General features: G+C 44.9%; 2 protein-coding genes and 1 pseudogene across 9 annotated transcripts in view; 2 read left to right on the plus strand and 1 right to left on the minus strand.

The window, feature by feature from the left end:
- Nucleotides 1–16,185: 16,185 nt before the first annotated feature.
- On the minus strand, nucleotides 16,186–221,773 carry Mapkap1 (MAPK associated protein 1). Of its 7 annotated transcripts, XM_032902682.1 has the most exons (13): nucleotides 221,351–221,773; nucleotides 209,866–210,023; nucleotides 194,829–195,156; nucleotides 192,208–192,297; nucleotides 183,132–183,280; nucleotides 132,616–132,788; nucleotides 116,248–116,424; nucleotides 102,004–102,113; nucleotides 72,833–72,940; nucleotides 55,682–55,822; nucleotides 41,806–41,943; nucleotides 21,020–21,117; nucleotides 17,561–17,686 (listed from the first exon to the last, which is right to left on the minus strand). In XM_032902682.1, the coding sequence occupies exons 3-13, from the start codon at nucleotides 195,085–195,087 to the stop codon at nucleotides 17,561–17,563; spliced, it is 1,569 nt and encodes a 522-aa protein (XP_032758573.1). In that variant the 5' UTR covers nucleotides 195,088–195,156; nucleotides 209,866–210,023; nucleotides 221,351–221,773. The 7 variants fall into 7 exon arrangements, with proteins under 7 accessions (XP_032758574.1, XP_032758579.1, XP_032758577.1 ...); XM_032902683.1 differs by lacking the exon at nucleotides 209,866–210,023 and having other exon boundaries at nucleotides 16,186–17,686; nucleotides 221,351–221,730; XM_032902684.1 differs by lacking the exon at nucleotides 209,866–210,023 and having other exon boundaries at nucleotides 221,648–221,772.
- Nucleotides 190,632–191,197, plus strand: LOC116901116 (annotated as a pseudogene).
- A 32,284-nt stretch (nucleotides 221,774–254,057) lies between the features above and the next one.
- Nucleotides 254,058–288,358, plus strand: part of Pbx3 (PBX homeobox 3) — a 192,788-nt gene continuing 158,487 nt past the window's right edge. For both annotated transcript variants that reach the window (XM_032902689.1, XM_032902690.1), the window contains exons 1-2: nucleotides 254,058–254,314; nucleotides 255,138–255,211. In XM_032902689.1, coding sequence (XP_032758580.1) covers nucleotides 254,115–254,314; nucleotides 255,138–255,211 — 274 coding nt within the window. In that variant the 5' untranslated portion in view covers nucleotides 254,058–254,114. The remainder of the gene's footprint in view (nucleotides 254,315–255,137; nucleotides 255,212–288,358) is intronic.

Genomic DNA, 288,358 nt, shown 5'->3' on the forward strand with positions numbered 1-288,358 from the left:
CCTACGGAATGATTGTTCTGTCAGAAGTGGGGGGAAATGAATGACCCAGGGTGGACATCTGCTGTTGGGGTGCCTGGGCCAGAGAGACTGCGCCTCCCCCCTGCTCCGGGGCCTCCAGTTCCTTGCCTCATCCCAGCCCCTTCATCTGCCTGAGATTTATTCCTGAGCCACGGAGCCTGGAAGTAATTTGCTGACAAAGCTGGGTCCCGGCAGGTGCTTTAATTGGTTCTGTGGGAGCAGATCTGGGAGCTTCTATTTAGAAGGAAATAGAAATTATGGTGGTGCCACCGTCCTTTCTCTCTGGCGGGGACTGCTCAGTGTGTGGGGAGGACTGCACAGCATGGGGGAAGGGTGGAGGCTGTTCCATGTCAATGTGGTGTAGAAACAGGGCCCTTCAGCCGGGCCCAGCCTTGGATTCAGGGTGGGGTTCATAAGCCTGGCAGAGCTTGGCCAGAGTCTCTTGACCCCAGTGAGAGACTTCTTGGAGCAGGAGAACCTTCCTTAAGGATGAGGGTCAGGCCCTGCACCTCTGAGACGCAGATCACACCTGCTGGTCCAGTTCCTGCCACAGTTCCCGATAGTCCTCAGGGTGACGTTCAGGGTGACCTCTTGTGACCACCCCACCATGTTACTTTTGCTCCCCCATTTTCCTGAAGAGTGGTCTTCCCTGGAGGTTTCCTGTGGGTTCCACAGCATGCTAACCGGGCAGGGCCACCCTCATTTAACCTGCTTAGGTCTGTTGGAGTGACACAGCAGGGCCTGGACTTGAACCCTGGCCTGCCTCGTGCTCAAGTCTACACTCTTCACTCTCAAGTTACACATGACACTGGCTGACCTCCCTCTTCTGGTGAGACGTTCCCTCTGGCAAATTCCCAACTTCAAAGCCTACTGCTATCATCTGTCTGCGAATTCCAGAGGATCCTTTCAGTGGCAGTCTCTCCTCTGAGCTCCCCAAAGCCCTGGTTGAACCTAGGTCTTAGCAGCGACCTCTGGGCTTGCCCCTTTCCGTGCCCCTTGCCATATGCAGCACCCCATGAGCTCATCTCCCACGGTGAGGATCTCTTGGGCCTAGACTCTGGAGTGTAGGACACTGCTCTGGGCTTGGAGACTCTAGACCGTGGGATTGTCCCTCATTTCCGGGGTGTGCACTGATGTCATGTCACATGGTCCCCTCAGGGCCCAGTGTGGTCTGGCCTTCAGGTGCTCAGCGTGGGTCATGGCCTTTGAGGACTGTGAGGCCCTGACCCAGCTCAGGTGCTGCTCAAATAAGGGCTCTCCGGTTCTGCCCTCTCATGCCTCCTGACCCAAGAAGAGAGTTCACCCTTGGGCTCCATGTTGCTTCTGGGTGCAGCAGGGGCTAATGGGAGAACACGAAGCCTGGGGCTGGTGTTTCTGGAGCTACAAGGGTGCCTTTTCCTGATATGATTTTTTGGATAGAGGAAGGCAGAACCTGGGTGGTGGCTCATGGAATCCACATGTCAGTCGTTGTATCTGCTGCCCTTACCTGCACCTAGGCCTCCGTTTCCCCAGCAGGGCCTCCCTGTGGTGGAGGGGAAGGCAGCTTGGGCACTCTCCTCTTTGCCCGCAGCTGATTCGAGGGCGGAGGCAGTACCCGGTGGGCTGTCTGCGTTGGCCTTTCCCGAGGTCGTGATCTGAAGGGCATCCCTGGAGAAGGAAGAGACAGACAAACAGCCTTGCGGGGAGTCGTGCAGCTTGGCAGAAAGCTTGCGAGTTAGTCTGGGCCGTAGGTGGCGCCACAGGGCTGCAGTTGTGCCTCCCTCGCGGTTCGGTCCTGGCTGTTCCTCGCCCGCGTGGCTATCCCTATCGTCTGAGTCCGCCAACACCTCGAGTCAGTTTGGGGCACCAGGGTTGCGCCCAGGTCTGCCAGAGTCAGCCACACGCGGGCACTGGACATAGGGGAGAACCCTGGAGCTGCCTCTTTGGTTCCCGCAGCTGCTTCTCCAGGGCCCTGGTGTTAAAGGCGGGCCACACCAGCGCAGGTGCGGTGTGTCGGAGTCAGGGTCCCCACCCGCGTGGTTAGCCCCGGTATCCTGGGTGCATGTGCGCGCCACGCGTGAGCGTGGGTGCAGGGGACGTGCGTGGGACGCAGGGCCACCGCCTCGTGCTTTCTTTGTTCCCGCGCCGAGCTGCAGGCGGTGGCTTCACTGCCTCCCTCTGTGCCCCGCCCTGCCGTCATCTGTAAGGGCTAATAAGGTCTCAGTCCCCGCGAGGAATGTGTCCGTGGGTCCTGCCTCGTTGGCTCACTCCTTTGACCCCTGCAGTACATTGGAGAAGGCCGTGTATCCCTTCCTCAGGACACAGAACCTGCACCAAAGTAGCATTCCAGCCTCCAGGCCTAGGGAGCCCAGACTCTGGGACCAGTGTGTGTGTGTGGGGGCGGTGGGGGGGTGCGGTGGGGGTGGGGTCGAGCTTAGAAGTGACTGTCACAAGCCCAGGAGGGCCTATGAGGTTATCTCAATTCTAAAGTCCACGGACCTCATCTGCTAAGGGGACAAGTGAGAGCCCCCAAGTGGGGACTCACTAGGGAAATTTAGCCAAGCCAGACAGACAGAGGGTGCAGTCCTCAAGTGTCACCCACTTAGATACTGGGGGAAGATGACGAGCAGGCAGGGGCTGGGCTGCAGGAGCTGGAGGCTCCTGATGTCAGGTCCGCAGGCCACCAAAGCCGGAGCCACCGGCAACCATGAGGTGCCTGTCCCCTTCTTCCTTCTGCTCCACCACTCTCCCCACATGTGTTTTCCCAGTTTGCCCACTGTGCCTCTAATCTCTTTCCCTCTTATCCATGTCTAGGCAGCTTTTAAGTCCAGACCCCGTGCTCAGAACCCACCCAGGACTCCAGCTCCTCAGCTGCTTGCCCTACGCTGGTTGAGCAAGGTTATCCCAGGAGCCCTGACCCTACCTGGGGCAGAGTGGGTAGAGACACAGACCTGATTCTGTACCAGGTTTCTTGACTTTTCTTTTTCTTTCTTCAGAAGAGAGTTTCTGCTTCCATTACAGATGGTTGTGAGCCACCATGTGGTTGCTGGGAATTGAACTCAGGACCTCTGGAGGAGCAGTCAGTGCTCTTAACCGCTGAGCTCCAGCCCCAATTTCTTGACTTTCTAGGAGGCCCCTGAACATCACATACTCTGAGTCTCAGGGCAGAGACAATGGGGGCTCCACCCATTGCTGGGTTTAGTACTTAGAAAGGGCCAGACTGTGTGAGCTGACGTTTCAAGGTCCTCCCCATTTTCAGGGCCCATTCGGTCTTTAGATCTGTCTCCAGGAACCCCATCACCACCCCACAGATGGCGCCAAGTCCTGGGAGGACTGGACTCTCTGTGGAGTGGCTGTCATCACAGCCTGGGACTGCTGTATCTGCAACTGGGAATTCTGACCCAGATGGGGGGAAGATGGAGGCCCCAAGGCCCTGACCCAAGGCTCTGAAAGTGCAGTTGTGGGGGGTTGTGGGCATGATTGCAGCTGACCTGGTGACTGCTGTAGGTGACAGTGAAAGAGTAAATCCAAGGGAGGTGAGATCTGGCCTGGGCTGGGAGGGGCAGGACACTGGCAAGGAAGGTGGTCCTTGTAGCCAAGGTCATTCCAACTGGCCTTTGCTGTCCAGAGAGTGGGCCGAATGGGAACTCCCATTTGCTGGGAGCCTGGTCTTGGTCCTGTTGCTGACAGCCCTGAACTGGCCCATTCCTAGGAGGTTTGGGGTCAGGTGGAAGACGACCGTGCAGGCTAGCGCCATTCTCTTTAAAGTCAAGCTTCTTGGAAACAACTCTAGCCACCAGCCTGGCTGGGCCCAAAGCTGGGAGACTTGAGAGGGTTTGAGAGATGGGAGGGGTTGGGGAACCCACGTTTCCCTTCCTTTATTAGTAATCCCCCCCTTTATTGAGCACCCACTGTTTGCACCAGCCCACACTGAGCAGTGCAAACTCTGTTCCCTCTCTTCCTGCAGGGCTTTGTCTGCTAGCCCCGGAACGCTAAGTCTGTATGGATCTTTTATTGTGGCTGCTGTTGTTGTGCATGTATTGTATGTAGGTAGTGTATGTGCACATGTGTGTGCATGTGGAAGTCAGAGGAGGACATCACTGCTCCACTCTACCACTCTTCACTTTACTGAGACGGGGGTCTCTCACTGAACCCTGAGTTAGACCAGCAGTCAGCGATCCCCCGTGATCTTCCTGTCTCTATCCCTCACAGCTCTGAGGTTACACACATATGTGTAACCATGCATATCTCTTCCATGGGTGTGGAGGATTTGAACTCAGGTCTGCTTTATTGCACAGCAAGCGCTCTTACCCACTGAGCCCCCTTGACAACTCCTAAATGTGTGTTATTCGATTTCAAGGACAAGAGCTGGCAGGACTCGGCGTATGTGGAGCGGAGGCCCCACAAACGCGGGGATGTCAGTTCACACTCTCAAGTGGGAGGGTGGGGAAGGAAGGGGAAGGAAGGTTGTGGGGCCGTAGCTCCAAGAGGGGTGAATAGAAGAAAAGGTGGGACCAGCAGGTGCAGCCTTCTAGGGACAAGGGAAAGGAACCCCAGCCCAGGGGACTCTGGGTTTTCCCTAAGTCTGTGGGAGGTGGAAGCCCTATGGCCCTGGAGGTGCAGCCATGTCTGAGCCAGCCCAGGGAGGTAGGCGCTTGATGTCCTGGGAAGGCCAAGGTTCCTGAGAAGCCAGGTGGAGGCCGAGGTTGGGGAGAAGCAGCTATATGCACCGGCAGAGGGGAAACAGAGCATGGAGGTCATTGGTAGGGGTCAAGGCCCAGGACAGCAGTGGTCACCAGGCCTGCGGCTGCATCGGCCTGAGCTCGATCCAGCCTAGGCCTTTACCTCAGTCCAGTGGAAACGCTTTGGCCTGATGCTGGGCTTTCCAGAGGGAATGGATGGTCTCAATGAGGGGAGGTGGCTGATGGGGGTGGGTGTGGGGGGGTAGTTTTCCCGGAATCCTAGATCAAGCCTTAATAATTTGTTTCAGAATTAATGTGCGTTCACGCCATCTTTGCTGTTCCAGCTCATTGAAGATTAAATAAAAATGGGATTCCCCTCCCCCAAATGGAGGGAGAGAGACCAGGTCTAATTTTTCCAGCTGGGCCGGCTGGGAAGTCACCACTCCATGGGGAATAAATCTCTGGGGGAGGGGACACTTGACTCCCTGGCTTTCAATCCAACCGGGCATAGTGGCCCTAGTTTCATATTATCTAGTGATAATCTTTTATTGTATTTGGAGACCTCTCCTGGAAGCTCAGAGTCTTCCCAGGGCCGAGGCTAATGCCTCACTAGGCTCTACGGCAGGGGCATGGCCAGATCCTCAGAAGCAGATTGTAAGTGCCTGGGCACTGGGGAAAGGATCAGCAGTGGCCACCTCTGGCTGCATCAGAGATCCCAGGCCTCTTTGGGGAGGAATAGTGGCTTTTTGCTTCATTCTTGGGACCCAATCCAGGGACGCCGACTGAAGCAATATGTACTCATTCATGTGCGCCTTCAGTTCCGCGTCTATGTATGGATCAACAAGTTATTTTTATGTCTTTTTTGTGCCAGACTCTGAGGGCAAGATGTGACCACGCAGACAGACAGGCAGACAGACAGACAGGCAGACAGACAGGCAGACAGACAGACAGGCAGACAGACAGACAGGCAGACAGACAGACAGACAGGCAGACATAAACAGGCAGACAGACAAGCAGACAGGCAGGCAGGCAGACAGATAGGCAGGCAGACAGACAGACAGACAGGCAGGCAGGCAGACAGACAGACAGGCAGACAGACAGGTAGGCAGATAGGCAGGCAGGCAGACAGACAGATAGGCAGGCAAGCAGACAGACAGACAGAAAGGCAGGCAGGCAGACAGATAGGCAGGCAGGCAGACAGATAGGCAGGCAGGCAGACAGATAGGCAGACAGACAGGCAGACAGACAAGCAGACAGACAGAAAGGCAGACAAACAGACAGGCAGGCTGGCTTCTTGTCAGGGTCACCACCACTTTGTCTTATCATGCCTCAGGATTAGCACGCCCTGATCTTGGACCATCTTCTCCGACATGGTCCCTTTTCGGTGGAGTAGGTATTAATTAATCCAGCATGTTTAGAGGCATTAGAGGCTGACTGAGAGCTTTTCTTTTCTCTTTTTCTTCTTTCTTTTTCTTTTCCAGACAGGGTTTCTCTTTGTGTAGTCCTGGCTGTCCTGGAACTCACTCTGAAGACGAGGCTGGCCTTGAACTCCGAGATCCTCCCTAGTGCTGGGATCAAAGGTGTCACCATTACTGTCTGGCAACTGACAGAGTGCTCTAAGAAGCAGAAATACCCCTTCATGTTCCGACAGCACGTGACTGCAGAAACCTGGGTCCTGAGCTGGGTGCAGGATGTCAGCGAGGGCTCTGGAGTCTCTCCTGTCCCCGTGTGCCCTCATACCACGTGTCAGCTAACCTCATTATGTTTTAATAAGTTGTCCACACACACCTTTGAGCTTATAAACAGATTCATCATCTTTTATAGTCCAACCTAGGCCAGTCAGCTGCCTCTACCTCCGAAAGCCTAGATTATAGGTGTCCCTTGATAAAGCTGGGCTATGTAGTACCGAGTTCTGAACCCAGGGCCAGGAGACACATCCTGATCCCCAGAATCTAATCAGAATCTAGGATCTTGCACATGCTAGACCATGCTAGACCATGTTAGACCATGCTAGACTATGCTAGACCACGGATCCATGTGGATGGAGCTTCTTGGAGTCTTTGGTCAGGAGCAGAGAGTAGCTGGGTCCCAGTATAGCTATTGCTCCGGGTCCAGTGTGGTATGTGACTGATCAGTGTCCGCATTAGGGAACTCAGGTTCTGGTGGGGAAACACAGGGGCAGTCATGCTCAGAGCTCTGCCAGGTTGAAATTGAGTCCTCACAGGCAGTGCTAAGAGGGCGGAAACTTGATCTGTGGTAGTCAGAAGTAAATCAGATTAAATAAAAATGACCCAATGTTGCTGACCTTGGACCTTCACACACACACACACACACACACACACACACAAACACATACAAACACACACAGACACACAGAGACACACACGCACACACACATACACCCCTAGCCCATGACCTAGAAAATGGACAGAGTGCCCAAAATCCTTTTAAAGGACTCAAGAACCTAGTGGTAGAAAGTTCTCCGTAATAACAGGGCAAAGGACCCATGTGGACATTTCTCACAGCAGTGAACTAATGCCCCAACTATTCCCACCAGGGCACACAGCGTCAGCAGGCCTCTGCTCTGGGAATCCCTCCACACCGGCTGCAGATATAGACCTTCACCCCCAGCTCTGAGGCTCCTAGGGTCCCAGTGTGGGTCAGTGGCTTCAGTAGGATCTTTGACACAGGGTCATTCCCAGGCCCGTGGCACCTGGAAGCCACCCTGGGCCTGGTTTGCAGTGTACCAAGCCTCCTGGTCTCTGGGGATCTCTCATCATTTCCTGTCTAGGCCAGAGCACCCTTTCTCAAAGTCTCTGTCTCCCAGGACTCTGTCACTGGGCACTGTCACGGTTTGGCTCTTACTGTAGGTCTCAATCAATGGGATGCTGCTCTGGGTCATTTGGTCAGGGTTGAGGTGGAAACAGCTCTAGTTGTCCCAGGAGGGGCTGAGGGGTTGGGAAGTAGATGACGCATGTGGACCGGTCCCACAGACTGGGCAGGGTTACCATCTCTAATTCTAGCAGCCGCCCTGAACCACATGCAGCTTGGGCACAGGATGGGAGGTAGGGATGTCCGGAGGCCCCCACATCTTGGTTGATTTCTTTTAAGGAATTATTTTTAATTATGTATATGTATACGTGTATGTCTGGTACTTTAATTATGCATCATGTTCACGTGTGGGTATGTGCACATGGGCAAGTGCCCATCGGGACTAGAGGCATCAGATCTCTCAGGCATTTGTGAACTTCTGGGAACTGACTCAGGTCCTATGCAACAGCAAAACCTACTCATGGCCTCTGGCCGTCTCTCCAGCCCCTGCCTCTGGTTACTTACCAGAGCGCATTTTCCTTGCGGTATCTCGCAGGTGAGGAGACTGAGGCCCAGCGTGCTGGGGGGAGGCACTGGGCGGAAAGTTTGGCTCCTGCTGGAGGTACCCACTGTGATTGACAGGCTCATTAGGGGACACAGGCCTAGGCCACTCTCCTTCCACAGCTGTTCCTGAGGAACCCAAATTGGCCCTCTGGACTTCCAGCTGGAACCCTACTGTGTGCCATAACTTCCTTCAAAGGGGATTTAGCAAAACAAAACGTGTAGTCAGATGGATGGGACTAGGAAGCTCAAACATGGAAGGTCCTGGAGAGAGTTCTGGTTCTGTAGCCCAGGCTGGCCTGCGACTTGGGTCCCTGTGCTGTGTGACCAGGCCATACCCGTGCCCTCTGTGCATCTTGGGTAAGCATGCCTGCCCCCTTAGCTTTGTTTCAGGTCTGTAATCGAGTACTCGTGGAGTGGGGGCAGGAGGTGGTGAGTTCGAGGCCTGCTTGGGCTCCGTGATAGTGATCTATGAAGTGACTTGTTCCAGTGTCTCAACAGTGACCACTACATCACAAAACCAAGGCAGACAACAGCAAGGAACAGCAGAAAGAAGGGGTCTGCTCATGTGGGTATCTCATGTCTCAATGGTGCCTCCTCCCCCTGCCCCGAACGCCCCACCTACACCACTACAGAGGACCAAGGACAAGAGCTCGCCCGCCCTGGAGCACATCGGGGTGAGAGCCTAGCCTGCTTTCCAGGCTGAGCTCCTCTCCCCAAACGGTTCCCATCTCCGTTCAAACATATTTATTGGGTTTGATGGCAAACACATTATACTTGTCCCAGGAAGGGCAGTTCCAAAGAGAAAACCTTGAAGTCCAGGAAATAATGACGGGGGAGTTAAATTAAAGTGCATAAAACCCTCCCGAGAGATAACGTCAGGGTGAGTTACAGGCCCGATAAGGGATTGGGGCTTCTCAGGGGGGCTCAGAAAGGTCGCCCAGTAGTACGCAGAGGACCAGGAATCATAAATATGGGGGCGAGATGCCCAGCCGGGGTCGCCGGGGTGAAAATATTGGGGTCATTCCAAAAACAATTATCCTGCTTTACTCTTCAGATCTTGTAAATCTTTTGTCTCTTATAAGACGTTTCTGGAGAAAGACACACTTTGGAAGCTTTAACCGATTTTGTAGCTGCTCTTGGTGGTTGAGCTAAGAGCAAACAAAAAGACAAAGGGGGAGCGTTACCCAGCATCCCCACGGTGCAGGGACAGCTGACAAGCCCCATCTTATTCTTCGGAGATTTGGGGTTTACCTCAGGTTTGGATTACTCCATTCGGAGTCAGGGTTCAACTTGATGATTAATTTTCCTTTTGGGTGTGGTTCTTGCCTCCCAGTTCCAGCCCCCTCTTTGGGGGCTGACACGGTAGCTGAAGGGCAGCCATCTTGGCTCCTCTGGTGGGCCTGACTGACTGTGAAGCCACCCTGACTGATGTTGCTGTCACCCTGGCTGACATGTAGTAAGGTTCCTGTCCCCACAAAGAACCCTTGGAACTAGAGAACGGGTCTAGGCTGTGGTCTGGCTTATTCCCATGGCTTTGGGTCTAGCTTTCCTCTTTTGTCCCTTGTGCTCCAGGTTGGGACAGCAGAAAACCGTAATTGATTTTATAAATACCAACTGGCACTGCTATATGACCACTGTTCTGCAGGCCTAACCACCTCAGGCTCAGCTGTGAGCTTAACTTTTAGGCAACCATTCATTCGGTTTCTCTGTCACCTGTCTTGAAGCACCCGGCTCGATGGCTCATGGCAGGCTCTGGCAGGGGTGGGGGGCAACAGACGCAGTCACATATACCATAGTGTTTGGCAAACCTCTGTAGCTGTAGAGTCTCCCTGAGAGCCTTTAATGTCATGCTATTTATCCTTAAGGCTGTGCTTGTCCCTGAACTCAGGGAGGAGACAGACAGACCAGCCTGTAGGCCATACGAGACTCCCACAGGAAAGCCAGTTTTCCCGAATGGCCGCCCACTTGCATTGCACGGACCTCTTGTGGAAGGCAGACATCTCCCTGTACTCAACCCCAGCCAGGGCTGTAGATGTGGGGTAGCCTGTGCCCTCGGGACTTCCTGTGGGAGGCAGAGCTCCCAGACAGAGCAGTTATGGAGGAGTGAGGTGGGCTTGGGAGTCTGGGAGGCCTCTGCTCTGGTAGCCACGATGTCATTGGTAAAGAAGTGACAGTCACACACCTCAGAGGAACAGTGTGACTGTCCCTTACGCACTAGCTCAGCTGGACTCCTGCAGCACCTGACAGCACATCAGATTCGGTACCCCAGTGCCAGCATCAGCTCCAAGACCTCTCCTGGGGACTTCGGGGGTCACAGTCACCTTGCAGACACTCTGCATGGCTCTGGACAGGTGCTGGGAGGCTGGGTCAGCTCAGACAGGCTGGGTCCACTCTCAGTCCCTATGTACCCTGGGAAGACAGACGGACTCTCCAGCCCCAAGTTCCCCATCGCTATGAAGGGCTAAGGCTGAGGGCTGAGTGTGGTCAGCTGACCAAAGAGGTGGTGGCTCACTCTGCGTCACGCCTAAAAGCCAGAGATGAAAACCTGACCTTAAAGAGCCCAGCTGGACGCTCCTGTGGGCCTGGCAAACGTGACTTCGCAAATTAGATGTGACAGGCCAATGTGTGCCAAGATGGTGGCCAGCTGCTTGGCTGGGAGGGGCGCTGCTCAGAGACCAGGACATGTCCTTTGAGAGCAGGCAGCAAGGCCTGGGCCCCGTGCAGGTGCGCAGGTGGTGCCTGGCTGGCTGGCCTGACCAGGGCTTTAGGACAAACAGATGTCCACCACACACACACACACACACACACACACACACACACACACACACACCCCACACACACACACACACGAGTGCTTGTAGAGACATATATGAACACACGTGTTCATGTAGGGATGCAGACACACATGCACTCATACACACAAACTCCTATCACAGGCACACATAAATACACACACACGCTGATTCAAAGCTCAGGCACACATAAGTTCCTACACAGACGCATGTGGCCCAACCTTCCCTCATGGATACAAGTCAAATGTCTGCACACGCACACAAGCACATGCTTGCCCCTTCTGCCCTCACCCAGGCTGCTGCTGCTGCTAAGATTTTTCTACTTCCCCAGGTTGTCTGACTGAGGTGAGAACCCGGGCAGGTTTCCAAATATCTCTCCCTTGCTGGGAAAACTCCTTCCTCTTCAGATCTTGTCACTGCGTGCGACCTATGTGCCAGCTGCTGGTTTTAGGGTTGAAGCAGTAGAAAAGGAAGCAGTCCTGGCAGGGGGGCCAAGCCACTCCCTGTCCTCCAATGCCCAACTCTTGTCCTAGAAGGGCTGCCATTCACGGTTACACATCCTCACACCAGGGACTGGCTGGGATGAACACGGGACTCATGCTAGCCTGGGAGGGCTCTGGACTGCCTGGAACATTCAGTGGCCTTGTCCCCTGTGGAGGACACCCTGGTCTGGGGGCACAAATGAGGCACAGGCACAGGCAGTGGCACTGAGGGAGACTTATGGCTGAGCCAGAGCCTGGCTGGGGTGACCAATTGGTGTGGCTCTCCCCTCTGTCACTGAGGGTTCCCAGGAAGGGCACAGACCCCCCTTTAGACAGAAGAGAAGCTATCAAGTTTGGGCTAACAGAAGGAACCCCTTTTTGTAGTACCTGAAGGCCTTGGGCTCTGCTCACCAATCTTTGACGTGCGTACCATGTGGCATTGGGGTTGAACCCAGGGCTTCATGCATGGTAGGCAGGGTCAACCCAGTCTCCTATTCAACCTTCCTTGTTTTGGTTGGTGAGAGCTTGAACCAGAGCTTGGCCAGGTGAGCCTTTGTGATAAAGCATTAGTTTATGACTGGCAGCCAAGACTCTGCAGCCTGTCTGGGCACCGCATTCTGACCTCCAGCCCAGGAGAGAGGGCTGATGACTTCTGGCCTGTCCTACACTCCTTAGAGCGGGTTCAGTCAGGGGCCCTGGTATGGTGACCTAGGGCAGGCCCAGCCACAGTTCTCTCCTCAGCAAGGCCCCATACTTGGGTCTTACGAGTCCAGGAGTCAAGAGGCCCACCTCATCTTCTCCTTGCTATGGTTAGGGTCTTTCCTGGAGACTGCTGACCAAAAGTCAGAACTCGTGGGCCAATCACCTCTGGGTCCTGGTTGGCTGACAGTCAAGGTCAGTTAGGCTCTGGAGCTCCTGGAAGTTGGGGAAGTCATAATAAAGACGTTGGCTGGGGCTGGCTGAGGTTCTGCCCTGTAGTGGATCTGGCATGGTTCTTGAGCCTGGCCCGGCTGCTCCTAGCCTGTTCAGATGTTGGAGCTCTCGGGGATCTGACTGGGCACTTAGCAGCTTCCTGTCCTCAGGGGATGTGCCTGCCAGGCCAGTGTCAGGGCTTTCAGAAGGCAGGCTGCAGAGTCCATGGAATATGGACCCGGCTGTGGCTCCTGTGGCCCAAGGTCTCCTCTACTCCTTAAGTAAAAGTGAATGGCACCTTTGCCCTTAACCCTATGCTGTCGTCTCCTGGGCCCAGAACAAGGCAGTGACCCAACTCTAGGCAGCACCCCCAAATGTCTCCTTTCCTTTGTGCTCACCCCCGTGTATGAACCTTGCTTAGGTGAGGTGACAGTCAGGTATGACAAGAGCTTCGTGTAGCAAATGGCACAGCAACTTTGAGACCTGCAGTGTAGCTGCAAAGCCAAGTTGTTGGCCTCCTGTGGGGACCCTCCACTCCCAGGGAAGCTACTAGTCACAGTTGATGTCCCCATGAGGACTGCAGTCTTCCAACTCCTCCCCAGATGCTAGGATCCGGGCAGAAGAATAACACCCCAAAAGAGGTGGTCATGAAGGTTTGTGGTAACCTTGCTTCTAGAACTTTAATTTACAGCTTACTCCAGCTGTTTCCCACCCTCCACCCCAACACACATCAGTTAGGTTCTTAACACAGTCAAGAGCTTGAAGAATGCTAAAAATTTAATGTATGTTAAAAAGGGTATTAAATTCTAAACTAAAATTTGCATGGAAATATGACATTAAAATACTTTTAGCTTTCAGGAAGCTGGGGGCTGTAACACAGACAGATTTTATCTTTTTAAAAAGAATTAACCTCCCAGTATTTCTCCCTGATCCCAGCAGTTAATGTGTGTAGATGCAAGGCCTGCCTGGGGCCGCTCAGCCGATGTAGCAGGAGAGGGGGACGCAGGGCCAGCTGCGGGGTCTCTCGGAGGCCGAGTGCAGACAAGGTCTGCCCTGCACTGAACAGGCCCTGCTGGTGGGGGAGGGGTGGCCAGTGTGTTCTGCATAGCTACCTGTTACCTGCACCCCAGTGCACACGCCAGGCCCGTGCACGTCACTGTGTCCATTTCATAGACAGTGGGACAATGCCACGTTTGTGCAGACAAGGGGGTCAGAGAGGCTGAGTCACGGGTAAGGGCTCAGCACAGCATAGGGAGTTAGATGTTAATTTTCTCTGTGGATTCCTCCGCTGGCTTCCGGGGGGGGGGTGCAGCGGGGCCCCAAGCCTAGCCTTTTCTTTCCCTCCTTAGGCTGAACCCCACTACCACGACAGCCTCTAACAGCCTCCATCCTACAGCGGCTGAGACTGAGGGACGGGCACCCGGATCCCTGGCTGTAGAGGAGCTGCGCCAGGACAGAGGCCATCTCTTGGTAACCTCGAGGAGGCTGGGTGGGGTGCGGAAGAGAGCGCAGCTGGCCTGGCTCCAGGAGAGCAGGCTGGCAGGCAATGTTGGGCGGAAATGACCACTCACGGCCACCGCACCTTGGGGAGGTTACTCATTGGCAGTTAAAAATCTATTGTGACTTGTCAGAAAAATGAATAAATGGGCACATTAACTTCTGATTCCAGACCTCAGCATGTGTTTGTCTAATCAGGAGGTGGGTGAGCCGCAGCCACTGGGATGGGGGGCTTTCCTGCCTGTCACACTGAGAACGCTACTGGCACGGGGAGTCCGTGAGTAACAACACTCCCTTGGCGGGGCTTCAGCTCTCAGAGGAGTTTGGTGGAAAAAGATTCCTCTTTAGCTCTCCCAGCCACCCACTCCCTGCCTGCTGGCTCTCATCAGTGGGTCTTGGTTTGATTTTGCCAACGTGCAGCAAACTGCGGCCTCCTCTCCTCAGTCTAGATAGCAGCCAAGCCTGTGGGTGTTACCATTGGTGATCGTGGAGGGAACCGGCCCACTCTGGGTGGTGCCATTCCTGGGCAGGTGGTCCTGGGTGCTCAAAGAGAGCGGGCTGGGCAAGCCAGTAGGCAGCACGCCTCTGCCCTCTCTGCTTCAGCTCCTGCCTCCAGGTTCCTGCCCCACGTAGCTCACTATGGACTGTGGCCTAGAACTGAACAAACCCATTCCTTTTTTTTTTTTTTTTTTTTTTTTTTTTTTTTTTTTGGAGCTGGGGACCGAACCCAGGGCCTTGCGCTTCCTAGGCAAGCGCTCTACCACTGAGCTAAATCCCCAACCCCAACAAACCCATTTCTTAAGCTGCTTTTGGTCATAGTGTGAGTAGGCCAGGACCCTGAGAGGCTTCCCTTTCCCCATCTGTAACGTGGAGGAGAGCTTGGCCTGGGATGGCCAAGATGTATGAAATAGAAACGTGAGCCTACGGCCTGTGAATTCAGACCGGGGCGGTCATTGGTAGACACCATCAAGGCAGGGCTGACGAGATGGCTCACTGGGTAAGGCATTTTCTGCCAAGCCTAGTGACCTGAGTGACTCACATGTTTGAAGGAGAACAAACTCTAGCAAGTTCTCTGACTTCCACATGTACATGCCTGCCACCCACAGAATGAAATGTGATAAAAATATTCTCAAAAACTTCCAGATGGTTAATGCCCACCCTGTGGCGTGGCTCTTGTGCACGGTATGATTTTGGGGGTACTTGGATGGGTGGTTTGAAAATGTTTTCCCCACGTGTATGGTATGTCTACATGGATGTCTGAGCATCACATGTGTGCCCGATACCCAAAGAGGTCAGAAGAGGGCACGAGATGCCCTGGGACTGAAGTTATAGACAATTGTGAGCTACCATGTGGGTGCTGGGAACCGACCCTTGGGTCCTCTGGAAGAGTGATCAGTGCTCTTAACTATTGAACCATCTCCATCTTCCTTTTTGTTTTGAAACAGGGTTTCGATATGTAGCCTTGGCTGGCCTGGAATTCCCTTTGTAGACCAGGCTAATCTTGAACTCCCCAGGGATCCACCTGCTTCTGCCTCCTGAGTGATAGGATTAAAGGTGTGGCCCCACCAGTCGGGTGACCTGGTGCACTCTTAATAGCAAACATAACAAACTGTCACAAGCACCCTTGAAAGGAACCAGTTTTACCTTCATTTTACAAAAGGGGAAACTGAGGCTCAAGGGAGTCAAGTAATTCACATGATGGCCCAGTAACCAGGAGCAGCAGGGATTGTAGTATGTTTTGGTGCGGGACTAAGTAACTTTATTGGCTTTTACCCCAATGTGCTACAGCCCTGGATCTGAGGAGATGGGGAGTCCCTGAAGGCAGCTAGCAGGGATACGACCAGTGGGACCCCCTACCAGCCTCTGACTTCATAAAGACAAGAAACGAGGACACATCAGCAGAGCATTGCCACATGTTGCTGGCTGACCGTGCCTGAGGGGCTGGGGGCTTCTGGCCCACAGCAGCCAGCAGGTGACAGGTAGTTGGGATGACTAGTTTGACCAACAGGGACACCATGGGGCTTGACAACACTGTAGCCAGAGGTGCTGCAGAGGCTCAGAGAATAGGCTAGACAGTACTGACTTACCCCCGAGAGGGGCTGGATCAAACTTCCTAGGGAAGCTTCTTCAAGGCAAACACAAGCAGGCTGGTTCACAATGGCCTGAGGAGTTAAGGCTGCAGCTCACCTCACCTGGACCGTAACACAGGCAACTCAAACCCCGGAGACCCTAACCAGCTGAGAGCCACATACCACCACGTTTGGAGAGCAGAGCCAAAGAGTCCATTGTCCCTTGAGTAGAGGGAAAACCAGATGTGACTTTTGTACAGTTTAGCATGACCGGACATTATCAACTGCCAGGGTGTCCTCCCCCAGCAGATTCGCTATGGCATCACCTTCTCAAGCACTGTGTGCTCAAGGCTTTAGGAATTCAAAGCAATATACAAAAGAGGGTATTTATGACTTTTATTTTAGTATCTTAATATTGAATATGTGACAAGATTTAATGACCAAATTAGTCATTTACATTTTCAAAGATATCTAAATATAAAATTGCTAAAAATTCAAATACAGAGCAAGCTACAAATAATATTTCTTTTTTGGGGTGTGGGGAGAAGAGTTAGGAGTGGAAGACATTAGAAAAGGGTGCTCCTGTTGGCTGAACAGATCAGAGTGAGAGAAGCATTCATTCAGTTGACCCCTTCGCAAAGAAGCACACTTGACTCTGAGATGCTTGGATACAATGATTTAAAAAATGTCCGAAACACAGGTCGTATAAGATATCGGCTGTGGCCCTGGCCCAAGACAGTATGAAAGGATGCTGCCACAGGCGGGACCATGGTGAGGTCTGCAGAGGCATCTGGTGTAGGCAGAGGCGTGGTGTGGTGTCAAGGTGCTGGGCACCTTGCCTTTTCTGCTCAGGGCTTGCTCTCCTTCCCCGGATTCAGCCTAGCAGCAGCAGTTTCCGGCCCCACAGGAGGCACCGGTAGAAGGATCGGAGAAAGCTTCGTGGCCAGCGAGGCAAGCTGACCATATCATACTTGCTATGAGAAGAGGAGAGAGGACTCCGGCTGGGGACTCAGCACCACCTGGAGACACTGTCACACTCTCCTACCAGCACCTGTCTCTTGGATCACAGGTGCTGACGTGTTGAGAAGGCCTTAGGAGGGGAAAATAACAGCCTTGGACACACGCACGCAGGCACACACCCACGCACGCACCCATGCACGCACTCACGCCCGGCACATGCTAGGTCCTCATTCCTAACTTTAGTAAGATGCTATTCTCAAAGCAAATGCACTCATTTAAACAAATGGCACAGCTAACGCTACTGGCTAAGCCCTAAACACTGCTTGTGAGAGCTCCAACCACAGCTTTTGTCATCTGCCTGTTCAATATGGGAATAGATTCTAAAGAAGATAATACAGTCAATCCTCCGCCCCAAAGAATGGTCCATCATACCAACCATGATAAAGAGTTTATTAAAAGGAAAAAAAGAAATGTACACTTTGTTCTTTGTTTAAGAAATTTGATCAAGTTGCAAGGAGATGTCTGGCATGGCTATCTATGTACACCCTTGGTGGGGCTGCCAGACAGTGAGCACGGCTGAGCAGCTCTCCGCCCTCCAGGAGGGGGCTGGCCCCTGGGCATTGCTACTTAGAACCATGGCCAAGCTTCAGTCCAACGGCACCCCTACCTCTAAACCTTCCCCTCGCGCCCAGCAACCTGTGCCTGCGGGTCTTGGCTCTACAGGATGCCGGAGGACTCTGGTCCACCTGGCCTTGCAGGCAGTCCGGGTTGTGGCACCAGACTGGAGGCCAGTGTCACTGCTGCCCTGATTTCTTCTCCTTCTGGAAGCTGAAGCTCGTCCGCCTGTTCAGTTTTCTTTGTTTTTGAGCAAAATAGTCAGCGCGGGCAGTGCTTGCTCGTGACTCCAGGATGTAGTTAACCTGGAAAGCAAGAGGACACGGCTGTCACTTGGCAGCACCGGCTGTTCCCTCTAGGGCAGAGCATGGGGTGGAAGGGAGCCCAGGTTTGGGCAAGGGATCCTGGGACTAGCTGCTCTGACACTGTCCAGCCTGGCAGGCCAGAAGGCCCTTGTTTCACAACAGACAGGAGGCCCAATGCAGGCTTCTTAGTCACTGAGCAGAGGGGCCATGATCCCTAGGTCTGTGTTCTTTGGTGTGGGCTGCCTCTCAGAGTGCTCCCTGCTCTCAGATTTGTCCAGCCGACTCTAGTCCTGGTTATCACATGACATCCTTGCCTCCACACGTGAAAGAGGAAAACCTGAGAGGCGGCGCTCCCTCTGCCTCCTGACAGCCCACCATGTGACCTCTAGTGTCCACCAGCCAGGACCAGATAAGAAAGGTGAGGCTGAGAGGACTGCAGAGGGCTGAGGTCACTGAGGTCAGGGTGGACTTCAGTTTGTAGTGTGTCTCTTCTCTGGGCCTTCAGACATGGCTCGGAGAAGGCAGTCAGAGGCTCTCCACCAGGGCAGTCGCAGACTGGGGCTCTAACAATGTCCCTCCAAACTTCCAGCAGCGGGAGGTACAGGCAGGCACGAGAGTACAGAAGGCCGGCCTCACCCGGCTGCAGCCTTGCCAAGTTAGCAGCTGAGAGCCATAAATCAGAATGTAGGTTGGCAAGGGTGATCCGGGACAGCATGGACAAGGGGTGGGGATGGCAGGAGGCTACATGCTTGGTAAACACCATCTCTGCTTATACTGTTTGCACTTGCACTCAGCTGACCTGGCTTTTGCGTGCATTTTGGGCACATTCAATTTGACAAAAGCATTTTAGAATGGTCCTTAACAAGCCAACTATCCCCTAAATTTATTATCTTCAGTACTTGGTGATAATCACATAGATAATTTTAATGCAAGATTAATGTAATAATCAAAAGATAAAAACGCCCTTTGGTCTGCCATTAGCTGGTTAATATGCTGTGGCTTAAAACGTGCCCAATTTTATGCACTATAGAGGGTTTTACTTTCGATGCACTTTACAGCTTAAGGCATAAAAATATAGGGAGTTTTCATGGTCAATAAAGCCACCGCCTCCATCACTCCATCACAGAGGAACCCGGCGTGAAGAGCCCAACAGTTCCTCAGAGATTCATCTTGGGGCCAGCGGAAGGAGGGACTGAGAACCGCGTGGCTCCAGCGCATGTGGGAGGTGGGGGCAGCCCTGAGAGCACAGGCCTCCAGGGAGGCTCTGCATCCTTTGAGACCTTGGGCCTCCATCTCCTCACCTCGAAAATGGGGACAAGGATGTCTGTACTCTGTAGGCCAGCTGGGAGGGTCAGATGAAACGTGGGGTGTGAGACGCGCCGGATGAAGCTCTCCTCAGCCCCCACTGAGGGTCCCTTCATCATCCCAAAGAAAGCCTGTCGGTGATGGCTAAGCTGGCACCAGCCTTTGGGACTTAATTTCCCCATTTAATTTTGGTCTAAACTCTCATTTTTACTTGAGTCTAAGATGGTCCTAAAAAGCCTCAATTTAACATTTCTGTTACAGTTTGGAGCCAGGCTGGGGTCTCAGAAGCTGAGCTCTGGCACAAAGCTCACACTGGCCTGGCTGAGGCATGGAGGAAATGTTAGGAAGCTGACGTACAACCTTCTCAAAGAGAAGTGAAATTCAGCCTTTGGTCAGGACCATAAAACCATTAACTGTGAGTCAGGTGGGTCCGGGGACGAAGCCCTCTGAGGTGCGTGCATGATGATGTGAGATTTCTAGACATCCTGAGATGCACACAGACATTTCAGAGGCAGACCTGGGGGCGGGGGTTACAGAAAAGCATGTGCTCTGAGGGAGCATTTGGCCCAGTGATGATTTCTCTGCACTTGATCTTCCTCTCATACGCAAGTCATAAACCTGCGCTTCTGTCATCAATCTGCTGTTGTGAAAATTATTCTGATGTCAAACACAAGATTATAATTTTACTAGAATCCTTCTCACGTCTTGAATATTTTAATGCTGGCTATAAAAATAAGTCCAGGCCCCGATGTGTGTGGGGGACTGGGATATTTTTATTCATGCTGCAAACACCTGGGACAAGCTCCTGAACTGCACTGTGAGGTTCTGCCCATGAAGTCTGGGCTCTCTGGAAATCAGCGGTGCAGAGTGGGCCCTGTCCCCGCCCTGGTCAGTGTAGCCTGTGAACCTCCGAGTCTTCTCATGCCGCTCTGTCTCCTCTTCAGTTGCCCTCCAGGATGACGTCTTGGTGGCCATGTGGTGTCTGACTACAGTGTTCCTATAACCAGGGAGCCCTGGACATTGGCAGTACACATTAGGTTCTGGTTCTGCCAACTTATCAGAGTCACCATTCTGGCTGAGTTCCCCTTCCTCTGGGCATTTTGTTCATGCAAAAACGGGAACTTTCAAGGGTAGCTTAGCTCCTGTCACTACCACGTGACTGCTTCTCCCGGGAGAGAATGACCCAGAGGGGCTGTGTATCTCAACTGGTTTATTTACACCTGAGCAGCAGCTTGCAGACAGGGGCCATGCAGCTACTGTGATCACCACCTTACACATAGGGAACTGAAGCCCAGGTGTACGGTGACTGACTAGTCAGGGTCATCAGCCCAGGCTAGGGGCGTGTCCTCCTTTCTACTCCTTAGCTCGGCCTTGTCTACTTGTTTGACCCTGTAGGATTTGCCTTAGGAGAGGGACATTGGCTTTGAGGAGTCCTGCTCAGGTCGTACCACAGAGACCAATGGTCCGGGTGCACCTGTGTTTCAGAGAAGGGGTCATCTCCAGGCCCTGCTGTAAGCTCCTACATCAATAAGACCTATGAGGTGCCTCCTAGCCTGGAATCGGCCTGTGAATTCACCCAGGGCAATGTCAGCAGCTCCCCCTTTACAAACTCACACAGCATCTCTGGGACTGTCAGCATATCGGTGTAATGTCTATTTCGTTGTCTCCCCTGACAAGGGAGCGCTCTCGAGGGGCGGACTAGCCATTGCTGAGGCAGCTGGAACGCTAACAGCACAGGGAGGTACCTGGTGCACGTGCTGAGCTGTCCCAGGACAGCCCCAGTTGGCACGCTTCAAACAGGTTGGGAAAATCACCTTAAGCAATTCAAAACCATTGTCTCCTCAGCTGGCTCCGGAGCCTCAAGGGACTCCTGACAGTGGTTGGGGAAAATAAATGGTGCATGAAAGAAAAAAGCAGAGAAGAACTAGGCCTGTGGGGGCTGGGAAGCTGCTTTGGCAGAGGCAGGTGTAGCCCTGGCCCGAGACTAGCCCACCCTCCTACTCGTGGGTCAGAGTGCACTTAACTCACCTTGAGCACGATTTCACTGACGGTAGCTGCGTCGGACTCGAAGTAGAGATGCTTATAGTCGTGACTGCTTAGATACGTGAGCTTAAAGACCGCGTGACCTGGAGAGAGGGGAGGGTTCAGGTGAGTCACCATGGAGGGTAGGGTGCCCCAAGTGTCCTCCCTAATCCAGACTTGAGCAAGTCCAGACTTGAGCAAGAGCGCGTGTAGGCTGGACGGCAAAGCTCCCTGCGGTGGCTGGGTTTCTCATCACAGGCTGGGTCTAAGGCAGACAATGAAGGCTCACACGAAGTCCAGGTCCCCTCGGCACCACACTGAGGAGCCTGACTCAGGAGGGCTTGCCTTCCCAGCACTGCTGCCTCTACAGGGTCAGTACCGAAGCACTGGTGTCCTGAGAGCAGAAGGCTGGTTCACCCCAAGTGATTACTCTGTAAGTAAAGTAGCTGCGATTACAATGAAACAAGCAGCAGGACATCGGTGCATGAGCATGGCCTTCCCCTGTTGGCTCCTGCTGGGGTGTGGCCTGCTCTGGTCACTGCCCGGAGGCTTCTCCTAACCGCCATGAAGCAAATGGCTGAAGTGCTGCTCCGCAGACAGTAGCACACCAGCGCCTTGCGATGCCACCAACCTGCATCTAACTCTTTCCCACTCCTTCCTCTCCCTTCAGTTACTGACTCCCTTCAGTACTGGACTTGCTTGGTCCAGCCTCATGCCACCTCAGCCCGGCCTACGGTGCTCTTGTGTGGGTTCCACCAGATTTCTGTGGGCTTTCCTACACCTATCACCATGACCTACATAGGAAAGCTCTCTCAGATGTACTTGTGGTGTGGCCACCTCACCATATGTAGCTGTCAGACCTGCTTGTTTTGCCTGCCTGAAACTATGTCTGTACTTGAGGGCACACACATGCCAGACAGGTCCCTAATTCTAAATAGAGCCAGAGATGTCAGTATGTGTGACATTCACAAGGATAAGCTAAGAGGAGGAGGCTCTTTGGAGTCCCTGGCCTTAGCCCTAGTCTCCCAGTTGATCTACGCATGCCTGGTCTTGGCACCTGAGAGACTCAGGGCCCTCCCACGGTCTTACTTTTCTTCAATTGTCTTGAAGCTGGTTTCCAGTAATGGCCAAAGGTATCCTGAGAACATGGTCCTGTTCCCAGAGACCTGTCTAGACCAGGAGCTCTAGGGACATGATGCCAGAGGCCTGCATCCCGAGCCCCCCAGCCTAAAGGCCCTTCTCTGCCTCATCAGACCACACACACCTATTAGGCCTCCTCTTCCATTGTCCTTTTAATTGAAGCAGTGGCTGGTCACATTATTAATTAATAATGTCACCCACATTACTGTAAGTTCCCCTCCTTCCCGGAGAAATCTTCTGGGGACTTTATTTACAGTAGCTAATTTTTCAGATCTCCCAAAATAAACTGATATATGTTGTACATTTGTGGCCAGAAAAGTTGAGCTGCTGGTATTTCATTCTGGAAACATCATTACAAGATACTAATTGGGACTATAAATCCTATATTAAAAAAATTACTAATAATTTCTAAAAAAAAAAAGCCTCATTTTCAGTCAGTTGACAAATTAAGCTTGATTTAAAATTGTGGCTCTAAAACGTTAGAATTCTTGACTGGAAACTAATCAGTCCATTAATGTATAAATTGCTTGTTTCTGATAGGGAAGTGAATTTTCAATGCTCTCCCTCAATACCAGAGACTTAGTGACATTATCTTGTGGAAGGACAATGCAGAGACATTTGTTGGCCATGCTGTGACCAAGTAGAGCTATCTATGAAGGACACAGGGCTGTGAAGGACAAACAGAGACATGCCCCTAGGAGGCCTTGTGTGGACACCTGGCCATGACACAGACATAATGGCCTAGGGGTAGGAAGGACCAGAAGGTCTTAGGGAGGCCTGCAGACCTGAAGCTTCGGGGTTCACTGACCACTCTGATAAGTGACCTCATGTACCGTCTACACCACCTGCTCCCACCTGTCACTGACAACCCTGAAGATGCTTGAGAAGCTGAGACTTCATGAAGTGTCCTGTAGATTTGGCAGAGTCAAATCTTTGTCCCAGAGAGCCTGGGAGAGAAGCCTTGACACACAAGACTTGTCAACTGTGGCGGGCATAGAGGGGAAGCTTGAGAAAAAGTTGCTGTTAGCCAAATCTCAAAGGCCAGAGGATCAGCGCGACCCCTGCATCCCTACACTGCTTTCTTCTGTGCTTGGAGTGTGTGAGTTCCTTGCCTGTCCTCAGCTCTTGTGTGAGTGAGTGTCCGACTGAGGGAGAGGCAGAAGGGAAGAATGAGGGACTCTCTCCTGGGCCTGACCGTTTGCCACTGGCAGTGAAAGCAGTCGCTCCACTGAGGGACCTCTAGAGATGGCCTTGACCAGAGCCCTGTGTGCCCCTGAGCAATACTGGACTTGAGCTAACCATCCTCAACGGGGCTAAGGCTGATGGACAGGATGGAGGCAGCCATGGACCAGAGCCTGGGGTACAAGCACAGGTCAAGGACTGCAGCCATGTTTTCATTCATGTTGGACTACAGGACCAGGGGATGATTTGCTCCCAAGAGGTTTTGCCTGGATGTCTCTCACTTCAGCCTCTGGGCTTTGCTGGCCTAGATTCTGCCAGAGGACAGGTTGGAGCAGGGTAGGGAAATGAACGAGGATCAAGTGTGATGTGTGTGTCGAAGGTCCTAGCTATGCAGGCATGGAGGTGAGGGGACTTGTCAGGTACGGGAGAGCCCTTTGGGGTAGTTTTATGGAGGACAAAGGATGCTGAGTGAGAAGGGTACACAGTGCCGGCAAACTGGCTGTGGAGGGAGCCACAGAGAACCAAGTCCTGGTGTGCAGACAGGAGGGACTGGCAATGCCTGGAGGTGCCAACCGAGGAGGAACTGGTAGGTCTGAAATGGCAGCAACATACATAGATGAGTTGTACTTGGGGTGCTTTCCTAGGGTCCCCAGAGTCCAAGGGCAAAGAAACCAGTTGACATCATGGTCTGTGAATGTGGCACTGAGCTAAAGAGGGGCAGAAAGAAGGCCATGGTGGGTAGGCCTGGACATGAGTGAACACACAGAATTCACATTTGATAATGCCTGTATATCCTGAGTGTAGCACGTTAACTGACATGAACCTGTCAATAAGACTCCAATGGCTTATGCTACACGGTGAACTTTCAACAGAGGCATCAGAGCCTGAACTGAGAAGTCTGCTTTCCCATCCCTTGTTGCCATAGCACCTCAAGGCTCGACTTGAGCAAGAGACCAAATGGCACCAAATGACAGAGGAAGTCCATGAAGCTTTTGGGTCTTAGGGACCAGGCGGGTGGATAACCCTTTAAACATCCAAAGAAGGGCTGGAGAGATGCTCAGCGGTTAGGAGGGCCTGAGTTCCACATGGCGGCTCACAACCATCTGTAATGGGATCCGATGCCCTCTTCTGCTGTGTCTGAAGACAGCGACAGTGTACTCACACATTAAATAGATAAATATTTTTTAAAAAATCCAAAGAAAACCACCAGTTCTCATAGAAAGGGTAAGCCACAGCTGTACTCTATCTCTGTAAAAATGTCAGCTGAGAAAAAACCCTATTCAATAGAAATCTAGTATTCTGTTAGGTCAAGGCATTATGTTCCGCTTGAGAATTAAGGCAGGACTGAGGCTTAAGCCACTGCAGAAGATAGGTGCCCTAGAGTCAGATGTGGGCTGCAATCCCAGCCCCAGGACGCTGGGAGGCGCTGTCTCCAGCAGCCCAGGCGTCACACGGAGACGGGATTCTAGCTTGTAACACGCACTGGAGAAGGGGCTCAGTGGAGGTGATTCTTACTGCTCCACCGAGTACCTCACTCATGCAGGTATTGTTTTTAGTTGGGCGTCTCCATTCCAACTTGCTTTTCCAGGGCCATAGGAATAAAAGCAGCATAATGGGGTACATGTGGCACCTAGGCATTGGTCACGTGCTCAGGGGAGCCACTGAGATGGTACATCTGCTTCTGAATACTGAAATGAGAATCTGCATATGTAGATGTGTGTCTACATTCACATATTTTTTTTTTTTTTTGGTTCTTTTTTTCGGAGCTGGGGACCGAACCCAGGGCCTTGCGCTTCCTAGGCAAGCGCTCTACCACTGAGCTAAATCCCCAACCCCACATTCACATATTTTTAAAGTGAACCAGAGAAGATGGAATAGAGCCATAAGAGGGCTAATGACAGCCCAAATGTCACAAGTGGAGACATGGGGCTCTTCCGCTGTAATCTATCTGTATTCATTTTCACTAAAACAAAGCCGCCACTGCCTCAGGATGGGACAGCTACTAGACCCTGCTGTGGAAGGTGGGGGGAGAGGAGAGAAGGAGGGAGGGAGGGAGAGAGAAGGAGGAGGAGGGGAGGGAGGGATCGAGAGAGAGAGAGAGAGAGAGAGAGAGAGAGAGAGAGAGAGAGAGAGAGAGAGAGGGAGGAGGGCGAGAATATGAATGTGTCTGCTGACACACCTGTCAGCACCAGCACCAGCGATACCTGGCATGAGCCACAGTCATCGATGCCTAAAATTCCCAGTAGCATGCTTGCCCAGAACACCAAGTGAGCTGAAATCTCTTTCCTTTCCATTACAAGAATTATAAGAACATTAAAATTACTCAAAATTCAGAAGACGAAGGGAAACCCCCACATCTCCCACATAACCCCAGCAACAGTGTGTCGGCGCCCACGGGCTTCCCTAGCTGTCCTCATGTTTTCACACGGTTTACTGAAATTTGAGGAGTTTGTTGTTTTGTTTGACATAAAGTTTCACTGTGCAGCCTGGCTGTCCTGGAACTCACTCTGGCCTTAACTCAGACCCTCCTGCCTCTGCCCCCGAGTGCCAGGATGAAAGGTGCTCTACCAATTTGGCTTTTCTTTAAACTTAACGTTTTCTTTCAGCCCACCTCTGCTGTTCTCTCCTCCATGACCTTTCTCTTGATGGCTGCATGTCATCCCAACCGGTGACAGGAACTGTGCTTCACTCTGTGGCTCTGCTGGCACCTTGGAAACAGCACTTAGGAAGTGGCAGCACCACACAGGAGACTCTCGGACTGTCCCTTTATGGCAGCTGGGGTGAGGCTGTCTGACCCCTCTTGTCCAGAAGGGCATGGAGAGCCTCACTGACTGCTGGTGGGAAATGGACAGCAGCACTTTCTTTTGGTCACAACGCTGCCTCTATTTGTTTTTGAGACAGGGTTTCATGCAGCCTAGGCTAGCCTCAAACTTGCTATGTAGCTGAGGCTAGCCCTGAACTCCTCATCTTCTGGCCTTCATGTACTGAGTGCTGGGCTGCTGGCTCTGCCTTTCTGTAGCTCTGGGAGTTCTCTGGTCTCAGACCGAGCTGCCAGCTGAACACATTACAACTCGGGAGGAAGCAGAGCATAATGACCTCTGCCCTCTGACACAGGCTACACCTCACCTACTTGGCCTCTGCCTGGATCTTGTAAGTGCTCTTACACTTTGATGATGAGGCAGGGCTACCTGGTTTAGCCCATTCTCCAGATAGCAGAGGCTTTCAGGGAGGGTGAGCTGCTGTCTTCACACCAGCTGCACTTCCCTTTCAAGGCAAAAATCTGAGTCTCTGTAGTCCGCCGGACATGTGCGAGAGTCACTTTGGGATGGGAAGAGGGATAGCTATGTACACTGAAAAGCATGAAGTTGTGATATTGGCAGACTGGACTCATGGCTAGTCAGAAACTGCAGGCAGGTCCAGAAACTGATGCCCACTGCCAGTCAACTTGTATTTAAAACTAAATACTAATGTTTCTACTCTCACAGTAAAAAACTGTATACTGGCCATATCTGGAGGTACGGCTTTGATGGTCTTACACTCCAGGTTAGGGTCCAATACAAACAACTCCAGTGGTGCGACCAACACAAATGGATTGGGAGGTGTCTGACCGCATCTGTTAAATCCTTATGTCTAGAGAACCAGTCAGCTCATGATGCAATATTTAACTTGATAAGAAATTATGAACTTAGAAGAAAAGACAAAATAATACACAAACACCCTATCTCTCCTTCAAGTCAAAGTCCCCTAGTACAATGGGAGGTGTTGCTACACCGGTCACTCCTCTTACGCTAGTTCTCACACGTTCAGTCCTCAGTGCTCCCTTCTTCTCTAGGTCCGAGTATTTACCTGTACAACTGTCCTTTTAAAACGCTCTGTAATCCCAGCACCCAGGAGGCCTGTCTGGAGTTTGAGGCCAGTCTGGGCTACAGAGCAAGACCATGTCTCAAATCCACCGGAACAGCAACGGCAGCACCAGGTCTGGATCTGCCACCTCCCTCTTCTTATTAGTGCTCCCTAACGATTCATGTCCTGGCTGCTATCCTTCAACTCCAAAGCATTTTGTTATGCTGGAAGCTAACTGAGAAATTTAAAATAAATTTATTCATTAAAAATATAAGCCCACGGACTGGAGATGGCTCAGCGGTTAAGAGCACTGGCTGCTCTTCCAGAGGTCCTGAGTTCAATTCCCAGCACCCACATGGTGGCTCACACCATCTGTAGTGTGATTCGATGTCCTCCTCTGGTGAGTCAGTGGCACTTACAGACATAAAAACTATTTCATTTTTATTATATTGGGTTACATTAGGCCATGGACATTTGAGTATATAATATGTTGCCCAATGAACCAAGGTCAAGTACCAGGAGGCGCTCTACAGTGTGTCTGACCTATGGTTCAAGCAGCACAGTTCACTGATACTCCTTGTAAAGATTCCCTGATTTTACACCGACAAAGCCCACAGTGTAGCGGCTTTCTTTAAAGCGCAGTTGTAGTATGGAATGTAGGATCTCAGCAGTGAACTTTCTGTACTGTTACATTAAAGTCTACCGGGTGGAGGCCAGACGTGATCTACACCGCCAACCAGCCAGTGCCACACAGTAAGACCCTGTTTCAAACCAGCCAATCAGTGAGTCAACCTAAACAACAACAAAAGCCCTCTTGATTGGTCTTGGACTTTGAATAAATCTTCCTCCTTGTCTTAAAACAAACAAACAAATGCCTAAATGTTACCCACCAGTCTTTAAAGCTGGCACACAATGAAATGGGTTTGCTACGGGATTTTCATATGCATTCCTTTTGCTGACTCTCCCATGCGCCCACTGCCACCTGCTCCTGCTAGTCTCTGCCCCCCATGGCCCTTTTTCTGCCTTCGTGTCATGTGCTCTCATTTCTCCTTACTCCTCCCTTAAGAGCCCATCACTCCTTAAGTCTCACTTTCTAGTTTTATGACCTTCAGCCATGTCTTTGTGTATGCATATGCACAAAGATAAAAATGAGCCCAGATTCTACCTATGGAGAACAAACGGAATGTCTGCTTGAGGATGGCTTATTTGGCTTACTGTAATAATTACCATTTCATCCTCTTTGCTGTAAACGCCACAGTTCCATTCTTTGCAGCTGCACAAACCCCACTGTGTATATTGTACATGTCCTTTATGGGCTCCTGTGCAACAGGCATCCTGGCAGTTGTGCACAGTGCTGTGTAAGCATGGGTGTGCAAGTTCCCCTGGGGTACACTGACAGAGAACTCTCGGGGTGTATGTCCCCCTTGCCTGGTTTGTAGCATCTCATCATTTGAAAAATACTGGTTCACTGCTCTGTGTGAACTCCCAATACTGAAGCATGTTCTTACATAGTATTATGGAAGTCACACTTTAACACCACTGACTGTGTCAGAAAATTCTTGCCGCAATGAGAAGTCAAGTTCTTAGAGATAGTTTTCAAAAGTTAGAATTCTGACCTGAGGCAGTTCCATTACTGGGATGGACCTGACAGCTTCTTTCCACCTGAACTAGCACGTTCACTTACTTGCTTTTAAGAAAATGGCGGCTAAAGGCTCAGGGTTGGAGAATCAGTTTGTTAGTTGTTCCTTTAAGTAAAAATATGTTCCATGAAATAAATGGCTAGTTCAGCTAGCAACTCAAACAGCTGGACATGTGCTTTTCCTTGGTGCAATGGCTGTCTCCAGGGACTTCATGAAATGAACTAAAAATCATGGTTGGGTTGCCTAGAGAGCACAAGGCTCTGTGTTCAATCCCCAGTAACACAAAAAGAAACAACAACAAAACAAGTAATACTTTAGGAGCACTCTGATTCTCCTTGTGTCTACACTCCTCCAATACTCCTTTCTGCTTTAAGCATTAAAATCCCATATTGTGTACTTTTTTCTCCAGTAAGAGGAAACGACCTTAAAAGAAGTGTGTGTGTGTGTGTGTGTGTGTGTGTGTGTGTGTGTGTGTGTGTGTGTGAGAGAGAGAGAGAGAGAGAGAGAGAGAGAGAGAGAGAGAGAGAGAGAGAGAGACTTGATGTAGAGGCAGTGGACACCAGGTATCCTGCTTGTTCACTGTCTTATTCCCTTGAAACAGGGTCTCTCAATGGATCTGGAGCTCAGCTGGCTTGGTGCAGGTGCCAGGCAGTCATCTACTCTAAGCCATAAGCCCTTCGCCTGCCCAGAATGACTACTTTATCATGTTCCTATGTAGAAATGCTGAACAGCATGACTCCCTCAAGACCTCCCAGGGCTCCAAGCTTGCCACAGAACTGTTTAATACTGCTGGGCTTTCACCACTGGGCTTCCTTCCTGCGTTCTTCTACCTGCAGATTTGATTTTACTCTGTGATCAACTCTTGGCAGCTATCCTCCAGTTATTATTTAACTAGTTATTTTCTCCTCTAGGCTAACTCCCTGCATTTAACAAGCTTTAGAGGAAAATCTAGGAACCCAAGCATAGTTGAAATTTGTTAGAAAACAACTCCTGAGAGCAGTGGCTCTCAGCCTCCCCAGTGCTGTGACCCTTTAACACAGTTCCTCATGCTGTGGTGAGCCCAACCATAAAGTTGTCTTTGCTGTCACTTCCTAACTATAATTTTGCTACTCTTATGAGTCATAATGTAAATATTTTTGAAGATAATGGTTTGCCAAAGGGGCTGAGACCCACAGGTTGGGAACCACTGCTCTAGACTGAGTCGAGGTTGGGGCTAGACTTCTGTGGGAAGGGAACAGACGCCTGAGTCCTCAGCTGCCTCAGTAGCACAACACAACCTTTGTTCCTACTTCTGTGCAGTCCCAGGACATCGCTTCCGGAAGGCAGTGTTGCCTGCTAGTTTGTCACCACAGGATGGCACCCAGGGCTCTGTACCGAGTGCAGAGGAGGCACATGGGGACAGAGTGCCTGCCTACAGATGACAGGGTCCCTTTGTCTTCCTACTTTCATCTTTTGAGACAAATAAACTTTTTCCATAAAGAACCAGAGGGCAAATATTTCAGGCTCTGTGGCAAAATTAAAAATATATTATAGATACACCAGAACAAAGAAAAATGTTTCACTTTTTTGATTTTTCCACAAAATTCAATAGTAATAGTGCAGTACATTTGGCCAACTTTTGGGGGGATAGAGCAAGGAAGGATGAAGGTTTTCCCTTTGGGGAGATAATTCACCTAACTACCAGTTAAATTAGTGTTCCCAACAAGAATTCAAACTATCACCCTAAAAGCTGTGTTTATCTCAGGCGGCTGAAGACAGGTGATGGGCTGGGCTCAGCCTGCCCTCCCACTCCCCAGCCCAAGGCCTTGCTCTGTCCCTCCAGTTGGCTCATTCTAGGCAGGTGCAAACATGGGCATCCGCTCGAGGGCTTCCTCCCAGTGGAGAGCTGGATTTTACCTGGAGTTTTCCCTCTACAGCCTTCAGCACTTCTTTGCATTGGTTTGGTGGTGACAAACTTTACTTTCTGACTATCTGTAATGTCTTTATTTTACCCTCAGCTGAGGACCACTTGCGGAGATCCAGACTTTGGGTAGATATTACTTCAGTGTGTTAGGGCTGCCTCGTCACTGTCTTTTGGCTGGTATTGCTTCTGACAGGAAGTCGGCCATCACTGCTATCATGGTTCTGCGATGTGCACAGCTGCTTTCTTGGGGTGCTTTTCAGATTTTTTTTCTCTTTATCACTGGGTCTTAGCAATTTGATTATGATGTGACTTGATGTGGTTTTCTTTATATTTATCCTGCTTAGCCCTTGCCAGGCTTCCACGGTTGGTGTTTTTGATATTCCAAGTCAGAGCCTGAGCAGCTTTCTGTCCCCTGAGACTGCAGCTACAGAGCTACACGAGTATGGTGGAGCTGCTGGCCTCTGCTCTTGGCACTGGTTTCAGTCTGAACCATTTCTATTGCTGTCTTATGGCCCACTCACCGTGGCAGGCGGACCCTGAACTATCCCAATGATGCTCTCTCCTGACCTCATGACTTTATGTAGCCCCTTGCTGTTTATGGGATGGCCTTGTGGCTTCCTTCTAATAACCAGTAATACAGAATACTGTAGAGATGGCACTCTGAGTTAGCTCATAAGAGGTTAGGGCTCCTTGCCTGTGTTCTCTTTGATGCAGCCCACTGTCACCTAGTTAGCTTTTCTATTGTGATGGCCAGGTAACATAGAACTAAAAGCATTTCTGCCAGAGACCATTCAGTAAACTTAAAGCAGATCCTATGACATGTTTCCCTTCCTTCTTTTCCCACCCCTGTTTTGGACAGGATCTTACAAGGTAGGCCAGGGTGGCCTCAAACTTGACCTCTTGAGGGCTGAGATTAATAGGCACTCAACGCCATACTTCCCACATGACTGACACCTTGACTGTAGCTTCAAAGAAGACTGGAACCAGAAGACCTAGCTGAGCTGTGCTGTGCTGTGCTGTGCTGTGCTTCCCACCCACTTAGAAAATAATAAATATAATTGTTGCTTTAAGCCACTGAAGTTTAACTTGTTATATGGTAATAGATAACCTGCACTCTAATAATTTTTTTAAATTCTTTTAAGATTTATTTTATTTATATGAGTACATTTGTAGCTGTTTCCAGACACAGCAGAAGAGGGCATCAGATCCCATTACAGATGGTTGTGAGCCGCCATGTGGTTGCTGGGAACCTTTGGAAGAGCAGTCAGTGCTTTTAACTGCTGAGCCATCTCTGCAGCCCCACCTAATAATTTCTTGTCTTCCTTATTTCTCCCATTAATGAATGCTTTGACTCAACTCCCTCTCAGCTCTGGTATTTCCCTATCTTACATTTCTTCTCCTTTGGGAGTGTAGATTTCTCTTCAAGTTTTTCAATGTATTTTTTTTTAAATATTTACCCTATTCTAAACTGTGGGTGTGTATATCTGTGTCTGGGTATGTGCACATGAGAGGAGGTGTCTGTGGAGGTCAGAGGCATTCTGGAAGGCTATCCACTTGCTGACCTGGCTCTGGCTCCTAGTTGCTGAGTCAGCTCTCCCACCCCTTTGGACATATTTTTAAAGCTGTTTTTCTGCTTCCATGCTTGTCTTCTGAGACAGCATCTTATTATGTAGCCTAGATTGGCCCCAAACTTGTTATCCTCCTGCCTCAGCCTCCTGAGTGATGGGATCCCAGGCCTGCACTATCAAGTCCAACTCTGTGTCTGAGCTTTTAACTGAACTCTGGATACTGTGAATGGAGTCTCACTGTAGGTATCCATGCTTCAGAGATGGCTGACTGAGTTGTATATCAGTTTGGTCCTTTCAAGGATCCTTTCCTAAATTTGCTCTTTTCCTGAGCTGATACTTAAACCCTTGGCCTTGTATGCGATGAGTGTCTTTGTCATCGTTTACTGCTATGAGGAGACACCATGATCAAGGTTACTCTCAGCAAAGAAAACATTTATTTGGAGCTTGTTTACAGTATAGCACAGCAACACACAGTCAAACCTGATGCTGGCGAAGGAGCTGAGAGTTCTAGATCCAGATCCACAGGGCACTGTGCCTGGCTTGGGCTTTTGAAAACTCAAAGCCTGGCCCCAGTGATACACTTCCTCCAACAAGGCCACACCTCCTAATCCTTCTCAAGTAGTGCCACTCTGTGATGACTAAGCATTCAGACATGTGAGCCTATGGGGGCCATTCTTATGCTACCACTGAACTCTTCTCTCAAGCTTTGTTTTTGGCAGAGTAGTCTTTCTAGGGCGAGTAAAGAAGACTATCCCATGTCCTGGCCTCTCCACAGTCATTCCTGAATGTCCTGATGTGCCACTACAGGTACAGGTGACAGCCCTGACAGGGAGAGCGCTTCCCCAAGGGCCCCCTTCCATCCTGCTGCAAGTATTAGGTGCAGCATCCTGCCAGCTCTTACCGTGGTCTCCGCCCACTGGAAGCCTCAGGGCACTAGCACTCACTCCTTCTCTCAGGGGTCAGGAGCCTGTGCTACTGACATAGGACTAATGTCTGAAACAAGACTTTAAACTATCCTGTCCAGTTTTCTAGTCATTTATACTAAAAAAGCTAATTTGCTAGTTCATCCTGAAGACTGCATCTGAGAATCTCAGAGACAATAAAAAGTTTGTTTTTAATGCAAGTATACATACTCATTCCATGTCTATGAAGGACAACTTAAGATCTAAACATCTCATATACATGGTCTTTAGATTTTATGGAATTATGTATTTACAGAATTTAGTATTCTGGAAATACAACTTGGAACCTGGGTCTGATCCATGACTGATGCCTACAATTCTAGTACTCAGAAAGCTGAGGCAGAAAGATTGCCTTGAGTTTAGTGCCAGTCTGAGCTATACAGTGAGTTCTAGGCCAGCCTGGACCCCAGCGCATGGGGCATTCACAAAAGCAGCATATGGGGTCTGGTGGCACATGCCTTTGACCTTGGTACTCTGGAAACAGAGGCAGAGGCAGGCAGATTTTTGAGTTTGAGGCCAGAGCTGGTTGTATGAGGGAGTATGATTTAGATAAATTCCTTGACAGATTGGTGTGTGTGTGTGTGTGTGTGTGTGTGTGTGTGTGTGTGTGTGTGTGTACACACTCGTGTGCCACAAGAGCAGGGAATAAAGACACTGAACTTCCAAGAAGGCTGGCTTCTTCCTCACCCTCCTGACCTGAGATAAAAGCCTGACAGCTTAAAACAAAAGCCTAGTGGGCTTCTCCTGCTCCTCCTGCCATGGGCCTTCTGCTGATGGGACTGGATCAGAACGTTCAAGGCTGGACATGGTCAGGACATGACTGCACAACAGCTGTGGGCCAATCCACCACCCTGTCTTCCTTTACACTGAACAACTCTAAACTAGGGGAGGAGGAGCTCCAAAGGCTCAGAAGAAAACAACCCAGCCCTCACAGAGATGCCCAGCCCCAGCCTCCCAGACTCTTTCTCCCGGCCGTGAGTGTTTCCTCACTCCTAATAAAAGCTTTTTTTATTCGCTGTCTGAAATTTTCTCTGCTGCCACCTGTTGAAGCCACTGGAGAGCTCCCTGCCTTTTAATTCTTCGAAAGGTAGAGAAAACAAGTCTGGTTAAGACTCCTAGACAGTAACAGAGCTTCCCAGAATAGCCAATGTTACACAGTAAGTCCCTGTCTCAAAAGAACCCAAAACAAACACCCCAACCCTCCCAAACAAAAACAGTGAAAAAACTCAACCCAAACAAACAAAAAGATAAAACCACAACAAAACAAAACACAAAAACAAACAAACAAGTCACCCACCTGCCAACCTAAAATAAGTGAAATGCAACGGGGAGCTTGGCAGAAGCTGAGGCTACGAGTCCACCAGCGCCTTTGTTGTCACAGGACAGTCCCTGCCCTGCCACAGCTCACTCCTGTTAATAATCTCCAACAGATGAGTTTAAGGAGAATGGTAATCTAGGAAACGCAGGCAAACTCAAATTTTCCACTCTACCTTGATAACTGATTTGTTATGATGGGCCCATAAAACCCAAGTAACCGTTTAGTGAAAACTGAGACCCGGAAGGTGGCTCTTCCAGCACAGTGAGCCCATTCCTCTAACAAGCACCAGCTAAGGCTGCCGTCACTAACCGGCTAGGCTCTTAGGAAAGAAAGCTCTTGCCTTCCACCTTCCCCTCTCACAGGCCAGGCAGCACAGAGACAAGCACACGCACAAGCACTGGCTTGTGACTATACTGGGGCCAGGAGCTTCTGAGCAACGGAGGTGGGTACCACGCAGAGGGCAGAGGACAAGAAACATCCTGAGAAGCTGAGCTCTTTGCCTGCCAGCCCCCAGGAACTGTTCCAAAATGGGTGTTGGCTGTTTAAACGCTGGCACAGCTTAGGCTGCAGGTCACTACACCGGCTAGAGAGCCTGAGGCCTCTGAGCACACGTGGTCCCATGTCCACAGGTTTCTCCACCTTTGTCCTGAGCCACATTGGTCTCTCCCTTGCACACTCTCCCCTGGTTTGGGAAGGAGATGATAAATCCAAGCGCACTCCGCGGTGCTCCGCAGGCGCTCGCTCGCTCGCTCGCTCGCCTCCTTCACTGAACCTGCACCTCATCAATCACACTATTGTCTGCTTGAAAGGCGAGCCTTGTAAATGTCATATCCACTCAGGCCCAAGGAGAGGTGCATCCAAATGCAGCAAGGAGTTTTAATTGGATAGTGTAATTAAAACTAAAAAACCCCAGCAGACTCCCTTTGACAGGCTAGATGAAGACCCCTTTTAATAGGGCTAGGGAACATATCTGCTAAGAGGAAAGGCATCCCGTCTGATTGTGCTCCAGAGCACTCTTAGGAAAAGGCAATCCAATAACTGGGCATTTAATTCGGGAGAGTCCGTTGTTCTGCCAACAGCCAATACTCACTGTATTTGATCTGGAACTTTGGAAATGAGTCCCCATCAGAGACGAAAAAACCCCACAATACTGCTGGACTCTCTCAGGTGTGAGGCCAGATCTCCGGGATCATCAGAGCCCGAGTGGCTGTGGGCCATCTTGCACAAACCCAGGCGCTCACAGTAAAGCAGCAAGGCCACGAACGTTCCCACCCACCTCACTGGAATTTCCCTTACAGACACACACTCACAGGAGCATCTAAAGAATGACAAATAGCCCAGGCATGTGCTTCTTCCAAAGCTGAACTAGGGTGCCTGATGGGCTGCAGAAGTGTGTTTATGTGTGGTCTCTGCTGGAGCTGCCCTGTCAGCCAGGGAGAAAAGAGGGTGGGTGATCAGTGGGTTTGGTGCCTGGGATGGGGTGTGCCAAGTGACTAGTAAAATAATCTGATCTCGCTGCCACCTTTCCTGGTTGCCTTTACTGGGGAGGGACAGGGGATACCACCCACTCAGACATGCAACTCTACACAAGAGAGTGTGTGGACACATAGGACGGATGCCTCACAGGCAGCCACGTCAGTCCCTGTAAAATGAAATGCCCCTGTTCCAGAGTTTAGAGAGCCCAGTGCAGGGTCTACAGAATGCATCTAAACAAGGGCCTTGGTGGGCACAGAGGCACGGGGGCTCCTTCCAGAGCTTTCTAAAGCGAGACCGTTGCTTTGCTTTATTTACACAGACCTCAAAGTCTGCTGCCTGGGTGCTCAGGTGGATTTTTCTGTTTTGACGATGGTGATGACTTTTCTGCTCATGAAGCCTGCTTGGAGCTCTGTAAACCTTTGAACATTCCTAACACTGGTCCTTCTCTCTGTGTTGATAAACCCATTAAAGGCCTGTAAGTGAACACATATAATCTGTGAAAACTGGATACTGAATAAACCATCAAATACTTTTAGGTTTAAATGAAAACTACATAAAAGCATTTCAGCCATCAATTTGGCTATCACTTCTAGCCAGTATGAATTCTGCTGGAAAAGCTATTTTCGTGCAGATGTGGAATTCAATGGGAAAGACTGACTCGTGTACCAACATCAATCAAAATGTCGGCTTCCCTGGCAGCTCTCAACAGTAAGGCAGGTTCAAAGGTCACAGGATAAAGAAAAAGCCAAGCTCTGGTTCAGCTCTAATATCTCCTTGGTACAAGTCTTGCAGAAGCACCCCTTCTGCATTAGCCTGGCTTTCATTAATCTTCTTGCCACCTTCTTTAACTAGTCATGCAGAACCGTTCGATAGCAAGGCGTATAATGGGGAAGGCCCTGTGCCTATTACCACGTTAACATTCTCTTAAGCCCAGTGCAACAATAGAACGAGAGGCAGAGTAGAGCTGGATGCAGGGTGAGGTTCAGGCAATTCAATCACAGCCTGGCTTACCTATGTACTCTGACCCACAAGACACAGGGGCCTTTGTGTGTAACTGGCTTGGCCATTAAGGCTGCTCAAGATCACAACAAAGCTAATCTTTCCATTTAAGCTAAATCAATGTGGACAAATCATTATTCAGTGGCTTTAATTTAATTAGTAAATTAAATACACTACTTTACAGATCTTGTCAAGTACTTATGAAAAGAAAGATTCATTTAAATGCGAGGTCACCAATAAGCCAGCTAATTTAGCTCCTGCTCGTAAGGAATCTCACTCCACATCCAGAGGTTCTGGTTATGAGAGGCACGGCTGCAGCTAACTCCTAGCCCTAGACAGTTCCTATTTTTGGTCCAAACTGTTTTGAACAAAAAGCAAAGCAAAGCAAAACAAAATAAAACACCTCCCACCAATATAAGCAAAGCAGCAGCAGAATCAGATTTCCTTTAAATTATACTATTGCAAGAAGTGTAATCAGATTACTTTATTCTGCTGCTTCCTAAGGATTGTATATTATCCCTACTTAATTGAGATACAGAGCACTTTTCAGCTATAAAGATGACAGCTACTTTATTAAGGTTTAAATCTGATTTCTTAATGATGGCTGCTTCCTTTAAAGGCCCGGAACCTGTGGAAGCTTCTCTGGATGAGGCCAGACCTGCTGTGATAGGACATCCGCACACAGCCAGAGAGCCTTCCCTGTCACAGGAGGTCCCTGGCTTTGTTCAGCGCTAGCCCTTTTTAAGAGGCTGACCAACCATTTATAGCCTATGTCTAGCCTGGATCTGCTAAGAGACATCAAAATGCACTTAAAAAACCAACCAACCAAACAAAAAAACACGTTTGTTGGAACCCTTCAAAATAGCAAAAGAAACCCTACACAGAGGCAAGCCAGACTGAAGGAACCCTGATTTGAATAGTAAAGGCAGGGCTTTCCTCTCCTAAATTCATTCTTAATTTTTCAGGGCTCGCCCTTTAGATTTTCAGAATTCTTTTAGAGTTTGGATTTATCCATGTAGGTTTTTAAGGCTTATCTATTTAGTCATTAAGTTCCAGGTCCTTAAACACTCACAGGGACAGAGTGATAAATCTCCTCTCTAATACTGGCCTAAGAGGGAGAAGCTGGGTGCAGGAGCACACAGAGCTGTGCTGGGGACCTGGCCATGCTGATTCCACAGTCTGTAATTTCGAGTTTCACCCATGCTAATGCTCAGCCCTTTGCCCAGTCAGCTATTCTTACACTTTCGAATGCAGCATCAATTAAACCTGAGTTATGTTTCCTACGACGACCGAATGAATGGTATGACAGCAGCTTTCTTCATAAACCCTGCAAAATGGCCACATTCAAAGGGTTTACAACATTTCTTTTCTGTTCAAAATCCTGACAAACATGTCTCAGGTAAGAATGCGGGATAGCTTCATCATCTCCCCACACTTAATGCCTTTTGTGAAGCAGGCTGCTTAGTAACACGTCTGTTCCGTTTTCACAACTAAATTATTCCAGTTGGTCACACGTTCCAGTCTGTGGGAAGACACTTGTGTTATGAGAGATAAAAACATGAAAAAGAGAATATATTGCAGAAATCAAAAACCTTATCTACTTCTAGACTCTTTTCCTTTGCCATAATTCATTCAAGAAGCCCTAAGAATAATTTTTGATGTAAACTCAGCTACAAACATACATCACTATGCTGATAAAAATCACAGGCTAAACTTATGAAATATAGTGACTTTCATTTCTTTAGCACTCCTAAAATAACTTTTTTCTAAGGTTCAGCAGACATAAAAGATAAAAAGGGTTACCATTAATCCTTTAGGGAAAAGCAAGAAGGAGAGGAGGAGAGAGAGCAGAGGCCCCATAGATTAACCCCGTGTCGGGGAGGCCTGAGCAGGGGCTTTTGAGATCCAGGCTGAATTAATTTAGTGAAGATACTGGAAATCATAAAACCACACAATGTCAATTTGATTCATTTACTAACATCCCGGTGTAGGCATTTTACAGGAATTACGGGGGACAACTCTTGGTTCCTCAACCCTGGCTCATTCAGTCGACCAACACTCTCTGGAGACAGTGGCAGGGCTGGCTGGGCCACTCAGTTCAGTGGAGGCTCGGAACGGGGGTCGGGAGGACTCTAAGGAGAATGCAGCACACGGCACAGTCCAGAGGTCTATACAAATGTCCGAGGAAATGAACAGAAAGGAGTGCAAAGAAGGAGAGAAGGTGGCAATGTCCGTGAATTAGAGGTAGGGCCAGGCAGAAGCACACAACAGACTTTGTGAGCGCACCTCCTGGGCCAAGGTCTAGATGAGGAACTCTGGCCTGTGAGGCCCGAGTGATCAGTAGTTCTCAATGTCAGCAAAGGCTGTGTGGAGGAGTCAAACTTCATTTTGAAAGCCTATAATTTTAACTCTAAAAAGATGTATTATACTTGTGTGTATCAGTTTGAGTGTATGTGTGGATGGAGGTCTCTGCCTATCACTTTGAGGCAAGACCTCTCTCCCTGAATCTGGGGTTCATTTTTCTCTCAGCTGGGCTCCTTCCCTGCCTGGAGCAGGGGTTACCGGTATGCATGGGATGGAATGCTTTCTCTTCTTTTATTTTTTTATTTTTTTTTTTGGTTCTTTTTTTTTTTTTTTCCGGAGCTGGGGACCGAACCCAGGGCCTTTCGCTTCTTAGGCAAGCGCTCTACCACTGAGCTAAAGCCCCAATCCCTTCTTTTATTTTTTTTTAAAGCAAAACGAAAACCAAATAAATTAAAAAAACAAAAACAAAAACAAAAACACCCTGTGAACTCCCTGTGAACTTAACTTTGGGGTTCCCAAATACCATCCCTACTCATCGCAGCCACATACCACATGTGTCCTTCAGGTCCCTGTATGTGTAACTTCTGAGTTCAGAGAACATGGCTTGAAAAGCCCTGCTAGAGTACAGGGCAGGGCTGTTCTCCTCAGCAACAGACAGTCAAGGCAGCCACTTACCCCCAAGGGCTGCACGCTGTACTCTGGGAGCCTGGAGAGAAAGTCAGTACTGAGAAGATGGCCCTGTCTGCTCTGTATGCTGAGCGTGTGCCTGGGCCCTACACAATGCACAGCAATTACTAAAGTCAGAACTTCATTTTGCAAGTCTATAATTTTAAACTCTTAAAAAAAAGATTTATTATACTTGTGTGTATCAGTTTGAGTGTATGTGTGGACTGACTGATCCCTTCAGACAGTGGGATATGGGTGACTGTGACTTCCTGGACAGCTGGGCATGTGGTATCTACCCCTTCTCAGTGCCTGGGTTACAGCCTTCCTAGGCACAGCAAGTGTCTGTCAATGGGAGAACCCGATCCAGGCTTCATTCCTCCCCCAATCTGCCCACTTCAGGTGAGGACCTTACGCAACACGCAGGTGATCACTTGCCATGTCAGACAAGTATAAAACCTTCTTCAGAATATCCTCAGTGCTTAGGAAGGAAGACGCCAGGACAAACACATCCTGTCTGGCCACAACACAGAGTAGTTGGAATCAGGGAGAGGCTCACTCACTGCATAGAGGAGCCTCCAGGTTCCAAGAGCACCAGACAATTGTCTCATGGTTTCCTCTATAGTCAGAGCTTCACGGGAGGGAGGGATGGCAACCAGAGGCCAAGAATGGCCTCACTTCTCTCTCTACCTGCTAAGCATGCCTTTCTTGCCAAGCCGAAGGCTGCGTTAGAGGAGCTTTATCATAGCTGATTTGACAGTGAAGTGAAACACTGTCATGGGGCATGCGGCATGTGCCTAGCCTGTAAGCCTTGCTGAGCTGCCCTTTCAGTCATGATGACCTTGGAGATCAGCCACATTGTAAATGTTTCCTGGCCTTTACCCTTCCTAGTGTTCCTTCTGAATATATAAGCCCTCTGAATTTGTTCTCAAATCCATAGACACAGGAGTATAGGCCCCCAAATTAGAGGCTCAGTATGTATTTCAAGTTACCAGGCTAAGAGCTACAGGGGTGACCTCTTGGTAACAAGAAGTGCTGAGATGCATGGGAACCCCGTTAGCAGGCCTTCCTATGCAACCGAAACCATGAAGACACTTTTGGCTGTCTGCTTTCAGAGAGAGGCTTTACTCTGAGCTATGTGTCCTTTTTGCCCCTTATTAGGTCTGGAGTCCTAAAAAATGATTAAGTTATCAATCTAAACCCTACACTCAATCACTTAACTGCAGACATATAACATACCCCAGTGGTATCTGCTTAGAAGGGTTAGTGGTGGAATTGCCAGCCCAGTAGTGTCGTGGTCTCTTCTGCAGGACCAGGCATGAGTTCAGTTAGAAATTGGAGGTCATGGCTGCCAATAATCTGGGTGTGCTGACACCTCCACCATGATGGGTGCCTAAGTCTGGTCTCTGGCTACGGCAGGAAGTCCTCCATCTTCCACTGGCGTGGCACAAAGAAAGCAGGTTTAGGCTGACTGGTCAAGTTCCCCCAGAGGGAAGGGTCAGGAGAACAAATTAAATCAAGCAGCACTCACTTGGTGCAAATTCCCAGCAGGAACCTGCCTGGTAAACACCCCCCACCCCGCCCCCAGCACAGGCTTCAAGGAAGATGGAGCAAGATGGGGGCTCCCATCAGGCTCTGGGCGCCAGAACACGATCCTGTTTGATTAAAAGAAATTTCTGGTAATGAATTAAACAGGCCCAAGGAAAAAAGGACATGGTGGCCATATATTCTGCCAGCGCCCGGCACCCAGGGAGGAGGGGTGAGAAACGGAGACATAAATAAAAGACTACTCACTGGGGCTCTTCTCCTCGGCAAGGTCACAGGCACAGAGCAGGTCACAATCGATTGAGATGGGCTTCTGCTTAATCCAAAACTTAGTGCTGGCTTTCTGATTCGTAACAGGGTCTATCTCTACTTTGTCTCCGGAGATACCTGTAAGGCCAAAGGGGCAGGGGTGGGAGGGAGGGACACACACAAAAAGAAGCCATGAGATGCCTGTGACTTCAGAGCAATGATCTGACCTGCTGGATAAATCATGCAGTGGTTGAGCATGAGCTCTGAGGGCTTTAGGGAACACAGAATTCTCCCAAAAGGCAGGGCTTCTAAACTGCACCCCAGGCTCTCACGCTCTGGCTGCCTGAACAAGCAAGGTGTGTGGTGTGGTGTGACACCCCAACGTCATATGGAAAGCACATAGTGAGTGTGCCTTTTGATACAGCAGACACACACTACACAACTTCCCCACATACTGCTAACAGCATCATGTCTATATTGTAATGATATAAACTGGAATTGAGGGCCATTTAAGCTAATTCTGATTTTTTCTTTTTTAAATAAAGACCTTAAGTAACAAATTAGGCTACCAATATAGAATTTCTGATCTGGAAAAACCTAACATTGAGAATAGAAGGAGGAAGCAACTTCCCTCTGTGATAACTTCCCAAGTAATATTTAAGGGAAGCCATGGGAAGATCAAAGGGTCTTTCCACAAAATCTTTGAAGTTCAAAACTTGCAGCCTGGCTTTCAGGTTGGAGAGGTCCTCGCCTCTCTGCCTAGGGAGAGACTCTAGCTTTTTTTTTTTTTTTTTTTTTTTTGCGTATGTCAGACAACAGCTAGGAGTAAATGTGCAGGGTGGACACACGCTGAAGGTGCCTTCTGTGTATTTAAGAGATGATGTGCTCTGTCTGACACACCAAATCTAGTCTACCAGTCCTATTTTGCTGAAAAGAAAAAACTGTTCATGAAGTGAGACATAAACCTTTAATATGTGTTCTGGAGTGAGCCCCATAGGAGCCTTAAAAGTAATTAATTTTTAGGTCAGGGTCGAAGTGGAAAAAAAAAAAAGAAGTCAAGATTAATAAAACCCTGACATAATCAATTGTATATACCATGATAGAAAAGACACGCAGGACTTGTGATAAAAGATTAGTAACTCAGAAGATAAAACCCACCCAAGCCCTGCTCAGTTGATACCCCAACCCCAACCAAAACACACGCCTGCTCGAACGCATACACGCACACACATCCACACACAAAACCACTACAGCCTGACAGCAAATTTAAATGTAAAAGAGAATAAAAACAAATGTCCTCTCCATGACTGGGTTCGACATCCATGCACTGGGTTATTTTATGAGCAGATTCATTCCAACACCAGTTAGACAAAGGGAGAAGGCTGTGTGCAGAGAGCAGAGGACACAACGCAGGGATGGTCTAAACCCTCATCTCTGGTAAAGCCCAGCAATCTTGCTTGTTTTTATTAACCAAATGCTGGGGTCACACTGGAGGGGTTTCAGTTAGGCATGATGTCCTAAGTACAGCCTACTTTGGGTCTCAGCCTGCTGAGGCAGACAGGAGACCAGTCTGATTATGTTTCACTTAAAACAGATTATGACTACACTCTCGACTCCGATTTGCTCATTAATTGTTAAGGATCTGGACCTCTCTATTGTTCCCTGAAAGGAGACGAGTACTTAAGTCATGGCAGTAGTGATGAGCGTTCATGTATATTCACACTGTGGTGCTGGGCTGAGCGTTCATGTGTGTGCATGCTGTGGTGCTGGGCTGAACATTCATGTGTGTGCATGCTGTGTGGTGATGGGGAGTGAGTTCATGGTGAGCAGGGCTTCCCCTCCTTATCTGCTTCTTATTCTGACATTTATAACAGTCAAAACAGACAGAGCAAAATAAATGTGCATATCTCTTATGTGGAAATAAACCCTGCCCCACATTCCTCTTTCAGAAAGGAAGAAAGAAAAAAATCGTCACCAGACAGAGATGGTTAAAATTTTGTTCGAAGGCCATGCAACTCCTGAAGCCGCAGCCAGTCAATACTGTTAATGTACCTTGTTAATTTGATAGGATTTGTCAGGTAACTCCACTGGAAAATTATATAAAACTGTTCCAGATGAAAAGATGATAGTGACATGAATTAAAGTGATAGAACAATAGTGGGATATAAACCAGAAACGACACCCAAAGTGGCTGTTGATTTATTACCACGCTGAGTTTGGTTCTGGGCTCCCATGTATATTAGTGCTACAAATCTGGGTCCATTTAGCAGAGGGATGCTCATACATACATCACCGGCTCCTGCTCCACGCCAAGGTCAGTCCCCATTGCATCAATCTTTTCAACAGAGCTTACTTCACAAAGCAGGCCTCCTGAAACCATCGCAGATGTAACACACTGCTCTCCTCCTTCATCTTTCTTTTATCATGTAAAGCACACTTTTAACTTCCATTATTTTTATCTGCAAATTGTTAGCGCATAGTTCATCCATTTCCTGCGTATCTGTGCATCAGTTGCCTACGCTCCACTTGGCCACAGAACCTTTCCCAATGACACCCTTCCGTGAGGTTACTGTCACTGATGCTGTTTACAGAAGGGAACCTCAAGACTAAAGTTTGGGGATGGAGATGTGGGAGATGGATACGAAAGGCTCAGGATGGGCAGACAGGTGGAACATCATTTAAACAATTGGTGTGCTTCACAAAAGCAGCATACACGTGAGATTTTCTTCCTGAATCAAATCACATTTCCCACTGACTCAGTTCCAGTGATACTCTGTCTTCATTTTGGATTGATCTGTAATTGGCAGGGGCCCCTGACACTTCAGACACTTCAGTTTTAAGTTTCCTTGCCCTGCAGGCTTTCAGTCAGGCAGTTAATGATCTGTAAAACTCTCGCCTGCCTCCAGGAGTCACTATTTAAAGGAACCTGTAGGGGAATCTTTTGAGATGGGAAAAATCCTTTGTGTGTTAAATACTCTCACTACAGACAAGTGTGAGTCTCTGCCTCTTAAAACTGAGTTAGGCCCCACAGTCTTGGTTGTTCCCACTGGACAAGTGCAAGCAGGCTAGGAGAGCCTGAGGCAGTCTGTGGTAGGCGCCACCCTTGCTGAGCACATTGGGCAGAACCTGGAGACCTCTGGGAGTCTAAGCACTTTTTACTCATTCGTCCGTCCATCCGTCTGTCCTGTCCATCCATCCATCCATCCATCCATCCATCCATCCATCCATCCATCCATCCATCCATCCATCCATCCATCCATCCATGGTGGATGCTAGCAAGTTCACGCCACACTAAGGATAAAGATACTGGAGCAGGTGCAGTGTGAGACTACTCAGGAGGTCAGTCAGTACAACTGCACCCATTTGCCACTGCAGCCTTTTAAGTGTGCAAAGGAGAAGGTGGGGCCAGAGCAGCAGGGCTTTCCTGTGACTGCAGAGCACAGACACTACAGCTGCTGTGTTCCCTGTGCTTCCCCATCCTCAAGGCTAGGGCCCAGTCCTTTGGCAAAGGTGTGACCCTGGCAAGCGCATCGCCTTCCAGCAGCTCTCCTCCAGGAATCATGCGGCACAGTGTCCTCAGGCCCAGCAGGCATGGCTCTGCTACACTCACCATTTAGTAAGTGTTCATAGCCTCTTAATGCAGTGAGCGCTGAATGTCTACTAGGTGCCATAAGGTGGAGAGCCTCTGTACTCTAACAGCCTCATGAAACAGAAACACAGGATGGTTACAGAACCTGTCCAAGATCACACAACTCACAAGCGGCCTGCAACCTGGATCCAGGATCTGGTGCTGGAGCCCACCCTCTCAGCACTGTAAGGGTCAGCAGGAATTCTGCCGGCTTTGATCCATGTCTACTGAGGGACGGGTATTTTGGTGCAGTTAGAGAGCTTGGAAGCAGGAAAGCCCTTCTTCCAATCCAGAACTGCCTGGTTCCCAGATGGCCCTCAGGGCTGCTCAGACTTGAGTCAAGAAAACACAAAGAAAACTATCCAAGCAGTCCTGCAACCCTCTCCTCTCCTCTCCCCAGGGTATAAGAAAGCATTCAGACGTCAAACACGCCACACCCACACCTGCAGAGCCAACAAACACCCAACCGTTGTTCTTGCTTTTCTTCTGACTTCTGTACTTGCTCTTAGTGGGTCAAGTTTTTATGTGACATCTCTGGACCTTAGTGGGTCAAGTTTTTATGTGACGTCTCTGGGAAATGCAGAGGAACTTCTTACGGTATCATTTAACACAGCATTGCAAGCAGGTCAAATTATAAACACAGAGAAAGAGGGGAAGTGGACCTTAATTAAAAATACCTTTCTTCAAACTAAATGGTTACACTGAGGTGGTAACATGCTCATAATGAAATATAGCACAAACCAAGAAAATCAAGCCAGAAGAAAAGTTTGACTTAAAAAACATTCTCATGTCACAATACCAAATGAAATAGGAAAGAAAAATATTTACATAGGGGTCGGCAATGGGGCTCAGCAGAGCACGTGCCTGACATGGACAGGGCCTGGCTTTCATCTCTAGAGTGGGAGGCGGGCGGGGAAGGTGGTCTAGGAGAGCTTTCTTTCCAAAGGCTCCAGTCTAAATGCACAGTCAGCCTGGACCCAGCAATATGTATGGTTTTTTATTTAGAATTTTACGTTATGTGTTTGGGCATTTTGCCGACATGTCTGTCTGTCTGTCCGTCTGTCTGTCTGTGTGCCTGTAGACATGTGCTGCCTTGTGCCTGCAGAGGCCAGAAGGGGGCCCTGGAGGCAGTTGTTAGCAGATGTGTAGACGCTGGGAATCAAATGTGTGTCCTCTGGAAGAGTAGCAACTGCTTTTAACTCTGAGCCATCTCCTCAGTACCCAACAGGACTTTTTTTTTTTTTTTTTTATTAACTTGAGTATTTCTTTATATACATTTTGAGTGTTATTCCCTTTCCCAGTTTCCGGGCAAACATCCCCCCCCCCTCCCTTCCCTATGGGTGTTCCTCCCACCCTCCCCTATTGCCGCCCCCCCCCACAGTCTAGTTCACTGGGGGTTCAGTCTTAGCAGGACCCAGGGCTTCCCCTTCCACTGGTGCTCTTCCAACATGACTTTTATTTACTTATTTATTTTTATTTTGTGGTGCTGTGGACTGAACGAGGGCCTCAGGCATGACAGCTGGGAAAGCCCCCCCTTTTTTTTTCCTTGTCAACAGCCTTTATTGCAGGACACCTTCATTGTTGATACGGGGACTGGGAAAGCCCTTTTACCACTGTGCTATGTCCCTGTCTTTTAACAAAGCCGTCACTGTTCTAAAAGTGTAGTTAACTTTTCCTTACGTTTCCATTTCAGAGTTTGCTTTCCTTCCCCTCCCGTCAGTAGTGCTGGGAAGGATGACCTCACTGACCTCTGCGATGGTGGTCTCAGAAAGTGACCGTAAATAGAAACACACTTCCATCTAGAAGTTCTCATGCACCCAAGGGGCTGAGATGCTGGCAAGGGCTCCTCTGAGAGCCCTGCCACTGTCACAAAGGTGTCCAGAGCTTCCCGGTCTCAGCCCCAGCAGGTAAGGAGGAAGAGCACAGGGCTAGTCTGGAGTGGTCGAGGTCAACCTTTCCCTCAGAAGCATGGGAGGCCCATCTATCTCTGTTACCAGCTCTCCTCCCCTGCCCACTTACCCGCCGCCATCCGTCATGACCTTTTCATGCTCCCACACTGACAGCTTCCAGATACAGTGAGTCAAACTTCACTGGAAGCAAACTATCACACCAACTGTCAAAGGCAGAAAACATTGCCTGATTGCTGTCCTACATCAACGCCAGCATATAAATCCTTCCTTAACAAGACAGCTCAAAATAAACAAAGCGCAACTCTAATGCAGCTACAACTCTCCAGGGAAACAATTTGTCCAAGGTTCAGAGTTATCACTAAGGGACCCTCATCTGTTTTAACTAACCAAACTATTTCCATAAAAGGAAATTAGCACTGTATATCATCACCCACAGTGCAGCGAGGTCCCCCTTTGGGCAGCCCCTGCTCTAGGTCCTGCTGTGACAGTGGCTCACTGAGTACCTGTATCTCTGAAGGTAGCCTAAGCTGTGTGTGTCTAAAGGCGGCAGTACTCAGTGATTAGGGCCAGGAACCCTGGATCAGGAAAGTCTTAAGATCAAACCTTGGCACTACCTCCTCAAGCTTTTACTTTGGGCAAACTGGGAAAAGAGGTACAGGATGCTAACTCACGAGTGTGGAACTTTTAAGGACTTTCTATGGCTGTGATAAAGACCGTGACTTTTAAGGACTAGTTACTTCCTATCGCTGTGATAAAGAGCGTGACTAACAGCAACTTAGGGAGGAAAGGATTTATTTGGCCTAGTCTTTCAACCGCAGTCCATCACTGCAGGAAGCCAAGTCAGGAACTCAAACAGGGAAGGAACCTGGAGGCAGAAACGGAAGCAAAGAAACAGAGGAATGCTGTTTACTAACCCTGCTTCTCCTGGTTACTCAGTTTGCTTTCTTAGACAATGCTGGACCACTTGCCTAGGGGTAGCATCTCCCATAGGGGCTGGGCCTTCCCACATCCATTACTAACCAAGAAAATGCCCCACAGACTTAGCTACAGACCAATTTGTTAGAGGCATCTTCTCCATTGAGGTTCCATTTCCCAAATGCCTCTAACTTAATGCCTGTCCAGCCAGGTAGTCCAACATGTCCATCACTGTGGACCCTTCCAATAACCTCCGTCACCAAGTTCTTGTAAGCACTAGATACTTCTGCTAGGGAATGTCCACATGCAAAGTCTCCAGGAGACTTTGGTCTTATTGGAGGCCAGGATTGGGGAGAGCACATTCTCACTGGTGTTATCTTGAGTAAAGAAATTTATCAAGGAACCTGAGCCTTCCCTTCTGTAAAATGGGAGTAACAAAAGTGTCAGCTCCTGGGGTGTCATGGGGATGGAATAGCACAGCACATCAAATGGTTATCCTGTACTGCAGCAAGAAACTCAAACCACATTACAGTTCTTAAAGATGAACCATACTCGGAGAGGCAAAGCCAGCTTTCTTTGTGAGACACCGGGTATATCAACCATACTCCTGGGCAGGTTCTAGGCCCAGGGGAGTAGGACAACAACAAACTGGACAGAATGAGTTTGTGTGTGTGTGTGTGTGTGTGTGTGTGTGTGTGTGTGTGAGAGAGAGAGAGAGAGAGAGAGAGAGAGAGGGAGAGAGAGAGAGAGAGAGACACAGAGACACAGAGACAGACACAGAGCCTTGCAAACATGAGGCTGGGTGGGAAGAGGGGTGAGGGAGGATATGGAAGGAGGGGTGAACTTGACCAGAATATATTATATGTAATTTTTAAGGAATTAATAAACCCACTGTATGTATGAAATATATATATCCAAAAATGAAAATTACTAATTACTAGCAAAATGAGATGAATCCGAGACAGGGAAAAGTTAGTAAATTACAAAATTGGATCAAGACCACACTAGAGAGCTGTTTCACATTGTCTCTGATGAACACACTGTCATAGGCACACTGAAAATACCACCCACCTCTAGGGAAATGAGATGCCACCTTGGCAACACTGCAGTAGCTGCCACTTGATACTCAGGGGACAGCCTGAGTCATTGGCTTGTACAGGTGGGTTCATGCATCAATTTCCTATGACTTTGAATCTGAGCCTATGAAGTCTACTGCTGTTAAATCCTGGAGCAGTTTTTGATACAGTTCCACAATCCTCGTCTTTAGGTCACAGAGCCTGAAGGCCCAGGAAGCCCTCTGGGAGTGCCCATGAACAGTCCTTGGCCAGAGTGGATTTTGCTGAATCTATGGGGCAATCAATAGCACCTCGGAGCAGTCAGAGAAGTCTTTGAGACTTGTCTGAATTTACACATCGGATCAGACACACAGGCTGTTTGGACTTAATGAGACCTCAGAGATCAACCAGTCTGGGGCTGTTATTCTCCATAGGAATACATTGAGGCTCAGGGCTAGGGACACGACTTGTCTGATGTCACCTATTAATGACAGAGCTGTACCCGTAATTCATCCCTCCATACCAGCAGGCTAGGGCTTAACAGACCAGCACTCCTGACACACACTGGCAGAACACATTACAGTATGAAAAGCACCCTTAAACAATATGCTAGGCACTCAAAACAGGGGAAGAGCATTTGGGGTACAGTTACAACGAAGCCTGGGGAGCACTGCTTCCTGGACAAGGAGGGTGTGGGCTGAAGGCTCATCATCTTACTCACTGGGGGCCTCAGCCCAGAGCTGACGGCTCTAGTGTGTGGAAATACATCTGGTGACAAGTGAGTGCCCCAACTAGACTACTGTCCTGAGCACAAAAACTAATGGGTGGTCCCAGCCAGCATGCCAGCATTCAGCACAAGGCTAGGCACGAGACAGGGCTTGTTCCAGGGGACTTGAGGTTGTGCAGGCTCAGTGCTGTCTCTGCATGGGGGCTAAGTTCTCTGTGAGTCCAGCTGGGAAGTAGTAGTGATCTTTCTTCCTAGGCACAGCCCCCTGCCCCCTCTCCTAGTACAGCCTGAATGCCAAGGACAGGGCACTAATCAAGGGTGGTCTTGGTGGAACTCTCAGGAAACTACCCCAGCTCCTTCTACTGCTATAGTTCTACTCCATTTTTATGTTCTCTCCTTTTTTCCAATGCTTAATTCCTTCTCAGGCACCAAGGAATCTGACACTGTTTTGAGTAAGTCCAGATTGGTGGACAGGAATTCTCCTAAGGGAGGCTCTGTGAAAGGAGTTGGAAAAGATACACAGTCAGACAAATCCTGACATCTGCAGTCATCAGACTCTTCCCTCAACAAGCCACTGTGTTAGCTCTAGTGCGTAGGATTTCCCAGAGGCCACCGTTAGTTCTGTCCTGTTACCATTAGTATTAAATTCACTAGATTGTCTGTCCCAGTCAGGGGGCCAATCACTGGGCAGCGGAACTGTCAGTGCTGAATCAAGTGACCATACAGATGTGGAGTCACATGTGGTGTACGTTCCCTTGTATCACTGTAGTGACCTGGCACCAGGTAGGAACATGGAGGATCAGTTACCTCATGAACATATCAATTCTTCACAGGTACCTGACTAAAAACTACACAAAAGAACTGTCTTGTTCACAGAGCCACTCAGAACGATGCATACCACACAGGCAGGAGGAAGAACAGAGCCCTGGACGCAGCTGCCTGCTCTCATTGGCTGGCCTTGTGGTGCATCCTGAACGTCCCTATTGCAAAGTTGAAAACACTGGCGTCAAGTTTTCTTTGAGCTTCTGCTGTGGTTACGCACTAGAAGATGAAGCCACGGCTGTGCTGACTAACAGTCTTTGGTGATGTGGGAAGAGTCTAGGGTGACAGATGACAAGGCAAAGGAGGCAAGTTAGCAAAACTGGCTCAGCTGCCGCATGGCCTCTTGGTCTGAGGCTGTTGAGAAAAGTAGATGAGAGGCAGAGTTCTTTGAATTCCGTGAAATACAATTACGAGACTTTGAAGCCAGCCTATGCTGCACAGCAAGACCCTGGCCCCTGCCCTCTGAGGAGGGGGTGTTCTGAGCCAGCATATACAGTGCGAGGCCAAGGACAGAGTTACATGGTCAGGGTTGGTTGTAACTCTGTGTTGTATAGCAAGTGGTATTATCATGGTGGTATCTTGATCCTCTGTCTTGTTTCTTGTCTTATTTTCTGTGAAGCCTTTTTTTCCCTAGTGTCACAAAAAATACCTACTGACAGCATCTATAAACTTCTAGGCCATGGGGGGCACTCAGCATCTGACCCCCACCTAGTTTTGAGACAGGCTTTTTCTATATAGTCCTGGCTGTCTTAGAACTCACTCTGTAGACCAGGCTGGCTTTGAACACAGAGATCCACCACCTTGGCCTCCATTACTGGTACTAAAGGTGTGCAGCACCATAATTTCAGTGTCTACAAGCCTACTTGCCGCTACTAGCCCTGGCATACAGGACCCTACTCACAGAAGGTTAAGTTAATGGAAGTTGTCTCAACTTGGTATCAGCACAGGTAAGGTTCACACTTCAAGGCATCTGAACTCTCAGGCTTGTGAGGAGGGGAAGCAGACATGATACAACATTCTCGACTGCTTTAGAGAAACAGCCACAGATAGGATCAGGTCTAATGGAGGGAGGAGGTATGGTAGCTGGCTGGCACTATCTAATGGAGAGTGGAGGATGACCCAGAGCCAGGGAGGAGCAGAGGTGGCTGGAAACAACGTCTTCCTCTGTGAAAGCCAGGTTGAGAATGTCTGAGGCATCTTTGGTATTATAGCTGGGGTCTGGCACTAGGCTTCAGTCCCAATCCCTTAGAAACCCACTATATCCTGATGAAGAAACAGGAGGGAAAGCAAGTTAGTTAGTGGCTATTAAACAATAGTTACGAGGGCTGGAGAGATGGCTCAGAGGTTGAGAGCACTGACTGCTCTTCCAGAGGTCCTCAGTTCAATTCCCAGCAACCACATGGTGGCTCACAACCATCTGTAATGGGATCCGATGTTCTCTCCTGATGTGTCTGAAGACATTGATGGTGTACTTATATACATAAAATAAATCTTAAAAAAACAAACAAAAAAACCCACCAATAGTTACATGCCTCTCACACGCTATTACCTCATCAAATCCTTCGGGCCTCAGTTTCCTCAGTCATGAGCTGGGGTTACAATGTCGATGTAGTAATAGAGTAAATGAGGTAGCAAACATTGTATGATGTGAACTGTTAGTGAACTTGAGTAGGACGGCACAGACAGGGTTTGCATCCAGGGCGGGTTACCTGAAGCCTAGTCTCCTCAGATAACTGTTCTGTGCTGTCAGTTACTAGTACACAGGGTCTGGTTACTCGAGTGCCGGTACATACTACACAGACTAAATGATAGCAGCTGATAACTCTTTCACAGTTCACTGTGGATAATCAACATCGTGCAGTGTTAGGGCTAGAACTGAGGGGTTCATGCACAGGTAAGCGATCCTCCTTGAGCTGCATTCCTAGTCTCCTACTTGGAGCGTGCGCGTGTGTATGTATGTGTGTATTAACAGAATCTACTAGTGTTTTATTGTCAGAGATTGGTTGAAAACTGGTTTACATTTGAGACTTACAGAGCAAAGCTTGAGTGCCTCTCATCCTGACTTTCTTAGAAGCAAATGGCAGATGGTAACTAGAGTGTGGGCCCCTTCTGCACCATCAGAAGACAGACAGCTGCAGCCGCAGGGCAGAGAGGCCAGGTTTCCTCCTTCTGTTGTGTGGGTCTGCATACCACGGGTTCGTGTGGACGGTAGCTCTCTGTGGGGTAAGCAGGGATGCTGGGTGAATGCTGCATAGAGGAGCTCACCACAGGGTCACAGGAAATCTCTGACATGACTGACACGGATGGATGGGTGGAGAGAACTATCCATCAGTGTCAGGAATGATCAGAAGCACCTGGCTAGTCAGGTGAAATAAAAGAAACGATTTACTCATCTCAGAATGTGGCTGCTCACTTAAATACTCATGGAGAGAGAGAGTACTGTTTGAGGCCCTAAACTTTGGGTTGAACTAAGGCCAAGAATTCCTGATAGCCGTGTGTAAGTGTGTACTGCGAGTTGAGGGGGTTGTCATGTGCTTTGTAAGGAGGGAGTGTCTGAGGGTAGACACCTGACTTGATCCACCTGGGAACTTACCTATTACACGACACAATACTCCAGGACAGCTCATCTGACTGCTACAAGGTCAAGCTGAGATCTAGAAAAGTGTAGCTCCACACAAAACTGCACATGTTCCTGTGCGCTCACTTGGGAGAGGGCTGTCTTAGCTTGGGTTATATTGTTGTGAAGAGACACCATGACCATGGCAACTCTTATAAAGGGAAACATTTAATTGGCGCTAGCTTATAGTTTAGAGGTTCAGTCCATTATCATCAGGGCAGAAAGCACCGAGGCACGCAGGCAAATATGGTACTAGAGAGGTAGCTGAGAGTTCTATATCTGGATCAGCAGGCGGCAGGAAGAGAGAGTGACGCTGGGCTTGGCTTGAGCATCTGAAACCTCGAAGCCCTGCCCTCACTGACACATCTACTCCAACAAAGCCACACCTCCTAACAGTGCCATTCCCTATGGGCCTATGGGGCATTTTCATTCAAACTATCACAAAGGTCAACCCCCGTCTGGAGGGTTGGGAGAGATACTGAATGGAGGACCTTGAGCAGGCCGAGCAAATGCTTTTACCCAAGCTCATACCAACCCTAGACAAGTCTTCTTTCTGAGCAGTGGTTTGCCTTTTATCTCTAGGAGAGGCACCAGAGACAAGCATCCCTAGTGAATAGAATACTCCCAGTTTTATGGTCTTAACTTTGTTTTGAGCTATGCAGCCCTGGCTGAACTCCTGGGCAGGGCAGAACTGAGGCTCAGACAGTTTTAACTCAGCTGAAGAGCAGTTGCCCATCTCTTAATGAGGAAGCGGAATGAATATTCAGCTTCCACATGGCAAGCTCCAGTCAGTAAAACTGGGAGGAGGCCTGGGGAGATGACTCAGTCAGTAAAGTGCTTGTGATAGCAGCCTGAGGACTTGAGTTAGGATTCCCAGAACTCAAGTAAAAAGGCAGTACTGAGATATCACAGGCAGGAGGATCCCAGGGGCTCGCTGCTTGGCCAATCTAGCCAAATTGGTAAGTTCCAAGGTTGGTCAAAGACCCTGTCTTAAAAGATAACATGGGGATCAGCTGGATGAAGGCACCTGAGGTTGTCCTGTGGTCTCTACAGGCTCACATACCTGCACACATGTACGCTTGGGAAAGAATACTGGAAGAGCTTTTTGAGGCCCAGGACATATTAGCTAGGTTCAGATTAACGCCAACGTCAGAGATTTTATTGTGGAAAATATAAACTTAGCAATTTTAGAATTAGATTAATCGTTATCTCCTTATGCAACAGACAAACAAGGCCATATGGGAGAGAGATATGGCAGGGTAATAAGTCAGCTCCCTCACTGTGTGAGCCTGGTCCTCTCCCAGCTTTTCCCCTCCCCGTGCATGGGATCTTTGTTAGAGTGCAGAGGACGTGAGCTGGGCGGACCTGAGTTCCAGACAGTACTGTCACCAGCCTGAGTGGAGTGAGTTGGGGATGAGGCTATCTCTGTCCCTCTTCACCACCTCTGTCAGGTGGGATGGCAAAACCTGCCACCTTCTAGGGAGTAAGGAGTGCAAAGGAGGCAATTAGCACTCAGATACAGTGGACACCTGAACAACACAGCCATGATGATGATGATGATGATGATGATGGATTAATATCATGTTGACGACTATGATGACTTTTCTATTCCTGGTAGGTTTAAGTAAAAGCAGAAATTCAGTGTTTAACCAGAGCAAATCAAGCCCAAATATTAATTGAAAGTGAGTACTAGATTTTCTAGTGAGACCCAAATATAGCCTGTAAGCTCATTAAGAAGCTTCCTAAACAAGGAAGCTCCGAGGTTGGGGGTAAGGATAGGTGCACAGCAGACATCCCCAGGACCAGAGGGGCCATGGGACTTCTCAAGTCTGTCCATCTGAGGACAGTCTCAAGTGAGTTCTCTTTCTAATCTTCTGCTTCATAGAGAAGACAAAGAAATAACCCTTGGGTGGAAAAGGATGTACTTTTTTTTAAGATTTATTTTATTATATATAAGTACACTGTAACTATCTTCAGGCATATCAGATCTCATTACAGATGGCTGTGAGCCACCATGTGGTTGCTGGGAATTGAACTCAGGACCTCTGGAAGAGCAGTCAGTGCTCTTAACCACTGAGCCATCTCTCCAGCCCAAGAATGTACTTTAAATTTCATCGTTTGACAATTCCTCAGAAACCAAATTCTCTTTAGTCACCCAGGCCACAGAAGAGCTGTGTGTGACGTCTCTCTACACGCACTCACCTAACTGCACGTCAGTTGTGAACCGCAGTCTGTGGATCATGCTGACTTTGAATGATTTGTAATGGTGGCTGCTAAGCATATCCTGCACTGTAGCAATGTCAATTTGTGAATCCTCCTCGAAAACTCCGTCTGCCCTTGAACCTGGGGAGGAAAAGAACAGTTTAACACATAAAGATACATGAGGCTTGGCAAATGGTGTCTGCTTAAAATGCTTTGGGATAAATTAAAATAGTACGGGCTATTTAATTTGGAGGGGAAGGCTGAGCGATGACTTAATAATGCCATTCCAGTAAACAGAGTGCTATCGTATTAATCATCCAACAGTTAATTCCACAAACACTGCCTATGCCAAGGCCGGCCCTCAGCTGGGCAGTGGAGACAGGCGTGAGCGGGATCAAGCAGCTCCACTGAGAAGGTCAGACTCTGGGAGTGTGGTGGTCATGAAAGTCATTGAAGCTCCTTGAAGAACCCCAACCCTTCCAAATCCCTGACCTGTTTGCTCAGTGTCCCCTGCCTCAGGCGGAAGCCTCTTTCTTGCTGGCCTTAGGACTGCTGAGCTGCCTTTGAGATCTGGACACAAGATCTTCCGGCTCATTTCTCTAAAGGCTTCACTGATCACCCACCCACCCACCCACCCACTCACACATTAACTCACTCGCTCGCTCGCTCACACACTGACTCACACTCACTCACTCACTCACTCACCCACTCACTCGCTCGCTCACACACTGACTCACACTCACACATTCACTCACCCACTCACTCACACATTAACTCACCCACCCACCCACTCACTCACACATTAACTCACCCACTCGCTCGCTCACACACTGACTCACACTCATACATTCACTCACTCATTCATTCACACTCACACTCTCACACAAGTACTCGCTTGCTCACTTACCCACCCACTCACTCACTCACATGTAATATGACGTAGTCATATGACGTAGGTGACAAATGGGAAGACCGGTGCCCTACAAGTCTCTCTGGATCTAAGGCCTCTAATGAAGCCCCTTCCTACAGCCAGCAGCTAAGGAACGGCAGCTTATGAACTGGCTGAACGGTCTTCCAATCTCTCATGGTCCTCACAGTACCTTCTCTCACATCCTCCCAGACTGCAGACTGGTTACACCAGGCAAAGGCAAACCATGGTTCAGTCTCCAGAGTCTGTCTGCGGTGACACTTCTGAGGTGAAATTGCTAGGCCTTGTTGGTAGCCCAGACTACTCCTTCAGCTCCACCCTAGAACAGCCAAAATCTTCTTCCTCAGGCTGGCTCAGACTTCACCTTGTCAGTGAGCTCTGCGTTGGTGGCTGACACACACGTATAGTAGCTGGTATATACTGGACCCACAGTTGGGCAGACCTACTTCAACTCTCACCTCTGCCTTTAATTTGCTATGTGATCTTAGCCAAGTGACTACCTCTATGAACTCACCCTGATATTCACAGAACATAAAAACTCATGTAAAGAATCTAATGCATAAAATGATTAAAAACACTAGCCAGAGGGGCTGACACCCAGCCTGTCCTTGGGCCTGTGAAGTGGCTGCTCTGTTGTAACATGGAAGTCTCACATAGGTAAGTCAAGCTTCTCATTTGCCTTTATGCTTTCTCCTGAGAAGAGCATACACAACTGGTGTGTTCACACTAAACTTGCTAAATAAACAATGGCCACTCTGCTACCCAGGTCAGCCACGACGCCAAGTCCTTCATTCATGTTACGCCTCATGACAACATGGAAGGTCCTGGAATTTCCCATCTTACATCGATGGGAAGCTAAGCCATAGTCCAAGCCACACACGCTAGCTACAGACAAACCACAGGGAAGTTCAGGGACTCCTTCAGATGGAGCGAGTGGGAGAGAAAGCACTAGCTTTGGGTATCAGTGTAAAATGGCTGTTCCGCAACCTGACCACCTCATGCTTCCTTTGCCTAGGCTGACCTCTCGGAGACGTCAGTTCCTTTTCTGTGGCACTGAACTCAGCTGTTAGAAGCTGTATATTCTGCCCCTACGCACTACGGCTTCTCACATGGATAGCACCCGGGATAGGCTGTACCATTGGGAAGGACGGGATGCACCTTGGACACAGTCCCCGGTTTAGAGCATATTGCACATGCTCAGAGCCCCCTGTTTCCTGTCTCACTCCCTACTAGTCTCCTACCTATCCCTTCTCAAAAGCCTGGCTCAAATGAGGCTCCAGGAAGGGAGATTTCCCCTGACTCCGAGCCCCCAAATCTAGTTCTGTCCTGACACTGCGTCCATATCTTCTACTGAACAGTGACCAGCGAGTGATGCTCTGTCTCTGCCTCTAGACTGTAAGCCACAGGAGGGTAGTCAGCAATGTCTGTGCTCACCCCTGTAGTCAGCCCTAGCTACTGTGCAGAGAAAGCAGGAGCCCAGTGCAAGTGCAGTGCGAGCACCAGGTGCTGTGTTCAGAGAGGCCATGACTTAACCAGCGTCCTCTTGCAGGACAAACTGAGTGACATGCCATCTCTGCGAGAGCCATCTGTTGACTCGTTCCATTCTTTGAAGCACTGGTGATTTGCCACAGATCATGGCTTCAATGTTTCCTGGGAAACATGACATCAGAACAAGGGCTGGGGAAAGTTTAACACAGACACTTTCTCCAAACTACATTTTAATAAAAACATAACTGCTAAATGCATTTATTTCTATTTTAGGACTTTTGTATACAAAATTATACAGAAAGCAGTCCTGCTTTCTTAAATACCGAGGTCCACCTTTGCTACCTGAGAATGACTCACTAGACAGAGTCGAATCAGACAGAGGTTAGCTCTGAATTCCAAGGCATCTGGAACTTTAACTAATTGGTCTTTCCTAAACATTGCAGGTATTTGATTTGGAAAGAGTAATAGCTCATTAAGCTAAAATGCCAATTACTGAAAACAACAACAACAAAACCACACACTTAAGATTTTTACATTTTATGTTGGATTAAAACCAATTTAAAAATTACTATAACATGACATACAATTTTTTTTTACTGGGAAATTCCAATGCCAGCTGCTAATAAAGGATCTCAGCTGCAGATGATAATTCAGATGCTTTTAGATAAAGTGGTGCATAAATATGGCTAGAAATTGATTTAGCTTCTTGCAGAAGCTGCTGAAGAATGACACATTCTGTTTAATACACCAGTTAATGTGTCCTAAAAGCTCAAACAAGTGCCAGTTTTCATGGCTAACTTTACTGTGGGAGATTAATGAAAACTTTATATTTTGCTGAAATGTTAATAATGGGCAGATGAGGCGATAGGATTTCAGTCAAGGTCTAAAGCTACAGAATAACCGGCAAAGCTTGTCAATTTCCTTCTATTAATTTTGTCCAAGACTTTCATAGCTGGAGCTGGTTCAGCACTAATGCTTTACACACTGACCTTCTGCTCTGCCAGGGAAAATCCACATGGTACAGAAGGTTTCAGTCCCTGACGCCTTGCCCTGATGACTCTTAAGATCCAGAAGGCAGAGCATCAAGGGATGCCCGCCCTCTGGTGCTCAGTCCCGCATCCCCTCCAAGCAGGTCACCTATGGAACTGGACAGTAGCTCCCAAGTTCACTGCCAGTTTTCAAGTGGGCCCAGAGAGCCTGAGTGCAGGGCTTGTCTGTTGTGCACGTGTCTTGCCCTCCTGTACGGAGTGTGGAATGTGAGAAGGTACTGGCAGGAAAGGCTCTTGATTCTCGGGAACTCAGGACCCGGCTACAGAACACAAAGCAACCAGAGAAGCAGACGAGCCCAACGAACAAGGGCGTCTGCATAGGCCCCCCATGATGGATACCTGAAGCAGAGCACCGCATGAGCAGTGTCTGAGGACCGGAAAATGCAATAGGTTGATGTGCAAACCTTTTGTGCCTGTACCTGGAGAAAGGGGAACCCAAGCACCCATGCAGACACTAGGGCTTGTGCCATTTGCATATGGAAATCATTGCCGTCTACCAACTTCACATTTAAACCCTACTTCTGTTCAAGATGACATTTTATCTTCTCAAAGTGCAAAGTAGAGAGAATCAGAATGTCTTAAAAACAAACACACAAAACCCCTCCCCAAACCATTAATTTAATTGAGATATAACCCTTTGGTATTTTGTTAAATTAGCAATTAAAAAGGTCACAAGCAATTAAATAAGACAAAAGCCACACTGTGTTCATCTACATTAAAGCTGAACTGGATCTTCTCAGCAATGACAAGATAAATTGTAATGGTGCCTTCAAAGACTTCACAGTGTACTCTGTCAAAGTCGTGAGTGGTAATGTCTCTATGTGCTGTGCATTACCATAATGTATTGTGTCAAAACGCTCAGGTTGCAGGATCTCAAAGCTGAATGTGACAGATCACATTTTGAGGGTGGGGTTTAGTGTTTGTTGGTGCAGATGGACTAACGAGAAGGCTCTGAGAGGGTGAAGCTCAGAAGGGCCTAGGGACAACAGAGAATCTTAGAGGAAGCAGTCCAATTCACTGGAGTAAAACCAGGAGGACCGCGGACCTGGTCTCGGGGGAAGAAAGACCAAGCAGGCTGGTGTGAGAAATACAAAGGGAAGCAGAGGAGGTAGTAAGGGAGCCGAGTCCAAGGCAAGTCTGGCTCCTGCAGTGAAGAGGAAGGAGTGGGTGCTGCGAGACTGACCGTGGGCATAAAGTGAGATGCAGACTAAAACCTGCTCTGGGTTTATAGTGACTGGGACAGGACTGGGCTCTGGAGCCCCTGTGTTCCTTTGGTTTGTTTCATTCACCTTCTCCTCTCAGGTGGTACTAAAAGCAGTTCCTACACCACCGACACCCATGCCCACCCCTGTGACCCCAGGACAAGAGAATGTGGACTAGAACAGTGAATTCAAAACCAGAGGTCCACAAGTGTGTGTAGGCCTGGGCCAGTGGTGGGCACATCTAGCTCCAAGCTCCCTTCAGGGTCCTATGGTCCTATACTGTTTTCACAGTAACAGTAAAACATCTTTTGCCTTTTATGCTCATTCCCTTACAAGTGCACAGCATAATAAAGAGCTCTGGTTCCATGTTGCAATTAACCTTTAGGAAACTATCACTTGAATTTTGATATAAATGAAAATTAATACCAACAATTATCTGAAAAGGGTACAGAAACTCTCTCCTCTGTTTCAACAACGTATCTGTGTTAAGACAAATTGTCTTCCTACACTACAGCCCAAACAATGTAGTGCGACAAGCCACATGCAGCGGCGGAGGTGAGGATCTGGAACATCCTGGTAACCTGCAGGAGCGAGCGTGCAGCACGGCTGGGCCCCAGCTCAGGCGCACATCGTTTGCCTAGCATGTGTGAGGCCCGGGTCACAGCAGGACAGCTCGGCATGCACGAACCAGGCATGATGTGCACACCTGTACCACTAGCATGGGGAGATTATGCTCAGTACAAAAAAACTTCAAGTCTGGCTACAGGACAGCCTGCCTCAGGCCTGGGAGTAACAGGAGCTTCTCTTCACATTATCATTTTAAAGAAAATCTAGCTTTGCTTTTTTCACAAAAGCGGTTATGCTAACAGTTCTACTGTTTTTAATGACTTAATAAACACAACTTCCTGTCTATCTTTTAGGAATAGACACATCTGCAATGTCTCAGTTCAGTTCCCAGCACCAAAAAGGAAGTGGAATGATTTGTTTTGTCATTGTGTATTGTTTTGATTTGGGAATTTTTGTTTCCTGTTTTATCTTTATTTTTATTTTGAGACAAGGTGTGTCTATGTGTTTTAGGATGGCCTGGAACTCTCAATCCTCCTGCTTCAGGCCTTTTTGGTGCTGGTGATTGAACCTGAGGTCCTAAATGAGCTAATCTGATCTAATCCCAAGCTTCCGCCCAGCTACCCTGAGTAACTTCAGGCATGTAAAGGGTGGTAGCACAAGCGGGATGAGAACTGCTGACTTGGTGGTGGGTAGGCCCTTCCTGTCCTTGGTGCCCATTCAGATGCCATGATGGGACACAGAAGTGGATTCAGACCTGTGTGCGTGTGCTGCGCCCCGACAACAAACTCAGCTAAAAGCTTCTATAAGCAGGAGCGAGTCTGCTTTCAGTGCTGAGAACCAAGGCTAACTACACTTCCCCCTTTCAGAAAGGCTTTCATACGGGTGATTTTATAGACACCAAGGGAATCATTTAGAGGCATATGGCTTTTTTTTTTTTTTCTCAAACAAGTACTCATTAAGTCAATGCTCAGATGGACTCAGATGCTTGCTATTGGCAGATTTCGGTGTCTATAGAGCAAGTTACACAGGACTTTCAAGTTCATCCTTTGGATCAGTGGGTCTCAGACCAAGTCTAAAAGGCCTAGGCTACTGCAAGTTAACTCGACTTCAGTCTCCTGTAAGATGCCTAGAACCTAACCAGAAGGTAAGCATTCTCTCCCATATCCTTGCCTTTCAATTTCTTTTGTTTGTACCTGTTGACCTGTTTCTTCCAACCCAGAATAAATATCACAAGACAGATGCTGGGCCACGCAGGGGATGAGCTGGCAGGGTTCTCAGATGATAAGACAGGGTAGGAATTCTGAACAATGAACTATGCAGAGTGAGTGAGTATTCAGAAGAGTAAGGGCTTGCCTTTGGCTGGAGAAGGGAGGGAGAGGGACCGGGGAGTGCAGGAGAGGAGTCTAAAGGTAGGCACACAGAAAAGCATGGCTGTGTAAGGAGCTGACTGGGAAAGGAAAACAAACCTTGGTCCCCTCGACCAACCTTGGGGTTCCCTTGGTACCCCAAAGTCTTGCAATCCTTTCCACTCTCCAACTATTCCTGTGCCAAGGTGGACTCTGCTCGGGTTGTCCCACGTAGCCAGGACGCCCTTTCTTCTTCAAAGTCTAGTACAATAGAGCCTTCCTTGGCTTCTCTCTTACATCTGTAGTCTCCTTGTGCAGAGTTACTCCTACAGGCAGGCCATGTCCACACTGTGTGGTATACTGTACGCCAGTGGGCCCATGCAAACATAAGCTTTGATCTGAGAAGTTCTGCATGTGGTCAGAATCCCTTCCACAGAGGGGTGCATGGAGGACAGGGATTCAGCCCTGCAGTTATTCAGTGTACACATACATACTCTATAGTAGATACCATATGTTCAGCACTATGGACATGTCATCTCCTTTCATTTCCCAGTCTTTTTAGGTCAGATGATATCCTCCTCCAACAGGTGAGAAAAGTAGTGCTCACTATGTCTTCAGGGTCTATGGTCCTGCATCTGTGAGGCTGAGCTGGGAACTGAACGGCCTGTGTACTCATTCATGGCTTCCTTTGGGTAAAGGCATTCATTTCTTCAATGGGCTAGACCTGGACAACTCTACAGCCATAACTGCATTGAGGAAATGGACATGAACATGCCTGCCCCGCTGGAGCAAAGGAAACAGGAGCAGGACTTAAATTTCAATGTTTCTCTTCCAGGCAGACTCAATGCTGGACGCCTGAGTGAGTCGTGGAGAAAACTCTTCCTTAGTGCTCTGCATCCATCACTTTTTTTCCAGAAGCCGTTTAGTCCCCAAAGTCCCATAAGCACAAAGCTTCCCCTCTATTAAACACTTCCCTTCAGCTGCTAGTCATTTTCGCTGGTCTCTAGAAACGATCAATAGGTGATATACTAGACACACACAGACCCTCTACAGTACTCTCTTTAAAGCCACCAGGATCACACAGTAGGATACAGGATGTGCTACAACCTGAGTAGGGATCCGTGCTGTCAGTGTTTAATTGACTGAACTCCTGGAGCCAGAGGCAGTGTGCTGGAGGACTTCCTACGTAGAGATGACAGCTCTCCCTCAATAAATCAAGGTAATCTTGCTTTATGAGGTGGTCAGAAAGAAGCAGCTTCAGGCTTGCAGAATTTCTGATGAGGACAGATGACAGAAGGGGCTGCCTAGCCCTCAGCTCACCCTCTCATGCTTAGGCCAGGGTGGTCTTCCCAGTGCTAAGCACACTCTCCTGTCTTGAGGCTTCAGATGGGCAGTAGCTTACAACATTCTCTTAGTATTGTTTGACTCATTTTTCACTTTCCTCAAAGAAGCCTACTCCTCTAGAAAGCCACTGAAAAGCTGCCTTTGCTAAGTAAACACACTGACTCTTCACTTGAGCCCACCGAGTAGCAAAAGCACAGGCCAGTCTGTCTTCATTTTGTATGGACTTCTGACAGAGGCGAATGACTGACTTCCTTGAGTTCTGTTGAGTCACAAGAGCAAAACCAGGCAGGACAGAGCCCTCTCCCATTCGTTTGAGGGGAGGCTTCAAACTAAGGGGGGTAACCGATGAACAGCATAACCGTTTATCTGAGCACCTCGCTGGAGGGAGCAGAGCTGAGCCACGATGAGCCAGTGATGGGCAGAACCACAGCTGGAGTAGACGGCATTCCTCGTGCCCTCCACTTAAACCCAAGCCTCTCTCAGCACCTGAAAGCAGACTTGGGCATGGCTGAGTCCTTCATTTTTTCCCCCTGCTATTGCGGCCACACTGGGGAAATCTCTTTTCTCTGACTTTCACCCTCCTGCGTCTCTCCAGTATATCACAACTAGGTTTTTGCTACCCACTCTTCAACCCTAAAGCTGTCACTGATCATAACCGAGATCCAATGTGTACTGGCTGCTTTTCTGTGTCAACCTGACACAAGCTGGGGTTATCAGAGAGAAAGGAGCCTCAGTTGAGGTAAGGCCTCCATGAGATCCAGCTGTAAGGCATTTTCTCAGTGACAAAGGAGGGAGGGCCCAGCCCACTGTGAGTGATGCCATCTCTGAGCGAGCCAGTAAGCAGCATCCCTCCATGGCCCCTGCATTAGTTTCAGGCTCCTGCCCTGTGTGAGTTCCTGCCCTGACTTCCTTTGGTGATGAACAGCAATGTGAATGTGTAAGCTGAGTAAACTTCCCTCCCCAGCTTGCCTCTTAGTCACGGTGTCTCACTGCAGCAATAGAAACCCTGACTAAGACACGATGTTGGCCTGTAAAGGACAAATGAACAAATACACATTCAATGTGAACACAACTGCCCTCGAGAGCTGGAGCGTGACCATTTTCAGGGCGGGACACAGGGCTCATGATGGGTTTGCTTGCAACTTAGGCTGCAAAATTCCCATCCCTCCTTCCTTCAAGATGTCTTTGCTTCTGCTCAGGACACGAGGATAGTAGTGGGGTTTTCTTGGATGCGAACACTGGACAGTTTACACAGCAGAATACCTATGGACTAGGAAAATCTGACCAACACCAAGGTGGCTCTCTCCCTGATTCTGGAATCGAGAAGTAGAACACACCACGGAGGAAACCCACCTCCCATCTAGCCACTGCAGGAATGTCACCTGATGTATTACCAAAACCATTACTGGGGGCAGCGGGGCACGTTCTGGGGCCAGGAGCCGACTGGAAGAGAGTGAGGCTCTGTGCCCTCACTTAGAGCCCAGACAGGGTTTGTGGCTCGTCAAACATGTTTCCTTACTGCTCTAATGTACCAGTGTATCACTTAATGAAAGTTCTTAATTGTAATTCAATTAATTACATACACAGAGTCCCCAATTACATTTTCCAATAAGACATTGGCTGTGGTACAGGTCTAAATGCACTTAACCAATTTTAATATATTAAGACCAATTTCCCTTGAATACTAATTACTACCTAATGATAAAATGAAGGGGGGGGGGTTTGAGAAAGGGGGAGAGAGAAAAAGTCAATTCATGTGGAAGTTCTTAGCCCATGTAGCACAATGAGAGCTTTCATTACTTAAAAAGCTCCTGTGGACAGGGCACAGGTTTGCTTCCTATCAAGGTCAGCACAGCTTTTAGCCCCAGGGGGTCCACTCCTCCTTTGCCAAGGGAACTGTGGAGGCGCTAAGAGGGTACTAGGAGGGCTCTGAGACATGGGTTTGGTAATGGCCACCCTCACAGGGGTACACCGTGGTTCATTAAGAGCTTTTAAGGCATTGTGTCATTTGTTTCCACAGTTGACACTCAAAACAACACTGCATGGTGGGATCACCGTGACATGGAGAAACAAGGTTCACAGATTTGCTCACATGACGAAGCGATGCCAGACACCTTACCTTTTCTCCTACACACAACACAGGACCAACTGGCCCCTGCTAACAGACAGCAAGAGGTGGACAGGAACTGTGCAGTAACACTTCCATTTCATTTAAATTCTGTTCGTGTGCAAGGAACTGTTATGCAACGCCAAGTAGAAAATTCCTTACAGAGAATACCTACCCCCAAGCCAGACAAGCAACGCCTTTCAGCAATAAGTCACACTGAAATATGGACCACGGGTGCCACAAGTCACTGCTCCTTGTAAACAGAGCTTATTTGCATGATCACATTTTCCTTTGTATTTGACGAGTACTGCTGTGGTCTAATGAAAGAGCTTTAAAGCCCTTCCTTCAACTAACATGACAGAAACTGGAGAGATTAGTAATGTGTAACAGAAGAAAGCGAAGCCTCTGTGAGCAGAGAGAAACCACCAGGAGTCTCCAGGCCAGGCAGAGAGCAAGGGGAGGAGGAAGGGGCCTGCTGCGAATAAGCAGCACAAAGGGTCTGGAAACACATCAAAGATGTCAACAGCTTCCCTTCAGTTTTCTTTCTCCTAACACACTGGTGACAGGAAGGCGAGTGAACTCTATCCCTGGAGAAACCTGCTCTAGTAAAGACACCTTTCCTGGGCATGAGTGAGGGTGCACACTCCCTCAGGGGGATGAGAGACGGTATTCAGGGTCACTGCTCAGGGTGATGGGGTGCAGACAAGCCTGCAGCAGACAAAACTACTAAGTCTAGTCAGAGGAGGAGGAAGAGGGGCTCTGAGTCCAGGAGGTGGCAGCCAGGGGTCCCATGGCTTAGAAAAGTCACTTTCCCAGGTTTTCAGGGGCAACTAAATGAGGCCCTGCTGGTCCTGCAGATCATCTGGTCCACCACAGTCTACCTGGGGACTATCCATCCATCGTGTGACCCTGAATAGAGGAAGTTCAGAGAGCTACTGGAGGGCTGGAGAGATGGCTCAGCAGTTAAGAGCACCCGACTGCTCTTCCAGAGGTCATGAGTTCAATTCCCAGCAACCACATGGTAGCTCACAACCATCTGTAAAAAGATCCAATGCCCTCTTCTGGTGTGTCTGAAGACAGCTACAGTGTACTTATATCTAATAAATAAATAAATCTTTAAAAAAAAAAAGCTACTGGAATGACAGAAAGCTGTGAGTGACGCGCCATCCCTGCCGTAGGCTGTTGAACTGATGCCACTGGGGTCTCTCTCCACAGCACCATCTGCTAAGAAGTGGAGGAATGAGGTTCAGTATTTCAGAAGAGTCAATGGAGGAAGACACAGTTGGTTTACCAGGTTCCTCATTAATATTCATAAAATACTAGCAAACCACGTCGTCTCTCAGAGCCCCAGTTTCTTCCTCCTTGAGCACACTTGTCTAAAATGTTACAAGTGTGATTCTGTCTCATTCCATCCTCACAAAATACCTTCATAGGAAACTGAGTCTAGGAGAGGTGCCACTCATGTCTGAGGCTGCGAGTGCTTCACCTCGGGTCAACCTGGCTCTAGTGACAACCCATAAAGCACAGTGCTCAACTGTTACGATAGCAGCCTAGGGAGTGATAACGACACAGGGCTTAGCAGTTTCTAGGAAGTCCCGAAAGACACGTAAATCTTGGGCATATTTTGGCCCCAACGAGGAGGAATTTCAGAGTTCCTATCTCAAAGCTAGGGATGAAACTGTTCCTTCCTTTTAAGGCCATGGATGAGAATTACATCTGATCAGTGTGAAAGGTCACCCAGCACATGTGGCAGAAGAGAAAACTGGGGTTCAGTTTGGTGCCAGGATTTATACAGAAGCTTGAACAAGAATGGGTGTCTTCTGCTCTCACCTCCGTGGAGTGCACTCACTGCTTCCTCCTGGTTTGCTGCCAGCGTCGAGCAGACAGTTGGCTGAAGGACGTGGTAGATTATGAGACAAGGATCCAAACTGGAAAGCTCAAGGACTCTGGCTCATCTCAGTCTTATCTAAGGCCGGGTTCCAAGCACAAATGGGAGCTCTAAGTCCCAAGGCAGAAACTTGTCACATCACTTCATTTGCAAGTTCCTCTCTTCCACAACCATTCTCAGGATCAGAGACTCAGGTTATCTAGCGTGGGCGCTGGAAGAGCGCCGACTTCAGGTTTTGGTGCCACATGGTTTCTAGCTGCCTAACTTGGGGAAAGTCTCCTCACAGCGAGGATGTCTGCAGGAGAGCTTGGAGAATGCTCAGGGCAAGAATCTGTAACAGTAGGCTTCAATAACTGACTTTAACTATGGGGTGTGACTGCCTAAAAATGTCATAGCCACTCCTCTGAAGAAAAACTGAACGGCTGCTATTTATGTTATGGCCTTTTCAATCCAGTGACATTACTTATAAACCGAACCTCATTCTGGTGCAGCAGAAAGCACCCTGCTTCTAATTTCTCTTGGTCCTCCCTCCTCTCTCCACCTTGGCAAAGGCTCTGATAGCTCTGTGCTTCCAGACTGATACACCTGTGCCCTATGACTTTACAGCCACAGATGGCTGCACTACCATGATCTCTTAAAGCCAACACCCCCTGATGCTATGTACCAGGCACTCTCCTAGGAGCCTTAGATAAGAACACAATGACTCCTGCTGAGAGCAACACGGAGGCAGCTAGAGTGTCCACAGTTCCAATCAGATACTGGTGCACAGAGTAGTGACTGGCATGCACAGGAAGCCATGGAGTGGACAGCACTCCTCCAAGTCTGCTGTAAAGCAGGAATCCACTTGGCTCCCTTTGAGCATGGTTCTGAGGGTGGTGTGCCCAGCCTGAACAAGCATACCAAAACAGTGAAAACCAACCCAACCCAACCCAACCCAACCACATTTCTGAAACATTGTTGTGTTGATCTAAGTTCACAACAGATGACTAGTAGAGAAGAACAAAAAAATATGGTTCTTAGTTGGGATCGCTAGTTAGTTTTAAAAACGTTTTTCTATGAAAAATATTAACTGTTTTCATAACTTGCTTCTATTTTATACAACTAAGTCAAAATAGTCCATCCAACTCTGACTGCTTTCAGCCTTTATCATTTTCAAACACACATGGGTTTTTTCTCACTCCTAGTAGTTCTGACTCAGAACTCTAGAACTGGAAGCCATGAAAAGCCTTGGGGAGAAAGCTGTACAGCTGAGGCCAGTGTTTCTGCTTAGCTGTGGGATAAGAGCTAGGGCTGAGCTGCTGAGCGTTACTCACCAATCCTCGCACTTTCCCCTTATTAATACAAGAAACCTGGGCCTCATCTGAGTCATAATAAGCTTCCAAGTCACAGCGACAGTTAAGGGACACATGAGCTCACAGGCAGAGAGTGTCAATCAGTGCAGGGGAAGCTGCAGCTGTGACTGAGACGATACCACAGCAATGCAGAAGTCAGCTGTGCGCTTCTATTTGCACAGAGGAATACAACTATGAGTGTGTGTACTTGGATGTGCACATGGCTACTCATTTGCATATGCACGTGCACAGACATCCCTGGAAAGGCACTGTTATCTCTGGGAAGAGAAAGAGAATGGGAGAAGGGAAGCTTAATTCTTACACTTCGGAACATGTATGAACATATCTGCATGTGCCACAGTGACCCTGACATCTCTTCCCTTTGATGTTATGCCAAACTTGCTAAGCACAACTTACTTTGTGTGTGTGTATATTGTGTACAAACACATGTGTGTTCAGGTGCACTCACTGGTTAGAGGCTGGAGTTACAGGCTGCCGTGAGGTTGCAGGTCCTCTGCAAGAACAAGTACTCTCATCTAGTAAGGCATCTCTCCAGTCCCTAAACCCAACTTTTAGTGGTAGAAATGATAGATAGATAGATAGATAGATAGATAGATAGATAGATAGATAGACAGACAGACAGACAGACAGACACAGATAGTTGCAGGATATTTGCTCACACTGTGAACCCCAAGACTGTGTTGTTTACTGAAATAACCTTGCTGTGGCGTGGCTCCATCCTAGCACACGCCTTTAATCCAGGAGTTAAATAAAGTCACGATAGGTCAAAGAGGGGAAGCAAGCAACCCAGAGGACAGGGAGTGAACTCTAAGCAAACACAAGTAAGATGTTTGCATTGAAGGGTATTGAAGACAGAGTGGAGAAAAAGGGCTTCTTCTTTTTGGAACACTGGTGGAGTAGGGAGGTCAGCTGGTACTTTCTCTGTCTCTTTGAGCTAGCAGGCTGTCACATGAGCATCTAGCTCCTGGGTCTTCACTGGTAAAAATGGGATGACTGGGGTTTTGTTTTTAAACCATAGATGGATGGATGGATGGATGGATGGATGGATGGATGGATGGATGGATGGATACAGATAGATAAAATTCTGTATCTACTTTTCTCCCATCATTATGCAGCAAATTACATGGTCTAGGTGTGGTTAGTATTAAACTAATTCTGCACCCTGGAGTAAACCCAACTTGACAGTGGAGTGTGATTCTTCTAATAAAATGTTGGTATGTTGATTTGTGTGTTAACGATTTGTTTGGAATTTTTGGACCTCTTATTCTAAAACTGGTCTAAAGGTTTCTGTCTTGTGTGGTGGTCATTACCAAGGTTTTGCTTGTCTCATTTCTTCCATGAGCATCAGGGCAATCTCTCTGGAGTGGCAGGTGTGGGTGGGCTTGTTTATTCTCACCACTTGCTTGAGCTCTCTCTGTGTAAGGTTTTTCAATCACTAATTAAGCTTCAAAGTCCATCAGAACATCTACTTCTCTTTTTGTGCTAATTATGTCCACCTTTTCCAGGAACTCATTCTTTTCATCTACATTTTCAAATTTTTCATAGTGGAATTTTTCAATTAATCCTGTATGGGCTGGGAATGGCTGTAGTGGGCAAAGTGCCAGCTGTGCAAGCATAAGGTTGAGAGATGGGAGGTGGCAGTGGGGTGGGGCGGGGGTGGCGTGGAAGGGTGGGGTGTGTGTGTTCCTGGGCCTTGCGAGCCAGGCAGTCAAACCCCTAAGTTCAGGTTCAGTGAGACCTTGCTTCAAAAGGTGAGGGAGAGTGACTGCAGAAGACAGTGGGGTGAAGCACTGGCTCCCCATGCCCCTCTACGGGCAAGGGAATTTACACATACAGACACATATGCACAGCCCTTGCTGTATGTTTAAGGGCTGAAGGATCTGTTGTGTGTCTCCTTTTCATGCTGGTTACTACCGATGTTTCTCTGATATTTTTCTGCCTTAACTTCAGTCCATTTAGAAAGAGGTTTCCTGACTTTATGAGTTCTTTTGTAGTCTTTTAGCTCAACACCTTCTGATCTTTGCTGTCTCCTTTTAGTCTCTTCAGCTTTTTTGTTTGTTTCTGTTTTTCTATTTTTTTAAAGCTGAATGCTAAGTTCATGACTTTTCTTTTGTAACACATCAATCCGAGGGCTAAAACATCCATAGTCTTTAACATACAGCATTGTCATTATTTCATCAACATATTCTCTAATTTCTCCTACTGTTTTTTCACTCACAGGCTCCGAAGCCTATGTCTCAGTCTCCAAATGCACACAACTTTTTCTTTCCCTTTCTTGATTCCCAGGCTGATGTTACTGTGGTCAGTCAGTATATCAGGAAACTGCATAAATCCCCACGCGGGGATAGGCAGAAATAACACTGCGAGAGACAGCAGTGTAGACAAATCTTCACTGCTTTTTAGGTCTTTTTTCAAGGTAGATTCTCCGAAGTGGAAATTTTGTGTAGAACATTCTTAGTCCTCTTGATATATCCACCTACCATATACTCTAGATTCCGCTGCTGTCACCATCGTCTAAGGCAACAACACCCTCAGATTCAGCCACTGATGAGGCTTTAGGCTGGCCTTAGACTCATGTGGCTGGTGATGATCTTGAACTCCTGACTCTCCTGGTAACAGGTGCACAGTACCATGCCTAGTCCAGGAGAAATATTTCTGAGATACCTGCTTTATTTGATAAGGGGAGACATCAGATTTTGCATAAGAATACTTGTATATTAGAATTAGACTCTTGATAGGAGCATGCATTTATTAATATTTACTGCTTGCCAAAGTGTTTTTAGGCTACTTAGTTAGGCACCATTATTTTTAATTTTATACTGTTTTGCATAGGATTCTTACAACCAGCTGCAGGTGGTAAGGCCATCAGCCTGATCTTTTAAGAATTTGTTTTGAATGACAAAAATGCATTTCCCCTTCTTGGTGACAGTGTGTATGTTGTTCAGAAGAGGCAGCCAAGGGCTCTGGTCTGAGTTAAGAGGCAGTGCAGGACTAAAGGTCTTTTATTCAGTTACTTACCCAGTCTGTTTTCCCTGAGCCCCTAGAGGGTGCAGTCTTTAGCAGACTGCTGCTGAGTTAATGAGGAAACAGTATGGTCAGGCATGCTCCGCAGCCCTATAGTTCAATGGGGGAGGCAGACATTAGCCAGTTACTGAGCAAAATAAATTACAGAAATAATGCCACCAAGAAAAACTGGAATGCTCTGTGGTAGCATTCTGGTGCCTGGGTGAGGAAGGAACTAGGTTTGGATGGCAGAGCTATCTATGTGGTGTTTAAACTGAGACTGAGCTAGTGAAAAAGAGGGAGGAGCACTTCAGGCAGGAGCAGCAGCTCTGGACCATGACTGGGAGGTTGGGGGGCAGTTTATCTCCTCTTGTTCATCATCTAGCAGAGAACCTCACAACTCAGAAACGCTGGAGACAAGAAGGCATTCAGTTCTCACAGTGGCGCTTGCAGTCATGGTGACGCCTTCTGCCGAGAATAGTCAAGTGGTTAAATTTCTCTGAAGCACGGTGCTAAGCAGTTGACACTGACCAGACCTGTTGCTGTATACACAGAAGAGCCTTTGCCTGAAAAAGGGCCTCTTGTTTCTAAGCTGTTTCAGAGTTGTTCCAAAATTAGGAAGATGTAGTTCGAGAGCAAAATATTAATCACACAGTGCTAAACAGGATGCAGAGTACAAAATAGCACAGAATCTATCATTCTGCTTTGGGACACACTTCTAGCACAAAGGCTGTGGTCTGCCCTGGCAAACAGTCACTTTCATCTGTGTAGGGAAGCCAGACCAGCAAATGCTCTCACACACATCACTCCTAAGCATGTTTGCAACAGACAAAGTGGCACAGAGCGAGCGAGCGAGCTAGCGAGGCAGCCAACGTACTGTTCTCGCGAACCAGGCAGAACTCCCAGGCATTCTGGCTCTCCAGCGTGCTCTCCAGGTCCACAGCGATGTTAGGCTCGCTCTGCTTCTCCAGGCGGTACTGAGGGCCTGGAAGATCAAAGGGGCAGGAGGAGGGGGGATGTCTGAAATGGTGAATATAACACTCAGAAATTACCACACACTGGGGAAAGCCAAAGGAAAACAGTAATGTCTGTCCCAAGGGTATAGCTATCCAAGATGGTAGAAACTGGCTCTTCTCACCCTGTTCTTAGTCAGCTCTTCCCATACCAGGTAAGATATTTGTGTCAGGGCTCAGTGGTTAAGAGCACTGACTGCTCTTCCAGAGGTCCTGAGTTCAATTCCCAGCAACTACATGGTGGCTCACGACCATCTGTAATGGGATCTGATACCTTCTTCTGGTTTGTCATTTTTGATATGAAACAGGTTACCTTCCTCTCTGGACCTGTTTCCTAATGTGCATAGTGAGACCAAGATGATCTGGGCTACATAGTGAGACCCTGTCTCAAGCAAACAAACAAACAAACAAACAAACAAGCAAACAAGCAGCCCCCACCCTATCAGCTTAGGAGCCACCAGCTCCACAGGAGGGCTCTGCTGCCAAGGTACTGACACGTGATCACCACGGCACATTAATCAACTGCAATCAGGTCTGTGCAGAACTTCACGATAGTTCAAAAAGTCAAAGAAATAAAAACCATCCAAGTTACAGAGTAAGTCCCATGCTCTGAGTTTGGTAACGGAAAGGTGGCAGCCGTCAGTTAGTTGTTAGTGCTTTTACTGAGATATTGGGGAAGCATTAGAGACATGGTTTCAGTAGTCTAGTGTCCAGGAATTCTCGTACCCACCCTATGCACCTAAGTGTTATGGCAGAACATTTCATAGAATTATTCATTATTTCTTTGTCAACCTAAATAGCAATGATGTTCTCAAATAACACTTACGGGGTCAAAAGGTCAGATTCAGACTGTACCTCATGGTTATTGAAAAGGTGAGAGGCACAGGAAACTCTCATCACCTGACTCTGAAAGGTGTGTTTGGTCAGGTAGAAGGAGGTGTGAGAGAGAGAGCTGAGGATAGCAGCACCATGGTGCAGGGGTCCCGGAAGAACCTAAGCCTCTATTCCTAGCACCTCCAGAGGCACAACATGTCAGGGGCATGCATATAAATTTAGAGTCGGGCCTAAGTAAAAAAGTTTAACTATAACATTAGCCCTCTGTATCTATGCTGTGTGCATTCAACCAATACAGACTGAAAACACTTGGGGAGAGTTGTGTCTATAGTATAATGACTATTTCTCATCATTCCTCATTTTCTGTGCAGCAACCATCCTCACACAGTGTCTGCACTGTGCCAGGCACTACAAGTACTCTAGAGAACAGGGTCTGTGGGAGAGCATGCTATGCAAACACTACACCACTTGTAGATTCTGGCGCCCCTGGAGGTCCTGGAAGAAATCCCCCAGCCCAAGATACTGACATCTGATAGCTTTATGATGCACTCAAAATTTGGGAAGAATTAGATTTGATATCAGAGAGCTTACTAAATAAAACACGGAGGAATACTATTGAGACATTAAAAGTAATCCTAAACATTCCTTGCACCCACAGGATGGCTTACAACTGTGTGTAACTTCAGTCACAGGGGATTCGATTCTCTCTCTCTGTCTCTCTGTCTCTGACTGTCTGTCGGTCTCTCTCTCTCTCACACACACACACACACACACACACACACACACACACACACACACACGGGGGGGGAGGAAACATTCATACACATAAAATATAAGGAAATAACTTTAAAAAAGATGAGAAAAGTAATCCTAAGATATTTAATAATATAAAACATGTTTATAGCATACTAGTTTTAAAAACATGAGACACAATTTTTATTGGATAACTACAGTTGTAAAAATGTACATACATGCATACACACACACACACACACACACACACACACGTGAACTGTAGTTACATTACAATAATGGGATTATGCATGCTTTTCCTTTTCCTTTGTGTTTTCCTGTATTTTTCAAATTTCCATATAATAAAGGCGATTTTTATAATTTAAAATGTTGCATATACCTAAAATGTTTCCAATGTCTTACTATGTGTTTTTTTAACATCACAAAGTATGACACTTGGAAGAGCTTTTCACATATAATAATTTAATTGAATCAGATCTGTTTATGAAGTTTCATTCTAAGTCACCTTGTGCCCTGGCATGGGCACTCTGAGGGTTCCCTGGGTGCTGGGCTTCTCAAGCTGGAAGATGGCCTGTGTGCCTGTGTGGCCACTGGGAATCAAGGCCTGGCTGCCACAGAGGAAACTTCAGGTTGCTTTCCTTTGCTCCTTTTGTTTGTTTGTTTAAATTCCCAGTCTCCGAAATTTCCTGGGAAGCAGAGATCAGGGAAGTCAGGGGAGCTAAGGGCCTTTACTCTGAAACCAACCAACTCCCTGCACTCTGATAGGCCATCTGTTCCGGTCTATTAAAATAGCACGTGTCTTCGAGGACTCTCTCTTGTCTCTACCACCAGCCTAACATGTGCCAAGCACTCACATTCTGCTCCCATTGGCTCCTGCAAGGTAGACTCAGCAGCCCATTTCACAGAAGGGACCTCAGGATGAAACCTGCAAGATTACAAGGCAAGAAGTACAAAGGGGATAAGGCCCAAGGTCTTTTGGGGGTTTTGGATTTTTCATGCTGGACCTGTTTCTGCCATCAGGTGAAGGGCCACCTTGCCCACACCACCTCTCTTAAGAACTCTCCTGACGATCTCAGTTTGTCTGGAAGTGAAGTCCACTCTGGGTTGCTATTGCTCTGTGTGCCCTTACTGTTCCCTAGGAAGGAACAAGCAGCAAACCATCTCTGAACATGGTGAGAGCTAATGGGTCTTGGCTTTGGGGAAGGTAAGGTTCTTTTGCTGAAGATGTAACTCAAGACCCAAACTACTAGGAAATTGGATAAGAGATCTTGCAGAGGAAGACTTTCACACACAATCCCAGAAAAAGTCACATGCCAATAGATTGCATGTAATGAGAACATGCTTGACCCAAGTGAGAGGCAAGACAGCCTAGGCTGGGCCCAATTACCTTGGTCCACATTCTGGCTGAGCCATTTAGTTTATGACATTGCCAACATACTGAACCTCTCTGTTTCTCCATTGGTTATATGGGGACAATGGCACCAACCTCAGAGGGCTGTCTGAGGAGTCCCTGGGCCAAGGGTTGTATGTTGTCTGGCAGGCTGACTGTGGGGTTTGAATAAGACATGCTCCCCATTGGCTCATGTATGTGAACACGTTGTACCCAGTTAGTGGCTCTGCTTGGGAAAGCTACATAACTTTCAGGGTGTGGAGCCTTCCTGTGGGAAGTACATTGCTACGGATGGGCTTTGAGAATTTATAGCTTTATCCCATTTCCAGTTCCTTCTCTGTTCCTATGTGCCACTGAGATGTGATCTCTTAGCTTCCTGCTCCTGCTGCCATGCCTTTCCTGACACTATTATCACTCGCCCTTAGGAGCCATGAGCCAAAATGCACTTCCTTCTTTACTCTGTTTCTGGCCATGGTGCTCTATGACAGTCGGAGTGAAGGGTAGTAACTGATCACCCACCCTCACTCCAAGGACTACTTTGCCCCAAGGACTCAGCGGCCTTTCCTATGGATACCTTGAGAAGTAAAGAGCAAACCCCATTTAAGAGATCAGCTGGGCCTAAGAGCTGAGAATCTGCTCCATGGCCCTTGGGGAGCAGTGGGACTAGGACCTGTGCTGCTGAGGTCCAGGTCATGCTCTCTGTGCCATGATGACCCACCGAACTCTTAGTAATAATCCAGATTAGCATGACCAGCACCCCCTCTGCCAGATGACATCTCCATCAACTGTGTGACTGACTTCAAGAGAGCTGGCATGGGAGGAAAACAACTAGAAAGCCATCCAAAAACGACAAGCTGCGAGCGAGGTCAGCTTCGACGAATGCGCTGTTGCCAAGGACATGATTTCACGAAACAGAAGAGGATTTCACACCCAACAGTACACAGCTCTCAAAGCAGTGTCCGACCTTTGCAAAAAAGGTTTTAAAATGTCACAGTTTTGCTTGAAGCTACCTGCCCTCTGGTGCATAGCAAAGGGAGCACAGAGAAGGTTCTGGGAAGCAGTCACTTTGCGGTGACAAGAACCTGGCTGGGCATCCCTGTGACGTATTTATTGTTTGCAGTGCTACAGCATAGAATGGTCTGGGAACAAAATACGTCTCTGGCACATAGAGAAAATTCCAATACAGGGTACAGGTGGGGTTTTAGGAACCCAAGGCAAACATCCTAGCATATAAGTTTCAAAGACAATCTGTGCATCTGTCAGCTGGGGATACATGTCCAGTGTGGCTTCTGTGAACTCTCTGGCTCTTCACTGAAACATGAAGGGTACATTTTAGCACATGGTTCCATGACAGCTGAGGCTCGGCGGGAGAGGACACCCAATGGAAGCAAGCTCCGATTCCAGTCTAAAGACGGGGAAGCTGTCCTGTGGCCTATTGGTTTTTGTCTTTTTTCTGCAGACCTTGGTGTTATGGAAGGTGAGACTTTCTCAAAACACCTGGTTGCTTTTGTATTGTCACAAACTTTGCAAAAACCTGTCACCAACGTCTACCTTGTCTCTTTTCCCTTTGTCCACTAGAAAACGTAGCCCCAAGGGTGGACTGTGACTGCTGTGACTCAGGACACCTTGTCATCTGGCCGGTATTCTTCTCTTTTCACGCAGTAGACTTGTCAAAGGGAGGGAAAGGACAGGCCAGGGCTTGTGCTTCGGGTCAACTATGTCCCAGTCACCACCTTAAAGAGTTTCTTGTAGTCAGAAAAAGCTAAGAATTAGCTAAGAGGCAAGGCTGGACCTTGAGGGAGGACTAGAAGGGAGGTATTTGCACTTCAGAACAAGACGTACTGTCAGCTGTACATTCTGGTATACTACTTAATCATCTGTAAAATGGGTCCACCAGAACTTTGCTCAGAAGTCTGCTGTGAGGATGAAGTGAGGCAATATGCTCAGGCAATAGAGCTATTGTTACTAATGCTGAACCAGAAATGTGGTCAAGGGAGCAGCAGATCTCTAGCCATGGGGCCCGACAGACTAACACATCACAGGTGGACAATGCAGATGTCTCTCGTGGCAGACCAAGTCTGGGGGGGGGGGTGGGGATAGGGTATGTAGTTCTTTTTAAAAACCTTGCTTTGACATGACAGCATTTAAGATTAGAGACTTGCTCAGTAGCCAGGACTCCTAGTTTCCTGGCCTCTCGGTTCCTACATATGGTTTGAAAATGAATAAATGCCAGAATTCACACAACAAGCCACGACAGCACAGAAATCAAAGGCTATGTGCAAAGACCATCCATGGCCACCTAACGTTCTCTGAGCATCAATGATGTGGCAAGCTTGGAGACAAGATGAGTAATCAATAGTCCATCCCACCCCACAGGGAGGTTGGGCAGGCGGTGACACTTCAGCAGCTGAATTCCAGAACAACGGCTGCTCTTATCAAAGGCAGTGAGTGACAAGGTGCTGTGGGATCAGAAGTGGGGTCAACCCAGGTCATTGCTCTTCCCTGTGGGGAGAACATCTGATCTGGGCCTCCAGGGAGGACTAAGAAGCCTGGGGTAAGGTTGAAGAAGCAAACTTCTTTGGATTCCTGAAAAGATCTGTGCAGACTCTAGGAAATCCAACGTGGAAGAAGCCATGACAGCCTGGGGACACATGTAGAACTGGGCAGACCACTGGTCCAGATCTGGAGGTTCTCTTACAGCAACAGACACTACCAGGACAGTGTAGGGTGACACAGCCATCTATTTGGGGAGATTCACCTGGTAACACTATACATGGGCTAGAAGAGGCCGGTGGAGAAAGGCCACCATGCAAAACCATCTGCTCAGCTCAATCCCGAGAGGCTCGCACAGCTAAAGCTGTCGCTGACAAGCCAGTAGGATCTACATTGGAGTGCAGACACAGCACCAGCCATCCCAAAGCTCTTCCTCTGGGGGGCAGCTCTCGTCCTTCCTTTGACTTAATGTAAGCACAGGACTCCATTCAAGTGATGACCACTGTAGCTCAGACTGGAAAATGTGGAATTTAGATGATGAAATACGAACAAGCTGACAAGGCAATGAGGTCACACTTTAGCCCCTTCTGAGCCAATACACAATTTGTTCTTGGTGAAACAGCCCAATATAATCAAATTAAACACAATTCCTATTACAAAAGAAGAAAGGCCAGAGCTGTTCCAATCATCCAATTCTCCTGCCTAGTTAAACTGCAGAACCTTCAGGAAAGGTTTTGAAAGCACGACCCATCAGTTCTAATTTTTAAAACTTATCCTTTCAGTCAAGACTAGAAAAAGGCCCATTCCAACTTTTATCTTTGCTACAAAGTGTTGTTATCTTGGCCTGATGTCAGGAGCTCTAGCTCTCTTTCTGCTGACAAGCAGAGACGAGAGAGATAAGATTGGAAACGAATCTCACTTCTCTGAGTAAATAAATAATCAATACTCATCTAAATGTAAATGAGAAGGTAGCCCCCTCTGATAACAGCACTCTTATCAGAGAGCCAATTTTCTTCAGACATTTGGCCTCAACCAAATCACCATCATTCAGCCCTAGTCTAATGGCAAAAAATCGTAACTAAATTGAACCGATCACCAGAGATCAACTGAGTTCTGCCCTGGCCACTTCAGGTTCAAATGTTTGGGAATGCAATTGTGCCCCCATTAACTTTCAATAGCAGTGAGGAGCCGGCTGGTCAAGGGGCCAGTCTGTGTGATAAACAAACCCCAGCCGGGGCTGGCCAGGGTGCGCAGGGGAAGGGGTACAGGCATAAACACCACTGCTGGATGGACCACACACCCCAAGTCTGTGACCGGAAGGCCAAGCCTGCAGGTGGGCAGAGCACTCTTTCCTCATCTAAGGCCCGCCTCAAACGGAGGAGACATTTAATTTGCCCGATGAGCACACCAGTTAAAGCTTATTAAAGATGGAAATAAAGAGAGGGAGATATGAAAAAGTCACTATAGCTAAAAACAACACAAGGATTCAAATGATCAATTTCCTCCAACTCATTTGTCTCAGGCCTACATCTGGCCCAGCAGCGCCACACTGACCTGATTTTACTGAAAGAAGATGCCGTCTACAAGACAAATCACTTTCAACCACTGCACTGGGGTTTCCATTTCTTTGCTGCAAGACTCAATTCACTGCTGATGAGAGTATTGGGGAAATTATGACCATTATTGATAGGACAGCAAAACCACTTTTACACAGTAGTCTTCTAGTCGACAGAAAGCTTGCACTAGACCATTAATGAAAGTGTCAGCTAGAACCAGAAATTAAAGACAAAGGCTGGCAGATGTCTAGTTTTTAGAGCACACCCAGGACACAAACACTAGTCTTTCACTCTACGGAGAGGAACACAACCTAACCAAGGAGGAGGGGTGGCTTGTTTTGCCCACAAACGCTGCTCTTTTGGCCGCCCTGGAGTCTGGGAGCACAGGTTCTCGGTGGGCTTTATCACCTACTTCTGTGTGCTGTTTCCCAGCCTCTGTGAGCTTCTAACTCCTGAGGTGGAGGTGGAAGGGGCCTGGCATTAAAATGTGCGTTTCAAATGTCTGACACTGAGGAAGCAAGTTGGTCTAGAGTAGCATGCAGCAATCTAAGATATGTGTAACACAATGCCTGCCACAAACTAGGGCGTCATAAAAGTTAACACACTGCTGGACAAATCTGACAAAATCATCAAGCCGTTCTTTTTGAGAACAAGTCAAGTCTCACTTCATCCCTAGGGCCTAACAGTGGCTGTGGCCAACACCTGAGGGGTTCTGGAATCTTAGCCAACACTACAAGGCTGGGCCCTGTTACCATCTCTGCTGCAGAGAGAGAAAGACAACACGGAGTGACCAGCAAGCCTGAGGTGAGATCAGGTTGAGAAAGATGTCTGAGCAGAGCCTGTGGTCTAACCTCTAGGATATAGCCCATATTAGTTTTGATTTTTTGGATTAAAACAAACAAAAAACAATTCATCATTGAGCTCAGAAATGGATAAAGCGGTTAGGTGGGAGTGGGAAGCCAGAGTGGGCAGCTATCTGAGGGGGTCAAACTCAAGACTCCAGCAGGCACTTAACCACAACCAGCTGCTGGCCCTGTGGTTTTTTTTTTTTTTTTTTTTTTAAGGGGAGCTCTTTTCGTACATTAAATGATTTACAGAGTTACTGCCTCAATCCACAGTTCTGAAAGTGTGATTTCTTTAGGGTTTAACTATACCCATTTCTAGTCTTGTTACAACTTTTTTATTGCGATAGAAAACATTTACTGGAAATATGTTACTGCTATTACCAGGTCATAAAATAAAAAGAAAAATAGTTTATGTATTGCCATCATTTCCAATCATCAATCAGAGAGTGCCAAGGCGAGGAAAGGAAAGGGCGTGCAGCCAGGATCTCCTCCTTTGTGTAGGAGAAAATGCAGGAGCATCATAACTCTTCAGAACAAATTTCTTCTTGAACACCAGCTACAGGGCTGGGCTGGCAGAGAGCACACCTTGCCTGCACCCTCCTCTCAGCAGCCTCTGCTTAACTCTCTGAGCTCAGCGCTCCTGCAGGCCGCCTTCCTGGGACCCTGCTTCCTGAGCATCCACAAGGCTGAGCAGGAGCACCTTTCATATCTGTGACCTCCCCTTGACAGAGGGCACTCCTTGAGGTGAGGTGGGACTTAAAACCTCAGCTCTTGCAGGACTCTGTTCACTAGAATGGCTTCACCAAAGTGAACTTCAGATCCTACAACTCCATGTCCACTGCTGTGGGCCGTATTAAGAAATACTAGTCCAACTATACAATGACCTATACTTAAGACATTTACCATATCACCATTTTTTTTTTTCTGGAGCTGAGGATCGAACCCAGGGCCTTGTGCTTGCTAGGCAAATGCTCTACCACTGAGCTAAATCCCCAACCCCGCACATCACCATTTTAATACTGAAAACTGTACGGCTTAAGTCACCAGTGGAAAGCCATTAGTAAATTATAGTATATTGTGCACTGGGATGTTAGATAGCTATTATAAAAAACTAGGGTGGTAAGACATGGGAAGAGTCCTAAATGAGCAAATTAAAAAAACAAACAAACAAACAAACAAACAAACAAAAACCCAGATGTGCATGTCTGTAATCTCAGCATTTGGGAGGCTGAGGCAGGAGGATCATGCATGGTGAGTATCTAAGCACCCCTTGTTTGGGCCTGATTTGCAGCCTTATCACTTACTAGCTGTGTAACCTTAGGTAAGTTATCTACCTTTCTAGGCTGTTTCAAGAATAAACAGAAAGCCTTGACAGAAGGGTGTCTGAGGCACAGTTCGCGCTACATCCAAACGCCTGGTTTGCTTCTCTATCTTTAGCTCCCCAGCAGTAGCTGGGACCTCATAGCTTCCTCACCTTCTCTTACACTGATGTGGTAATCCAGACAAAGACTGCAGCCCCTTGGGCCTCTGCCTACTGGTCCCACTAGTCTCTCAGCTCTTTCTCTCTCTAAACATTCTCCTTCTTTAAGAGTCAAACTCTGCCTAAATGGCCTCTGTGCCCTCTAGAGCAGCCCGAATGAAGCATTTCCTGTTCTAGGTGTTTGCTGGTTGGGGTGAGGAGCAGGTCAGCAGCCTGCATTGCTAGGGCAGTCTCGGCACGCAGGTGTGTCTAGGATGTGCTGCCTGCCTGGTGCTACCTGCCTAGTTAGTCCTCTCCACCACCTCTTCCTCCAGAGTGGGCTCTGTCTCTATCTGATACCCAATGCTGAGAGGCTCCTAACAGTGCCCCAACTCTGCCTCCTGGGGACGCAAGAAGTCAGTGTAGGCTAGAACCTGAGGTTGGACAACTAGAAACTTCAAAACTGAGAGGCTAGAAGCCACTGGGCAGAGGCCTTCTACCATCAAAACAGGCAGGGAACTTGCTAGAAGGGTGAGGAGAGCTCACTGCCTACATCTTGTCTCAGATAGATAAATGGTAGGTAAATGTTCTCTTTGGAGTCAGAAGGTCTGAGATTACTTGGAATAAAAGAAATATTCTTTTCCTCTTTAGGATTCAGAAGTTGCTAATTAGAGGATGGAAACCTTTAACACTGTCCCTAAGCATCTAATTTTTCAACCCAGTATGTTTCTCTTAACTTGAGTTGCTGTGACATTACCAAATTTTACATACAGTTATCTGTTGCTCTGTTAAAGAAATACAGATGGTTTCTGTGGAAATAAACAGTCATTTATTTTAAACAATTGTAAAATAGTTTATGGAAACCAGTGGGGTAATGCATTCAAATAAATGCCAAAACTGGTTGATGGGGAGCCAGGGTGCTAAATCACACTGCTGAGGAATTCAGCTGTGGGGAACAGATAGTAAATCCAGAGTGACAGAAGTTCCCGTGATAGCAAAGGTTTCTGACATCTAGTCCAGTACTCAAACCCATTTTCCTTAACACAGCGCTGACAGGCAGTGAAATTAGTGAGCTTAGCCACAAGCACCTAAGGACAAAAGGAAAAGAAACAAACAAAAAGGAGACCATGCCTCTGTGGCTCTCTGAGGGGTGTAAGAGGCGGATTCCAGCCAGGGCCAGTGAGGAGCTGCACAGAGCCAACTGTTGACAGTCACTGGACTGTGCTGGTCCCTTCACACCCACGGAGGCCAGAGACTGGATAAGGCATGGCACATGCTCTCAGCAGTTCAGTCTCTACTCTGGAGAAGGAGGGTGATGGCAGCAGGTATCACAGACAGTGTTCTGCAAACAGCACAGACAATGGCTGTTGGCTCAGGCCTGCTCGTGCTCCTACCAGCAAATTTACTCAGCTGTTCTCAACACGGTTGCCATGCCTCAAACTAGTCACTGCAGATAAGAAGAAAAGACTACATCTATCTCTAGGGACTTCAGGGTGCACAGGGCACTCCATCTTCCTCCTGGTGCCGTTCTTAGTGCCTAGGCTCTGCTGACTCTACCCACTTGCTAAGGCTCCGTGTATGCAGACCATCAGCACCTAATGGCCTTGTCATTCTTTCTTCACCCACCTGACAGAGGTGCTCGCTAGAGGCAAACTCTGAAGGTTTCCTCTAGGGCTTCTCCCTGGGCACCCCCTCTGTTCTCATTTCCTGCTCGGTGTTCTAGGAGTCACCACACTGGTCCCTGTAGTTCACTGTACTCGTCATGGGTCCTTGTCCGTGTCCCTGTATTACTCCTTCATCCAGCACCTGTGCTCCAAGTCCTCAGTCACATGTCAATGAGCTTCCCTTGGGTTCATCACTGAATGTGTACCCGTAAGGAGCAGATCCTTGCAGGTCCCTAGAGGATCCTCCATGCTTTCCCACAACAGGCAGGTTGTGGCACATTTCCTGCCACTGCAGGGATTGCTCCAAGCAAGATTTCTACAATCAGGGGCCAAAAGCAAGTTTCATTTTTAACAACCTGACTTGGCCTTCTCGTGTCACTAAGGTAATGGCCCTGGCCTCAGGGGCCAGGTGCCCTGCTCAGTTCTCAGCGTGCTTTCAGTGTGCTTCTCTGAAATCCTGTCCTATCTTCTGCATGCCTGGATCTTCTGTGCATAAACGTGAACTCGACTGTACTTGTCAGTTAAGAATGGAGGAAAAGAGAGGGAACGTCCTGACCAGGAAAGCAATGTAAATAATATATGGAATTCCACTTGCCATGATTCTCAACAGCTCAACAAATGACTGGCTTATTCATCTTTGAAATGATGCAAGTTGGTCAATGTGTGATGAACGACTGACTGAGCTAACTGGGCAGATGGTGGTGTCTCAGTCTTCCAGCTCATTTTATACCCCGAGCATCTTGCTGGCTAAGTTTGATTTCACTATTTGTAATTACTCATTCCTAGCTTTCATCTGTTCTAATATGAGAGAATAAAAAGTTAACTGTAGGAAATTTCATGAGAAAAGTTATTATACTATATGCAGGTCCCCAAGAATCATTTTTAATGGCATTTTTAGGAGGTGATTCTGATGATGAGACTTTTGCTTACTGCTTGCTTCTGTGGCTCAGCTCTGCATTAGCATGTGGCTCTCTGTGCAATTATCCCTGGATGCTAAACATTACGTTTCATTGGTTCTGGTGCCAGAATACACCATCCTGCCCTACAGACTTTTAAAACATCAGCCCCACCTGACAGCAGGGCTCCTTTCTGCCTGCCCCATCGTTCTTCAACAAACATGTAGCAAGTGGAGCCTGTTCTAAGCCAGGAAGTCCGTTAGCCTAAGTAGTCCTTGAATGGCTGAGACCCTGAGCAGCTCTTCCCAACAGCCACATGGCCTCTGGCTACAGTACTTCCCACTCCCACTAAATCGGTCTAAGCCCCAGCTCCCTGTCTCTAAGCTGGGGACAGGAGCCACACTGACTCAAGTAGTTGCTGCAAGAGTTAAATGAGGCTCATACACAGGTACAGGACTCAACCTGGCACACGGCGACCAGTGAAGAGGAGTGAAGATCAGTGAAGAGCTGTGCCTTGCTCTCAGGAGAGCAAACAGGTGAAAAGAGAAATTACACATCCTGCTGTATTTTACGCTAACTGTGACATAACTAAAGGTTTAAGCATGCTTTTCCTGTGTGATAGAGTGATAGAAAAATGGCAGCTGAGGGGTCATGGCTGTCATGCCGGCTCCTTTCTGGGAGCTTTCTCTCTGGTTTCATCTATTGTCTAGAGGCTGGCTGCCCTGCTGGCTTTCCATTTGCCTTGCTAATAACAGTAAATCCAGCAGCTTCCACTGCAGTTCCTGTCTCCTTCAGCTGACTCCCAGGCCAATCAGCATCTCTTCTCAGTTCATGTCAGATGTTCCCTGGGAAGTCCTGCTGAAAAGAAAATTTATAATCAAAGTTTCTCCTGCTTTTAACCCTTTTGCTTATCAGGGTGCTCCAGAGGAATGCAGGTCTGGCCAACACGCGCACTCCTGTGTTCTCACTGCTGCTCTGACAAGGGTCTCACAGCTCTGGACAAGCTCAAGTGAGCAGCTGGGCAGACAAAGGCCCATGTTTTCAGTTGTACCTCCTAGGGATTTAAGTCGAGCCGAGACCCCTTAGCAGTTAGTCTCCCAGGCCTCAAAGTAGTCACAGCCATCAAACACATAGACAAAACCAAAATAGGACCCGAAACCAATGCTGTAGCACAGAACGTGAATGGGATTGGGACTCACTTGAGACTAAGAGGATGGACACATGGCGAGGTGAGGGGAGCAGGGTATGGACCTTGTAGTCTTACTGCAATGCCACGGAGAAGACACATGTGAGAGAAACACAGGCATGCAGGCTAGGACACCAAGGACCTACAGGGAAGGACGAGAGTGGAGCCAGGGGGCCCTTCTAAAGGGCAGGCCTTATTATTCTGAAGTTAAAGCAGCAGCCTACTGTGTAGCCCAGACCATTTTTTACTGAAGAGGCTAAAGTGCTCAGAGTAGAAAGGCCTGACCAAGGTCACCTCGTGGGCAGAATAACAGCTTTATGCCAAGGAAGAACCTCTCCTGCCAGTGGTGACCCTCAACACACATCAAAGCTGCAGACAGGCAGCACTGCGGCTCTCAGGAGACAGGGCGCGTATTCCACAATGTCTTCAGCAATGGGTGCCTGCTGGGGCTCAGGCTCCTTGGCAAAGGCAGCAGTGCAGCTCTTGGTACAGAGATTTTCACCACAGGGTTTTCATTCAAAGTACGTCCAGGCACCGTGGGATAGCTACGCTCTATCTCCACAGGACTTGTACGCCTTCTCCCCACAGAAGTTACATGGAACGACGAGCCGGATCAGTGGATCCAGTAAACTCATTTCTGTCCTAGTTTTAAAGGGAAAAAGATGTCAAGAAGTACACGTGACAGCTGTTCAGGACTTTATGCTATGGAAAAGCAGCTGTTTCCATTTCTCTTAGAAGTATTAGTCATTCTTAGAACGGGAACAAGTATTAGGCTAATAGCTTGTGCTTTAACCCACGGAAAATCCAGGTCACAGAGATGCAATGTGGCCAAGTCACAGCTCGACGGCCATGCTCACATAGCATTTGCTCTCATGGAGTCTGGAAATGTTTATGACAGGAAGCAACTATTTAATGATGTTCTCAGAGAAACCTGACATCTAACCGATAAAATGGATGGTAGCTTTTAGGGGAAACGAAGTTTCCAAATAGAGAAAGTCCAAACAAGGAGAAAAAGGAGAAATCTTTCTGAAGTGCAGAATTTGAAAGGAAGCTTTATTTTTACTTTCATTGAAGGTCATGCACAATTTGGAAATAAACAAGCCCAAGTCCTAGGACAAAGCGCAGTGACCACTACCATTCCAAGTCCCACCTCACAGGAAGTTAATTTAAGTTTTAAGGTATTTCTTCTGATAAACACTTTCAGATTTTCTATTAGTACTTTACTAGGTGATTTTAAAAAGTGATCATCTAGATCAATATCTATCAGTATAGAGGAAGAGGAGCACAGACTGTGCCCCGGCCCCCCTCACACCTTTAGAACATGAGTCGGTTGTGCATTTCTTCTGTACATGTTACACACAGTGATTCCTTCTCCTGCAACAACTGCCTGGCTGTGGCATGCTGCTCTGGCTCCTGATGATGCTTGAGAGACATATATGTATAGATATGTATATATATCTATACGTATATATGTAAATTTACACACACACACACACACACACATATATATACATAAATATTTTTTTGTCATGAGAGCTAGGTGGCAATGCTGATATGTATAGACTTTTGATCGATATTTAAGTGTCCATTTAATAGTTCAACTCTGAAAAAGCTTAGTCTCTCACAATGAAAATGCAATGAATTGTTCCTAAGAAAGATAGTGTCCTGATGGGCTGGAGAGGTGGTTCAGGGGTTAAGAGCACTGGCTGCTCTTCCAGAGGTTCTGAGTTCAAATCCCAGCAACCACATGGTGGCTCACAACCGTCTGTAATGGGATCTGATGCCCTCTTCTGGTGTGTCTGAGGATGGAGACTGTATACTCACATACATAATAAGATAAATAAAATCTTTAAAACGATGGTGGCCTGGACCAGCAGCCAGCGAAGAGGTTGCAGGTCATGAGACAGTTTTTTAGTTGATTTTATAAAATCATCAGCCACTACCTCTGGGCCAGGAATAGTTCTGGCAAACCAAAAGGAAATCATTATTGTTCGTTTTATACAGTTAATTTACCTAAGTCAACATCCCTCTTCCAAGGGAAAAGGAGCTGATCATACTTGTCTTCAGAAAGGTAGTCACCAACAGCTGGGGAGATTGCCATGTGGCTGGGATCAGTCCCAGGTTTTCTGCTGCAAGGTTGAAGCAAGACCTGACCACCTTCCCAGGCACTGCTGAGCCAGGTGGAGTCACTCACTCTTTGGGAGTCTGCCTAGCTCCTGCTGCCTGGCCAGTGCTGGTGGGCAGGACAGGAAGCTCATAGGAACAAGTAGAAAAGTAAAGGCACGTCTGATCCTAGAGACAGGAAGTTCCCTCAGCTGAAACACGGAAGGACTTGTGAAGCAAGACCTACTGTCCTTACACCTTGCTGCTTTACTCCCTTCTTCCCACTAGACTGTCTTCCACACGTGCTGCCCAGCACAGCAGAAGCTGCTGGAATACTTGCCGAGTACTGAGGATGCTTCCGACACCTGATGCTCCAAAGATCTGTGTGCCCCTTCAGCTTGTTTTACTTACACTCTACTTCATCTTCATTCACATTGCTCCACTAGTAGATGTGGTACAGGGGAGAAGGCAGAACACTCACGCTTTGCTGTGGTGTGGTGTCTCTTTGACTTAGTGGTGACAGTCTCTAGGGTACTGAAGAGCCCCGAGGCCACTCCAGTCTAGAGGCCACTCCAGTCTACAGCACTAGGGCTTCACTTGCACCTTACTGGCTCCTCTGTGGAAAACTAGTTTGACAACACAACAGCACCCACACACTTCATCCTGTGACCTAGGAGTCACAGAGGCGGGTGTGGATGATAGATGCCTCAGTGCAAGCCGATGTCGCTGGCCTGAATTTAAGCTATCTTTGTCTCTAGACAGAAAAAGAAAGCCCCATTGACTAGCTCTTGCCTGGGTTTCTGAGACTCATGGAGCCCAGGTTAGCTCTGAAGTCCTCATCCTGTTGCTCCCACCTCTCAAGTGTTGGGATTCCTGCTTCTTTTTTCACAATATGTCCACAGCCATTACAGGTAATGGTAGAAAGCTCTTCTATCTGCAACTGACTGAAAAGGAAGAACTCTGCTGTCATATTTGCAGCTGCTGGGGAAAATGGCTCTTGTGTCGGCCTCTGCAAGCAGTGGAGGGGTGAGGGTGGAGGATGCTTGGCTGGTCCTGGTGAGGTCTGCTGGGGTGGGCTAACTCTTGGAAAGGACTGGTTTATGCAACCTCAGTAGCACATAAAAAAAGTAGCTAAGCGCAGTCTTGGCAGAGGAAGAATTCTTCCAGCTGGCACAGGAGCCACAGAAGGCTGGCATTCCTGCAGAAAGGATCTTCTGCCTGTGCTGGGTGGAGGAAGACCCATATTCTTCCCAGGGACAGACAGCACCCTGAGCCTCTCTGCTTGTAGTAATTCTACATCACTCACGATACCCCCTCCATGCAGCAGCCCCTGAGAAGCGGCAGACACTCTGGAAAGTGCTAGCCCTCTACCACAGAAGCGTGCAAACGCCACTTGTAAGTAAGTTCCTTGGCAGCACCCGCTTGCTGGCTTTCCCTCCACTCTCTGGCACAGGAGTTGATGACAAAGCTGTGTGACAAGGGAGTCTTGGGATATCAATCCTCCGCTACATGGCATGGGCATCCTTGTTAGGAAAAGCAGCTGTTTCGAGGAAATGGTGTTTCCAGAAGCCTCAAGTTCAAGCGCCACACAAAGGCGGCTCCTTCTACATCACGCTAAGAGCTCGACAGACTCAGCTGACAGAACAGGAAGGTATAGGCAATGGGAAGGAAACAAGGCCTCCAGAGAAGTCGAGGCCCAAGAGTGATGACGACAGAGATGACAACACACGACTTCCACTTAGGCCTTTGTATGGATTAAATATTTTACAGGCACCTAGCACCCCTACCACCTTCTTTCCAGGGAGTGCAGTGAGGCTGTTAGGGGTTCGTGAGTTGTCTCATTCCACAGCTTATCAGAGGTGCTGCAGAGGACTCGGCTGATCTAGTTCCAAAGTCTAGGCTTTTCCTACAGAATCGCACTCCCAATCTGGAAGGAAGCAGTTTGGTCTTTCTAGGGGAGGGGTGCACACCTGTCTCCACTGAGCTACAGGTCTGAAATGAACCCAGTGGGGTAGGACGACACACCACACAGTTGTGATCTATGGGCCATGAGCGAGTGTGGACAATGAGGACTGCGAGTTTAGGTTCTAGGTATTCATTACTACTGAGCAGCCTCTCTGAGCTTCAGTTATCTCATAGGCAAAATGAAATTAACAGCCAAAACAGTTATTTTAGCAACTAAAGTATGCAAGTTTGAAAAGAGGCAATAACTATGATCAATCTGTAACTTTACATGGAAAGTTAAAGACACGGGCCAATGGAAGAAAGAAACCATGACCTCAAATGTTACTTAACATATTATATACAGACAATAAAATATTCCATGCTGCTGGGTATCTTCCTATGCTATTCTTTGTTTTATTGGCTTGAGAGTCTCCCACTAACCCAGAACCTCACTGTTTTTTGTTTTTTTTGTTTTTTGTTTTGTTCTTTTTTTCGGAGCTGGGGACCGAACCCAGGGCCTTGCGCTTCCTAGGCAAGCGCTCTACCACTGAGCTAAATCCCCAACCCCGAACCTCACTGTTTTGTGTAGACTGACTAAGCAGCCAGTTCTTGAGATCTGCCTGTCTCTGCCTCCCAGTGCTGAGAGGCATGTGTAGCACAACTAGCCTTTAACATTGCGAGATAGGATTTGAACCCAGCTCCTTGTGCTTACAGGGTAAATGCTTAGAACACGGAGTCGCTTCTCTAGCTCCCCACTCTCCAAGTGATCATTAACTTCCGTAGCCCTGAAAAGCTGCGAACCGCACACACAAGATTCTGGTGCTTACTGCTACATCCCACGGCTAACACTTGACTACATTTGCTCTAGGAAGTATTTATCCCACACCCACATCTGAACCAAGAGACAGATACTAGTATATTTAGAACACTCTGTAGTTAAGTAATTAGAATTCAATGTTTACAATTCTCTTTTTACTTTTAGGCACAATTTGCACACAGTGGTATGCACAAACTTTACAAGTGCCATTTGCTCACCTGTGCTTGTGCAGCCCAGCCCTTGACCCACGTGGACTGTCAACACACAATCTAGTGCCCTTAGCCTGGAACGCTTTCAACAGCCTGTCACAACGAGGACATTCTGTGGTTGAGAAATATTACACAGAGCTTAAAAATCTAATTTCATCTGTTTCAGGTTATCAAAACTCACCAATCGTGCAGGTGCATCTACATATACACACACACATGTGCACAGGTATGCACACATATTCCCCATTCATGGTAGTCACAACCATAAAAGCAAAAAGAGGATACAGCCCACGTCACAAGATCATTTTTAAAGGTTAGACATAAAAATGTTGGGAATACTGTAAGTTTCTAATGGACATCAGAGTCATTTTGTTACTTCCTCTCTACCTCTTTCCCCCTAATTTAAAGATGTTGCTTTGAAAAAGAAAACAGTAATGAAGTAAAAAGAAAAAAAAAAAAACCCAGTTAAATGAGAGATGTGGGAAAAGGCACCTCTGCATAGGCAGTCCTCTCCCAATTTATCCACTCTGACTTCAGCTAATTAAACATCCGTCTCAATGGCCTCCTCGGCAAATTAGTCATCCCCACTTTGTGACACTGATTGTTGGTTGCAGCCTCTCCCCACTTGCTGCCATTCCCAGAAACTTGTAGGAGTTTTCTCACCAGGCACATGGCAAGGAATGATGCAGGGTCCCCATTAGCCCCCTACAGTTGCCCTTGGTACCGGTGCTGTTTGTAATGCTGCCAGCCATGTCCTCAGACATGCCTTCCCCAAAGAAACCTGCTCAGGGGTGACAATTCTGTCTACATTTCTGAGTTCTGAGTATGATGCACTTTCTAAGTACATATAGCAGATGGAAAGGAAGTATTAAATAAGCATTTCGTTGAAAATCTGTTTTACGATAGCTTTGTTAAGGAAGGAAGGAAGTAGTACAAGGTCTCAAGGAACTGAATTGAATTCTGGTGATTCACCAGATCCTCTGAGCACTGAGGCTTTGTGAGTGGATCAAACCGTCAGAAGGCAAACAAGCAAAGTTGCCTGGACTGATGTGTCCCCTCTACACTGCTGTGTGTGCATTCACTCCTCTTCACCTGCCTGGGCAGAGGGAGAGGGAGAGGGGGAGAGGGGGAAAGGGGGAGGAGAGGGAGAGGGAAGGAGAGGGAGAGGGGATGGGGAGGGAGAGGGGAAGGGAGAGGGAGAGGGGAGGGGAGGGAAGAGAGAGGGAGGGGAGGGGGGGAGAGAGAGGGAGAGGGGCAAATCCTAGTTTGCACTATAGGATATATTTTCTGGGTAAGATATGGGAGCAGATACTTAATCTATATACTTCAGGAGTGGCAGGACTGTGTAAACAGCTTGAGAGATGATTTGTTTGTCTCTCTTCATGTGTGTGTGTGTGTGTGTGTGTGTGTGTGTGTGTGAGAGAGAGAGAGAGAGAGTTTGAATGTGTTTGAAAGTGTGTGTGCATGTGTGAGATGTGGAAGCCAGCGGTCAGTGTCAGGTATCTGCCTCGTGGCTCTCATCTTTGAGATGGCTTTTGCATTGAAGCCAGTTAGGAAAGTTCCAGGGATTTTTCTGTCCAGTACTGGAGTCACACGGGTATATAACCATGTCCAACTTTCATGTGGGTGCTGGAGATCCTGAACTTAGGTTCTCATGCGTGTGTGTCAGCCATTTTACCAAACATCCAGCCACTCCCTCTGCCCTCAATATTTCCAGTAAGCAAATCATTGATAAGCAATCCCTTATTTGGCACAAATATACAATAAATTGTCATAGAGGACTGTTTGCTTCATGTTTTGTATATTGAAAAGTTAGAAATAATCTAAATAACTTAAACGTTAGGTTAAACACAATTAACTAGAATGATAACAAAGGCATTAGATCATAAACACATCCAATATCACATACACATCTTTCATTTATCATGAGCTGGTCTGACGGATGAAATGATTAATTAAAGGCATTGAATCCATGCCTTTAATCCCAGCAGGCAGAGGCAGGTGGAGCTCTGCTGAGTCCCTGGCCAGCTTGGTCTACACAGTGAGTTCCAGGCCAGCTAGAGCTACATAACGAGATCCTCTCTTAAAGAACCCAATACGCACATAATTAGTAGAATGAGGGCTAACAAGATGGCCTAGCAGGTAAAGGTGCTTCCTGTCAAGACCTGGCAACCTGAATACAATGCTTGGGACCCACTTGAAGACGGAAGAAGAGACCTGATTCTGAAAAAGTTGTTCTCTGACTCCACATGTGCACTACAGCATGCACACGTCATACAGACATGTGCAAAACAAGTAGTTCTTAAAGTTTTTTCACAGTAAAACAAACACCAGGTACTATATGTGTCCCATATATGTGTCCACAAAACGCAGTTCATGTGCCTATCTGTATATGAAATGAGTAAAAAAGCAAAAGGAAATTCGAGTAAACTACAAACTTTTTGCTGGACACACCTCCAAAATCTTTTCCACAGTATTTAGCCGTCGAGGTTGGCCTCCACCTCCAACTTCTGAGCCTGGCTCAGGGGCCCAGGCTGCACCTTCATTGCACTCCCATGTTCCCAACCGTACTTCAGCTCCAGAAGGGAAGTGATATTCTGACTGATGTCCTCCTTTTCCTCCCTGAACACAATGCTTTACATCTCCCAGGGCTCCATCATCTGCTATAGAGAGTCTGTCTTGTATAAATGCCTCACTTGTCAATAAAGCCAACGGTCTACAGCTTAGGAAGGAAATAGAGGTGGAACACGGGGAAGAGAGGGAAGCCAGAAAAGATGTGAGGAGATGGGCGCATGGTTCCTAAGCACAGGTAACCACGAGGGAAAACGTAGGTTAAAATAAATGGGTTATCTTTAGTTATGATCTAGTCAGAGTAGAGCCTAGCTATGTGGCCAAGGCGTTTGTAAATATAGTTTGCGTCTGAGTCTTATTTCCAGGAGCATGGGCTGGGAGGTAGAAATGGGACTTGAGTATAATGGTTTGTTGTCCTGCTTCCTCAGGAGACTGCAATCATGTTTCCCCCTCAGGTTCTGCAGTCTCTAATCTCTCTGGCACAACACACACAGTGAATGTTTGAAAAGAAACCCTTGTTAGACTGCCCTCTTGCCATCAAAATAAAGATCAAATTTATCATGCTTCACGACCATGACCTAGCCCCAAATGAGCATGCTACCCTCACACTCACTAAGTTCTTCCTGTCCCTCCTCACCGTCATCTAGCCTCTAAAAGGCATATTCTGACGATCTTCTCTGATGCCCTAAGACTGGCCCAAGGTCCCCCGGGGTCTGCTTATCCTGTTCATGGTATTATAGCTACCTGTACACTGGCTGCCTCCTTAGCTAGTCAGCAAGCTTCGTAAGCGTCAGGAAATCGCTAGTGCCTACACTCACCTGCTACATCATCAGCCCTAATAAATGACCCCACCTCCTCCACTCTGCCTTCACCATTAGGGCTCTCCTAGCCAGATCTGGACCCGCCCGGGCTCACGGTCTCATGCATGCTCTCTGAGTGCAACTCTCCTGCTTGAGACGTTCTTGTTTAGCCTCACAGCAAAGTCCTAGCTAACCTTCCAAAAGATGTCAAAGATATCACTGCAGAGCATTTCTTCTGGGCCTGTCCCACCCCGTAGTTTTGGCACTGTGGTTCCTAACCTGCGGTACATCTGCTAGGAGACTTACTCCATTTTAATGTCTCCTTTCCTGTGATTTTCCAGTGTGGAACTGGCACTGATATAGCACTTGATGACGTCTATAAACCAAGTGGCATCTCAGAGCCATGCCTCGCTCAAATATGTATGGTGTATGGATGAGTTTTTATTCAGCCTCCTCTTGTGAGAGCTGAGGGGTGTGAGGACGAGAGGGTAAGGGTATCTCACAGGCGCGCCACAATTCTCTCATCCCTTGATCTTCTCAGCAATTCTACATCAAGCCGCAGCTCTCCATCCATACGCACATTTAGTGCAGTCTTGTTTCCTGAGAGCTAAAGCGAAGTCCCCAGCGAGCCCAGGGAAGTGCCCTTGTCGTGGAACTGTTCCCACCTAGGTCCTACCACAGCTACTGCATCTTCTCTCTTCCTTTCATTTTGCCTTTTCATTAATCTAATCCGTGCTGCGACTGCCCTGGATGAAGAGAATGAATAGATTTTGTAATGGAAAAGGAACGTCTGAAAGATTAGCGACTAGTAGGAAGAGTAAGTGCTGGTCAAACGCAGTCTTGGCGAATGATATATTTCAAGTCGCTCTGATGTGGCAGTTGTGAGAGCTCATAACACCCTTCTAAAATAATTGGGTCTCTAAAGTGGTTCCAAAAGATTTTTGCTTGACATAAATTCTCTAAATTTCCAGGCTTTCTGGATAAAATAGTCGACTGCAATGCCATCTTTAACGTGCTCTGCTCTATACTGAAGAAGATCCATCAGGAGCCTCAGAGCACTCCAGACAGAGGGAAGCTCAGGTGAGATGAAGCAACAAGATAGAGGCAGAGAAGGTGTCGGGGAGGAATATTTAACTCCGAGCTTCTTGCCCGGGGCACTTCTGAGTTGCACATCCAAACACCTAACAATCCTAATTCACGCCAGCATCTCACGGCGTCACCAGACACTGAGTGCTGAACCTCTATTTCTCACTCAGCTCCCACGCATGAGTGGCATCACCGTGATTACTTAGTTTTTCATAAGGAGGAAAAGTTGTCTGCAGAAATTACTACCTTTTGCAAAAACAAACAGCCACCATTAATTAGATGGTCCCGTGTCCTCTTTCTTCTCAGGAATGAATATCTGCTACAGCGTGGGAGACCGCGCATTGGTCCCTGGCTTACAGGCTCTGGGTCTCTGGCCTACAGTTCCATGTGAAGTAGGACTCACTCCTATGCAGCAGATACTTGTACTCACGTGAGTCTCCACAGGTTCAGCACAGAGCACTCCTGCCTCACAACTGTTAAAAACCTGACTGTTATACACGTGTCCTGCCTCTTGTGGTACTGAGCATGGCACGCAGGGCCTCACATGTTCCCGGTAAATGCTCTACCACCACGGGGCCCCATCCCCAGTTGAGTTTTCCCTTTCTAATAGGGCAGATCAGGCCAGGTGTATGTTGCTTTAAGAAAGCTAGACATAAAGCATTAGAACTGACACCAATACAGACAAACTGTGCAATTACAAAAAGAATTCCTGGCTTTATGTTGAGATTCACCACGGGGTTCCTCTAAATGCTGCTCTTCCCTAGTGCATTTAGATCTCACAATCAACGAACATTTCTGTTTACAGAATTTTAAATTTGTTCTCCCATTAGGGTTCTAATAAGCAACATGGTACAAATAAAAAGAGTATGGTGTTTGAGGTCAAAGAAGCCTGGGCTCTAATTTAGGTTTGCCATTCATTTGCTGTAGAATCTGGGGAACTAGCTTCCCAGAGCAAGGGAAAGTGGGGCCTGGAAGCTTCTGATTATACAGCTCCTGATGCCAGAGTGCTGTGTTTCCCTCCCGCTTCCTTTTCTGACATTGCATCTGTAAAGCACCTCCCACCCCTACCCCCACCCCCAGTGCTTTTGCAGCTTAAGTGTGGTGGGGTCTGTAAGGCCACAAAGACATGCAGGGTAACAGCTCTCAGCTCCCTGTCCCCCAAAAGACACTGCTTCTTCTGCGAAGACCAACTCCTTCCTGTCACATATGCCCCCAAGACATCCCTGATAAATAGCACATTCATTTATATTCAACTTTCTGAGCCTGTCTGGCATGAATGTGAGGCCTCCTGTGGCTGAGGACACAGGCTCCGATGTTGCCTTCTCCCTGCTGAGGTCACTGTTGGACCTGTATCTGTCAGAGTGTCATCCTCTGGACTGCCTTCCCTACTAATTCCCCGTTCCACCCTTTCTTTGGGCTCCCCATCTCTATGGGTCCTTTCTTTTCTTTGACCCTGATGTATCTCATAATGATATGAATTTGGATTTTATTCTGAATGCAGATAGTTGTCCTCAAAGGATTTGGAGCAGCTATGATCACATTCACAGTTTACAAGGTGTCTCTGGTGGCTGTGTAGACCATAGGTGAAGGGCTAAGAGCAGTGGCAGGGAAGTCAATCGGGGGCTCATCAGTGTTCCAGATGAAAAGTCGCAGTGATAGGACAGTCAAGATCTGCTCTATAGGTGAGATTCACCAGTCTTGCTGGTTCACGGCACGGGGAGCCTGGTGCTGGATGTGGCTGTGTGACTAGGTGCGCAGTGGTGCTATTGACTGTGTGAGCACCCGTTTTATGTCTCTTAAAGGTCAGTCTCACTGGAGCTTCAGTTAAGTCAGCCAGACAGCACAGAAAGCTGGAATGCTCTTTACACAGAGATTGCAGTGCCCTCTCTACTCAAGTCTCCACAGTGTACATGTGAAGGTCCCTGTTCAGATGTCCACATCTGAGAAGGGAATTCCTCAGCACCCCTCTTGTGTGGCGCCGTCATCTCCTCTGCCTGTGTTCTTTTTACTCTCTACCCCTTATGTCTCCTTTCCCTCTGGAGTGTGAGGGTGTCCTTGGCGAATGCCTTGTTGCGCCCCCACTGCCTCCTTGCACTCAGGCTATGTCTAATGAATAGGGGAGCATGATGAACAGATGCAGATACAATACAGCTACCAGTGCACTCTGGGTCAGCATGCAGGCTATACATGAATGTTTAGTGGGGAACTGAAGACCCAGTCATCTGTCTGCCACACAGAATCCCCTGCAAGGTCTATGGCTGCCGCTTACTTCTACCACCACCGTCCCCTCTACCACACAGCAGGCAGAGAATGCTGTTTGGGAAGCAATGAGTGAACGCACTGCCTCTGACACTTCTCTAGGTGAAATCTTCTCAGGTATGCAGAAGAAACATCAAAAGGCCATTAGTACTGTAAAAACTTAAAAAAAAAAAAACAAAAAACAAACAAAAAAAAAACCCAAAAACCCTCAAACTAAGAAAGTATGCGTACATTTCAAAATGCAACAAAGGGGTAGTTAACGAAAAGTTAGCACGCTTTTCTGTTCCTTTCAGCAGGTAACAGAAAAACAGCCTCATTCACAGTGAGAATGCCTACAGAATCAGAACCTCTATTTTGCTGGCCAAATTCTACTAAGTCTTCCTCTTGTGGCTTGAGAGGCACTTGTGTTTCCGTGTCAGTGAGAGTCTGAAGTGACCGGCTTCCATCTCAGAAGCATCTCAGTCACACCAGCGTGCTGCAGGAGGCTGTTGACAGCTGTGGACAACAGTGTTAAGGCCAACAAGAGTAAACAAGATAGTAACAAGCTCAAGGTCACAGTCATCAGGGTGATCCTGACAAAGGGAGAAGCTGCCTAAGGCCTTTACTCACTAAAGGACAAGTCAGTAGCCTTTACGGACTAAATCCCAGGATCTGGCAGTGACCTATCTTAACTGTGCCAAAGCTCTCCCATCCAAATGTTACAATGAGTGAGCTTTGTTTACTGTTTGCTTTAGCTGTGTGCACTTGCCACCAATGCAAGGGGAGTCCAGATGTCAACGAGGTCAGTGATAATATGAAACTTTAAAAGAGACATTTAAAACTAGGATCTAAATGCATGCTCTCCCAGAGATCTGACTGGAACTTGCTATGAAGAGAGTTCCACAGGCAAGGACATGGATATTAATGGGAACCCCCCTGAGGTGTTCATTGATAGCTTTGATTTGATGAAATGCTGAAATAATGACAAACAATGAGAGTCTAGACTTTACAGAAGTAAGGACTGGTTATGACAGTTTATCCTAAAAGGCAAATTTTATTTGAAAGCCCCAAAGGTTTCCTTTAACAAAGCCATATATTTAAACTGAGGTTTTGTGGGTTTTTTTTTTCCCCCTCACTAGCTAATTTTTTTCCTTAAAACAAACAAACCAACCAACCAACCAACCCAAAAAAACTGAAAGTAAGCAGAAGAGGAAAGACAAGAGTTTTAGGTACCAGGAGTGCCATTAAGTCCACACTTGATTTAATAATGGGATCACTCAAATTCCCCCCTTGCTGTAATTATTAAATGAAGCATAGGTCAGGCTAGAGAAAGCTGAGGGACGCTAGGTGTGTGAGGAAGGAACTGAAGGGTTCCTCAGGCTTCGTTCTGGATCAGCCTGTATTAGTGAACAGTTTGGGAAGCACAGACACCCACGGCGCTCACGGTGCCCATGGCGCTCACCTCACTTGTCAACGCCTCTCCCTTGAGCTCAAGTGGGACCCAGCAGGCTAAGGCTGTTTGAGGAGACAGCTAAACACGCAAACCCGTCCCAGCCACGGGGTGCACTCAGAGTTCTTGCAATGCCCGAGCAGGTCACTGGGCCAGAGCTCGGCATGTACATGTATTCTAACTTGACATCTTCCCACCATGTTCACAGCCAAGTTCTAGGACTAACGGGAAAAGTGTAAGTATCTCTTAACTACACGTGGGCAACCATGGTTTTTACTAAGTAAATGGACTTCCCTATGTCTAAGAGGATTTTTCTTCTGAAAAGCAGCTCATTCCCCAGTACAAAGTTCAAACCACAACATGAACACCACCTCTTCTGTGCTAACCCTAAACAAATCTTTGGCAACCTGGTGACTCTTCTACTTCTGACCAGACTCTTAAAGCAACTAAAATGGTTTATTCTAAAATGCTTCTTGACTTAAGAAGATGGACAGCAGTATATGTGAATACCAATCTCAATGGGCTTCAGTAGCAGGGATAGGAATAAATAACCTAGCTCATTGTGTTCGAGATAACAAATCCCAAGCGTTTGCCAAGGAGATAGCAAAGACTGATGAAAATGGCAGGATGTATATACAAAGGTGGGCACAAGGAAGCACACACCAGTGTGTGCATACCTGAGATCGTGATTAATGTGGATGCTGGGGACAGACACAGATAAACAAACAGGACTGGATAGAGATGGCTGCAGACAGAAGGAAGGACATTGGCTCAGCTGTATCCCTGTAATTTGTTGGGGTTTCATGGTCTTAAAAAAAACAAAAAACAAAAACAAAAACAAAAACAAAAAACCAAAGAATTCACTGGCAATACAATTTCTATTGAGAACATTGAAAAAAAATTCTGTCTCATTCCTAGAGAACTCAAAAAAGGCATTTTTAGAATGTAGAAAATTTTATTACAAAACTCACAATTACATAAAAAATGTAGAGAATGAAGACCCCTGATTCTACAGAGGGAATGAATGCTCATTAAATACCCTTGAGTATCTAAAGCTATTTAAAAGCTATTAGATTGGCACCTGGAACCCCCAAACATCTACTCTCCCCTGGGATAGAGAGGCTGTGCCTCTTCAATCATCCCCTAAATGCAAAGAGGTTTGACCCCCATGCAATAGATAAAAGTCACCCAAAAACTGAACAAAAGAGGTGTTTGGAAAAGCAGAGCACCATTCATCCCGGCTAACGACTTGTTCATTATGAGTGATGATGGATAAAGACTTCTCACGCTGAGATGAAATCAAGATTTATATGCATTGTTTCCTCTCCCAACTTGTGGGAAGATCATCATCATTTAATTCTATCTCTGCGGCCAGTGATGGGCATCCAGAGAGCTGGTTATCAAACGGCGCAGTCAGCTGGCAAAAGCCGAAACGTGCAGTTGGCACATCTGGACGGAGCCGCCACAGCCGAGGGTGAACAATGACTCCTGGCAAGCATCCAAATTGCTTGCAGACGCTAGCAGGTCTCATCTACAACCGCCCCTACCAGCATCTCTCTCTCTCTCTCTCTTTTATGAGAATCAGATTTTCATTGCTCCATTCAATTGCTCTCCTCTGCCATTTTTTACAGCTCTTATCGTTCCCCTGGAATATGGCCTTGAGACAGCTCATCCGTGTCCTTCACTGTGTTATCTCTTCTAACTTTTATTAAAACTTCAGCTTTCATCTGAAGATAGCTAATTAAATCTGGAACAGATTATATGCCTCCTCTTAAAAAGAGAACACAACTATTTTCTTCAAGCTGAGCAATGCCCTCTTCCTTTCCAAAAGGTGAGCTCAAAGGTATTTAAGGAGTCTCTTCACTTACGAAGAAGCTATGATACTTGACTTGCCATATATGGGTTGACTTTTAGTATAGTAGTCTGCTATAGATAAATCTTTGAATTATTTTTGAGAATAACCGTTTCTTAATATTAGTAATATTTGTGTTCTAAGTCCTTTAAATATCATATCGAATAGCGCAAGCCTATTTTCTACAAGAAAACTGGATAATGAACAGTTAGAGATTAATAGCTACATGGGTATACATCAAACAATTTATCTTTTTAAAACCATCTTTGTGAAATCACCCTCATTTAGCAAAAATGCAGAGAATGTCCTCCTACCCCCATTATCCTGAAGCCTAGTAATCAAAAATATTCCCATGTAAAATGCGTGAAAACATGAAATTAGAAGCAGTAGTTCAAGTTTAAGGTTTTGTTTTGATTTCTGTGGTGCTGGGGAAGGAAGCCAGGACCATGCACACACTAGGTAAACATTCTGCCACTAAGCTATGTGTCTAACTCCTTGGTTTGGATTTTAAGACAGGTTCACATTAACTAATGGTAAACACAAAGAGCTCTGTCTTAATGTACTACAAACTATTAATGATGAACTGCCCATGACTGACTTGAACATGCTTGTCTCACATATGCCACTGACCCAATTCTTTCTGAGGCCCAGAAGAAGCTTTAAGCTACAGGCTTGCTAAATAGCCTTCTAGAAAGGATATCCAAAACAATGTAGTCAGACATACATCTCTCTCTCTCTCTCTCTCTCTCTCTCTCTCTCTCTCTCTCTCTCTCTCACACACACACACACACACACACACACACACACACACACACACACACACACACACACACAGAGCCTTTTAATAAGCATTAAGCCTTGATGGCCGTGGTATAATTTAACTAAGCACCTGAAATTTTCTGGGACCCTTTTCTTCGTTTCAGTGCCTTGAGTAAGATCTCCTTCATGGTGACCTTCGTGTTGTCCACCTGGATGAGGGAGAACCCATGGGCAGCATTTCTGCGGAAAAAGACAACAAGAGTTATCACTACAGCCTTCACCACACTGGGAAAAGTTCAAACAGTAGTACAGAAAGTGCCCGAGAATCTGCCAGACGGCGGTGGTACACAGCTTTTATCCCAGCACCTGGGCAGCCTGGTCTACAGAGTGAATCCCAGGACAGCCAGGCTACACAGAGTAACCCTGTCTTGGGAAAACAAGACGATAAAAACACCAATCCCCAGGCATTTGTGAGGGCTTCTAATAGAAGTAGCATGAAGTGAACCCAGGGCAGGGCTTCTGCAGGATTCTCTAATTCACTGCAAAGGGAACCCGGTCTGCCTGTGTCAGAAGGAGCCAGATTCCCAGTTCTGGCTTGGGAGCCAAACCCTGCAGCAAAGATTGACAACTGCCAGAGCCTGGTTTATGTCGGCCATGTCACTACAGGCAGACCATTGTCACAATAAGCCTCGCAATACCCAGAGAAAAAGGAAAGGCTCTTTTGAGCTGTCTAGTAGAACGCTGGTCTGCCGACCTGTCTTCTGTTGTTATTTTGGTTTGTTTTGAGACAGGGTCTCACTATAGACCAGTTGGACTCAAACTCGGAGAGCTCCGTCTGCCTCTGTCTCTCTCCTGGGATTAAAGGTGCCCCAACATGCCCACCCCACCCGGCTTTTAATATACAGTCTGCGTATTCTTCACTAGAAATTACTTCTTTACCTGGTTCTACAAAGTCAAACAAAATATTAGTTTAAGCAAAATAAATGTAGACAAAATACTAACACTGCTTGCAAACTTCTAGTCAAATTAGGTTGAGAAGAATTAATTTAGACTGAAAAAAAGGAAAAACAACAAAGACACAAACAAATAAACAAACAAATGAATGCTAAACCCAAACAAAAAAAAACCCAAAAAACCAAATGACAAAAACAACAACAACAACAACAACAACAAACCTCGCCCAAAACCAAAACAAACAAACACTCAGTAGCCCATCATTTGGGTGAGCTGTCACTTCACAGAGAGTGTTAACTGTAGTGACAAGTGTCACACAAAAATATGCCCATACCCCCCTTTGGGTACTGGAACAAAACACACTAATTTCAAGTAACTCATGTAAAAATGGGACCCAAATTTCCAACTACGGAACATGAAAATTGCTCCAAGGAGTTTGGTCACGTTCCCATTTCCCCATAAGAATCTCACAGGGGAACACGGCCAACCCCAGCAAAGCTTACTACTGACAAGAGATCTGAAAGAAAAGCCAAGCCTGGGAAAGCTTTCCGGTGACAGAAGAGGCTGGGATGAGGCCTGGAGCCAAGGTTAGACCATCCAGGTGGCTGGCTCTCCACAGGGCTGTGGGCTGATCTCAAAACCAAGGACCCAATCTGTCTCCCTAACACAGAGACACAGAGTACACAGCACTCCTGTCTACACAGCTTGCTGGTTAGTCCTCAACGTTCCACTTGTTAAAAAGCACAAAGCTGGTGTTGCTCTGGCCAGCACAACCATCCATTTTAACTTGCTCAAGGTTCTTGCTGTCGAACAGCAGGCCTGAGAACTGTCAGGCTAATTTTACTGAACACTTTGTTACTGAATCATGCCTGAGCTCCAGCCATTCTTTACCTCAGAAGCTGGACCCCATCCCAGAACAATCTTTAAAAGTTTATTTTACTGATCAAAGCAAAATAAGAAATAGCTCATTTTAAAAAACTCTATTTTGGGAGAGATGCTGTAAGTGATACTTTGGCAAGAGTACTGATATGTAAAGAGCCTTGTGCATTTAAAAACTTGCGGGTGTTTGCTCTGGCACTAGGCCAGTGAGTGTTGGAACAAATGCCACTCAACCATACTCAGATCTGCCTTCCCCGGCTTTCTCCTCAGAAGTCAGTATGTCCTCCATCTGTGACAATATGTTGGGTGACAGATGAGTAGGGCCAAGAGGAAACACAAGTTCTTGGGGATTTGCAAACTAGTACTGGCCCAGGCCTCACGAACTCTCGTCCACCAGGGAGCTACCTGAACGATGGTGGAGTTAGCCTGTTTATAAACTGGCTGCACTGGTTCCTCTTCTGTGGCCGGCTGATAGCATCATTCCAAGCCACTGTGCTCAAGTTTTTCAGCAAAGAGCAGGGTAAAAGCTTAACAGGCAGTTTCATATCTGGACTAACTTTCATAAATTCAAAGTGTCCTTTGAAAAGGTTTGAAGCAAAGGAAAATCCCCAGTCTGTATTTTTCTGTCATTTTACCAAAACATACCTGGGTGACAAGGTTAAAGCAAGCAGAGGAAATCCCTGGCCCGTCCCTCCACAGGCCTTACTGATAAATTGTGTAGCAGAGGAATAAAGGATCACCTTCTGTATTTTTTCATTACACTTTTCTTTTGTTACAGAATACATAAATCCATTGTGGCACAATGTAATATGTATCACCATGCTACACCTGCGGACGCTTCCGCGTGGCTGCCATGTCTGTGCAGTCAGGAATGATAAGTGAACCACCCGTGAATGTTAACGATAGTGATCATTCTGAGGTAACTCGGCTCTCCATCTTCCTTTACAGCCTCCGAGCTGAAGCCAGGGTAGCAGGGTTCATGAGAGGAAAATGAAAACAACAGTGAAGGAAGGAAGGAAGGGCAAGGGAGCATCGGAAGCGGATGCGCGTTCACGGTGTATGCTGTCTTATTCTGGGCTCAGGACAGGGCATGCTGGGGACACAAGCAGAGGCAACAGAGACCCTCTGCCCCTCTGTGGATTCTTATACAGGTCTAACACGAAACTCCACGTCAGAGAGCTGACTTACTGCCATCAGCAGTACTTCAGCCAACTCAAAGCTGGGCCCTATCAAGTCTGCTAAACCACCGAAGAAAACACGCATGGGGCTGTTAAAGGAGGTAGCTCACACAAGGAGCTCAGTTCTGTGCCTGTGAGAAGCCATGCAGTCACCAAAGAGGCTTCTGGAGGAGGGGAAGGAGCTTGAGACATAGTCTGGCAATGTAGCCCAGATTGGCAAAGAGCTTGAGACCTTCCTACCTTAGCCTCCAAAGCACTGGGATTTTAAAGTTAGGTGACAGTTTTAGACTTACCACAGAACTCTGACCCCAGCATTAGTCCTAGAGAGTGAGTATTTCCTAAGCAGTAAACCGAAGGTGACTGGAGACCAACCCAGGAAATAAGGACACAGGTCCTCATACTGAAGCATAATTCTCTGGATACCAAGAGAGAGGGCAGTTTATTGGAGAGGAATGCACACAGGTTCTAAGTGATGTGCCCTGTGAGTGCAATGGTATAGTGAGGCTCCTTCCCTTTAGAGCTGTCACAAGGATAAAGCACACAATGGATGCTAGGCACCTGGTACTGGGGTGCCAAACAGTGGGAGGTATTTCTTAATGTGGCCTAACTCAGACCCCAAAAGAAGAGGCCTCATGCAGTCCCGCTCTGCTCTGGCTCCAACAAAGACTGTTTACTGGGAGGAATGGAATGGATCTCAGCACCCATGGCAGCTTGGGGGCATTAAACTGTGTGATGAGCTGCTTGGTGGCATCATTTAAGGGCACTGTCAGCAAGTAGCCTTTGATCCAAGCATCAAAACCTCCCTGAAGGTCAGCATTCTGGGCTCAATGTTCAAAGCTTTCCAACTGACAGAGTTAAACTCAGAAGCAGTGTAACTTAATGGCTTTGAGGGACAGCAGGCAATAGAAACAGTTACATTGCAGGGAAAATTCAGTGAGAATTAAAGAGTTTTAAAATCTATATAATATACACTCACAATTTAACAAAAGTAACAGCAGCAACTACTGCTTATTGAACATTTACTATGTGACCAGTACAATTTTAATCTGTTAAGAAACTTGCATTCAATCATTTAATCCTAAAAGAGCACATATACAATTTCACAGAAACAAGGCTGGAGGCATCAGGAAAGTCTCCTGAGGCAAAACTCAAACTCATACTATTTTGGACAGAGAACTTAACACAATGGCCTCTAACCTATGTACGATCTACGGTAGAGAAGGCCAAAGAGGCTTACAGATGACTGCTTTCTATACTGACATAAGAAATACAGTATACCGGGTTTGGGGATTTAGCTCAGTGGTACAGCGCTTGCCTAGAAGCGCAAGGCCCTGGGTTCGGTCCCCAACCCCAAAAAAAAAAAAAAAAAAAAAAAAAAAAAAAAGAAATACAGTATACCTTGAAAGGAAACTGTACTCTTAGATTTTTATTCAACCCTAATTTTAATAAGGGTTCTTAAATGCTTTAACCTCCCTTCTAGCCCATCACCTAGCAGAGGCAGTGGAAAAGAAAGGTTATTAGGATATGGTGAAGGTGGACCTTTTTAAAAATGGTTCTTTGGAGCAAATCCAATCTGTGTTGTCAGGAAACCAGCACTTCAGTTTACAGGTCAGCAGCAGCAGCAGCTTGATCCACTCACAAACACTTCACAAATATACCACCCATAGTTCAGTAGTGTCGGGATAGCAACCGTGACTCCGCAATGGTGGCACGGCCTAGCAGAGACAGCCAGCCAGGCCTCAGCTGAATCAGCAGGAGGTACCAGGACCACCAGGGATAGCAGGAGAAGTTCTTTGCCATGGCCCTCTCACAATCCATTGAGTCCTATTTATACTCCTCCAAACATCATGTGTCCTCCACAGGTCTTGCCTCATCATGTGTCTTGCCTTGGCACGTGAATCCTATCAGCTGACATCACTCTGCCAATCAGCCCGAGTCCACAGAAGTGTCAAGAAACCACCAGCACAGCACCAGAATGTTTCGGGTACGTTTCTCTGGAGCTCTGACAAATGATGACCAAGAGACAATGAAAAGCACACCAATACCACCCAGCATCATCGGCCATCTGTGGGCCCTTCCTACACTACACATCCTTTCACCTGTGTCTGCTTCAGCAAACATTCTTTGACACGACAAACTTTTCAAAGAAACCGTGCTTCCTGTGTCTGCTGAGTGGACTGGGCCACAGCTGAGGGTTGTGTGTGGTGTTTGCTAGTGGACTGGACTGAGAACAATGAAGACTGGAATCTCCCCAAAGAACTCTTTGTAAACAGGCCCACTTCCCAGGCTCCTAATAACCTTCCTTTTCCATCACCTTTGGTAGGTGGTGGGCTAGAGGGGAGGTTGAACCCTTATTAAAGTACGCTGAGAAAAATATATGCCTATAATACCCAATTCGCCACACCCAGGGAGAAGAGTCAGAGGAGCTCCCTCAGGAGAGATGTCTCAGCTCTGTATCACGCCAGTGGAGAGGGAGCAATAAAACCAAAAGGCAGCAGAGCACGCCAAGCTGTAGAATGTAATAATGGCTGGTCTGAAGGGAAGCTTCGCCTTGGCTGGGTAAACCATATACTACTCTGACTCCGTTCCCTCACCGGCAAAATAGGATGATAATAATTCTTGGACATCAAAGTGTTTATAGTAATATCTGTCATATAATACTTAATAGGTAATGACTAACATGCTAGTCATTGATTGGTCTTTATTAAAAGTGATATATAATGTTCAGGTACAGTAGCAAACACCTATCACTCAGCACTTGGGGGCTAAGGATCTTCAAGTTTCAGGCCAACTTGGCCTACCTAGTGAGATCCAGTCTCAAAAAACCCAGCTGAACAAAGGAGTAACATATAATGAGAATAACAGTTCTGAGCTCTTGTTTCCATAATCCTTTCCCCATAGAAAGGCAGGTGCTATTATTAGTCCTATTTTATAACAAGAAACTGACAGGTTAAGACACGTGCCTGGAAATACACATTAAGTTAATCAGTTCTATAGCTAGCACAAGTCCTGCAGGAGCCACAATTTAACCCGAGATGGACCTTACATCTCCTAGACTCCAAAGCCTGTGTTTTTAACATTTGTGTTGCTTAGAGTGGCGGCTGGGGGACTCAGGGCAAGAAGAAAGCTCCAGAGAGCCGTACATCTCCCACATGGCCAACCTGTGGAAAAGTTTTACAAATACCCTGACTCTCAGATCCTTTCTAAAGACACCCTGGAAAATGCTGTGGTTTCATGAGCCATGGTTTCAGTTTCCAGAGGTGGCGTAAAGCTGCCAAGAGCGTGCTCGGTTCTCTGGTCCTGACCAGTTCACAGCAGCAATGGAGATGCACTGCTCTGGTTGCCACCTGCCCTGGCCCCCTTCCATGTGATCATTCCCCAGCACTTCAAGGGAGAAAATGAAAATAGATGAGCAAGAAAAAGCCTTGCAGTAATTGTAGGAGGCCTGCTTTAAAGCCAGCCCGTGGGGCATCGCTTTATCCACAAAGGGGGCCGACGCTAGTGTGAATGTCACAGTTTGTTTCCCCTTGCACTGACCACATTTTTTGAAAGATCAAAGCATATTGTACAAGCATGCAATGTTTGACATTGGACAAAGTACTTTTTTTTTTTTCAATACAGACATTTTCCAAAAACATAACTTGCTAGACTAATGGGCAGTGAGAAGCCAAAATGACTGCCCTCCGCCTTCTCCTTGTGTATCTTTGCCAGAGTCCTTGGGACTTGCCAAATCTGGTCATGCCTGCTTAGCTTGCTCGACTGATTGTGCCAGAAAAGAAAATAAGACACAGATGTATTTGAGCTCTTTGAGATGCCAGTAAGAGAGACAGCTAATGGCTTCATTTCGACCCTCCCCTTCCAGCTGGGCACAGGTGGGGATAATGAGGTCCCTCTCCCTAATCAAACTCAATTATTTACTACTCTATATAACCGCAAAGACATTCACATTCCGTTCAGAATATAAAACACACTGTGGGCCACTTCCAACCACTGCCACTGGGTATTTATAACAAACTCAAGTGCCTAACAGTTTGCCTTGGCAGGAGTTTAAGTGTGTAAAGTTTTGCAAACTGTTTCTGTTCGAATATGTCCTGCTGAAATGGGGTCCCAGGCGGGGTTCCCTAACTGTCAGGTCAGTGAACTGTGTAACATGTGAGAACGTATTCACCATGCAGTGCAGACAGGATCTGGAAATCAAATGCTTCGTTCCACTGCAACCTTCTGAAGCATCACGGTTGTTTCAGCAGCAAGACTGACACTGTATTAATAAACATTACGAGTCACTAGCCTGACATGTACACAGCAGCAGCTGACAGACTCCACCGTAAGCTGAGGGAGAGCAGAGGAAATCAAAATAAGACCCAGGAACTGAACACAGCCAAGGGGGGCTGCAGCACGAAATAAACTGTACTAACTCAGAAATGTGAGTCCCAAACTTTTAGGAGGCACAGTAACTATAGCAACATCTGGCATAATTTTTGGATATTGAAGTAAATTGATGACTATCTAAAATGTGTTTTATTTGTATGATAAGGCACACCCTGGCACACTTTCTACAGACGGACATTCCAGTGAACAGAGCACACAGACTTGGTTTGCCTGACCTTTAAATTCTTAAAAGTATGTAATTAATTCTTTCCATCTTTATTAATTGTTCCAGTATTTGTCACTATAAACAGACACAAAGAAAAATCTTTTCTTTCCTCCAGATAATAGCCTTTGCCAAAAAGGAAATCAAGTCAGATTTACAAATACAAAATTAAACAGGCTGCATATGTTCCATTTCCATATATGAGGGCAATCTGGACAATGAGAATGTTTGCTAACACAACAGAACGGAAAGAAACAACATGCAGTTGGTCCGGGTAATTTATTCCCAGACTGCCAGGCCTGATCCCAGAACACGCATCCTGATTTTATTTGTTCTGCTCTTTCCAAACTTTGCTCTTGCTCTGACCCTCTTTAAAATGATGCTTGTAAGGAATAAAGGCAGAAATTAAATAAATGCAGTGTTTGTTTTCCTCCTCCTCTGATTTCTATTTTATAGACTACAAGACACCACCACTTAGAGGAGGGGAGGCTTCTAGTCAATGACGTCCTTTCTAATAAAGGTTTGGTCATTTGGTGTGTATTTTGGAGATGCCATCAGGCTTTAAAAATCCTCACATAAAAAAGATGAAGTAACCTTGGGTAACCCTCTTTAAAAAGCTACTCCCATTCCCTTCAGGCAGAGTCTAGGTAGCCTTAGGGAATCCTCTGGGCCATGTTCTCTGTCCAAGATGGTCCAACTTCTTACCTTCTGTCCAGTGGGTCTTTGTCCACACAGCAGAACTGTAGCTAGACCCCATTAGCTTGTGATTTTATGTCCCTTTATTGAATTAAACATTGTAAGAAAAACACAAAGGAAGGTAATGCAAGTGCTCTGACTGACAGGGTCTGACCTGGGTTCTGTCTGTTTCATTAGCCTAGATGTTTGTTCCTGTGGAGCCCTCCTTCCTCAGTCTGCAGCAAGGTCTGCTTTGTCACTGCCATTTGCGAGCTCAATTCTCTCCAGAGTTCTGGATGAATGAGCAGAGTGCCGGAGGAGGGTAGAAGCAGTCAGACGAGGCAGCTCCCTTTCTTGTACCACCACCTGGCTTGGTCACTGCTAGCAAGGAGCACTTCTCCAGATGCTGGGCACCATTTGAAATCTAGCTCTTCATCTGGCTTTGGACATCAGTCAAAAAGCATCCTGGGGCTACATTTTCAGCTAGTAGAGCACCTGCCCAGCAGGCACACAGCTCTGGGTTTGAGGTCTAACACTATACAAACCAGGCATGCTGTGGATCAGGAGTTCAAAGTTCCAGGCTAGCCTTATATACAAAAGAACCCATCTCAAGAAATAATGAACCTCTCCTGCTCTTCCTACCCACTTCTTCCTTCCTTCCCATCCATACTTCTTCCCACTGTTCCAATATATCCACCCATCCTCACAGCTTCATTCAAAAGCAGATAAGGTAAGTGGTCAGGCAACACACCCAGTCTGTCTAAAATCAATCAGAAGCAACAGGTAGGTTAGAAACCGATCCACTCGTGGGCTGGGAAAGTAAGGTGTTTCCACTAGCAGTTTCTAATTTTCAAATAGTAGAGAACTCCAGTTTCCCTCAAACAACAGCTCTGTGTCTTGGGATTTCCTGGGGCTTAGGGGATTTGGGGACTGGCTAGACTCAGCCTTCACTTACAAGGTATATTAGAAGGCATCCAACTCCACATTCACTTCCATACAACATTTTCTTAGCCCCCTTCTTCCAGGAGTAACTATTAAATTTATAAGCTGAATTTCAAAACTTAAGCATTTTATTTTAGTTCAATGAAAATCATATATACATACAAAAATCATATACATGTATATGGAGACCTATATTTGGTTAGATTAAAAGAAAAATTGATGTATATATATTCATGTCACTCTATACATACTATATACGTACACACGTATGTGTGTGTATATATACACAGGTATTATAAATATGCATATGCTTAGACCATCACCAATTCTCATTCCAGGGTTCTCACTCCACCCAGCTGGCCCTCATCGGACAGAAGTTAAAGGTAATCAGCCTGTTAGAAAGAACCAGAGGCTGACAAACAAAGCCTAGCCATGCCTACACTGCTACATTGCCTATGGCAACCATCACACAGTAATGGAGCGTTGCCACAGAAACCATATGACACACAGCCTTCACGGGAAGTCTGGTGATGTTTGGGCTAAGCTGGTGAGATGTGGGGGCTTCACATTCCAGCAGCTAGAGTTAGTTAACACTAGTGGAGCAGAAAGGTCGACTTCATCACTGCAAGCAGATGATGTGAGACGGTGTGAGAACTCAGAGCACACAAGGTGCTTTACTGGAGCCAGCTGATCCCTAAAAATGTGCATTCTTTGTTGTTGGAATCATGGGTGTCCAGGTATCACTCAGAAGGAGGGCCCACCTTTGTGTGGCACGATCAGCAAAAGCAGTAACCATAGCTACCCTGGCTTATGGGATGGGAAAAGGTGATCGGAGGGAGGGAAGAGATCTGCTCTGGATACAGGACTTTCAGTTCTATAATAGCAAAGTCCTGGGCAAAACAGCACTTATGGTAGCAACAAGTATGATGGGACAAATGCAAATGAGAATTTTCTAGAAAAGACTGACATTTGGAGAATATATTATAAATCAATTAAAATAATGTGCTGATAATTAAAAATCCCATTCATTCTTTAAAAGGAAAATAAGATAGCCATGACATTTCCATGAAAGTGAAAATCAAGAGTCAAGTTGACAAGTAAACCAATTAAACTCTCACCAAACCCAATGTCTATCTTTAACAAAACACTGATAACAAGACTATAAATTTTACCTAAAGCCCCACCTCCACAGTGACACGCCTCCTCTAACAAGGCCACACCTCCCAACAGTGCCACTCCCTGGGCCAAGCACCAAATCACCACACTATCATTTACTTGTATTCAATGTATAAAAATGAGAAATTTATAGCTAACACATTATGGAATTTTATAGCCAAAGTTTTATATTTGTATGCATTCAAGTAGTACTATATTAAAAATCAATTCAGAGAAAGAATAAGGCTTAACAATGAGTCTAGGTATATAAAAATTTATTACTTATGGTTAAGTTTACTTCTGTTGTCTGGATTTAATAGGAGATAAATTAAGATAAGTAAAGTTGCTGAGGTCACATAGAAAGCTGCTAGTGAGACTTGAACCCAGGTTTGCCAAAGCTCAAAGCCTGTGCTTGATCTCACTGGGAGGCAAAGGTGAGCTTCCTACACTCAAAGCGCAGCTTAGCCATGAAGCTAAGCAAGATGTGACACAGTGCTTGGTACTGGTCCCCCTGGCAGCCATAGACCCCAAGATTCACCTATAGCTTCTCCACAAAGTCCTCCACTGGGTGCTGAGGACGCAGAGAACTATTTTTCTGCCTAGCCTTCAGGGAGCTTATATAAAGTCTTAGCTTTCACATTATCCTATCTAATGACATTGCTCTATTGCTCCAGTCTGGTTTATGCAGCCATTCTAAGAGAGGCTGTTTCACATTTCCTGGTGTTCTGTCTCGCGGTGTCTATGCGCCTCTCTTCCACAACGTTTCTTGAGCCATCTCTGAGGACATGTACTCCTACAAAGCCTAATTTGAAATTCTACCAAGCTTCAATGTCCATCCACCACCTGCTCACATACAGTGACAATTAGGCCTTTCAGTCGGTAAAATACTAAATAGGGGGCAGGGAGGCAGGAACATGTAGCTGTAGCAAACGCAGCCATTCAAGAACAATCTAGGGGTTGTGTGGGTGCCAAAGGTCCAGAGGGTCCAGCTCTCTCTCTAAGGGTTGTTTAGTAAATCACAACGGTATCAGCAGCTGGCACAAAAGGTAACACTGACCCACAGCAGACACAGTTCCAAGCTTTCCGTCTAACACCTACAAACTGGCCTGTGAGGCTGATAGCAATAAAAAGTTATGGAATGCACCAGAATCAAACCCACCGGTAAGGATACGGTCAGGCTGGGCAGCAGATGGGCTCCAAGGCCTATCTTCCCTGAACTCAGTAGTGGCCTTCAGAGAATGGGATGTACCTGACAGATCAGACTACCAGCATCCCTCCCTGACCCTCACCTTTCACAGGACAGAGTCGAGAGCAGGCTTGGGGGCAGTGCTGTGCAGCCTTGTTCTCATGGCTCCACAGGGCAAGTTTGATAAACATGGTAGCATTTCCACGGTTGGAAATACTCCTTCATTTACTACTTACTATCAAGCCTATTTTCCTAACACCTTCAGCCTAGGGTCTTTCCTGCTAGAGGAGACAGAGGTGGGAGGAGGACAGGGAGGAAATGAAAAGGAGGAGCTAAGCTCTCCTCCCTTTGCTGACACAAACAAGACATGTCTCTAGAGTCCTAACTAACTAAAGGTCTCCCAGGCTTAGAATGTGGACCAGACGGGTAGGCAGGGGAGGCCACTCAGCCTAACACAAACACACACTGAGTAGTCTACTATTTTATCAGACAAGTAAGGAGGCAGTTTCTTGATGCCTTTCTTCTAAACTTTCAAAAGGCTGCTTGAAAGTCAGAATTTGGGCTGAGGTGTAAGTCAGTGGTAGAGCACTCACCTCCCATGTTGTCCTGAGTTCAAGTCTCAGCACGAATAGACATTTCAACTCTCTGACTAACAACCCTGCTTACTTAAAGGAAATGACCCTAAGAAGTACTTCAACAGGACACAGGGATCCAGAAGACTGTCATGACTTAGGAAAATCCAAACCCAGCAGCAGCCAGGCCAGCAGCCAGGCACTCTGTGTACCTCCTGTGTTCATGCTTAGGTGCTTACCACGTTTATGGTTTTGGTTTTGTTGGGGTTTTTTTTTTTTGACAACTGTGTTCTCATTAGGTAGTAATCTTCATGAGAAAAGAAGATTTTTCTCTTTCTAGAAGATGTCTCCATCTAGATTTCTGACAGGAAGTAACTATAGATTATAGGATTAAGAACACTGAAATAATCTATTACAGTGTTAAAAAAAATAACATAACACATATGTAATGAAGCTGTAATTGCTAAACCCTTGGGAATGATTATACGAATCGGACACAGGCTGAGGAGATGCTCCATGTGTAAAATATCTGCTGCTGGACACAGTGGTGCACATCTGGGGCAGGCGCTGAGTAAGGAATGGACCAACACAGGCAGATCCTGGGCGTTCTCTGACCAGCCTCACTAGACAAAATAGTAAGTGCCCGGTGTTTTGAGAAATTGTCTAGACCTAGGGTGAAAAAGCAACTGAAGGCGGCAATGGCCTCTGGCTTCACCTGTGTATGTGTATACGTGGGTCTGCATGTGGGTACCCCAGTTTTATTACGAAGGTGTATAACTTTTTAATTATTTAAAAAAAACTGTGTAATTTAAAATTATTCTAGGTGTTCTATAAAGCTGTCGTTTTTGTGCCTCAGAAATGAAAATGTGAGGGAAAATATGCTCTTTTGTAGATCAGATCTGAGTAGAGGTGAGGTAGCCACTCGGGAGGCTGCTCCAGGCTCACCCCTGGCACCTGATGTCTGTTCTTGCTCAAGGGGAGAAAGACCTAGAATATTCATACATCACATGCTGTACATCCCATTTTCCTAAGTCTCAAACAAAGGAATCTGCTTTTTTTTTTAAATTTATTTATTTATTTTTATACAAGTACACTATAGCCATCCACAGACCAGAAGAGGCCATTGGATTCCATTAAAGATGGTTGTGAGCCACCATGTGGTTGCTGGGATTTGAACTCAGGACCTCTGGAAGAGCATTCAGTGCTCTTAACCTCTGAGCCATCCCTCCAACCCCAGGAATCTGTTTTAAAGGGAAAGGAGAAGCTCCTTCAAAGTAATCCCTCATTAGGACTATGAATTTGCTGGTTCCAAACAGCAGGGGGTGCCAAAGGGATCACTATTAATCCCAGGAGATAGCCAGGAGAGGGAGATTAGAAACACTTAGGTTAAACCTGAGTGTGTGGGCTTCCCCTTAGCTTTGGGCCCTCAGGACCATGGACCCCGATGGACACACGCTCATCCCCACCTGCAGTCCTTAGCATCTCCTCCGATAGAAAGTGGAGGCAACAATTCACAGCAGGATGAGCCATGCTGGTGCCAATCATGCTAACTACTGTTTGCTACAAACGGTGCGGACTCCTGAAGCAGCATTTAGACTCACTGCTGCTCTGATCAACAGGCTTTAAGAGCAGTAGTTAGAACTCCTCTGGGTCTTGTTAGGCAATCTATTAATAAAGTCAGATGTATCACTACATGCAGAGTTGTTTAATGATCTGTTGACTTTCAATATGAGAGTCTTTATATTCCAATGAATTTTATTTTATGTATGTACATACACTTCTCTGAGAGTGGTTTTTTAAGGCTTTACCAGATTGACAAAAACATAGAGTAGGCATAGTCTAAAGGAAGGCAACCAAGGAAAAACAGATAGAATCTGAACCAGTTGGAGAAAAAAGCATTTTACGTCACAATAGAAAAATAGCCATAATTATGCATTTGTATTAGGTTGGTATCCTTGACTAGAAAGGGGCAAACCCAGATACTGCTTCCTAGGCTCTTAGTCACCACTGCTCCCAGAGGTCATCTGTAGACATGCTGTTCCCGGATTTATCTCAGTCTACCACTGCTCAACAGGCTGCACATGTCCTCGGCACAGAAGCACCAAACGGCAATGCGCATGGTCCCCAAGTGTTTTGCAGGTAACCATGTGAGCAGATGTTCCAGGTAACACATATAATTCACCTGATAAACAATGCCTGAAGGTCAGGGTGACACACTGAGGAGATAACAGGGAGTACTCACATTCGAACAAAGAGTGACTCTTTGGAGGTCAGACCAGGGGAGGAGTACTTTTCAACCAGGGCCAAAGTACTGAAGCCAAACTTATGAATGGGTTCATTGGAATCCAGCGGCGGGAAATCCGTGTCCACCTCCCCATCATCCTCAGCAATATGCAGGCAGTAGGCACTGACGTTGTCACTGAAAGCAAAACCAGAAAGGCAAGTGAGTGCTGCAGGGAAGGGACACTAAAGACAGTATGGCCCAGCCAGCACACCAACCCTGCTGCTCTCTATCCTCGGCCCAGGATCTGCTGAGAATCCCTAACCCTTGTTAGCAAGACAAAGGTGTCTTCACATTGTGTCATTTCTCCAGCATTAACTGGACACTTACTAGAGATAAGACCTAGAACTCAGTCCCTGAGATGAAAAGTGAGAATTAATGTCAGCTTTAAAGGAAGGCCATAGCACAGAGGGGGAAGTAAGCACTACAGCACTGTTGAATACACTCACAGACAAAGGGAAAGGTACTGCTGGAGAGCCCCTGATGCACACACAGGTAAGCCTGGTAACCATGACTAGCCACATACTTCTTTCCCTAAAAAGTAACTGCCTCTTCGGGTAGGCTCTGACTCTATACACCACAGCACCTTAGCTGAACAAAAGCAAATGGCCTGACTTATCCTGGCGCTCAGACCTGGTCCTCTGACTCCTTCTGGACATGTTCTGTTTCTCTATCATGTCTAGCCAGAACTTCCAGATTCTAGTCTTGCCCTTTTACAATCAACAAACACCTTTCTCCTGAGGGACAATACAAAGGCAATTTATTCACACTGATAGGACACCAAAACAATTCACAAATTGAGATTAGGGTGGATCTAGTTGGTGGAGTGCTCATCAGGCATGTATAAAGCCCAGCACTTAATCCTCAGCACTGCAAAAATCAGATGTGGAGGTACAGTCCTGTAATCCCAGCACTCAGAGGTAGAGGCAGGAGGATCACAAGTTCAAGGTTATCCTTGGCCACATAGATAGCAGGCCTGGGATACTGAGACCTTGACAGTGCATTAGTGAATGTGTAAGTAAAAGAATGCTGAAACCATCGGCATGCTTCAGAGCAGGCTGGGACACTGCAAACCTGCTAGCAAGTAGGCAAGCTGGCTTCAGAAGCATAATCTAATAGTTCAGACGGCAGGAGAACTCTAAATTCTGCAGCTCAAATTTGAAATTTTAATTATGTGATTGATGCTTTAATTAATTAATTCCAAAGTGTATGCTAATTGTTTAATTGGTTGCTTGATCTATATAGATCATTTTTTGAATTAAATGAGTTGATTTACAAAGTTTATTGATTGGATGTGACAATGAATTATTGTGCTGACTACCTGATTTGCAATTTTCCCAGTTAATTCACAATCTTTAGCTGCAACTCTGTGTACCGAGAGAGCCTAATTCAGGGAGTCTACACTCAGTGTGTCTGTCAAGGCTGGGAAGTATTTATTGTATAAAACAGGTAATAGGGACAGATGAAAATTAATGGAAACATAAATCTGCTAAGTGGATTGATAACGTTGCATTGTCACTTTACATTACACATGTTTGCAATGTTGGTAAGAAATACAAAGTTCTTGTCTGAGTGCTGGGAACTTCTGGATCTTTACAGTGAGATGCCCACCACAAAGTGTGTGCAGAGACAGATGCTCTTTAGATGCAGAAATGGCGTAGGAGACCCAAGTTAGATTCTCAGCTCCATGGCTCTTGGGCTGTATGAGTTCAGAATAAGCTTCATCAATAGTCCTCTTTTCCATCCATAACAAGGTCCTAATTCAGGATCAGAGTCAGTGATGCAGATAGAGCCTAGCACACAGAATCTAAAGATGGGGTGACTAGAGTAAGGTCAGATGGGAACCAGCTTGAAGAGCTCTATCAATCCTTAAGTTACAGACGCACAGAGGAGCAATAGGGCAGCTCATTCTGGGCAGGAGGGTCTCTGGGTTGAATGGGGCTGCTGTGTTGCAGCCTTGGGGCTGCTGTGCCTCTAAGTTTTTATGAGCAGGGCAGATAAGATGAGACAAGAGACAGGACGGATTATTCTTTGCCATGCAAATCAATCTGAGAGATGTCGGTGATTCCCCAATACCACAGAGGTTCAAGGGCAAATAATAAGCCTATTATTATTGATCAAAGCAGAAAGCCTAATGTTAATATCAGAAGAATCCTGCTTTGATTGTCATGGGACACTCCTGAGTCTCCACAAAAACAAACTCAACAAATACCGTAAGCTCAGGTCTGAGAGTAAACCAAAGGGTGTGTGTAGCTCACTAATCCTGAAATATAAACCAGTAAGTAACTCATTCAAAGGCATCTTCCATGTTTTCTCTGTCAGAGCCCCATCTGAAGGATGCCTCTTGTATAGTACAAGAGGGGTGAGAGCATCAGCAAAGTTTAGCAGCAAACAAGATTCTAAGCCCTCAACTAAAAACATCTAAGGAGGTAGTGACTAAATATTCCTCTCTACTGCCTGCTGGTTCCCTTGTGCTCTCTCTTGTGGAACTGCTTGGGGTGCCTCATGAAGTGCTCCTGAGACACGGCAACGTCACTGGCTATATGCACTGGGCATTGTGCACCACACTCTGGGCAAACTGGCTTGGACACAGCCGCTAAGCTTTCACATCAGTTCAGTGAAACCAGTCACTGTTTCTATTTTAAACACTAGGAAACTGAGGCTTACTGAGGCTAAGTGGCTTGTTTAACATTGGATGGCACATAAATTTCAGCAGAAACTGGTGGCATTTCGAAATGGGAGGGGGAAAAAAGCAGCTCTGGTCCCTGCCAAGGGAGTCTACAAATACCACAGGGCCCCTTCCTGTGTCTCCATTCTGAATGAATGACATCTGTTCTGCGTGATGACTTACCAAATCTCTCTGAGCTCCACCTTGTGTGAGAATGGGTTTCTTGATGTCTCCACAATCATTTGATCTCTGACAGAATCCAAGTGCATTTATAAGACTGTTTCTAAACATCTGTGATCACACAGCTCCCTTTACCTACTTATGCATCTACACTCCCAAAGAACATGGACTCTTCACGCTCACTGAAGAGTCAAATAGCTGGCACTTAGAAGTACTTAACAGATACTTGTTAAATGAAGGAGTACATGAATGTGTGGATAGAATCACTCTGAACAAAAGTAAAAGATACTATTAATGAGGCAGAAGAAGGGTCGAGTTGTCAGCTGACCTAGTAGGAAGCTCTGGCATTATACAGCCAAAGACCAAAGCTTCAGATAAGGGAGAAAGCAGCAGAAGTCAAAGTCAAAGGATTTTTTTTTTTCCAGGCAGGGCCTCATGCAGCCCAGGCTGGCCTTAAACTTTCCATATAGCCAAAGCTGGCCTTAAGCTCCCAACTCTCCTGCCCTAGCACCAGAGTGCTGACATTGCTGGCACACATACCACACCACACATGGCTTTTTAAAGGGGTGGGGGAGGTGTGGCACCAAGCATGGATTCTTAAGTAGGGGAGGACATTTCAAGAGATGAGTCCGACATCCCATTTTTTGATGGATAAAAACAAGAAATGATTACAGCTTTATAAGGAATTGAGTTGTGTTCACAAAGACTATAAACTGTATTCCAAGTCTATGGAAACATTTGTCACGTGGAGTTTTTCTTTCTACCTTCTGTACTTTCCAAATGTCCTGACGTCATTTTCATTTCCTTGTAAGAGAGTTAGGTCACCTGCGACAGGTGACCTTCCTAGCCTTGAACTGCAGTCACGTGTGTGGCTTACAATCCCTCAGCACAGACACACGTTCCATGTGTTCACTGTATTATGAAACTGGAATTACAGAGGAAATAATCCTAGCTGCTGCACAAGGGTCTTATAAAGATTAAATTACTTTATTCATTGCAGTGTCTAGCATGAAAAAGGATTCTCATTTTGCAAGATTTCTTCAACAAGTCTTCATCTTCTGGTTACAGCAAGGCACAGAGAGCACGCGGCAGAGAAGTCTACATCCCTGTCTGACTGGTACCTGAGGACAGACAGTCCAGACTAACAGCAGGAAGAGAGAAACAAGAGGCCGAGTCCTAGCAATGGGTGGGCCTAGGAGGAGAGACAGCTAAGCTGTAAAAGGATGGGGCTTTAACACTGAGCAGGAATGAAAATGGAGCCTGAGGTCAGAGCCTTGGGGCAGGAGAGGTGGAGACATGCGAGCAACCTTCAGTGAATATAGCAACTTGGTCTCACCTATCTGTGCATCAATAACTGGTGTCAATTTTTTCCCATTGGGAAAATGTATTTCACTGAGTTGACCAATATTTATTTTCTGTTCAAAGGCTGGTTTGGCTTGTATGAAGTGACAGAAGCCGGCAGCCTATGGACAGATAACATTTAATTCATACACAAGAATTCAGAAGTGTTCCAGGAAGTATCCCAGATTTTTCCCGATTTTATCTGGTGTGTTCATAAAAATTCACCCTTCCTTGGAAAGGCGGGGATCCTTTGGAACGTGATGACTGTAGACAAATGCTTACTGCTCGGTTTTGCTTTCACACACAGAGCGCTCAGTACCAGGGTCCTGGTGGGTACAGTGATGGCCAATCAATACTAAAAGTCTGCTGGGCATTGGTAAGGGGGAAGCAGGAGATTACAGAGAGGTTGTAACTCAGAGATTGATCTCTGAAGTCAGAGGAAAAAATTAAGACTGTCAAAGTTTCTATTCTCCAAAACTCACATAAAGTGAATGGTAAGAATGCTCAATATTATTGTAAGGTTCAAAGCACAGCAACCTCACACAGAAGTGGCTCTAAGTTCCCCAGGACAGCAGCTCCGGGGAGAAAATACCTGCTGGCTGCTATCTGCCCTACACTCTGGGAGCTTCTGTCTCTTTGAGCCCAAGGGCCTTCCCGTGCAGCCGGCCTTGCTCCACCATGAGAGGGTCTGGTTGTTTCCATACCATGCCATGCTGCTGTACAGAGCTGTGTGGTCTTGCACATGTTTACGATAACTGCATTAACATTCTTATTTGCTAATTCTATTGTTTCTGTGCACTGTTCTGAACTAGTCTTCCAAATAAATTTACAGAAATGTGGGATTCTGAATTTCACAGACACATAGTCTATCATAAACTTTTCCTGTAGACCTTCTTTCAAGCCCACTAGCAGTAGGACATTGCAGAAACATAAATGGGGAGCTGTCACCTCCTGTATAAAGCCTTTTCCTACCTTAGAACCTGTCTTCTATAAGAACACATTTTCCACTGTGCTCTGCTGCCTTCCATTCCAGAGCACACACCCTGGGCTGAGTCAAACCTTCTCGCAGTCCCCTCACCAGGTAATGTCAGTCCCATCTCTCTGTGGGCTATCAGCCTGGGCACCATGTTCCTAGATGGTCAAGTAACTATAATTTAGCTCAAGCCTCATTACTGCTTCCCTGACCGCCTCCTACCCCAGTACAGTATAGAGCTCTAGGCAGAACCAGAAATCCTTACTCCCGTGTCCCTGGAACTCACTGTTCTGCAAGTCTCAGTGATACAGAAGTGAGCATGTATGATCTGATATCTGTCTGAACCAACAACCTGAGCCTTAGGAGCACAGACTTTGATTATTTGTACCCCACTGCCCAGCACAGGGTTTGGGATGGTGTCAACAGCATGCAATGTTGAGGGAGAGTAGGCAGGCAGGGTCTCTGCTATGAGCCGTGGCTATGGCATCTATCTTAGGGTTTCTGGTAAATAAAGGTCTGGAGAGGCAGAAGCTTGCTTTCTCAGACTCTTGGAGAAGGCTTCCCTTGCATGGCAGGGCTGAGTCATTTGTAGCTCTGAAGGTTCCCATGTGTGCACTCCCACATGCTTCCCATATCCCTCACTGCACAGTCTTCAGGACTGGGGCACAAGCTCAGAGACACCGTGCAGCTCACACCTGTGCTGCAGCTCTTGAGACGTCTCTGGGACATTCTTTGAGTAAGCTAAGCTCTCCATTTGCCCCAGCTCTGAACGTCTTTGTTTTCTGGGACCCTGTGGTTTTTTTTCTTTTTCCCCCCCGGGGCTGGGGACCAAACCCAGGACCTTGCGCTTCCTAGGTAAGCGCTCTACCACTGAGCCAAATCCCCAACCCCGGACCCTGTGTTTTAACATGAGTCCTCAGTGGCCATGTTGAAGGCTTTTCTCTTCTCACTAACCCGAGGCTTCAGTAAAAATCTATTCACGTAAGTCCCCCAATTCACACTCCCGGTTTGTCTCCCTCTCCTCTCAACTCCAGCAACCAAATACATCAAATTAACAGGTCAAAGACTAAATTTGCAGCACCCTGCCCCTGCTCTCCACACTGTGAAAGCCAACCAAGGCTACAATAAGGCTCCCTCTCTCACCATAGAGACCACAGCACATAGGCCAAGTCTGAAATCTAGGCCATCATCTTGGGCACTGCTTTCTCCCAGATGCCCCTTATCCAAGTCACCCCCACATGCTGGGAGTTGTACCTCAGATACTTTAGAAGCTACCCACTCCTCTTAGTCTAATCGCCCTCTTCTCCCTGCTTTCTCTGTGCTGCAGTCACAGCAGCCTACTGCTCCTTCGGGCCTTGGCTGTGTGGCCACACTATTCCATCGAGGGACCTCTCTCGGTGCAGAGGTTTCTGCTGTCTTTTCTCAGGACATCTTTCCCTGAGAAAAGCACCCAGGGATGGCATCCTTCCCTTAAAGCATTGAGCTGTTATGTGAAAAAGATTCAGCGCTATAAATCAGCAAGTGCCCAAGACAGAGCAAACACTCGGTGAATGCCGGAGAGTTTCAGGGATGCATGCAAGAGAGAAGTGAAGGGTTGGGGATTTAGCTCAGTGGTAGAGCGCTTGCCTAGGAAGCGCAAGGCCCTGGGTTCGATCCCCAGCTCTGAAAAAAAAAAAAAAAAAAAAAAAAAAAAAAAAAAAGAGGCGTGAAATGGTGAAATGAGCCAGGTACAAGTGCCACTGCTTGGTAATCTCTTCTACCCAACACACTCCCTGTTTCTGAGTGAAGTGACAACATTCCTCCTTCTTACCAACATTTTACCCTTCTTCTATATCTAGGCCCTACGGTTCCAGAAACATTTGCTGAAGGAATAAAGGTGGTAAAGTCTTTAAATATCAGTGGCTGCCAAAGATGAGCAGGGAGCTACATAGAATGATGTCAAGAGAAGAAGGCAGAAAGGCATATCTGACGAGAGAATAGTACACACAAGGAACTGTTGCCAGTTTAAAATGTGAAGCCTTACCATGCACAGGACTGCAGTTGGAATGCAAAGGGGGAAGGCTACTGAAGCGAATCACACAGTTAAGCAAAGGCTCTTAGAGAGGACTAAGGAACATAGAGTGGAGGTGGTGATCTAGAAAGTTGAGGAGAGTAGATTGAAGACACCTCAGAGAGAGATGAGAGGTACTACCTGCCTAATACTGCCATACACTTACCAGATACCAGAGTACCACACCAGTACAACCACTTGCAATAGAGAGTGCTAACTGACAGCCCTGTGTGGATGACTGATAGAAAACTGTGGGCTATGCATTTTCTCAGCTTAAAAAAAAACAACAACAAAACAACAAACCAATCTGTTATAGTCTACACTACATTTTACACTCGAGAACACTACTGTTTGGAACCTAAGTTGGAACACATGCAGGATCAGCTGCTGCAGTAACAAGAGGTTTAAAAACAAGACCACGGCTCTGTATTTGACACTTTTTAAAAAAAAGATCTATTTATTATATGTAAGTACACTGTCACTGTCTTCAGACGCACCAGAAGAGGGCATCAGATTTCATTATAGATGGTTGTGAGCCACCATGTGGTTGCTGGGATTTGAACTCAGGACCTCTGGAAGAGCAGTCAGTGCTCTTAACCACTGAGCCATCTCTCCACTACTGTATTTTACACTTTTAACTACTATATTGCACTCTGACAAAGAGAAGAGAAAAAGATGCTAATATGTTTCAGAGCGTCTATGAAAAATGATGTTTAATGCTTAATGAGATTAAACTCTTAACTATACAAAAATCACCAACTCTCCTCAAGGCCTGTAGATGCTGACATTGAGACTAGCCATGCAAACCTATCACAGATGGGACTCGGTACTGCTCGGCTAGACCAGTGCTTGGCATACTCAGCACTGCTCAGTTACAAGCTATAAGTGGCTGCTATGCATTTCTCAAATGGCATGTCTGGGTGGCATTAGATTGCAAATAGACACCACATATTAAAAATTTACAAGCACAACAAGATTTATAAGTGTGTTTTATGTATCAAAATGTATATAGTGATGACAGGTGTGTGTGTGTGTGTGTGTGTGTGTGTGTGTGTGTTTGTCCTTTTAAAGACAGGGTGCCCAGTAGCTTACAGTGGTCTGCAACTCCCTACCTCATCAAGAATGCCCCTGAACTGATCCTCCACTGTACCTCCCCAGGGCTGGGAGCACAGGCTGGCTCCCTCGTGCTGTTTTATGGATGCTAGGGATGGGCCTCAGGGCTCCCTGCATGGTAGGCAAGCATACTCCCACCTCTACAACCACATCCCAATGCCAAAATGATACAATTTTGAACAAAATAAAATACATTATATAAAATTTAAGTTCATCTTCTGCTAATTTTAAAAATGTGACCATTAGAAAATTTGAGATTGCAAACGTGCCGTTCTGCTTTCGGCTCGCTTTTCACTTCTGAACAATGTGGCCCTGCAGCCCGGTGCCCAACTACTGAGCATGGCGGTAACATCACGCTGCCCAGGACTACAGGAACCCTACAGGCTTCCAGCAGCTCACCTATCAGAAGCCTGATAAACTAACAGTAGATAGAGACTGAGCAAAGCCTAAGGGACTGCAGAAAGGAACGGCGGGAGTGGGAGGGGCGCCAGTGCACACGGGAGTCAAGACGTATGACCAAAGTCTGTGCACAGACGAAGGGAATAACCGAAACTTACCCTTGAAGAAGCCCTTAAATTATCTATAACGCAGAGTAAGCGTGGCTCTGTGTAAAGAGCAGGTGTATATCTCAAGTTCCTGACAGGTAAAACCTCACTGAGCTTTCTTCTTCTCCCACAAATGGGTGTTATTCAAAAGATATTGTTCCATTCCTGAATCTAATGGAGAAAAACAAACTAAGGAATGTTTTTAGCAAATCTTATAGGCCAGAAGCAGTCAGTTGGTCATCAGCGCAGGGGCAAAGGCAATTTAATGGAGAAGAACAATCATTTTATAAACGGTGCTGGAGCAACAAAGGTATCCACAAATAAAGCAGGCATCCAAACACAGCTCTCCCTCCAGGCTACCTAAGCCATATTCCTTTCAGTGCCTTCTTGCAGCACTGGGGATTGAACCCAGGACCTCACTCCTTGTGCATGTTGGGCAAGTATTCTACCACTCAGATTCACCCCCAAGTCCAGCTTCATAGATCTAAATATAAAGCACATAATCATACAGCTTCTAGAAGGAAATACTTCTGGGAGAAAAGTTTATGTGACCCTGAGTATACTGAGGACCTTTTAAATCCAACTCCAGGATCAGCCAGACGGCTCAGCAGCGAGGGTGCTCACCATCGTGGCACATGTACACACACACACACACACACACACACACACACACACACACACACACACACAAATGTAAAAACTTAAAACAAAATGGACAGAATACCAAAAGCATCATCTATGAAAAAAAGAGCTGGCAAGTCCATAACACCTAGGACATCTGCTGGGTAAGAGATGCTATTAAAAGGAAGGAAAGGCAAAAAACACACATTGGGAGGAAAGTCTCTGCAAAGCATCTGAAAAGAAACTGTATCTAAAAATTATATCTAAAAATACAAAGAATTCTTAAAATTCAACAATAAGAAAACTTAATCTCAACAGGAGCGAATTCTTTTACAGCTCATCCATGCAGCCAAGCAGCAACCAAACATAAACGACTCCGCCCCGTCCATTAGGGACTGCGAATCGGCATGAGATGACCTCTGCACACCCCTAAGAATGGTTCAAGTCCGAATGCCAGCTGCACCGAATGCAGGGGAGACTGTGGCCAGCACAACTCTAGCTGCTCACCGATGGGAAGGCCAAAAGCCACAAGCCTTCCAAAAGACAGCTAGCGACAGAGTCTTACTACACAGGCTTACCTGACCATGCAACCCAGAACTGTGCTCCTAGGTACTTGTCCCAGTGAGATGAAAACTCTCACATACACAAAACCAGCATGGGAACACGTACAACAGCTTTCTACATAACGGCCAAAAAATTCAGAAGGAAGAGCTATTCTTCGATGGAAACACAAAAGAGGGAAAACAGTGTATCTGCTATAAAAAGAAATGAGGCAGCTGGGCATGGTGAGCACCGGCGCTCTCAGCACTCAGGAGATCGAGGCTTGAGGGAGTGTGTGAGCCCAGGAGTCTGGTTAGCCTACAAAGTAAAAAGAGATCTTAAGAGAGGAGCTTTAATCTGTGCCCCTTAATCCTTGAACCAAATAGTCAAAATCCAAGGCAACCTGGAGAGATTTGCCCCCCTCAAAATCATGGACTACATACAAAGAAGTTACAGTAAGGCCTCCAAATCTAAACAAAACTTTGTAAGGCACAAAATTTAGTGACTGTGAATAACGAAGCCTAAACTGTTCAATCTGGTCTTGTAGACAGACGTAGGTAATTTCAGTTAGTCTTTCCACTGTTTCTCTCACAATCAGTATATCAAAACCAGGAGGAAATCAGGCTAAGTCCTACAGTCAGATCTTACACAACAGTTAACAAACACAGGAAAGAATAAAGAATGCCAAGGATTCCAGCCAAATTCTGCACTCCTTCCCTGGAGCAAGTCGGATGCTGCAGTTTTCATAGCACAGGGCGGTGGAACAATACTCGTGTATAAATGGTTTTCACGACAATCAAACCAAAATCGGAGGAGAGCTCTTACAAGCATCTAGCAATTTGGTCCCTGTGAATGAAGTGTTCTTCCACAGCCCAGCCCACTGGGAAAGACCAAAAAAGGATGTATTCCAGGGCATCAACACTAGCAGGCTGAAAAGAATCCTTCCCACACAGCCCCACAGGAAGGGATTTCTGAGATTTATTTTACAGACTGGCTTACACTAAAAAGGACTAAGAATCTAGTGTCACAGACAAACTGCAAAACCCTGAAAGGCCTGTGGCTTAACTTGGTAATTCAAAATGCAATGGGGGAGTGGAGGAGGGGGGTAAGGCACAGGCTGGTGTGACCACTGAAGTGTCAGCAAGCCGGGCTCAACCACAGACATTGACAAAGCGGTGGAAAGATAAGAAGGTAGGAGATCACCTTAGGAGTGTCCCAGGATACACACAACCTAAGCTGATCACCTATTTGACCCTTCCTTTCAGGTTTCTTTTTCTAAAAAATCTTTTAGTTTTGGAGAAAAATAAAAGCCTTTTCTTATCAACTATGAAAGAAATAAGGAAGCTAAATCATTTTAGATTACCAAATGAAATACATATAATTTAAAATATGAAAAATTTACATTAAATGCATTTTACCACAATTTCAATTCTCTAAATATGTATTCAAATTAAGATTTGAATTTAAAAGGTTGTTCTTTTAATTTGTGGTAAGGCGGACATTTTTTTTTCTTTTTCTTTTTTCTTTTTTTTTTTTTTTTTCGGAGTTGGGGACCGAACCCAGGGCCTTGCGCTTCCTAGGCAAGTGCTCTACCCCTGGGCTAAATCCCCAACCCCAAGGCGGACATTTTAAAGTTCTCTTACTTGAGTGTGTTGCATCAATATGAATAACTCAGTGTGTAGTACTGTGCTATTTAATCAGTGAACTGAGAGGCTGTTAAAAGTAGATGCTTGGGGCTGGAGAGGTGGCTCAGTGGTTAAGAGCACTAACTGCTCTTCCAGAGGTCCTGAGTTCAAATCCCAGCAACCACATGGTGGCTCACAACCATCTGTAATGGGATCTGATGGTTCATGCTGGTGTGTCTGAAGACAGAGGCAGTGTACTCATACACGTAAAATAAATAAATCTTAAAAAACAAAGAAGGCAGATGCGTTTAAGCCTAGTGTTCTGTAGAGCTAATAGCTTCGGTACACAAAGGATTATGATCCTATGTATTGCTCTAATACACTCTCTGTTTCTCTCTTCTTAAATAATGTATTATGACTTTTTATGGGCTTCAAACTACTCCTAATTGTTCTTACAAATGCTCCCTGGTCCATAGTATTCTTTCTTTCCTCGTTTTTTGTTTCCTTGGTTTTCTGAGACAGAGTTTCTCTGTGTAGCCTTGGGTGTCCTAGAACTTACTTTGCCTAGTATTCTCTCACTTAATGCTGTAGAACACTTTTAGATGCATTTTAAAGTCAGCATACAGACCAATGGATTTCTCTATGTGCTTTTCACAACACTTTGTTCTGCTGTCCCTTTTGCCTGGCTCCTCCCTGTGGCTGACAGGTTCTGGCAGGAACCTGAAGTGGCCTGTTTTAGATGCATGATGCTAGGTAAACACAGTAAGAATTATTACATTACCTAGGCGGGTTATTCCTCATTTCGGTGTGAGTTTGAGGGCAGCCTGGTCTACACAGCAAGTTCCAGGACACTAATAGATGTTGCACAGAGAAATTGTCTGGACAAACAAACAAACAAACAACTCTACTGTCTGACTCCTCTCTGGCACCTGTCCATGGGAAGGGACAAGTAGGAGGAGTGTAGGACAGATTTTTCATTCAGAAGGAAAAGGAGAATCTAGATTCTGCCATTTTATACTAAACTGGCACATAACACTAAAAACGTACTTTAAATCTAATTTCATATAATATATATGAATTTATATACAAATATATATGAAATAGGTTAGTCTTTCGTGGCATTACTCTCATTAGCAATACATCTGAATAAACATATCCTTTTTGTGTATGTTTTTGAGACAGGGCCTGACACTAAGGCCTTACTTACTAGGTAGGCTAGGCTAGCCTGAAGTTTGAAATGATTCTCCTGCCCCTGTCTCCAATGCCACAAGCATGTGCACCACCACACCAGGCCCTTTATTTTCTTCCTTGTGCTGTGTCTACCTAAGAAGCTTAACTCTTTCTCTGGCTATTTAGAAAACTGTGGGTACTTTTCTGCTTTTAGTGCCATTTATTTATGTGCATGTATGTGTGCTGTATTTATGGAGGACAGAGGTCAACATATGGTATCTTCTTCTACAAATCTCTACCTTGTTGGGGCTTCCCACTGAACTGACTAGGCTGACTAGCCAGCAAGACTCTGAGATCTTTCTGTCTCTACCATCTAGCACCCAGGAAAAAGCTGAGACAGTAGTGTGGGCCTGAAATCCCAGCTCTGGGTACCAGAGTCAAAGGCTCCTGAGGCCTTGCTGGCCAATCAGCCTAGACGAATTGGTGAACTCCAGGCTACTCAGAGACAGTTTCAGAATACAAGCTGGACAGCTCTAGCTTCAACATTCACTTTTGTATACGTAGGAGCACACATGCACATACACACAGTCTACAATTTGACCTAATGTTCTTCAAGAAGAACCATTAATAAAAAAATAATGTATTCTAGCATATAATACATTTATGTTATTTTAAAATTTAAAAATGCTTCAAATATGTCTAAGTTAGAGTTAGTTTGTTAGAGTTAGTTAGAAAATACTGATAGATACAACATAGATGAATTTTTTTGAGGTCCTCTATAGTTTTTAAAAGAAAGGGTTCAAAGTATAAAGACCAAGCAGTCTAAGCACCAACTGTCTGAAGTGAAGGGATGTATGTGCACGGTGTGCATGCTCTCTGTCAAGGCATGAGGTGGGTAATCGGGAAGCTGGGTTCACAGTTGCTCCTCAGCACTCTCCAGGTAGAGCAAGGTCTTCTGGTGCCTGCTGCAATGGATGGAGTTGGCTGTGCATGCACCCATGCATGTTGTGCAGGGCTGGGTAAGACAGCCAGTGAACACTCACTCCTGTTGCCTGACACGCAGAAAGTAGACTTTTGCTGCTATTACACGTTTTTAAAAAGGCACTGTTCTTTCTTAAAATTTTCATTTTTAAATGATTATAAACTCACAAGAGGGAAAAACATTTCCTCTAAATTTGTTATGTAGTATTCCCCACTCATGTAATTACAGCCTAATATCAAGACCAAGGAAACTGACATGTGCATAACACTTGTAACAAGATTACAAATCTCACTGAGTTTCTGCCAGCATATGTGTGTGTGTGTGTGTGTGTGTGTGTGTGTGTGTGCGTGCTTGCGTGCAGATAACAGAGGGTTTTTATACTGTTTCCTCCCAAACACTCCAAACTTCTGAATCATTTACTTGTTTTCTGTCTCTGTTCTTTCGTTACTTTGAATACGTGACATACGGAAATCACATGATATGCAACCTTCCCAAAGCGACTTAGAGCTATCAGTGGAGTTGTGTGCATCAATGGCCTGATCCTCTCTCAGCACCAATCAGTTTTGCGGTTCCAGGGGAGCGTGGTGTTTAATGGTGCACCTTGTGGGGACTATGCCAGTTACTTCCAGTTTTCACTATGATCATATCATTGATTCATACAGAAAAATATAATAATAAGTTATCAACCAGCAAGGGAGTAGGGGTATGGACTGAACTGTACTCCTGAGAAAATAAGTTGACTTTCCACCCTGTGGTACCTACAAATATGTCAGTACATTGCTCTACACCTGAGTAGGGCTCAAGCATAAATCTATACTTCTCTTGAACAGACCCACTCCTCTGCCTCTTGATGTAACTTTTCCCACTGTCTGTCCTTCCAAGTTTCACCTTGGCTGTCCCAGGATCAAAGGAGCTGTACCCCACATTAACTCTGAGGCACACCTGGACCTCTCACAGCATCTGCTCACTCTCTGTGGTCCCTGACAGCAGAGGCTGCTCCCCTCTATTTCCAAATCTAGCACACAGTTCTTCCACACAGTCCGACCACACAGTGTGTAGAAACAACTGGGCACTGGTAGAGATCACCGGGTTAAAATAGCAATCCTGCCACTTGCTGCGTGATTTAACAAAGCTATTGAGCCTGAGTTTAGTTTCAATGCCTATAAAATAGAGTCACAGTGCAGCTCCTGTCTGCTACTCCACAGCCGTGTAACCTGGACCAGTTGAGTCATGTCTACCAGATCCAGTGGTCACACCAGACAACATTTTCCTCATCTCTACTCCATACTGAGAAGGGTCTACAACTCGGCATCTTTGAGGAACAGGAACAATAGAGCAATAGAGATGACCTTCACATCCAAACTTCCTCAATGAAATGGAAGGCAGTGTCAGAAAGAACTCAAGTCACTAGGCATAGTGGTGCACAACTAATCCCAGCACTCAGGAGGCTGTGGCAGGAAAATTCTGTTTGAGGCTGGCCTACACTTCACAATGAGGCTCTGACAAAAAGAAGAACTAGAAGAAAAAATTTCATGTGAAAATTTAATATATCTAGAAGAAAATTTTAATCTGAAGCCGACGGAATCGCACTCAGTTAAATCTGAGCTATGGAAACTTCCTACCGTATTTTGCTGTGCTCCAAATCCTATTGCTGGAAAGGTGACAAACAGAAGAGTTTATCATGGAAGGGTGCAGGCAGGGCCAATGCAGCACAACAACACACTGTCAAAGTGGCTAAACGTACAGGCATGGAGAGCCACTTTCCAGCAAGGCATCTGTAATATAACTGCTAAGTGAAGACTACAGCTTAGTGAGAGATAAAAAAAGTCAAGTCACTACCGATAGAGAAAGCTCAGACTCAGACCAAGGTTCTGCAGCAGGCAGACAGCCACACAGCACCCTGACCTTGGGCCAACCCTAATGGCCATCTTAAGAGGAGAGACGTCAGCAAGCACCTGGGTCTAACTAAGTCTTTCCTTCAAGACAGAAAGGACCAGGACGCTCACCTTCATGACTGAAAGAATAAACAGGATACCAGCAATGAAGTGGCCAGGTAAGGGCCAGCTCATGGCAAATGCTCAGTCACCAGTTCACTCTCATTTTCTTTCATGAGACTCTTTCCCCCTAATGTGTGTTTATTTTTATGTATATGAGCGATCTGTCTTCAGACACACTGGAAGAGGAAATCAGATCCCATTGCAATGGTTGTGGGCCATCATGTGGGTGCTGGGATTTGAACCTGGGTCCTCTGGAAGAACAGTCAGTGCTCTTAACTGCTGAGCCATCTCTCCAGCACCTTTCATGTCGTTCTTATTGCCATAAATTCATTTCCTTGTGTCTATATCTGGAAACCTGTATGTTTATTCTGCAAGTAGGACCCCAGAGAGGACTCTGAGCTACATTAGTGTGAAAGTCTGGTCCTCCAGCTAGTGCCTAGAGAGACTGACAAGGACAAGAGTGAAGCTTTGGTGGCTAGGAAACTACAAGGAACTAGAGCAGGTGAGGGGAAAAAAAGGATTACTTGAGCTTTGGCTCCCGTCCTTCGCTCGTGTACTGCCAACAGATGAGCCCGATGAGGTCCTGCACCCTGGCGCTGGCCATGGTCACCACAGTCATTGGCAGCAGTCTGTCCTGGCTTGAGTGCAGGGGGAGGTAGACATCGATCTTCTTCGTTGCAGTTGTACCCACATGACCCTGTGAATGGAGTACACACGTGAGAGAAAGACACACAACTGTGGTGTTGCAGGCAGTAAGGATACTAGCACAGCCATTCCTCACACCTGCTCTGAGCCTAGACAGTCTTGAGGGGTCAAAGTCTACGTCCAGAAGGTGAATGAGCGCTACTGAGGAACAGGTATGAGTGTGAGCAGAGTTGGTGCTTGCTGTTGGTCTGGGTTTGTTATCAACGCTCTTCCCTTGGAGGTACTAACAGACCCTGCCATCAGCGGCCTTCCCTGGTAACAGCCATGTCTCTCCTGGAGAGGCTGAAGAGAAGGCACTCACCCTGAGACAAGAGCTTGTCTATGTACCTCACAGACTTCAGGAACGAATTCCGACGGGTGCACCTGCTTACTTAGTGCCGTGCAGGTCACGGTGCTTGGTCTTCTTCTACTGCTCATCCTGCACTCCGCTATGCACTCCCAGCTCAGCCATGCTCTCTGCACTTTCCCTCCTGCTGTCTGGAGCACCAGCACTACTTACTCAGCGACCCGAGCTGCTTTCTACTCCGGAGCCTTAAGCAAAAGCTGCTGTCTGGGGAGGGCAGGCCTCCTCTTTCGGGGTCCCTTAAGGCGGGACTACTTTGTTATTTTTTTAACTCCTCCTTTCCCTAGGTTCTCCTTCTCCCTAGTTCTCATCTCTTCCCCTCTCTAACTCCCAAGCTGCTCTGCTGCCTACAGTGGCTTCAAACTCATGATCCCCATGCCTAAGCTGCAGTTACAAGCACACACCACCGCCACGTCTGGCTCTTCAGTCATCTTTTACATAATCCCAGCTCCTCAAGGTCAGGAGGCCATGTAGGTAATACTGTCCCCACTAACATTATTATTAAACTATCGTTTCCTCTTTTCTTGCAAAATTCCTGTTCCACTGAGTTCCAAACCATCCAACTACAGGAGCAGTGTCCCCTCCTGCTCTGTTCTATGCAGTTCTTGGCCACTGTAGCTTTTTGTCTCTTTCCTTTAGCTACTTTGTGTGGCTTCTGCACACAAAATAAATCACACTGCAAGCCATCCCCAATTTCTCACTAGAGACTAGAGCTGGGTCTTCCTGCCTTTCAGTCTTGCTCACTCACAAACATGTCCAGTACATCCTCAGGAGAAACGTGCACAGACAGCTCAGTTTATATTGGTGCACTTAACTGCCCCGTATCACCTCCCACCCCAACTCACCACAGCAGTCACCTCACTGCAGCAAGTGGCGCCACCACTCAACTAGCTGCTAATGTCCCAGGTCCTTTTTCTTTCTACTGTCTTTCCATTTTGCTAGCAAGTTCAAGTACATGTACTGCAAAATTGTGTTTCAACTGAAGACTGGCCTTTTTAGAAAACAGCAGTGGGGTGGCCAGAGAGTAACATACAAAAGGGTGAGCTTCCAGTCCTACCTCACAGCATACACAAAGATAAGTTATAACAGGTAAAACCATAACACTCACAGTAGGATACGTATTCATGACCTTGAATTAAGCACTGATTTCTTTAAATGACACAAAGTTAAGCAACAAAAATTAAATCAGTTTATCAATATTTTAAAAATATGCTCTCAAAGAATATTGTCAAGAAGTTAAAAAGGTGACACACAGAAGGGGAAGGAAGAGTTGTATTTATCTGGTAAGGGTTTACCATCTAGAACATGCTGAAAACTCTCACAATGCAATATAAAAGATAATCCTATTAAGATACTGGCAAAGGATTTGAGTAGACATTTCTCTGAAGGAAAAGTACAAGTCACCAATAAATACAAGAAAGGACACTCCATACCATCTAGCATAATGCAAGGCCAAGCCACACAGACGGTGCTAAGCTGCCACTGTGTAAAGGAAGTTACAATACAATGGCATGCGCACGCATGCATGTGTACACACGGCCCCGCACGCACACTGGTAGAGTGTCCCTCTTCTATAAGCACATCCTGATTTGGTTTGGAGTAGGAGGGAGGGACACAACACTGAAAGCCATCACATTACAAGCCCCTTCCCATATCTCTAGTGGGTGAATGAAAATGAATAAAGTCCAAACTCTCACAGCACTGTCTAATCGATCTGGTACCCACCTACCTCTCCATCGTCACCCTATGCCAACTCCCCTGGCTGCCCATCAGGGCTACCTTGGCTTGGAAGTGCTCCTGGGGTGTGTGTCTGGACACACATCTGTGGACATCCTGTCTGCATCTCTTGCTTTGAAGACACCACTGGGCACTACTCACTAGGTCTAGAAGGCTCTTCCTCATCACCAGCCCTCCCTCAATGTGTGCTCTTGGCCTACAATGATTGCTCACATGTAAAATGACAATGAAAGACTCATGAGGACTGCTGCCGAAGCCTCGGCTCCTGCTCACAGCCCTTCACTGGTGACACTACAGAAAGAAGCCCTTCTCAGTCACCCTTCCCCAGGTACCCTGCTCATTCCCTTTGTGCCTATAACAATTTAGGATTGTGCCTTTATTTCTGTTTATCTTTAGAGTGTGTTCTTCCCACCAAATTGGTAATAGTGTCTCTCTGCTTCTTGCTCCATACATCATGCCTAGCAGTGTGCCTGGCAGACTCAATACCCCTCCCCCCCAAAAAAAAGAATCTGATAGTCAAAACATGCTGGCAACGGTCTTCGGACCCAGCTAATGTAGGGGGGGGGCACTTTCCATCGTTTTACTCATTACAAAAAACATAGTTCAACTCATCTAGTAAAACAAAGACAAAGTAAGACCCCTGGGCAGGCTGGATGCATGTATAACTGTTCCCTTACAATTGCTTTAGCCCACAACCAACGGAAAGAAACCAACAACCCCTACTGCCAATGCTGCCAAATCTTTTTCTGATTGCCAGTGATAAAGAGCAAAACTGTCTGGACACGTTCGCAGAAAGTGATACCAGAACACACCATAAAACAGGAGATGCCACCACCCTGTGTCAAAGGCTCTTCCCCGTGTCTTGTGTACAGTGAGTTAGTATCGGGTGGTGATACTAACTCAAAGCAAACAACTGGTAGAAGGATTCTTAAGCCTAAGAATTTGAGGTCTGCCTGGCTGGCATGGCGGGAACTTTATCTAAATGCCAAATGAGCAAATAAAGCACTGTTGAATGTCCCAAATGTATACTTGTTGAGAAGTCAATAAATCTTCGTTTCTTTTCTCCCTCTTGCCTTTTTTTATGGGTCTGTTTCTGATCATACAGGGAATCAGAGATTTAGCCAATCACATGGCTTCACTTTATAATTCTAGCATTCTACATGTCCAAACCTGAATGAGGAAAGTAAGATGAAATCCGTTTTAAAAGTATTTTACATAAACGCTACTTCTGTTACAATCCAATAACCAACACTAGGCCAAGTGATGATCCCCAAGTCTAAAGGCATCGAGTGAGTGAGAAAGTCAATTCTCTGTAATATTCCTGCCCTTTTCATAGGCGCAGCCCATGTGCACACTCTCATCTCCCAGGTGCTTTTTGCTTGGAAATATTCTCTAGCAAGTATGCTGACACTGAACTAATCATTGTGGAACCTTTCCGGAGAGCTGTGACAGTTAGCCTTGGTCGTCAGCTCACCTGCAGCTGGAACCTGAAGCTAAAATCCAAGCGGCCTGGCATGCCTTTCAGGGACTTTCTTTTTCGTTTTGTGTTTTTGAGACAGAGTTTCTCTGTATAGTCCTAGAACTCACTTGAGTGCTAGGATTAAAGGTAACTGAATTCCAAGGTGGGAAGACTCCCCCTAAATCTGGGCTACTGCAGTGGCAGTCCACAGAAAAGGACATGGAAGATGGAAGCCGGGCTCTCGGCCAGCTGCTCTCTTTCCTGCTGGCAAGTCTATCCCCTTGCTGCAGAGCCATACTCCAAAGAAGACTGAAAACAAGCCACTGTCCAGGAATCCCCTCAGGCTCAAGCAGCAGGCTGGGACTGCTGAGACATCCAGTCTCATGGACTGAACAACTGGATTCTTGGCTTTTCCACTGGAACAAAGCCACTGTTGACTGTCCTGACTATAAGCCACTCTACTACATCCTTACACACACACACACACACACACACACACACACACACACACCGCTCTTCCCTTTCACGCACTGAGCTATCTCCCCAGCCTACTGCTTTTTCCTGCTGCTACTGCTGCAGAACGACAGCCGAGGGGCCACAGACAAGGCTGACACCCCGAGATGTGGAAAGCACGGGGCAATGAGACTCTGCTTCCTAAGTGCGGAGCAGCTTACTAGATGCTTATGGTTTCAGAGCCCTTCTGATCTCGTAATCACATCGGTCCCAAAGTGACAGCACACAAGCTCTGAAAACAACAAACAGACATTGGCTTAGCACTGGGGCTGTCTCACTTCTCTCAGCTTAACTCTAAAGAAGGTTCTACCCTTGTATTCCAGCAGAGGACACCAAGGCTTGCTTCCAACAAGATAGTGTCCTGCTCAATGCTTCGCAGCCACATGGCAGACCACAACTGCTCAACCTAAGCCAGGGCGAAGTGACTCCAAAACCACCCTTAGCCAGCCCAAGTGCTACTAAAGTGCACTGTATGCAGCTCACCTTCTCTCGCCCTGTGTCCTCATAAACACAACAAAAGATCCATGTTGAGCAGCCCCAAGGGGGCTGGGGATTTAGCTCAGTGGTAGAGCGCTTACCTAGGAAGCGCAAGGCCCTGGGTTCGGTCCCCAGCTCCGAAAAAAAAAAAAAAAAAAAAAGAAGGATCTAGATCTGAGGGAGGAGAAAATAAAGGCACCAGACTCCCAGGACCCCCTGCAGGACAGTCACTGTTGGTTAGGAGACCCCGGCAGGTGGCAATGGCACATTCTATGGTCTCTTAACCCTGCTCATTTCATATGAAATCAGAAAAAAACAAAACAAAACAAAACAAAAAACCCCAGAGACGCTTAGTAAATGCATGGAGCACTTTATCATTTCAATTTTCTACTCCCATCTTGGGAAAGTGCCTTGTACAAACCCTGAAATTATCTATTTTAATGAGGAGGCTTTTCTGAAAAAGCTCCAGGTGGTGGCAGTGAGCTTGATCTGAGAGTCCCTGTGTTGTAAGATTTAGAGAAAATCATCTAAAACATAAAACAATCCATCAACATAATAGAAAGTAATTAACTTGCAAAAAAAATAAGGTGACCACAGGATTAAAAGTATTCATCACACATGAAGAAAGCAATATTCCAGAGGCCTAACATCCAAGTATGAAAAAGCAACTAACAATAAACAAAGATTGTGTCACACAGCTTTACTGCACAGCAATTTATGTGGTCCCCAATACAGGATTGGGGAGATAAAGCCATGATTAGAGCTCAAGAGAGGGCTTCACAGGGACCAGGTTCAGCTGTATCTTCCTCCCCTCTCACGCATTCAACAAACACCCACTGAAACACCATGCTGGGACCTGATGATCAAGTCTAATAAGCATGGTGTGGAGCAGACCCTCAGCAGTCTCCTGGCCTGCTGAGGAGTGAACGCTCTAAGAAGGAAAAGATAACGGTTGCCAAGAAAGCCCAGAGGCGGCACACTGGAAGGGGTGGAAGAGGCCTCTTAGGAAAACCTTCATGCTCCCTGACAGAGAAAGAAGCTCATGTTGGAAATGCGGCTCATATTAAGGCACCAAGCAAACATGTACTAGGGACACAGTATGTGAGCTGGGACTATGGCACCATGGTAGCACTTCCGTAGCATAGGTAAGGCCCAGGGTTAAATAACCTTCATTAAAAAATGATAAAAAGCAACAACTTCAGCAGGTGAGATGCCTCAGCAGGTAAAGCACTTGCTGTCAGACCCAGCGCCCACAAAACAGAGTGGACTCCCTGAAACTGTCCTGATGACACTACACTGTGGCAAGTGCAAACAGACACACACATGACCATCTAAGACCTAAATATGTAACTTAAACTTAATTTTAAATGATGACTTAGAGTCAGTCAACACATGTGAAGCTAGCTGCAGATCTGAGGCAACAGAAGAGTGCTTCTCTGCGATCAGCTCTCCTATCATATGCACCCTGGCCTTTGTCACACGGTCTAGGAACTGCCACTACCGGCCCTGAAATGTCTCTCAAACCTGTCTCCTCCTGTCCTGTGGCACTGGCCCAGATGAGGCCACATCATCCTCTCAGTCATACTGGAACAGCTCTATTCCAAGTGTCTTTACTTCAGGAGGCCCACATCTTCACAGCCCTGCCTTTCTGCCAACTGCAGAGATTTCCCTCAAACAGCAGACCACACCAGTCAGAAACCTGCTGTTTCCACCACTGGGAGCTAACCTTTCTGCCTTGGCATGGCAGCTAACGGCCTAGACAACCAGCACCGATGCCTTACTGCTACTCGATACACAGAACGACAATTCAGAGCATCCAGATTTGAATCCTGCCCTTAGACACAGAGCAGTATCTGCACCTCTCAGAACCTCCATTTTCTCACCAGTATAAGCAAATACAAGGTGTGTATTCATACACATCACACCCACACATAATCACTAACCAACGAATGCAGGCTTCCTCTGTCCTTCAACTCCAACGTCTCCTCTTCCAAGAAGGGGAAAGTCCAAAATCACTGCCTGGCCTCTACTTCTGAGCACCTTGATTCTCACAACCTTACAGTTCACTGTTTTCTATTTCCCTTCCTCTTCTCTCATTCACAGCGCACTACACAAGCACAACACCGCAGCCCATCCACTTGTGTTCGCTCCTTGGGCCTAAATACAGCAGAGGTTGAGGGTAAGCTTTGCCAAGCTAAGAAACATCTCAGGTCTCTCACTTCTTTCTTATCCTCGTAAACTGACTGCCTCTGTCACTCCGGGCCACTCTCTCCTCTGAAATGCTGCCTGCACATAGAACACAGGACCTGACATACAACAAGTGAGGAATAATGATTTAACACTTCATTACCCTGCAGCTTACAGAGCTGAACATTTTTAACATCCCACTATTGAAAGCTGTATTCTCTGAAGCATTCTCTGATATAAATATGTCCACATCCTATGTGTGTATTACTGGGTCTTTGTAGCTTATGGCACATTGAAAACTTGTTTTCAAACCCATCAAGAGAATATCAACATTATGAATCATATGCCATCTAATTAATAATCTAATAATTAGCTTTTTTTAATCTAAAAATATAAAGCTTAAAAAAATTTATCACACAGAATGTAAATAGGAACGAACTGAGACGTACAGCAGTAGACATGATGATGGATCGGTCCATTTAGACAATGTGTCTCATTAACTAAGATAGAAACTACACACACACACACACACACACACACACACACACACACACACACAGTCTATACAATCTACTGCCTATAATAAAACTAATTTTAAGATTACACACTTTATAGTTTCCAAACAGAGGAAGCAGAAAGAACAACAGATGCTGCTCAATTTCAAATAATTTTTTAAATAATAATTTTATGTTAAACTAGGAGTGCACATGCTCTTAATTCTAGCACTAAGAGGATAGAGGCAGGCAGATAGCCAAGTTCAAGGCCAGCCTGGTCTACATAGGGAGAACCTGTTTCAAAAACAAAAAGAAACAAAAAACCTCAAAACAGAAAACAAAAACAAAAACAAAACCCTGTGTTTAGTGTGTGTGTGTGTGTGTGTTCTGCCTATATGTCTGTGCACCACATGTGTGCCTAATGTTTGAGGTGAAGAAGGTGTTGGATCCCCTCAAACTGGAGTTACAAACAATTGTGAGCCACCATGTGGGTACCTGGAATCAAACCTAGGTCCTCTGGGAGAGCAGCCTGTGCTCTTAACTGCTAAGCCATCTTTCAAAGCCTGCCCCTAACCCCCTCTGGATAGGGTCTCACTATATAGCCCTGGCTGACCAGGAACTTGTTATATAGGTCTTGCTGGCCTCAAATGTGTGATCTTCCTATATTTGCTTCCTGCACACTGCTGGGATTGCAGACTACATGGCCTGCTTAATGCTTTTCATTTAGGAACTGCTCTCATCAAGTAAGTCCACTGAACTAAGACTTAAGAGCATAAGGCTCAGTTAGCAGGGCTACTTCACATCAACCCTTCCAATAATAAACTGAATAGCAGATCTCCAAACTGTTGCTAAGTGTTCAATTTCTCTGACAAAGGAAGGAAACAGAAAGGACAGACGGCTTGGCTTCTGCAATTAAAGAGACAAAAAGCAGGCAACGTTATTCCATTAGTCACATCTGCACAAGCAGATCATTATATGTAATTTTAATGCAGAAATAAATGCATCAGTGTATCCAGACGATGTAATAAGGCAAGTTGATAAAAGGTTTATTTGTAGCCTTTGAAGGGAAACATTGTGTTTAAGCAGTGGCTGCTTTGCCTTTCTATTGACACCTTTCTCCCATTCTCCTCAACAGGGACAGAGGATGCTGTGCTCTATATACTGTGTTCTATAGGTGCCATATGGGTGATAGCAAGGCAAGATCTGGCACACTTAAATGCCCACTTCTCTGAGAATATTTAATGGCTTCCATTTGAAGAGAAGTAATATTTTCAAACACAATCCAGCATAAACCAGATTATCTAACTGTGAGAAATAAAGAGGCTCTATATAATGGAGGAAAAACTTCTAAACACTACAATCTTATGGGCTCAGGAAATGAACTCACTTTTTTTACATTCAAAACAGTGGCCATGCATAGAATAGATTTTATATAAAACTATATGACAAATCCACTCAGAGCTATGGAGTTGGCTTTGTACTGCTATCTTAACCCTCAATAAATCTAGACTGCTTAAAGGCTATTAAATTAACATTTCCCTGATCTGGCACCTGTAGTCAAGTTAATTTGTCAAAAACATTTCTACAGTTTGTCACTGGACACTGTATTTTCTGACAAGCTTAAAATAAAATTGACAAAATCTCATTAATTCCCTCTGAATCACCAACCTTGGTTCCATTAAGCTTTTATTATCAAGAACGTCAACTGTCACACCTTCTTTAAGGAGGTCAAGTTTTGATCTGGGTGCTTCTCGGATCCTTGCCATGCTAACAGCAGCTGGGAGGCAGCACAGTGTGGTAGAGAGCCCAAGCTGGAACTCAGGCCTGCACACAACTAACGCAGGCTGACCTTCAGCAACCTCAGCATTTTAGGTCATGATGTTCTCATCCACAAAGAATGAGGGCCTGAGTTTGGATCTCCAGAACCCATGTAAGATGCTAGGCACTGGACCAGGCGTGGTGGCACACGGTTTTATCCCAGCACTTGGGAGACAGAGATGGGCAGATTCTGTGAGTTTGAGGCCAGCCTGCCTCAATCTACAAGCAAGCTCCAGGTCAGCCAAAGCTACATATCTCGATCCTGCTGTAAGTAAACGATAGGAAGTAGGGCATAGTGGCAGGGTGCTACACAGTCAGCCGATCTAGCTATCAGGGAGCTCCAGGTTTAGTCAGAGAGCCTATCTTAAGAAAACAATAAACAAAAAAATAAGTCAATAAAAGGAGAAGCAACAGAGCAAAGAAACAAAGTCAACCTCTCACCTCCACACACACATGAGAATACATACCATGTACACACAGGATTTTAAAAGCATGGAGAATAACAGTCCTCCCTCATGGGGTTGTAGGGAGGACCTGAAAAGATTACATTCGGTTCTCTGATCCACAGTAACAGCTCATGAAATGCTCTTGGCCACTACGCTGGCTATATGTGGATATAATAATCTTACTTTATAATCAGAGACTTAAAAGGTCTTATTGACATCCATAGACTTGAAACTCTTAAGACACCTGGGCATCTCCTTTAAAACACCCTCAGAATGTGGCATGCAACAGCCTCCTCTGAAGCCCTAAACAGATGTGGCCTCGTCACCAGCTAAACTCAAAACAAAACAAACAAACAAGACTCACTCCCAGGGATGGTCTTGACAATTGAGTTTCTTCCTACAGGGTAAAATCATCCTGCAGAGTTGGCCCACTGATCTTAGTTCTAGCCTAATGACATCTGAACAAGTCTACTGCTGCTTTACGGCTCTTCCTTCCCACCTCTCCAGGCCTCCTTTATACACCTGTGACCAAAACTCAAAACACACAAAACCAAGCCAAACGAAAAACCCGATGCCACCTGGGCTGCTAAGTACTGTGGAGTACACCAGACTGTACCCTTTTCAAGAGGACAGCACAGAAGGACTGTAACATCATAGGAAATGTAAGTCTACAGCCCTAGGCAGGTACTAGAAGTTGTTGCTGCCAAGAAAACTAGCCTCTATTTAAAATTTTTGATGCTGTGATCCTTGGTGGTAGGGAGGAACCTGGCAGCCCTGTTTTAAAGGCATTTAGCTATCCTGTGTGGTATCTTTAAGGTAGCAAACAAGAGTCAGCGAGAATACTCAACAGGAAAGGTGTTTACTCAATAAGCCTGATTCTTGGATTCTGGAAACTGTATGATTGATGAGAGAACGGATTCCTACAGTTGTCCTCCAACACACTGTGACACTGACAAGCTCCCCACAACACACATATAATAATGCTACTTTTTTTCTAGGCCAGGTCTTATTATGCAGCCTTAGCTAGCCAGGAACTAACTATGTAGACCAGCTAGTTTCAAACTCAGACACAGATTGGCCTGCCTCTGAAGTGCTGGGATTAAAGGCATGCACCACTATGCCCAGCCAGAGAAATAAAAATTTAAAAATATGTATCAACTGGAAAAATACAGCCATTCATTTTCAAATTTATGTTAAAAAGCAGGAAACAAAGAATAGGGGAGTATGAGGGGAAAACCGAAAGCATATTCAGATGAACAGCAATGGCAGCCACTCTCCTCAAGCTTAGTGCAGAAAAACGCACTTCCTGCTACCATCGATGTCTACCGTGCTGATGGAATCATCATGTCCAGGGTGCTAGGGCCCTCAGTGCAGAGGCAAAAGGACTGGTCTGGACTGTGAGCCTGTCAGCTTTGAGCTGTATGACTATATGCAAGTCTGTAACATCTCTAGAAGTCAAGTTCCCTCAGCTGTGAAATATATGAGGACCTCGGTTTTAAAATACTGAGTCTAAAGCAAAAGAGAAGCCTGCACCAGGGCTCTGAGTGGCTGGGGTGCGGATCTGTGCAGAGGTCCTGGGTTGGTGCTGCGTCTCTCCCGCACGACTGTTATGCAGTCGGTGATCCTTCTTATAGTCAGAGCTGCTGCTGGGTTGGGGATTTAGCTCAGTGGTAGAGTGCTTGCCTAGGAAGCACAAGGCCCTGGGTTCGGTCCCCAGCTCCAAAAAAAAAAAAGAACCAGAGCTGCTGCTCGGGCCAAGCAGATTTCTGGACAAAACACCCCCCTATGCAAAGGGAGGCACAGGCAACAGGGAAGGGTTTCTCTTTCAGTTGTTTGGTAAGAAGATCCATAGCATTTTCCTGTCATCTGAGCAGGAGATGGCTACAGTATGTCCTAGGATCCAGCCATCGTAAAGCCATCTTCACAGGATAAAAGTGTCCATTTTGAATTTTCATAGCCACTGTGGGATTTTTTTTTTTTGATCATTAAATGCCACACAGCACTTTGCATTTAATTATACAAACAATGGCTTCCATAATGATGATAATATCAGGGGAAGGTAATTTGCATGAACTAAGCCCCCATCACCTAACATAAGTTTAGAGACCTCTTTATTATTAAATCATTTATATAATAAAATCAATATGCTTTAAAAGTAAAAATAGGGTTTTTAGGACCATAAAGAAGAGTTACATGTTTTAAATGCTATCAATTTTCATAGTATAATGAGTCTTTTTAAGATTTAATACCAACTTTCAACATTAAAACTCCATGGAGAACGCGTGCTTGGCTCCACTACTGGTTGGCGGAGCTCTTGACAAAGGTCACACAGTTAGCCGTCACCACAGTCCTCAACTACAGGGAACTTAGGCACAACTCTCCCACGGACAACTGAACTTCTGAGCAGAGCTTCAAAGCCAGTGAGGATCAGATTTCCTTGTAGAGTTTCAGTTGATTAAGCGTGAACATAAATATTCACCTTAAAACTCCATGGTTTCTTTCATGTACCTGGTCTGTGAGACCCACAAGTTTCTGATTATGCCTGCCTTATCACTTTAAGACTTGATGTTCTTTAATGATAGAATTCAAATGTTTCACCGAATCACCATTTAGTAAGTCCTAAAAAACCTTTTAAAATTAATCTTTCATGCACATACAGCTTATCCAAAGTTGGGCTATAATTAGACAGCCGTGGCATAAATGAGCTTACTACTTTATTTGCTCAATCAGTGTATGCCTCTTCAGTAATTATAATTAATTCAAGTCCCTGACGCACCTCCTAACAAACAATGTAAAAACATCAGACAAAATGGAAATAAATAGCCTTACATTTCTCCAATTATGATATTCACTTTCATCCTCAAAATGCATACGTGAGTTCTGGGTGGGTCTGCTCTGTAGTAAAAAAAAAAAAAAAAAAGCCACACAAAGAACCTACAACTCAAAGACCAAGACACACCATGCTCTTCCCATAGGGAGACACAGACACAAATGGTCAGCTGAAGATGTTCATTTAGCAGTTTGCAAACCCACAGAAAGAGTCAACAAGAAAGAGAGAAAGCAAATCATTACTGTGTGTCTGGAATAATCCTGGGAGAGTGGCTTGGAGTTACCCATGAAATTTATACCTGTAAAGCGACATCCCAAACTCTATCAAGCCTTTACCAGTTTCCTGGGCAGAAACCCAGGGAAAAGGAGGCAGAGGAAGGAAGCTTCACTTTTTACAAGGAGGGGAAGATAGAGTCCATGAGCACTGAGGACAGTTAGTACCGAAAGACAACCAAGCATGGTGGGGAAGCAGAAGCAGGAGGATCACTGCAAGTTTGAGGCCAGCTTGTCTCCACAAAGCAAGACAAAAGATGATCGGTAAGATATGCTGCTTGCCCGTCTCACAGAGCTCACAAACCGAGCCAGCCACTGGGCTGGCAGTAGGGATTGAAAAGTCACTGTGTACTCCCATGGAGCTGTCCACCACTGCCTGACACCACTTGTTGGGCAGCTATCCAGAATCCCAGTATCTCACTTAATCCACCCATGAGAACTGTCTGGGAGCTCAGGAATATTATTTTGTAGGCCTTAGGAGACAGTGTCAAGTCCTCCTCTCATGGCAAACGCCTGTCCCAGGGTGAAATCTCATACCTGAACCATTTGCTATCTAGCGAGGGGTACAAATGCAGCCACAACTTCAAAACTAGGGGTCGCCATTAGAAAGGGAGAAAAGGGGACAGAGGAAGGGCTGCCTCAGTTACTCAGAGAGTAGAGAGGCTTGCAGGTGGGCAGAATGGAGTTTGGTAATCCTTTGTTTCTGGGGTTAAAATGCAAAAGAACATAAGGCCCCTTAAAAGGCTTCAGTTTTCACAAGCAGCAGTCAATACTAACTCACAGGTCATAAGGATAGCCATTTTTGAGTGAAGAGACAAATCTGTAATTGCAAGGTCTTTCTGTCAGTAAATCTGGTACCAGGTGGCAGTACTCCGGTGTGCTCTCATCCAGGGAGGGAAATAATAATTTGGCCCTTGAAGGAAAGGGTCAGCAGCACATGTATCAACTCCATCGGCTAGGGACTTGAGGTGGTCACAGTGCCTCTCAGTTTACAGCCCTCTGCAGGAAGGGCAGCCCAGACTTGCTGGCTGGCAGAAACTGAAGAGTCGCTGGTACACCTGGGCCCCCAGGGTGTCTATGGTAGCCCCCTGACATTTCTTCATGCTCATCCTGAGGCTCAGTCAGTCTGATCTCCTTTGAGGTCCTAACTAAACCAGACACAGGCAGAGTCGGATTTTTATCTTATTAAAATAGATATGGCTAATTTGTCTTTTCAAATTCATTTTAAATTAAATTGGATTTCCTCGGAAGGCTGCTGGGTCAGTTCCCCTGCTGGAAGGCAGGACAAAGGTTAATTGCACGCCCTTCACCAGCTCCTCTGCTCTCCTGGGCAGACTCTGATAACCTGCCCCAGAGGTAGGGAAGGCTTTGGTTTATTGGGCAATAATGCTGCCATTAGAACCATTTACCATTATGCCAGGAAACCTTTTTTTTTTTTTTTTTAAACAAAACAAAAATCCCCAGATATGATTGCAGCAACAGGAAAGAAATGTAATGGTGTTACCAGGTCGAAGCTAGTTCTTTTAAAACATGAAATCTACCACTAATACCTGAACTCTTGGCTTCCTTAAAAGATTCCAACTGATACAACAGTGCACACCCGTCTAGAGCAAACTGCTCACTGATTTCAATGGAAAATTCCACTAATGCTTTCACTTAATTTATCTCATTTTAGACTGTCTATGTTCATGAAAATTTAACCCAGTAACTCCCTGTTATATGAAGCATAACAAAGTATGAATACTTAAATACAGTGTAAATAAAACACTTTATCAATTATATTTTTGTATTCTAAATGAGTGACTTCACTTAGCATGTCTGCCTTACGCAGCACCACACTATTTTTCAATTAAAAGTCCAGATGTTTGGAAGGCTCCAGTAGGCACTAGCAGTTATGAGAAACGCTTTCTCTGCATTGTAGTCATCACAGCCACAGCAGCTCCAGGCTGCATTAACATATCATGTGCTATTCCAGTCCCTCTCACAGAGCAGGGGATTACACAGCAGAGCAGAGCGGCCAGGCCTGAGAGCTGGGCAGTCAGCTTCGTTCACAAACATCCTCTGAGCTGTGTGCTCATAGGACGACGACTACGGCAGGACTTTAGAAAGCAGAGTAAGTGTGCTTCTTAGCAGGAACAATGATCAGTCTGACTTTCCTCAATGGTGCTGGAGACTGAGCCCAGGGGCCAGACATGCTGCACCATTCTAAACCTGACTGTTCAATAGTCCGAGAGTGTGAACAGTCAGAAGCACTAACATACCTATGGAGGTGCAGATACTATGGAATGTGCTGTGCTCGTTTGTGTCTAGTTGGTACTGAAAATCAACTAGGACTCTATAAAAGCCACCCACAGTTTGTTACAATTAAAGCCCTTTGTTCTCATTTCTAATGGCAGTTTCATCCCTTGAACAACAGTTCACCTGAACTGAGACCAATCAAGTACAGCAATTACCTTTCTCCCACTGACAGAGAACAATACTAGAGTCAAACAATGCAGTTCTGACAGCTGCAACAAAAATGTTTTTGCATTTAGTATTCTGTTAATTAAATGGCCTCTTTACCCACAAACAGAATCAAAAGACTTATAAGAGTTATTCCTATGCTTGGTCAACACAAAGTAGTTTGTAGAAAATTATAGGTCTTTATCATTAAGAGAAATACTACAAAATTAATTAAGTTCAATCCTAATTTTTGACTTACTTTACAAAATTCTTTCATTTGGAATATTCTGGGAGAAGCTATTCTAGTCCAGATGCCATTCAAAAGGTTCAGCCACATCTGAGCCTCGGAAGGGTCAATCCTGGTAGCCTATCTCAGCATCTGACACAGACAGCTTCTGCTCCTTCCTGAAGGAATCTTAGGTGGGACATTTTTAATACATCACAATGTCGCTTTTTAATGTGCTCCAATCTATTAACCACATGGCAAACTAACGGGGATTTTTAAAATATGGGTTTTATGACTTTGTGCTGGTGATTAATTAAATAAATAGCCACCATTTCACAAATCACCCGCTAATTAGTCTACAGCAGACACTTTGCATTCGGTGGTATTCCTGCCATCTGAAGCTCACAGAAGGACAGGAGCTGTGCGGCGTGGCCACATCTCTGCACTTTGGCACCCACTGTTGTGACTCACGGCTGGCATCCCACCCTGCGACCCAGGGGCTGAGGCGCCGTCTTTGCAGGTGCTGTAGGCAGCTGGAATCTGGCTCCAGCTGCTCAGAAAGATGTTCCTCTTAATTACCCTCTTCCCCTGAAGGAACAATGGAACAACAAAGAACTTCTGCAGCCTCTAGCTGCAAACACTAGAGGCTTCACCAGCAAGGCTCAGAACAGGCCAGGGAGCCCACCACACAGCCCTGAGGAGGCTGCCAGGTCAGGCAGTTCTTCTCTAAACATGCCACGTCACTAGCTTGTATTCTGGTATTAAGTAATTACTTCCAAGTTCCTTTTAAAGACTCAGGTCACTCTCTTTTTGGGATTGACTAGAATTCAACCATACTTGTTTTAGTAGCATATTTTCAAAGATAATAATCCCTCTGAAAGCAAATTAAATTGAGAAATACTTTTTAGTGCCAGAAAAAAAATCAAACAGGAATGTATCAAGCATATGACTTCCTTCAGGAATATACTTCCGGTCTCAAACTTCATTACAGAGCAAGAAGGCAGCTTCACTAGTAAGAACACACTGCTGTACTGAAGGGACCTCCCCTCCCCTCCAGCTTCAGCATTGCTTCTAAAAAATGAGGGGGACATGGGGGTGGGCTCCGAACCAAGGCAGATGCACAAGAGAGAGACTCGAGCCTTTAACTGAGCTGTACAACCCATCTTCCCTCAAGCTTCCTCCTGTCCCCTCCACAGGACCCTGCCGACCCTCAGTCATTCCAAGGAACCTGAGAGGCAAGCCCAGTGCATTCTTGCAGAGCAGATGCCAAAACAGCATCTGAGGGATCCCATGCGTCACTGAGAAGCAGCCTGAAGAAAGAGCCCAGCCTACTGGACCTACCCCTGCAGATGCTGAGCTTCAAACAGGGAGACAAACCCAGGTTGGCTACAATGGCGGGGGTGGGGGGTGGGGTGGGGGTGTGTGTGTGTGCTTCTGGACAGCTCTTGTGGGACTTGCCATGGGACAGAAATTTGAAGAGACAAATTAGGATTCAACAGACTTGAATTAGAGTTCTGGCTTTGCTACTTATCAGTATGTAACCTAAGGCAAGTCTGACCGCTTTCCTAATCCTCAGATTCCCCATTCACAAATGGTGTGAGTACATCCAGCACAGGGATGCTGGTAAGAAAGAGAAAAGCACAAACATCCTAGCAGGCAGCAGACACTCAGCAGCAGCTAGATTATGAAGCGGAATCACACAAAACTACTGGCATTCAATCATTTATGACCCACAAAGACTGCAATTTCATATGGCAATATTAGAGAGACTGAGACACTAAATATTACGAGTGAGCTGGAGAAACGAGTGAAAAATTTCAGAAGCAGAATGAATTTCATCCTTATCAAAGGAAGATAGCCAAGATACAAAGGTGTCCTTAAAAGCCTGTCTGACTCCACTACTGCAGAAGCTGGTGCTTATTCAACACTGCTGCGGGCCCCACTGTGCTGGGATACATGATACACAGTGACTACGTACAAATCTCAAAGCAGCTCTGTGAGGGACAGTCACCTGTTCTTCCTACTTTGCAAGGAAGTGACCTGCCTGAAGTAAAAGATGGTAAAGGTGGGGTACAAGCCTGGACCTCACTCCAGAGCCTGCATTCTCAGCCAACTTAAACCGCCTCCCCCAGTACAACAGTACTTATTTTGTATTTTATAAAGCTGTGTGAGGGCAAACAGCAAATGACTTACAAATCAATCTTTGGCCCTTGTGAGTGGTGGAGGTATCAGTGGGCCTCAGGAAGGGCAAGGTTTCAGACAGCACCTGCAGCGAGCGAGAGAACAAGACAGCAAATCCCACTGAACTGGGTTACTTGAGCACACTGCTCCCCTCTGGCCATGGTGCTATTAGGAAAAAAGAAAAACATTTCCCAAGAAAAAGCCTAGCAGTTTTGTCAAATAGGTGTTGTGCTCCCAGATGTGACAGACAACCCTTTTGGCCACAACAAAGACAGCAAAGTTTCCTGTCTGTCTTTTCATTTGTCTGTCTGTGTTTTCCTCTTACTTCCTGAATCCTCTGACGTACAGAGTAAACAGAGAAGAAAATGGCACTAACAGTGGGAAGCTAGGTATGGTGGAACAACCTTTAGACCAGCACGTAGGAGCTGCTTTAAGGCTTTAAGGTTAACCTGTTCTACATAGTGAGTTCCAAGCCAGCCATAGCTACATAGTGAGACCCTGTCCAAAACACAGGGACAGTAAAAATGAGTCAGAGAAAACCCAAATTCTATGATTTCAAAGCCAGTGTAAAACACTAAAAGCAAACACACTCGTACTTAAAGCTTCTTGGGCTGCCTCTGAGGGTCCCAGAGGGGATGTCTGCTTGGCTGGAAAGCAGAGACACTGCATGCAGGCCATTCATTCCTTCTGCTCTCCAGACAGCACTGATAAAGCATCCGCAGTGCTGGTCTCATAGCCCCAGATCTTCCGAAGCCCTGCTCAGGCGTTTCCCTGGGCTTTCCTTTGCAACGTTTGCAGCAGAGACTCCGGGAGGAGCCCAAGTGAGCTCCGCTTTAACCTTGCCACAAACTGATACTTCCATAGAGGATTGAGACAAATGTTTTGAATAAGCTGATCTCCTCTACTGAAAGCCAAAGTGACATCAGTGGTGTGGAGAAAAGCACGAGAGCGGTGGTGAAGATGTGCCTCTTCTCTCTAGATGTGTGGAAACAGAGCAAAAGGCTGACGGAGGCAGGCAAACTAAGCAGTTACAGAAAACTAGATTTTGGTCAGTTGTAGCAAAGCATAGGGGAAAGCTCAGCTCTGTGTTCTAAGCAGTGCCAGCAGGCTTGTGCTGCACCTCGCTGCAGGTGTGCCTTTTTCAATGGTACCAGAACCCTGGTTACTTTTTGAACTGGAGACAACGCAAATACCTATCTATCCTTGTGATCCCTGTGGAAGGGTACAAACATCCTTGGGCACAGAAAGAAGAACTCTTTTTGACCCAAAGGAGCAGGGATGCCATGCTCAACCCCATACGCAGTACTCCAAACCAGCCAAAGCTGAAAATGCCCTTACGGAACATCACCCCCTAAAAGCTCAGAGAAGCAGACACTACCTGGCTTTGTCAGCCTCCTCTGGATTCCTTGTCCCTCCGCCCATGATGCTGTGCATATTCAGAGATTTCAGGGTGATTATTTGCTGGGTCCTGTGAGTCCTGAACTAACAAGCAGTTGTAGGGACTCATTTAACTCCAGCTACCGTCCGCACTGGCCTCCCAGTGCTGCGGGGACATGGGCACACAGTATCATCCAGGTAACAAGGAGAGGCTATCTGTGGGCTACCAACACGTTCCCTCTTCACAGCTAATGCTGCCATTTCCCTATCAAATGTCTGTCCTCTCAGCAACAGAAACCAACACTGATGCCCAACGCTGCGCATTGTAAGTATTACTGTCAGAAAGGTTTGCATGTTCGGATATGGATGGATCTCTGCCCAAGCCCGTCAGTGGGGATGGGATTCAGTACCATCAACTTGTCACCAATAACTGGTTGATCCACCTGCAAGATGGCACAGCACAGTGCTCTCTTGGGAAACCAAGAGAGTGACTGAGCAACCCTTTGAAGATAAAGGTATGACACTAGCTCAGAGACAACAGCCTGTGAGGCCAGGTGGCAACATGTAAGACTAAAAACCAACATTTACATCCTAGGTCACCAAGAGACAGAACACGTGGCTCTAGGAACTGAGCAAAAGCAGGAATGGTCTCACTCACTATCACTCCCTAGGACCCACTTGAGGCATTTGGGCTTCTTGTCCCTATACCCCGAAGCCCTTCTGATGGCAGGAGCCTGGTTTCCAAAGGGATAATAAGTTTCCACCAGGAGACACAGCAAGAGCTCCAATAAAGTAAGTACAGCTGCCCACGCTCTGTATGACAAGGGACCATGGGCAAATGAGAAAACACTATCCTGACAGGAGCAAACAGCTCACGGCACAGCAGCAGAAGGGAACACACCTGGGGAGGGCATGCTTAGTATCTTTCACCCTTTACTAGTCATGGTGGTAAATGTGCAAACGAAGCAGCCACTGACAGAGCGAGGCTTAGATCATCAAGGAAAAGGGCATAAGGTCATTTTGCCACAAGACAATCCTGGACCTGCAAAAGTGCTGCCGAGGTTACAAGGACCAGACCAGACTCCTGAAGAGAGATGATTATCAGCTATGCCCTCAAGATCTGCTGCAGAAATGGAATTGCTGTTATTTCTACTGCACGCACCCCAAAATAAGGCCTGATTCACGGGCCTGAAAGTGTTGTCTATGGATATATGAGAAAGTAACCTGAAGCCGTGTTTACGAGCACACAGGCACAGTTGCTCTTATCCCATCCAGAGCCACTCTTCAGGAATAAAGTCTCATCTCCTAACACCTGGGGAAGGGGCTGGCCGATGGCTCTTGGCTGCTAGTCCTTTTCTAGAATTGAGCTGGCTAACAAAACCAACTTGACTAAAGGCTTACCTTTTCTTAGTGTAGGCAACATCCAAAGTCTGGTCAGACACAAAACACTGAGGTCAGGTTTCTTGCTCCCTGGAAATCTTCCTGTGACTACACCACGCTCCAATAACCCCGCTACACAATTCTGTTTGTTTCTTCCCTTCAACCCCCTCTCTTCCTTCTTTTCTTTGAGACAGGGCTCCCTATGTTACCTCAGTTCAAGGGAATTCTACCTCAGCCTTTTATGCAGCTGTAACTACAGCTGCATGCCACCACGCCTGCCTCAAACCTAAGGACTACAACCATTATAGGCCAGATTTCCTCGAGAACAAAGAACTTAAGTTCTAAATAGCACACCAGTGACCTAGTCCCATATTCAGAAGGTCGAGGTAGAGGATTGCAAGTTTGAGGACAGCTGAGCTACGAACCAAGACCTGGCAAACCAAGCCCACACTGGACACTTAACTAGAACACTTAACGACCAAAGCTCAGTTTATCTCACCAACTACACTGCTATTTTAAAACAAGAAAATAAAATGATGTAATCAATCGTATTAAGAGATTAAAAAAGCCTATATAATACAGCCTACATAAATGCTAGACAAGCACTCCTCACATGCAGCATTCACTCGGACTTTAAAAGTAATTATACCCAGGTAAACTAGAAACTCAAAGGAACTTCCTTAACTCAACATGAGCCATCTACCAAAACAGCAAACACTGAAGTTAATAATGAAATATTCACTGGGTTTCTTTTCAGTGCAGCTTTGGAGGGCTCAGCCAGCTCTGAAAAGCAAGAAAAGATAAAGAAATGTACAAGAAGGGCTTGGGGGAGGGGACAGGGTGGTGGCTATCATCTGAAAATGACTAATTCCATAGAAACCAAAGGTAGAAAAACTAACAGAATTAAAGAGTGTGTGTATTAAGTCCTTGAAGTTAAATCAATGTGGAAAATATCAATTGCATTTCTATATATTAACAACAAACAGGAAGTCACTACTAAGCATGAAGATATTAAGAGAATAAAATACCACCAAGCTGAGCATGGGGTCCTTCCCTACAATCTCGCACTCAGGAAGCTGAAGCTGGGAGACTCATGAGTTCTAGGCCCACCTAGCCTATCTAGCAAACCCTAGCTCAAAGAAGTCTTTACATTGTCTATGTGTGGGTGGGTGGTATATATAAATCAATTAAATTATATATTAGGACTTTCAGGAAGAAAATCATAATATTATGAAAGGCTTTATGGATTCCTTAAGTGGAGAAATATAGTACATTCAAACTGATAAAGATCATTATTTTTAAAAAGTTATATAAATGAAACAAAAATTTAAGAGATTTACTTATTTTTATGTGTTCGGATGTTTTATCTGCACATACATTTGTGCACAACATACATGCAATATCTGAATATACACATGCATGAACACACACAAGTGGAGGTCAATGGACAGCTGTGGGACTCAGTTCTCTAATTTTCTCCTACTACAAGGGTTCCAGGAATCGAACTCAGATCCTTAGGCTTGGGGATAAATGCTTCGCCTTACTGTGCTATCGTGGCTGCCCCACCAGCAATTTTTAAATAAAAGATTAACAAATTTTAAAACTCAGTGTGTATTCCCAATTGATAAAGGTATATATTCTTCCTTTAAATTTTTGTTTCCATGATTACACACATGCACATATTATACAAAATACTATAATAGGATATCAAATCTCTCTTTCATATGTCACTGTGTGGTCCGAATGTTTTAAGTCTGTGTTTTCACGAACTCTTACACGTGTGACGCATCTGTAAACAGCTCTGTTTCCCGTAGCTGTGAGCTGGAAAGGGCCCAGGTGTCCCACAGTGAGGCACATAAATATCCTGCAGCACGTTCATACGACAGACCTCTGTGCCAATGGAAATGAGTGAACTGCCACTATGCATATGGATCTCCGGACCGTGTGTTGCCAGAAGGAAGCTACAGGAGCACACTCTGAGACAGTTCCTTTAGGCAAATGCAGGGTAGGCACTGTTCAGGGATACAAATACCTGTATAAAAGCATGAGCAGCAAGGGAGTTAAAATCTCTGTGACTGGGAGGGGGCCAGGAGAGCCTTTAAAAATAATGTTCTTCTCTCAAAGTGAGCAAAGACAGATGAGGGATTGCTGTAGAACTATGTCTACTTTGTGTATTTTTAAAGTATGTTTTTTGTAGATATTCAATACTCACTCTTAAAAAAAGTTTAAACAAAAGTCTTTCTAAGAGAATCATTTCCTTACCTCACTGATGAGTGGGAAGGACCCCTGCAAGCTTATTCAGAAGTCCCTATCGGTCCAGGCAACCAGTTCTACTTAAGGGCTTTTGGGAGAAGTCAACTTCTTTCAAATTCTGCAAGTCCTTGCTAAGTTCACAAATCCAAACCACTGTCCTGGGCTACAAGGAGAAGAGCTCATACTTGCTACAGCTTGCCTTGTCTGTACCAAGACCCAGATTGAGGAGGAGAAAGCAATGAAAGAAACGACAAAAGGATACTCTACACGTAACTGAAGTTCTGGAAACCCTTAAACTGGTTTCAATTGACAATTAAAATGCTAATCTATATTAAATCAATGGCAACTTTGTTTATGGTGGAAAACAAATGCATAAACTTCTGTTTACTGTCAAGCAGGAGCTCCTTCCACAGAAGAAAACAAAGGGTAAGTACCAAGTGATTTCAAAGGTAAATACATCCAGGCGCTCGCCCGGAGCACACCTACCATTTTCAACAATGGCCTTTAAGGCAGCAACAAACAAACAACTACTTTATGTGGCTGCTTTGATCACTGTGGAGAGCGCCCCTCGGGAAGGCCTCTTCAGCTTTCACTCAGAACAGTGCTCCCAGCTTGGCACTGCACTGGCTAGCTGCACTGGAAGTTATCTACATGTTGTAACTTAAAAAGAGAACTTACACTGACAACATGCCCACTGTAGCTCACAGCTGCGCACCATAGCGGTGGAAGCTCGGCGACAAACAGGGTCAACATGAGTGGGGACAGGAGGCATAGAGACACAGAGAAAGCAAAGAGGTAAAGCCACTGCTTCCTTCGGCTGCATGCTGACTGTATTTATAAATGCTACATAAAAATCCCACAAAAACAAATTTTTAAAAATACTATAGAAAATTTTGTTAAAAAAAGAATACACACAAAAATCTAACAGAAAATGAACCTATTTTTAACAGCAGAAACTATATATTAAACTTAAACAAGACATCTGATAAACCTTTCACATTAATTAACACAAAATATAGAAGCTATATAACAAAAATATATTTTAGTACAAAAAATATTAGTGTGTAATGGATCGAAAAATAAATTCATGAGCAGAGACTCAATACACTCAACTAATCTGTCTCATATAAAAAGAATATCTAGAGAAAAGAAAACCCTTAGTAACCCTTAGAAACCTAGAAAGTTCACAAATTTGTTAAGGTTCTTAAATTAAAAGGAGGCCAACCTTACTACAACAGAATGTAAATATAAATTATATAAATTCATTTTTCATCTGCTAAATTGTCAAAACTACAAACACTTGGTAAATTCTGTAGCGAAGCTATGAAGACCAGGCCCCCAGCCCCAGGGGAGTATAACTGACACTGTGGACAGCAATTTGGTAATGCTTACAAAAATGACCAATGCAGATCAGCTCAAGCCCCACAGTTCTGATTGCTGAACTTTACCTTACATTTACAATTGTACAAGAAGCTAAGAGTATTCACCACAGTACTGTTTGTAATGGCACAAGACTAGAAACACTGAAGCCTCAATCAGTAGGAAACTGGTAAATAAACTACACTGCCTGGACACAATGAAGTACTTACTATGTAGCTGTGTAAACTAATAAGAGGTTCTCTGGGCGCTGACTCAAACATATTTCCAGATTAGGCATGAGGTTGCAGCTTTGGCAACAGACCCTGCACTTACTATTACCATACACAAGGCCCTGGGCTCCACCCTACATCAAACATGACCGTACAGACACAACATTTTGTATAAAGAGAAAAATGTATAATCACAGTATATATAGAGAGTGAGACTTTCTTCTGCATAATAACTATTCTATTCCTGAGCCATAAATATGTCCTATCAGGCTGGTGAGGTGACTCAGAAGGTAAAGGCATAAGTCTGACAGCCTGGGTTAGAACCCTAGAGCCAATGCAAAGGTGGAAGAGAATACACACACACACACACACACACACACACACACACACACACACACCATTAACAGTAAAAAGAAATACTTTGGGGGAAGGTTGGAGAGATGGATTAGCAGTTAAAAGCGCCTTGCTGCTTTTCTAGAGGACCCAAATTCAGTTCTCATCACCCATGTTGGGTGACTCAGAACCACCATTAATTCTAACTCCACAGGGTCTTGGAGCTTCTGGTCTCTGCAGGTGTACACACACACACACACACACACACACACAGAGAGAGAGAGAGAGAGAGAGAGAGAGAGAGAGAGAGAGAGAGAGAGAGAGAGAGACACACACACACACTCTCTCTCTCTCTCTCTCTCTCACACACACACACACACACACACACACACACACGCACACACACACACACACACACACACCCCTTTGTAAATCATTAAATTTAAAAATCTGTACTGAAAACCTGAAAGCAAAAACAGACAGCAATATAGTACAGTGACTGAGTCGCGCCAACATGGGTGTGTCTCACTCAGTCCACTGAGCACAGCCAAGGAGGCAACAGTAACCCACCATGAGAGAAAAGTGAGGCTGAGCTGCATCCCAGCTGTGCGAGGAAAATAGAGAAAATGGATCTAAGATGCTCGGAACTATTTTCAAGGACATTTCAATCCGTTGAACCACAGAAAGTTTAGTTCTTTGCTTGGCTGAAGTTTAGTTCTGATTGGCTGAAGGGTGAATTAGCAGAATTTAGTGCTTGATCCTCACAACTTGAGTCACGAGCTCAACTTAGGCTTGCTCAGACTCCATGACTGTGGAGAGGCTTTTAGGCAGTTGTCTGTCTGAACTTGATGAGAAAGACAGGAACTAATAATTCAGAGGTATAAATACTGTTTATTCTTAAAGGAAAAGAGGCTACAACTTCTGAAATTCCAAAATGAAGGATGCTGCTCCTGGACGCTGCCATTTCAGTTTTCTCCACATTTACCACTTTTGCTTTGGTACCAATGTTGCTGGGATGTGAGCTGCAATCTGGGTGAAGTCTTAAAAGGAACACAACTTGGTTTTCTACAAACACAGGCCACTTAGATCTTGCCTGGTATTTAGTGCCCTTAGAACACGAGGAAGAGGAAACACTGTAAGGAGCAGCTAGCTCTTCATAAGGTGACCCCAGACCTCACGCCTGAACCATTACCTCAAAAATGCGACAACAGGGAAGCAGGACAAAGGCTTGGAGACATCCTTGGCAGTCTAGCCTCAAACTCCCCACCTTTCCCACTTAGCATCCTGACTTCTGCCTAAACTATTTCAGCAGAGTTTTAAGTTTTGTCTTTGATGAATCTGAAAAACGGGCAACATGGGACATCCAACAGCATGGAGAATGAAAGTATGTTTTATCACCAAGGGCTGAAAACTAAAATTTTACTTTTAGGCAAATGCATATTAGTTACTGCACAGGAAAGGGAACCAGTGCTTCTAGGGCCCGGCTTCCAAGTTTTAGCTATAAGATGAATAAAATGAGACTCCTTGCTCTTCCAGAAATGCTGGAAAGAGAGGTACCAGGAAGAGCGAATAGCCTGGCACAGCTCACCTGTCCCAGCTCTCAGAAGTGCCTCTTCAGCAGCTGTTTCTGCGTGCTCAGCACAGTGGGGTCAGAACCCTGGTACCCTTCAAGAAGCAGGGCTGAGGGTTCAGCCCTCTCTGACCCCATTACTGGCATGGGAAGGGTAGGAGACAGTACGTAACTCTAGCTAAGCCTGTCTCCTCTGCAGAGCTCGTTTTCCCTAGCTGAGTCAGGCCTGTGTCTACACCTGCACTATCCAAGACTTCAGTGCTAAGACATGTTACCTATACACATCTGAAACATTTTATGAAGATCTGAAACTCAGTTCTATAATTACACTGGTCACGTCTCAATGGCTGAACAGTCCCATTTGGCTGGTGGCTCCCACAATGGACAGTAAATGCTTGGAACAATTCCGTCACCACAGAAAGTTCTAGTACACACAGCTAGTCTAGACTTAGTACACAAGGACAGTATTAAGGAACCTGATTGGGTCTATAGGTCCTATTCATCAATGATAAAGTGGCTCTAGCTAATTGTATTTTTCTGATTTCGCCATGTAACTTTCAGGGGACGTGTGGTTACTAGCTAGCATGGAATTCCTAATAGCGAGTGGCACATAGGGAATGTTCATGGTGTGTCAAGTCACTGCACAAGCAATTTTTAATTATCTATTCATATTCCCAGGATAATCTTATAAAGGTGTTACCATGACATCCCCTTTACAGTTTAACAACAACAACAAAAGAACTATGGCTGACAGGATGGCTTAGTGGTTAAGTCACTTACCACGGTCCAGACCTAAGTGTGGTCCCTGGAACCCCACGGCGGGAGGAGGAAACCAGCTCCAGCAGGTTGGTCTCTGCCTCCACAGGTACACCACAGTGCATACACATCATTTACAAAGGAACAAACGTAATTTAAACTTTCTTAGAAAGAACAACCAAAGCTTGGAGAAATTCTTTGTCTGCACCACAGAATAGGTGGGGGAGCTAAAGGAAACAAATCTGCAGCACAGTCTTGAACTCCAGAAGCTGAGCTCATCCACCAAAGCCTCCTGCAATTGTTCCCAGAGTCCAAAAAAATGGCAGTAACAACAGAAGCTGCTGCAGAGCCTCAAGACCAGCTTGAGCTACAACTTCTTCCAAAGACGACCTTAGCTCCTCACTTCCCCACGACAGCGGGCACTCTTCCATTGCCACGGCAACCTTCTGGATGCTCCTAAATACCATTGACGCTTCGCCCTTTGTAAGCTGTCATATAAAAACTACTCTTTCATTTCCTTTACAAGATGCTTTTTCAAATTACTATCATTCCTTCCTCCAGCATATACACTACGAGGCCATAAGAAGAGATCACACGGGGCTGGAGAGATGGCTTTTCCAGAGGTCCTGAGTTCAATTCCCAGCAACCACATGGTGGCTCACAACCATCTGTAATGAGGTCTGATGCCCTCTTCTGGTGTGTCTGAAGACAGCTACAGTGTAATCATATATATACAATAAATATAACTTAAAAATAAAAATAAAAAAAGAACAGATCACCCTGTCTAATAATCTTCCCAGTTTCAGGGGTGGCAACATTAAAGCTAGTAGAGTGTATGGTGGGAATGGCTGCCCTCAACGATGGACAAGCTGCTGGAGCTAGGACACAGTGGAGAAGCCAGGCCAATGTGCTTTGTTTCACTCGGTAGGATCCACACAACTCCTTATCCTCACACAGACTGTGCACACACCGTGCACATAAAGGACTGAATGGTACATGTTCTGAAGGGAAGCCCTGGGAAGGCCTGGCCAACAATCCCTATGTGATTGGCATCCCTGTTGGAGTCAGAAGAGACTCTGGAGAGCCAATCTGCCGCCTATTTCAGCAATGGGAAGACAGAAGATCAGCAAATTATATGTAAAACTGGGACATCCTGTCTTTCATCATTTACAGTCTTCTCACCATTTTACAGACAACCATAGCTTGTTCATCATTTAATTTTTACTAAGTGGCTGCTGGGTAGCAGGATCGAGTGACTACTGGGGTTATACAGACAAACTGGGCTCCATCTAGGTTTTCATTTGTCCCGCTTTCCTTCTCAAAATTTAAAGATAAACAGCATAATAAGATGACCATGCCTCTAATCATAGCATACAAGAGGCAGAGGCAGGCCAATCTTTCAGAGTTCCAGGCCAGCCCTTGAGACCCTGTCTCAAAACAAAGCAAGCAAGCAAGCGAGCAAGCAGATAAACGAAAAAGATACTTAAGTATATCATCACAAAGGAGTGAGCGTTCTGGCAGCAGGAGAGATCCTAAGTGCACTGGATCATAAAGGATGAACATATCAGCAAAGAAAAGCATTTTGGGTAGAGAACAATATTTACAAAGCCATGACACAGACAGGGCAGAAGGTGTGACAACGAGGGGAACAGGTCATTCTACATAAAAGCTTCACTATGTAGATAGCAAGAAAAGTTAGATGACTGTATGCAGGACGTAAGTCTCAACATGGCATTATGTTCCATTATAGGGCACATTAGACAAGAATGTGTCTCATCAGCAAAACCATTCTGGGAACTAGGTATTAACATGGGAAAACTGAGGTTGGACCCTTATTTTAAATGATAAATAAAAATTAACTCAAGATGTATTAAAAGCCTTCAGGTGAAATTAAAATTGTGAAATCCCTGGACACAACGTAAAAGCTAAGCTTCACAACGCTGGAGAGATCATAAAAGCACAGAAGGCAAAACTGAAAACAGATGCTGGGCTCCATCAAACCAAAGCTCCCTGTAGAAGCTGGGTGGTTGTAGCACACAACTGCAATCCCTGCACGGAGGAGGCAGAGGCAGGTGGATCTCTGTGAGTTTGAGGCCAGCCTGAGCTCCAGAGTGAGTTCCAGGAAAACAGGGGCTACACAGAGAAACCCTGTCTCTAAACAACAACAACAACAACAACAACAACAACAACAACAACAGGAAAAGACCTCCTGGGCTGAAGAGATGGCTCCGGGTTAAGAGCACTGACTGCTCTTCCAGAGGTCCTGAGTTCAATTCCCAGCAACCACATGGTGGCTCACAACCATCTGTAATGGGATCTGATGCCCTCTTCTGGTGTGTCAGAAGACAGCTACAGTGTACTCATATATAATAAATAAATAAATCTTAGGAAGGAAGGAAGGAAGGAAGGAAGGAAGGAAGGAAGGAAGGAAGGAAGGAAGGAGGGAGGGGAGGAGGGAGGGAGGGAGGACATACCTCCCTGCAGCAAAGGAACAATCAAGAGCAAGACACAGCCCTGTAACAGAAAGTGCTTCCAAACCACTAGGGGTTAATATGCAGAACATTATAGGACAGCTGAAACTCAAACCAACAAAGCAGCAAAACCCTTATTCAATTTTTAACAGAACAAAGGACTTGGACAGACACCTTGCCAAAGACACACAGATGATAAGGATATGACATCAGAGTGCTACAAATCCAACCCTTGTTAGCAAGGCCCAATAGAAAGAAAGTGAGCAAGCAAAGGAGGAAGGGGGAAGGCAGAAACGCAACTGGTAAGGACATAAAGAAGCTGCATTCTGTACTGCTGGGAAGTACACCATGCTGCAATGGAAAATGGCGCAGAGGCTCCAAACAAACAAACAACAGAACCTGCAGACTGAGTTAACGCACAGTCCAGAAACACTACTTCTGGGTACCTTTTATGTTATTAAACACCCATTACTCTCAGCAGTCAAGAGGCAACAAGTGAAATATTTACCTATGGAGAGACGGATAGGAAATACATACAAAAATATAATTTTCTTCTTAAAAAGATAAAAATACAGAAACGTATTGGGATAACAAAGTGGGATGAGTGGGTGTTGGAGGGCCAAAAAAATGTTATAGGTATAAATATGTGAAAATACAATACATGTATGTGTGTGTGTGTATGTACAATAACATAATGAATCATATCATGTATAATTATGTAGACTAATAAATAATATGGAAATGTAAGCATAGCTCACTCCCAAATATCCACGCTAACAGAAGTAGGAGAGCTAACCATAATATAAAATACTTTTAGAGGTCTTTGAATTACAATAAATGTGACTTTCACAACATACTTAATTCCTAAATTTTCAAATAACATGGATTATCAAAGTTAGTTTGTGAGCCTGAGCTTACAAAATCGTTGTAGAAAAGTAGGACAGAAGAATGCTGAAGTGGCACTGAACCTGGAGTGAACGCAGACCCTGACATGGAGAATCAGAAGCACAGTCACCGCCAGGCAAGCGTCAAGAGGCCCCAGCACTCTGACTCTGTAGTAACTGGAGAGCTGTTCCAGGTCTGTGCCCTTCACAAACCATGGTTCATCCTTTTACAGATGATGAGCCCTTTACCAAGTCAGCACAGCAGCCCTGGCATTGTGATGCCCACCTAGGGAATTAGTGCTCTTCTGTGTGCTGCTCCCACAGCAGCCGACGATTGAATTATAACTGCTCCAAGGGTATGTCCAGCCGGGGTAGGACTACGCAGAGTTCTTCCGCCCAAGAACCTGTCTTCTGCTATCGAGCATTGCTTGGATCTAGCTGATCTTCTCTTCTAGGCACACTCAGCTGTCGCTTGCTCATATAACCAGGGGTCTTTCTCCTCACGCTTTTTTATCAGCACTTCTACTGCCTAAAGTCTCCGGCCAGCGTATACCCTCCTTTCCAACCTTCAAGACTAGACTTTGGGTCCACTAACTACATCTGGTCCCTCAGTCCAAATCAGTGATCCCTCTTCAGGACTGCCATCCCTGCTGGCTTATCACACTGTATTATAACGTAGTTCCCTTGAAGATCACAAGCACTGTTACAATCAGGGCTGTGTCTATCTCACTCAGCATTAACTACATCTAGCACATGTGCAGGAACTCAGTAAGTATCTGAAAAACAAATGGAGTCTTCCTCTAACCCTCTGGCTCTGCTAACAAGAGCCGGTTTTAACCTCAAACCTTCTTTACGTATTTAAGTTGGGTTAGGCTTCTCTTCCCCTCCCTTCCTACCAAAATGACTTGATACCCTAACTGCAAGGATTGCTTTGGTTTGTCACGGTACTGGCCCCTGGCTTTGCCAATCAATGTACGTGCCTGCTACTTCACCTACACTTCTGCCTTCCACTGTGTGTTCAGCCTATCACCCGTACTCACTCAAGTTGTTGACAGCAATGAACAAACACTGCCTACAGCTTACCACAACAAATGGCTCTCCAGTCGGACACACATCTATTAATCACCACTCTAGCCACTCACTAGCTAGGCAAGAGTCTATTTGACCACAGTGTTACTTTTCAACATTTCTCCAGCTTGTCTACAATCAGACTCCAAGTTTCTGCTAAAATAGTTATTGATAAGTACTTTATTAAGACTGCAAACATAGTGACCAAAATGCCCTAGCATCCACCCCATCCAAGGAGGGGACCAGGTCATCCTGCCTTTCTTGCTCTGAATCAGTACATGTGGCTCCTGGTGGCCATTACTTTTGCTCTGCAAGATTACAAGCCTTGGGCTGGAAAAGTGTCTCGGCACTTGCTGTCCAAGCCTGAAGACCTAAGTTCAAACTCGCAGCACACACGATAGAAACCTGAGCACTGCTTGATGCTTACTTTAACTCCACTGCTCGGGGGGGGGGTAGGGAGGGTGAGGGTGACACAGAGGAGACTCACTGGGGTTTACTGGCTGCCAATCTGACTCCAAGTTTGGTAATAAACCTTATCATAACAAACAAGAGAGTAACAACGGACACTTGAGCTTCTCCTCTGGCTTTCATGAATACACAGAGACATCTATATGAGCATGCCCCTACCTCCAACACACACAACAGAAGCCCTTTGGTTGCTAAGTGGACAGTTGTAAAGGCAAGAACATAGGTTCCCAGAGCTGAGGAGAGTCTACGAATACAGGCTGGTTGCTGAGAGAGTTCATGAAAGAAGGTTACATTTTACGAGAGATTTCACAGACAAAGAGAGATGGTAGTGGACTGAAGAAGATAATCAAGCCTCAGTATGGATGAAACAGACAGCAAGCCATAAGGCCTGGTCCAAGGAGGAACAGAGACTAATAAAAAGGAAGTTCATTCTGCTAGGCTGCTCCGGGATCAGAAAGGTCAACCACAGCTGGGGCCTCAGTCTGGATTCTCGCTGTAATGTGATAAAGCACACACCAGATAAAGCAGAGTGGAAAGGGACCCTTATGTAAAAGAGAGCTGTCAAGACAGCCAGTCCACTTTCTCTAAGGCGCTGATGACAAATCCATGCTAAGGAGTATGGGCTATGCGCAATTTTGCAAAGAACTACTGTGTAATATTTTCCTATTTCTCTTCCAGAAAAATGCAGAAGTAATTATGGACTCATAGCCAGTGTAGCAAATCAGTTAAATTAAACCTGTATTTCATCTAACTCATATAGGACATGAATAACATAACTAACTTTTCTAATTTCATACTCTAGTACTCTCAAGTAAACAAAAGGGGGAAAAAGTAAAGTTCCCCCTACAAATAGAACCTGTCACTTCCTGGGATGTGCACTTTTCAGCTCATGCATCCTAAATGCATGTGGGGATATTATATGCACTTTCTATTTAGCAATTTAATTATATCTTTGCATTCAAAGAGTGGCAATGGTTTGCAGTAATAATCAGGTGAAAGCATTCTAACATTAATATGCTGGAATCCGATGTGTTAATTTGATGCAACTTTGCCTTGACAATATGTGATTAATTTGTTCTCAGGCTAGCCCTGCTCCCAGCTCTGACAGTTTAAAATGCTGGGTTTCTTTATCCATATCGCTATTTGACACGCCTTAGCCCACTGCTTTCCTAAGACCACTGTTAATTTGTAATGAACTTGCTTTTCAGGGGGGTGCCTTCATTTTTAATTCTGTCAGTGTCACCTCCTTGAGGAAAATTACAAGTTTCCATAGGTGTGATTACTGCCAAGTGCTGTTGATAAGAGGTTTGAGAAAACAGGGCTTTATAAAGAAGTCTGTATTTAATCTGCTGAAGCGGATTTATTGCCTCCAGACAGATAAATATAATACAAAGTTCTCTTACTTAAAAGTCATCCCCAAGTTCTCCCTTACCTTCTCCTCCTCCTCCTTCTAAACAAAAACAGTTTCATTTCCAGGACTCAATAATGAGTCACTCAGGGAAAAGAGGTGAGCCTGTAATAAATTTAGAACCACAGTGATTCTTGCCATCAAATTAGACTTGCAAGGGAGTCTTAGAAAACATATGAATACACTTCTCACAAGGTAAGAAGAAGAAAAACCCCACAGAAACCATTATGATCTCGCCTCTTTTCTAACTAGGCAAATGCACACTGCATAGAGCCACCTCCCGTTTTCTTTGGGCAGATGAGTACTGCCTGGTGAAGTTAGCTCTGATTTGCATTTCTCCCTAGATGCGATCCTGATACTGCCTGACACACAAAGATAAGGCGTCAAAGCCTGAGAAGTCACAGTGTTTAACAGTGCGGTGTGTCGAGCAGCTGGGGACTCCTGCGAGCTTTCGAGTGCTGTTCTCTACTGTACCTTTGCAATGGCCTGGGCAGTTGGCCTTACTCACCTCACTGTCTCCAGGTGAGGAAAACACCAGAACATAGGGATGGAATCTACATCTTTTGATGAAGAGTCCTCTGCTGTTCACGATCACAACTTCTGGATGAACTGTCAACCTTTCTTTGACTGGCACCTCTCTCTGACTAAGTGCCCTGATGTCTGGTCCATCCCCCTTGGTGCCACCTCTTACTCCTCTTCCACTAATCCCCAGCAATACCTCCTACTACTGCCACCAAGTCAGACAGTCATGAGCCTGTCAATTCTACCCACAGGTTTACCAGATGTTCTTAAATGTCTATTTACAGTAAAAGTTGGAAACTTAAGAGCAGCCCCACTCACCTCAAACACCACTAAGCACATGCCCCTTGTCAAAAGGTGACAATTTTAATGGAGCACGAAGGTCCCTTGTGCCCCATCTTTTTCTCTCTATGCTCCCCAACTGCTGCTCAGTGAGAAGTCAGTCAGACCCCACTCGCTCAGCTAACTAGTTCTTCAGCGCTGCTGACGGAGATCCTGCTGTGGCTCACTTCCTCAGACACTCCTTGCTTTTGCATTCCCCACAGACTGCACAGAAAGCAGCCCTGTCTAAATGCTGGAGCACCTGCTCAAAGGAATGCAATCCTACTGCTATTAGCATCATGTATAAATCCTACTGCTTATTACCATCATGTATAAATCCTACTGCTATTAACATTATGTATAAACTAGAAAAATTCACACAATCTGAATTCCAACTCCTCTCCATGCTCAATAGCATGAAGGCAACCTCGCATCCACTGCTGAAAGGAAAGCATTTTAGGTCCTGATTTCAAGCTGCAGCTTTAATACAAAACGCTCTTGTTCTTTACTGTAGACCTTTAGGGTTCAAGTTCTTTCAGAACACAGATACTCATATTGTATCCACGGAGCTTGACAGACTTTTCACTAAAGAAAAATGTTTATGTCTGCATTCACTCATATACATAACTCAGTGAAAAGTCAGCTGGACTCCAGTTCAGCTTGGCACATGTCTGACCTCCTGGCATCAGCTATGACTTCTATGGCAGGAACAGCCGCTACTCTGAGATGCCATTCCCTAAAGAACATGCACTCAGGGGCAGGGACCACATAGGAGCTATTCCCAAGTTTCCCTCCTCTGATTTGTGAAAGAAGGAACCAAGAGAATGGCTACTTGACAACAGGGCAGGAGACTAGCTCTGAGAAGACCACAGCTCTGGGCCAGTCCGAGACTGAAATACCATCCCTGCACCAGGTGCCACACAACACAGAGAGAAGAAAGGGATAAATGAAAGAGCAAAAGTGAGACAGAAAAAACCAAACTGTCTGTATTCAAAACACTAGGATACAGTGGTACGACAGAAGCTGAGCAAGTGGTGCACACCTTTAAGTCCAGCACTCAGCAGGCAGAGGAAGGCAGATCTCTGTGAGTCTGAGGCCATCCTGGACTACATAGTGAGTCCCAGGACAGCCAGAGCCACATATATCTGCCTGTCTCAAAACAAACGAGCAAAACAACAACAAAAAGTGCACTGGAAAAGATGTGTGTGTGTGTGTGGGGGGGCATGTGTATGTAGTGGGGAGGGGGGCATGTGTATGTAGTGGGGAGGGGGGCATGTGTATGTAGTGGGGGGCGTGTGTGTGTAGTGGGGGGCCAGGCAGAGAGGTCAACAGAGAAGTGGCTACTAAAACACAAGTGGGTGTGGAAAGTCATAACACAAGGGCATGAGTGACTGACGGTGAGGCTGACAGATAATTCGGTGAGCACATGCTGCAGGCCAGTCAGAGTAACAGAAGGAAAGCACATTCTAGAAACAATCCTTCTTTGGATGTTACTGATTTCATACAAAGACCCTATTTGACACACAAACCACACTAGAGTGTTTTGTTGCTTTTTCTACAAGCTCCTAGCCATGTTTAAACACTGGTTTGTAAGCACCCTCATCCTTCCAAGTAGAAGTTACTCCCACTCATGTCTCTCAATCACTCAGCAGAGGAGGCAGATATGTGCCCTTTAAGGCTACAGGATATAAAACATTGTGTCAAGAGCAGAACAGCAGCACTCTGTCCCTAAGCACCTCATTGTCTCCTAAATGGCTCTAGCTACAAATACTCCATCGGCAAAAGGACTTTATGAAAACCTCAGGGCAAAAGGAACCATTACCACCTTTGTGGCTAAGCCCCTTGGGTAGAGTAGGAGCCACTTACTAACTGGCTGAGAATTAACCTCACAATAACAAGTGAAGTCCCCTGGGAGGCTTCACAGGGGATCTGCCACAGGGTAAGCAGAACAGAGGTTAGGACATGCCAAGGGCTACAGTGCAGGGATTCAAATGCCAACTCCTTCCCAACCACACCACCTCAGGCCAGCCTCAGTTCCCTCTCCTGTCACCAGGATAATCAAAGTACCACCCACCTCCCGGGGCTACAGTGAACTTCAGCTGATCCATTCAAGTACTGTGAACCACGACAGGCACACCAGGAATCAGTGTACACTCCCTCGCTTCTGTGAACCAGGTGAATTTCCCACTTTTTCCCTCCCAAGCACTGTGCTGAGTACCCTGTGATGGCAAAGAAAAGGAGAGGGACACAGAAGTGGACTGATCTGCAAACTGAAAAGGTGCATGCAGGCACAGGCACTGAGGAGTCAAGGGAGAAGCCACCACTAGTTGACTAGAGGAAATGTTACAGAAGCAACATCTGAGTTGGCTCTTGAAGAAAAAAGAAGTTTACATGGCAACAGACATACCACAAGGGCTCTAACATAAACCTTCTTGAGGAACTCTGAAGACTGTGATGAGAGGGCAGTGAGAAGCTCAACCTCTGCTGGGAAATGGCTATGTCAACAAAGAGGGGCAGAGCATTCAAGGCAGCCACTGAAAGAACTCAATCATTAGCGTTTTTAGCCAGTATCTCCTCATCCTTGAGGCTGAGCTTGGAACTCAGGAACATCTTCAACTGCGACCTTTTCTCTGAACTTAAGATCCTGCTTTGTTTACTGAGCCAGATTTTGAGCTGGGCCCTTGAGAACAGGGAGCACCCTCTTACCAGTGTACCCCTGGGACCTCTCACTCTGCTGGAAACCAACAATGAACATCTGATGAGTGAACACTGCGCTGACTACACTGCTATGTTTGGAAAAAGAACCTAAATGGTTACAGGTTTTCAAATAGACCTACAATGTCAAAAAATTATATAATTTTAATAGTAGATCAAACCTCATATGATTTTACCATATGATTTTAGCTTTTTAAAAGGATATGAGGATGCATTCAAAGTCACATAGAAAGCTAGGCTGAGGTCAGCCTGAGCTACAAAGGAAGAAAAGGAAAGTGAGTGACAATAAGTAATAAAATTCAGGGCTTCGACTGTGTGTGTGTGTGTGTGTGTGTGTGTGTGTGTGTGTGTGTGTGTGTGTGTGTGTGTGTGTGTGTGTGTGTGTTGGCAGCAAATGCCTTTGATCTCACTGGGAGGCAGAGGCAGCTAGATATCTGAGAGTGAGAGGCCAGCTTGGTCTATATAAGTCCTAGGTATACCCAGTGAGATCCTGCCCAAAAAATGAAATAAAATAAAGTACTTTTCTAAAATACTGAAAATAAAATAAAATAAAGTACTTTTCTAAAGCTGACCTAGAAAGGCCAAGTCTAGTAAGCTTCTTGTGCTCTAAGTCAAAAAACTCTTTCGCCCCAACATTTGGAATTTTTGACAAGAAAATAATATTCAGTTGAAACAAACAATATTTCTCCTTTTCTACTTTCTTTTTCTTTGTTTTGGGCAGGGTCTCTCTGCGCAGACCAGGCTGCACAGATACTATATCCAGCTTTAAAAAGATTTCTCTTAAGACTCGTAGTTCTTCTTAAAACAGTATAAACTCCAACATCATATAATCTGGACCCAAAGCTGTACCCCAGCAGGTATCATTGTGGGAAAACTGCTTAATTCATTTCCCCTAGAGCTGGTCAGTATCAACATGGGGTAAGAATGTCTAGATCACAGAATCATGTGCTGCCTGGCACAGGGGGACTCAGCACAGCAGACACTGTCACCCTGTGTGCCCTGTGTAATTCCTAAAGGCAGGGCCTCCTTTCCCCTTTCCCAGTGACCAGTCTGTGCTCTGGATACAGCAGATACTTAACATCTGCTGACTTATGATGAAGAGAGGTGTTCAAACAAGTACTCAATGTTTTTTCTTAATCTGTAAAAAGAATTAATCTGATAGTTCAAGACGTCAGTAGTAAACACGCACATGTAGAGGGAATGGAGTAGTTTTCATTCTCGTTGTAGGTCTGTGTGTGGATCTGTGCACATGAATTCAGTGCCCTCAGAGGCCAGAAGTAGGTGGAGAACTCCCTAAGGCTGGAGCAACAGGTTCTGGGGAGCGGCTTTATGGCTGCTAGGAATGAAACCCAGGTTATGGGGCCATCTCTCCAGCCCGACAACAGTTCATAAGAATAGATTTCACAGCTGCATGTGGTGGTACATGCCTGTAACCACAGAGATCTGGGCTAGCCTGGTCTACAGAGTAAGATCCAGGACAGCCAGGGCTACAGAGAGAAATCCTCTCTTGAAAAACAAAGAAAGAAATACATTTCACTATTTTGAAACAGCCTCATTTGTCTAAACCAAGCCTACCAAATTTCTCTAAATAAGGTAGGTAATCGGTTTTTTTTTTCCTTAAAACTTTTGATCTAGGCATCTCTGTTTCTTTGTCATCATCACAATTAAAAGGGCAATGCAATCACTTCGAAAAAGAAATCAAAACACCAACTGCTGAATCAACAAAAACATGGTACTCTGTATTCTGTGCGCATCCCCACAAGTGCACATGTACACACTTGATGACAATGTACACAATTCCCATAACCTGCTTTTACGAACGTACAAAAGTCTGTCATTGCCAAGCAGTAACACAGGTGCCATCACTTTTATTATAAGTTAATGCTTATTAAACAGAGACTGATGCTCGAGCTCTTCTCAGTTCTCTAGTGCTGGGCTTTTAGGTTGTTTTCCAGCATTTCCATCACAGAAATAATGAAATCCGATAGTTTTGAAGAGTTTTCTGATTAGCGTCTTAAAATATACTTTATATGTATATTTTCTCAGTCATAGGGGTGTGTGTGTGTGACTTTGCGTGTACACGTGCGCAGGAGCATGAGTGTGAGCATAGTGACATCATTAGTTCTTGATATACATCATGATATTCACCAAAACTTCCCCAATTTGGTTTTGTGAACATAGGAAAGAAATTCGCTATCATCGCTAGTTTTGGAATATTTGACAAGAATTTCACTTGAAATTTCTGCACTGATAAATAAATGCAGAAGAACACTGTCTTTTAAGACAATCAGTTGGACAGTCAAGAAATACCAATTCTTAAATTTGTGAACTTAAAGCTGGGCTAGTGATGCCATTTTTAGCCCCAGCACTCAGGAGGCAGAGGCAGGAAGACCATATGTATCGTGGCCAGCTTAGGCCATCTAGATTGACTGTATCTCAAAAAACAAACACCAGCAGCAAAAGGAATAGTCTCAATCCAATCGGAGCTCCGATTAAAAGCTGACATACTCAGGAAGGAGCCAGCCTCCACTCAGAGGTGGAGAGGGGATGGGGATCGCACAGATGAGAAAGCCACAGATCTTCACGGGGTGTCCTTAGAAGAAAGGATGGCAGGAGGATAACAGGCTTTACTAATCACCTTAGCACCTCCTAAGGCAAGTGGCTAATGTATGAACTACCAAGATGGCTCAGGACAACCTTCATTAACCCATTTACCTTAATTATTTTCATTAAAGATGGGTGCATAATAAGGGCCCAGAATTACAACTGCAAGCAACTCATACTTCCTAGTAGTAAGAGTCCTTGAAAAATATGAAACACAATATTCCATATTAGCACAATTTCACCCCAAAATGGCAAAATTAATTCTGTAATACCATTGTCCCTTTGCGATCACTGTTAACATTACGAGACTAGATGAGGAATTACCAGCAGCGTTAGTGTGGTGCTGAAGTCACACCTACACATCCTGTTCCACAGAAAATGGTTCTTAATTTTCAAGTTGTTCTGCTTTATTAAAGCTCATTACCATTTCTCTTTTAATAAGTGCTCTTTAAAGTCATTACCTGCAGTGAAGTTAAAGGCAGAGCTATTAAAAGGTTACTTTAATGTGAATAATGGCCTCCCGATATACTCAAGTTAATTACTATTGGAAACTGGTTTTATTTTAATTTAATGCTGAACGCTTAATGAAGGATCTGCCGGGGTAGCAAAACTGACAAAAATTATTCATGGTCAACAGACCTATTCTTGCTGTCTCATTTAAAGAGATAATATCCGTTTCTAGTTCTACATAACTGCATTTCAAGATCAAAATTACATCTTAACATTTTTCTCTGTATACCTAATTGAATATGAAAAATGTGTTTTTTTAAATATTCAACAGCATGTTAGACACAGCACTATCATCAGTCATAATGTGGCAGATCTTCAGACATGCAGAAGGTGGAGAGAAATCTCAAAATCACCAAGAGGAGAGAACAAGACAAACAGAAATTCATTCTCTATCCTTTGTGCTCATACACAGAGAGGTTATTACGAAGAGAAAGAAGAGGAAGAAGGCCAGAACAGAGCTGAATAGAAAGGGCAGCTGAGCCAAAAGGGAGACGGCACAGCCTCTGACCAGGCAGAGAAGGAAATCAAGCCTGGGCTTTGCAAGAAAGCTGCAGTGCAGACCCCACCCATGCTCACAAAAGAACAGGCCACCCTCAGGTCAAACAGTGTCCCCCAACATCTGAGCGACGGAGCCCAGTACAAGCACAGAACAGAGCTCGCTCTGAAAGACAGCCAGGGAGCAGTGGCCAATGTGATGGAGCTTCCTTCCCCAATTTCACCTAAGAAGACATCCATAGCATTCCAATGTTGGGAGAAGAAGTCAGCACCCTCTGCCTCCTACTTATCCTGTAAGTAGACTGAGCTTGGAACGTAAGCAGTGGCAGGCAGTGTTCTCACCACACAAGTCATTTGGAGAGAAGCCTGACAAAGCTGATTCTAACGTCCCTTCAGAAACAACATCCTATGCGTGCTCATTTGTGTACTTGCAGTACTGGGGTTGAATCTCGGCTCTTCCACATGGTAAACATGCATTTTCTTTCTTCTTCTGAAGCGAGGTCTCATCTACAGTCATACCACCCAGAATGTACTGGATCTCACTTGAAATAAGGATGTATGTACTAAGTTCAGACAGGCTTTCAACTTACTCTGTAAGCAAAGTATACCTTGAGCTCCTCCTATCTCAGCCTGCACCCCATGCAGGCAGAAGCAACATCATGACAGCCACCATGTCAACATCTTCTATCAGCACAGAAGTCCTCTATTTTAAAAATGCATACATGATTAATATTAAAGAACTGTTTGTCCTGTGACAAGGTCCCTGGAAAGTAAAAAAATTCCAGTGACTTTAGTCCAATAAACTCCTGTGGACAAGCAGGGTGTGGTGGTACATGCTTTGAGACGGAGTAGCAGATCTCTGAGATCTTGTCATTCTGGTCTATACAGCAAGGACCTACACAGCTAGGGGCTACACAGAGACACCCTGTCTTCAACAAACAATTCCTGTGGACAGAGTAATATTAAAATTAGCCAGGCACAGTCCCACAAAAACGTCATCTCGGAAGGAAAGGCAGAGCCTTGGTTTAAGGCCAGCCCGTTCTACACAGCAAGACGGTCTCAGAAGGAGAAAATAAAGAGACTACAACACCATGCCTCCCTTCTGCTGTGCTCCAGGCCCTGATCATCAGCGCCTAGAGCACACAGAAGCCTGAGGAATAGGCAGAGAACACAGGCCAATTTATAGAACCGAGCACAAAACAGAAACTCAGGAAATGCAGCTACAGTGGTGCTAATAAAGCTTTAAGTGGGGGGCTTAACCACCTCTCTTAATTGGGCTGCTTATAGGAACTGTGCTTCTAAACTAAAGCAGTATTATATCAATACGCTTGTTTTAATGCTATGTATTTAATACAACAGGGGGAGGGGATAAGAAAGGTTATTATGGCCAAAGAAAGAGAGAAAAAACAGAAAATGCCCTTGCAAGTTACTGTTCTGATGCTGTAATTAGGAAGGGAAAATGAAAGTCAACGAAAGCACGGTTTTAGGAAAGTGGTTATTAGATTTTCTTCTTTCCACTGTGGAAAGTCCTTCCTGTTGAAAAAGGCAGTGAAATTTTATCACAGCTATTGCTATTCATAAATCTTATATCTATTTTAATTCAATCTGGTCCTAGCCTCAGAGTCGCTGCAGCACAATTTGATTACTATAGCCATACTTTCTAACTGCTGTCAGGAAAGACAGCGCCTTACACAAACATCTGCAGAGCACACGCCTGCATGCTCCAGCACCAGCCTCAAATCACGCTCTGGTGATGAATCTTTATCTGACACTAATATTTTTTAACTTCATACAGACAATTAAAATGAATTGTAGCTAAATGCACATATAACAAATCAATTTAATCTTTGGTTGCATAGCAGCATATTTTGCAAATTCCCTAAAGTTACTTTCTTACATGTATCTCTGTCTAGGTGTTAAACTTCAGCATAACAGAAGGGAGAAGAAAGAGACTTGAATAAAACACAGCTCTTGCCTCAAAGCAGGCCTCTAAGAGCAACTACATCTGAAATTTACCACCACCATTCAAAATTTCCACATTTGTGTGGAAAATGTCATTGTAAGCTTAATTACAAGCGTGAACACAGAACCTCTGCTTTCTAGGAATTCTACAACAGACATTCTGACAGCGGAGGAGAAGAGTTAGACAGAGCAGGGATAGCTGTGCCCGCTCTTCACCACTGCTGTCCTCATGCCCCCAGAATCTTCCATCTCAAGTTCTACACAGGGCTTATCATGTTACGTCACAGCTTGATGTTCACGGGTTATTCCTCTCACAATCTGATGCATTTGAAGCCACAAACCAGCACTCAGGGTCCCCAGCAATGAGTACGACCCTGAAGGCAGAGGCTGGTGTCTAGGCTGGGGGTGTGGCGCAGTGACTGAGCACTTGCTTAACATTCGGAAGGCCCTGAATTCCATCCCCTAAACGGGGGCTGGAGGAGGGTCTTCACCCGCTGGTTCCATTACCGCCCAGTTCCTTCAAGGAGTTAGCTACATCTTAACTGCAAGGCTGGTATGCAATGTTGAAGATGAATCAATCCAGAGTGGCTGTTTAGTAAGCCATTGGCTAAAATGGACAGGTAGGAGGCCAGAGAGTAGGGTGAGTCCACTCAGCGCACAAGAAGAACAATGGGAAGAGACATATCCTATGAGGAGGACAGTGAAGTCTACATGGAAACCTTCCCCAACACCCTCCCTTGGTCTTCATGTTCCCTTTTACCTCTGAGGGTACTGGGACTCTCAAGAGACAGCAACTTAATCCAACCACACAACTCATGGTAAGACCCAAACTGCTCTATCAGGATTCTAGTTTAAACTTGGCAAAGAAAAAACTTGTTTTTAAATTTTGAAAATTTTCAAGCATAAGATTTTTTCCTCTTCATAACAATGAAGAAAAGAATACAGCAAAGAGCTATGACACTGGGCCTGAAGAAAAGGAAGTTCTTTCCAACTCTCTTACCTACTAGTGGGGTACCCTTTCGCAGCCTTTGTCCTCATCTGTAAAACGAGGTAAGAAACCCTGGGCCATGACACACAAGCGTGCACATGTACACACCAACTTTTCAAGAGTTCAAAATTTTTCATTTACAACCCTGTATACACCACTACTGTCTGTTACCATGGGACCCCAGATAAGAAAACACACAACACTCACAGATGAGAAACGCCATGTGAAGAGCCCAGGGAAAGAACGGCACCATCACGGCTAACACGGGAAGAGACTCCATACCCGTGTTCCTGTCAAAGTGGCTCTACTTCTGTTAACGACAACAGCATTAAGAACCTTAAGGAAATGGAGAGTGATGTGACGATATTATAATCTCAAAACAACTTAGAGGATGAAGATTACCGGGGTAGAGTAGTGCATAGCTAATAAACACTAGTTCATGTGTGTAGGAGATGAGAGCCAGGTATCACCTGAGCTACTAAGGTCAAGACCAGCTGGACCACCACGACAAGACTGAGAGCTCCAGATTCCGCTCTGGCTGGAGAGCTCAACATTAGTATTTCACATAGGTAACATAAATAATTCAGGGCCTAGAGCTTTGAGAAACAAAAATATCTACTGCAATTCATGCTGAGCAAGGTGAGGTCAAAGATGCCCCCATCAGCTGCCAGCACTAGTAAGGGCTGTTTCCTAGGCTTTCCCTGGCACCTCAGAGCTAAGAACACATCCAGCCAGACTTCCTCTACGAACCTGGTGGGATTAGGGAGAAAGCAGTGCTTCAGTAGCAACCCCAAAGAGCAGAAACACAGCCACACCTGACTTCCCAGTTCGCTACCGCCTAAGAATTACTATCAACTTACTTTCTTAAGGGATACTGCTCCATCTCCCTACACATCAACCATCGAGTCTAACCAGTTTTATATACTAGATATCACTTGAATACAGCTCCAATCCCATCATCAATTAAGCCCATTACCCCTGCCCACTCATCTCTCACCAGGGTAAAACTTTCTTGATTTGTGTCTTTGTCTTTGCAGACCCTGCTCCAGCATACTCTATTCAGCAGACTCCCAGTGACCGTCTGGACACACAAAACTGAAGGGCTGTGGTAAACACTCAGTGGCAGAACACTTGCTTTACATGTGGGTTTAACAAACAACTCCCCCCCATCACACACACACACACACACACACACACACACACACACACACACACACACACCGCCTTACCTCAAGGCTCCATCTGAGCTCATTCAAGGCTCTCAGAACTTGCAGGTTACTGAGAACACGTCTCCCAGCCATCCACTGTCTGCCTCAGCAGCCTCATTTGCTGCCTAACCTTGGGTTCCGATTCGTCCAGTTCCTCACTGATGGCTGTGCTGTCATTCAAGTGAGATATTCCTACATCTATTCCCTGCCGCCAAGGGATGAAGCCCCACCCATCACAAGTCAAGTCTACATCCTTACCACTACCCAGACGTAAGTGCTGCTATCCACTCAGACCTCTCCACAGAAAGGCAGGAGTGTAAGGAAGTAAGCTGCACCTCCCTCCCTCAGCACAGGCCACGGCCCCACACTTTACTAAGCAGACATCCTCTCCACTTTGTTTTATGATTGTACATCCAGCACTGGGGAGGCTAAGGTATGAAGATGATAAAGGGGAAATATCTCATTAATATCTCATTAAAAGATGGCTAATGAGTCGGGCAGTGGTTGCACACACCTTCAATCCAAGCACTCAGAAGGCAGAGGCAGGTGAGTCTCTAAATTCAAGGCCAGCCTGGTCTATAGAGTGAGTTCCAGGACGGCCAGAGCTACATACAGAAACCCTGTCATGAAAAACAAAGGGGGGGGGATAACTAATGAAGCCGATCACTCTATCAATATACATTAAATGAGAGAGGTGGTGAGGGGCTGACACCTTTTAGGAATAGACTAACAAATTCTGGTCTACGAAAAGGAAGGCTGGAAAATGCAGTCATGGAAATAAGTCACCAAGTGAATAACCACCACTGATATGCTGGTGCTTTATTCTTCATTATTAAAAAAAAAAGCACGTAAAGACAGGTGTGGAGGTGCACGCCTTTAGTGCCAGCACTGGGCAGGCAGAATCAGGTGGGTCTCTGTGAGTTCAAGGCCGGTCTGGTTTACATGAGTTCCAGGACAGCCAAGGAGAAAGACCATGCCTCAAAAAACAAATAGATGGATAGATGGATGGATAGACACAGATAACAGAGTGTGCAGAAGAAAGTCAACAAAAGAATAAGACATCTCCTAAAAACACCCTAAGTCACCCTGTGCTTGTCTCTGACTGGGAACTTACTGTTGACCTCAGGAGACCCCTTATTAAAAGAGGGGTGGATTGTGTGTGAGAAAGAGGGTACCAATGCAGCCAACCTCATTCTTAGCTTCTCTCATTTCCCTGGGGGTAGGAGACAAAGGGTGGACAGGCCATGTTGGCAGATGGAAGAAAAGGAAGGACAAAGGGCTCTTAATTCAAGGCCACTACTACAGAGAAAGACAGCCAACATTAAAAACCCAAACTACAGAGAAAGACAGCCAACATCAAAAACCCAAACTATCACTATTTTAGAAAATATTCTAAAGCTAAAGTAACACATTAGAAGGTCTCATTCCCATAATAACAGCAAAATTCCAACTTCAGATGAGGAGCCCTTTACTCTATGGCTGCTTTTGTTTTTAGTATTTTTATTTGATGTATACAGCTGTGCACCCCTGAAACTGGAGTTACAGACATGTAAGCTGCCATATGGGTGCTAAGGGTGGAACCTGGGTCCTCAGGTCCTCTGCAAGAGCAGCCAGTGCTCCTAATCACTAACCATAAAACCACCTGTCTAGCCCAGCTGTTTATTTAAAACATGGTTTCAATTCATTGACCTTTTCTAAGTGCATAACATTTCTTTGTGACGTCATTCTTTTCTGTAAAAGTTTCAAGTGACTTTCTTTGAAGAGAGCTATTAAAAGCCAATGATTATAGGAAACATTTGTTCATAATTACCCAGACATCCACTAGAACAATGCTGAAACAAGAGCAGCATGCAAAAATGTATTTAAGGACTATCATCCCAAAATGCTGCTAAAAGCTATTAACCAGTATGTGTTAATTGCCACGGCATTCATATTAATTTTCACTTCAGGCTCGACATTGTGGAATATTTCCCCTGATACATTTTAAACAAAGTTTAATTTAAGGAACTGCTTCTATCAACACTTATGAAAATTAACAGCCAAGCAATTAGCAGTGGTGAATTATCCCCTCCCCCACGCCCTGCAGTTTCCCGTTAAAACAGTTTCTAACTGACAAGTGGCTACTTTCTAACAAGTTAACACAATCAAAGTCACAGCTGTTGGTGGGAACCAGCCCTCTTCTGCTTTTTCAAGCTTTTGTCAAGGCAAATAATGCCCCTCACATTTAGGGAATAGAATTTAGCTATGTCACAGTAGGTAGAATACCTAATGTTTTATTACAACTGCCAAACAATTACTCATGCACAACTGTCTTTCCAACTGATTTTTAGTAGCCATTACCTTCCAAATAAATGAGTGAGTGAGTGAATAAATAAATAAATAAATAAATAAATAAATAAATAAATAGTCTTGTTCCTCCTGTGTTTAGAGCACCACCAAAATGGTGCCTCTACCTCCTGAGTGTGCCACCACACCTGGCTTATATCCACTTCTCTAAACATAAAGTTGGGGCCCTGTGGTTGAACATATGCTTAGCACGTGTGTGTACGAAACCCTGGGTTCACCCTCTAAGAACTCGGTGGGGCATGACCCAGCATCTCCAGGACACTTAACCCAGTGCCTCCCGGAAAGCCCACCCTCATTATATCAACCATCTCGGAGCACAGCTCACATCCCCCACAGTGAAATCAGAACTTGAGCACAAAGTTTCTGACCTCAACCTACAGCAGAGGTTGTGTTTTCTGAAGGAGGCTTCACAGATGTTGTCTCTAACGTGGCCAGGGTGGCAGCTCAGTGACAGAGCGCCTCTCCATCACACAGGAGGCCCAGAGTCTATCCTCAGGAAAAAACCACTCCTCCCACCCCTACACGCCTATCAACAAACAGACAAAAACAGAATTCATTCATGCAGATGCTAAGCTGAAATGTGTTTCAGCAGACCAAGCTCACCTAGAGCTCCTTGCAGGCTGCCTTGAACCTCTCTGAAATGCTCAGTAAACAGACTTAATCTAAAGATCCAAACCAAGTCAGACACCATGATCAATTTGCCAAAACCATAATACAGACATTGTAAGCCTGGCATGTCCCTCCCTCCAAACTGTCAAAAATCTTAACTAAGTACAGACCTCTCAACCCAATGCTCTAAAATATATTAGCCTCAAAATATTTTTTATAAATTATTGGCTAACTACAGAACCAAAATTAAAAATACTTTCATTTAGGAAAAGTGCTAAGAAATTAGACTGACTAGAAGCAGCAGCTCCAGTGTGCAGGTTGCACACCAGACATGTCTGCTTTACTGCTGTGAGAGCCCAGCTCCGCACCCGAAACAAACCCTCTCTTCAAAGCCCACACAGCAGCGTCCTGAGGACAACTGCACAGCCACTGGTCTCTTGAGGAAATACATAATTAAGTAGTTTTTTAGCATATTTAATTAGACCCCAAACTCTTCCTGTCCCCTTCTCTCCCCGATTCTCTTCTCTACCATTTGCCCAGGAGACCTAAGCTACTCAGTTAATTATGTAAATAAGGCAGGCACTATTCCCAAAGAGAGCATCATGAATATTTGTAAAAAGAAAACAAAGCACCGTATATGTTTTAGTGGCTTTAAAAATTCCTTGCAAATACATATATATTTATATACAGGTAATTATACAAGACATTTATTTATTTACATATTCATATACAGTATTAAATACAAGAAAAACCCTTATATTTGAGGAAAAACATGTAGTCCCAATAACAAGGTGATGAATCGTTAAGACAGAATACTCATTTCATTTCTTAAATATGAGCTGAATAAAATAAAATAACTCTAAGTTACAACGGTAACAACAATTCAGTACGGAGGTCAGATGATTTATGGGAAGGATCAGTCTGGAAAGATTAAAGCCGACTTGTACAGAAAGGCTTTATCATCCAGGGTTGACATCACCTCAGCTCTGGAGGCAGCCATGGCGCTGTTAGCAGACTACAATCCCATTATTATGTAATCACGAAATGCTAATTTGATCTTTTTGAGGTGTTATTTGAATAGTCATTTTAATTTCTAGGTTACAAAAAGGCTTGACTCAAGTATAATTCTCTATTAATCACTGAGATGCCACTGACGATCATATTGACGCCTCTCCCAAAGATAAAGACTGATTTAATATGTACAGTACAATATCCTTCAAATATTAGCCACCTTCATCACACACCTGCCAAATGCATCAATACTGAATAATGGATGAGCAAGGGTTAATTGTGTCTTAGTAATTGTATCTGTAATGTATGGGTAATATACAGCAGGCATTGTAAGATAGACCTATCAATATACAAACCCTTCTCAATCAACGCTCACTCTCTGCGGACCACCGAAAGGCCCATGATGACAAAGCACTGGGCAACTTAAACACAAACACACGTCTAACAAACATCCCAGTGAGACTGGGGAGACTTCTCCTGGACTTGAGAAGGCAGTGCTCACAACTCTGACAAATGCAAACCTGGCTAATAGGAAGTGGGGTCCTGGAATGCATTGTTAATGTAAAGTCTGACTGGCTGGTTGGCATGAAATCACACATTATTTATTCTACCTATTCTTCATCATCAAACAATGAAACCGTATCAGCTATGGGAGCTCTTCTGTCCCAGCTCAGAAGAGCTTCTCATCCATCTAAAATGCATCCTAGGCAGTGCAGCTAGAGACATTCCAGGATCCAGGAGAAACTTCCTTCCTTTTCCTACTTTCCATATCCCTGGGTAGCCGGGGTGAACTAAATACAAGCTCAGAGCAATGCAACCTAAAAGGACTGGAGTGCTCTTGGGTGTTTTCTGGGTGAGCTCTGGGGCACCTGAGGGCCTGTGTGTTACTTATGTGCTGTGCTTCTAGTTCCAGTTCTCCACCCTCAGACAGCAACAGCCTTACTGCTGATGGCCATGTGCTGAGTCCCACCTAAGGAAGATGGTAAAATGTTTCAGAGAAAAAGATCTCTGCTCAAAGATAATAACTAACAGAATTAGTAAGTGAGAAAGAAAAATGTAGACATGAGCAAAGCCCTGCTGTTTATTAATTGCAATGGTGTTGAAATGAGAAAAATCACATACAACCCCTCCAGACAGCAAGCTATCACTCAATACCCCACACCACTGCCAGGCAGCACACACGGTGGCAATAAATTAAAAAAATCAACTGTCTCTTAAAAAGGGTCCAACTCAGCTCAGAACTGAGGCTCAGCACATCACCAGGCTCCTCCTAAAACAGTGGCCATTTTCTAGAAGGAAAATAAACATACTTTAATTTTATAACACTAAACTATTACTAAAAATAGGAGGGAAAAATAAAAGTCACCATCCCTGGCAATATTCAGCAGGAACCCCCAACAGTGAAAGACCAAAATGCATGGCTGGAATCCATAAGGAAAGCCCTGACAGTTTCTGCAGCTGTGGACAGTGGACAGAACAATGCAGGCCACCCCAGACCCACTGCCAAGGCTGTTCCAGCACAGCTCTTCATCCTACCCAGCCCAAACTCTCAAGGACATGGAGACGAAACAGGTAAATAAATAGGCACATACAGCCCATCCTTTGTTTCTACCCGTGGGGGGGGGCCCATTTTTTATTTTTTTTATGGTTTTAGAGACAAGAGCTTGTGCCGTAGCTCACCACCTTCAAACCTCTTTGGCATCTGAGTGTTAGAGCTCCAGGTATGCACCATCACATTCAGCTTTACATTCATTACAATATATTATACTGCATGTATGCAGAATACGCATCTTGGAAAACTAAAGTAGTCCTGGACTCTAAGTGGAGAGAAGCAAAAACTGAGGGCGTGTGCAGACTTACACATCAACCTTCTAAATATTACTGCGGAAACAATGAGCCCACACTCTTACCTTTTTACATCTATGGTCTTAAAACTGTGGTGTTTTATAATACTGAAGCAGTCTTGAAACCTAAATCTAATAATAATAATAACAACAACAATAATGGCAACAACAACTCCCTCAGTCTTAAAGGGATGAGGAAGCCTTTTTACTTTTGAACTTACCTTGCCATCGAACTTGGAGTACTCATTAAAGGGGTTATTCAGCTGCAGAGGGCACTGTTCCAGGCGCACAGACAATATGGACTGCTTGCCCGAACTTGGAGGTTTCTCTTTGAGGGATTTTTTTTCAAACAGTGACTTTAACTCCTGGGCTGCAATAGAAAAGGATAAAAACATCATCGGTCACTATGTACATCAGACAGTTTGTCCACCTTCCTAAAGTCCTCCTCTGCATCTTAAAGAGAGCATGTGGAGAGATGGGTTGGGGTTCATGTATACAGAAATCCTGGAATGCACTTCGGGGGCTGTGCACAGCAGGGGCAGCGAGCCCCCAGGCCTGGACTGTGACTGAGAAGGGCAGAGTCCTGAAGGAAAGCAGCTTTCCTAAGAAGAGTGTTCACAGTGGGGGCCTCCAGGCTTCAGCAGAAGCCACTGCTGTGTGACACTGAACACTTCACCCCACCTCTCCGGTGTGTCAATCCAGAAAACCTAGATCTTTAACATTTCAATGGCACCCAGCATAAAATCTTGAGGACAAAAACAGACAAGGAAAAGGAGAAACAAAGATGTAGCCCTCCTTTGTGCAGCTTACTGACCCTTCACAACAAGCCTGTGAGATGGGCTGTAGTACTGCCAATTATGTCGACGCGGAGGCCAGCTCTGCGAGTTCTGGTCAGGCCAGAATCATGCAGCTAGAGCTAACCCCAGAGCTGAGCTCTACACCAATGGAGATGCTAAAGAACACATCACAAACTCAATAAAACTTGCTGCCTGATTGAAGAGATTCAAATTAAATTCCATCAAACCAAAGTTTTCAGCTCTTATTCATCACTGAATCAAGACAGCTCCACAATCTTCATGACGATAATTTAGCTCTATAAATTCACCTAACCATCCACCAAGGTAACCAGTGTGACCAGTGCAGTAACAAGGCAGTATCAAGGTAGGTACATGAGAACCAGAACACTTTCCATTTCATAAATATTAAACTATCTACACTTCACCTTTTATATAACTCCATCTCAGATTTTTAAATCTGAAATAACAGCTTCAATACTAGTTAATGATTAAGCAATGTCAAATTAAATCAAAGGAAAACAATGGAACTCTGCATTAGTTACTTTACAACTTTTTTATCTTGGTATGGAACATTTTATTTCTCCATAAAACACTCAGTTTAGCTTGTGGGAAATAACTTTATTTCCAGAATTGTATATTTTCTTCCCACATATCCTGCTTTGAATTAGTAAATGATATTGTAATCCATTTCACTACAAGTAAAATATTACAAAATATTTACAAGAAAATATTAAAAATAATTCAAACATGAAAGTCAAGATGAAATAAACTTTTTTCCTCCAGAATTCTCTACTCTAGAGCCCCACAGCACATGAGTCAAGTAACTAAGACCTCGCTGTCAGAATTCCCAAAATGGAGAGGGGAAAAGAGGGAGGAGTTGGTGGTGTCAAAGGAACGGGGTTAGCAGGAGTGCTTCACAGCCTGGTCTGTTATAAAGAAACACCTTGTCCTTTGGGGGGATGAGGGTTCCGCAACTGGACTTGGAGAACACTGGACAGTGCACCTAGCTCTGGAGTTTAATGAGAGCCTCTTGCTCCACAAACCAGCACTCTGGACAGAAGCCTATCCTGGCATGAGAATCTGTCACAGCAGCCCTTCCACCTCTCAGAAATGCTTCCTAAACAACTTAATAACTTTTTAGAACTCCACCAGCTTATCAAAGGCTGGCAAGGCGAATTCCTCAACTGAGTCTCTAGAGTTGTACAATGAGCCAGATGACAAAGTGGTGCCCCCTCCACAAGGGACAGGTTCCAAGGCCCCAGGGAGTACCAATCCCTGCAAATGCACTCACATTGCCACTTCCAGCCAAAACCAAACCATAAAATCGCACAAGCTAGCGTCATCATAATCAACTCAGCTTGTGCCAGTCCTTCCCTCCACTCAACACCAAAACTTCCAGGCAGAATTCTGTGAATGTGTTTCAAGTGGTTAGGTGATGCGTGGCCACGGTGTCTTTCCTACACACATACTGATGATAAAACTTTAACTTACAAAATGGAAACTGCAAACAATTACTGTCACTGTCCTAACGTATCCACAGCATCCTGTAGTAGGTTATTTCAATCAAAACTGTGATTGGGGTCAGGGCTGGCAGATCATTCTTTTTAAACACACACTGCCTAAATCTGGATTCTGGGCATATAAACAAACACACAATCTATCTGTGCTGGTCTTACTAGAATGGCCTCCATAAACTACTATGTTTGAATGCTTGGTTCTCATCCTTGCTGAAGGATGTGTGTCACTGGGGGTGGGTCTTAAGTCTTCAAAAGCCCACATCATTCCTAGTGTCTGTCTGTCTATTCATCCCTCTTCTTCCCGTGTTCCCCTCCCCCTCTTCCACCTGCTGTCTGGTTCATGATATAACATTCTAAGCTACTGCTCCAGCACCATGCCTGACAGCTTCCTACCGTGGTGGTCACAGACTAATCCTCTGAAACTATGAGAGCGCTCCCAAGTAAGTGTTTTCTTTTGAAGTTTCCTCTCCTTAGTCAAGGTACCTCTTCACAGCAATAGAGCAGTGACTAAGATACCATCAGATACACATCTGAAGAACTTATTGCAGGAGGATTAAGGTGGTGTTTTCTTTTTTTTTTCTTTTTTTTTTAAAGATTTATTTATTCATTTATTATAGATAATTACACTGTAGCTGTCTTCAGATACACCAGAAGAGGGCATCAGATCTCTTTACAGATGGTTGTGAGCCACTATGTGGTTGCTGAGAATTGAACTCAGGACCTCTGGAAGAGCAGTCGGGTGCTCTTAACCACTGAGCCATCTCTCCAGCCCCTAAGGTGGTGTTTTCAATGTTACAATTAACTTGCTACATGTAATCTGTATATAACAGTTTTATAGCCACATTTGAGGAAGGAAAGGTCCAGTATTAACAGTGCTAAGTGTTCTGTCCTCTTGAGCTTAAGAAATAGGTTCCTAGTGACTCCACAGAGAAACAGGCAGAGTAACTCCCCGAGCGTGTTTTCAGGAGGGTTATGATGTATTAGCTCTTTCCATTCAGACCAATTTTCACTCCAGCTTGCCGTCTCCTTCCAGCTCTGTGTGTCCTGGGGAAACGGAGATGACCAAGGAGAAGTCTTGGTGCTCTCGCCTGCACCATGGAAGAGCCTCTCTCTTAGCCCAGTTCTCCTGTAAGCTCCTGCTCCTGGTGCTGAGCAGAGGTCCCAGTCCTGACCTCTTTCTTCTACTTTCCATTAGTTCCAGCAGCACATACAGTACTACTGCTCATTAGAGAAAAAGCCCAAGCCCTTTCGTCTAGTTACTGGACCATTTTTCTGCTGCTCAAAGCCACTCACTGCCTATATTCCTGCTGTCTTGTCCTTCTCGACACTCAATCCCAATCACCAAACACTGCAGTCACACCACTCCACCAAGTTAACTTTCATGAGATTACACAAAGCGAAAACACACACACAAACAACACCTTTCTTTGGACTTTCCTCAGTTCCCCTGCCGTCTGACATGGCTGGTAGCCCTTTCCTCTAAATCACTGTTCTCACTGGCTTTCCCAGGACTCTACTCCATGTGACTTGTGCTCTCCCACAGGCCAGCACTCCTCAGCACATTGTAGATTCCCCCTTGGCTCCCTGTGTCACTGGAATTCTCCAAAGTTTGCCTTTGGCCTCTTCTTTCTCCATCTACGTTTCCGTCCTAAGTGACCTCTATTAGCCTAGTATTTAAATACCATGTACAGGAAGTGAAACTAAACTGCAGTGATGTAAACCACAACAATGTTCGCCTCTGAGGAAGGAGAACTTTGAGGAGCAACAGAACCCCTCTACATATGATTGTGGTGTTGATCATAGGTAAACATATTTGTTAAATCATCAAACTGTCACACACACACACACACACACACACACACACACACATTTATATCTGATGCTGTCACTTGTGAGTCAGTGACCATGACCATTCCTTTCCCAACTTAATTCCTCTACAGCCGTCCCCTTCTCCAGTGGCAATTCAACTCCACAATGCCCCAAGCTTGGAAGCTGCATGACTCTTCTCTCTTACATCTTGTACTCCACCCATCAACAGATCCTAGAAAGATATCCAAACTCCTATAGCTACCAAATTAAAAGTATAGTCTCTTCAACCTAAAGAAAAGTGAAACAGAAGAGACTACATACAACAAGGAGTTGGTAGTTTTTAATTTTTAAAGAGAGGAATTATCATGTAATAATTTGGCTATACATTTTCTAACAGAAAATTTTCTATCCAGAATCAAAAATTTCAACAGAAGGAAAAAGACACATGAGCATAAAATCAAAACAACTAATGTCTGGGCAGCAACGGTAGGGGCAATGCCTGTGGGGAGAGGATGAGGGATTCCAGAGCAGCCTGGGCTACAAGCAAGATAGGGAGATCTTGCCAGAAGCAAACAAAACAATATGACCTCTGCAGCCAGAGGTCTACAAGTCAGTTCAGCCCTGATTTCCGTACTTGTGCCTCGCCAATAAACCATAAGGAAGAGGAGTCTGGAAACAGCACCAGCACTCGGGCTGCCGTCAGAGGCCCTGCTGTCATTAAAACAGACCAAAGATGCTCTCAGGAAACTGCTGGCTCTGATTGGGGGAGAAATAGTAGCTAAGAAGGATTAACGACAGGATTGTAAGACAAAGGCACAACTATTATGAAGGGATTCATTACACAGGCTAGCCTGTGCTAAATAAATAGCAAAGCCCAGTCTCTAAACAAACAAACAAACAAACAAACCTTAGATTCAAATCTGAAGAAAGCAAAATAAAACACTGTGAGATAACCAGAGAAACATTACACTAGATGTTTGATATTAAAGAAAGTTTGTATGTAACAGACAAGGAAAATTAAATTCTTTCAATTATTAATTATATCTGAAAAAGCAAGTTCTTTATAAAGAAAATTAAAAGGCTGCTTTCTATAGTTTATTTATAAACAAGTACGAAGACGAAAGTTATAAGGAACTTGCTATTTACAGAGGAAATATAAACTCCAGAAATAACTCTAATAAGACATGTTACAAGTAGAGAGTATCTGCTGGGTGATGGCGATACAATCCTTTAATCCCAGCACCCATGAGGCAGAGGTAGGTGGATCTCTTAGTTCAAGCTAAGCCTGGTCTACAGTGTGAGTTCTAGGACAGCTGGGGCTTCAGAGAGAAACCCTGTCTGGAAAACCAAAAAGTGGAGACTCTACAGACATTACAAAATGATACACTTATCAACTATTTGTGCACACAAATGATCATGTGGTCAGCTTAAAAATACATTCACCTGTACACACAAAATGTGGCGTCAATGCACAACAATCTCAACAGTGGTTCCCGGGGAGACTACTGGCTTACGATTTCCCAGATTCCTCTCTCGCCTTTCAGTGACAACTCTTGACAATGCAGGCTGCGGAGGACACTATGTCCATATCTGTCTCTGAAGTCTGAGTCACAGGACACTCAGGTGGTCTTACTCTAATGTCATGTGGATTTGTGTCACCATCCAAGAATGCTTTAATCCCTCTAAGAAAGGCCACACTGGGGCCAGTCAGAGGTTCAGAGGATAAGGCTGACAAACCTATTGACCTTAGTTTGTCCCTAGGCAAGAAACAACTCCTTAGTTTTCTTCTGGCCTTCATGCAAACACCATAGCATATGTGTAGACACACGCACGCACTAAATCAGTGGGAAGAAGAGCATTCTGGGGGAGCTCATGATAGTTACACTGACTCTTCTAATAAGGAATGAAACAAAAGGCAGATGAAGACTTTCCACAGCAGGAAAGGGACCTGCTGCACAGACAGCCGAGGTGCTCAGCTCACGCTATGTTATTTATTTATATATTTAAGATTTGAAAGTAGAAGCAAATGAAGGGCAGCCTACGAATGAGAGCGAAGCTATCTCTTGTCTTCATTAAGAGGAGATTCACAGCAACCACACCAAAATACACAGGACCTTGAAAGAAACAATGTGAGTGAATGACACGGTTTCAGGTCATGTTAAACACAATGGAGAGAGGTGTAACAGAGGCAGCCCAGTCAGATCTTTAAAATATCAAAAGGAAAGCTAGGGCCTGAGAAATGACTCAGCAGATAAAGTGCCTGCCAAACAAATTCAAGGACCAAAGCTAAAAGCTTTTAATCCCAGTGTGACATAGCAGAAGTGGGCAGGAGATCCCAGTATGGATGAAAAGCTCCTGCTTCCATATATAACATGGACAGTGAGTGAGGAAGGAAGGAACTTGTTGAGTCACTGTCTAGTCTCCACACACATGCACACACATACATGCAAACTCACATAAACATGACACATTAAAAAAAGAAACCACTGAAAACTGTAAGGAATCAATTAGAGAGATATATGAAAAGAAAAGGTCTATGTGTACATGTGTGTGAGTGCCAAGTCTCACCCTGTAGCCCAGGCGGACTCTAATCTTGAGATTCTTCTACTTCAGCCTCCAGAATGCTGGATGACAGGCGTGTACTGCCATACTCAGCTCAACAATGGGATTTCTGGTTCTACATAGGCCTCTTTCAGAGGAATGGGACCTAATGAAAACATTGCAGAGAAAACAAGAAGCACATACAGTGTGGTTTAGGGAGGAAAACAAAGCTGGATGGAAATCGTGGATGTGACTTTGGTGAGTTATTCGTCTTCCTATCTCACACGTGATCACAGGCAACTATCCCTTCTCCTATGTACAGAATGAAGACTATGAAGCAACGAATACAGCACCAGGAGGCCCTGCTAATCACACAGCAACCATTGATATTGCCAGCCTTAGAACTACTGGGCACCAATGGGGATAGTCAACTGAGATATATGAGGCATCCATCCGGCCAAGGCAGTATTGGGAGGTGCTGGGACAGCAAGGAGGATATTTTGGAGACATTATCTAATCACTCTAAAGTGTTTTAAGACCACTTTACTTTCAAGATTGTGTGTGTACATGTGCATGCAGAGGCCAGGGAACATGCCCAAGGTTTTTCTCTATCCCCCTCCACATCACTGTGCTGAGAATAGGTCACTCACTACAACTGGATCTCACTGGCTGGCTAGACTGGCTGGGCAGAAGTCCTCGAGATCCTCCTGCCACCGAATGCTCAGCACTGGAATTTCAGATCTGATACTGCTTATCCAACTGAGCCATCCCCACTGTAATGAAGATTTAAATTTTTTTCATCTTGCTGAAAATGAAATATTGAAAATATGTGGGCTGGAGAGATGGCTCAGTGGTTAAGAACACTGACTGCTCTTCCAGAGGTCCTGAGTTCAAATCTAAGCAACCACATGGTGGCTCACAACCATCTGTAATGGGATCTGATGCCCTCTTCTGGTGTCTGAAGACAGCAATAGTACACTCATCTACACTAAATAAATAACAATAATAAAAATGAAAATATGTAATATGGCTCTTTCTAAGCCATAAAGACGAGGCCATGTTCAATTCAAGCACTGATATTATGAAGCCCAATGGCAAGAAGCCAGACAAGTTTGAGTCAGGGCTTTCTCAGGTGCTGCTCACACAGGAGATAAACTCAGATCTCAAGGCCTAACTCTAGGAATTCAACATCACCGCAGCCAAGGAAATAAAAGTCGGTAGTGCTTAGAAAGCTATCATAACTTTTGTGCCAGTTCCTCAGTTAAAATCTTCCCAGAAAATCCAAGCTAGTTTGTGACTTGGAGAAGTGAGAGCATGTTGTCTTCACTACTCAGAAGTGGGTTCTGCCCAAGCCAGCTCAGAAAAGCCATGTGAAAATAAGCAAAAACATCCAGAGGCCACCCCTGACAGCAGTGCACGTCACCAGCCTTGAGGACTTGGTCTCTCCAAGTCAAGCTGTGGGGAAAAGGATCTGTGTGAAACTTGATGGCAGACAGCACATAAAGACTCATTTAGACAAGGCACATAAACAACATGGAGCACAAGGTCAGACCTTTGTCTGGAGTATATAGGAAGCTCAAGGGCAAGGATGCTAATTTTATAGGCCCAGAGTTTCAGTTGTAAAGAAAATGGCTAAATACATTGTTATTCATAGTAAACAAACAAACAAAACAAGATAGTAAAAATGAAGAAGAAGAAGAAGAAGAGGAGGAGGAGGAGGAGGAGGAGGAGGAGGAGGAAGAGGAGGAAGAGGAGGAGGAGGAGGAGGAAGAGGAGGAAGAGGAGGAGGAAGAGGAGGAAGAAGAAGAAGAAGAAGAAGAAGAAGAAGAAGAAGAAGAAGAAAAGAAGAAGAAGAAGAAGAAGAAGAAGAAGAAGAAGAAGAAGAAGAAATGATGATGATGATGATATGGACAGCATATATATGTGTACAATGTATGAACAGAAAACTTCAATGCTAACAATCCCAGACTGGATTTTTTGCTGAAAGAGTCAATACATGTAACCAGAAAAGGCAGTTATTATGGACACTGAAGCAAGTGAAAAGTCTAGGTTAGGGCAACACAAACAGGACCAGCACAGGAGCTCAGCTGGTAAAGATTCTGGCTGGCAGAACAAGAACCCATGTTCAATTCCCTGAACGTATACAGTAGGAGAAAATGGATTGCTGCAAGCTGACCTCTGATTCAACAAATGCGATATGACGGGTGAATGTGTGTGCAGAAACAATAAAAGAATGAATAAAGAAAGAAACAGAACTGTATGAGTGAATCCATAACCTAAACACATATTTGGAAAAGTATATACTATCCTTAGTTCCAAGAACAAGGTATCAGAATCATGCTTTTAGAAAAGGCTCTCTGCCTAGCTAACCCGAGAGCCAGCGTGAAGGGCCAACCAACAATCTATAAAGAATACACAGATTCAGAGGCCAACACATACAGACAAGGGCCAACCAACAATCTATAAAGAATACACAGATTCAGAGGCCAACACATACAGACAAGAGCACAGAGCTAAAACACACTGAGTGGTACACACTTAGAAGGAGAGATTAAAAGAAAAAAAATCCATATATAATGATATAAACTAAATACACGAATCCCAAATCATAAATAAAAGTTATGTCCATTTACCTGATTGTTTAGAATTTCTTTCTTTCCACTGAATATTTTTGCATTTGATCTGGTTTTGTCTCTCTTTGCGGAGTCGTTCTAATCTTTGAGCTTGAAAAGAAATATTATAACTATAAGTTTGTCAATGAAAGTTTACTATAAACAAAGACATAATTAACTACCTTTATATGAATAAAGATGTTTTATATTGTATATGGAGGGAGAAAGTCATAAAATTTTAAAGGTGGCACCCCTGAAAAGCAAATACCAACAAAAACATGAAAATATTCTTGATTTATAATTGAAATTAGAGGGTATAAAACATTAATAGAGATCATAAAGATAGTATTAACATGGAAGAGAATAATAAAATGTGAAAACTTCTGTGATTAATATGACATTTCATTATATAAATCATTAATAACGGTCTTAAAGGAATTTTAATGCACAAATGAACTGAAGTGAATATTACATTACAGGAATAAAATTACTGTTATGAATTACTCTACCCGTTTCAAAAATTAAAGATAAATGAACTCAGACTAGACTATTAAAGTTTTAAATATAAAATCCTTTATCTAAAAATCATGAAAATTATAAAATGTCAAAGCTATATAAATTAGCATAGCTTTTCTTCAGTGGGCTGAAACAGTTTATAGGTAGTAAAATAAATGATTTGTATCTTTGTAACATTAGTCAAATCTTAAAAAGAACAATTTTTCTTTAAAAAACTTTAAGATGTACTGAAAAGATTAAAAACTAAATTCCTTGATCACCAAATAGCCCATAGTTTCAATTAACTGCTACAACCTCATTGTTAACAAAAGAAATTTCAGGTTCAAGAGTCACCTAAAATTACACATTTATGATCAGCCTTCAACCTTCAAAAACCAGTGGCCTGGTTCTTTACGGAGAAACCACCAGTATCCATTGGCAACTGCTGCTCAAGACCACAACTGAGAAAAGTCACAACTCAGGCCTCTCTCAAAGCTTGTTTGTTCTTGCTCATTTTCAACATTCTGTTAAGGTACACACATTTGACAATTAAAAAAAAAAAAAACTAAAATAAATTTTCTTTACAAGGTGGGAAGTCATACCATTCTTTCCTTAGCACTATGGGGAAGAACACTGGAAATAATCTTGCCAGAAATTTAAACTACTTTGACAAAAGCAGTCTATTTTTGTTTGTTTGTTTGATTCTTTTTTCAAGACAAAAGTTTCTCTGTGTAGCCTTGACTGCCCTGAAACTAGCTCTGTAGACCAGGCTGACCTCAACCTCAGAGATCTGCCTGCTTCCACCTCCCAGTGCTGGGAGTAAAGGTGTGTGTCACCACAGTCACCCTGGCTTGTAAAAGCATTCTGGCATCACTATATCTAATCAAATCCACTGAGGAAAAACACATTACACTGCAATTAATAACTGTGGAAAATGCAGCCACAGTAATATCATAAAGCGATCATTGGGCTGGGCATAATCCTGGTGAAGTCCACACAGCCTAGGACAGAAGACACCATCACACTGACTTGCAAGGATGTTCCAACCACAGCACTGACTATCAATGGCTCTAAATTGTATATAAACTTGCACTCAAACCCTATTTTGATAAAAATCCCTGGGAAGTGATATTAGTTATTTTAATCGTAAGGGCAAAGTACTCTTTTTTAGGTCACAGGCACTCTATTCTGAATCTAACATCAGTGTTGTCTTTCACTGTGGGGTGTACCCAGCTCTGTCAGAGACTTCCATGTTAACATTTCACATTTGGACCAGGAAAATAAGCATTTTCAATATTGTCCAATCTCTTGCCACTCCCTTTCCTTGGGATTAAGAGGTTACTGGGACTGATGCCGTATAATGGTCTAAAATGATCCCCAAAATACCCTGTCTCTAATATATGCATGCATGTATGTATGTATGTATGTATGTATGTATGTATGTATGTGCATGTATGTGTGTGTGTGTGTGTGTGTTCTTCCTCCCTTCCCCATCTTCTGTCTCTCCCAATAAAAGCACTGACTAGACACTGCATTCTCCTTGAGAGATCACAGAAGCACTATTGGCTGGAAAGGGACAATGACAAGCTTCGAAGAGCAAGGACTAAATACACATGCCATAGTTGAGCATCTGCAAACCACTCACATTAAAGGTAGTGATCAACCTAAGAAAATAACAGTAAAGTACCAAAATGGGGACATTTCTGTTCCTCTCTCAGCCAGTGTACAAATTCCTATTACATCTCCTCTCGACCCACATTCCAGGTCCTGGGACTTTGGTGGGCTAGTCTGCTCTTGTATTGATTTTGGTGACTTATATTCCTGGGCTAGCCTGTTCCCATATTAAGAGTTCTTTATCACCCGGGATTCTTCTTCCAGGAAACTGACTTGAGACTTGGTGGCCCTAAGGTCTCAAAACAGGCCCACTTCCTTTTGTACAGGTAACTTCCACGTACACACAGCTTTCCTGTCTACTTCGGACAGCCCCACACCAGAGGCTCTTCCACTCACTCACACAGGAGAGGCTCAGCCACAATCTTCAATTCGACACAAAGACTCCCCAACAAACCTGTTCCAACATTGCCCATTATCCCTCAGCTGACTACTGATCTGAAGCTAAGAAGACACAGCTAGAAGACAGAGTTTACCTGTGTTTGAGCGTCTTCTAATACCAAAGTCCCAGCTCGAGGTAATATCAACAGACTGGGCGTATATGTAGCCCTGCGTCTCACCACTGCTTCCCTGAACTTCTGACCCACTGTCTCCAGGCACTGACGGAGGATGAGTCTTCTCTAGGTCAACGTCATGATCAATGAGAACCATCTCACACATTCCCGTGTCATCACTGGTCACATGTGACTGTCGAATATGAGCTAGAATGATAGTTGGATTGTCCAAGAAGGCCATCCTTCCTGTGGGCCAGTCTCTTTAAAAGGCTATTTTCTCCTCTTCATACTGTTTCACAGGCTCACCTACCTAGAAACATGATGCACACAGCAATATTTAAGAATCAGGCAGAAAATGGCTGAATCATTTTTCAAACAAAGTCAATGTGGTAAAATTCTACCTCAGAAAACCAACATTATCTCTGTACCCAGGAGCTTGAACAATTAAATCTAAACAGAAAGGAGATCCTTACAAGCACTAGGTAGGGCCTATGGCTCTCTTGCAAACAAATCACAGCAACACTTAGTGAGGCCATTCAAAGCAAGGAAGCACCACTGGAGCAGATGTTTTCCTTCGCTCTTCCACTACTCATGTACTGCTCATGATGCTGGGAGGGAGATGGGGGTCTGCAAGGGGCCGCAAGGTAGTTTTCAGCCACAGCTGTCAGTTTAAAGGGGCCAGAAGCTTTCTGAGCAGCTAGGGATTTTACAAAAGTTTATCATCAAAGTAATATGCTTAATAAACATTTTCTTTCTTTTAAGATGATATTGTGTTTTTAAAATAAAATGCATTAATCATAATTGCCTTGCCACAAGATTAATTTCTTATTTTAGAAACACAATTATAAGAACTGCTTCCTTGATCCTATTACAACTATATGCAATGATGTTTATTCCAGGCGCTAGTTGGAACTTTCTAAGTTGGCTGGAAATATTCAACAGAAAATAAATGCACACTGTGGCTAGGAAATAGACCCTAAAGACCGAACTAGTTTTAAATTCCTAGAACCCAGATAAAAATGAAAGTGTTGGAAGCTAGAGAAATGGCTCAGCAATTAAGAGCTCTTCCAGAAGATCTGGGTTTGATTCCCAGCACCCACATGGTTCACAAACATCTGTGACTACAATTCAAGGTGCCCTGATACGATCTGACCTCTATAGGTGCCAACCACAAATCTGGTGCACACACATATATGCAGACAAAACACTCATAAACATACAATTAAACATATCTTAAAATAAAAATCTGGGCACAGAAGCAGCATTGTCTATAACCCCGAAGCTATGGTAGAAAGACACAAGAGGATTACTGTGGCTTGCCAGCTGTAAGTCTAGCTCCAGATACAGTAGGACTATATCAAGGGAATAAGGCAGAGAGTTATACAGCAGAATAATGTCTTCATCTGGTCTCATTTACATGAGCATATGCACCTGAACACACACACACACACACTTGCACACAAACACCTAACTCTGGGTTGGGGCTATAGAAGGCTACTTGCCTAGCATTTACAAGGCCCAGCCCTGGGTTTGATTCCTGGTAGAAGGACAAGGAGAAAGAGAAGAAAGGGATAAAAGATGAAAGACTCTTGTTGTCTGTCTCTTCTAGAAAGGGAAAAGCTAATGACATAAACCATGACAGCTAGTTGATTTTTTAATTTTGCCTGGTAATGATCACTTTGCTGATGTTGTCTAGTGCAGCGGTTCTCGACCTTCCTAGTGCTGCGACCCTTTAATACAGTTCCTCATATTGCGGTGACCACCCCAACCATAAAATTATTTTTGTTGCTACTTCGTAACTATAATTTTGCTACTGTTACAAAACGTAATGTAAATATTTTTGGAGACAAAGGTTTCCCAAAGGAATCATAACCTACAGTTTGAAAACTGCTAAGATTCACCCTGTACAAAGCTTAAGTCCAAGTGGATAAAGGACCTCCACATCAAACCAGATACACTCAAACTAATAGAAGAAAAACTAGGGAAGCATTTGGAACACATGGGCACTGGAAAAAATTTCCTGAACAAAACACCAATGGCTTATGCTCTAAGATCAAGAATCGACAAATGGGATCTCATAAAACTGCAAAGCTTCTGTAAGGCAAAGGACTCTGTGGTTAGGACAAACGGCAACCAACAGATTGGGAAAAGATCTTTACCAATCCTACAACAGATAGAGGCCTTATATCCAAAATATACAAAGAACTCAAGAAGTTAGACCGCAGGGAGACAAATAACCCTATTAAAAAATGGGGTTCAGAGCTAAACAAAGAATTCACAGCTGAGGAATGCGAATGGGCAGAAACACCTAAAGAAATGTTCAACATCGTTAGTCATAAGGAAATGCAAATCAAAACAACCCTGAGATTTCACCTCACACCAGTGAGAATGGCTAAGATCAAAAACTCAGGTGACAGCAGATGCTGGCTAGGATCTGGAGAAAGAGGAACACTCCTCCATTGTTGGTGGGATTGCAGACTGGTACAACCATTCTGGAAATCAGTCTGGAGGTTCCTCAGAAAATTGGACATTGAACTGCCTGAGGATCAGCTATACCTCTCCTGGGCATATACCCAAAAGATGCCCCAACATATAAAAAAAGACACGTGCTCCACTATGTTCATCGCAGCCTTATTTATAATAGCCAGAAGCTGGAAAGAACCCAGATGCCCTTCAACAGAGGAATGGATACAGAAAATGTGGTACATCTACACAATGGAATATTACTCAGCTATCAAAAACAATGACTTTATGAAATTCGAGGCAAATGGTTGGAACTGGAAAATATCATCCTGGTGAGCTAACCCAATCACAGAAAGACATACATGGTATGTACTCATTGATAAGTGGCTATTAGCCCAAATGCTTGAATTACCCTAGATGCCTAGAACAAATGAAACTCAAGACGGATGATCAAAATGTGAATGCAGATCGCTCCTGGGAGACACAGCCAGAATACAGCAAATACAGAGGCTATGCCAGCAGGAAACCACTGAACTGAGAACAGGACCCCGTTGAAGGAATCAGAGAGAAAGAACTGGAAGAGCTTGAAGGAGCTCGAGACCCCATATGTACAGCAATGCCAACCAACCAGAGCTTCCAGGGACTAAGCCACTACCCAAAGACTATACATGGACTGACCCTGGACTCTGACCTCATAGGTAGCAATGAATATCCTAGTAAGAGCACCAGTGGAAGGGGAAGCCCTGGGTCCTGCTAAGACTGAACCCCAGTGAACTAGACTGTTGGGAGAGGGCAGCAATGGGGGAGGGTTGGGAGGAACACCCATAAGGAAGGGGAGGGGGAGGGATGTTTGCCCGGAACAGGAAAGGAATAACACTGAAATGTATATAAGAAATACTCAAGTTAATAATAATAATAAAAAAAAAGTAATATGCAGAGAACAAAAAAAAGGAAATTTAATTGAAGCACATTGCTAATCAAGATAATCACATTAATATTTGCTCTTTCCTTTATATCTGGTTCATGAACAACTTCTCTCACAGAGGCCAATGGGAAATGCAAAGCTAAGGACCACGTGAACAAAACTATGCATATCTCCTATGTATGCCCCCAATACCATGCAGTAAGTGTCCTACAATTCTGAAATAACTGATCTTGGAAATGTTAAAACGCCAATGAAATAATTATAAAATTTAAAGTGAGCATTTAAATTCCACTTGTAAAAATGAAGCCTTTTCTATAACCATGGAGGGAGCACCAAGCATGGACTCACTTGTAAAGAGGCTGATCTATCATGTCACAGCCGGCCACTTGCAGGCTCTCCTAAGGCAATCATTCCTCCATGAAAGAAAGGCAGCTCGCTGCTGGCAAAAGGACTGTGCCTTTCACCCTTACGTTACCTAGCTTGCCCCAAAACCAAATGCTCACTGAGTGTTCTAGAACCAAAACCCAAAGAGCAAAGAAAAAGAAGTTCCCTCAAAACAACAACAACAACAACAACAACAACAACAACAATAAAGAATCTGCTTAGTGCAGCTTACAAATATCAGAGGAATGGGTTAAGCACCTCTGAGGAGGCACACAAGCTCCCCAACTTCATCCTTTGTTAGAGAGACCTCAACACACCCTAGCACCAGCAGGCTGTCTATTAAACAATATGACTCCATACCCGGACGAATCTGTGTGGACTGATCCATACTAGCTGAGGGAACTTCCTAGGACTTCCCAAGGGAACATGCTACTGGGGGTAGGGAGTCATTTCTGGGATCCTATGAGGTTTTCCTGCAATTCTATAAGGACAAGGGTCTTAGCACCGCATACCACTGGCAACAGAATGCTACACCAAGCAAGACACTCAATACGTGTCACTGTCCAACTTCCAATGACTATCCAACGCCGCTGTCAAGATAAGCCCTTTGAGCATGTCAGGTGTGTAAAGAGAGAGGTAACACAGAAAAGAGAGCTTCTCACCAATGTGCCCTTCAAAACTGTCACCTTGGACACTGTCAACTTATGCCAACATTGCTTTTTCAGAACCATGACAGTTTTTTTTAAATCTCTTAAGAGCAGCTAAGCATCACCTGAAGGTATATCTGATTTCTAAAACAGATGTTCAGAACAAAGATGAAGTCAAGTTATTTTTCCTGTTCAGTTGTATAAAGCAAGAAGACTCTGAAGAACTAATGTCGACCTGTGTCCTGAGACAGGCACTACATACTCATGTACAATAGGAGAGAGGGAGGGAGGGAGGGAAGTGGGTATTCGTGAAGGAAACTTGGCAATACTTATCAAAATATAAAACATAAAAACACTGAAATCCACTCTAATACTTGCCCTAGGCAGTAACTGAGCGTAAGTGTTACCTCAGAATTGTTTGGAACATATACTGAGAAGCTAAACATAACCTAATCATCCAAACAACTGTGCATGTGCCCTGACACATACATGCAATGGAACACTATTGGGGTCCATGATTTGAACCTGAGTTGAAATTCCCAGCACCTACATAAAAAATCAGGTATGGTGGGTCTGGAGAGATAGCTCAGTAGTTAAGAGCACTGGCTACTCTTCCAGAGTTTCTGAGTTCAATTCCCAGCATCCTCATGGAAGCTCACAACTGTCTGTAACTCCTGTTTCAGGGGATCCGATACCCTCACACAGACTTACATGCAGTCAAATCACCAGTGTACATAAAATTAAATAAATTTAAAAAAAATAGGTCTGACTACATACACCTGCAATTTTAGTGCTATGGAGGACAGAGACAGGAGGTTTCCTGACGCCTGCTGGTTAGTAGTTCAGAGTGAGGATTGGCCACACTACAACAGAATAAGGTAAAGAACAGCAGAACAGACACCTAATGTCTCTGGCCTCTGCACACATGGGCCCACATGTGCACACACACACACAAGCACACACACACACACACACACACACACACACACACACACAGATAAGCACACATATACACACACATGCATGTGCTCACACACACAGACATACACAAATTACTAAAATAGAAACACATATGGTAGAGGATAAACAAAATGTGACCCATACATTGGCTATAGCATTAACCTTAAAATCCAGAAAATGCTGATGCTTCAATGGATGATGAAACCAGGGACATAACTGAGGGAAATGTGCCAGTCACACAGACAGTGTATTCTCATGGGCCACCTAGAGCACACATCATTTTCTACTGACACAAAGGATACTGGTAGCTGCCGGGGCTGGAGGAAGGAGGACTGGGCAGATGTTCAGTACTGTTCAGTCTAGGGAGATGAAAAGTTCTGGATGGGTAGCAGTAATGGCTGCAAACCACTGAGTTGTGTGTGTGTGTGTGTGTGTGTGTGTGTGTGTGTGTGTGTGTGTGTGTGTGTGTGTGTGTATGTTACCTTTCCTAGTTTTAAAAATAGCAGGTGGGGTTGGGGATTTAGCTCAGTGGTAGAGCTCTTGCCTAGGAAGCACAAGGCCCTGGGTTCAGTCCCCAGCTCCGAAAAAAACCAAAAAAAAAAAAAAAAAAACAAAAAAAAAAAAATAGCAGGTAATTTTCATATATGAAGTTGGTTTCCTTATGAAAAGGTATTTAGTACCTATCTGCTCAGGTCCTACTACTCTATTAAAAGAGGATCCCAGTATAACATGGGTGCTACACACAACTCCTCACACCTACTCACGTTCATTCATAATCACGGAACCTGCATGTGGTAACTTGGCACATAGTCTAAAAAGGCAATTGTTTTTAGAAGAATCTGGTGAATATCAGGTCTGAAAAATCATTTTAAGATTGGGATCTCATTCTGTACCCCAGGCTGGCCTCAAATCAGGAGGATTTCCTGTCTCAAAACTGGGCGTACACAACTATGTCCAGTCCTGAATGTTCTTTAATAAGAACTCTATTCACACAAGCTCCCAAGCTTTACTGGCAATGGCTTATAGAGACGAAGCCTGATAAAACATGCATGCAGAGGAGGGAAAGTAGCCAAGGGGCAGTGGTTCAGGACAAAACAGCATCATCCAAAGAACTCTGTACATCTGCTACAGCTAGACCACACAGCTCCAGAAGCCAAAGGAACTAGCAGCACCTAACCTTAAGTGACTGAAAGCTAAAATTACTCTATCCCTTTTACATGGATTGACTTACATACCCATCAAAACAACCCTTTCAAGATTGCTGTTATCATCAGGCCCAGTAACCCATGCCTTTAATCCCAGCACTCAGAGGGAGAGGCAAGAGGATCTCTGTGAGTTCAAGGCCAGCCTGGTCTACACAGCAAGTTCCAGGACAGCTACATAGTGTCTAAAACAAACAAGCAAACAACAACAAACAACAACAAAAAAAAGCATAGAAAAAATGGTTAAGAAATTTGTTCAGAGCACAGGTCCTACCCACTGTGACAAACAGCCATCCTAAACCTCCCTGTAAACATGCCACTGCTGTGCTGTTTGGGCTCTGAGGCCTGAGAGACATTTCTTCGTAGGTCCTCATAAAAGCTTAGAGACACAAATGTGTCCAGCTATAACCAAGACCCTGAGCTACTCTCTGCTAATGCTATAGTAATTTTTTTGCAACAGAAAAAAATTAAACAGAACCTGTAATAATTATTGAAAAGGGTTTTGGAAGGAAGGAAGGAAGGAAGGAAGGAAGGAAGGAAGGAAAATATCAGAAACGTCTCACACAGCAGGGATGTAAGAGCTCATTTGCTTTCAACCTGAAACCACAGAGCTCTTCACATATGAGTTAGGTCTAAATCCGTCTTCCGCCTGGCTGATTGGTTGGAATGCTGGAGCTCAAACCCAGGAACTTTCTGCGTGCTTGGCAAGCACTCGCCTCTGGCTATGCCTCCAGCCCTACCCCAGGACATTTTTGAAAATTTTACTAATTTATGTGACCTCAGCTATAAATCCATAGTTGTAGTATTTTATCTTTCTTCAAATAACTCATCCTAAATACTGAGCCCTCCTTGTACTCCCCCACTCCCTAAGGACCTACAAGGAAAACTAAATGCCTGTGTTCCAGCCCATGCTTACAAGAGCCCTCATCTCCTCTCCTTTCCAAATACCACACCCACTGCTCTGGGTGACTGGGGAGTCCTCACCTGCAATCTGTGAAAACCTATCTGAATAAGCGACAGCCTGAGGCTTCTCAAAGGTCTGCAACTCCCAATCAAACATTACTGCTGCCCCATCAATGTGTCATATAAATGCTGGCATGTTAATTGTGTATTTATAAGATTGTTAATGGTTAGTTAATTTACCTCCCACACTATTATTGTACTTGAAATGATTTAACGTCTGCTAAGGGAGTTAACAACATGTAACAGCAGATGTGAGGGGTTTTTTAACCTTTCCACACTGTACCTTGACTTGACACTGTTAATATTAGCCACGATAACCTGATTCCCATACAGAAGTCCTTAACACAGACTAAGGATAGCAGTCTCATTTATCTACCACAATGCAGGACGGTCATAAGTTAGGAAAACAAAACCCTTTCATTATATATTAAGTTTTCCATTCATAGAAACCAAAGGACCATCTTTTGACTATGATCAACATTCTCTGATCCGGTTAAAGTTCAGAATTCATACCTCCTGGAATTTGAAAATAATTTAAATGACTATTAAAATAAACTGTGGTTTATTGCTTTAAAATTTCCTTCTCTAATGCTCTCCAATGTAACTCTGAATTAAACCTTCTCCATGTGACTGTGCCTAACTTCAGACAGTGAGAGCAGTCCCGGAAAGGGAGTGGCAGCATTTTTAAGGATGGCTGGGCTCCGCTTAGGCAGAAACACAAGAACAGTCATAGATGAGCCCTGCTGGTTTTCCCATGGGTAGTACTTATTAACAGCCAGACTAGGATGTAGTAACATCTTTGTTTTGTAAACTAAGCCTTACAGGAATTAAATGCCACACTGGGCACATGGCAGACATCTTTCTACAGCTCCTCACAGCAAGCCAATCAGTTGGAGTTCACTACCCTGTCCTTGAATCTGGGCTCACATTATGATTTACACTAATCAAAAATCTTGGCCTCTTCATGCCTGGCTTTGGACTACTTCCCAAACATCATCAAAAGAAAAGCTATGTGTGCTATACATACATGTTCAGGCAGCAGGTGTGTATAGGTGCCAGCACAGGGGCATGAACGGATACTGAGTGTCTCCCTCAAGCACTCTCCACCCTATTTTCTGAGACAGAGTCTCTCTGAACCTAAATACAACAATCCAGCTAGACTGTCTGGCCAGTGAGCTTCAGGGATCCACCTGTTTCTACAACCCGAGTGCTAGGATGGCAGGCACACCTCATGCACCCAGATTTTATGTTATGGGGATCTAAATTCAGGTCCTCATGTTTACATGGCAACTGGGCCATCTTCAAACTTATGCGTGTGGTGTGTGCATGCTAGGCAAAACTACTATTGGGCAACATCCAGTGCCAAGAAATTTGGGTGTTTTTGTTTTGGTTTGGATTTTGGAGACAGGGTTTCTCTGTGTAGCCCTGGCTGTCCTAGAACTCACTCTGTACAAGATTCCTGCCTCTACCTCCCCAGTGCTAGGAGTAAAGGCTAGGGCACTGCTACCAGGCAGGGCAGGAAACTTGTTTTACAATTCATTAGTTATATTCTATCCCATTTCAAAAACAAAAACAAAAACAACTGTACCTCTTTTTTTTTTTTAAAGGAAAACACACACACACACACACACACACACACACACACACACACACACACACACACACACACACACCACTAGAGCAAAGTGTGATGGATTAGGCCTGTAGTGTCTCCATCTGGGAGGCGGTGGCAGTAGGACCAGAAGTTCAAAGTCATTCTCAGCTCCACTGCAAGTTCAAGGCAGTCTAGAGTAACAACAACAACAAAAACAGCAAACATCCACCAGACTGAAGAGGTGGCTGTCACACCAGCCTGAGGAGGTGGCTGTCAGCGGTTCAGTGCACAAACTGCTCTTCCAGAAGCTGAGTTCTGTTCCCAGCACACAGGCAGACACCTACAGTTGTTCCAGCTGCCGGGACCTTCCAGGCAATGCTGGTCTCTGGCAGCAGCACTCCTGTGCACATATTCCCACCACATACATTAACACAATTAAAATAATAAATCTTTAGAAAAAGTTACCAAAATTGATTGCCCAGAAAAATGTGCAATGCTTGTTTTTGTGTGGTTCAGTTTCCCCAGAACACACAGGGTTTATCCTGAACCCCAATATCAATGATAAGGATTATTAAGGGTGAAGATAATACTAGCTTTAATGCCATTCCCTCTCTGAGTTGAAAGTCTGCGTAAGATGTTCCTGATGACAAGTCCACAGAACGTAAGCACTGCCCAAGTTAACAGTCATACAGAAACCACACACAACAGTGTTACTTCCCCTTTTAGAAAACGGCGCTTTTAGGTCCTAAAGTAATGTTTATTAAGTAGCAGTAGCAGTAAACTTCAGACAACACATCACTCTCAAAGCTCCAAACCTGACAATGACTTCAGCGGTTATAAGAAATCTGCCAGTTTCCTGCAATGTAGCCCTAAATTATTTTTTGGTGTTGTCTCTCTGACATAATAGGCTTGATTGGCAGCTGTAAAAATAAATAAACTCACGTTTTACTTTAAGATCTCAGGTAAAACTGTTTATAGTTTTTCTAGAGTGAGGATACAAACAATGTCAAAGCAACTAGACAGTTTTCAACAGGAAATCCTGGTTTAAGGGCTCACACAGAAAGCACTGCTCATCTGCCTGCCAAGTGCTCACTCCTAGACTCTACCCCTTTGACGAGTGTTACAGTGTGTCAGGCACCAGAGACAGACACTACTGAGAAATAACAGACGACCACTGCCCTTAAGGAACAGGGGGTGTATGGGGAGACAGAACTCTAAGAAAGCTGCAGAGTCTGGCTTTGCATCGTCTACTCTTTGAGGTATCGCTACTCCTTCCCTTGAGTATAGGTGAGATCTACAAACTACAGACAAAAGGACATGACAAAGGTGTGAACATACAATCCCTTGGTGACATTCTGTCATATAAGACTTCTTAGCCAAGTGACGAAGCGCTGACTTCAGAACCACACAGCAACGACCAAGGGCACTGAAAATGCCTCAGCCTTTAGCTAAACACAACAGGGCCCTCAGTCATGAGGAACACATCCTACCAACAACCTAAGGAGCTCAGAAGCTCATCACCAACTACATCCTTTCTTTCAACCTTCTGAGATCTTGGGAAGGAACCCAGCTGGAGCTCAGCTCCTGTCTGCTTGTCTGAATTTGTACTGCTGTACGCCATGATGGAGTCTGAGATGATTGTCATGCGTAGCCTAACGGCCTCCGCAGACAGCATAAAAGGCTCTCTGTGGCCTGGTTTCTCCATTAGCCCTTCTCCTCTCCACTCCTGCCAGTCTCACTGTGTGTCTTCTGGGCTTGGGGAATGCTCTCCAACACAGCAAATCATTCTCTCCCATCCAATATAATCTCACGCCTTGCAAATTCTTCTCCGAATCCCAGGCCCAAGTGGTCTTACAAGAACTTTATTTCTGCTTTCATTAGTTAGTTGTAGAAATATCATTTCTAAGACATTGTCTACTCCAAACTGTTTGACTTAGTAAGGTAGTGATTTTATGAAGGTCTGACTGTTTCTCTCCTTAAGTCACTTGCTGAAGACTCAACAATGGCAATGGGATCAGACACTTGGCAATGTCTGGAGACATCTCTGGTTGTCACACTGGGTATGGGTGTTGCCGACATGTGGATGAACACTAGGGATGTTGCAAACCATGCCACAGTGCCCAAGGAAACACTCACAACAAAGAACTGTACCATCAAAATGTCAGTATCAACAATGCTGAGGCCAAGAAGCCTTAACGTGTGATTTATAAGACATCTGTGGTCATTTCTGATTCCCTCAAAACCGTTTCTGACTAAACCAAAGAACTTTGCTACTAAAATCTACACTCAAAAATCTACAATCTAAACAAACCCTGCTGCTTATTTCAGCACCTTTTCACCCCCGCCACATGTGTTCTCATAGTTCTGATAGGTCTAGATCTGAGACCTAGAGCTCAAATCTCTGCTATAAAAACAAACTGCAGGTCAGCCATGAGAGCCTTTAATCCTAACACTAGGGAGGCAGATCTCCCTAGGGTAAAAGGGTCAGTCTGGTCTACTTAGAAAGTTCCAGGACAGCCAGAGCTACACAGTGAGACTCTGTCTTTAAAAAAGAAAGAAGGAAGCAGGGCTGAGTGTGTCGATCAGTTGGTGAGTGCTTAATATGATGTACAAAATACTGTGTTACATCTCCACACTGCACAAAGCAGGCTTGGGAGAGGAATGCCAGAGGGTCAGAAGGCCAAGGTCATCACTGACACACAGCACTCGAAGACTTCCAGAAGACTGTGACAAAGCAAACAGCATCACAAGTTACGTTTTGCTCATGCTTATTCTACAAAGCCTGTGGTTGGGAAGATGGCTCAGGTGATCGAGTACTTTGAACACTAGCCATGCAAGAATGAGGCCCAAAAGCATGCTTGTCATCTTAGCACTGGGGAGGCAGGATCATAAGGATTTACAGGATTTACATGCTGGCTTGCCAGTATAGCTAATCTGTGAGCCCTAGGTTCAGTGAGACTATCTCAAAACAAACAAACAAACAAACAAACAAACAAACAAGACCCCCAGCATTCTCCACACAAGTGCTCTTTACTTGGGTGTCTCCTATTCACACTCAAACTGTAAGCTCAATGGTCAGTTCTTCCAGGAATCCTAATGAATCCTTTCCATTGCACTGCAGGGCCTGTCTACCTCTAAGTAATGAACCCGATACCCACAACAATCACTAAGTACTGAATGGGTACATTCAGCAACTATGCATGGACAGCAACTGTGCTGACAGAACACGTGTGCATTTACAGCCACGACCCTGCCTGTGTGGAGCACACGTCCTAATGAGGTCAGCCTGGCAAACCAAGCATGTGTACAATGGTAGCTAGAAGTACTGGAATGAAGCACAGGGGACAATGAGGCAAGATAGATGGAGTACTGGGGTACAACTGTAAACAAGCTAGCACAGAACTGGTGCCCTGAGGTGTTTCCGACTTACCATCTAAAACAACATGAAAAGCCAAGGGCATGTGAGCATTTGAGGGAAGAGAGCTAACAAGCTAGAGGCTTTGGGGACATGACTGCCACAATTCAAGAAGTCCCCAGTAGTTCTGTGGGGACAAGCAGCACAGAGTAGGGGCTGACGAACAAGGCAAATCCCTGCAGGTATTCCTTTACTCCAAAAGAAATGAGGAGCTACAGGAGGCTTGTGAGAGGAACAATGTAACAGGATCAAACACACAGCACAGGGGGATCTCTGGAGCTAGGAAGATGGCCCGGCAAGCGAAAGTGCTTGCCCCCAAAACTGACCACCTTACTTCAATACCAAGACAGACATGGCTGCAAGAGGTAACTCCCTCAAGTTGCCCTCTGATCTTGACAAGAGCACTATGGCATGTATAGATGGACCACTGAGGAAACCTAATTCCAGTTTCCCACTATCAGAGCCCTAACTATGGTTTGATAAAGCCACTTTCTTCATTCACAAAATTGCGACATCAATTCTACTATTACCCATGTTTTATACATCAGTAAACTGAGGCACAAACTTGCCAAAGACAACACAAGTACTGGGTGGAGCCATAATAAAGCCCAGGCAGCTGACTCAGAACTCTACCCTGAACCCATACTACCCCTAGTCCACTCACCCCACTCCAACCCACTGTGCACACTTATCTAAGTGAGTGTACAAACATCTGTCCCTCTTACCACATGCTGGGAGTCAAAGTAACCAGTGCTCAGCGGCAGTCCCTATCTGAAAGAGGAGAGTCAGACAAGGGAGAAAACCCAAGACCATAACTGCTCACCATAAAGCATGAGAGCCACTGGAGGACTCCAACAGTGCCATGGAAAGAGGACAGCCAAACGAAAGTGGGTGCTCAGACAAGGCTTTCCAAGGCATGAGTGTGGCCAAGACAACAAAGGTCATTGCTTCCTGGGCTGGAGAAATGGCTCAGTGGTTAAGAGCACTGACTGCTCTTCCTGAGGTCCTGAGTTCAAATCCCAGCAACCACATGGTGGCTCACAAACATCTATAATGGAATCTGATGCCCTCTTCTGGTGTGTCTGAAGATGGGTACAGTGTACTACTCATTAAATTTTAAATTTAAAAAAAAAAAAAAGGTCATTGCTTCCAACTTACCAACCTGAAGAGCAGGCACGAAGGAGCTGGCACTGTTCTGTAGTGCTGGCTCCATGACCAGAAAGTGTACAACAAAATCCCCTTTAGTTCTGTCCTATGGACTTCAAATTAACATCAGGTCATCTGTGAGTTGACCCGGTGAGGAATCAAAGATAGGATCCTTATAGTAAGTCAAGGGAATTGAGGTATGGGAGCTGAGAAAATCAGCAGGAGAGGCAGGTCTGAGGGCCTGAGAACAATCAAAGCTACTAGGGTCCAAATCTGGACTTAGGCACTCACTCACTGTAGGACCTGTGGAGAGTAACAAGTCCTCTATCTATTCCCTCATCTGAAAATGGGAATCATTTTGATGGCTACTCAGAACCGTGTGAAAAATGGACTGAATGAATGAATGAATGAATGTTCTTACTTGTGACACTGCCTAGCCCATAGCAGGTACTACAAGGATGCCTACTAGCACTGTTGCTATTAATCCCTGGTCTACGGTTAATCTACAAAGATAAAAAGAAGTTACATGGCATCCAACAATACAGTCCAGCCTGTACTAAAGCCAGAAACAGCAAGCACATAGTATCACTAAAACTACACGGAGTTCAAAGCTGCTGATTAGATTAGCATTTCAGAGACTATACATCTCACAGAAGAGTAAGCCTGGACAGGACAGGAGGTATTTGTGAAGCCGTGATAAGAGCCCACAGGAGAAAGGATGACGTCTCAAGTGAAGCAGTAAGATGTTTCCACAAACTCAAGAACAATTCCAGCGATAAAAAGCGAGAGAGCTTGGTGAGCAAATGTAGGGAGCCTTTACACTGCCAACGATGAAACACAGGCCCCAGAATGGCTTTGCAGATAAAGATACTTGTCAAGTCTGACTACCCAAGGCTATCCCCTGAGCCCACATAGTCAAAGGAGAACTGACGCCTAAGTTATCCTGACCTCTGTGTGTGACACACAAATAAATGAGTTTTTTCTTTTTAAGAGTTTAAGCAGGTACAGGTTAGCAGACAGGCGGGGGTGGTAGTGGCAAGTGAGAGTAGGGGTGGAGAGTGCAGATAATGAAATCTTTTCAGAAACAATGAACTTGAGTATGGACTGCCCAGTGATTAGCAAGACCCAAACTTACACTTGGGATACTAGTTCTTCAGAGACAGAGGCAGAGGCAGGGGCAGGGGCAGAGGCAGAGGCAGTAAGGTCACAGTTTGAAACCAACCTGGGATAGATATATATATATATACACACATACACACACACACACACACACACACACACACACACACACACACTGTTGGGGGTTGAGGAGAGACATACCTGTAGCTCTGGAGAAAACTCTGTGTAAATCTGGAAGACATCAACATACATGTGACAGATGAAGCCATAGGTGTGAGTGAGCTTGCCCAGGGAGTATTTATGGCAAGAAAGCCCAAGAAACAGCAACAGTTTAAAGGAAGGCTCGCAAGCATGAAGCCCTACAAAGAAAACCCAGAAGCTGTATTAGAGACACAAAGAGAGAGGCAGTGAAATAAAGACTGAGACAGAGGCAGAATCAGAGACAGACAGGCAGACTGACACATGCACGCTCGTACACACGCGCGTGTGCGCGCACACACACACACACACACACACACTTGCATGCACACACATACACAGAACCTCTGCCTGTATTAAGCATGCTGTATAAATTCTGAAATTCTAAGCAGCTCCTTCCCCTCTTCCCTAGCTCAGAAGCTCAACTGGATCAGAAGTCCTTGCGAGGGAGGCATGACGAACCTTCCTTGACTTCCACCACTGTCCAATAGGGCCTGGTAAAGATGTACTGGGAGTGTAAGTACAGTACAGCCACTTTGGGAGACAACTGGACAGAACCTCACAATGCTTATAGACACAGAGTCAGCATGCACCCTAGAGAAGTGAATATACATGTTTACACACAAGCTTGTACACCAATGTGTAAAGTAGCATAATAGCCAAAGGAAGAAATAACCAGAAAGTCCATCGGGCAAATAGATAAACAAGAAGCTACGGTACCTACACGTGATGAACTGTTGACCAGAAAGGGCACGGAATATGATCTTAGCTGTTTCAACATTTTGCTAGGCAAAAGAACCCAGATATGAAAGGTCACAGATTACAATTCCATTTCTATAAAAGACTGAAAGCAAAGTCAGAGAGACGCAAAGTAGAAGAGTAAATGTCAGAAGCTGGGGGCAGAAAACTGGGGTCTGACTGCTCTAACCAGATCACGGTAATGGTCAGGAAGCTTGGCAGACAGATAAAGCCCACTAAACTGTACACTAAAAAAGGTGAGTACTATCTATCATACGTGAGTCATCCATAACTCAATAGGTGGGGTGGGGCTACAAAAGGCTGGAATCCATGCTACATCTATGGTGGTCTGAATGAAAACAGACCCTGTAAGGCCCATAGAAACTGGCAATATTGGGAGGTGTGGCCTTGTTGGAGTAGGGTTAGGCTACTGGGGTTAGGCTTTGTCAGTCTGTCTCTGCCTCCCCACCCCCCACTTCCTGCTGCCTACCAATCTAGGTACAAAACTCAGCCCCTTCTCCAGCCATGCTTCCCACCACCATGACACTGAGCTAACCTCTGGACTGTAAGCCAGTCCAATAAGAGTTTTCCCCATAAGAGTTGTCAAAGCCATAGAGTCTCTTCACAGCAACAGATCCCATCCCTAAGCTACATTTCCTCTAGCTTGGGTGACTCCAACCCAAAGGTATCAACCCAAAGGTATCAAAGGTATGTCCTTTGCTGAACTAACAATCAAAAAAAAAAATATACAACCTGTAAAGCAAGTTGGTGCCATGAGACAGAAAGGAAATCATTTAGGTAGAAACACAAGGCTCCAACTCTTCTTCCACAGAGGAAAGGAACTGTGAAATAGATCAGTGTGGGGCAGCTCACCCCAATTTCTAGTGAGGGAACCTAATCCCATGCCCAACACCAACAGTGTCTCTTACTTTCAAGGAGAATGCCCCCGCACACTGGAGCATCCGCACTCCGGTCTAGGAGGCCAGAGAGCTGACAGCCTACTAATCTGCCAGTCCTTGGGAACATTCAGTTTGGAATAAGCAAGATGACACAAAGAAATAAGAAAACCAGCATGACATGAGGAAAACACAAAAGCTGTGCGCTGGAGCCCACCAGCCAGTAGCTAAGGAAAAATGCAGTTTCTCTGGGCCTTAGTCCCTCCCCATCTCGCAAAGCTGCCACTATAGGACTCCAAACCAAGATTCACCTGAAAGAAAGCCAGCCTCCTAGTATGCTTACATGGGTAAAACCAAGATTCACCTGAAAGAAAGCCAGCCTCCTAGTATGCTTACATGGGTAAAAGTGGAAACAAGACTTAGGTCTCTTATCCATGACACACTTAGACATATACTCTCGAATGTACATAAAATTACAAAGAATGGATTATGAAATCAGGAGGCTTCACTTCTTCCTTTCCATGGACTCTAAAGGCATTCAGTCAGAATCCTGTGCTTTCTGGCTCTTCTCTCTTAAACTCATTCATTTCTCATTATTTCAATAACCGAAGCAAGCCACAGGGCTGACCTAACCTACTACAATTGCTTCCTAACTTGTCCTAAGGTCTTTTACTGACTTCCCAAACTCCTTTAGACGCCTTAACGCTGCCTACCAAGCAGCCCGCCTTATTTCCACTTACCTCTCAGTGCTTTCTATTCTATCCATACTGAACTTTGTTCTTACCTAACCTTGAACAAAAACTTCTCTCTGAAAATTTTCTGTCCAGTCACCTGACTTCTTCACCCTTCTGAGTCCTATTTGGCCCACACCTTTAATCAGCACCTGGGAAACAGAGGCAGGTAGATCTCTGTGTGTTCAAGACCAGCCTGGTCTACAAAGAGAAACCCTATGTATTCTTTTCTAAAAAAAAAAAAAAAGGAAGAAAGAAAGAAAGAAAGAAAGAAAGAAAGAAAGAAAGAAAGAAAGAGAAAAGTAAAGAAAAAAAAGCAGTATAAACTGCTTAGAGCAGTATCTCTCAAGCGTGGGTCTTGAGGATTATGTGACCCTTTCACAGGGTCACCTAAGACCATCTGCATATCAGATACTTAATGGTGATTCATAACATTTATAAAATTACAATTATGAAGTAGCAATAAAAATAATTTTATATGGGAGCCACCACCACGTAAAGAACTGTATTAAGTAGTTACAGCATTTGAAAGGTTAAGAACCACTGGCCCAGAGAAAGGGACTCTGAACTGGAAGGTAAGGAAGACACCTGTGATACCCAGTCAGAGGCACTGTACTGTGAAAGGAAGTAGTGGTGGCCCGCCCTGAAGAGACACACTGCATAGTCCAAATGCCAGCATAGCGATGAAATACTTCAAATTCCAGGACTCAGGCCAAAGAAGAGTTAGAAAATGTCCTGCGCACAGACCGGGAGACAGAAGGTACACATGAACTAAACTAAGGAAGTACATACACTTATTCTCCAGCAAATGAGCTAGCTTCAGCTTCTGAGCCGTGTGCAGTCAGGGACAAATGAAAACAGTGCACCGGTCAACAAAAGTAATGCCCTTCATCTGGTGGAGGGCACACACATCTGTCACATTTCAACTCCCAGTTTGCATTTTGGACTTTACTGCAACAATCTGAATTTTTATGGTTTTTGTGTTTTTTGTTCTTTGTCTATGCTAACAGAAGTTCTACCAACTCAGAATTTTTATAATCTCCTTTGGGCTGTGGCCATTCTTTAGTTCCATTCATACTTTGGCTCAGAGTTATCAAAGCTTCATTAGCTTGTAAACAAACTGTTTCTCAGATAAACGCAATTGCTCCACACAAGGATCTTAAGCAAATAAACAAGTACAAAACAGGCTGAGATTATAAATTAGGGCAGACAAATCTGTATCTAGCCCCACACCAGTAAAGAGCATTCTATCAATATAGTGAAATGCTAATCTCCTAATTAACAACCTAATTAGGTAATTATGGCTTTGCAGAGGGATGCCGAAATGAAATATGACAACATGGTCACCTCTTTATGTGGCACCTGTGGGCCTTTTCAGCTGTCATCCTGAAGAGTGCAGTATCAATTTGAGCGGATGACAAAGTGCTGTCATTTTTCATTCTGATAATACACAGAATGCTTTGGACAAAGCAGTTTACAAAGGAAACAACTTGCCTGCTATTTTCCTAATTTAAATATGCTCACACAGTTGTTAAATTTTGCACATGTTTTTATACAACATACATGATGAGAATTACCATGCTCGGTTTAAGAACTACCTAACTGGTCATAATGCTTAATGTGCATGCCAATACCACTTGACTTATAAATACACAACGGGAAGAGTCTATGGTGACAATTCATAATGTCACTTTAATATTCATACCTTTTAATGACACTAGAAAAATTTAAAAATAAACTCGTCTTCAATTTTTTTTTACTGATAAAAACAATGGAATTTGCTCCTTTGAAAGTAAAGTAGGGGCCACCCTGAGCAGACAAAGTCACCAAGGCCACATAGGGATTTCTACCTTGCCTGACTTGTAAACATAAACAAAAACTGACTTGATCTATTCTCCTAAGTGCTTGTTTCCATTACAACAAAACAGAGTCTAGGCTCGTCCAGGCAACTTCAGCTACAGCTAACTTGTAACTCTGTAACTAGTGTATCCGCCAGGGAAGAAATGGAACAAGGCAGACAAAGACCACAACCAAGTTATTTCCTTGGCTTTACTTAATTCTTACTGTAACAAAGTGCCCCTGCCTTTCCTAGCAGAGCAGCTGAACCGTTAGGAAGATGATGGCTCAGCCTAAGCAGCTTGCTGGGAGGCCAGGACAACTCTACAACTGTTCTCTCACCTCCACCAGGTACCATAGCACATGCACATCATCCCCAAGAACATAAACAAAGATCTATGCCTCAGCTCAGTTGGCCTTCCTTTTTATATACTTGTGTGTTTGTCCCATCCCCACACCCCTGTGCACCTTCCATCATGTGGGTCCTAGAATCGAACCTGGAATTCCAGTTCATCAGACTTGATGGAAAGTGTCCTTACCCACTCAGTCATCTTGCCAGCAGTGGTTGGCCTAGATTTTGTTTTTTAAAAACACAACTTATTTTTTTCTATCAAACTCTTATCAACCGATCGACTTGCAACCTTAACTTCACAAATGCACACACCCTACCTGAAAGTAAAGACTTGAAGCTGTCACAGGCCCACCCCCTCCCACTAAACAGGTGATGGTGGCATGTGCACCAGTACCTAAAACAAATGCCAATTCTTCCAGGAGGGTTTTTTTTTTTTTTTTGAAAGTCTCACTATATAGCCCAAGCTACCCTCAAATTTATGATCCTCCTGCCTCAGCTTCCCAAGCAACAGAATTACAGGTGAAGACCACCATGCCCAGTTGCAGGAAAGATCCATGAACATAAACATTTCTCTGTATTTATAATCCTTTGACGAAGATCCTTATAACTAAAGCTACAAGCGTAAACGCATTCATAACTCCATCATAGAGCTTTTAGTAAATACTACTCAAGGTCTTTTCAGAAGTTCTACCAAATTTTTACCAACTTATAGTCAGAGAAGTAATCAACAGGTGGCCCTCTCACCACCAACTTTGGCCAGCAATATACAGTTTCACAAATCTTTAAACTTCATATCATAAGGTCATACCTACACTCACTCACTCATAAATACTGAAAAACGGCTTTCGGTAAGAACTAAGTGTATAGCAATAAGGAGAATGCTCAAAGCAGATAAAGTCCCACAAGGGCTGGTTCCAATATCCAAACATAGCGTGGCATGAAATGCTGACAAAAGTACCAATGAAGCGCAGTCCCGGCCCAGAGAAGACCTCGTGAGCCAGTGTACATTTCTTCCTTTCTCACCCTCCCTTTTTCTGACTTTTTAAAACAAGATTTCTCATGTAGCTGTCCTGTAACTCGATCTATAGACCAGGCTGGCCTTGAATTCAGAGATCTACCTACCTCTGCTTCCCAAGTGCCGGGACTAAAGGCGTGAAACATGCCCAGCTTTAGTGGAAGTTTCTAATGTTGCTCAACACATCAATTTTAACCACTCCAAAAGAAGACTGAAACTTGTCTCAATAGTACATAATACTCATGATGCTAAGTAACTCACACAGTACAATCAAATTATGGTGACTATCTGTAGCATCCAGATGTGGAAATATTATTTGTTCATAACGACTCCTGAGGGTCAGCCCTGCATGCCAGACCCTGCAGCTCTCTTAAAAGCACTGTGGTTCATACAAGTACTGTCTCTGTTATCTCTCACAAGTACTATAGGCTGCTAACACCACTCTACAGACTGTCCAGGTGACAAAGTGAGAGGCAGCCAGTATAAAACCCAGGTTGAGTGTGCTCCATGATACTTCAGTACTCAAGCTGCACCTCAGTTCGTTGGTCTCCGGAACATCAGCAACTAAAGTTTATATTAAAGAGCTGCTGTTTTAAAAAGAAGCTCATTCCTTCAAATGCTGTCCAACCAGTTATGCTGCTGAAGCAGGACTTACAGCACAGGATCTTAAAACAAGGCCACACACAGGAGGAAGGGGGAGAGCTGTTCCACTAACAGAAGCATATTCATAAAAACATGCTCTTTTGTGGGATATTATGAACTTAACATTGCACACGCAGAGGGGTAAGTCTGACATAATGTATCTCACAAGCAATGACAATAATCCCAGCAGTCAATCTCTAATGCATTTTCCTACATTTCAGGTTTGGTTGCTGTTTGTTTGTTTAAATGGTTTCTTGCTGTTTTCTCACTTTTAATTTCTAAAAACTATTTTCTACTTTCGGTTCAAATTTTGTATTTCCCATCTTAAGTCTACTTCCCCGATGTACCCAGACTGCTGCCAAATAGAGGTAATAAATTCTGAATGACTGCTCAGGATTTATTTCCTTCATTTTTATATCCTATGTTATTTCTTTATACAGTAGAGTATGAATAAAAACAAGAATCTAAAAGGCCAATATTTCTTCAATTTTCACCTGGTGGAAGAAGGGGATTAAAATAAAAATAAATTAAACTCCTGGGCTGGGAACTCCCTGACCACATTTCTCTTCTCTCCTGATGACTCTCTGTCCCCTTTCAGTCAACAAAGCCCTGTGTACACGTGTGTGGAGCGCTGGCCCACCTTTCCCTTGGAAGCAATAACAAAGAATACAGGACCTGCCCAGTCAGGCATAGAGAAGGAGCATCAGAGATTGGGGCATTGTCTACAGGGACCTGCCAATACCCACTGCTGTGTGACTTTAAGCACAGCAATTCCTGAAAAGACTTCAGCAAAATAAGCTTATTCTGCAGGTGAGTGGCTCAGACTAAGGCACTTTCTCCATAACTGTGGTTTTCTGGCTGCCCATTTTTTCACCTCAAGAAGTTCTTCCTGCGTCCCTATGTCATCTCATCTACTCTAACAGCTATGAAGGTGAAGGAATGTATGTATGCAACAACATTATCAAAGAAACAATACTGTGATGAAGACCCAAGGAAGAGAAAGCTGATGGTGTGGTTTACAGTGCTACAAGCACCAAATCCAAGTACCAGAAGGTCCCCTCATTCAAATCTCACCCCTTTGGGATTTAGTCTGATGAAATGAGAAAACCAGGGTTGGGGATTTAGCTCAGTGGTGGAGTGCTTGCCTAGCAAGCACAAGGCCCTGGGTTCGGTCCCCAGCTCCGAAAAAAAGAAAAAACTAGAGAGAAAACCATACACTGGCCACTCTGCAGAACAAAGCGTCAAGTATTAAATCACTCCTCACACTGGTAATTCCCCAGATTTCTGATCAGTAATACCATCAGGACATTTCCTTTGGTGCACTGACTTCTAACAAGTGTTCTAAAATCTCAAGGTCAGATCACTTTCAGTAAGGAAGCGGTAACAGACTTCTTTGTCATCTACAATCTGACATCTGGCTGCACCCTTAAGAGCAAGGCCTAAACATCAGAATAGCGTACTTCTAAAAAATTCTGAATCTGAAACCTGTAAATCCATTCAACTAGAAGAGTTTCCAAAGTCTTCAGTTGAGTCAACAAGCAAAATCCATCCCCACCAGAAGGGAAAAGGACAAAACCACTGGCTGAAACAGTGGCTAGCTGATGGGCCCTTAGTGCAGAGGCCAACTCCAAGCCTCCTGTGCCTAGCAGTGCCATTACACTGGAGCCCCCATATGTAGCTAGCTCTTTTCTGTAGCGTTTCTGCCAGGTCCTTGTCCACGCGGCAAGAACAAGCAACATGGTACAGGGCTGAAGAAGCCAGCAGACACACGCTATACTCTAACTCAGTGGCTCTTCACCTTCCTAATGCTGTGGCCCTTTATACAGTTCCTCAAGTTATAGTGACCTCAGTCATAAAGTTATTTTAATGGCTACTTCATAACTGCAATGTTGCTACTGTTATGGACTGTAACGGAAATGTCTGATATGCAGATGGTTCTCAGTGACCCCTGTGAAAAGGCTATTGGAGCCCCAGAGGAGATGTAACACACACGCTGAGAACCTCAACTCTGGTTCAAAACACAACCTTATAGAGTTGGGAAGCTTTTTTCCTTTTAACTTTTGGTTTGTGGCAGTAAAGCCTAGGACATCACTTGTACCAAGTACCCACTCTACCACTGAGCTGCACCATGACACCCTCTCCCCTCCCTCCATGCCCTAGTTCCCTCATCGGGATGATGTTTATACCTTCCCATGAAAGGACAAATATAAAACAGCCTTTGGGACAACGTCATGATGCACAGGAAGCACAAACGCCATTACTGGTATTCTGTCCTGGGGCTCTATGCATGCTAGAGCGTGCATACACAGAACATGACTACTTCATCTGAAGACACTTCTACCCTACTGGAAGGTCAAAGACCTCAAAGTGGGGACTTGGCTTTACTCCCAGTGGAATCCCAGTGCCTTACATTTGCCTGTAACAGCTGAGTGAATCACGCACCCTTCAAGTCTTCATCCACTGGCCACTAACGAGTACAAATGAAAACTGATATTGCTTACCTGGCTTTGAGTTCTCCGGTTTACATCTCAAATGCCTGCTAAAAGCAGGAATGGCAATATCCTGGTGATGGGACTGAAGCTTTTGTAATTTGCTTTCAGTAAGACTTCATGGGACACTGACTTCCAATAAGGCTCTAACAGTTTAAACACATGTGCAATGGCTTGCTTTACTCGGACTAGAAACCAACTCACCCTCTAAGACTATATCCCAGAGGCCTTACAGCTAATATTAGGCAGACCTACAATTGCCAGTTGAGAATTCCTTATTCAAAATGCTTGGCGTCAGAAATGTTCTCAGATTTTGGATTTTTTTCTAAGTTTTTGAGTACTGCCGGGCGCGGTGGCGCACGCCTGTAGTCCCAGCTACTCAGGAGGCTGAGACAGGAGGATCGCTTGAGTCCAGGAGTTCTGGGCTGTAGTGTGCTATGACGATCGGGTGTCCGCACTAAGTTTGGCATCAATATGGTGACCTCCCGGGAGCGGGGGACCACCAGGTTGCCTAAGGAGGGGTGAACCGGCCCAGGTCGGAAACGGAGCAGGTCAAAACTCCCGTGCTGATCAGGAGTACTTTTAGACTTTACTAGATGAGTGTCACTAACTTGAAATCCCGATCTATAATGCTTCACAGAAAGCCCAAGCCACAGACTCAGGCTCTACCTCTTCCTTCCTTCCTTCCTTCCTTCCTTCCTTCCCTTCCTGCCTTTTCTTTCTTTCTTCTTTGAGACAGGGTTTCTCTGTGTAGCTCTGACTGTCCTGGAACTCACTTTGTAGACTAGGCTGGCCTCAGACACACTGGAGGGTTGGGAGGATGGGGTGAGCCCTGGTTCTTAATTCAGATCAGCTTACTAAATATCCATAGTACTCCATTCCCAAGAAGAATAAAACGCTGGCTAGAGTTAGCAAAGGTCACATATCTAGTGAGGAGAGCATGCCACACAAAACACAAAGCCAGAGACCATGCCTATCTATCCTCCACTCATGCACCCACCTATTATCTCCATGCTATGAAAGATAATATGTTTTTCCCCCCTTTTTAGGATGTAGCATTTTGCTCTTTGCTCTTTCTTCTCTGCTCTCTTGCCCTCTTCCCCTTTGTCCCTTCCCCCCCTCTCCCCTCCACGAGCTCATGGTCTGCCTTTACTTCTTCCCTCTCCTACTCTTCTTCTCTCATTAAACTTCTCCATATGGGAAAAAAAGATGTAGCATTTTTTTACTTTATGTATATGGGTCTTTTGTGTGTATAAATACCACCTGTTTGCCTAGCATCCACAGAGGCCAAAACATGGCATCAGATCCCCTGGAAGTGGAGTTACAGATGGCTGTGAGCTGCCATGCGGGTGCAAGGAACTGAACTGGGGACCTCTGATCTCTGGAAGAGCAGCCCAGGCTCTTAACCACTGAGCCATTCACCATGCCCAGGCTGGCTCATGCAATCTGTGCAAGTCCTCTGCTGCCTCAGCCTACCAAGCAGCTACGACAGGCCTTGTCTACCTTTAGAGGACTGTCTGCACTCTCCACTTTTCAACGTGTTATTCTCCCTCCTACTCAGCTGCTTCAATATGTACTTGCATGGTGTGTCCTGGTAAGAAGGCGGCTCCGTCTCATACCGGCTGTGCAACTATCCTGTGTCTTCCTGTCAGTCAGCCTGAATTAAAATGATTAAGTGAGGAAAAACTGAAACTCATTTACTTCACGTTATGCTCATTCCCTTCACTGAGTGTCATCTCTCAAAAAACTGACATGACATACTACTTCTGTATGACAGAAAAACTTTCACACCGTGTCTGTGTAGACTGGAGTAACCGCTCACAGTAAGACTGGGTCTCACTTATGAAACTGCCGTACAGTACCTGACCTATACCCATGCACAATGAATGCCTACTAAATGAAACATCCAAAGGATGTTGGCTCAGTGGTTAAGAGCACAGTGGAGCTTTTAAAAGGTTAACTGTAAAAAGCTGCCAAGAGCCACAAGGTCACAGAGGCAGTGCATTTAGCTAAAGGCATATATGAGTACACAGCTCCCCAAAGTCCAGTAAGCTTGAGGGGGTGTGACTGAAAAAGATGGGGGCAATTATCATGAGAAAGAATTTTTGACTACAGCGTGTGTGGCTCCTAAACCTAGGAATAGCGAACGCACTTTATTTCGGCTCTGGGGGTTGCTCAAAACAGAGACCCATCCTTTTTTGTTGGCTATGTGAATGCCGACCTCTTAAACTGATGTGTCTGCCCACATGACTGTTTATACCTGGGAAGGTTCTGAACTTGGCCATTTTGGGGTTTGTAACAAACATGGTGTTTTGCACGGAGTTGAGGACAGTGCCAGTTTCAAATATTGCGGTCATTCAAAGGAGGCTGTAACAAATTTTCAGGTCCCTGTTTCATCTTATAGTTTCTGGCTTGAGTTATACACTTCTTTAAACCACCCCCACACACACACACACACACACACACACACACACACACACAGGTAAACCACACACACACACACACACACACACACACACACACACACACACACACACACACACACAGGTAAACCATTCCTTGTCACTCCCATAAACAGAAAAACGGAATCCAAGTTCCCAGCAGCACTCTAGGTAAGTAAACAATCTGTGGGACTGTTTCAGGACTGCCCAGGCAATGCTTTGAAAAGTTGTTTTCACAGGATAGAGCGTGGGCACCGGACCTTGCAGAGTTCGGGGTCCTGAAACAGCCAGAGTCAAGGACGCCCCCACCCCCGCCCCCACACCACCAGGTCCAAAGTCTCTCCTCACCTAAGTCACACACCCAGCTGTCAGGCTCAGGAAGGGCCAGGAAACGGATGCTCCCAGGCCACCGAGCACGGCCCCAACGGGCGCCGCTGGACAGCGAGGACAGCGGGGTGCTGAGGGGTCGGAGGGTTCCGCGGGCGAGGGGGCGACGGCTGGGGCAACCTTTACCTGAAGCTGCTTCCAGCACTACAGGCCGCCTCGCCAGGACACGTCCCTGAGGGAGGTCCTGACTCCCCCACGCCTCCCGGCCCCTACACCGAACCCTGCGCCCACGAAGTCCTCAGGGACCGGCAATCCTACCGGCCGGCTCGGCCCTGGCGCCCCGGGCTCGCCCTCATGACCCCGCCGCTCCCCGCCGCTGCCGGCCGGCAACAGCAACCCTGTTACCCAGAGCAGCGCCACGACCCGGAACCGTACCCGGCGTACCGGAAGTCCCCGATCGGCAAGACGCCTTTGGCTGGGGACGCAGTGCGCAAGCCCCAGAGCCAGGAACGAGAAGCCGCGGCCTCCCGGGGGCGGGACGAGGGGCGGGGTCTGGGGTGTCTTGCGCATGCGTACTGCCCATAGCCGTTTCTGGAGCAGGTTAACAGACTTCTGTTTACTGTCAAGTGTAAGGATCGCTGTAAGCATTTTCTGCTTACTTTTATAGGGAAACGTCTTCAGCTTTACTGCCATATCAGAAAGAAGAGTTCACCGCAACTATTATTTGCTACATGGACATACCAAACGCTTTTTAAATTACTATCTAAAATCCCAGATTAGCGAAGCTCTCAGACCCAATCAGAGAAGTGTTTGTTTGTTTGTTTGTTTGTTTGTTTGTTTGTTTTTACTGCAGGGACAATGGTTAATACAGAAACTAATAACTGGCCAAAGTACAGAGATGAAGTGTCTGTGGAGTGCTCAGCCACAGTGGGACATTGTACATAACTTTTATTGTCCTGTTGTATTTGTTGTCTGGGAGGCTTACTAACTCAAGTCAGCTAATCTAGGCCTAGTCCTGGAAGCTTATAGCCTCTGTTTAATCTAATCTAGGCCTAGAATGTTTTCAGCCTCCGAGACTTGATGCTGAATACACTCCTGCTTTCTAGTTCTTTCTGATCTTGGAATGGCTATTCTGGCCCAAACTACTCTCCAAGCTGACTGATTCAATCTGGTTTCTCTTAGCTTCCGACTGAACTGCTCTGGTAGGCCTGGTATTAATTTAAGCAATCTGTACTGATCTCCTGGCTCCTCCTTGTTCTCTGGCTCATTCTGTCTTCACCTGTCTCTATAAAACTTTCTCAGTAAAACTGCCACTTTCCCTCCTCTTGAGAGTTGGGCATGTCCTATCCTGTCAAATCTTTTTTCTGATTCGTCACTTTGCCTGACATTCAATTAGACATCACTTTCAAACATGGCTGCTTCCTTTCACCAACTAACTTTACCTTCGTTGTTTGAGATTAAAGGTTTGTATTTCGGGCTCGTCTGTATTTCAGTCGGAGGGATTAAAGGTGTGAATTAAGGACTGAGCCACACCGCAACTAAAAACAGGTTTGTTTGCTTGTTTTTTTGTTTTTTGTTTTTTTGGTTTTTTTTTTTTTTTTAGTAACTTAACACAATCTTGGGGTTCACAGTGTGATCAAATACCCAGCAACAGGACACATCACACCTTCACTGAAAAGATCATCAATGACATTGGGAACAGTACCTTCTGGACATGACAAGCTCCCTGCATTCATGAATTCTCACTACCTCTGGTTACCTGAACAAGAAGCACACAGACGAAGTCAGTCAACATTCCAGAAAGGAAGCAGGAGGAGCTCACAAGCCCCAGTTGGTAAATGAGAAGTTACTGACAGTTGGTGGCTACTGGGTGGAGGGAGAGTGGGTTTACCTTAAGGGTATGGCAAGTCAACCATCTCCAGTGGATGGCCTCACACCCAGAAATGTATGGGCAACACAAACTGGATCAAATTTTTTGAGGAAGGGGGCTAGTCAGAAACTTGGAAGAGAGTAGGGATAGGTCTGGGATGAGTTAGGGGAGATGTGAGTGTGACCAGGATACATTGTATGTATGGAGTGGTTCACTAATTTAAAAATCTTTTGTAAAAAAAAAAAAAAAAGTCAAATACCAATTCTAACTTTCTGTGAGTCTTTGGATACCAGACCTCGTCTTGCTGTTTCTTTCCATTAGTAAGTGCCCAACTTCTGAGTATTGCTGTGGCTCAACATGTCACAACCCATGTTAATTGACATGCCTTTCACCCACAGTGATAGCAGCCATATTCAGGACTGGTAGACGGTTTGGGGAGGGATGTGAGATTAACTTTCTAGAACAAAAATCCGTGGCAGAGGGCTGTGGGGACAGCTCGGTAGACCACTTGCCATGCAAGCATAAATACCTGAGTTTGATCTGCAAAAACTCACGTAAAAATCTGTATGTGGTGGCTCACACTCAGAGAACCACTGAGGAACAGGTGGGCAGAGCTCAGAGGCAGACTGGCCAAGTCAGTCTCTCCTAATTGGTCGACTCCCAAGACACACATAGACCCTGTCTCAAAAGATTAAGTTGACAAGGATAGGCAGATTCTGTGTACCTGAGGCCAGCCAGCCTGGTTTATATATCAAGTTCTGGGCCAGCCAGCACCTCATAGTGAGATCCTGTCTTTTAAAAAAAAAAAGTTGGATGGTTTGAGGAACAACCATACCTGAGATTGTCCTCTGGCCTTTGTGCGCGCACTAGGGAAGGGTAAGTTATTTGATTCTGTTGTTCTCTCTGAAAAATTGTCTGGGAAGTGTCTCAAAAAAACGCATTTCAAGCCTATACCTTTAATCCCAGCACTTGGGAGACAGAGGCAGGCAGATCTCTGTGAGTTCGAGGCTAGCCTGGTCTACAGAGTGAGCTACAGGATAACCAAGGCTACACAAAGAAACCCTTGGGGTGATTTTCAGCAAACTAGGTGCTGTACCAATGTAACCCCAGCACAGGGGAGGCTGCAGCAGAAGGATCAGAAGCTGACCCAGCCTGATCTATGTAGAAAGACACCTGTCTTTAAAAAACAAAACAAAACAAAACAAAACAAAACAAAACAAAAATGTACCTAGCAAAAGAACCAAAAGACAATCTTGGTGTGTCTACACCAGTCTTAAAGTGACCAACAGAGTGATACCCTGTAGATTCACTCAAGCAGGATATGGTTGGTTTCTTATTTCATACTTGGGTGAGAGGAGAAGCAAACACCAAATGGACTCTCGCATACATGGCACCATAGGCTCCTTCAGGGGCCTGCTGGCATCACTCCATAAAGCAATATATGTTAACAAAGGTGAACCCTAAGTTTTCTAGGTCAGTTCTTTAAGGTTGGGGCTGTGAAGTTTGAGTTGGGCCTCTAGGAGAATTTGTTCCTTCTCTTCAGTGGTAAAGAAGACCTGCAAAAGCTACTGACAGTCATCCCAAGTAGGCCGGTGTGTGAAAAGAATGGACTCTACTAGATTAGTGAGGCCTTTGGGGTTATCTGAGAAGGGTGGGTGCTGAGCTTCCCAGTTGTAGAGGTCAGGTAGAAAAGGGCCAGTATTGCATGGCCTGATTCCCTGTTGTGTCTGCAGGCCCAAAGGCCTGCAGGGGGAGGGCCACGGTGGTGTCGGGATGCAGCTCTATGGCTTCATGTCCCCATGGCAGGACCTGTGTTGCCCTCTGTGGGGCTTAGATAAAGGGGTGTAGGGGTCAGGGCAGTAGAGCCTCAGCCTCTGCTTGGGGCTCAGGGGACTCAGGGCAAGGGGGAACGGGGAAGGGTGTCAAGGAGGATGAGATTTGCAGTTTCAGATTCCTGGAGAATTTCTGTCTTCTTCCCCGAGCTCAGAATGAGTCTTGAAAGTGAGAACCCAGCTAGGGAGAAAAGGACAGACCCAAGCAGGGGCATTAGTTATAAACTCTTTCCAGACAGTTAATAGGAGACCTGGTCCAGGTGACCAGCAGATCTGGATCCAAGTCCCAGGATCTTACATTTGACTGCCATGGTTATGGGTAGATTGAATGTCCCTTCCTGGGGACAATTGACCCCAAAAGCTGGCCATTCAGATGTGCACATGGTCTGGAGTTTCTTTATGTCTACTGACAAGTTGTGTGCACATCCATGGACCTCATGTCAAAGCTCAGGATGAGACCCAGAAGGGTAGTAGAAAGTTTCCGTCCTACATCCAAAAATTTCATCAGTCCAAGTCCAAGAACACTAAGAAGACCAATTAACACACAGACTACTCACCCCTTCCTCAGGCAGAACAAACAGGCTAACTGACCGGCTCATGCAGGGTCCAAAGTTTATAAGACCAAACCAGAGCAGAGTTTTCCCCACCCCCTCTGGAGAGGTTGGAACATTAAGTCACGTCTGCCTGTACAAGTGACCGTCCCAGTTACTGTGACTCTTGCAAGCACAAACAGAAAGCAAAACTGGCACACAAACACAAAAGCAACCGAGAGGAGACACAGAGAACCATGGTACCCGCTTGAGCCGTTCCTCTGATTCACCGTCCCCCACAAGAGGTGAACTTCCCAGCCAACAATTGAAATGAGAGTTGGACCTCTATCAGGATACCTTGAATGAGACTCACGGAGTCCGTAATCAATGCAAAAACAGGAGTTTTATTGTTCCAGCGCATTGGAGCCACGTGCTTCAAGAGGGAGATGGCCCTAAGCAGACTCTAGCAATTATATATTTTTGATAAGGGCAGAATTCAAACAAAAAGCAACTGGGCAGGGTACTATTTGGGGAGCAAAGTGACCTTCAAACTGATTTGTGGTCAGTGGACCATTCGAGATTTTCCAAAGAGGGTCAGTTGGGAGTCACAGGTGGACTTTGTCTGGACAGTTGGCTTGCAATTTTCCAGGAGCTAAACTGGCTCTACCCTTCCTGGAAAGGAGGGGTCTTAGTGCTTGGAGGCTTGTGGTGGAATTGTCCACTGGCCTTAGATTGACCCCAACTCTGGCTCTTTCAGGGCTTTCTGGACTCTCAGTCTACTTGGAATGGAACCTAGACCTTATCTGCTAAGCCAGGGCTACGCTGACCCCCCCTCCCCCAGTCCCTCTAGATCTTACCCTCTCTTTTTAACTTCTTTTGAGCCCACCTTGAAGTCCAACTGTCTAATTGTCTCTTGGGCACACAAAACCAGGTAAAACTGTAGCCAACTGGACTGCCAAGTTTGTGTAGATTATAAAAATCAAATCCCCACTCTGCCATTCCATGGCTCTGTGAGTCGCCACCCTATGCTGCCCCTCTTTTACACAGATCTTTACTCATGAAACGGGGAAGACAGGCACTAGACAGATGGCTCAGCGACTATGAGCACTTGCAGTGGACCTACCAGCTGTGAGGCTCAGGCATTAACAAGCTACTTGCCTCTCTGTTGACTGTTTCTCCACCTAGGCTTGTTGTGAGGGCTCCAGAAGTAACACATGGAGTAATACATGGAGACTTTTCACATCAAAGCAAAACTACAAAGTGGAGTCAGAAACCCATGGTCACAACTTTCAAAGGCCCACCCCTGTTTCTTACTTAGCCAATAAGACTGATTTCCAGTCGTGCTGAGGCACACACATTCAGGACATAAGTCTGAGAGGGGCATTTCAGATTCAAATCATAACACCTACCCTTTTGACATGAGTCTATCTGATGGGCCACGAGGAAGAGGGTGTTTTCTTGTTTCTTCTCATGTGTTGAAAGCTTCTGCTGGAGGTGTAGCTCAGGGCCTACCTAGCATGCATGCACTTAAAACACCATCAACACTTGGTAGTGTGCATGTTGACCGAAAGGTTGCCCAAACCTGAGCTTGAGATGAAGCATTTCAAATCTGACTCTGTGGAAACATCGGCAGTGCACAGACAGGGCCTCTTTGGCAAACAGGTACAGGAAGCTGCAAGCCAGCACAGTGGCGAGGAAGCCATACTCCCAGAAGCCTGCCAGAGCTTGGAGACATGGGGACAGCTTCCCCGTGCTCTGTGAACCTGTACTATTGTTATATTTAAACCTGCTAGTACATGTCCTTCTTGCCGATGTTGCTGCCTTCTGATCTTGAAATGTGCACCCTGTCCTGTGTCCCAGGAAAGCATAGGCACCTATTTACATTGCTATAGGACAAAGAAATTCCAGAAAAAAAGTAAGTTAGGTGTCAAATTTTCATTCAGACTATTCTAAAGAAGTCCCCAGAGTATAGAAGTTCACAGCAATATATTATTTTTCAAATATAAGTAATAATTCAATTAAGATTTAAAAAGAAAAACAATTTTGCTTCTAAGTCACTTTGGTTACTGGAAGGGGAGTGCAAAATTTACCACCCAAAATCATCTTAAACATTAAGACTCTGGAACGAATATTTAAATACACATGGGCTGGCGAGATGGCGCAGCAGGTCAAAGGAACTGCTGCCAAGCATGATGGCCCAAGTTCAAATCCTGAAACCCACAGAGCAAAAAAAGAACCAGTTCCTGTAATGTGTCCTCTCACCCCCTGACCTCCATACAGACCAGTTAGTGTACATGGGTGCACACATACATACACTCAAACGCACATGTGCACACATGGCACCAATGTAATAAACACCTGTCAATGGGCTCAGGAGTGTGGCTCAGTGGTACCATTTCCTGCCGAGGGTGTGTGAGGCTCTGGAATGCAGCTGATGGTACAGGCTCGGCAGACATTGTTCTGTGGCCTTTTCCTACTGATTGTTACCTCTGTTGAGTAACTCTTTTTGGGTATTTGGAGTGAAAAAGGAACATCGGACTGGTGTCACAGTACCTCACCAGCCAGCTACATTTATATCGGCAAGATAAGAAGGACGCGTGCTAGCAGATTTAAATTTAACAATAGTATTTATTTATGATGCTCCAAAATCTGGCCTCATAACCAGCTCCTAGCAGCACTTTTCTGATTTCAGAGGTTAGTTACGACTGAGTGCTGACTCCTAAATTAATAGATGCTAACAGTACTTAGAATGTTAAAAAAAAAAAAAATTGGATGTTTTGTCGAATGCAACTTCCAAGAATGCATAATTAACAGTGTCTCCATTAATATACAGTATGTTCAACACTGAGACACCGATATCATAAATAAAGGTAGACATGGATAAATTTATAATTAAAAATGCATTAGAAATTACAAGCATAATTTATTTACTAATGTGCACTGGAATAAATTTTATGTGTAATATTTTAAAACAGGGCATTAATAAATAATAGTGCACATAAAATGTTTTTGCAGCTAAAAATATTTCAATAAATATTAGTAAGTTAAATGCACTGCAGGGTTATAATTGCTGTGGAGTAAAGTTTCTAGAATACAGTTTCAGAGGATAGCTTCTTGAAAGCATTTGAGATAACTGGAACAGGGGCCAGTGCAACGGCTCGGTAGGCAAAGGCACTTAGTAAGGCATATAAGACCTGATTTCGATGCTTGAAACCACATACAGGTGGAGGAGGAGAGAGCTGCCTATACAAAATTGGCCTCTGGCTTCCACACATGCGCTGTGCACATCTCCTACCTGATGCTAACAACTTTTTAAAATGTATATTCAAAGTGTCAGAAATAGCTACCTTTTTCTGAAGTTACAAATATTTTTTTCAAAACACCGAGAGATTCCCAGTGAATGACTGATGACTTTGAAGTCAGCCTGGGCTGATCTGTAGGTTAGGGAACCCGAATGCTTGATTTATTTTAGTGTTGTGTTACAGTATACACACATATGACATGGCGTCCATGATGAGGTCAGAGGGCAGCGTGCACGAGTTGCTTTTCTCTTTCCACCACGTGAATTTTAAGGGTGAAACTCACATCTTATTTTTGGCATTAACGCCCTCACTGCTGAACCATCTGGTCAACCCAAGAATTCAACTTGTTTGTGTTTCTGATGTGTTGAATTTTTGTTGCTGTTGTTGGTTTCCATTTTGTTTTTGTTTTTGTTTTTGTTTTTGTTTTTGTGATGAGGTCTCATTACATATCCCAGACTGACCTAGAACTCACTAAGTTGTAGCCTAGATTGACTTCAACTTGCAATCCTCCTGCCTCAGCTTTCCAAATGCTGAAACTGTGACTGTGTACTACCATGCTTCATTTATCTGCATAAATCGTAGCAATGTCTTCCATCCAAGAACCTCTCTAGGTCTCTCCCCCACCTACCTTTCACTCAGAACTTGACCTTGGCGGATCCTGGTGTGTGGCTCAGTTGTAGGGGACTTGAAAAGGCCTCAGTCCTATGCCCAGCTTGGCAGAAGAACAGGAAGTGTGCCTTTGCCTTCTCTCTGTCTCTCCCTGTCTGTCACCCTGTCTCTTTCTCTGTCTCTCTGTCTTTCCCTGTCTCTCTATCACCCTGCCTCTTTCTCTCTCTGTGCATGTGCGTGTGCGCGTGTGCGTGTGCGCGTGCGCGTGCGCGTGTGCGTGTGTGTGTGTATGAAGTTGTGTGTGTGTGTGTGTACGAAGTTGTGTGTGCACAAGAGTAGAGGCTAGAGTCCAACCTTCAGTATTAATTGGTGTCCACCTTGTATTTTGAGACGGAATTTCTTTCTGAACACAGAACTCACTGATTGGATAATACTGACTGGCCGACCAGCCCCAGAGACTCTCCTGTCTCCGTCTGCCCATTGCTGGGATTACAGGCATGTGTGCCCCTGCACCTGACGTTTTAACATAGGTACCGTTGATTAAACTCAGGTACTCCAGCTCTCACACAAGCACCTGACTGATGGAGTCACCCCCCCCCCAGCCCACGATGGCATTATTTTAAGATTATATCTAAAGCTGGGCAGTGGTGTTCACACCTTTAATCCCAGCATGTGGGAGGCAGAGGTAGTTGGATCTGAGTCCCAGATCAGCCTGGTCTACAGGTCAAGTTCTAGGACAGCCAGGACTACATAAAGTAACCCTGTCTCAAAAAAAAAAATGTATATTTATTTGACTTTTTAAGTTTTGACACCACATAATCTCAGAACGATTATAAACCCCACAGCACACAACAGCATCTATTTACCGATTAAACTTGGACAGAGAGCTTGTACTTATGAGTAGAGTATTTTTCCCCCTTCTAAGACCACAGTTGATTAACAGGACCGAACAAACGCCATTCATTGCTGGGTGAGCTTGCTTCTAGGCCAGACCACAGGGCTTTCTGTACCTAGCCTAATTCAGCCTTGAAACCAGTACAACATTGTCGTCCCCCTCCACCCCCCCCCCATGTAACCAATGGGGAAACAGACCCGCAGGAAGGTGAAATCATTTGCTGAAGATCCTACTGTCTGTGGCTGGCTGACTTGAAAGCCCCAAGCTCGCCTCTTTCCCCCTCCAGTAATAGTCATCAGCCACTGTTCCTAAAATAATTCAGCCTTCTGGAAATCAAGTTGCCTCCCAGCATCTCAGGGTCTCTTCAGCTGTATTCTTTTCTTCATTGGTATCTAATCTAAGTCCCTCCAGCTCCCGTTTAAGATAATTCCCTCATGCCCTGTCCTTTGTAGACAGGAACTGATGTTTAAAACACATGAGCAATATCCCTTTAGATATTTGAAGATGGCTATTAAATTCTCCTTAACCTTCTCTTCTCCAGGATACATTGCTAGTAACCCCAATTCCTTTTGCCTTTTCTCCCAGGACCCTTTTTCTAAAGCATTCCCCCTTGAGCCACATGCCTTGAAATCAGTTTCAGGTTTTCCATATCTCAATTCATTATCATCACCTTCAAGGAGCATGCGCACATGCGTGCGGAGGACCATGCTCAAATTTATACATGCCAGGAGAGCAGCTGTGCCCGTGACATCAAGAAAATAGCTGAACCACCAAATAGAGCTCTTTAAAATCTTCCCTGTGACTTCATCATCTTCCCATTCTACCCGGATGATTTTCCTGGTCAGAAATAACCTGTGACGGCTCGAATGTCGGTCCTCACAGCAGTTCGTAACTGGCACTGATGGCGCACATAGTAGGTGCTCAGCACATAGTAGGTGCTCAACAAATGTTTTGATGAAGCAGAATGATGATGATCAATTGAAAACATTCCACACTCCACCACTTCTCCTTGGTGAGGCTCACTAGGATAAACTCTGGGCATAGTGACACAGGCCTTTAATCCCAGCACTTGGAAGGCAGAGGCAGGTGAATCTCTGAGTTCAGGGCTAGCCTGGTCTACAAAGCGAGTTCTAGGATAGCCAGAACCTTTACACAGAGAAACCCTGTCTTTAAAATCCAAAGGCAACCAAATGGAAAAATTGTATTAATGGTCTACAGTGATTATGATTCCTGCTAATTAATTATTCCATGGATGAGGATGAAATACAGTAAGTGACTATTGAAAGAAGGGATGAGAGGCTGGGAATAGTTCAGTTGGGAGAATGCTTGTCTAACATGCATGGAGTCCTAGGTTCAAACCCCAGCACTGTACGTACAGTGTGCACCTACCTCTAACCCAGCATTTGGAAGGTTGAAGCAAGAGGATTAAAAGTTCAAGGTCATCCATCCTTGGTTACTTAGTGAGTACACGGTCAGCCTAAGATACCTGAGACCCCATCAAGGGAAGAAGGAGGGAAGTAAGTACCCTGGGGCCAGACAGATGGCTCAGCAGGTAAAGGCACTTGCTGCCAAGATTCACGCCCTGAGTTCTATTCCCGGGACCCATATGGAAGAGAAAAGTAGTCTCCAAAAAGGTGTGTGCTCACACATGGAGTGCATACAAGTAAGTAAATGTATTAATAATTAGCATGATAGTAAGTAAGGAAATAGCTTGATGGTAGATTACCCTGTAGTAGCTTCCTTGGGGTTTTCTGCTGCTCTTGAGAAAATCTGCCAAGGCAATGTGGGTCTGTAGCAGGCTGGCCTAGTGTTGGTGGTGGTGCTATGAAGACAAGGTGGCAGCCATCGTTCCACATGTCCCTTGTGATGTGGCTTTTCTCACTCCTGAATGAATGGCTCTTCTCACTGCCTTGCCCTGCCTGGCTCTACAGGTCTCAGTGTAAAGCCCCTGGCCTAGGCTGAGGATTGCTCTCTGTCTCTAGCCTCAGAGAGCATCAGTGGGAGGGAACTGGAGGTGAATAGAAAGGCTCAGAGCCTCTTCATCTAGCACAGGACCACCTCCTCAGTGCCATCAGACTTGATAGAGGCTGTCTAGAAAGCAGTCAGGGAGAGGCTGGACATTGTTCCTCTTTCTATGTCCTAAATATTTGTCAAAATCTCTGTCCAAAATGTTGCTTCAGATGGGACAAACTAAGCTTCAGCTAACCTGTGTGACTTGGGTGGGTAAGGTCACAGCTTCCTTGTGCCTCAGTTTCCCCACGTGTGGAGTAGAAATGACATCTTCCTGGCAGGAAGTCTTCCATGACATGCTACATAGAGCACCTCCTTAGCACACCCTAAGCTCAGGGGTCCATCCATCCCCCGTATCACAGGATGGTCAGTACACAAGTGAATACCACACATACCACACACACGCATTCACACACACACACACACACACACATGTGCACACACACACACAAATATGTGCACACACACACACACACACACACACACACACACACATTCCCAAATCACCACAGTGATTATCTAAAGGGAGGTACCGGATGAGTAATAGTATACACAAGAAGGTTTGGCCATTTGGTATCTTGAGGAAATGTTTGTACTGTGACAAAACAGAGAAGAAAATACCATTTTAACATGTCACCTGACATTCTCTCAAGTTAGAGAAACACAGAACACGGACTTGAACCTGGCTCTCTCATCCCAGCGGTATGCCCAGTCTCTCCCTAGCTGGGACCTCAGATGGTCCAAGGCCCTGTCTAAACCTTTACCCTAAAGATCCTAGGATATTAGGAAGGGCAAGATTTGAAAGCATCTTTAGGATACAATAAAAAGTTTATAAATGACTAGCCACTCAGAGTTTTGAATATTGATCTTCCTCTATCTTCCTAGCTCAAAGAAACATCCATGTCTCTTGCTCTGGGAATGTAGCTTGGTAATACGGCACTTGCCCTGCATGTGTGAGGCCCTGTATGCATGTGTGAGGCCCTGTATGCATGTGTGAGGACTGGCATGTAAGTCAGAGGCAATGAACTGTTTCAACATTGAACAAATATGCAGCCAGAAGCCCTAGTACAGTACTTCTGATATGTGACGTATTCCAGTCCCTCAGTTGCCCTCTAAGGTAAGAATTGTTACTTTACAGTATTCCCATTTCACAGATGAAATGCAAGGATTTGCTGCAGAACACAAATTTGCCAAAGTTCTCAAGAGAGACACACTTGGTTCTTATCCACCGTGCTGTTCTCTAACAGGTTTGTCCCCAAGCTCCTATGTGACCTTTGTTTAGATTCTCCTTGCCTTTAAATGACCACGCCCTGCCTTCCAGCAGACACCATGATCTCTAAGACAGACAAGCAAGCTGAGCACCAGGAAACTGCGACAGCCGCACCCCATCCCTCCTTTGTGTTTGCCCTCTACCTCCTGACAGGCTGCTTTGGAGGAGAAGAGATGTAGACTCAGAAGTCCACACCAGTGCAGGAAATGAAGTGGCTCACGCCCACTGCCTCCAATGTGTTGTGCAAACAGAACGGGATGGCGAGCCCAACTTAAGCCTTCTTTTCTTCTCTCTCCCACCTCCCCACTCTCGTAAATTCTTAGGATTGAACACAGGGCCTGTTGCTCTGCTCTGCTCTGCTCTGCTCTGCTCTGCCACTGAGCTTTGCTGCTCCACCGCTTACTATCGAAGGAGCATAACCCTAATACCAGCTTCGAGAAATAACTATTGCAATTGTACCCATTTCAGAGATGAGAAAGTGAACACAGAAATGTTTGGCATATTGTTCACAGTCAAGGTCACCTACAGCCTAAAAATTTGAACTTAGGTGCAGGCTTTGATTTTTTTAAAACCTACTTTTAGGGGTTGGGGATTTAGCTCAGTGGTAGAGCGCTTGCCTACCCCAGCTCCGAAAAAAAGAAAAGAAAAAAAAAAACTACTTTTATTTATTTTATTTACATTAGTACACTGTTACTGTCTTCAGACACACCAGAGGAGGGCATCGGATCCCATTACAGATGGTTGTGAGCCACCATGGGGTTGCTGGGAATTGAAAACTCAGGACCTCAGGAAGAGCAGTCAGTGCTCTTAACCTCTGAGCCATCTCTCCAGCTCCTAAAATCTACTCTTTTCTCTCTTTCTTCCTTCCTTCCTTCCTTCCTTTCTTTCTTTCTTTCTTTCTTTCTTTCTTTCTTTCTTTCTTTCTTCCTTCCTTCCTTCCTTTCTTTCTTTCTTTCTTTTTTTTTTAATGTGTAGCCCAGGCTGACTTCGAATTCGTGATCCTCCTGCCTCTGCCTCCTTCAGCAAATACTACTGGCGTGCACCACCACAACCGGCTAAAATCTACTTTTAATAAGGGTTTTTAAATGCTTTAAACTCCCCTCTAGTTCACAACCCATCAGAGGCAGTGGGAAGGAAAGGTTAGTAGAGCAAAGGAGAATGTGGATTTGTTTAGAAATAGTTCTTTGGAGCAAATCCAGTCTTTGTTGTCAAGATATCAGCAGTTCAGTTTGCAGGAATCAGCAGCGGCAGCGCGACCTACTCGCAAACACCATTCATGAATCAACCGCTGCGGATGAATCCAGAGGAAACCTTGAGGCTCTGCTCTGTGCTGCTTAGAAGTAGTTCATCGGGGTGATTCCAGTCTCCACTTGTTAGGATACTGGCAGTGCAGTTCAGTAGTGTCAAGATAGCAAACACGAATCAGCAGCTGCACACTCCAGGAGAAACAGCCAGGCCTCCATTGAATGGGCACGAGTCAGTAGGAGGGCCCAGGACCAGCACGGATGCCCGGAGAAGTTCTCTGCCATGCTTCTCACTACGAAGAGGAAATTAGCAAAGACCAAGACTCAAGGCCAACGTTGGCACTGTTGCAAAGCTATCTACGCAAACACGCTCTCACTGTCCCTCGAGTCCTATTTATACTCCCTCCAAACATCACGTGTCCTCCCACATGAGAACACATGCCCCAGCAAAACACCACACGAGTCTGGATCAGCTGATACATCCAGAAACCTCCATTTCACTCTGCCAATCAGCCCGAGTCTCAGGAAGCCGCCAGAACACCACCGGGATTTTTCTGGTGCATTTCTATGAAGTCACAACACACGATGACCAAAGAACGGTAAGGCATACCAATACCATCCGGCATCATCCACTGTCTGTTAGGTTACAGTTATAGTCCTTCTAGACATCCTGAGTCCTTTCACGTGTCTGCTTTAGCAAGACCACCTTTCACCTGCGTGCCCCAGCAAAACATCATTTGACATAACTGACTTTCCAGAGAAACCAGAAGTTTCCTCTTCCCTTAGGTTTATTTAAACATCCAATGTTCCAATACTTTAAAAATTATTTTGTTAAGGTTAAATATGTTGGTATTTTGCCTGAATGTGTGTCTATGCTGCATATATGTCCCTGGTACCCAAGGAGGCCAGGAGAGGGTGTTGGGTCCCCTGAAACTGGGGTCACAGATGGTTGTGAGCACCCATGTGGGTGCTGAGAACCAAAGCCAGGTCCTCTGGCAGGGCAGCCAGAGCTCTTAAAGGCCACCTCGCCAGCCCTCTCGTGTAGTTTGTCTCGTTTTGGTTTTTCTTAGTGGATACAGAGTGTTTCATTGTTGGATTTCTAAATCGGAAACTTACCCTTCACAAGTTAATTGTCCACGGAGACTAAAGGTAAAACAAGACTAACAGGATCAGTATAGCACGGTGCTCTTAGAGTGTAGTCACTACCACCCTCTCCCTAATTCTGCTCCCTGGGAGATGACGTTTGGCACCCAGGCTGCTGTGGAGTCATTTAAGGTTCAGCCTAAACTCAAGCCTCTACCTCTTTTTTAAAAATAAAAGATTTTTTTAAAAAATATCAAAGTTAATATATAAGCTTTTAAAACAGGCCGAGTAGTTTTGGTGCCCTGGAGAGATGAGCATTCCCTGAGTAACAGTCACAGCCATTTTACTAGAAGATCCTCACGATGCCCCCTACCCAGGCCAGGTCTACCGTCTGTCCATCTCAGTTTCCATTCACTCAGAGTCAACCCCGAGGGGCGTATGCCCCGGGAGTGTGCATGAGAACTCCTGCTTTCTTAGGCCGCCAGGCCTGAATAACAAAATCACCAACAGAGCACATCTCGCGTGGTTTGGATAGCAGGAGGATGCACCGGCTTGGCTCACCACTCCCAGTGAGAGACTTTGCTACGTCCGGAACAAGAACCCCCAGACTGGCTCCTTGTGTGACGGGAGGGGCTGGGACTCTTTGGTCACTGGATAGTGCATACATACTGCACTATTCTAGTCCTCCTGGAGGACTAGAAATGCATAACAAGCAAGTGCGCTTCGCAAAGTGAGAGCCACACCACCGGCTAGATCTCCCTACCTAGCTGCCGTTGATGGCGGAATAGTACTATTTCCCACGATTGGGCTGTTGTTTTAAAGTGTCGGGGCCCTTTAGGTGATTTGGTTGTTTTCCCTCTGATTTTATGGCCTGAATATTCATTTTTAATTTTTTTTAGTTTTCATTATGTAAGTATACAAAGCAAGGGAGAGGATGTGAATCTTGTTGAAATTAATTGCCCTGTAAATCAACTTGTTTCCGTAGATCGCACATACTCATCATTATTATGCGAGAGTTTCCAGTAAAATATCTTCTGTATTATTTTTATTATTAACATATTTACACTGTCGATCCAGCCCTGCACCCTTTGTGAATCTGTTTTTAAAATAAATCTGACCTGATACCAGAGTGATCGGCGCAATAAAAATGCATGATGTGAGATTAATCAAATATGGTCGGGTTCAATTTATAAGGGACACATTAAGAAAAATTATTTCTTGTTCGGGTACGCCACTCCAGTGAATCAAATGGAGCCTAGAATATTTCAGCGAGATACATGTAAAATCCATTCATTCAACAAACATTTATCATGCATTTACTGTGTGCATCACAGGGGATAAAATCAAGCTGAGCCAACAAGAAACGCACACAGGAGACAACCAAGGGCCCCAAGCAACCGTGCAGCTGTGGAATCCAGGCTAGAGGTCCCAGGATTCCACACATACAAGCTCCAGGGGTATGGGGTTCTGGATTTGTTTCCATTTCCCTCGCTCCTATCCCCAGACATTAGCCATTCATTTTTGCATGGGGGAAGAAAAAACCAAGTGGAGGAGGAATAATTTACGTTGAAGATGAGTCTTGCATTCTGTATATGTGAAGGAAATAGATTTCTAACACAAGCAAATAAAGAAAACAAGACACACACTACCTTGGACCCGGGTCCAACGCCTGGCTCTGTTTTAAACTACTGGGTGACCGTGAGCACATTTTCATTTTGTTCGGTTTTGCTCTCCTCATCTGCACTAGACGGGCTCTGTTGCAGAAATGAAGTGAGATGAAGATCCCAGTGAGTTCCCACTAAATGTCCTCTACACCAGGACGCTAGCTCTGGAACCACTGTTGTCAGAGATGGAAACCACGTCCTATGCTCACCGTCCATCAAACTAATTCTGCCTCTTCTTGAGCTAACAGGGGGAGACAGGTTGCCTTAGTGGCAGATGCGAGGGCAGGAGGTTCTACAGCGGTGAAGGCAGGCTGGGCATGGTGGGCCATGCCCGCAATCTCAGTACTAAGGACGTGGAGGTTAGAGAGAATTGTAATTTTTGAGACCTGCCTGGGCAGTTCCGTGAGAACCATCACTAACAAACCAAAAACCAAACCAAAACAAAAAACTGTAACTGAAAGTGTCTTTACAAAGACAAACATCTTCTGGACGTTTTAGCTACCACCAAGCCTTAGGGACAGAACTCAGAACCGGACAGAGCCAAGATTTCCGTAGTCCTATTTGACACCAAGATCTACTGCCTACCACGGGGTCTTGTCTGAGGTAACCAATCACTAACACTTGAGCTTTGGTGTCACAGGCCTGTGATCCCAGCTCTTTAAGAGGGCGAAACAGGAGGATGGTGAGTTCAAAGCTAACCTGGATAACTTGTGAGACACTGATTGGGGGTGGGGTAGCAGCTTAGTGGTAGAGCATGCATGAGGCTCTACATCAACTCCAGCACCATAAACAAAACAAACCGGCACCAGCAAACCAAAGGCTACTTGTTGAGCAAAATAAATACCAATGCCCCAGAACATTTGGACACTCATCTCTGTTTCCATATCTTGTCTCTCCTCCATTCTCTCAGCTGTCTAATAGGATACAAACAGCCACCAGGGCTAGGGTGCAGGGCTGGGGGGCGGGGAGGGAGCACGGATCAGTGAAGCACTTGCTGTGCAAGCACAAGATTCTAAGTTCAGTTCCCTTAAAAACTGTACTTGGCACAGTCTTGTAATCCTAGCCCTAGGAAGGCAGATGTCTGTGGCCCCATGACCAGCCAACCTAGTCTAACTGGTAAGTTGCAGGCCAATGAAAGCCCTCATCTCAAAACAACACAAAACAAAACACCCAAGGTGGGCTGTACCTAAAGAACACCTGAGGAGACCTCTGGTCTCCACACTCACCAGCACGTGTGTGCATAGAAATCAACACACAGAGAGAGAGAGAGAGAGAGAGAGAGAGAGAGAGAGAGAGAGAGAGAGAGAGAGAGAGAGAGAAAGATAGGTATCTCATAGCTCAGGCTGACCCTAATGCCATTGTGTAGCCAAGGATGTCCTGGAACTCCTGACCTTCCTGCCTTTACTTCCCAAGTGCTGTAATTACAGGCATGTGCCACCATACCCAGCTTATGTAGCTCCGGGAATCAAACCCAGGGTTTTGTGAACGCTGGGCAAGCAATCTACCAGCTGAAGCACAGCCCTGGCCCTCAAAGGGCTGTTTAACGTAAGGCACCAAGAACAGCCTTGGTTCACGGCCAGCTCTATCGCTGCACTTACCACATGAAGCACTCACATTGATTTTGTTTGGGTTCTGTGAGCATTAAATGAGAAAGCCATTAAAGACAGCAAGTGTTCGTGGAGGAGAGGGAAGACAGTAGAAACCGCCAGCCCTGCAGACTCCCAAAGAGCTAGCCCCAGACTCAAGAAGGCAACTGAGATTTTTCTTCTGTTTGTGCCCAGCCCAAGTTGGCCTAGGGCAGCCGAGTGCCTGCTGTCCCTCTGATGTCACTCGCTGTGTCCCCCCACTCCCAGTCCTTCTGGTACCAGATGATGCCTGTTTTAGTTGGTTTGTCATTTGCTGTGATAAAAAGCACCCTGACGAAAAGTAACTTAGAAGAGAAAGGACTTACTTCCTGTCGCGATTCCAGAACATAGCACATCATTGTGTGTGGGTGGGGTGGAGGGTGGGGGTGGAGAGAGAGAGAGAACGAATTGCATGCATGCCTGTGGTTTACCTTCTCGCTTTTTCTATAGACCAGGATCCAAACTCAGGGAATGGAGCTGCCCATAATGAGTCTGTCTTCCCACCTCTGTTAAGGTAATCAACACAGTGCCCAGGGCCAGACTGACAGGACAATCCCTCATAGAGATTATCTTCCCAGGGGACTCTCGATTCTATTGAATTCCTAATTAAAACTAACCTTTGCAATATCCTGAGCCAAGAGCTCAGAGAAGGGTCTTTGGCTAAATTACTCCTAAACTGTCCCAGGGTCCTTCATGGCTATATGGCTTCATGTCTTTGTACCCATGACCAACAACTGACATCCTGTTTTCACAGAGATGGAACATCTCCCCTCTCCTCACCTACCTTTTCTCTTCCTCTTTTTGGGATCACTAAATCCCAGGTCCCAAGCCCACCAGAAACCATAGCCCCATTAGGACAGTCAGAGCTGTACCGGCCCTCTTCCTTCCCACAGGACACTAGAACTCAGATGGTTCTTGGCCCTCGGTAAGGTCAGTTACAATGCGTCTGTGCAGCGAGCCCAGCTCTGCAGACTACCGCCTTATTTTGTTTCCACTCCCTTTGCCCCTCCCATATTTCTCAGTCTCTTCTCTGAGGCAGCTCGAAAGGCCAGTGGCATTACTCTAGCTCTCTCAGTGCCCAGTGCTCATGGAGCACGAAGCCTAGTGCAGGAGAACCACAGTGAACACCACAGGGTACTTCACCCAGGTAGAGGTGCTGTATGTCTGAGGTCAGTGAGAATAGAAAAAGGCAGGCCTCACAGCTGGGAGCTGTCCAGCTGTGGCTGGCACTACCTCATTCCAAGGCTTTTCCCGTTAAATCTTTTAAAAAATATTTATTTATTTTTACACTCCAGATTTTATTCCCCTCCAGGTTCACCCCTAACTGTTCCATATTCCATACCTTCCCCCACCCCAGGCTCCACAAGGATGTCCCCACCCCACCCACCCCACCAGACCTCTAAACTTCCTGGGGCTTCCAGTCTCTTGAGGGTTTGGTGCATCTTCTCTGACTGAACCCAGACCCAGGAGTCCTCTGCTGTATCTGTGTCGGAGGCCTCACCTCAGCTGGTGTATGCTGCCTGATCCAGTGTCTGAGAGATCTCAGGGGTTCAGGTTAATTAACACTGCTGGACCTCCTACAGGGTTTCCTTCCTCCTCAGCTTCCTCCAGCTTCTCCCTAATTCAACCAGAGGGGTCAGCAGTTTTTGTTCATTGGTTGGGTGCACATATCTGCATCTGACTCTTTTAGCTGCTTGCTGGATCTTTTGGAGGGAAGCATGATAGGTCCTTTTTTGTGAACGTCTCATAGCCTCAGTAACGGTGTCAGGTATTGGGGCCTCCCCTTGAATTGGATTCCACTTTGGGCCTGTCACTGGACCTCTTTTCCTCAGGCTCTTCTCTATTTCCATCCCTGCATTTCTTTCAGACAGGAAGAATTATGGGTCAGAGCTTTGGCTGTGGGATAGCAACCCCATCCCTCACTTGATACTCTGTCTTTCTGATGGAGGTGGTTTCAATAAGGTCCCTCTCTCCAATGTAGGGCCTTTCATCTAGGGTCCCTCCCTTTGAGTCCTGAGGGTCCCTTTTAAAATTAATTAATGAATTTAAAATAGTTTCTGGTGGGCTTTAGTGATCTCAAAAAGAAGAAGAGAAAAGGTAGGTGAGGAGAGGAGAGGTGTTCCATCTCTGTGAAAACAGAGTATCAGTTGTTGGTCCTGAGTACAAAGACCACGTACAGCCATGAAGGACCCTGGAGCAGCTTAGGGTAGTGTAGTGAGCAGTGAGGCAGTTCCTCACGTGTAACCTTGAACTCAACATGTAAAACACCCTGGCCTCCATCTCACAGAGATCTGCCTCCCAAGTGCCGGCATGTCCAGGTGTCTGCTGCCCGTCCTGCCTTCTGTCACTCATCAATAGCCTTCGCCGCTTCTCCCTGTATTAAGAAATCTAAGGGTTTAAACTATCAGTAAACAAAATATGTTTTTCTTTCTTACCTCTTTTTTTTCAAGTATAGAATAGAGTTTATTCAGGGAATAGGGAGGGGAGTAAAGAGGGCAGTAGGGACAGAGAGGGGGGGAGGGAGAGGAGGAGGAGGGGGGAGGGGGAGGGAAAAAAGGAAGGGAGGGGAGGGGACTAGAGTAGAGGCCAGCCATGAGCATGGAGAGAAGGGGAGAAGGGAATGGGGAGCCAGGGGACAAAGGGGGAAGAGAGCAAGAGCTTGCTTTTTGTAATTAAATGTAATTTAATTACATTTCTCCCTTACTTTGCCTCCTTCCAAAGGCACCCACATACCCTCTTCTTGTACCCCTTCAAATTCATGGCCTCTTTTTTTTTTAAATAAAAATTAATTGTTAATTGCATATATATGTATAAGTACATACACATGCATATTAACTCGTAAATATAACTAGTTTAGTCTGTATAATGTTTCTGTATATGAAGAGAAACTGTTTTATATTTGGATCAAGTGCCCGTCCCTGGTCCACAGAGTTAATGCTGTGATTTTTTCCCTTGAACTAGCCATGAGTAATGACAGATAACAGAAATTTGCAAACATATACTACTTATGTTCACCACATGCTTAGCCTTTGTCCCCCTCACATGAGCCATCACTGACTTACTCACTCCGCCCTTCCCCCTTAGCGTTCTACTACAAAGTAACAAGTAGGTCAGAGCTGGTTTCAGTGGTGTGCTACATGCTTAGCCACATACTTAGTGTGTGCAAAGCTCTGGATTTGATCTCTAACAACACACACACACACACACACACACACACACACACACAAACACACACACCATGACACATATATACCACACAGGCATACTACACATACACCACAAACCCACACCACACATGTACACTGTACACACTACACTACACTACACACACCACTCACCCACACACACATAGCACACATGTATACTACACACATAGCACATACATAGCACATACATATCACACCCCCACACTACACACAGCCCCCATTTCACCACATACACTATAAAAATACACACATGCCACATACATACACCACACACACCATACACACCTTATATAGACATATACTACACACAACACACACACACACACACACACACACACACACACACACACACACACCAGAATAGGAAAAGCACTTTAAGAAAACTATCCCAGGAGCTTGTTCGTACAAATATAATGCCTTAAATATATACTTGAATGGGCAGTTTCCCTTATTAGCACATTGTTAATTGCAATGGTATAGTAAAAGGCCTCTGTGAGTCCATCTGAGTTGTTTCCATGTTTAAATCTGAACTGGAAATTCAAAATGGAAGAGATCATCCAAAGGTACCATGCAGTGGCTTCTAACAGAATGAAGTTTACAGCCTGCACATAAGTTCTTAGGAGATAATATCACCAAGAACTCTTTGATGGCCCCCTTATGGCTAGAAAAAATAATTTTAGAAAATTTATTTTCCCATCAGCATATTGCAGCATAATTCTTAAAGAACTTTTACTTTAAATCAGTTTTATTGTGAGCCTAGAAAAGAAACAGGACCAGGAGATGAACCTGGTGTTGACAAGAAGCTGGTGAGATAGAAAGAAATACGCCCTGGGGCTACTTGTTGTGAAGAAATGAAACTTGGGATTTATGCACCACCTTAAAAAATAATCTCTCTAGGCACACACCATTCAGCATTTATTTAAACCTTGGCTGAAGCTTTTGGGATGTTTCGAATGAAAAACTATGCCTTTGTTTTATGAGAGTGAATTTAAAAAATATTCCATTTATTCATTTATTTAACAAGTATTTTGTGGGAATCAACTAGATACTAGGTGCAGTTCAGAATATAAAGTTCGGTGTCACTAGACCTTGCCTTCAAAGAACCGTGCATATAAGACAGAGGCCTGGAAGCTACATTAGAAGGAGATCAACTCTTGTGCACCGTGGGAGGAGACACAAAATGGCAGTAACACTAAGGAGAGCCTCAGGGCAGGTTCTTGCAAGCCTAAAGATGGCGTCATGATAGGACTCAGCAACTCACTCCCGGACACAGAGCCTGGAAGTGAACTGGATACATTCAGACACTCGTGTTCATAGGGTCATTCACAGTAGCCATAGCAACACAGATGTCTACTGATGGATAATAGGTGTAAAAAACGCGGTACAGAAATACAATGCACAATTATTTCAGATGGCTGTAAAGTGCGGACGCACATATGCTGTGCCATTACAATGACTTGAGATCCCTACAGCATTGCATTCGGGGTTAGGGTGTTGCCCAGCAGCAGAGCTATCGCCATGCCCGCCCCAAGTCCTGAGTTTCAGTCTGGGTAGGTACTGCAAACTTCCAGACAATTGATTGTAAGAGTTGGCTAGGAAACACAGTGAAAAGGAAGAGTGCATGGGGCGACTACAGAAACGTGCCTGTAATCTTAGCGCTCAGGAGGTAGAGGCTGGAGAGGATGAGAGGTTCAAAGCCATTCTCAGAGACGTAAGGAGTTTGAGCCTAACCTGTGCTAGATAGAGACCCTGTATTCATGGTGGTCTGGAGGCAGAGGCAGCTTGGTCTATATAAGAAATTCCAGACCAACCAAGAGCTGTATAGCAAGACTCTATTTCATATAAAGAAATACAGGCTCTTAGAACTCTGAGAACGGAAGAAAAGGTGGATTTTGAGCCACATGGCTGGCTCGAGGGCGAACCAACAGGTTGGTGAGGGAGAAATGGTAGGGAGAGAAAGAAAGAGAAAGGGGTTGGGGATTTAGCTCAGTGGTAGAGCGCTTGCCTAGCAAGCGCAAGGCCCTGGGTTCGGTCCCCAGCTCCGAAAAAAAGAAAAGAAAAAAAAAGAAAAAAGAAAGAAAGAGAAAAAGAAGAAAGGGAAAGAGATGAGAGCTGGGCACTGTGGTGCTCACCTTTCGTCCCAGTGCTTGGGAGGCAGAGACAAGGTGGATCTCCGAGTAAGAGGCGAACCTGGTATATAAAGTGATGAAGTGTGGGACAGGGATGGACAGTGTTACAAAGATGAGATAAGGAAAAGGGAAAGGGAATCAAGGCAAACAGAAGAAAGGGGTAAGCAAGTGGGAGCCTGCATCCCGTCATCCCGGGTACCTGAGAGGATGAATGCTGCTTGAGTTCAAGAGTCGAAGGGTAGCCATTTACACATAAGAAAGCAGAGAAGTGGGCTGGAGAGATGGCTCAGTGGTGAAGAACACTGACTGCACTTCCGGAGGTCCTGAGTTCAATTCCCAACAACCAAATGATGGCTTCAAACCATCTGTAGTGAGATCCAATATGGTGTGTCTGAAGACAGCTATGGTCTACTTATATATAATAAATAAATATTATTTAAAAAAAAGAAGAAAGCAGGGAAGTAATACCAAAGAGTTAAGTGATGGAGCTGGGGTCTCACTAGGCTCCAGTCTGCTTTCCGCCCTTTTACTTACCTTATAATGCGGGGGCGGAGCATAAGTCTGATGCATGCTAGGCAAGTGCTCTGCCGCCAAGACACAGCCCAGACCTCTTTTTACCCTGCCCTGTGAGGTTATCCCTAAGTAGTTCAGTGTGGCTTCGTGATCACTAGAAACAACAGGGCTCTCACCTGTGGAATCTTCTTGTCTTAGCTCTGTGGATGTCTTGGATTGCAAGCCTGTAGCACTAGGTCTGATCAGGCCCACAGATCATAACTAGAGAATTAGCAGCCATACCTTTACTTTCTGTTAGATTCTTCTTTCCTTGTTAATTAGTATGAGGATTGTGTTTGCCCACATACACTGGAAATACTTACACAACACTGGCTTAAAGAGATACAGTTTCACTCCTCCCCTGGTAAGGGAAGTGCAGAAGGCAAGCAAGTGCTGGCATCATCCCTTGGATGGGGATGTCATGTGCCACCTGAAGCCTAGGGGCTTCATTTCCTGCTTTATTGTTTCAGGTCATGTCCACCATTCTCAGGCCATCTCATGGTCCCAGATGACCCCCTCAGTCCCAGCCCTCCACTTCGGGCTGGGGAGAGGAAAGGAAAGGAGGAAGAAGTGCTTTGGACTAAGGTAGGCTTGTATAAGCATCAGGACTCTTAGAATATATGTACTTCTCAAAGGATGGAAAACGCAATCGTAGGCTTCAGCTTTGGAAAGGCAGAGACATGGAGCTCGGTGGAAGTAAGAAAGCATTCTGATGCCAAGGGGAAGGGACTTGAAGGAGGCCTGGCTTTCTCTCACAGCTGTCCACCAACCTTATCTTCTGTTTACCTCTAGGGTATTCATGATAAAATTCTGAAGCCAATTGCCTGAATTACCCTTAATCCAATTAAGGGCATGGAAGCCAGCCAAAAGTTCAGGATTTCCAGGCCTTCTCCATTTCTGAACGCCGTCAACTACAAGTATGAGCATTCCCATGTCCCTTCTCGGCTGAGCTCAGTAATTCAACGGAATGACACAGAACTTAAGAGAAGTCTATACTTACGATTAAGGCACCGTTGAAAGGATTTAAATCGGGACCAGTCAACGGGATGGGTCGAGATCAAGGCCTAAAATGGTTTTGAGTACAGAACGAGGCCCACGCTCTCTGTAGTTAAGAGCTCATCCTCCTCCTCTCAGACCCACACATTTGTCACTCAGGAAATGTCACTGAGCATTGGTGTCCAGCGCTTTCATTATGACTTTGTGGTAGATTTGAATGAAAGATGCCCCTCCCCATATACTCAGGTATTTGAACACCGGTGGCTCTGCTGGGGGAGATTGTGGCACCTTTAGGAAGAATGGAGCCTTGTTGAAAGGCCATGTTCACTGGGGGCTGGACTTTGAGAAATTGTAGTAGCCTGACCCCAATTCCTGCTGGCTCCTTCTGCTTCCTGTGTACGAATGAGAAAGTGATCAGCCAGTTCTTTCTCCTGCTGCCACGTCACATTTTCCCCTGTTACGATGGACTTTATCGCACTTGAACCATAAGCCACAATAAACTCTGCTTCTTACGTTGCTTTTGGGTTTTATCACAACAACAGTAAGGAATTAACCCAGCGCGTAGGGCTGATTGGTTCAATCATTGGCCTTAGGACAGAACTCAAATTTGTTCTCCTTCCCTCTGTTGGATGATGAAGCTGGCTCATGACCTAACCTTCTAACTTTATCAATGACCTTTCTGTTGGCCAGCTGCTAGCTTATGTCTTGAGCATAGAACCAGGAGTGATATAAAGAGCTCACGAATAATAACATTTCCCATCACTTGGTAAACTCCGAGGGCTTTGGATGTTCAAATCGGTACAAAGAACAGAGCATCCAGGCCATGCACACCTGTAACCCTAGCACCTGGGAGGTAGATGCAGAAGACTTAGGAGTTCGAGGATAGACTCTGCTACACTTTGAGGCCAGCATAGGCTACTTGAAATGCTGGTTTAAAAAAAAAAACAAACCCACAATGTATCTGCCAGATGTGGTGGTACACACCTTTGATACCAGCAACTGGGAGGCAGAGGCAGGTGGATTTCTGTGAATTTAAGGCCAGCACCGGTACATAGTGCGTTTCAGTCAAGCCAGGGCCCCATAGTGATACTCCGCGCAAACCAACCAACCAAGAAACCTAACTGCACAATCAAACGTACAACAGAATACATACCCCCCAAACAAACCTGCAGGAGCACGCCGTAACAATTTTTTTTTTTTTTTTAGATATGACTTCCTTGTGTTGTTCAGACCAGTCTTGAATTGGAGATCCTCCTGCCTCAGCCTCTGAAGTAACTGGAGTTATAGTCCATGTGCCACTATGCTCAGCTAAAAATGAAACAAAACAACCCATACAATATCCTGCTCCTAATATGTGCCTAGCATTGTGCCTATTTTCTCTCTCCTTCGCTTCTTCATTTCCTCTCCTCTGCCTTCTCTCTCGTTCCTTCCTACAGTGCCTCTACCGTCTATCTACAACTAACATTTTCTACATAGAAGCTTTCTAATACGAACTGAACTCATGTGTGCCTTCCCTGGTTTGGTGTGGACACTCTCAGCAATACCTCCAGACAACTTGGGTCTCCCTAGTTCTCATCCTCACATCTTGCATTTAGTTACTTTTTGTTTCTTTGTTTTATTTTGTGAGGCCGGTTCTCTCTCTAGAGCCCTGGCTGTCTCGGAACTCACTCTGTAGACGAGTTGGCCTTCAACACACAGAAATCGACCTGCTTCTGCCTCCCCAGTGGTGAGGTCTTTTCGTTTGATTTTAAAGGTTGTATTTATTTAGTTACTGTATGTTTATGTGTGTGTGAGGTGCCTGCCATATTGTGTATGCCATTTGTCAGAGTCAGTTCTCCTCCTCCATCATGTAGGTAATGGGAATTGAACTCAGACTGTCAGGTTTGGTGAGCAAGTATGTTTACCTGCTGAGCCATCTATCTAGCCCCCGGAATCAGGCAGCCAGAATGGTCTTGGGCTCACTGAGTAGCTGAAGACGCTCTTGATCTTCCTGCTTCCATCTCTTATGCACTGGGATTGTAGGCTTGGGTACCACACCCGGCTTCAGGGTTATTTTGGCAAACGTTTTATTGCGTTCACTTATTACTATAAGCTATTTTCAGGAAAAATAGAAATACAGGTGTCAGATATCCCGTTTCTCTAGCACATTAATGTGGTACTACTTAGCAAGATTATGTCACAAAACACTGTGGCGGGAAGCAACTGAGGGGAGGAAAGGGCTTATTTCGTCTTATAGGCTACAGTCTTTATTAAGAGAGGTCTGCATAGGAACTCAGTCATAATTCGAAGTAGAAACCGTGGAGGAACACTGCTTGGCTCAAGCTTAGCTGCTTTCTTACACAGCCCAGGCTCGCCTGCCTAGGAATGTCACTGCCTACAGTGGGCTGGGCCCTCCTATGTAAAATATCAAGACAATCCCTCACAGACATGCCCGTAGATCAATTTCATCCAGGCAATTCCTCAATGCAAGTTTTTTGCTGAGACGATTCTCTGTTGTAGCAAGTTACAGTTCATGCTAACTAGAACAGATAGATGCCTTTGCTATTAGCTATTTCATAGTTTACTGTTTCTTTGCTTTAAAAAAAAAAATCTGGTATATTTTCCTATTCCAGATTCCATTCTGGATAGGAGCTAAGATCTGGTCATCAGGTTCCCTTAGACTATTCTTGTCTGTGAGAGTTCTTATAACTCTTTGTTTCTAGTGAATTTCATAGCTTCTAGGGGTACTGGTCAAACATTTTGTAGGATTTCCTTCACTGGGACTTGCTCAGTGCTTCTGTCATGATCAGATGTGGTTTTGAACCTTGGAAGGGAGAAAACCCATCAGTCATGTTGATTTTTATCCTTATGTGATCGTTTCTTTATCACTGGATGGCCCCTGCTGCCATCCAAGAATCAGGGCTGTGTTCACCAGTGGAGAGAAGCAGAAGGCACAAGAGAAGAGCCCTGGCTGCTCGGCTGGCTTTATTCCTACTAAGAAAACCACCTCTCCTTCCTGACAGGCTCAGAAGATAGGAATCACGACAGTGACTGAGCATACAGCCATTGGTCTGATCACGCCGCATGAGTAAGGAGGGCCAGTAGCTGACAGGCAAGCAATCGAGGGTATCAGCCCTAGTGCCGTCTCTATAAAGAGGAGACGGCATTGGACTAATTACAACGCATATAAATGATGGCTCTCTTTAGCAAAATTTTTCCAGAAATTTTGAATCCCAATCAATATTCTCTCTCAGTCTTCTATCTCTGTCTCACTGTGTAACACAGACTAACCTCTGGATCCTCCTGCCTCAGCCTCTTTGAAGGGTTTTAATATAGAAAGGTGGATCGATGTCCGAGATGTCAGAAGCATCCAGTATAAAGGCTAATTCTAGAGATTCACGCCTCAAGCAGTAGAAACAAGGGAAGAATCACACTTTGAGGGATGTTCTAGTTTACTTCTTTCTTACTGCAATAGAACACTGATCAGATCAAGTTGGGGGGAGAAAGGGTTAAAGTCTATCATCAAGGGAAGTCAAGGCAGGAGCTCAAGGCAGGACACTGAATTCAAGGACTGAAGCAGAGGCCACGGGGCCGGGGAGCTCTAGGTGAGTCCTCCCACATTAATTAGTAATCAAGACAACATCCCATAAGCATGCCCATGGCTTAGTCTGATGGAGGCAGTTCTGCAGTTGAGTCTTTCTTCCTGGAGTGAAGGATATCAGCGTAGACAATAAGCACCAAGAGTTTTTTCTAAAATGACAACTTAGAAAACCTAACCGTTTTGGGAGATGGTGTGGTAGCTCGGAAGAGGACCTTAGTTCAAATATCTAGAACTCAGGTAAAATGCTAAGATGCCTGTGAGAGCTCTGACAGCAACAGTGGTGCTGTGTGTGGAGAAAGAGCTCTGGAGTTTCCTGGTCATCAGCTTAGCTCCAGGTTCTGTGAGAGGCTCTGCCTAAAAGGGACAAGGTGACGAGAGACAGTGCAGGACACACGGCCCCTACCCTGGACTTTATATGGGTATATATGGGTATAGAGATGTGAAGAAACATGATATGTATTCACCACACCTATATGCACAAAGAAAACGTAATTTTTTTCTTAGCCAGCTAAGTTCTATTTTTTTCTTTCTTAAACCAAACCAGTTACATGTTGAAGTCACGTCTTAAAATACCTTGCCCTTAATACCACTTTGTCACTGTTAATGTTACAAGAATGTCCACTTGCCAAAAGTAAATTACATTTTCCTTGACTTTTAAAGTAATCACCACTTTAGGAACAGCAAAGAGATTCAGGCACTTAGGCAGGGTCTATTCTAATAATCTGTGAAGGCATGGCGGTGACTTACATTACTAAGCAGAGATAGGGCAATCTCAGATATGAGGGTCTGTGGTGCAGCTTAGGTGGTAGATGGCTTGCTTAGCATGCAGGATGCCTGGGTTTCATCCCTAACAGAGCATAAACCATTAGCATTCTGGAGGATAGATGCAGGAAGATCAGAGTTCAAGGTCACCCTTAGGTACATAGTGAATTTAAGCCAGCACAAGGTATATGTAAGATCTTATGTTAAAAACAAACAAACAAGCAAATCAATAGCATGGAGAGAGAGAGAGAGAGAGAGAGAGAGAGAGAGAGAGAGAGAGAGAGGGAAGAAGAAGAGGAGAGTGACTAGAAGAAAGGGAAGAGAGTGACTAGATAGCTCAGTGGTTAAAAGTCATGGCCGCTCTTCCAAAGGACCCTAGCTTGATTCCAAGGATCTACATGTCATACTTAAACTGCCTGCAATTCCAGTCCCAAGGGAACCTGACACCTTCTTCTGGCCTCCATGGATACCTGGCTCACATATGGTGTAACAGATGTACATGCAGACAAAACACCTATATACATAAAAATAAAAATATATACTTTACCTCAACCACAGTTGCCAGTGGGCCTGTGAAGGAAATCCTGCTAAGACCCACTGGCTTTTCTCACTTATTATAGTAGTAATAACCAAATGGGAAGTCTCCTAAGCAAAAGGTCTGTCTGATCCCACTTACTACAGAAATATCAGGTTTCTGTACCTCCAAATGACCACAGATTTAGAGGTGTGTGCCGTAACCTAGCTGCAGAAGTCAGGCATTTAACAAGTTTGTTTTATTCCTAATTGCTGGCATTTGCTTAAGTGGTTCCTTAATTCTAATTTATGTTTTTATGTTCGAGTTTGTTTACATAGCCCATAGTTCCCAATTGTCTTTATTTGCTTAAGTGTTTCTTTAATTTTATTTACATTTTTATATACATTGCTTTGCTTACATAACTCATTGTTTGGAGCAGGCTAGGAATAACCATAAATCCCCATTGCTAATTAGCCTCATCCTCATGACTGATTAGTCAAGATTATGAGCCTAGAAGGAGGGCAGGGAGGAGGCCTAATAGTGACTCACAGGATCATTGAATTTCAGAGCTGGAAGGAATCTGAAAGCTTACAGCATCTTTCAGATAAAATTCTGTAATTTTTACATCTTCAGCATTGAAGAATCACAAAAAGTTGTCTGCTTGCTCTCAGTCTTTATGTAAAAAAAAAAAAAAAGAGCAAGGATTTGGTGACAGTTTGAAAAACAAGTTTAGAGTAGAGAAAATCCAATCAATGATGGCTGTAACTCATAATGAGTACTTGAAGAATCAGCAACTTGACACACACAAGAGCAGAGAATATTAATGAACTCAAAGGAGGCTCTTTGGACTTAAGCAGGGTAGATTGTCTGGAACTCCTTCCCCAGCAGCTGTGCAGTTGGTAAGGCTTGTAGCTTGCCTGGCCTGTGAGTTTGGCTGTTAGCGTTGCAGTGGGGAGTATTTAAAATCACACTCAACATACGAAGGAAAGAACCTGGAACTGAGTAGCCTGCTTTATTCCAAGACTCCATCTGGCATTTAAAGAACTGCTTGTCCTACATTCAACCCTGCAGAGTAACAGCCATTTTTCATCTCCTCACACTTCTATTTTTAGTTTCAGGTAAGACAGCTTATTGAGTCTGAGGAAGGAACATTTAGAGGCAAGAGCCACCAGTTAAAGACTTAACCTAGGATGATCTCCATGGATTTAAAATGAGATCATATTGAATCTTCAGCCTGAGAGATGAGGTCGAGATCAACTTCAAGACTCTAGTGGAGGTGGAGGTGCAGATTCCAACACCGTTTTAGCCTTTAGACTCTAGTGGGCAGAAATATAATGGATGAAGAGTTGTTACAGCTATGTAAATCTGTAGCTGAAGTTGACTACTGTCGAAGGGGTAAATTGACAAGCGAAATCCAGTCCATTTCTAAACAAACTTGTCTGTGAGACTATTGTCTCGCTCTCCAAAGGTTCCGCACACCTGCCAGAATAGTCCCCGGATCTCCAGGACTTGTCGAGTGTGCAAAGTGCAGTTAGCTTAGAAATTAGTCCTGGACTTCACTCCCTCCAGCCGATGTGTTTCTCTGTGACCTTTCCATCTGCTACCTTTTCAGAGAAGGGCTCCGTCCATGCGAAACCACGGGCTCACTCTAACTGGTCACTCCTCGAGGGACAGCGTAGGGCCCTAGTGCCAGCGCTAACTCCTAGCCCTGACTTCGGGTTACCATAGCGACCGTGGGACGGGCATGGCTTTTAGACCCTCTTTCCCGGTCTCAGCCCAGGACTTTCGAACGCTCCAATTGGGACAACCCTTTCTTGGCTCTGTCCCGCCTCATTCGGCGTTGAGCGTAATGCGATTGGCCCTGGACTTGCGGCCTTGTGCCCAGAGGGTACCACCTCTTGACAGGAAGAGCGGGAAAGTAGACCAGGCACTGTCCGAGGCGTGAAGCTCATCTCATGCAACGGGGGACCACGCCGTTGGCTACGGGGAGACTTTATCCGGTCCTATACAAAACCCCCTAAGTCCCCAACTGCTAACAACAGGAAACGTGCAGGGGCCGGGGGCAACACTTTGCTGGCTGGGCTGTCCATCTGTGGAGCGCGGGCGCCGGTAGCCATAGGGCTCCCGGGCGGGCTCTCAGGCGCCCCACAGCAGAGGCCAGAGGGGACGGGCCGAGTTCTGGGGGGCGGGGCCAGTGGCGGCGGCGGGAGGCGCAAAGCCCAATGAGAGAAGGCTCCGCCCCAGGAGGCGGGGCATCCGGGGCGCTCCCCCGCCCTTCAGATCTCCCCGCCCCTCCCCCCGCGGGCGCCGGGGCCGCAGTGAGTGAGTGGCACTGGCAGCCTGTCAATCCCTCAGCCGAGCGGCCTTCGAGCCCGGTCCACGGCGGCTGCTGACTGGGTGCGCGGCACCGGAGGTGGCGGCGGCGAGTTCTCCCGCCTCATCAATCTGCTGTCCGCCCGGCGTGCGGCCCGCCGGGGCCCTCCACCGGGCTCCGTGTCCCCGCCGCGCCGGCCCGCCCGCTCCCAAACTTTCCTCCTCCGCCCCTCTCTCTCCCCGCGGCCCGCCCGTCGGCCTCCATCTCCTCCTCCTCTGCCGCCGCCCGCCGCCGCCGCCGCTCCCTCCCCCGGGGCCGCCGGTGCTCGGATCCCGCCCGGTTGAGGCGGCGGCGGCGGCGGCAGGCGGCTGAGGGAGGGGACCGTTCTGGCTGGCGCGGGCGGCGGCGGTCGCGGCGTCCCGGCAACTCGGCTGGCGCTGAGGACCAAGTTGTGCGGGGCCGCCCGGCGCGGCGCGGGGCGCTGAGGAGGCAGCGCGGCGGCCGCGTGAGGGCAGCGGGCACCACCGCCACCGCCTCCGCCGGCGAGAGCTCCGCTTCCGCCCGCCGCTGTCCTCAGTCTCCGCCGCGGCGGAAGCCGGAGCCGGACGCCGGTCCGCGTCCCCTCAGTCGCGGGCCGCGCCGGGCCAGGCGCCCCTCCCGCGCGGGCGGGGAGCGCGCGGCCGCCTCCCCCTCCCCCTCCCCCTCTTTCTTCTCCTCCCTCGCCGCCGCCGCCGCCGCCGCCGCCGCCTCAGCCTTCGCCTCCGCCGCCGCCGCCCGCTCCCGCCCGCGCGCGGCGGGATGGACGATCAATCCAGGATGCTGCAGACTCTGGCCGGGGTGAACCTGGCCGGCCACTCGGTCCAAGGGGGTATGGCTCTGCCGCCTCCCCCTCACGGCCACGAAGGGGCGGACGGCGACGGCAGGAAGCAGGACATCGGCGACATCCTCCACCAGATCATGACCATCACCGACCAGAGCTTGGACGAGGCGCAAGCAAAGTTGGTGTCGTCTCATTAAGCATCTTTTGTGTGTGTACGGGAGCCGGGCTCGGGTCCCGGGTGGTTCCCGGGACCGGGGCCTCAGTCTCGGGCGGGAACTTTCTCCGCCCGCCGGGCACTTGCCGTGTCCTCCATCGCGCGGGCAAAGTTGCTCGCCGGGTTCGGGACAAACTCGATCAGTGCTTCGTCCGTGCCCCGCTGCCCGGCCCCCTCCCCGGATTTAAACCTCCCGCCCGGGCCCCGGTGCGCTCCGCGTCCCTGCCGGGTCCCGGACCGCACCGCCGGGAAGTGCAACTTTCTCCGCCCGCCCAGACTCCGGGCATCCACTCCCCTCGGCCCAGTCCGGGGTGACCGGCTGCTTTCCCCCATGTCCCTGTGCGGGAGCGCCAAGTTCTCTAGGAGGGAGGGCCGCTTGGCAAACTTTGCGGAGCTGTCACCCGCTGATTATCAGCCGCCGGCCGGCCGCTGCGCCCGCTGCTCCTGTGGAGCTTGGGCGTTGGGGTCCCCTCCGCGTCAGTCTGGTCCCTTGGGTCACCGCCGCGCTCCCCGGAGCGGAGCCTTATGAGCGGGTCACTCCTGCGTCTGCCGAGGCTTCTGTCGGCCCAGCAGATGGGTCACGCTGCTATCCGGCTGAAGCTCTCGCCGCTAGAGCTTGCCGCCAGTTGCGAACTAGTCAACTTGAGTTTTGTTGACTTCCCGTGGTTCAAAAGAGCTTTCCCAAATAGGGTGCCGGTTTTAAATCTTGGGTCTAACTTAAAGGAAGGCGCCATATTATTCCAATAGGTGATGCTAATACCTTTGTGTTTTGCTATTTGTTTTTTAGGAAACATGCTCTGAACTGTCACAGAATGAAACCGGCGCTCTTCAGCGTCTTGTGTGAGATCAAAGAGAAAACAGGTAAGACTCTGCTGCCCACAGTGGGCTCGGAGACCCCCGAGGTGGGGTCAGATCTACTCCTTCGACTCTCCAGTTGAGAGCTGCTGCTTTTGGGCACCGCCATCTTTGATCATTCTTTGCTTCCCACCTCCTGATCTTGAGAAAAAACTGCAATAAATCTGGAGTCTATTTCTCAATTCTGCTTTGGTACAAAATGAAGTGTATATGAGAATGGAGCTGGGTCGCAGTTCCCTAGGAAGTAGTCCCTGGCTTCAGTCGGGGAGGGGGCTCTAGCTAGCCGCCCTCTCCTATCTCTTTTTGCCTTGTGTAGCAGTTTTTAAAAGGAGCAGTGAGAGACTGGATGCCAGGGACCAGTTCCCCTGGAGAGGCATCACCAGAACTTTGTTTTACTGAGACAGTTTTGAGCTTCGGTTCTACTGAAGGCACAACCGAACACGCCTCAGTAGCACCTTGGACTTAGTAGTGCCTTAGGTGGGAAGATTTTTAGGAATCCAGAAAGGAAGATCATGTGCTTAGGCATATGCAATGTATCACGCCTATTAGTACTTATATTACAGTCTGTCTTACAACTGCTACACTTGTAAAACTGAGCTTCAGTGTGTGGAGAAAGATGTCCACAGATGCTGACGAAACCTTCTGAAGTTCAGGGCAGGAGCAGCATAGGTTTTGCAGAAGTGCTAGAATGAAAATTGCTGATACACATTAGGGAAATTTTTTTGACAGTTCCTTATAGTTTAACTTTCTTGTCAGACTTTTTTTATTTAAGGTAAATTTACTCTTGACTTAAGGGTAAAGCTAAAGTATATTCATATATATGTGTATACATACATATATATCTCACATGTTTTAGTTTGTTTAGTTATCTTTCCTGTATGTGGTAAAAACAAAGCTCCATTGATCAAGCTTTACCACTGATCGATTGATTTATTTGTTGTATGTGTTGGATTGTATTGCTTTTTATAGTTGCCTTTTGTAAATTGAGGCAAAGAAGAAAAAAAAATCAAGCTCAGTGTATTGCATTTTCCAGCTAATGCTGTTTTAATGTTTCAAGGTTTGGCTGTCTTTGAATTGATTTTACAAATAATAATACATTGCCTAGGACTGTTAGGCAGGAAGTCAAGTCATACTCTTTTTATAAAAAACAGGTACTATCTATAGTCCTAAAAGTAAGTCAGAGGAGATGGTGGTTTATTAGCCTCTCTTGATGTATATATGCTAAACCATAATTGCTAGTAAATATTGAGAGCTGAAAGAAGTAACTTTATTTGCTTCTCATTCATAAGCCATGATCTTTTTTTTTAATGATAGGTTTTTGTTTTTCTTTCTTTTCTTCTCTTTGGCGACACACTTTACATTCTGAATACCGAAGTCATTTTAAATTACTGACTTGTTACATGTTGATTTTTAGCAACCTTGAGTACCTTATGATTTAAGATGGCAGATGATTTTACTCTAAGTATAAAGACACCCGGCATTGAATCTCGAAGGCTTTTAATCTGGGTGAATGAAAGTATATAACTCTTAGAACATTTATGTTGCTTAATTTCCAAGGGTTTCCTTGCTATCAGGGCTGTACTCCAGTTCGTGCTGACAGCTAAGCACTGGAGTATTGACTGTGCTGTGAATATTAAGATTGATTCAATTTTATATGGCACTATATTGCTAAAGAGAGGGGATTGATGCGCTTCTCTAGCAAGAACACCCTTCTTACGCTTTGTATTTATTTATTTTTTATTCCTTTAAAGTTTTGGCCTAACAACACAGAACTACACAGCATTTCATGTTTGAATACTTATCAGCAGGAGAAATTCAATTAAGAAGTGTTAGTCTTCTAGTTGCCTATTTGCACAGGACTTAGTTACACCACTCTGAAAGGAAAGCGTAGTCAACGACATGTCAAAGGTGAGTTAGGAAAAGAAACAAGTCTTTTCAGAGTCTGGGATTATGGTCAGAGAGAGCTTTGGTAGGGCTATTGCTGTTTAACAACCAGGAGAGAGCAGACAAAAGAAATTTCTGTGTTTTAAAAATCGTTTCTTGGGCTTTCAGTGATAACTTGTAAATTAGATCCTCTTTTTGTGCGTTGACCTGCGACCCAACTTTGCAGGTTATCTCTTTTATAAAAAGCCAGCAGCCAACAGTGAAGGCGGCTGTCTGGGCAGAGGCATCCTCTTGCCTGCCTCTCTGAGCTCGAGAGGGATGGGATTTAAGTACTGAGTGATTGATGGGGTGAAGCTCTCTCTCTCTTCTCCTTTCTCTCCTACTACCATAGCTCTGCCTCATGCTCTAAACCCAGTCTTAGAAGGAGACAGGATAGCTAGACTCAGCCCTCAATTTGAAATAAAACAGCTGTGTAGACATTAGTGTTACCAAAGCAGAGAAAGCCGGGCAGCACATTCCTGGCCTATCCCTCGTCTGCTTCTGCAGTCCAGCTTTAGAGACATTATGAACTTAGAAAATAAGTGTTAGGGAATATGTGTACGCTACTTAGCACTTTCTCTTTAAATCACTTTATTAATCTATTATCATAGTATGTAAGGATTAATTACCTACAGAAAGTTCATCTAGTCATTTGTGAATATAAATCAGGAAGGAGTATTATGTGATGACTCTATTCTGCATAATGAAGGGGAGGGGGCTGACAAGTTGAGAACTGGAGGGTGGCTGGGTGGGAACTACCACTTCAGTGGATTGTGTGATTTTGGGTTTGCTTTTCTTTTAAAATAGACAAAATCATTAAAAAAAAAATCATGTATGTGTAGAACTGCTAGTAGATTTTGAGGTTTCTGATCAGGCGGTTAATACTGCCAGTTTTGATGCACACAAGAGACTTAGTTTGGAAAACGTCTTATTTCTTATTTCTCCCTTACCAAATATGAAAAGGCATTCTTTCCCCTTTTTGACCGATAAATGGACAATCTGCCATGATTATATTATATTCTTGTTCAGAAGTAAGGAAACCATACTTTTACTATAAGATGATTGCTTTTTTTTTTTTAAAGTATTCCATTATAAAATTTATTGTACAATTATTTTGGGGTGGAAAGATTTTTCATTGTGGGGTTGTGACATTTACTCATTTTAGAGGCAACTAGAGTTACAGACTTTAAAATGGAGATATGTGTCTGTTTTAAACTAGGTAAGGGAGATAGTAAGTAGATGGGCTAGGGTTTTCTCTAGGATGATGGTACAGTCATATGTTACCACCTTTTGCTTATTAAGTGTCTCTGATGAAGTGAGGCTTCCTTGCTTCTGTGGGTATACTCACTGAACTATCTGTGACCACTTTAATCTTGACTGTGAAGTGTTTCCTTCATGAAACCATGTATCTTTAAAATCTGCCTTTTTTAACAGACCCTTAATTAGGGGAATTCAAATGAAGGAAACATTTTTTTCAAGGAGAATATTTTTAATGTATACTAATATAGCAATTTACTCTATGACCTGAATACTGATATTGTGAAAAAATAGTGTATGTTAAAAAAAAATCAACATAACCTTTTCCTTTTACAATGTTAGGTTAAAATACACATTGTTGATAGCTGCCAACCAAATTCTGATTTATTGCCACCACAAACCCTAACTAGTGTTCATTTACTAGTACTGTCTAATGGCAGCCTGATGGTTTGCCAGATTTGTAGGCTTTGTGAGGCTTATAAGCAGGACTGACTTGGGAAGATCATAAAACTTAATGAACTTCTCTACTGCAGGAGGTGTCCGCAGGGGAAGAGAAAGGCCTGCTTGGCTGGTTGGGCTGGTTGAAGGATTTTTTATGTTTCAAGAAAAGAAAATGACGATTATAAATGCTGAAGTTTTAAAAGAATCCATCTTGAGAAAGTCATAAGGATTTTAGATATCAGAACTAGGGAAGAATATAGTTTATAAATGAGTTTTTACACCCACTTAGTATATAAAATGTTTAAACCTTTTATCTTTATTGCTAAAAGTGTGAGTAGTTTTCTGAAGGACAGGGTAGCACTCTTCTCTTAGTTAACCCTTCCATTTAATTTGCACCCCACATTTTTTAGTGTTTCATTTGCGTCTTTTCATTCTGGTCTTTTTTTTTCAAGACTTCTATGTAAAATTTTGCTACCCTTTTTATTGTTACAGTGCTGTGTTATTCTTTTAATTTTCAATGTATAGAAATTAGATCAGTCATCAAGTAAACATTTAGCAAAGAAATATGAAAATTGTTGTCTCTAAGTCTAAATGGTTCTGAATTTACTACATATTTTAAATTAATCTTGTATTATATCCAATATAGTTATCATTTGCTCCAAAGTTTTGAAAGAAAATGCATTATATATATATGTATAATGTTTCTGTTTTGATGAGGGAATTTTACAGTTTTTAAGAGTTTTTTATTATAGACAACAGCAACAACACCACATTCCCACATATATACATACTTATATACAATATGTATACATATAGCAACAACAATAAATATACATATATAGAAAGAAGAGAATTCTGAACATTGTTTACCTTTGATAATGGTAACAATTGGCCAATCTTATTTTCTCTATTACTCTTGCTCTCTCAGAATTTTTGTGATCTGAATAGTAATGGGTCTTTAATAGTTCAAATTTTATATTAATTTTAGGAAAATATTATGGTCTGTTTACATTGACTACTAAACAGTTAAACAAGAAAAATACAAAGTCGGTGTGTGTTAGGAAAATTATATTTCTTTACCAATGTATTTTTTAAAAAGCCATTTAAGAATATTTTGTCAATTTTTTTTTAGATTTCTGTTGCTTACTAGAGATTTTGTAGGTTTTGAAGGATGTAAAAGACTGACATTTGTCTGATTTTTTTTTTCTTCCTCTTTCATTCTTAAACAATAACACACTCAATGTGTTGGTAGAAAACCTGGAAAACTGGTCACTTCCAGCTGCTTTAGAGCTGTTGGCCTGAAGTGGCATGCAGATACACCTTTAAAGTGGGAGGAGCTTTTCTAGCCTGTTTTTCTCTTTTCAATAAAAATATATTCAATAGAAAATATATTTTAATACAAATATTGAAGCCACTGTCAATACTAACTTGCTCTGTGTCGGTAATTCTTTTCACCTCAGTTTTAGTGAGGTTCATTACAGGTTTGCATGGTTTTGATATTTTGTTTGGGGACTTGACTATGTCCTTTTTATTAATTTATGTAACTTTATTCCAATATAAGCATATTAATTCACTGGTAATAGAGGCGCTGACTTGCTTCTCAACACAAAAATCCACCCACTTTTATAATATAAAACTATATTTTTCATACTGATGACTTTCCTTTAATTTTACTTGTAGTGTTTAGATTTTAGTTCATAAATTTTATAGCCAAGATTTTAGTTAACATCTTATTTAGTTACATTTTATTTGTATTTTGGTACTATATAGGGGCACGCTATAGGATGGCATTATATTTTATGAAGTGGGTGTTAGAAAAATTGGAACTGAATTTTCTGAACCACTTAAGTCATCATTTGTTTATGTGGAGACCATACAATATTTATTCAAAATAAATTCTGGACACATTAGTACTAACATATCGAGTTAAATAGGATTTAGACGGGTTCTCCCGTATGGATTCAAGTATTAGTGAAGAATCTTTAGATACTTTTTATCTCAATCTCGACACTAGGAGAATAATGTTTTATTTGTTTTCTCAGCAGGCTTGTGCTTTAGCCATTTATCAGTGTGATCAGCATGAGTGAAGTAGTAGCTGACAGAGCTCCTCAGCTCCCTCCCATGCTGACCTTTCCCAGTACTTGCTCTGCCTTCATAGGCCCTTCCCGCCAGGAAGTGTGGAGAGACACTCATTTACATCATAGTGTACAGGGTGGCATAAATCAGTGACGTTTTTCAGGTCTGTTTATCACATTTTCTTTTGTTTACAAAGTTATAGAAGTTAATTAAACAAACTGCTATCACGGCTAGTTGATAGTGCTATATTTAGCAAATAAATTAAAAAGTAATGCTTGGGTGAGCCATTGGGGGGAAATATGCCATCTTTTATGCCTTTGGACATAGAACATATTAGAAAACAAATTTCAGTCTTAAAGTCTTGATTTTAACAATGCTCTTTCTAAGCAGCCTTACAGAATCCCTTATAGCCTTGACATAGATGTGACCTAAACATATAATATGCTTCTATTTTTAGTGCAAAGTGTAGCTTGCTTGCACACTGAATTTGAATAAAGTGTGTAATCTAGCAAAGAAATCGATTCTAGAATGTGTTAAATTGACTAAGCAGGACAGTTTTTTGACTTATGCTAATTATGGATAAATATACTTATTTAGAGTTTTATATCTGTTTACTTTCAGCTTAAGTATTTTAAAAGTGCTAAGCTGTTTCGAGTACTAACCCTTTTTATGTGGTCATAGTAATGAGTTTTTGGCCTATAGTGTAATCCTTTTAATGCTGATGATTTCTCCTGATGTTTAAACCATTATTTAGGAGATGCCAACATATGTTAGTACAAAATGATTTTGTTTTGTTTTGTTTTATGTGCTACATCAGTTTTCAAAGCATATTTCTTAGGCATCAGCTCCAGCAGGTGGCTTTTTACATTAAAAAATTCATAAATTTTAAAATCACATAAAATTTTATTTCAAATTCAAATTAACTGATTGAGAATGTCAACATTTCCACTGTCTCTGTATTAACATTTATAATAGAACAAATGGTCGCATATAGGAATTATCTGCAACATAATCTAAATTAAGATTCTAAACAGGCATTACAGATGCTGGTAACTTTGGCAATTATCATTTTGTTTGGTGAACAGTAGTAAAACAGTGTGCGGTAAAAGTGTTTAGAGAGAGAGGATAAATAAATTGAACAGTTTTGCAATGCAAAGTGGTTTGTGGTGTTTTTGAGGATTTCTTGGCTCTCTCTTAACTGCTATTGTGAGCCTGGAGCAGATTTCCCCATTGCTAATGCCCTAGAAGTATTAATTCACTTTGATATGCTAATTAGAGGGCATTATGCAAGAAATGAGATTAAGTGGCAGCATGAAGCCATTTGCCTGTCAGTGAATTGAGAGCTTTAGCATCGGGAGGAGCTTGTTTTTTTTTTTTTTTTCCTTCCTTGTATGTGTTTTGTTTTTTCTTTCTTCTTTTTTTTATTCTCCCCCCCACCACTAGTTTCTCTTGGTTTTGCATATAAATAAAATTGATTGAAAGCTTTAAAGAAGGGTCTGGAACATTGAACTCCTTCTCTCCCCACACCCCCCATGATTACTTAAATGTTACATGAAATTTTCATTTTATATTCTGTGTGAAATTGAGAATTTGGTCATTTACTTCCTTCTTCCTGAAATGACTTTAGAAACACGGCTAGTGAGTGGCTATCAGCTCTCCATACATGTAAACATTGTTTACCAAAGTCAACACTAAACTGAATTTTACAAGAATGTTTACTTGGGAGGGAAAAAAGAAGTTGTTGAATTGGGCCTCATAAAACTATATTAAAATGGGCATTAAGATTTTTGACTTGAGTTCATGAAAGTTGAACCAATAATTAGTGGTTAAACTTTGCCCTTTACACAACCTGTGGAATTTATATTATATCTTATATTGACATGTAAGATTCCCGTATTTGATTTTCATGTTGAAAATGAAATTTCTTACTTCATTCTTGTTTCACTGACTTGTGGTTAATGTAAGGCATTTGAATTTAGCTCCTTAAAGCTTTGTGATTTTCTGTTATTTTGTGAGGAAATGGATGCTTGACTAAAGGGACTGGAGAAGTGGAAGACAGAATTTCTCTGGGCGTAAGAAAAAGTTACTCAAACTCAGAGCTTCTACCTGTATAAAGTATTGAAAGAGGTGCAAACTGCTAACTGCACGGCTCTGGGTTTAGTAGGTAGAGTGTTTAAGAGAGGGATTTGTACTGGCACCGGGTTCTGGTGTCTGAACTCCATCATGTCTAGACCCAGTAAGCCATGCCATCCCACAGCCATATGGATTATTTAGTCCCCACAGCTGCCACGCATGTACACTCTGGAGGCTTGCATCTCCTTGGGCATGGCTGGGCATGGCTGGGCATGGCTGGGCGTGGCTGGGCGTGGCTGGGCATGGGATGGGAGTTAGGAACATACACATAGAGGTGAGACCCTCTCTTGGGACAGAGTCCTTGTTACATTTCTGGGGGGTGGGGGGACTTAGTAGGTAACATATTAGCTATTTTTTTATTTTGTTACTTCAGATTTTTGTCTCTTTCCAGACTCCTCAATAGTCCCTTGATTACTTAGAAAATTTCCTTTTAAAGATAATGAAGTTATTTTTTGCTTAAAACAGTGAGAAAAAGAGCTTTGAAATTACATATTATTATTATTATTTAAACAAAAGATTTCTACAAGCTTTTGGGTAGCCACAGCATGCAAATAAAGCTTTATGGAGGACTTATAGCAACATGGCATTTGATGGAAAAAGTCAGTCACTTCATTAAGAAAAAGTTGAAATGGCGTCTTGATATGCACATCTCACCTTTGCTATGCAGGTACCCTCAAATGAGGAGGGAGTGGCTTTTACAGTCTTATAACTTTTTTTTTCTTGCTTTCCTCACCTCTCCCTTAAAAAAAAAAAAAAAAAAAAAAACTACCCATGAAGGTAGTTGGAATTCATAGTCAGATATATCATTTTCAACTTGGAATAGGAACTAGAGCAGGAAATTGATTTTATATTTATTATGAAAGCAAGAACTCTGCCACCAACTGACAGCAGTCCATGTTTTAGTTTTGTGATAATTGTTCACAGACATTACTCTGCAGTTGGTCCAGGGTATTTATAATATTGATTGGGAGCGTTGGGCCATTAAAAGATATGTGTATAATGAACATCTTTAATTAAATCAGGAAAAATTGAAATATTTTGTTTTTCCTTTCCACCAGATCTGGGGTGTAGGATTAACTGTCAGTACTGCTCAGAACAAGTTGCAGTAGATGGTACTTTGATTTCTCTGGCATCATGGATGTATTTATTACCATTTTTGAACAAATTATGCTAACATGAAAAGTTGTGTTTGAAATGATTGTGTGCTAGATAAGGCGATACATTACAGGAATGGTTGGGTTTATGGAGCTTTATGTAGAGGTTTCCTCAGAAATTATAGCACAGGGCTGTCACTATAAAACCTAGTGATACAGTTGGTAATAACATACAGGGAAGATATTTTTAGGGTTTTCACTTGTTATTCAAATAAGTGAAAACCCTCCAGTTTTTCTTATCATATTTCTTTGTTAGAATCAGTATTAAAAAAAAAGGAAGGGAATTCTCTTAACTGTGGGTAGGCGTGGGTGTCTGACTTGTCTGAGTGTGCTTTTGGTTAGCACTTGTTAGAGCAGTGGCATACTGCTAAGGATGGCCTCAGGAGCTCATTGACATCTCGTTCATGACCTTTGATGAAGGATGGGTACCGAACGCCTGAAAATGAAATGATGGCCTGCGAATATAAATTATATTTTATCAATGTATTGTATGAACTGATTTTGATTTCCCTAAATGTGTGGCTTTTTTTCCCCCTCAAGGTGCTGGGGATACCTCCCAGGGGCTCCTATGTGCTAAGCTGCTGCCTAGCCCCTGAGCTGTGTTCTCATCCACAGTTTGTTTCTGTGAAGACAGGAGTTAGCGTGATCACGCCAGTCATGTTAAAGCTTTGACAGGAAACTAACTTCTTTTCCTTGATGATTTGCATATGGCTGTTTCTTTTTTCTTTTCTTTTTTTTAATGACTGACTATTGTGTCAGTGTTAAGTTTCTAGCATTTTGCAGAATTTTGGCTTGATATTTAATCATGTTTCTTCCCCTGGAATCCAATCAATCAGCAAGTGCTTTGTTTTTCTCTGAAAATGAAGAATTTAAGGTATTACTCAGTGAGTGAATTATTTTAGAAATAAAAACATTTTTCCCCTCAAATATAAGAAAGTAACTGTTAACTACTGTAATTTGGAAAAGGGTTGAGTTGATTCTATGACGTTTTCCTTTTCCATTGTAAATATTAGACTGATGGCTGAACTGTGGTTGTTTTGAATCTCTTCATCTTTAGTTAGAATTGCTAAAAGGAAACTAAAGGCTCTCTCCTCCATGGTTCTGTTCATCTCATGTAAGGAACAGTGAGGCTGCCTCACTTGCATTCATTGACTACTCATGCACATACCAGGACACGTGCTGTCTGACTTATATACGCTTTCTTTAATAGGACAATTTATACCCTGAAAATTTTAAAGTAGTATCTTTATGGGGAAGATTCTACAGTGCACATGTCATTTCTTTTAAATCTCAAACCACTACTAAACAGGTACCTTAGCTCACAGAGGAAGAAGGTTAAACACTTTGATCCTTACTGGCCCCATAGTGAGAGGCAGCCCAGGCTTCTTCTGCCTGGAGTGCTGTGGAGCCTTCCCACTTGGGGAGAGAGAGTCGTGGAAAAATGAGTGTTCCGATGGCAAAACCTGAGCTTAAAAAATATGGTGAGGACTAAAGTGACACTGAGTGGCAGCAGAGCTTTGGTCAGCTCCAGTGTAAATATTTGTAGACAACCATGTTTTACAGACTTCAGACGAATGGCAAAAATCTGCCCTAAATGCCTCAGTAAATACATGCTGGAGAACAGAAGCCTATTCACTGGAGAAACAATTGACTTTCGCTTCTCTGTTGTCAAAGTGGCCCCTGGTGATAGTGCTGCACTGGCTAGATAGAGCGAGCAGAATGGCTTCCTCCTGGCTGGTGGGCTGGCAGCTTCACTGGCACTGCCAAATGTACTTCCTATTTGTTGTGCAAGGGAATTGGAACAGCGAGGCATTTATCATATCATCCCCTACTCCTCAATTCGAGCAAAAAAGGAGAAGTTGTCAATGAAAGAAAAAGAACTGTAATCGCACATTTACATATGCTTCTAATTGTTGATTTGGGGATTTTCTATGAATATAGCTTTACAAAACAGATGCTGTTTAAGAAAAGGGGGAACATAATTTTGTGGGCAATGAATTAAGTGTTTTTGTGGCCCTCTCATCCGTAGCTAGGAGCAGTTTGTGGACCGCGTCTGTGAACGCGGCTCATAATTGTTTTTCACACATAAGTTATGCAAATGAGCTTTTATGGCAACTGGCATAACAATTAGCATCCTCCAGCAATATTTTAGCAGGTTAATTGCAAAATTTCTAAATTGTACATCTGACTTGTTAATTAGGCATGACAGAGGTGGTAAAATAGTTATCTTCAGGCAGTGGCAGCCAGGAGCTGCTTGAAATGCAAAGAGCAAGGATTGATTGGATTTGAGGGCTGCAATTGTGGGAGCAGGGCTGCTGTCAAGTGCCGCCTAGCAGCTCTGCTCCCACCGCCGCCTCAGAGCAAGACCAGGGCTTGCTGCAAGGATCCTGCCATTTACAAGCCTGCTTTATTTAACTCAACAACTTTCCCATTCCCACCTATCTGAACTGTTGATGTCACACAGTTTGCTGTCCATCGGGATCATTAAAGTGAAGATGGCAACACAAAAGAAGTTCTTTTGGTCTTGAGTTTTAGGACCCTGGAAGTTTACTTTCTGTTTTAAAGTCTGGATCAGCACTGGCCACTTAAAAAAATGTTTAGATTGGCAAACACATTTCCCAATTTTTACTGAATGTAAATTTTAGTTATCCAGGCATCAAGAGTGATCATTTTCTGTGTGGTAATTTAACTTTTCAGCATCGTTTCCTTTCATGCTTGGTATGTTGGGGAAATACTATTTTGTTATTTATTTTTAATAAAGTAAGAGAAGAAGAGAGTGGAATGTCAGAACTACATAAAGTAGACTGGTTTACTTTGGGATATCTATAAAATGATAATATTGAGCATAGCATATTATTCTTAGATTTTTATATCAGTACAGAATTTTTCTGTAGTATGGTTTAAGTAATTTTTAAATGACTTAAATTTTTGTGGACGGTTTCATAGTTTGAATGGTATAATTTGCTAAGCATAAACAATGGAGCGTGATGACACGTGTGTATCTGCTTGTGTCACAATGAACCATGCTCTTTGTATTTAAATTAGCTAATTACATTTTTCTGTGCATATAGTACATACACATACACGGCATAGGAAGTGAAGCATGTGTGAAATCTGATGTCATTTTTGAATTCACATATATTTTCTTGACTAATCCTGATTATGTTTAATGTTGAAATGTTATATTTTCATTTAAAAAGTAAATGTTCTACATGTGCAGCCACACTAATATTTTACATTTTCTTGTGACATGTGTATATGGAGAAAGTGCCATTTATGATATGTTGCCATCAATAATTTTGTCACTGAGAATAAAAGACTTAAATTCATCCACCCAGTGGAACGTTTTATCATATTTATTTTAAGAGATGAAATTAGTGAACAGTTGGGCTCTTTATATGTAGGAGATGTGAAAATAGCAGAACATTTACCATGGATGAAGTGCAGCATTAGCATGTCGGTGCCAGGAAACTACACAGGGCTAGTGGCAGTGTGTTCTAGAAAGCTAGTAAATAGTTTCTGTTTTTCCAAGTTTCTTTTTATGTGTTCTTTATATGGACTAATTTGACAATAAAGGTGATATTAATTATTGGCTAACTTTTTAGAGTGATCTATCACATTTGAAACTATTGTATTTTGAGTGAGAGTAAAACGTTGTTCCAAATCGTTACATTTACTGATTAAATGCTCACCGATTTTTCTCCATTGCTGTATTTGGCAATTTAAGCAAGAGTTTACCACAGTAATGCTTCAGTGGATAATATTTGGAATAGAGTAACCATTTTAATGAGTTCATCGAGGGAGATTCAGCAGGGAGCATTTCAGGTGTATTATGGCTTTTGTCTTGTCAGGATGCACATCTCTATACCATTAGAGAAAAGGCTTCAGAGTCCCACTCATCTCCGTTAATAATGATACAAACAGCAGCAGCAGCAGCAAAGCCAAAACAATAATCCAGAGCTTCTCTTTCTCAGTGAAGTCTGGGCGGTGAGATAGAAAGCCCAGGCAGGTTGTGTTTTTAGGAAACTTGTTAAGCGAATGCCATTTCTGTGGGTTGGATTTCCATCACATTTTTAACTGTCCTAATATTGATCACCCTACAGAGGAATGAGGCTGAAGCCTGGTAGTTATCAGTATAAAGAGGGTCAGCTGCAGAGACGTCCCGAGCAGAGGCTCTCATGGTAATGATACTGCTATTTATAGAGCCCCATTTCATTAGTTGCAGAGTTTCAAGGAAGAGATTTTCTCTAGGGGAAATGGCTACTTGAAGTTCATTTTCTTCCTCACATTAAGGCAGGAACGTGAACAACCTTCCGTATAGGATGTGCGATTATGGTATTTTTGCAGGGGCAGTTTGTTCCCTAAATATATTTGCCACAGTAAACGTATACTTAAAACACAGTGTGGGGATTCAGAAACACCAGCCGCCGCTCTGGCTGAATACTGGGACATTGTGCATGTTGCTCTTGATATCTTTGTCATTTTTCTCTTGTAAAAATTAAATTTCAGAAACTGTACAAAGCTGAGTATAACCGTGGTTTTCTCTTTCTTCAGAGTGCTTTAGAGCCTAAGAAGGGTTGTGAGAAGTGCCAGTTCCCCCAAGATCAGGTCTATCTATAGTGTGTTATCTGTCTATATTTGTGATATAGGTAATTGTGCTTTCTTTCTGGAATCCTTGACATCTGAGTTATTTTTTTCCCTTTAAGAGAATATTTACTTAGCTAGTATTCACTTAATTAGAACTGACTGTTTAATGTTTTCTGGGCGGGTATTTATGGTATTTTCTTTGCTATATTTGCATTCCAGAAATTAAGTCCCCCTGCCATTATTCGGCAAGCCTTTCATACATTAGAATGATGAATTGAAAGCAGAAATGGGAAAAAGACTGCAATGCAATGAAAATTTAATCAGCGTCTTCTGCTGCTTTAATAAGGCAAATAATTCTTATTGGCCGCTGTGTTAAGGTTTCTAATATTTAATTCATAACAAACCTTGCATTATTCTGCAGTTGCATCGACAGCTCCACTTTGCTGCCTGCCAACAGGCAACCATAAAAACTTAAAAGCAGATGTAAATGTCTAAAACAAGGAGAGTGATTAGATCTAAAGCGGTCAAAAAAAATCAACAATATTGTGAAAGAATTTGATGGATCTCTGTATTTAGCGGTGCAAAAATGATATTAATTAAATTTTCTTGAACAGATTGTTTTTGACTTGGTAACCTTTTGTAAAGTGTGGTCTTTAAGCAAATGTCAATAGAGTGTTTGGTTACAGTCTTCTTTAAACTGGTCACAAACTGCGCTGATTCTCCTGGAAGTATCTGGTTTCTATTCCTGTGCTTGTGAACTCTCAGCTAGCGATGTGCTGAAATGGAGCCAGTGGGGTAAAATGTTCTGTCTTTGGTTAACCCGGTTTGAGGAAAGCAGTAGCTTTTGGAGCCTGTTTTTGTTTGAAATGCCTGTTAAAAAATGTTGTCCTGGGATTAAAGGAGTGTGCGCTTTCATTTCTGACCCCCAGCTCAGATGATTCTGCAATTACAGCGCCGTCTTTCTGGATTACCATCTGGATTATCTGGGGCTTTTGTGTGAGGTTGTGTTGGGCATTACGTCTGGACTTGCAGAATGAACAAAAAGATATTGTTACTGATTCCATGAAAACAGTCTGAATCATTCAGAAAGATGTGGAGAAGAGTATTTCTATGGTGTGAAGCCAGAGAAAATGGCAACCTGCCAAAGCTAGGTGCAAGCTCTTGTTACATGGAAGGGTTGGGCCTGTTCTTATTTCTTCTTGAAATGGCTTAATTGGTGTCAGCACCCCAGGGATAAAGGCCTCTAACACTGAAATCCACACGATTCACCCTGTCTCTGCTCAGTGTAGGGAAACTGGTAACAACTGGTGGTGAATGAGGAGTGAACGGTGCTGTAACAATACTCGATGATGTTTGGGATGACAGAAATTAATACGCACTTGCTTGAAGAAAGCAATGATTAATGGCAGTGAGCACGGGAACGCCGTTCCTCCTTTTACTCCACTTTGATGGGGATTGAAAAGCAAAAGGCTGTTTTCATTCTCTGTAGAAAGCAGAGGTCACACAGAGCACATTATAGCAATTTTTCCTCTCTGGATTTTTTATTTCATAAATATTATGATAAGCATAGATTAGATAGATTTTTTTATGAAAGCTTAAAAGGATATTTTATGTCATTTGAACATTGTTGTTTATGCATAAAGAAATCACACATTCTTCTCTTCACTTGTTAGATCATTTCCCTTCATGTCAGAATAATTAGTATAATTAAGAATTAAAAAAGCTCACAAACACACTGCGAACCGTGTTGCAGTAGGAATTAAAGGGCTTAGTTTTCTAGAGATTGCTGGGGCAGGGTGGGACAGGAATGCTGCAAGGGCTTTCCCTTTTCCCTGCCCCTCCCCCTGGTTTTCCTCGGTGAATGTCTGACGACGTAAATATATTTTGCAAGGTACTTGCACTTGTCAGCATCTTTCTTAGCCATTTGATAAAGATTCTTTATTCTACAAGAAAGCCTGAAATAACAGAACCGTACTTTGGATAATGAATTCTTCATCTGTGGAGAACTTTAAAACAAAGTACAGTGTTGGCATTTTTTTCTTTTGAGTGAGAAGGCTGATATATCTTTTGGATCCGACAGGAAGACATAAATTAATAGAGTTCTGGAGTTCAGTTTCTCATTAATAATCCATTTTGTCATGGTTCTTGGCATTGTCAGGCTAGTAGCTGGTTCATATTTTGCTGAAGGATAAAAGCAGATTATGTCTTAAGGCACAGAGCAGGAATAAAGAGTTTATCGCCTTTTGGGGGAACTACGTGCTATAAGAAAAACATTGTTTTGCAAAAAGTTTCAGTTTTTGCTTAGAGATACACTGCACATTTCCCTGGGTAAAGATTTTAAGATTTGCAAATGGCTCTGAGAACCTTGGTATATTATAGTTTTACATCATTGCTTAGAGTTGCGTTTGCTGACGGTTTGTAGTGCTTTACTTTTCGGGAACAGTTTCGGTGAAGTTACTACCCTTTTGTGTTTTATTTTTAGAACTCTGCATGTTATCATATGGTGATTCAAAAGCAAAATGCAGAAAAGTCACTGTTCTCTCCACTGCTTGTCAAGATAGCCTGTGTTCTCAGCCTGTGTTCTAAGTGTGGGGTTGGGGGTGCTGTGAAGGCAGCATAGTTTTAGATCATATGAAACCTAATAGAAGAGTAATTGCTTGATAATGTAATCTTACATCTATCTATCTATCTATCTATCTATCTATCTATCTATCTATCTATCTATCTATAGGCAGGGATTTTACTATGTAGTCCTGTATTATGTAGTTGAAACATACTATCTATCTATGTATCTATGTATCTATGTATCTATCTATCTATGTATCTATGTATCTATCTATGTATCTATGTATCTATCTATGTATCTATGTATGTATGTATGTATGTATGTATGTATGTATGTATCTATCTATCTATCTATCTATCTATGGCAGGGATCTTACTATGTAGTCCTGTAGTATGTAGTTGAAACATACTACGAAGACCAGGCTGGTTTTAAACTCACGAGAGATTCACCTCTGCCCTCTGAGCCTCTGAGTGCTGGAATTAAAGGTATGTAGCCCATGCTCTGCTAGTTCCCTGGTTTTGTTTTTGTTTGTTTTGTTTTTTTTAAAGAGGATTAAGAAACATTCTACATTATCACTGGGCTTAGTCACAGACTTTCTAAATGGTACCATTTAAGCTTGTTTCTGTTTATATTTTGATGAACTTAGTTCTTAGAAAGATTGAGATACTGGGCCCTTTTTGATACCCAAGGGTGTTACCACAAGCTGTCTTAGGACCCATGTCCCTTGAGTGTAGATGGGTGCAAGTGATCAATATGTCTTGTCTTCTTATATTTCAGAGTATTTTTGTCATGTATCCTGTAAGCCTTCTAAAACAGGCATGCTTTAGAAATAGAAAATGAAGAATGTTTCATCTTTAAAACCAGGATCTCATGCTGCTGCTCTCAGCTAGCCCTATTTTTTTTGTTTGTTCCTTTTTAAGCTCCTCAAGTAACACATGAGGGGTGTGCAGAGTCCCAAGTGTTTGCTGAGATAGTAATCGATGGGAGAGGGTTTGTCTGGGTTGTAGGGTGGAGGAGAGTGTTGACTTACGAGTTAATGGAGAGTATAGGGGAGGCTTCACTCACTCTACTTAAGGCTTTGTTCTTGTCAATAATTCGTAGATCTTGATGTTTTCTGAGTCATTGGAGTTTGTCATTAGAGAAAACTGGCCTAAGTTAATACTTATAAGTAGCATGCAATAAAGTTTCATTTAGGGAGGTGGCTCAGTGGTTAAGAGCACTGACTGCTCTTCCAGAGGTCCTGAGTTCGCTTCCCAGCAGCCACATGCCAGCTCACAGCTGTCTGTAACTCCTGTTCCAGGGGATCCAACACCCTTAGACAACCACACATATAGGCAAAACACCAGTGTACATTAAAAAAATAAGATTAGTTAAGGAGTAGAAGGATTTTTTTTCTTTTTCCCTCTCTGCATCCTCTATTGAACTGTAAGCATTTAGAGGCCAGGGCCTGTTTATCCTCTCTTTCTCTAAACACACACACACACACACACACACACACACACACACACACACACACACACACTGCTGCACATGTTGAATCTTCTAGCCCTTCTGTTTTTGTCAACTTGACACAAACCTAAATATATCGGGGAAGAAGGAATCTGAATTGAGAAAATTGCTCCATAATATTGGTCTACAGGCTAGTTCATGGGGCATTTTCTTGACTTGAGTGGGAGAGCCTGGGACAACCCCCCTGGGTAGGTAGTCCTGGGTGTATAAGAAAGCTGCCCAAACAAGCTAGTAAGCAGTGTGCTCCATGACTTCTGTTCTGGTTCCTGTCTTGATTTCCTGCCTTGCTTCCCTCAGTGATGGACTCTGGCGTGTAGGATGAAACAAACCCTTTCCTGTCCAGGTTGCTTTTGGTTATAGCATTTAACACACAGTAGAAACCCTGACAAAGACGTCTTTCATATAGAAATTTATCTTAATTGTATCAGCTACAGTATTGGTGAAAAAACTGCCATAGCTGTTACCTAAATCTTAAGTAATTTATATGTAAATTGTTTATAAAAGTAATCTATATGCATTGCTGTTTCCATTGCTATCACTCATGGTAATATTCTAAAAGAAAAAATTCTGTGTTGAAAACTGATAACAAGCTTAATATTACTTTTAATTCACCTTTATAGTTTTTACTTTAAAAGTATGATACAGCAACCTATTTCAGAGGTAGGAAAATTTATGTTCCCCAAAAGAAGTTTTGAATTATGATGTAAAACCTGTTTCTCTGTAGAGTTGGAAAGGATATTTGTTTTAGTACATGATAATGAAATCTTAAAGAGTAGATTTTGACAAGAGACATTTTGCTGACATAGACTATTTTGTTCATTTTGACTCTCAAATAAGTTCATCTGTCATAATGATTGATTTATATTCATTTTACACCGTGCAGTTTTATAGCTGAGTTTTCAGTCTATAAACTAGAAATCCCTGTTTAAGTTAGTGATACAATTAAATAATTATCTTCAGGAGTGACTGACTGGTCACATGTATTTGACTAGTCCAGAGATTAGCCCAGGATTAGTTAGATCAAAAGGTACTACAGTCATGAGTTATTTAAATGAGTGCTAATTTTAAATAGCATGAACAGGAACATAGAATATAGTAAGGTATCATTTAATTGCTGTAAGATTTTATTCCTTTGAACTTGTGAATTTACATGTAATACAGCCTTGTTGAACCATCCATTTTTTAGTTTGAACTGGCTATCAGTTTGTTGCTTGTCAAGTGAACAGAATGGGAAATCATGATTCCTACCTGCCTTGTTAGTTGTAAGTGTTACAGAAATTTGAAAGAGGTCTTTTGCTTGTTTTGTTTTTTACTTGAAAAAATGAAGTAATTGTACTCTAGAGCCACACAATGTTGGATTCCTGAATGGCTGTACTGAAAACCAGTGCTAGTGACTAGTGTCCATGGTGACCACCAAGTGGTGGATTACAGTAGCTGTGTGGTTTAGGCGGATGTCAAAGTAGTCAATACCGTTAAACTCATTGCCAAGGATCATGCTTCATGGAAACTGTTAAGATATGGAAAACTCACAACTATTTGATGAATATTTTATTTCTTTTTCTTTATTATTAAAAATGATGCAATTCATTTATTTTTTTTCTGTGATATTATCAATGTCTTCCCATTCTGACAGTCAGTGTCTGTATTGCTAGAAAAGCATGTGTACTTAGAAAGGTTTGAATATGGTTTCAGGGAATTAGTCAACACCTGGAAGATCATTAACGAATCTTTCCTGGAGACACTGAACTTCAGGTTCTGTTTTGGTCTGTTCTGTTTTGACAGCCTCAAGTAGCCCAGGTTGACCTGGTCTTGAATGGGTACTTGGTAGCCAAGGATGGACTTGAACATCTGGTCCTCCTGCCACCACCTCCTGAAGGCCGAGATTACAGAAGTGCTCATACCTCAGCTGGGAACTTTTATTTGGTGTTAGGGAGGGAACCCGAGGTGTCATGCATGCTAGGCAAGGAGTATACCAATGGGCCTATAGTTCCCTCCTTCCCTTTCCCCACTTTCCATCCCCACTTTCTTCTTTACTCCCTCAGTCTCTCCCTTTCATTTTACAAAAGCATCCTTTGTCCCACCCAGTTTGTAAAGCTTTCTTCTTGAGCATGTTAGATTCACTCTCATAAAGATCTACTCATATTCATAGCGCCAGTGATCCCTGAACCTAGTGCATGTTTGTCTGACCATATAGGGGAGAAGGACTGTGAGAAAGTGGAGTTGATCTAACTAATACCTGAGTGGGAAGAACAGGCTAGCGTGAGACAAAGGAGGAGGTCGGACTGGAATGGAAGGGTGGGGGATGAGGAGGAAATCTCAGATTGAACTGTTTAAGTGTTCACTGGGCAAGGGGTTTGCTCTTTCTTTTTTCTTTTTCTTTTCTCTCCCTTCCTTCCTTCCTTCCTTCCTTCCTTCCTTCCTTCCTTCCTTTCTTTCTTTCTTTCTTTCTTTCTTTCTTTCTCTCTGGACAAGGTCTCATTATATAGCTCTTACTGGCATAGAACTTACTATGTAGACCAGACAGTCCTCAAACTCACAGAGATCCACCTGCCTCTGCCTTCATAGTGTTATAATTGAAGGTGTGCTACCATGTCCACTGCCCAGCCACTCTGACTGGATAATGATGGTAGTGGTGATGGTGGTGGTGGTGGTGGTGGTGGTGGTGGTGGTGGTGGTGGTGGTGGTGGTGGTGGTGATGATGATGGTGGTGGTGGTGGTGGTGGTGGTGATGGTGGTGGTGGTGGTGATGATGATGATGATGATACTATTGGTTTCAACCTAGGTTTCAGATGCTCCCTGGAGTAAGAATTTGTCATATTTGCAACTCTTCTGTTGCTTTGTGATGTGAGATTTAGTTTTTACCTGATAGTAGAATTTAAAATAAACACATTCCTTGTGTAAAAAAAAATCTGTATTTCTTTGGTTAAACTATGCTGCATCAACACTTTTGAGCAAATTACTTCAGAGATTCTGAAACTGTGATCTCAGGGCTTCTTTATATTCTTAATAGAGTTTTTGTCTATATGGGCTCAATATTGATCAGTATTTAACTGCAGTAGAAATTAAAACAAACTGAAAGTATTTTAGTCACTTAGCTTAGTGTATACTAGCACAGATAACATTGCATCATCTGTTCATTACGTGCTATCCCAAACGCTACTTTCTGAAATTGAATAAAGCAAAAGAAAATAGCACGAGGACCAGTGCTGTTTACCTTTTTGCAAGTCTCTTCATTGTCAGGCTTACTAGAAGACAGCTAGGTTCTTATCTCTACCTCTGTAGTCTAATTTCATGCAGTGATGATCCCCCTTCATGGATCCTTCATGGCTGTCCTGCCATGTAGTTCTGTGGGTCAGTCTGGCTTCAGGTTTATGAGGATCTTTCTGCCTCTGCTTCTGAAGTACTGGCATTACAGTCGCTCGACACCATACCTGACTACTTTACACTTTTGAATGTTTTTTTTTCTACCTTAAGCATCTGAAAAATATGGATGGCTTCTTTGTCTCCCGAGTGTCAGCACCTCGTCATTACCTCATCAGAAGGTTACATTTGCCCATGCTATGGCAAAACTCACCAAACCATCACCAAATTTGAAAACGTTTTTTCATTGGGGGGGGTACAGTGCACATGTCAGCCAGCTGCTCTAACTCTTAGTGACAACCTGAGGTATCACCAGGAAAATTTTTAAGATTTGAGATGTCACACAGCAATGGATGTTTCCAAAATCTAACATTAGCTTGAAAGATTGTGTTTCGTTGTTGGCGTCCAAACTGTCCACGGTTGTTCTTGAAATATCAGGCTTACTTGGTTCAGATTTGAAAACAAATGTCTTCCTGAGTCTCTAAGCTGTAGTAACTGCAGTCTGTCAGTCCTTCCTTCTGAATGAGTGGAACTTGAGGGGTGCTTGTGCCTTTGCCTAAGGCTTGGGGTAGAGTTCTTATTTTGTCACCCAGTGTTAGGCATATATTCGAATCATAGTTGGTAATTTTTAGTTTCGTCAAGGACATTCTGAAATGAGCTGTCTCTTTTTTCCCTTCTGGTTTTAAGTGGCAATGCTAATGCCACTTCTGTCACTATGTGAGGTGCACTGCTTTCTTTGCCTTGTGCTAAAGCACCAGCTATTCAGTCCGGTTCTGCTTCGTGCCCCATCAATGGAAATGTCAACACAGTGACAAAATGACGACTATCTCAGGACTGTGAAATAACTCACACTGCTTACCTCCAAAAGGACCGTGAGCACTGAAGCCCATGTGCAGTGAGATACATATATAATTTGCTCTGAGTCCTTCATTTTCCTATGTCTCTATCACTTGACGGGAAAGTTACTTGAAAAGGAAGAGGCATTTAGGATGCTGGTTCTGAAGGCAGCAGTAGACCCTCAAGTCTTCCTTTGGACCTAGGCCCTTGTTAAATGTCTTCCTGAGTATGAGGCTCTGGTCAATGTTCTTCAGGGTTAAAACAGCCTGTCCCTTAGTGTGGACCCTAATCAACCTTGGCTACACACAAAGGAACTAGGGGACAGATCAACAGATGCACATTCATGGAATCACAGTTCTCCAGGAGAACTTGTGTAAGTCTTCTGGGAGGTGTGGGCAAGTCACTGAGTAATTATTTGCAAAATAGAGAGACTGAGCTAGACGCTTAGACTCCCAGTCAGCTGCCATAGCCCACAAGTTTTTGGTTAGTAGTTATTGTTTGACCATTTACTGCTGACTCCATTTGCTCTTCAAGCTGAACAGACTAGGGTTTGCGCTTTAATGTTATGTTGATTAAGCACTGACTTTTTCGCAGTATGGAACAATGGAATGGACAACAGGGAAGTAAAGACTTGTCAGGGAGAAAGGAGGAAATGGATGTTATGTGCAGAGAAGAAATGTGGGTGTTGAGAGTTGTGTAATTGGGGACACAGCTAATGTAACCCCGAGTTCTGTCTTTTATCGTTCACTAGCATGGCAGAGCAGCTTGAGTTTAGACAACACACAGGTCTATGAGTTGCAAAGTCTGTCATTGGTAGATCCCAGGGTTGCCATTGAGTTGTATATGAATTACTGAAAGAAATCTGAAAACTAAGGCATGGATCTGAACATAAATACTGTTGATCCTGAGCTCCCTTTGGCTCCATTAATTTTGACCTGAGAGCTTTGCTTTCTTTTTGAGAGGGGAATCATCTTTGGATAATTGTTCTCTGACATTTTCAAAGGAATGCAGCTCAGTAGGGAAAGATGGCCTCCAAATTCAGGTTTCTACCTAGCGCAGCCCAGCATCCACTCCACCACACCCCTCCCCCTATTTAGAATGCTAGTGCGAGGGATTTGGTGAATCCTGGAAGGCGCAATTTAGCTTCTTGAGAAGGAGAGAGGGCGCCTGTGATGCAATTTTGTGTTCAGGCAAATCAAATCGGAAAGGTGGAAAAGCTGCCATTGTGGCAGTATTTAAGGAGAAAAGACTCCAGAGACTGTGTGTTTTGGAAATATTTGACAACATTAGCAACGTCAACTACTGACACAAGAAAGAACCACCTCTTTGGCAAATCTTCCACAGCTGTGCCTGGAAAAGCAGCTTCATCGGAATGTTCCCACAAACTGTCATCAGCCGTGCAGCAGCAGCTCCACAAATCAGAAATGATATCTTCAGGCGCTGCTGTCAAGTGTTATTCAAATAATACCAGCCTCACATTTGAATAACAGCAGACATTTTGAATTAATTAATCAGATGAGATAGTCTAGGCCTTTTCTCATTAGTCTCTGGGTCAGGCTGGGGAAGATATATGTGGTGGTGATGATACACTTGCCTTTAATCATGATTTATGAAGATTTAGGATTGTGTGTGATTTGTCAGAGGTTCTGGGAAAAGGCTGGTGCATATTTCATTACCTAATCTGAGATTGATTTTATGATGCTAGCAGAGCTCACACTGTTGTTGAAATGCACGGGAAGTCTAGGGCACTGCATGCAGGCTTCTCACTGCCTGGTCTTTGCACCAGGCAGCCAGTGCTGGGAACCTTAGCTGCTTGTAGTTAGCAGTTCTTGCTTTAATTATGGGCAGAGTTTTTACTGTGGCCAAGGGGAGACGTTTCAGTGGTTGTTGAGCTAAAATACATACCAGACATTATAACTCTGACCTGGTATGAATCATGGACAGAGTTGGTAAATTTCATGGATTGGTCATGGTAAAGATATAACATTTCATGGCTTGTCAAAGATTAATAGAAAAATCTTATTAAAATGGAGCAAATACTGGAAGAACAAATCAGTGTACTTTTCTTCACATCATCTTATGCTCAGGATTAATTTTAGCACTTCTAGATGTAAAATCATAATTTTGTTTGTTGTTCAAACCATGAATAATTTACTATAAACTAAAATAATTATGCAAAAATATCCAGTTCAGTGCCTGGTGTGCAGCCGGTGCTGATGTTTGCTCATTTCTCTTTCTACCTGTCTTTCCCTCTTTCCTTTCGACTTTTAAAGTTCTGTTAGCTTTGTTGAACTTCTGCATTCCTAACATTTAAAAAATCCTGTTGCTTTTAATCTCTCCAAGGAATGTTTATTTGAGGGAGAGAGAGGCTGTCATCTCAGCAGACCAGATGACATGTGTGATGGTAAAGTGTGAGGGTGAGGGGGATAGTCATGGTTATGGTGGGTGTCATGGTGATGATGGGGCAAGGGGTAAATATGTAAGAAATTGAGTGTTAACCTCTTAGTATTTGGGGATTGGACTGACCAACTCACAGGGGGTCTTTCTGTATAACCTGTCTCTGCAGGCAGTACATATTTATAACTTGGTGGTTTTTCTTTCTTTCACACAAACTAAAATACAAGTTGTGTGACATATCCAGGAATAATAAGGCCATTTTAAATATTGTTACACAGGTTTAAAAGTTATTTTCCTTTCTTAGGGTCATCTGTCAGGTATTGCATTATCGGGGTGATTGGTCAGTTTTTGGGAACTGATTAGTAGTGGTTTAGTAATGTCTGGTGCATTTCAGTGCATTAAAAACGGACAGTTCTAGCTGGTGTTCACTTTGGGGAGGGCGGTTTCCAGATAACAGGAAGTGTTGGTATTAGGAGAGAGCAATATTTAAGGGTAGTTTGGGGGGCGCTTGCTGCAGAACAGCCCTAATGTCCGAATGAAGCAGATCTGGACCCCACCCTAACTGCTACACACTGGTCTGTAACCTTGGCAAGTTACCTATTTTTTTCCGAAGGCCATTAATACTGGCCTTCAGGGTTAGGTGAGGATTAGAGGAGAATGTGTGCACAATTCCTCATGCGTTGTCTGCGTGTAGCAGGTGCTTCCAACAATGAGAGCTGTCGCTGCTATTTTACCCGCTTGTTTACTTCTTAAACTTCGTGATATCCAGGCACGGGGGCACATGCTTCTATCCTATTACTTGGGAGCTAGAGGCCCGAGGGTTGTGAGTTCAAGGTCATCCTCTGCTACATAATGTGTTTGAAGCCAACATAGGCTACATGAAACCTTGTCTCAAAACCAAATCAAACAACCAAAGGAACATGGAGGGCTTGCTGTACTCAGTGACACAAGTGAGACCTCAGAGGCACAGCAAATGCTTTCTGTTAAGGAACAGGTTGGAGAGTGCATGCAGGATTACTGAGAATGATGAGGGGGCAGGTAGGGACTCCCGCAGCAGTGTTACTGTGCTTTATAAATGGCTGTAGGTCTTCTGTCTGCATTGGGTAGCTCTGAGTGGTGCAAGTGCAGGAGTAGAACTAGAACTTTCCAGGTTTTGCTTCAGAGCTGTTGGAATAAATGGTCAGTAATTATACGCTATAGTGAATAATAGGGACTTAAGAATGCTTAGCAGTGGTTTAAATAAAACTGGGACATGAGAAGGCTTAGACCAGTGCTTCTCAACCTGTCAGTTGCGACCCCTTTGGCAAACCTCTGCCTCCAAAAATATTTATATTACAATTCATAACATAGTAAAATTATAGTAAAATGTAGCAACAAAAATAATTCTGTGGTGTGTGTGTGGGGGGGGGTGGGGAGGGGGTCGCCACAACCTAAGGAACTGTATTATAGGTCACAGCATTCAGAGGGTTGAGAACTGCTGGCTTAGGTGATCCATTAGATTCATTTTATCTTTACTCGTGTGGTGACTCACTCCTACTTAGCCTTCAGATCCTGAGCTGGGTCCTTCTAGAACAGGTTTTTGAACCCTTAATTCTTTTTTTTAAATTACACTTTATTTATGTGTGTGTAAATGTGTGTGTATATGTGGCATAGTGCGTGTGTGCAGTTCAGAGGACAGCTTTATGGAATTGGTTTTCTCCTTTTTTTTTTTTTTTTTTTTTTTTTTTCTTTTTTTTTGGAGCTGGGGACCGAACCCAGGGCCTTGCGCTTCCTAGGCAAGCGCTCCTCCCCTGAGCTAAATCCCCAACCCCGGTTTCTCCTTTTATTTCTACATTTGTTCCAAGGATTGAACTCAGGTCACCAGGCTTCTTGGCAAGCTCTGCTGAGCTCTTTTGCTGGCCCAGCCTCTCACTTCTGTTAGTTACCTGCTTTATATGCCCAATAAGATCCTGATTTTTTCCGCTCTGTTATTATGCTCATGATGCTGTATTTAAGTTTCTTTTCCTCTCAGTGAACTGTGAACTCTAATTGGGTAGAAAGTGTGTTTTGTCCCTTGGTGTATCTTCCTTGTTGAAATGAACTCAGTGTTGTATATGAGGAGGAAGGGAGAAAGTAAAGTGCTTCTTAGTTTTGAATAAAGGCCTCAGGGAAATTCAGGGTGGGATTGCAGGCTGTGTGATGTGCTTATTACCACCCTCCTAGATAATGCACATTATTTCCTAAGTGTTTATACCAACTCATATGCATGCAGGAATATATGATTGTTCCATCTGCTTAAGCATATTCTTTTTATATTTGAGTAAAATTCAACAGTGTGACACTAGCCATTTGAACTATACACAGTTCAGTGTCGCTTTCTATAGTCATAAGTGTCACACGACCACCATTTTGCTCTTGTTCCAAAATGTTATCATCATCTTTTTTTTTTTGTTCTTTTTTTCGGAGCTGGGGACCGAACCCAGGGCCTTGCGCTTCCTAGGCAAGCGCTCTACCACTGAGCTAAATCCCCAACCCCTATCATCATCTTAAAAGATTACTTCTTTACCCGTTATTATGTGTTCTTTCCCCAATGTCTTTTTTTTTTTTTTTTTTCCTCTTTTTTTCGGAGCTGGGGACCGAACCCAGGGCCTTGCACTTGCTAGGCAAGCGCTCTACCACTGAGCTAAATCCTCAACCCCCCAATGTGTTTCTTATTTGTATAAATTTATCCTTTCTGGATGCTTCATGGAATCATTTAATATGTATTATTTTATTTTCACTGGTTTCTACTAACTAATAATGTTTTTAAAGGTTCATCTTATGGCTGAATAATATTCCATTATGGCTATATTACAATTTATCAGTTGATAAAATATACTTTCCTGTTTTTTTCTTTTTTCATCTTTCTTTCTTTCTTTCTTTCTTTCTTTCTTTCTTTCTTTCTTCCTTTTTTGACTCTTGTGAATAATGCTGTTATGGCCATGTACAAATATTTGCTTGTTTACATTTTCAATTCTTTGGTGTCTATGTGTAGATAATGTTGGAATCGAATTATATGGTATCCATATTTACTTTTTGTGTATGTGTGTGCGTGTGTGTGTATTTATGAGAATGAGACCCAAGGCCTCAAGCACTGAACATTGTCTATTTTAGGTAAGGCAATGTCAATAAACTATTTTCCACAGTGACTATTGCATTTTACAGTTATACCAGCATTGTATGGCCCTAGTTTTTTAGAAATACTTGATATTTTCTGATTTTCTAATTTCATTGGTCCAGGTTGGTGAGGTGGTATCTTCTTGTGGTTTTAATTGGGAAAGGTTTTTTTTTTCATTTTTTAAAAAAATTTTTATTGTTTTTTTTGTAAATCCATTCATCTCTCCCTTCCCTTTACCTGCCATCCACCCTTGCAACACCCTCCTCCATTGCAACAACAACAAAAAAATCTTATTGTGGAAGCTATAGTGAGTCAGTGTGTTCTACAGTATACCCTTTTGTCCACACTTCTTTGTTTGCAAGGATTTGTTGCAATGCCTTCTTGATCTGGTACGAGGCCTCCTCACTGGGACTCCTCTAGGATATTCTGTCCTTACTCTGTGTCATGGAAATCCTGTGGTTTGGATCTGTAGAAGCAGCTCCTTTATGCCCTCCAACAGTTTATCAGTGGGGTAGGTGTTGGGGTAAGCGAATTCAAAGCCCTGGATGGGCCTGAGGGGTATCTGAGCTGGTCAGTCTGCTGGCTCTACTGCCCTTGGGGCCAGTTCATTGGCAATTCCCCCACCTCCCAACTCCCTTTAACCAGGGCCAGCTCTATCCTGCTGCCCAGGAGAGGTGTTGCAACAGGTGAGGGACATGGCTTTTCTACCTGCCATAGTTGTCAAGGGATAAGGGAGGAGAGCATGTCTCCCTTGTCTATGCCACCACACAGCAGACAAGAGACAGGGTGGGCTCTCCTACTCTCACACTCTTCTGGCCAGCCACGTCCAAAATCAGATCAGATCTATTGTGCTGCCCAGATGAGGAGCAAGCAAGGGCAGCCCTCCCATGTGTCCAGATGGTGGAAAGGGTAAAGGGGGAAGGGGAGGAGGAGATCTCTCTCTTGCCTATGCCACCACACAACAGACAAGAGGCAGGCAGGGCCAGCTCTTGTGGGAGTTTTTTTTTTTTGTGTGTGTGTGTGTGATTATTGATCATTTCTATATCTTCTCTAGAGAAATATTTATTCAGTTCTTTTTCCCATTTTACTTGGGCCCCTTCTCTTGTTGAGGAGTTAAGGGTGCTCTTTTTGTTCTGGATGCCAGGCCTGTACCAGGTATATGATTTGCAAATATTTTCTGTTCTGTTTTATTGAAAATATTGACTTCTTATACATTAAATGTTTTAAATTTTGTTAAAATTTATAATTTTGATACATCTAAGGATTCATTGTTAAATCTAAAATCAAAAGGCTACTCTTTTTAAATAATTTATTTTATGTGCATTGGTGTTTTGTCTACACGTATATCTTTGTGATGGAGTGTGCTGCTGTTAGCCATGTTGGAAGGGAAGAGTCTTGTAAGTCTGTTGAGGTTAGACATGGAACTAAAGGATTTGGAGTCTACCCTGCTGGTCTTGCTTTGGTCCACTATCTCTTCACTATGTCCCCGTCTCTCCCTTTTGGAATGGCTGTGTATATTCTGTGTCATTGCATGTTGGAAGTGTGTAATTTGTTTTTTGTTTTGATCTTGAATAGTGTATAGTTGGTCTTGCATTTTAGAAGAGACCTTGAACTTTTAAGTTGTTTTGACTGGGAAAGATGAAGGGGATTTAGAAGTTGTGTGCAGTGTCTAGAGGCCAGTAGAGGATGATAGATGACTGATCTGTCTGATGTGGATGCTGGGATCCAAATGTGGGCCCTCAGCAAGAACAGTTATCTTTCTTAACCACTGGGACATTTCTCTGGCCCCCACTGATTTTTATGGCTTGATCTTCTTTGTATCCACTTACATTTTTTGACTCTGGTAGGCTTTTGTGTTGGGGGTGTGTGTTCATGCCATCTAAAAGGAGAGAGTTTTACTTATATTTCTTGATTTATTGACCTAGCAAACTAATTTTTTTTCGAGACGGGGCTTCTCTGTGTACTCTTGTCTGTCCTGAAACTTGCTTTATAGACTTGACTGGCCTTGAACTCACAGAGATCCGCCTGCCTCTGCCTCCCATGTGCTAGGATTAAGATTTGGTGACCCGGTGATTTTTTTTTTTTTTTTAATGTTTTGAGACAGGGTTTATTTGTGTAGCCCTTACTGTCATGGACTCGTTTTATAGACCAGGCTGGCCTCACACTCACATAGACCCTTTGCCTCCCTAAGTGCTGGGATCAAAAGCATGCACCATCATGCCTGACATGACCTGGTGAACTTTTAAGGCAAAGTGGACTAGCTATGGAGGAAATAGGTTATCTTTCTGCCTGGTTTCAATCTTCGTGAGTAAGCTTTGAGTCATCACTGTGTATGATGCCAGTTGTCGTGTGTGTGTGATGATAATATGTATAAGAATGTTTTGCCTGTATGCATGTATGTATACCGTATGTGTGAAGGCGTCCTTGGAGTTTTGGATGGTTGTTAGTCATCGTCTTGGCTTTCCTGTTTTGATTACTAATTCAGTCTTTTTTAGAGGTCATCTCAAATTAAGACTGTTTTTCTTAAGTCTGTGTAGGTAATTTGAGTGCTTTCAAGAAATAGTCCATTTTTTCCAAGAGGTAGTGATAATACAACGTTCATAGCATTCTTGTTTGTTAGTTTCTGTAGTGTTGGTAATAGATTTTGGGGTTCACACTCTAAGATTCTTTAGGATCTTTGATTTCTGTAGGTTAGCAGTAATATCTCCACATTCATTTCTGGGTTTTATTTAAGTTCATCTCCTTTTCTTCTTTCAGAGCTATGGCATGTTTATTTTGACTTCTGGTTCTGTTTATTTTTATTCTGTTTTGGCAGTTTCCGATTCAGTGTTTATTATATTCTTTCTCTTGCTAGCTTTAAATTTATTCTGTTCTGTTTCTTTAAGGTATGAAGTTATGTTATTGACTTGAGATTTTTTTCTTTTCTTGCAATATCTTTCCATGTTTCCCAGACTGGTCTTAACTCCTGAGGCTCAGATGATCTTCTTGTTTCTGAGCCTCTTAGATAGCTTGGTCCAAAGGCATGGATCTTTAAAGTGTTCAATGGAGCCCAATCTTCCCCTCCCTAAAGGGTAATTTTAGTATATGTTAAACTAATTTTAATGGCCATGCTTCCTGTTCAGTATTTTAAATCCATCACCTCACATCCTTCTTACCAGCATGGCCAATCTTACTGAGGCCCCTCTGTGTGACGTGGTGCTCCTCTTGCAATGTGTGGATTTTGCATTTACCTCTGGAGCTTAGTGAGACGTGGATGTCTTTAGACAATTTAAAACTTCTCAGCCATATGTCAGGAATTTCTTTCTCTCCTCTTCTGTTTCCTTTCTTTTGGCACCGCTAGATGAGCACATAAGTTCTTGCAGGCTCTGTATGTTCTCACAGTTTCTTTTTGTGGTTGTGTTCAGCTTTGTGCGTGAGTGCACGCTTGCACGGGTGCTCTGTCACTGTACTGCACCCTCAGCCAGTGTTTCCATAGAGATTTCCTTGAATTCTAGAAACCTAAGTAAAGAAAAAAATAAAAAAGAGGCACATAGAAAAAGAAGAATTAAGAAAGAATGTTGTCTTCATGGACTGTCTCCCTGGGGATATTTTCTTGCTTAGCTTGACTAAGTCGTGTGTACTAGTCAGGAGCTAGCTAGGTTTCTCTGCCTGTGCTTAGCTCCTCAACAGTGAGAAGTGAGACCTCAGAGCATCCTTGAGTCTTCCGAATGGCTGGTTGCCTTAGCAAGCTCCGTGCTGTCTAAGTTCTAAAGTGCGGGCAGTGCTTGGGAATCCCTTTTGTCCTGGGCAAGGGTGTTGCCCAGTCTTTCCTGTTTTCTGAGCTTGTGCCACAGGTAGCTGCCCAGTCTTATTTTTCTTAAAAACTTATTTTGGAGGAATGTCCCATTTTCCTGTTTGAATGACTTCTGCATTAGGCGAAACAAACCAGAACCTCCTTTTTGTTTTTCAGAGAGATCCCAGAAGGTCAGAGCAAACACGCTCTTTGTTAATAAGGTCTGTTCTGCTCTTTCAGTACTAGGGGTCAGCATCCCATCTAACCTTCAGTAAGGCTGGTAGATGGGAAGGAATGTGTGCATGCTAAGAAGCTACCCTCCTGTTTCGTTGTTTACATATTTATTTCAGTATTTGGTTGCTTTAAAGCTTTATCTTCTAGAGTTCTGGATTTGATTTAGCCAGTTTAATTTGACTTTTTGAAAAGTAACTAAGGAAAGTCTCTTTGGTGCTGCTTCCTGTATTTCTTGCTGCTATTCTGGAAACTGGCGTTCAGTTTTGAATATGTTGGCCTGAGGTACTGTGGCTGGCTCTGTGGATTTTCCAACTATACTTTCACCTATTTCTCAGGGAAGAGATCAGAGCCGTAGAGAAAGTCTGGAGTTTAAATTGATCTGTGAGAGCATTAGCCATTCCACCATTGAGTCCACCATGGAGATGAAGGGCTAATAGTCATGCAGTACAAACTGGCATTTTGCCCACGGCAGAGTGAAAGCTAGGAAGTAGAGTGTCAGACATTAGAGGGTGGTTTCAGTCATTGTGAAATACATCAGGCAGCCACTGTGAGAGGGATGTGAACCATGTGCTCCTTATCCTAAGCTGTTTCGGTAGAATATGGCATTCGAATGAGAGGAGGTAAGGAATTGGTAATGACTTACAGGTGACTTAGAATGAAATCTTTTTCTTCCTTATGTTGACAGGGACATCATATTTGTGATCAGAGAAGACCTGGGAGAGAGCAGTATAGATAGCAAAAGATGTGTGAGATGAAGGTGGTGGAAGACTAGAGTTAGGATCATAGAAGAGGTGAATGCTAGAATTACAAACAGCATGTAACTCAGGCCCACCTTTAATCCCAGCACTTCCCGAGGCAGAGGCAGGCAGATCTCTTGTGAGGCTGAAGCCAGCCTGGTCTATGTAGAGAGTTCTAGGACAGCCAAAACAACATGTAACTTTGTACATACTTGTAGGGCACACTCAGACAGTAGCATATATTTATAATATATAACAATTAGATCAAGGTAATTAGAGTTTTTATCTGAGACATTGTACTTATCTCAAAACATACTATAGTCATTTTATAGGATATTCACCTTACCTCTGCTTTAGTCCTTTAAAAAAATCCAAACAAACAAACAAACAAACAAACAAACAAACCAAAGCCTGCCATAAAGTGAGGGAAGGCAAGGCTAAGGATACGCTTGTGTGAGCTGGGAAACGGAGAGGAGGAGTGGAGATGTAATAGGTTTTAGGCTTTGTCGCAGGGAGTTAGGATGCTCTTTCCTGTGCTCCCTTGTGCTTAGGTGCGGAGGGATGGAAGGCACTCTGTGAGAGGCAGAAGACTGAGGAATTTGAAGATTGTTCGGTGTGATTTGACTGTAGGCAAGAGGATTGGCACAATAAGATTCTGGGTAGAGAATGAGGCGTTTGAGTTTTATTGCAAAGGTGAAGCAGTGCGGGTGAAGGATGACATGTTTAGGATGTGGCTGTGGGGACTGTGTGTGAAGGTAGCCCTAGCAGTCATTAATTTTTTTTTTTCCTTTATAGGAAGTCATAGTCTAGGGCAGTGGCCAAATTTCTTACAAGCTTCTGGAGGCCACAGACTAATGATAGATAGAGAAGACTGAGTCTTATGCCTACACTAAAAAAAAAAAAAAAAAAAAAAAAAAAAAAAAAAAAAAAGATTTATTTATATGAGTACACTGTAGCTGTCTTCAGACACACCAGAAGAGGGCATCAGATCCCATTACAGATGGTTGTGAGCCACCATGTGGTTGCTGGGAATT

The sequence above is a fragment of the Rattus rattus genome, chromosome 5, assembly GCF_011064425.1.
Source record: "Rattus rattus isolate New Zealand chromosome 5, Rrattus_CSIRO_v1, whole genome shotgun sequence".
NCBI lineage: Eukaryota > Metazoa > Chordata > Mammalia > Rodentia > Muridae > Rattus > Rattus rattus.

Bases quoted from the DNA above. Each gene is read 5' to 3' on its own strand.
- Mapkap1 (XM_032902683.1), bottom strand. From the start codon at position 195,087: ATGGCCTTCTTGGACAATCCAACTATCATTCTAGCTCATATTCGACAG. The intron at 192,298-194,828 runs GTAAACTCTGTC...TTTCTTTTCAAG, and splicing joins TAGAAGACGCTCAAACACAG to CTCAAAGATTAGAACGACTC. The intron at 72,941-102,003 runs GTGCTTAGTTAA...TTGATCTTCCAG, and splicing joins AGGGTCCCAGAAAATTTCAG to GCCCTCAGTACCGCCTGGAG.